Source organism: Drosophila arizonae, chromosome X (genome assembly GCF_054131065.1).
Source record: "Drosophila arizonae isolate 15081-1271.41 chromosome X, UAZ_ARI_1.0, whole genome shotgun sequence".
Classification (NCBI taxonomy): domain Eukaryota; kingdom Metazoa; phylum Arthropoda; class Insecta; order Diptera; family Drosophilidae; genus Drosophila; species Drosophila arizonae.
The window spans coordinates 7747014-8025631 of NC_142927.1; the positions used below are offsets into that span (position 1 = coordinate 7747014).

The 278618-nt window shown below is 40.4% G+C and overlaps 23 protein-coding genes, 2 long non-coding RNA genes and 1 pseudogene across 47 annotated transcripts; 15 read left to right on the plus strand and 11 right to left on the minus strand.

Moving 5' to 3' along the window:
* Positions 1–9476: 9476 nt before the first annotated feature.
* On the minus strand, positions 9477–16561 carry disco (disconnected). The gene is made up of 2 exons (XM_089473722.1): positions 15816–16561; positions 9477–11737 (listed from the first exon to the last, which is right to left on the minus strand). Exon 2 carries the CDS (start codon positions 11703–11705, stop codon positions 9840–9842), a length of 1866 nt encoding a protein of 621 aa, XP_089329848.1. The 5' UTR covers positions 11706–11737; positions 15816–16561; the 3' UTR covers positions 9477–9839.
* Positions 16562–32124: 15563 nt separating this feature from the next.
* On the minus strand, positions 32125–34137 carry LOC149267846 (uncharacterized). Its single transcript, XR_016271121.1, has 3 exons — positions 33455–34137; positions 32839–33368; positions 32125–32714 (listed from the first exon to the last, which is right to left on the minus strand). It is a non-coding gene; the product is annotated as an uncharacterized LOC149267846 (long non-coding RNA).
* Positions 34138–70414: 36277 nt separating this feature from the next.
* On the minus strand, positions 70415–72088 carry LOC108618081 (uncharacterized). Its single transcript, XM_018013988.2, has 2 exons — positions 71172–72088; positions 70415–71112 (listed from the first exon to the last, which is right to left on the minus strand). The coding sequence occupies exons 1-2, from the start codon at positions 71720–71722 to the stop codon at positions 70617–70619; spliced, it is 1047 nt and encodes a 348-aa protein (XP_017869477.1). The 5' UTR covers positions 71723–72088; the 3' UTR covers positions 70415–70616.
* Positions 72089–72776: 688 nt separating this feature from the next.
* kat80 (katanin p80) lies at positions 72777–81171 on the minus strand. Its single transcript, XM_018016290.2, has 10 exons — positions 80757–81171; positions 79395–79522; positions 79096–79313; positions 75051–75392; positions 74852–74987; positions 73845–74786; positions 73610–73779; positions 73455–73544; positions 73320–73394; positions 72777–73254 (listed from the first exon to the last, which is right to left on the minus strand). Exons 1-10 carry the CDS (start codon positions 80788–80790, stop codon positions 73020–73022), a joined length of 2370 nt encoding a protein of 789 aa, XP_017871779.1. The 5' UTR covers positions 80791–81171; the 3' UTR covers positions 72777–73019.
* Positions 75634–78422, plus strand: Mfe2 (peroxisomal Multifunctional enzyme type 2). Of its 2 annotated transcripts, XM_018016291.2 has the most exons (3): positions 75634–75808; positions 76256–77058; positions 77127–78422. In XM_018016291.2, the coding sequence occupies exons 2-3, from the start codon at positions 76353–76355 to the stop codon at positions 78209–78211; spliced, it is 1791 nt and encodes a 596-aa protein (XP_017871780.1). In that variant the 5' UTR covers positions 75634–75808; positions 76256–76352; the 3' UTR covers positions 78212–78422. The 2 variants fall into 2 exon arrangements, with proteins under 2 accessions (XP_017871780.1, XP_089331240.1); XM_089475114.1 differs by lacking the exon at positions 75634–75808 and having other exon boundaries at positions 76234–77058.
* Positions 81172–81280: 109 nt separating the features above from the next.
* Prosalpha4 (proteasome alpha4 subunit) lies at positions 81281–82394 on the plus strand. The gene is made up of 3 exons (XM_018016298.2): positions 81281–81526; positions 81592–81821; positions 81888–82394. Exons 1-3 carry the CDS (start codon positions 81425–81427, stop codon positions 82303–82305), a joined length of 750 nt encoding a protein of 249 aa, XP_017871787.1. The 5' UTR covers positions 81281–81424; the 3' UTR covers positions 82306–82394.
* Positions 82395–82937: 543 nt separating this feature from the next.
* eas (ethanolamine kinase 1) lies at positions 82938–90512 on the plus strand. 3 transcript variants are annotated; one of them, XM_089475115.1, is made up of 5 exons: positions 82938–83096; positions 84675–85092; positions 88786–89354; positions 89449–89898; positions 89966–90512. In XM_089475115.1, the coding sequence occupies exons 2-5, from the start codon at positions 84676–84678 to the stop codon at positions 90045–90047; spliced, it is 1518 nt and encodes a 505-aa protein (XP_089331241.1). In that variant the 5' UTR covers positions 82938–83096; position 84675; the 3' UTR covers positions 90048–90512. The 3 variants fall into 3 exon arrangements, with proteins under 3 accessions (XP_089331241.1, XP_017871782.1, XP_017871783.1); XM_018016293.2 differs by having other exon boundaries at positions 82944–83384; XM_018016294.2 differs by having other exon boundaries at positions 82945–83316.
* Positions 90513–91056: 544 nt separating this feature from the next.
* On the minus strand, positions 91057–93246 carry LOC108619619 (vesicle transport protein GOT1B). The gene is made up of 6 exons (XM_018016299.2): positions 93057–93246; positions 92868–92916; positions 92700–92791; positions 92446–92624; positions 92298–92379; positions 91057–91179 (listed from the first exon to the last, which is right to left on the minus strand). The coding sequence occupies exons 2-6, from the start codon at positions 92890–92892 to the stop codon at positions 91135–91137; spliced, it is 423 nt and encodes a 140-aa protein (XP_017871788.1). The 5' UTR covers positions 92893–92916; positions 93057–93246; the 3' UTR covers positions 91057–91134.
* On the plus strand, positions 91349–92050 carry UQCR-14 (Ubiquinol-cytochrome c reductase 14 kDa subunit). The gene is made up of 3 exons (XM_018016300.2): positions 91349–91509; positions 91633–91680; positions 91740–92050. Exons 1-3 carry the CDS (start codon positions 91470–91472, stop codon positions 91985–91987), a joined length of 336 nt encoding a protein of 111 aa, XP_017871789.1. The 5' UTR covers positions 91349–91469; the 3' UTR covers positions 91988–92050.
* Positions 93247–93358: 112 nt separating the features above from the next.
* caz (FUS RNA binding protein cabeza) lies at positions 93359–98892 on the plus strand. 2 transcript variants are annotated; one of them, XM_018016296.2, is made up of 7 exons: positions 93359–93536; positions 93602–93751; positions 93816–93909; positions 96434–96468; positions 97439–97593; positions 97658–98136; positions 98198–98892. In XM_018016296.2, exons 1-7 carry the CDS (start codon positions 93530–93532, stop codon positions 98505–98507), a joined length of 1230 nt encoding a protein of 409 aa, XP_017871785.1. In that variant the 5' UTR covers positions 93359–93529; the 3' UTR covers positions 98508–98892. The 2 variants fall into 2 exon arrangements, with proteins under 2 accessions (XP_017871785.1, XP_017871786.1); XM_018016297.2 differs by lacking the exon at positions 96434–96468.
* An 800-nt stretch (positions 98893–99692) lies between these two features.
* On the minus strand, positions 99693–105206 carry ERp44 (Endoplasmic reticulum protein 44). Its single transcript, XM_089475116.1, has 7 exons — positions 104985–105206; positions 104681–104762; positions 101405–101496; positions 100544–100937; positions 100215–100481; positions 99951–100149; positions 99693–99888 (listed from the first exon to the last, which is right to left on the minus strand). The coding sequence occupies exons 1-7, from the start codon at positions 105033–105035 to the stop codon at positions 99747–99749; spliced, it is 1227 nt and encodes a 408-aa protein (XP_089331242.1). The 5' UTR covers positions 105036–105206; the 3' UTR covers positions 99693–99746.
* Positions 105207–105565: 359 nt separating this feature from the next.
* Positions 105566–112199, plus strand: LOC108619865 (phosphatidylinositol-3,5-bisphosphate 3-phosphatase MTMR4). Of its 5 annotated transcripts, none has more exons than XM_089475111.1 (14): positions 105566–105809; positions 106661–106784; positions 106849–107750; positions 107883–108073; positions 108131–108326; positions 108384–108569; positions 108634–108798; positions 108857–109158; positions 109219–109541; positions 109610–110222; positions 110293–110449; positions 110528–110632; positions 110997–111199; positions 111780–112199. In XM_089475111.1, exons 1-14 carry the CDS (start codon positions 105804–105806, stop codon positions 112030–112032), a joined length of 3726 nt encoding a protein of 1241 aa, XP_089331237.1. In that variant the 5' UTR covers positions 105566–105803; the 3' UTR covers positions 112033–112199. The 5 variants fall into 5 exon arrangements, with proteins under 5 accessions (XP_089331237.1, XP_089331238.1, XP_089331236.1 ...); XM_089475112.1 differs by having other exon boundaries at positions 105566–105805; XM_089475110.1 differs by lacking the exon at positions 105566–105809 and having other exon boundaries at positions 108857–108989; positions 109053–109158.
* A 200-nt stretch (positions 112200–112399) lies between these two features.
* LOC108619869 (mitochondrial coenzyme A diphosphatase NUDT8) lies at positions 112400–113501 on the minus strand. Its single transcript, XM_018016668.2, has 2 exons — positions 113141–113501; positions 112400–113081 (listed from the first exon to the last, which is right to left on the minus strand). The coding sequence occupies exons 1-2, from the start codon at positions 113440–113442 to the stop codon at positions 112538–112540; spliced, it is 846 nt and encodes a 281-aa protein (XP_017872157.1). The 5' UTR covers positions 113443–113501; the 3' UTR covers positions 112400–112537.
* A 59-nt stretch (positions 113502–113560) lies between these two features.
* LOC108619871 (uncharacterized) lies at positions 113561–114130 on the plus strand. 3 transcript variants are annotated; one of them, XM_089475117.1, is made up of 3 exons: positions 113662–113679; positions 113732–113774; positions 113923–114130. In XM_089475117.1, exon 3 carries the CDS (start codon positions 113953–113955, stop codon positions 114115–114117), a length of 165 nt encoding a protein of 54 aa, XP_089331243.1. In that variant the 5' UTR covers positions 113662–113679; positions 113732–113774; positions 113923–113952; the 3' UTR covers positions 114118–114130. The 3 variants fall into 3 exon arrangements, with proteins under 3 accessions (XP_017872159.1, XP_089331243.1, XP_089331244.1); XM_018016670.2 differs by lacking the exon at positions 113732–113774 and having other exon boundaries at positions 113561–113679; XM_089475118.1 differs by lacking the exon at positions 113662–113679 and having other exon boundaries at positions 113705–113763.
* A 15-nt stretch (positions 114131–114145) lies between these two features.
* Positions 114146–114399, plus strand: ND-MNLL (NADH dehydrogenase (ubiquinone) MNLL subunit). Its single transcript, XM_018016669.2, has one exon. It carries the CDS (start codon positions 114146–114148, stop codon positions 114311–114313), a length of 168 nt encoding a protein of 55 aa, XP_017872158.1. The 3' UTR covers positions 114314–114399.
* Positions 114400–114540: 141 nt separating this feature from the next.
* Positions 114541–118528, plus strand: Nek2 (serine/threonine-protein kinase Nek2). Its single transcript, XM_018016664.2, has one exon. The coding sequence runs from the start codon at positions 116165–116167 to the stop codon at positions 118310–118312; it is 2148 nt and encodes a 715-aa protein (XP_017872153.1). The 5' UTR covers positions 114541–116164; the 3' UTR covers positions 118313–118528.
* Positions 118529–118671: 143 nt separating this feature from the next.
* LOC108619868 (uncharacterized) lies at positions 118672–121025 on the plus strand. Its single transcript, XM_018016667.2, has 2 exons — positions 118672–120411; positions 120482–121025. Exons 1-2 carry the CDS (start codon positions 118995–118997, stop codon positions 120934–120936), a joined length of 1872 nt encoding a protein of 623 aa, XP_017872156.1. The 5' UTR covers positions 118672–118994; the 3' UTR covers positions 120937–121025.
* On the minus strand, positions 121012–123994 carry dah (discontinuous actin hexagon). Its single transcript, XM_018016665.2, has 7 exons — positions 123600–123994; positions 123295–123526; positions 122337–123205; positions 122192–122267; positions 122017–122134; positions 121819–121951; positions 121012–121756 (listed from the first exon to the last, which is right to left on the minus strand). The coding sequence occupies exons 1-7, from the start codon at positions 123838–123840 to the stop codon at positions 121359–121361; spliced, it is 2067 nt and encodes a 688-aa protein (XP_017872154.1). The 5' UTR covers positions 123841–123994; the 3' UTR covers positions 121012–121358.
* A 13907-nt stretch (positions 123995–137901) lies between these two features.
* Positions 137902–181751, plus strand: Tbh (Tyramine beta hydroxylase). 9 transcript variants are annotated; one of them, XM_089473775.1, is made up of 8 exons: positions 137902–138276; positions 142298–142593; positions 174397–174755; positions 174826–174977; positions 175045–175436; positions 177302–177651; positions 177755–177942; positions 179443–181751. In XM_089473775.1, exons 2-8 carry the CDS (start codon positions 142356–142358, stop codon positions 179741–179743), a joined length of 1980 nt encoding a protein of 659 aa, XP_089329901.1. In that variant the 5' UTR covers positions 137902–138276; positions 142298–142355; the 3' UTR covers positions 179744–181751. The 9 variants fall into 9 exon arrangements, with proteins under 9 accessions (XP_089329901.1, XP_089329893.1, XP_089329896.1 ...); XM_089473767.1 differs by having other exon boundaries at positions 137903–138525; positions 142267–142593; XM_089473770.1 differs by having other exon boundaries at positions 137903–138327; positions 142267–142593.
* Positions 181752–185128: 3377 nt separating this feature from the next.
* Positions 185129–186901, minus strand: LOC108620196 (uncharacterized). The gene is made up of 2 exons (XM_018017096.2): positions 185787–186901; positions 185129–185688 (listed from the first exon to the last, which is right to left on the minus strand). Exons 1-2 carry the CDS (start codon positions 186864–186866, stop codon positions 185467–185469), a joined length of 1302 nt encoding a protein of 433 aa, XP_017872585.1. The 5' UTR covers positions 186867–186901; the 3' UTR covers positions 185129–185466.
* Positions 186902–193730: 6829 nt separating this feature from the next.
* Cyp318a1 (Cytochrome P450 318a1) lies at positions 193731–199262 on the plus strand. Its single transcript, XM_089474416.1, has 7 exons — positions 193731–194073; positions 194190–194381; positions 194466–194666; positions 196771–196840; positions 196946–197246; positions 198170–198674; positions 198778–199262. Exons 1-7 carry the CDS (start codon positions 193908–193910, stop codon positions 198948–198950), a joined length of 1608 nt encoding a protein of 535 aa, XP_089330542.1. The 5' UTR covers positions 193731–193907; the 3' UTR covers positions 198951–199262.
* A 2450-nt stretch (positions 199263–201712) lies between these two features.
* LOC108618501 (proteasome subunit beta type-5 pseudogene) lies at positions 201713–219673 on the minus strand (annotated as a pseudogene). Its single transcript, XR_016270909.1, has 2 exons — positions 219533–219673; positions 201713–202877 (listed from the first exon to the last, which is right to left on the minus strand). The product of XR_016270909.1 is annotated as a proteasome subunit beta type-5 pseudogene (transcript).
* LOC108620035 (uncharacterized) lies at positions 202884–225950 on the minus strand. Of its 3 annotated transcripts, XM_089473470.1 has the most exons (7): positions 225775–225950; positions 225435–225697; positions 225274–225377; positions 223962–224076; positions 208305–208585; positions 207889–208244; positions 202884–207323 (listed from the first exon to the last, which is right to left on the minus strand). In XM_089473470.1, the coding sequence occupies exons 2-4, from the start codon at positions 225670–225672 to the stop codon at positions 224071–224073; spliced, it is 348 nt and encodes a 115-aa protein (XP_089329596.1). In that variant the 5' UTR covers positions 225673–225697; positions 225775–225950; the 3' UTR covers positions 202884–207323; positions 207889–208244; positions 208305–208585; positions 223962–224070. The 3 variants fall into 3 exon arrangements, with proteins under 3 accessions (XP_089329596.1, XP_089329597.1, XP_089329595.1); XM_089473471.1 differs by lacking the exons at positions 202884–207323; positions 207889–208244; positions 208305–208585 and adding an exon at positions 223187–223901 and having other exon boundaries at positions 225775–225949; XM_089473469.1 differs by lacking the exons at positions 202884–207323; positions 207889–208244; positions 208305–208585 and adding an exon at positions 223187–223906 and having other exon boundaries at positions 225775–225949.
* A 5042-nt stretch (positions 225951–230992) lies between these two features.
* Muc11A (Mucin 11A) lies at positions 230993–238249 on the plus strand. Its single transcript, XM_089473304.1, has 2 exons — positions 230993–231143; positions 231588–238249. The coding sequence occupies exons 1-2, from the start codon at positions 231105–231107 to the stop codon at positions 237993–237995; spliced, it is 6447 nt and encodes a 2148-aa protein (XP_089329430.1). The 5' UTR covers positions 230993–231104; the 3' UTR covers positions 237996–238249.
* Positions 238250–242270: 4021 nt separating this feature from the next.
* Positions 242271–245241, plus strand: LOC108618087 (uncharacterized). Its single transcript, XM_089474222.1, has 2 exons — positions 242271–242507; positions 242583–245241. The coding sequence occupies exons 1-2, from the start codon at positions 242427–242429 to the stop codon at positions 245079–245081; spliced, it is 2580 nt and encodes an 859-aa protein (XP_089330348.1). The 5' UTR covers positions 242271–242426; the 3' UTR covers positions 245082–245241.
* Positions 245242–270223: 24982 nt separating this feature from the next.
* Positions 270224–272987, plus strand: LOC108618561 (uncharacterized). Of its 2 annotated transcripts, none has more exons than XR_016271117.1 (6): positions 270224–270495; positions 271629–271713; positions 271780–272209; positions 272254–272436; positions 272495–272774; positions 272864–272987. It is a non-coding gene; the product is annotated as an uncharacterized LOC108618561 (long non-coding RNA). The 2 variants fall into 2 exon arrangements; XR_016271116.1 differs by having other exon boundaries at positions 272276–272436.
* Positions 272988–278618: the final 5631 nt, after the last annotated feature.

Sequence of the window (278618 nt, forward strand, 5' to 3'; positions counted from 1 at the left end):
ACCGTGCCGACTACTGCACCGCGCGCTCAGCCACTGCGATAACGATATGGGCTATGGGATATCAGATTAAACAACATTGCCGACACGCACGACCTTGGCCAGATCCCAAAACGTAGAGTCTTCTGCAAACAAAAACCGTAAACGCTCAACTCTGAACAGAGAACATTTCGAATTTGTTGTTGTTGTTGTTGTTGTTGCTGTTGTTGGTGTCGCATGTTTGTTAACTGCAATTCGGTAGCATGTTTTCACAACATGTCGCCCAATTTACTCTTTCACGGTTATCCTTCTGCTGCTTCTACACTTCTATTTATCTATATCCCTATTTACTCTAACCCAACATCCCCTCGGCTCCCTCCCAGTCGCCGTGTGTGCGTGCCATATGAGAACTTCAGTTCTGTATCCAATTAGCATCGTTTGATGTCGTTTAACTTGAGCTAATAGAACGAGATGGCATCTTAAGACAATCCCTGCATACGATATCTACGTATTTGGGTGCATGTATTACCTGTTCTTCATGCATCGAATGGCTGTCTACATTTTGTCACACTTCAATCCTCGCATTTGATTGTTTACTTTGAGCTGCGTATGTTTTTTTTTTCTTCTTCTTCTTCTTCTTCCTAGGCTAGCCACTTATCTCCGGTAGCTACAATCGGGTCGGTCGAGATCAGAGCGCTACAGCTATATATATTTGGGCATTGTGTTTTTATGGTACTGCTAATTACGTAGGAGAGAAATAAGATTGAGCAACTGGTCGCCGTTCCTTGAACGGTTTCCGAGGAATAATCATGGGCATACAAAAACGGAGACAGCATTTACAATGCTTACAAGCTATACAAATCACTTTCAACTTAGACTGATGTCGGGGGCAAGAATCGATGGTACAATCTCGCCCTAAGAGACATTTCAATATGACAACTAAAGCCTGTGATTATTAGTTACCTCTAAAACTTTCGTATTACTAAGGTAAAGAATCGTGGGCCTAGATCTCTGCGAAATAAAAATTATTCTTGCCATTTATAGTTTATATATTTATTAATAATAATTTATAATAAAACTTTCGTCCTTAAACTTCTTTGTTTCGTCTGGTGTACCTCAGGGTAGCCATTTGGGCCCATTGCTCTTTTCCCTTTTTATAAACGACCTTCCTAGTTGTATCTCGTACTCCACTATATTTATGTATGCTGATGATGTAAAACTTTGCCTTCCATACTCCAGGGCAAATGGACATCTTCACCTTCAAGATGACCTAAATGCATTTCAACTTTGGTGTGTGGCAAACCAGCTTGACCTAAATTGCTCAAAGTGTATGACAATGACCTTCAGTCGTACCGTTCCTCTAATTGTTGATTATAAAATTAGCAATATTTCCTTACGACGCATCTTTACAGTCAAAGATCTTGGTGTGTTCTTTGACTGTAAACTTAACTTTAATCTTCATATTTCTACCATCATTAATGAAGCCAAAAGTGTGCTTGGCTTTATTAAACGTTGGTCTAAGGAATTTAAAGATCCTTTTATTACCAAGCGCTTATTTACTTCGCTTGTGCGTCCTATTCTAGAGTATTGCTCTGTCGTATGGTCTCCGCAACATAAACTGTATCAGGATCGTATCGAATCGGTCCAAAAACAGTTTCTTCTCTTTGCCTTAAGAGACCTTAGATGGGACAGTAATTTACGATTACCGTCTTATCATAGTAGGCTCCAGCTAATTGATCTTCCATCGCTAACCAATCGCAGAACAATTTTAGGAATTGTTTTTCTGCATAAATTGATTAGTGGTGATATTGATTCGTCCTCTTTGTTGGGTCGTCTAAATTTTTTGGTTCCGTCCCGAGCAACTAGACACTATCGTCCGCTTCATTTACCTGTGTGCACTAGGGATTATTCTTTGCACAGTGCGTTTCATGTTCTTTGTGTTAATTTTAATAAATATTATCACGTTTTTTCCTTAGAGCTCTCTCCTCCTAAAATAAAAAGTGTACTATCAGCTTATCTTAGGGAAATCAATCACAATGCCCAGGCATAAGCATTGGCATACGTTTTTGCTGCTAATGTTGTGTTAGTGATTTCTCAATTCTATTCTTATACTCTATTTTTGGCTCTTCCCTTTCTCTTTTCTTTTTATTATTTCTTATTCTTTTTATTAACTTTTCTTGCAACTTCTTTTATTACCGTCCTTTTTCTTTTTCTATTCTTTATCTCTTCTTATTTTCTTTTTTTTTTCTTATTTTTATTATTGTTTTTTTTTTTTTTTTAACTTTTATTTATTTATTTATTTTTTTTTTTTTTTTTTTTTATATTATTATTATTATTTTTTATTTTTATTATTATTTTAAGAATTATTTTAATTATGCTCATATTGTTAATAACCTACATTTTAATATTTTATTTTTTTAAGTTTCTTACTAACACTTTCTTTTCATAGCTTCAATAGTATCACTGACCATATTTGGCTGTGAGACGTGGGCATAGCCGGCCGGACTGGCAAATAAAATACCCCCATCGGGTTGGTGTTACTATTTGAAATTATATCGTGTACTTTGTATAGGCTTTTTTAAATTAAAATTGACTCTCGTTTTTGTCAATAGCTTTAAGAAATAAATAAATAAATAAATAAATAAATAAATAAATAAATTAAGGAATCTTGTTGCATTATGGAATCATGTTCTTGGCTTGATATCGGAAGGTAAGCATAGATGGTTCCATTTTACCCTAGGAACTATTTCAATATGACCATTAAAGTCATATTACTATTTGCCAAACTATTTCATAATGACAATTTATAATATAACTTTGAACCTTGATGCACTATGGAATCATGTTCATGCCTTGATATCGAGAGGTCAGATGGCTCCTTAACTGCTATCGAAAGACCTCTTTGACTATTCAAATAAAGTTCTGCTCTTACGGACATTAGTTGGCTATCAAAAATAGAGCTCTAGCACCACAGAGCCCATTGGGATAATTAATATTTGATATGCCTGGAGGCAGCTCGCTCGTCCTTAAAGCAGCTTTAATTGGAGTACATTTATGATTAAAATGCGTACGATAAAGTTATTATATTACGCCGCCCCACAAGCCAAATCGAACGCGGTCCATGCCGCATATACACTCTTTACCCCTTTGATATGGCTTGGCACACAAGTCAGCAGCAGGCAGGAAATCAGGAGGCAAGTGGCAGGAGGCAGGAGGCAGGTGGCAGGAGGTGCTATCAAAAGGCATTTTGAGTGATGCTGCTGTAACAGATCCAACAATAAGTAAGCCATGCGTGTGATAGCTGCTGCTGCTGTGCAGGCGCATGGAAATGGAGTATTGGAGTATTGGAGTATCGGTGTATTGGAGTATTGGAGTATCGGAATATCGCAGGATGAGGATCGTGTGTGGGTTTCGGTATTGGTTTGGTTTTGCTTTTCGTTTCGCTGCGAAGCAATCAGACAGTAACATTCTACCGTTATTGTTACCAAGTGCCCAACTGGTATGAGACTTGGTCCTTTGGTTGGGTAGGGGGCAGGGGGAGGGCGGAACTGCGGCATGTCGACCTCACTGCAATTTGCGCAATGTAATTTAATTAATGACAAAGAAAAAAACATATGTATGTGCATGTGTGCAAGTGTGTGTGTGTGTGTGTGTGCGTATGCAAATCGTATGTCGAACGGGATGATAGCTCAGACTGTTGGCCATGTCCAAGTGCCCAGTCCCGATTGGATACTGGTGGGGCGCCATTGGCTGCTGCCCGAGCTGACTCTGTGTGCGTGTGTGTGTGTGTGTGTGGCACAGTTGTTGTTGATTATGTTGTTGACAACAGGCGTTACGCATTTTACGTATATTACGTAAATATTTATATAATGCAGCAGGTAAATTTATGCTGCCCGCTTGCAGGTGTGCGTGTGCATGTGTGCATGTGTGTGTGTGTGCGATTACATATACACATTTATGCATATGCACACACGCCCACGGCCATTCGCAGCCACAGAGGCCGCTGACGTGCTGCCGCATGGAAGAACAACACCAGCAACAACAACAACAACAGCAACAACAGCAACAGCAACAACAGGAGCAGGATCTGAGAGAACGGGCGACGGCGTTGTTTAAATGGTTGTTCGCAAAATATTTATTTTGGCTGGCAAGCAAATAGCCATTTAAGTAATTACTGCACTTAATTTTTAATATTGATTTTGCAAATTTATTAAAACTTAATCAATTGTTTAATCACATAATGATTAAGCCCCACCTGCGTGCCGGACAACAGGTGTGAAAGGCAGGAGGCTACGTCAGCAGGCCCACGCCACCTGCAGCTAAATGCTTTATTAATCAATCCAACTTTCAGCCGAGTGCAGCAAATATTCTGCCCCAGCTGAGGCTTTCAATTAACTTTCTTAAAGCAGCGAAAGGCAATGAGTAGATCCAGATTTTGCGCTTCATTGGAAGGCAAATAAGTTAAAAAAATACGGTGTCCAAGTAGCAGCTACAGCTTGAAATAGATACGGTGTGAGCTACTGCATTGTTCATTCATGATTCCACCTTGAAGCGAGAATCATGCTATTATCTATTAAAGGGCGGCCCGGGGGCACTGCTGCTTAGCTTGGGCTCGCATGTTAACCTCGAGCTCTGCCAGAATGTTGAGCTAATGAATATTTGAACAGCATTATGTTATAGATATGTAGCTGCAACAGCTGCTGCTAAATATCTAACGGACATAGTTTCACTCTTACTTGGTCTCTATAAAAGTTAATATATACATATATGTAATTTAATAGAGTTTGTAAGCTGAAAAACTTAATTTCTTGTTTGGACACCTCACGTAATACTTATGTATATAGTTCTTTTTGGAGTTTGTAAGCCCAAAAGGCAACATTAAATGTTAATGTTAATGTTAATGTTATGTTAACGCTACAGTTTCTAGAATTGCAATGAAATTTCTTAATTGATTTTATAAAATATTTTAATAGAAATAAATATAAAGATAGGAAAAAAATATTAAGTATTTCAGTAATATCGATAACTTAATTATTATTAATAATTTAACTATTATTATATTATTAATAATTATTCAGATAATGTATTGAATCTGTGCCATTTAAATTTTGATATAATATCACTCCTGCTAAGTCATTCTACATGTCATATACAGTGGCTATGCTTTATAAAGAGAAAACCCCTTGAAAAGATTTCTTCTAAACCATTCTTGGTCCGACTCTCCCAACTAGTTTCACCTTTAGTTGCTCAGATCAATCAAGCTCAGAATCAGAATGCAATAAAAATCTATGAAACCTATGTAATTGAAGAGGCCATTAAATAACAAAGTTTTTTATATATTTATATACATATATTTCGATTTATATAGAGTAAACTACAGACAAAAGACAAAAGAAACCAATGCGAATACAATTCCGTCAGAATAATGCTTAATGCGTCATATTTAACCTTGATATTGACAGAAAGAGACAGCGAGAGGGAGAGATGGTGGTCGAGATGGTTATAGAGAGGGGTGGAGGGGGGGATGTGTGGTACAAAGAGATAGATCTTTGATTCGACTCTCGTAAACTTCAACAGAATTCCGAGTTCGCCTATTGCCCATGCAGATTGTGTCTGGCAGCTGGTAAATGAGCAACTGTCGATGTCTTTTTGCTGCTGCCACTTGTCCAAAAGTTGTTCGTTTACTTCGGGCTGCACACACACGCACACACACACACACACACCAACACACACATCAACACACACGCACGCACACAGAGTGTATTAGATACAGTCACCTGTGTCTGCTTCATGTTCCCATGAAATGTAAATTAAAATGTCGAATTAATTGCCCAAGTACTGAGAGCGAGCCGAGGCCGCTTCTTGGTATTCTCCCAGCCTCCGACACGAGCAACTAACGAGATTCAATCAGCGAGCACTTTACCAGCAATTTCTATGTCATTAAAATTAAGTATATTTATTTACTTGGAATCGAAGTTGTCTCTTCGTCGGCTAACCCGTCTGCTCTTGCCAGTTGCCAGTTGCCAGTTGTTGCCAGTTGCCAGTTGCCAGTTGTTGTTGTTGCTCCTCTTGGCTGCCTCTTGGCAACGACAATTACCCAAATTTGAATGCATTTTACGATAATTACATCTGCATCTCCCCTAAACAGAAGCTTATCAGTCGCGTCGGCCAACCGGTTGATCGAGTGACCCCAAAGCCAGGCATATGACAAACTAGATATCTATATATAGACAGATATATGTACGTATATATAGAGAGAGGCATCGGCCTGCCACAAACAAGTCTCGACTTGATTCAATTAGGCTAATCACAGTGAACTATCTGAGACGGTTGCACTAGGATTTGTGGCAAGAAATCGATTTCCCTCATCGACTCTTGAGCATCTATCGAACCATCTGGATAGAGGGGAAGAGTTCTTTCTCTTAGCTGAAATCTCTCTAGATTTATGCAAAATGTTGGCCTGGGAAATGACAAGCGTTGCGCTGGCCATTTGACAATGGTTTTCAAATTATCAATTGCCGCTTTGATCCCTTCGAAAATCGCCTCCCCCTGCAGCCCTTGCCCCTGCTCTAGCTTGAATAGCAAGTTTTTTGCCTTTATTTTTTGGCAGTGTCATTCGCCTGTCAAGTGCCGCACTTGATGTGGCATTGGGCAGTGTTGCGATGTATCTGCAAGCAGCATGCAAATGTATCTGCAGCTAACTGACTCACACACACACACACACACGAGCAGACGCACATGTGTGCGTGTATTTATATCTATGTTTTTTAGCTGTTGCCAAATGAATTCGCGCTGGCCAAAATTTCTAAGCAGTTGATCCTATTTCAAACGTCAAGTTAGCTCGACATTGCGAATCAGCTTTATCTCTCTCTCTCTCCCTGTCTTTCGCCCTGGCTCTGTCTCGCCCTAGCTGCTCCATCTTCGTCTATGTCTGTGTGCCCGCGTCTCCGACTACTTGACTGTCACATCTCAATAACCCTCGAGTGGTTTTCAATTGTCTCCAAAAATAAACGCATTTGCATCCCCCCAGCGACGAGAGGCAGACACACACACACACCAACACACACACACACATCCCAATCCCAATCGCAATCCCATTTGAAATGTTAATTTTTAACGCTTTGTAAATTTTTCTAATATTTCATAAAGGCCAAAAGAAAAGAGAGAAAGAAATAAAAAATATGAAAAAAAAAAATGCGAGGCACGAAGCGAAACCTTTTCCTTTGCTTCCGTCGCATTGCCAAACCACTTGAATACAAAAGTCACCCACTCGCACTCGCACTCGCACCACATCGCACCGCACCGCACCACCACCGCCCCCCGTTGATGGCTCCCGCCTCGTGACATCATCCAATTCAGAAAAACTTAAAAGTAAATAGATCCCCAGAGATGAGAGCAGCCATTTCACAGAGCCACGTTGTCGTTGTCATTGTGGTTGCCATGTGCATGTGTGTGCTGGTGTGTGTACGTGCATGTGTGTGCTGGTGTGTGCCTGTATTGGTGTCTCAAGTGACAACGCTGCCAAGGATCATCTCATAATGTGGCAAGCATTTAGCTGTCTGACTGACGCACACACACACTGACGGATTGCTCGACTCGCTGTGCCTAGCCCCCTCCATTCCTCCCTCTCTCTCTCTCACACTCTCAGCCAGTCATATATCCTTTTCGTTTTCTGCTTTTTTTTTTGTTGTCTTGCTCCCCCTCGCGCGACGCCACTTGACATTTTCTTCACAGTCCACACGCATTCATGTCAATTTTGCGGTTTCGGTTTCGGTTTCACGCAACTATGCTACAGCTACAGCTCCAGCTCCATCTCCAGCTTCAGTTGGGAATCTCAATCTGAAACTCCATTGAATTGTTTTTTATGTGCCGAATTTAGAATTCGGCATTTGGAGCCACGCAATGTTCTATTCATATGGCATTCGAGTGCCTGCTGCCTGCCTGCCTGCCGTCGTGTAATCTGTTCATAAGTGGCCTCTGCCTAGCGTATACAATAATGATTATGATTATGATAATGATGATGATGATGATGATGATGATGATGTGGTTGATAATGCGGTTGCCATCCGACCAGTCAGACAGACCCAAAAGTAGCCTGGATATGAATGTCACGCCTCCTCAAGAAATGCCACAAATCTGAATATGAGTACGCCCAGATGAGATAGATATACCATTGTATTAGGCAGAGAGGGGGCGAGGGAGAGTGCACTTAAGTGTTGATTTTACTCGAATTCCTGATTAAGTTAGTTATCCAAATTAGTTGCATTTTCTTTCTTATTGAGATCCACAATAAAAATCTTATTAATCTCTCTCTCTCTCTCTCTCTCTCTCTCTCTCTCTCTCTCTCTGTCTCTCTCTCTCTCTCTCTCCTATTCTCTCTCTACTTATCTCTCTGATTTCAATTATCTCTCTCATAATCTCTCTATCTCAAAGTGCTATAGCCAGCTTAGTTCTAATATAGTTCCAGTAGGGTTCATATAAAATTCCAACATATTTCCCTGATGCTTCAAACATATTCCCTATGCATTCAAGAGTTAGATTTAAGAACTCTTCGAAAAATATTTCATCAAACACATTTGAGAAAAATTCATCTATGCTAACAGTATATAAGATACTATTCATTTCTATTTGTATAATATATGTATGTATCTATCTATATGAAATTTCGAATTCCCAAAACCTCTTCAATAAATATCTAATATAATAGACTTTAGTTTACATTCAGTTTGGTTCAATCCCGCCCAAGTCGAAAGACATTTGTTTTTTTTTTTTCAATTTTTGTTTAATTTTGTTTGGTTTTTATTGTTCAAATGAAATATCATTATTAAATACACAATAAAACTCTTAAGGAGCAAATTTTCAATTTTTCAATACTTCAATATTTCCATATTTCGATTTTCGATAGAGCAATAACATTTCTACTAAACAGTCATGGATCTGATCTATTCGGGTAGATGCAAAGAGCAAATATCTTAGACTTAGCCATGTTCGTTGCGGGCTTTGTAGAATTCGTTTAGTAATCTATGAACTAAAACGGGGAGCATAAACACACGAGATATGTTTTTTTTTTTTTTTAAATTTTCTTTCTTTTTTTTAATAATAATATTTATGTATAGCGGTATATGCCTATATAAAGTTAGTTACAAATACAAATAGTTATTGGCTATGAAAAAAAATTGTTGCACTTAAAATTACATAATATATTATTTGCTTTTTAGTTAATATATATATGTATATGTATATGTATATGTGTGGATACATATAAATATGAATACTTCGTTGTACGCCGTACAGTGGATCGAAAGAGTTGCACACACACACGCACACGCACACATGCAATCACACACACACACACACACACACACAGACAAACTCTTTGGACCACACTGGGTGCACTTGCACTGAGGAACGGATTGAATACTATACACTTAGATGTCGCATTATCTTATAATATAAAAAAAAAAAAAAGGTTTATCTATATATATAGAGATAGCAATAGATTTGTTAAAAAAAAAAGAATAATAATAATAATAAATTTGTTTTTATATATAACACAAGTACGAGTAGAAAAGCTAAGTGCGGCACGGCACCAATATAATCATTTCATCAAGATCAAGATTCAGCTTCAATCAACTTCAATTTCATTTTCAATTTCATTTTCAATTTCAATTTCAATTTTTGGGATACACTAAAAACCATTTCATGGCTACACACAAAAAAAAATGGGAGGGAAGGGGATGGTGAGGGGGAGCGAGCAGCGCGCTGGGGGTTTGCTGCTTATCAATTGAGAACTGTTCCTATGTTCGGCTCTCCTCTAATTACTTGATCTCTCTGCGTCTCCGTCCATCCTCCGGCGTACTCGCTTACACGGAAATGGCGGCATTGGTGGGCGGCATGTCGCTGTATTGCGCCGACTGCGGCGTCGTTGGCGCCGCTTGGGGCGCCTTCAGGTTGCTGCCGGCGATGCCAGCGATGCCGGCGATGCTGGCGCTGCCGCCGCTGCTGCTGAGCAGCATCGAGCGATAGACCTCGGAGAGCAGATTCCAGGGCGCAGCGGCGGCGGCGCCGGGCGACTGGGCGACACTGTTGCTGGCGGCGGCTGCTGCGGCGGCCGCAAACATCTGCGTCTGCAGCAGCCGCAGATGATGCTGCTCCTCCAGGTCCATGCCGAAGAGCAGCGAGGGCGGCGACGGAGCCAGCGCATGACCCGAGACGGCGAGCGCATTGGGCTGGGGCTGGGGGCTCTGCGGTGTGGCTGGGGCTGGGGGCGCGTGGGCGGCATGGGCGGGATGGGGAGAGCCGCTGCCGCTGCCGCTGGCGCTGCCACTGGGCAGGTGTTTGCGTGCCAGAGGCGTGGACAGATCGTGGGCATGGTCGGTGGGTAGATGCACTGCATCGGCACTGTCGCTGTCCAGCTCCAGCTCCATCTTGATGGCCGTCGTCGTCGACTCCTGCGAGCTGGAGGCGCAGCTGTCGTGCCGGCGACGCTTGCCCAGCAGGCGCTCCATGGAGAAGCCGCTGCCGCCGCAGGGGCTGGGCGAACGTTTGATGCGACGCACATCGCACAGCTCCTGCTCTGGCTCGGCAGCAGCTGGCCGTGGCTGTGGCTGTGGCTGTTCCCGTTCCCTCTCCCTCTCCCTCTCACGTTCCGCTTCGGGCTCGCGTCGCTTGTGCAAGCTGAAGTCGAGCGGCTGCTCCGCGCGATCCTCCTCATCGAAGCTGGTGTGACTGTTGGTGTTGCTGGCCAGGCTCAGGCTGCAGTGCAGCTCTGTTTCGGCCTCCGCCTCGGTATCCGCATCCGCATCCGCATCAGCATCTGCATCGCTGTGACAATCCTGACTAGCTGGACTGGAGCTATTGGCATGCATGTCCACATACACATAGACGCCCTCATCCTCGGCATCCGCGTCCGCATCTGCATCGCCATCCACATCCGCGTCCGCATCCCCATCCGCATCGATGTCCGCCTCCGCAAAGAGCCGCTCGTGCTGCGTGCGGCCAGCGAGCAGGCCGAGACTATGCAGACCCGACTGTCCGCCGAACATGACGTGAGCCGCCGCAGCCGCCGGGCCGTAGCCCACGGCCGGATGATGGGGGTGGTGCGAGTGGTGCGGATGGTGCGGGTGATGTGGCGGCGGCGGCAGGAGGCCCGGAAATGCAGCGGCCGCGGCCGCAGCCGCCGGGAACACGGGAAACTGCTGGGCGGTGCGTCCATCGTGCGGCGAAATCTTGCGGCGAATATGCGGCGAATGCAGCTTCGGATTCGGATTGGCGCTGTGACGATTGCGCGAGCGCCGCGAGCTGAACACCATGTTGCAGCCGTCCACCGTGCACTTGTGCATCTCGCGCAGATGCACCGCCGAGAAGTGGATCTTGAGGGCGCCCTTGTCGCAGAAGGTCTTGTAGCAGATGGAGCACTGGACGCGCTTCTTGCCCGTCGCCGGATTGATGAACTGCCCGGCCAGGTTGATTGGCGGCGAGCCCCAGCGCTTCGGCTTTGAGCTGGCGTGTGAGCTGGATTTGCTGTTGTGGTGGCTGCTGTGGTTGTTGCTGCCGCTGCTGTTGCAGCCGGCGCTGCGGTCCGCGACGCCCGCTGTGCCCGGCGAGCTGGCTGGCGATTTGGCACCCATGTGCGAGTGCGCATGGGGATGGGGATGCGAGTGGGGATGGGCATGCGGGTGGCCCAGCAGATAAGCGGACGACATGAATGGATTCATAATGTGCTCCATTGTTCCTGGTTTGGTTTTGGACTTGGTTCGCGCTGCAAGCAGAAGAAGTTGAAGGGAAAAGTCGCGGATTAGATTGGATTGACATTTGTGTGTGTGTGTGTGTGTGTGTGTGTGTGTGTGTGTGTGTGTGTGTGTGTGCGTGTGTGTGGAAGAGATATAAATGTAGCTAAAAGTCACTTCAAGATAGATGAGAAACATCATTGTACACTAAATGTAGCTAACAAGGCCAAAAGTCTTTAAATCTATCATCATATCTAAATGGAACAAACTGTATCTGTCAGATACAAGTGCAGTTCGCATATAAAAGTATCTAAAGAATGCAAAAGTATCTTAAACGCGTCGCTTCATATGAAAGTCTATTTGAAATGCAAAATGCATCTGTAACTCAAACAAATCATCATGAAGATACAAAAGCTCATTGTACAAAAGAAGCTCAAGCCAAGATACAAAAGTATCTTTGACTAGGGAAAGATGTTTCTAGATACAAAATTATATTTGACTAAAGATGCGCCAGCAAATCACTTTAAGATACAAGGCATATCATAGTAGTTGAGATACAAAAGTATCTTTTGCTATTATTAAGCGATTCAACTCAAGATACAAAAGTATCTTTTGCTAAAGGATTTCAAACAAATCAGTTCAAGATGCAAAGTATCTTTTAAGCATAAAAGGATAACGGAACTTGAGTTGGAAGTTGATTTCAGATACAAAAGTATCTTTGACTAAGCAAATCACAAAAGTATCTTTAAGTCATATCTTAGTAGCTGAGATACAAAAGTATCTTTAAGGCATAACATAGTAGTTAAGATAAGCATATCTTAATAGTTGAGATGCAAATGTATCTTCAAGGCATATCTTAGTAGCCGAGATTAGTTTCCAAAATTCACTCGAGATACAAAAGTATCTTTTCAGGTTAAATAAGTATCTTTCACTAAGAAAATCAATGCAAGAAATGCAGCTGACTTTAAGTTGTAATTCAGTTAAGTTACAAAAGTATCTTTAGCTAAGCAAATCCCTGCAAGCAGTGTAAAAGTATCTGATACTAAGCAAAGACGCATTTTCGCCGTCGGATCTCGAGCTGATTTTGTCGTCAATCGCTAGGCAGAGAGAAGCTCCCGACTCGGCTCGACTCGAGTCGCCGCAGCTCCGTTGTCAACGGGCAACGGACAACGAGCGAGTCCAAAGTGTCGCGGATGTCAATCAAATGTGGCTGAAAGTCACTCGGTCAGCGCAGCAGGGGCAGCCCGAAGGGACGTGGACTGCAGGCGGAAGGAGAGGAGGGGGGGGGGGGGGGGGGGGCTGTTGGCGGGCGTAATTCAAGGCGATGGCAAAAACCTAATCAGAGACTAGTGCGAGAAATGGGCGTCGGTTGAGTGGGCAGCGCAGGGTGTCGCTGTTACAGCTGCAAAAATTGCGCAACTTTTTGCGACTTTTTGTGTTATCATCGTTGCACGTTTACTGCGCTGCCTGCCCCGCCCCCGGCCCCGGCCCCTCGAGATGACAGCCGCAGCAAGCCATGCCAATTACAGATTTGAAATTTGCTGCGCAATTAAATCGTGGAGACACTGCGACACACGCACAGTGGTGCGAATGGAGGCTGACCTGGGCAAATTTATATTGCAAATCGAATCGACATAAATACATATCCATATATCTCCAGCGTACATCGAATTGTATTTTATATGATAACTGTAAATCAGATTGGGACTAGCACTCGGCTGTTGGCTACTCGTCTTGCTGGCCGTGAATCACTGTGCTGCCCAGTCGCCGGAGATCTGTATTAAACGTCAGCGGGCGCTGGTCAGCGGCATTTGCTCATTTGCTTGGCCAAAATCTTTTACGGCCTTTTCGGCCGCTCGCCTCTTCGGGGGCCCCCATTAAAGCCGCAAAGACGACGACAACACGCGGCGATCGGCAGCTAGTCCAAGTGGCTTTTTTCTCAGTTTTCAGTTTTCTGTCTTTTTTTTTTTTTTTTTGGTTTTTATTGTTGCCGTGTTTCGCTGTAATTGTGACTGACGAGCGGCGCAGAATTGATGGCCAAAGTGTAGCGTGAGGAGTGGGGCGGGGCGGGGCGGGGCGGGGTGGCCTAGGCAGGCAGGCAGGCAGCGGACAACGATGGGGACAATTGTTAAAGCGACGATGGGGATCGCGGCCGCATGTCGAGCGATCAGCGCTGCTGTTAGCCGCCTTTGGGTGCCCCTCTATTGCGCTATCGCTCGGAATCAATCTCAAATGTTCAACAAACACATGCGCCAATGTCAGCCATATAAACATACATAAATGAATACACATCTCTCTCTGTGTGTGTGTGTGTGTGTGCCCAACATAGCCAACAGCCCAGTTGAGCGGCGATGTACTTGATGTGGCAATACTCTAATCCGGCCAACTTGGCAGGTGAACGGGCCTCGGCATGAGCAAGTGCATGAGGTCTGTATGAGAATGCAGTTGCTTGTGGCGTCTGATATGGTTTAAGGACTTGTACGATCTAATGCCATGCTGAAGATGCAAAAGTATCTGCGAGATACTAATCAGAGAGATTGTTATATACTAGAGCAAAGCTATGAGCCGTTTTTTTGCATGGAAAATGACACATTTTTAGCAGAAGATACAAAAGTATCTGTGAGATACAGCAGGAGCTGTCACTCTGCATCTCATGTGAGACATTTTCCTATCATAAAATACAATATTACTTATGAAGAATACAAAAGTTTTTTGTTCAACACAAAAGTATCTATGAACTTTTGAGATGCCAACGAGATACAAAAGTATCTTTAAAATAAATAACTAAAATTAAAATTAAATTAAATTAAAATATCTATCAATTAGGAAAACTAACAGCGCTGACAGAATATTCCACAGTAAAATTCAATATATTTAGCAAAAGATACAAAAGTATCTGTGAGATACAAAAACATATTAATTCATATTTACAGTAATGAAGCGTTAGCAAATATACGCCAAAGCAATTGCTCTAAAATCTCACCGAGATACATATAAATTCATAAGATACAAAAGTATCTTTTGATATGAAAAAGAATATTTTCAGATAGAAATGTATCTTTTGTGAGTCATTACTACATTTGTTATGCTTACAGTAAACTAAGATCAAATATTGGCTAAAATAGCTGCGAGACACAAAAGTATCTTCTAGATACAAGAGCATCATCAGTAAAATTGACTCGGCAGGATCAATTGCATCCACAACCAGCTGCACAGTGGGCCAAAAGGCATTCGAGCAATTGCCAAAGCCAATTTCCCCAATAATCTATTGAAACTTCTGCTGGGTGCTTGAAATTGGTTCAAAACTTCTCTCTTGTTTTTCACGATTTTATGGCTTCGAGTCATTAGAAACGTTGGTAACAAAACGAAATGTGTAATGGCAGTGGCCAGTGTCTGTCTGTGACTGTGTGTGTCTGTGTGTGTGTGGCTGTTCGTGTGGTAATTATTTTTGTCAAACGCTTTAAATGTCTTAAGAGACGAAAGCAACAGCAGCAGCAGCAACAACAACAACAGCAACAAAACCAATCACAAGTTTTGATGGCCAGCGTCGAATGTGTTTGTTGTTAGTTGTTTACTGTTGTTGTTGTATATTTTTTTATTATCGGCATGTTGAAAGTCACAAATTCCAAGAGCTGACGAGAGACGACAACAAACTCCTGTTTATCGTTGCTGTTGTTGTTGTTGTTGCTTGTTGGTTGCTGCTGTTAGTACACATTATAATAACAACAACAGCAACAACAATAAATTGGAGGAGCAATGAACGGCCAAGAGAGATAGAGAGAGAGAGATGATAATGATGATGATGATGCCAAAGCCGAGGCTGAGGCTCAAACGGAGGCTGGAGACTTGGTCTAGTGCTCAGCTCTGGGCGCTGCGCATTTGTATCTCAATTTGTATCTCAAGCAACATTTAAAAAGACAAAAATCTTAATTACAAATTTCGTATCTTTTCTTTTTCGGAATTATTTTCGCCCGAAATTTGTTCAACACTTTTTAATTTTTTTTTTTTTTTTTGCTTTGTTTTTATTTATTTTTTTTTTAGCCGACGGCAAAACACATAAAAAAAATCTGTTCAGCTAACCAAATAAATAATTTGTTTTCTTGTACTTACAATTTCGATTGTCCGTTAGAATTTTCACTAAATTTTGCGTTGTTTTTTGTTTTTATATTTCAATTTGTTTTTGATTTTGTTTTTGTCACCATAAAAAATTTCACATATTTTGCATATTTCATTTAGTTTTTTGTTTGTTTTTTCTTTTCTTTTTGTTTTTTAACTTGTATTGTTTTTAATTAAATTGTTTTAAAATTAATTTTTTTTATTATTATTATTATTATTTGTTGTCCGATCGCGACGGCGACGGCAACGGCGACGGTAGCTACTTGCAACGTTGTTGTCTCACGGGGCACACAAACAAAACACAGAGACGAAGAACGTAGTAGGCAACGAAACAGTTATTGTTGTGACTGTGACTGTGACGGTGACTGTGACTGCGACAGAAGCAGAAGCAGCGGCAGCAGAAGAGATCCACTCCTTCGAAAGTCGTGGGTGACACTGATTGTCGTGCCGCTGCGAGCAGAAAAAATGTAACGACGACGACGACGACGACAAATGCGACAGCGACAGCGACAACAGCAGAGACAGCGGCAGCACAGACACTCACACACACACGCTCATACACACACGAGCACGTACACAGAGAGACGAGAGAAACGCACGCATACGCAGCGTCAGCGGGGTGGGTGACACTTTGCTCTCGCAGCGACGAGCGACGGCAAAGAGCACAGCACAGCAGAGACGACAGCAGCAGCAACAGACACGCAGCAGCGGACAAGTTCAACGTAACTGCCCCACAAATGTCTACCTGAAACGCAGCACAGGCCCAGCCAGCCAACGAGCGAGTGAGCACTGTCCAAGTGTGTGTGTGTGTGCGGCGAAGAGAGCGAGAGTATGAGAGCAGCGACGTCGCCTGCGCTATTGGAATTGGCCTGCAGTTGTAGTTGTTATTGTAGGTGTATTCGTGCGGTCTTTGTGATGCCTTTTGCTGCCGCTGCTGTCGCTGCTGCCTCTGCTGCTCTTGCTGCTTGTTTAGGCTGTGTCACATTGTCGTCGTTGGGTCAGCACACACACTCGCAGCAACACTCAGCACACATTTATACATGCATGCACACACACATAGACGAATGCGACAGCGCTATTGGCAGTTGGCTCTCTCTCGGTCGCACCACTGACGCTGACGCGCAGCTGTCGGCTAAGCAGTGCAGACCGAAGAGAAAAACGGCTCTCTTTGGCTGGCTGCTTGGTTGCATTTTCAATAAGTTTCAAATATTCACCGGTGGAAAACTTAAAGGCAGTTTATGATGCCATCAAATTTAAAGTAATTCACAAGAACAGTTAGGCCGCCACTGGCAATGGCTTCTTCTGGGGGTGGCAAAAGGTAAAGCCAAAAGCGTAGGCGTAAGCGTAGGCGACTCTAATGTCCCACGCATACGCATGGTCAACGCTATATGTGTGTGTGCGTGTGTGAATAGGAAAAAAATAATTCGTGGGACATTCGACCACGACCACATTTAACTGTGTGTGTGTGTGGATATTTGTGCGAGCAGGCCACGAAGCATTTTGGGCTACTGCTGTCTCGCTTTCACACTGTCGTCTGAGTGGACGAGTGGTTGACATGCGACGTATTTGTGTTTGCTGACCGAGCGAGTGAGCGGCAACAGCAATAGCAGCAGCATACAATCACACACACAGGCACACGGACACACACACACCAGCACACCTGCCCGCTCACGCACCTTTGCTCACTCTCCCTTTGCTCTGCTGCTCTCCCGTAGCCGGCCACAGCGTCACACAGTGTCATTTGCTCGCCAACCAAAGAGCGCCAGTGCGCTCTCTCATGGGGCTTGGTGTGTGCGCTTGTGTGCATATATATATATATATACAGATCTGTGTTTCATGTATGTGTGTGTGTGTGTGTGAGTGTGTCGTCCCATTAGCCAGCCCGCGTGTGACAGAGCTAAAACGAGTTGGCCCCTTCATTTGTTCGAATGAAATGGCAATGGCCAGCCAATTCGTCGTTGTCGCTGCTTATTGTCGCTGTTGCCGTTGCCGCCGGCAGCGACGTCGGCCGCAGCAGCGCTGCTCGGTGTGCATGTGCCGTAGCTTACTTGAAATTGCCGTCGTTTTGTCTTCGTCTCATTATGGGCTATGGCAGTGTTGTTGCTGCTGTCGTTGCTGTTGCTGTTGATGCTGTTGTTGTTGTTGTTGTCGCCTTCGCCTGCCTTCGTAGACGTCACACGCTGCCGTTTCGTTCGGTCTTTTTTTTTTCGTTTTGCTTTTTCTCTTTTAGCTCGGATTTTTTTTTTAAATTTTTGTCATTTGATTTCTTGTCCACTGCGCTCCGGCGACGGGGCGGCGGCAGCGACCGAGAGCTGAGAGTGTGTGTCCGTCTCTTTTTAGTAAACACCAATGAATGCCCGTGCCCGTGCGACTGTGTGCGTCTCTATACGTGTGTGTGTGAGTTGTCTCTCCAAGTATTCGTGAGCACACCTCTCGCTTGCTGCAAACAGCGACGGCAGCGACGACTTTGCTTTACTGGCTATGCGATTGCGCCACAAATTTATATAGCTATATGCATATATCTGTATGTGTGTGTGCGTGTGTTTGTGTGTGCGTGTTTGTATATGTGCCATTGGTGTCACACGAAGCGACACTTTAGCATGGGGGCGATTTTTCCTGTCTCCTGCACCAATAGTAATCGAGCACCGCTCTGGTGACAACGGCACCCGACCCCGAACCCAGGCACGAACCGAGGCAGCTATTGCGCTGCTGCTGCTGCTGCTGCTGCTTCTTCTTCTTCTTTATCTTTTGATATGCTTTCATTTTGTTCATCGCATTTCTTTGCTGCCTATGTAAAGCGTAAACATAAGTACATATGTATGTATGTATGTATGTATATACGTAAATATGTATGTATTTTTGGTTGTATTTATGTATCTGCGCATCTTCAAGTGTTGAGATACTTTTTGCCAGGGATATATAAACATTATGCTCTCAACAACTATGTTTACGTATAAACTTATATACATATCTGTATATGTACATGCATATACACATACTTACATATACTTATGTATAGTTAACTGCTCTTAATTTAGTCAGCTTTAGCTTTAACCTTAAGCTCAAGTCTCGCGTAATACATGAAGTAAATGACTCTTTAAACTCTTGAATTTGACTTAAAGACTTTTGATAGCTGAATTGTGAAACAAAAATAGAAATTTAATATGATTTAAAAAACTCGTATATACCAAAATCATCTGGCTGCTTAGCTTTAAAAACTTAGCTCAAGTATCTTAATTATCCTAAGCTTCTTAAAGTGCTTAACAAATTCAAAATATATCAAATTTTCGTTCACAAATCTCAATAGAAGTACAAGGAAAGAAAATGAATCTCATTTACTTACATAAGGCTTAGTGTTATTAAGGGAATAATAGGCCAATAAATGGTATCTTACTTTGGAAAAAATATGTACCGAAATGATCTAGCATTAAATTCCCACACAACAGATATTTCTCCACGCACAGCATTTATATTTGTAATATTATTTATGAAATTAAATGTGTAAGTTCTTAAAAGGAAAACTAAAAACCTTTTTATTTATAAAAACGTTTATGCATTTTTAAGCAGCTTTACTTTTTCAGTGCCATGTGAACTCTATAAAATATATAATTGCAATGAAATAGCAAAGCTGATTAAATTCGCGGAAAAGTTCATGAAGGAGCTTTTCTGCGTTAAAAGCCATTTGAGAGTGCCAAAAAATTGTATTTGAATATAAAATATCAGAGTTTTTGCTGGAAAAGAAGGTACTTCTCAAAAGCTATACAGAAAACAGCGAATGTCTGGCATGAATCAATTCAATCATTAGAATATCTGTATAAAGTCTGTTCAGTAATCAAAAACGCATCGATAATAATCGATATAGTGTTTGTTTTCGATAAGTTCATATTCCCAATAATACAACTAGAGCAGGAGAAACGTTTTCATGCATCGTTCAATATCGAATCTGGAATCTAGTTCAATCTCGAATCATTAAGGACAATCGGAGCTCTGTAGCTTGAGATCCGATCACACTTGACTTTAATTATATTTCGATCAATTAACGATATTTCTATTAGAAATGCGCTTTGAACTCTGGGTGACCCAAGTGAGAATTCGTTTTGCTCTTGGCCGCTCAAGTGGAATCTGACTTGTTGGTGTGTTTGCACAATCAAAAGGTCGTCAGCGGCGGGTCCCAGAGGTGAGACGAATTGTGAAATGGAGTTGGCTATTAGGGGACAAATGGAAATATCTTCTATTGCCAGTCAACACTTTCGTTTCACTTCCTTTCACTTCATTTAGAAATACACGCGCTTGGATCTTTTATATTTTTGATTTTCTTGCTGCTTTCATTAATCAAAAATTGCCTTTATTCAGCTTGAGATAAATAATTGCTATCTTATTATGCCGATTGTCGTTGCTGTCGCCGCCATCGACCCTCGGCCCCGCTCACTCGCCTATAGCCTCTCGCCTCTCGCCTTTGGCCGCTGTCCAAGTTCTTTATAAACAGCACGGCGCCCTTTGTGAGTGCTGCACGAATCGAAATCGAAATCGAAATCGATCAATCATTTTTCACACTTGGCCCAGCATCCAGCGTCAAGTGAGAGAGGCCGCCGAGCCCTGTGGAGTGCACAGATACAGCAACAAACATGTGTCTGTATCTGTATACAGGTACATAGATACAATTACAGCTATACAGCTATACAGATACAGATACAGATACAGATACAGATACAGATACAGATACAGATACAGATACAGATACAGATACAGATACAGATACAGATACAGATACAGATACAGATACAGATACAGATACAGATACAGATACAGATACAGATACAGATACAGATACAGATACAGATACAGATACAGATACAGATACAGATACAGATACAGATACAGATACAGATACAGATACAGATACAGATACAGATACAGATACAGATACAGATACAGATACAGATACAGATACAGATACAGATACAGATACAGATACAGATACAGATACAGATACAGATACAGATACAGATACAGATACAGATACAGATACAGATACAGATACAGATACAGATACCTCTATCAGTCTGTCCGTTTTCGACTTCGATTTCGAATTCGAGCTCGAATTGTCGATTGTACTTGACTTCGTGTCAATAAATCGTTTCAGTTCTTTTTTTTAAAACACAATTTACGCCGACACAAATGATATTAAAAATCCATTAATAATCCACAGCGACGCATCGATTGCGTCTGATTCTTTATACCTATGTGTGTGTGTGTGTGTGTGTGTGTGCCTACTCGGCCCGGTAACCGCCCTCGCCCCGAGCTCTCGTCTAGCCGAAAGACCCAGCGACAAAGGCCATGGGAAACCTCAGCCACAGCCGCTGCCTCGATCTTCGCTCCAGAAAGCCGCCCAGACAAAGGCGTCACAAACATCTCACATTTAATTACATTTTCCGTACAGTCGCTGGCCGGCTCTGGCCAGCGCTGGCCACGCCCCCTTTTTGTAGCAGCGGACGCCAAGGAGCTGATATTTGTTTACTTATCGAATTTAATTATATCATAAAAATATTAATTTGTATAACAGTTAGCCCCAAGGCTAAACACACAAAACTTTTCCCTCAGCCCTAATCATGAGAAAATTCTTAAAGCTGCCTTCTTTCTTAAAGTTTAATTGGCATTGGATAATACAGTTTGGTGATGAAGAAACTTTTAACTAAATTCAAGTTAAGATAAAGCACAATTTTTCTTAAAGTCGAAGTTGGATGAAGGAGCCTGTGATAAGGCGACGCTTGACTGTGCTTAGCTAATGATATGCTGCGATAGCTGAACGATTTGATTGATAGAAGTCGATGCATGACGTTTTATATATATTTTGATTATATACAATATATTATATAGAATCTGCATTACATACATACATACATTACATCTCTATTGTAGATGTAAAGTTGCATGAGAAGCTCTGTCAAAGCAACAGGAGGGCAACACTGATAAGAGAGAAGTATGGAAAGACCATTCGTAAACGCAGGACTTATACGCTCGGGATTAACAGCCTTATTTGAAGCTGCCTAAAGTTGTTTAAGTTAGACTCAATCAATATATTCTCAATATATTCTTAATACACTCGAGTCTGGATAATTCGTACTAAATCGAGAATCGCCATAAATCGAAAAAGAATTCTCAATAATTCTCTATAATTTGAATTTCTGTGTAAATAAAAAAAAAAAAAAAAAGAAAAACTAATCCCCTTGACATTTCGAACTATAGGCATCATACTGTATGAATTTCATTAATACTTTGAAATTTGCATTAGTTGTTACCTATGTTAATATATTTTAATTGATTGAAAGTGAAAGGGGTATATTGGTTTGATACCCAAGTCGATATGTACTTGTGCGTCCTTCCGTCCGTCTGGCTAGAGAAGGTGCATCCAGGATACAACTTGTTTACTTTCTATAGTCAGGAGGAGCTCGTGCTTATGTGTGGGTATATATACCATATGTTTTTGTCATGTATGGTATACAAAAAATAAAAAATAAAAAATAAATAAAACAAACAAACAACAAAAACTCATATAAATATATCAAATACTACCTATTATTATCTATCTATATATCTATCTATTCCTCTGTCTATCTCTCTATCCCTCTATATAATTATTTATCTATTCATCTAGGTATCTATCCCTCTATATATATATATCTATTAATCTATAAATACCGCTATATTTCTATATATATAGCTATCTATCCCTCTATATATCTAGCTATCTTTCTCTCTATTAGATAAGCAGCTCACCCCAGTGGGCCAGGTTAAGTACACTCAACAAAAGCGCTCTGATTAATTTCGTCTTAAAAGTATTATTAATATATATTATTTAATTTATTGTAAAAGTAGTTTCATTTCGCTAGTTCCTCAATATTGCAACAACAAATAAATTCTCATTTGGCTTTAACTTAAATTTAGACTTAAAGACTTTAGGCTTTGGGCAAATGAAATTTTGTGAATGAATCAATTACAGTTGATTATCGCATCTAAAGTAATTGCAGAATACAATCCAATCTATTATATATTTGTAAACATATACTATTATATATATATTGGCTTGGGCAATATTGTTAATCAATTAGGATTGCACAGGCCGAGGCAAAATATTGATTCAGCAACTGGTTCTCGGTCCCGTTGAGGTGCGTTTTGGAAATTCGAAATTCTTGTTAGTGCCAAGAGGCTGTGCATCGTTGTCAATGGTGCCAGCCCGGTCTGCCCCAGCCTGGCCCTTGGCTCCGTCTCTGTCTCTGTCTCGGGGAATCCAAAATGGAAGAGATTTGTTTACACTTTGCCGTCTGCGCCTGGGCGGCTGGACGCCCGGGCTGCCAAATATGCGAAATAAGCAGGAGACGGGCGACTGAGTGACTGAGTGAGTGAGTGAGTGAGCCAGGCCCAGTTCAAAATGGAAACTCCGTCCTGCATTGGTCGCTGGGTCACGCACATGGCTATGAGCATTGGGTAATGGGTAATGGGTAGGCACACACACAGACACACACACATACACACATTGAACCGCTGCCTTTGGGTTTGGTGGTGCAATTATCGCTCAGCGCCCTTCAAATATTTTCTCAATGAATGCGTGAAATCTGCGCGAGTCTCTGCAATCTGAATCTGAGGCTGAGGTTGAGGCTGATGCTGATGCTGAGACGGGGCGGTCGGTTGGTAAGAGTTTTTGTTGTTGTTGTTGCTGTTGTTTTTTGGCTATTGCACAACATTCGCTCGCTGCCAGGTAGCTAGTTTCCATTGTTGCGTCGCGTTGCCATGAATATGTGGCACATAATGTGCCCAATAATTAAGTGAAAGGGTTACAATCGGGCTTCATGAGAACTTCGCCCGGCAACCGGGTGATAAAATGTTGCTCGAGAAAAAGGGTTTACGAACAAACATGTCGTCGAAAATTTCATAATGGCCGCGACCCATAAAAATTGCCAGCTTTGCGAATGGATGGATGGCTGGCTGGATGGCTGGATGGCTATACAGCTGAGTAATCAGGTAAGGACCACAGAACGGATGCAGCATGCACGATTCTCCGGGCTGGCTACACACACACACACATACACATATATATACATTTATTTGTAGGTAGTTCAATGACTATGCCGCGCGCACACGTCCATCAAGGAAGCTCAATAAAAGTAAGCACCCAAGGCAAACTAAGTACGAAATGCGAGCACAATAAAAACTATGCTGCAGCGCACGCTTCATACAAAGTACAAACAGGATCTCGATAATGCGCTGCATTGTACAGGTACTTAACAGTATAACATACACACATACACACACCTAGTCACACACATGTGTGTGTGTGTGTGTATGTATTTATTAATTTATGAGCCTATCATCAGCGGTATAAACTCAACAATGAACCTTTGCGCTTTGCGCTTTACTCCTGTGCCAGCTTTGCCTTGTTTTTTTTTTTTATATCTTTTTTAATTCACAAATCCAAGCTTGAATGTGAACTCTATATTAAATATGAATAGAATAAAATATATTCTGAGAGAAAAGAGAAACAGCATACTGCATACAGCATACAGCATACAGCATACAGCATACAGCATACAGCATACAGCATACAGCATACAGCATACACATACAGCATACAGCATACAGCATACAGCATACAGCATACAGCATACAGCATACAGCATACAGCATACAGCATACAGCATACAGCATACAGCATACAGCATACAGCATACAGCATACAGCATACAGCATACAGCATACAGCATACAGCATACAGCATACAGCATACAGCATACAGCATACAGCATACAGCATACAGCATACATACAGCATACAGCATACAGCATACAGCATACAGCATACAGCATACAGCATACAGCATACAGCATACAGCATACAGCATACAGCATACAGCATACAGCATACAGCATACAGCATACAGCATACAGCATACAGCATACAGCATACAGCATACAGCATACAGCATACAGCATACAGCATACAGCATACAGCATACAGCATACAGCATACAGCATACAGCATACAGCATACAGCATACAGCATACAGCACAGCATACAGCATACAGCATACAGCATACAGCATACAGCATACAGCATACAGCATACAGCATACAGCATACAGCATACAGCATACAGCATACAGCATACAGCATACAGCATACAGCATACAGCATATAGCATACAGCATACAGCATACAGCATAGCAGAGGTGGGGCATGATAACATTATACTTGATATTTGAGTAAGATCATATATGCGTTTATTTAAATATGATTTCATTTTCAAAATCATATTTAATTAATTTCCCATCAGATTTCAATTGAGTTTACAAACTCAAATCTAATATACAATATAATTTTCAATAATAATTAAATTAAGTTCAATTTGATATTCTTTTGTCATGTGGGTGGGCTAGATTAAAAAAAAAAAAAAAAAAAAAAAAAAAAATAGAAAAGAAAAGAAAATCTATTATCTATATCTTTTATCTAACTCTTGGTGCACTATCTGCGGGCATCTATTGTTGCTGTTGGGAGCGGAAATGCATGAAACATATTTTGCGCTCTTTCTTAATTTTAATCTGGATGAAAACATCTGCAGCAAATATGAAATCATATAATATTTGGCCAGATTGAACAACTGCAATAACAACAACAACAACAACAACAACTGAGAGATTTGATACCAATAGAGAGAGAGAAAGGCCCAGTTACAGATATCTAAACAAGCAGCAAAATGTTCCATTGTTACTGTTGTTGTTGTTGTTACCCATTGTTGTTGTTGTTGTTATTATTATTGCTGTTGTTGGCATTGTCTGGCTGTCAGTTGTAATTATGGCGTAATTGCGCATTGTTAGCAATGGATAATCCTTGAACAATATCGACTTTCGATCTCCATCTTGGGTTTCGCACAGCCATTGCCGCTATCTAAGCCAAAGGCTGCCAGCGACCACGCCCATTTTGAAGTCGCTTATAGTTTGCCACTTCTACTATCTGTTATTATTTTGTTATTTAAATATATATTTACCTAGCTTTGACTAGAACATTTGAGTTCATTCTATATACATATATATTTTTTCAGAATATCAGCGTATTACAAACTATCATAAACAAATTCAGTGTTATATTTCGAATGCATGCGCTCAGTCCAAATATCGCCATTGATTGCTACACTCTTTGAGCGGTCGGGCGTAACTGATTGCCTAATGCTCGCTCATTTTACATAACATTCTGTGTTTATACCAACTAAAAGTTGTTAAAATATATAATTTACTTAGTATGCCAACAGACTTTGTAAAGCCCATAGATTAAACGGGCAGAGAAATCATTAGATGTAAAATAGAATGGAATGAAATTTTTAATATAAATGTACAAAAAATATATAATGTACATATATGAAATATATATAATAAACATATATGAAATATGGCAGAAATATTTAATATATAGATGTCGTAGTTCGAGCTGATCCAGATGCATTCTGTGTCGATCCTTCAGGCTCTATTTGACTTTCACTAATTATCATGTCTTATCTCCATAATATAAGTCTTTTTAATGTACTTATAATAAGTCTACGATATGATTTATATATACAAATAAATACATACATACATTTACAAACAATTCTCATTCTATGAGACCTTGAAATGATCTAAAAAGGCTAAAGTAATTTCACTTTGCTGTGGACTCAAACTGAGCAATCTATAATCTATGCTTACATAACTGCATTATCGTAGCACTCTCTATATATACATATATACAGCTGCATCTGGCAACTAAATTAACAGTTTCTAGCGATCAGAATGGGCTGCAGCAGCTGCAAGTCGCTGCAAGTTGAGTGAAAGGCTTGTCGCTTAGATTGATGGAGAGTTCTGACAGGCAGTGTGCTTGAGTCGGCTGAATAAGCTGCGATACGGCTTAGGAATTACAAGCATGTATATAAATATATATTATACACATACATATGTATATATCTATATATGTATTTTGATGTGCTTTAAATATCCAGGCTGGCAGTCAAGAGCGAGCACAGAAATTTACAAAAATTTGTAGTGAGCAAAGCGTCCTTCATTTTGTAAGCATATAAATACATACATACATATAGTATATACATATATACGTGCATTTATATATGTCTCTGTGTGTGTGTGTGTACATTTACTATACTATGTTGAATGATGAATGCATTGCATTCCATGCCGCAATTCGCCCCGTTTGCATGTGTGTGTGTGTGTGTGTGTGTGCCACCACTTGAGTTCACCCCTAAAAATGTTTTTCATCTTCTGTGGCACTCATCTCTGCTCTGCATCCATGTCGCGGTGCATAATTAAAAACTGTAAACCACACAAATAATCCCTTGATAGTAGCATAGACAACAACTCCAACAACAACAACAGCAACAACAGCAACACGTTGTCCGCGAACAATGGGCTTGCATCTGGGGTTGTTCCATCATTATCAAATGTGAGCGTAGCTGAAAGCTGTGCGATCTGCCATTAGATGGTCTTGTGACTACATTTAATGTCAGCCTCACATCTATCAAGAAGACCAACACACACACACACACACACACGCACTCACATACAGATATAAGTAGAGCTCGAATGTGAGAGGGTGCAGCCTTCTAATGTTTTTTGATAGTTGTGCCGACCTATGGGCAATTATAATACGCCCCTGTCGAAAAACCTACCCCAAAGAATTCATAATTATTACTTGATGTGTGGGTTGCTCCTCAGCATTCAGCTTTGCATATATGTATGTGTGAGTGTGTGCGTGTGCGTGTGCGTGCGTGTGTCTGTGATTGTGCACGAGTACTGAGTAAATAAAATCAAGTCCACTTTAAGGGATTAAAATCTGTTGTCATTAGCGTTCAAATTGAATATATAAAATGGAGTTTTCGAATTGATTATCCCATAGCCAAAGTAAAACTCCATGAGTTTGAGAGAGAGAGAGGGAGAGAGAGAGAGAGAGAGACAGAGCGAGAGACAGAGCGAGAGAGAGAGCTATACATGCTAGGGTTCACTATTATAATATACACTAGACAGAATCATATCATATATCATCAGATAACAGCATACAGCATACAGCATACAGCATACAGCATACAGCATACAGCATACAGCATACAGCATACAGCATACAGCATACAGCATACAGCATACAGCATACAGCATACAGCATACAGCATACAGCATACAGCATACAGCATACAGCATACAGCATACAGCATACAGCATACAGCATACAGCATACAGCATACAGCATACAGCATACAGCATACAGCATACAGCATACAGCATACAGCATACAGCATACAGCATACAGCATACAGCATACAGCATACAGCATACAGCATACAGCATACAGCATACAGCATACAGCATACAGCATACAGCATACAGCATACAGCATACAGCATACAGCATACAGCATACAGCATACAGCATACAGCATACAGCATACAGCATACAGCATACAGCATACAGCATACAGCATACAGCATACAGCATACAGCATACAGCATACAGCATACAGCATACAGCATACAGCATACAGCATACAGCATACAGCATACAGCATACAGCATACAGCATACAGCATACAGCATACAGCATACAGCATACAGCATACAGTAGAACTCGACAGACAGACTCTATTTATTTCCTATTCTATTTGAAAGCTTTCACGAAAAACTATCCGAATATCGATATCTTCTAAAGTTGAATTCAGTAAAAATTTAATTTGGCTTAAAAATATTTTCAGAGTAAAACTAAAGGCTGCAATCTTAATTTAAAGTCTGTGAGCTGAACTATGTAGAGTTGAGTGAGGAAAAACAGTGCTTGACCAACGGGGAAAACTTTTGCAAGTTTTCCAATGCTGTGGATTTTGCAGTAGCAAAATTTTCGCCGAGGACATGGCCTAAGCCTATTTCGTTAGGGCAGGAGACGCGGCTAAGTGTATGGGCAAAAAAAAGCCGAGAGAGAGAGAGATAGAGAGACAATGAGAGTGGGTGAGGGTGAATGGGAGGGAGGTGGGGTGCAGCGACAAGAAAAAGTATTAAAATTTGTAAGCGAATTCATGAAAATTTCCTTCTGGGAATTCATTAGCGAATGGAAGGAGGCAACCGACAGCAGCAAGGACGCAAGGACACAATGCTGGGCAGGACAGGGCCGTGGAAAGGGGAAAGGGGGTCATGGAGTTGTCTTCTATTATGTTATTCTATGACCGTGCCGCCCGCTGTATCTAATTTGGCCATATTATGAATTTAACCCTTTCGTGTTTGCTGGATATTTAAACAACTGTTTGCACAAAAGTTTAGCCAGAAGGTCGGCCAAAATTGAAGCTGCTGCTGCTGCTGCTGATGCTGATGCTGCCACTGCTGCTCATAATTTCTCCACCTTCGAAATTGATTCCCCGTAATGCGTATACCCCGAAGCACTGCTCCTGCTCCTGCTCCTGCTCCAGCTGCTGCTGCTGCCCCAAAACAGGCCGCCTTAGACGCCTTGTCTACGTTGTCTGGCATAGTCTGGCGTTGTGTTTGTCTGCCTGAAAGTGAACTTTGCTCTGGGTTTCTCTCTCTCTCTCTCTCTCTCTCTCTCTCTCCTGCTCTCTCTCTCTCTTTTGCCGTCGTGGACCATTCGGTTGGCCTAGCCTTGGCGCTTGTTCCGTTTCATTAATGGGCGACCCATTACCGTGGGGTATTCCAGCGATGTTTTTCATTTACTTTGCCCTCGTAGTTTTCTTTGTTCTCCGACTGCTGCGGCAGCCAGTTGCGAGGACTGTGCCGATTCTTAAGGCTTTCAAGTGAACACTCCGCCAGGATTTGGCACTGCGACTTCTGCTTACGGCCTGCTAATGATGCCTTTTCCAGCAATTTAATTGTTAAACAATGAAAACGCTTTTGATTACAAGAAAAACAATCGTCGCACCGCAATTTTTGTTGTTGAAGGCGAACGAACTTCGCCTGCGACGCCAACTGAGCTTTGTTGGCGGAGAAGTTTCTTCTACTTCTACTTCATCGTCTTCTTCTTCTTCTTCTTCATGTTGTTGTTGTTTCGGTTTGGCTCTTCGTGGCCGCAGGGAACGGCAGGATGTTTATTAATTTTTACCTGAGGTTATCTATTTGTCGCGCTATGTTTTTATTCAGCCCTTTTTCTTGGTTGTTTTTTTTTTTTTTCTCTTGTTTTGGGGTTGAACCTGGTTCAGTTCGCTGCTTTTCCTCCTCTTTCACCTTCTTCCTCTCTAGCATCTTGCTTACGTTTCGCTGTTGTTTTTTTGGCTGCGCCGCAATTTTCATGCTCATTAAATAATTTCAGCGCATCAAAGTTTTTAGCTCCTTCCGCCGGAGCATCTGCCCGTAGCTGGAGCTGCGTCTTGGGCATAGGCTGGGACGTCGGAAAAGGCGGGCGTTAAAAAGTTTTTATTGAAAGTTGTAATTTAAATTTATTAGGTTTCACATTTTAATTAATGCGCACTTCTTACTTGCTCTCCCATTCTCTCTCTCTCTCGCTCCCCCTCGTTCTCTTCATTTAGCTGCTACCTTCAATTTGGGAGTTCCTGTTCCTGTTCCTCTTCCTATTCCTGCTCCCGCTCCCATTCCGCTTGCTGGTCATATGCCCCCTCCTAAATCAATTTCAAATTTAATTCCACTTCTTGTTGCTACGACAACGCAATTATCTCTGGACATTCACTCACAATTGAACTCGGAGAATCACATTTTCCCGTTTCCCTTGTCACATTTCAAGCATTGGCTAATTAAACGATTATATAGCATACAGCATACAGCATACAACATGCAGCATACAGCATACAGCATACAGCATACAGCATACAGCATACAGCATACAGCATACAGCATACAGCATACAGCATACAGCATACAGCATACAGCATACAGCATACAGCATAACAGCAATACAGCATACAGCATACAGCATACAGCATACAGCATACAGCATACAGCATACAGCATACAGCATACAGACATACAGCATACAGCATACAGCATACAGCATACAGCATACAGCATACCAGCCATACAGCATACAGCATACAGCATACAGCAGACAGCATACAGCATACAGCATACAGCATACAGCATACAGCATACAGCAAAGCATACAGCATACAGCATACAGCATACAGCATACAGCATACAGCATACAGCATACGCATACAGCATACAGCATACAGCATACAGCATACAGCATACAGCATACAGCATACGCATACAGCATACAGCATACAGCATACAGCATACAGCATACAGCATACAGCATACAGCATACAGCATACAGCATACAGCATACAGCATACAGCATACAGCATACAGCATACAGCATACAGCATACAGCATACAGCATACAGCATACAGCATACAGCATACAGCATACAGCATACAGCATACAGCATACAGCATACAGTATACAGCATCCAGCATACAGCATACAGCATACAGCATACAGCATACAGCATACAGCATACAGCATACAGCATACAGCATACAGCATACAGCATACAGCATACAGCATACAGCATACAGTATACAGCATACAGCATACAGCATACAGCATACAGCATACAGGATACAGCATACAGCATACAGCATACAGCATATTTTCCCACCTTAGAATTCTCATACAATTCAAAGGCACAAAGTGGACATTAAAAGCGCAAAAGCAGAGGGTGTGGCTCTAGTGGGCGTAACTCGGACAAGTGCTGTACGCAGCTGGAAAGAAATGTTATTCCAATTCCTATTCACGGCCAGTCACGATTATTTTTTAACAACCAAGAAACAAACCAATTTAGTATCGCTTACAATGGACGCTCTCGTGTCAAAAGCACATTTTTTCACTCTCTCTCTCTCTTTCTCCCTCTGTCTTCGCTGTTAACGGCACGCACCTTTACACGACACACGCACATACACCTAAGTGAACAGTATACATACATTTTATTTATATATATAAATATATAATATAAATGTTGCTGAGAATGCTGCTAAGTAAACCGTTATTGGCTCTATTTTTATCGTAAGCAAATTTTGTACTGCACTTAAAGATATTTCAAACAAGTAGCGTTGACTGCATAATACTCGTTTATGGAGGGGAAAACAGACTAAATCAGATTTTGACTGTAGAACAGACTCTATTCTCTTTTTCTTTTCTTTTCTTATAATTATAAGGAATTCATCCTGAAACAAAAAACTGTTATATTATATTAGAAAACTAGCAGGCCCGGCAAACGTTGCATTGCCCTCTATATTATTTCTAGGTAAAAAATTGTTGAAAGCTATGTTGTTCAGGCTGGGATACACTGATAAATTTATTAATCGGATTTTCATTCAAGCACCTTGTTGTAAACGACATTCTTCGTTTTTTGGTCGGGTGCAAGAACAAATAATGCGGATCGTTTGCCAACACGTGAGCATGCCACGTACAATTGACCATGAGAAAAACACGCATTTTCTAGATTGAGGCCACAAATAGTCAAAGATTGGCCCTGTGACTTGTTGATCGTCATGGCGAAGGCAAGACGAAGCGGGAATTGAATTCGTTTAAATTCAAAGGGCATATCTGTTGAGCTCATCGGAATCCTAGAAATAAGAACTTCCTCATCTTTAAATTTTCCTTTGAGTATCAACGCGTGAATCACATTGCTCATCAGTTTTCTTATCACCAAACGCGTTCCATTGCACAGTTTTGGTTGGTTTAAATTTCTAAGCATGCAAATCATGGAGAATTGCTCTTTTCATAGCTGTGTTCATTTCTTGACGCCGGTCAAGTTGTTCTTCCATATTGCCCATGAAGTATATTTGCAAGAATTTTTGCTGTGCATCTTCAATAGGTTGCAATGATCCAATGCGATGGCAAATCTGGCCTTGAATCTTTAAATTCAAAGCCATAGTTATAGTTATATTTACAAACACTATTTACAGAAATCTAACAAACTACATTATTCAAAATTTTTTTTTGGCAGTCATAGAAAATAAAATTTTTAACGTAAATTACCTTAAATATCCGTCTCCAATATTTTCCGCCCCAAGTTATGTCATTTGGAAACAGGCATTGTATTTTTGAGTGCTCGCTAGAAAATGTCGTGATTCTAGTGTTTCGCCATAAAGCAGGGAACGCAATGGCTATGGTGACCGCTAATGGCAATGTCACTTTACCACTAAGGCAGCACAAACCGGGCGTTTCACCAGCAAACTTCAATGCGCCACAATGCTAGCAAACAACGTCCATTGGACCAATGCAAACTAAACGATTCAAGCTGTAATCAATGGTGCAATCATATCGAAACGCTGCTCGATTCAAATCAATCCTTGAACCATTTCTTATTGCCATTTCACGGGCTGCCTCTCTTTGAGAAGCACGAATTAAGGCCCTTCTTCCCTGGGTACTAACGCGGAGCCTTTCTCGGGCGATTTCTCGCTCTTCGTCAGATAATTGACTCGCGCTATTCCGTTGCCTAATTGCATTATGGGTCCGCCGGGAAAGATTAGATCTTCTAGGACGCGGCATTTTTATTAATAGTAATACTGCCCTCGCACAAAACCATATAAAACAATCGAGAAATATAAATATAAATAATTTACTCAAATTTATGTTTGAGACAAACAAATACCTGAACTTTCGAGATATTTAGCTTTTGTAAAAGTCCAAAAATACAATTTTTAATAATTAACTTTTTTTTTTTAATTTCGAATTTTGAATTTTGAATTTTTTATTTATTTTTGATTGTTAGGTTTTAATCTTTTGATTTTTTTTTTAATTTTTGCAGATTTTTGATTTGAAATATTTATAAAGTTTAAAAGTCCGAAAATATAAAAAGCCAAAAATACACTTTTTAATAATTACCTTTTTTTTTTTTTAATTTCGAATTTTTAATTTTTTATTTATTTTTTGAACAGTCAGGTTTTAATCTTTTGATTTTTTGCAGATTTTTGATTTGAAATATTTTTCCTTTTGATTTGAAAAATTTTTTTTTTTTTTTTTTTTTTTTTTGAATAGTCAGGTCTGCTCGAGGTCAGGAGACCGTAGACTGACTGACTACATTTGTTTATTTACTTCTACACTATTGTCAAAACTGTCACTGTTACCAAGCCTACTGGGTATAAAAAAAATTTGAACATTTGGGGAAAAAACCGCGTTTTTCAAGTATTCGGCAAATTTTTTCAGTATTTTTAAGACCCTATACTAAACTCGTTGCGGAGACAAATCCAACAAATCAAAAACCATGAAAATTGGTTCAGCCCAAATCAAGTTATAAGCAGTCTTCACTTTTACACAACTTTCTTTTATATATATAGATGATAGGAAAATACTACACTGAATGTTGGAATCGGAGGCAGTCGACTGCTAAATATTTTAACGCTCGATTTCACCAGAAACTTTGTTAGTCACAATGAGTTTTCCTAAATTTGAATTCATTCATAATTTACAAAGTCGGTCCTAATGTAATGTGTGGAGTGGATCAGCAATGATTATATTAAAGATATGTTGAAATCGTTTTATTATTGCCTCTGATTGTTAAATTTCTGATGAATATATTATTTATGACATATGTATATGTATTACTCATATATGAGCATTACTCATATATAACATCGGTAGATCAATCATCTGAGTACGGTCTTCCAGCTAAAGCGACTACAATCTGAGTGAGGCTAACAAAATCTGAGCTAATATCATGCAAAAGTTATAGCTAATTCAATTCCGCATCGTTTCAAGAGAAGCAGGGCTATATTTATAGTATCCCAAAGATCCCAAGAAATATTCTATTGAGAGCTTATAAGGTGATTTGATAAGATATTATAATAGACAATAATTATATGATGACAATCAATATTCTTCCCAAAGGTTGTTGTCATATAATCTTATGTCAGACGAAGGGCAGAATGTTGTCGGTAATTTTTATCTTTTACGCCAATCCATCGCTAAAATATTCTCCCATTATTTGTTTGTGAACGAGCGTAAAAGAGCTTAGCTTAAATATGATTAATAATATTAATATTAATCATTAAGGCGAGCGCAGGATTTTTCGCTTAACATAATGCCGATCAGTTCATCATTTTTTCGTTGGGTTTTCCCTGAGGAAACCCGTTCGAGCCAGATGCAGTCGGGTGGGTAGTTCTCATTGGTTGCGAGGCGCAAAATATTATGCCTATATGCCAGTATTCCTATGTTACACACGCGCACATGCTTTGCATGTATTTGTGCTGTGATATGACATAATGGCATATGGGGTTAAATTACGTTTACAGCGCCGAGTGGTTGTTGTTGCCGCCCTTACCGCCATTGAAGGCAACCTCAAATCGCAATTGGAATTTCAATCAGTGTATGTGCCTGCCTCTCGCCCCATCCCTCTCCCTCTCCCACTCGGTGTAGCTCTGTCTCTCTCTCTCTCTCTGTCTCTACCTCTCTCTCTTTACTAATATCAGAATCATTTGACTAGCGACAATTGATGAATCGACAGAGACAATGCAGCTTTGTTGGCCCCCGTTGTGTGTTGTGTGTTGCAGGTGCGCAGCAGCAAACAATGTGATATGTGTGCATGTGTGTGTGTGTGTGTGTCCTTGTTGTTATCAAAAGCAGCCACAGCTGAAGCTCCCTTTAGCTGCCCTTTTGCCAACCCGCCCAGCTGCGAACCCACTCCAGCCCCTCCCCCCAGGCCTTTTTTTCGTGCCGCAGTCACTTAGTCAGTTAACTGTTTTGTGGTATTATAGCCGTTACATTTGTTGCTGTTGCTGTTGTTGTTGGCAGATTGCGTTGCGATTGTTTTTTTCAACAACAACAACAACAACAACACAGCAACAACAACAATGAAATAAAGATGGTGTCGACGATAGCCAGCGCCTGGTGACGGAAGTGACGCTGAGGCTGCCACCCGGCCTTGCCGGCCTCCAGCTTCGCTTCTACGCTTCTCCGCATCTCCGCCAACAAAAGCCGTAAAAATTGCGGATTACAATCGCGGATTTCCAGCGCACAATTGTTTATTATTGCTGCCTTCCTCCAGGACCCCCCTCCCCCCTCCACTCCCCCTCTCACGGCTCATTCACTGATTTGCTTCCTACTTTTTTTCTCGTTTTTATTTTTTATTATTTCTTCTGCCTTTTGGGGCACTTAGACCTGCCTGTTGTCGGTCATCAAGCGCGCCCCCAGTGACAGGCGGCAACGACGCCGACGACGACGACGACGACGACGGCGACGACGTTTCAATTCTTACTCCATTTTTTATTTATTTTCACGTAAAAGAAAAAAAAAAAAAAAACATTTGTGTTTGTGCGCGCCTTTTGCATGTCCTTATTATTGTGGCCCACTCCCGCTTCGTCTCCCACGGCTGCTCCCACTCTAAAGGCCACTTTACTCTCTCTCTCTCTCTCTCCCTCTCTCGCTCGCTCGCTTTCATTTTGTCTTATTTGTGTTTGTTTTCTTTTGTGTGCGTGTGTCTGCTGCTATTTTTTTTTCCTTCTCGTTGTAGCTTTTGATGCTCTTTCCTTTCAGTTTCTCAAATTTGCTAATTTGTGAACTTTTGTGTTCGCATTACAATTCGCTCTTCTGCCGCTCTGCTTCTTTCCAGTTCATTTCGGCTCTCCAGAGTTTAGTTCAGTTCAGTTCAGCTCGTTCCGTTCTGCTTTGGTTCGCATTTTTGGTGTTTAGCATTGGGAATTCGAGCATTCGCGTCCTTTGCGTGAATCCTTGTGTTTTTTTTATATTTGTTTTGTTTTGTTTTTTGTTTTTTTTTCGTTCTTTTTGCTGCGTGGCGTCCCTTGACTACATTAAGCTGCTCAATTTTGTTGTAGCTCTGGGCGAAAGGGGGGGCGGCGCTCGGCTCAATTCAATTTAAGACGATAACATCTTAATTTGTATTAATAAATACTTGGGCCGTCGCTTTCGCAGCTACCTTGTCAGCATAATTTCGTTAATCATTGACATGCCAGCCCTAAGCACTTGGCGGTTGTCGCCCCATCAAGCAATTACTCAAAATGGCGCTCTCTTCTAGCCAAAGTCACTCCAATCAGACACATACATAGCTCTAATATCTAATCGTTATTTATATTATTATAATCGCATATCACAATGTTGATCTACGGAAGAAAGTGGGCTCGTTTTATGATCGCGAAAATCGCATAGAAGCGCGATTTATCTTAACGAGACAAGAATGAGCTAACAATGGCTCAGAAATGCTGTTTATATCGGTGTTAAGTATATCACACGTATTATTCGCTTTTGTACACGAATGGAAGTATTTGTTCACGAGAGTATTAGATTTTCCCTAATGACAAGGCCAAGTTGATTGGCCTGCGAAAGGCAGGCAATAAAAGCGAAATAGCTGTAAATACGACTGTATGCTGTATGCTGTATGCTGTATGCTGTATGCTGTATGCTGAATGCTGTATGCTGTATGCTGTATGCTGTATGCTGTATGCTGTATGCTGTATGCTGTATGCTGTATGCTGTATGCTGTATGCTGTATGCTGTATGCTGTATGCTGTATGCTGTATGCTGTATGCTGTATGCTGTATGCTGTATGCTGTATGCTGTATGCTGTATGCTGTATGCTGTATGCTGTATGCTGTATGCTGTATGCTGTATGCTGTATGCTGTATGCTGTATGCTGTATGCTGTATGCTGTATGCTGTATGCTGTATGCTGTATGCTGTATGCTGTATGCTGTATGCTGTATGCTGTATGCTGTATGCTGTATGCTGTATGCTGTATGCTGTATGCTGTATGCTGTATGCTGTATGCTGTATGCTGTATGCTGTATGCTGTATGCTGTATGCTGTATGCTGTATGCTGTATGCTGTATGCTGTATGCTGTATGCTGTATGCTGTATGCTGTATGCTGTATGCTGTATGCTGTATGCTGTATGCTGTATGCTGTATGCTTGTATGCTGTATGCTGTATGCTGTATGCTGTATGCTGTATGCTGTATGCTGTATGCTGTATGCTGTATGCTGTATGCTGTATGCTGTATGCTGTATGCTGTATGCTGTATGCTGTATGCTGTATGCTGTATGCTGTATGCTGTATGCTGTATGCTGTATGCTGTATGCTGTATGCTGTATGCTGTATAAATAGATAGTTATACTTAGAATACGGACTGATGAACGGACGGACGACTCGTCAACCTGATCAATATACTGTGCCCAGTACTTATGAAACCCTTGGATAGATTCTGGGAGAGTGGGAATTGCTTAAGTCGAATGTGTAGTGCTCGCTCTGCACATGCCAGACTCATTTGCATTCACATGCGGAATCGCACTCGCACTTGAACCAATTCAAATTGCGCAATGATGGAACATCCTGCTCAATCTGAAAGGACCTGGAACTGGAACTGGACTTGGGCTCGCCCTCGGGCTGGGGCATGGGTGTTAAGGGGGTGCAGGCACCCCTAGCGCGCTCATTGGTGAGTCAACTGCGGATTAATTAAATACTCATATACAAAATGTTTGGTCGTGTGGCATAAAAGGACGAACGACGAACGACGAAGGCCGCCAGTCAGCTCTCCATGAATAAAAGAAAAGTGTGTGGGCCCGTTGAGCAGGACGTGGCCAATGCCATTGTTTTTTTTTTCTCTCTCTCTCTCTCTCACTCTCCGGTTTTTTTAACTCAATGCACAGCAGTCGGTCAGCACAATGGCCAGGCAGCAGCAATACATTCATACATACATACATACATACATATGTAAATCCCACATAGAGAGACTCCACAATATAGTAGCTCCCGTCTATACATACACACAGATATATATGTACACACATATATACACATGAATTCCAATTATGTGTATGATTTGCAGAGTTGGCAAATATTTGCATGCTTTTACCTTTCAGATGCAATTTTGTCGGCTTCTTTCATATGGACATTTGCAGCGAACGCCGTGGAGTGGGTGCCATGAATGCGAGCACCCACACTTGAGACACAGAACACACATACAAATATGTGGATGCATACTTAGTAACTGCATCGACTTGAGTCTTGCCAAATTTAATTATCTTACTCGAGCTCCTCGCTCAGTCTATGCGAATTCGTTAGCTTTAACTCGTTTGCTGTTTGCTTGGCTTTATTTGCATTGACAGTAGCGGCTGTTGGTGTCATTAGTAAATCAATTTTCAGCTACTCGTTTGTCCTGACTCGTTTGCTTTAAGTGAAGTTCTGTGTAGTTGCACTAGATGTCATACGGAATAGGCTAAAGCTCACTCTCTCGATTTTATTCGCTAGTTTCCAATAAGATGTTCAGTAGTTGTAGTTCTAGCAAGGTGTTGTATAGAAAAGCACTAATTTTGCTGGAGCATTTACTCACAGGAATTCACTCGCTCGTTCTTACTCGTTCATCTCAAAGCACGAGCTGCAGTAGCACTTCTAGACTTCAGACACAAATGCTCTACTTAATGAACTCTCTCGAACTTACTCGCTGGAGTTTACTCTCACTCGTTTGCCTTAGCTAGTTTATTCTAATAACAATTCTCAATAGTTAGTTAGTTAATAGAAATACAAGTTCCATTGGTTAGATTAGATATCATGCCACTATTGTTTACCTAGTAAGCTCGATCGAACATATACCCTATAATATACTCTCTCCTCATTACTTGTGTAAGTCTAGTCTTCTTGCAACTTTCATTATGCCTAATCCGAAGTGTCCTTTACGAAGTTCCCAAATGCATGTATTATCTTATCAAGTAGCTCAAGTTCACTATAAAACATTTATAAACACACTTAAATAATACAAAATAAATCCTATGCATAGTTTTCTTTCTTCAATATCAAATCCAACTAACTATTTGATTTGTCTAAACTTTAAGCCTTGACAGTCTCCAGTTAAACTTCACACAGAGCCGCATGATTGTCGTCACGCTTTAATTAGTATGAGAGATAGAGGAAGTCCATTGTCTAGCAGAACGCTGATGAACTTTCTTAGCCACAAAGTCAAATCAGTCAAACAAATGACAAAAACTAAGAAAATAATATCAAATGAAAACCCAAGACGAAGCTGCTCGTATTGCAATTGCTCAGGCGACGTTTCGAAAAGGTCTCAAACGTAATGACATTCCGTGTCGGCGTGGTAAAAATCTTTTATAGCGACCGCTCTGATTCGGACCAAACCTGCAATTAGCGGTCTTCCGATGACACACAGACAGACCTATATATGTCTGCATGTATGTGTATGTATGTGTGTGTATATGTATTTGGGTACGTGCTCTAAACCAATTACGGCAAAAGACTGACACGAGTTCCAAAGACCCATATGAGAGACTTGTGGGCTTTTATTGTCCACATTAGTTACCCCAAGCAGATCGTGCGCTTGACTCCATGCTCCATGATGATCGCACTGATAATGACAGCTTCAGAGCTACACACGAACTGAATTAACTATAAGACAGTTAAATACTCTGCCTCAGTCAAAGAGTTCTACGGAGATCTTCGTCTATATAAATAAACTCAAAATATGAACTGGGTTTCTTATAATAATTTATATCTATATATAATAATCTCTCTCCCTCACTATCTCTCTGTCTCTCTCTCTCTCTGTCTCTCTCTCTCTCTCTCTCTCTCTCTCTCTCTCTCTCTCTCTCTCTCTCTCTGTCTCTCCCTATCTCTTCCCCAATTTTAGTTAGTGTATTTGCTTAGATGCCATTCTTTTTATAGCACTTCTTTATAGCGCCTACTGGACCTTTGCTGATGATCATGATCAACTCTTTCTCTATGAGTTTTCATCTCTTTTGTCGCTGGTTTTGTCGTTGGTTTTTCGACTTGATTAATTGGAGAATGCTGGCTCAGCTGGCTCTGCTTTGTGTTTTTAGTCTTTGCCCTGTTTACCTAATGCCTGCCAGGTGGCACTCATCGTCATCTTCGGTTTACCGCTTCCCTTCAGCCTCCAGCCTTCGGTCTCAGCTGAGCACTTCTCATTGATGTGTACCTTAATTATAACGCCATCGAGTTGCGTCATCATTTACAAGCGCCGCCACAAATCTGACCAAGCACATTAAACACAGTACATACCTAGATATATTTGGTATTATATATATTAGTATATATAGGGCATGTGCATTAGGGTCTGCATAGACCTTCATATGTGTATACGTATGTAGGAAAGACTAGAATATGGTATGGCGGGTAGATAGCTCGAGAGCTCATTCTGCGTATCCTGCTTCCTTCTACCCTGGACCCATTGACCCAATTCAGGGTATATAAGTTTTGCAACGGACATATGGAGACCTGGTAGAGTCCATAAACTATATATTCTTCGTTCCTAAATCCATTCGCCTATCCGAGTGTCTATCTCCGTCATCATCTCATTTCATTTCTTTAATATCAATAGATAGACTTCGATTCTTAAGCATCTATCTTCAAGACAGGCGCTCCCGGCCAGAGTAGTCAATTTAGATTTCGTTATCTTATTATTTATCTTGGATTACATTAGTATTTTAGTCAATAAAATTATTTCTCCCATATCACATAGATTTTCCCAATGATTCAAAGTCCATATGGATAGTTAGTTTTGTTTTCGCATCTTAAGGGAATGTTCTGGACAGCGTAAGCCTAAGACAATTATAATTTTTGTAAAAGCAAAGTAGCATAAATAAAGCGCCGGGCGGACAATAAAACAAAACGAGAATCCACAATGCAAATCCCATCAAAATGGCAAAAAGAAACGCCGGGATTAGCCAAAGCTGAAATCAAGACGCAAAAGCAGGGCGCAAAGCAAACCCGAGCTGAGCTGAGAATTGGGAATTGAGGAATTGAGAAATGAGAAAGGCTAACGCCGGATTTTGGATACGGCTGCTTAACAGCAAGGTAAACACAACAGCCGAACACAATGTGGCCAACAATGGCACAGTGTTGCGAATGAATAATTAAAATAATAGGTTAAGGCAGGTTGAACAAAGGCGCGCACAATGGCTCAGGATCTGCATTGATCCTCGCCTGGCTGCGATGCCCGCTGCCCGTCGCCCGTCGCCCGCTGCCCGCTGCCTGAGCCTAGCGCCATGCGCTTCGCCTTAGCGCACACAACAAAGCAACTCTCTGTGTGTACATGTGTGTGTGTGTGTGAAGAAGGGCAAGAGCGCAGCAGGCAAAAACAATGCAGCAAAGCGTTAAATACTCTGAAAAGCGAAATGGCAAATGGCAAGCGCAAAAGAGCATTCGCCGGGCCCCTTTTCTCAGTTGTTGGCCGGGCCAAGTCGATCCGTATCCGTGCCGAGCCGCGCTGAGCCGGGCCGGGCAACGCGAACGGGACTACGGACTACGGTAGCAGGCGGCAACAAAAGGCACAAAGGGCAAACACACAACTAATTATCCTATTCACATCAAGTGTGTGTAATTACTCTCGCTCTCGCTCTCACTCGCTCTCTCTCACACACACTCTCTGCTTTCTCTCTCTCTAGCTGTGTTTGCTTTGTCGGTGATATATGCGTGATCCTGACATGTCCTGCCAAGTGGCCAGTCTATCCCTTTGCCTGCTGTTTTAATTTGCCGCTGCTGCTGCTGCTGCTGCTGCTGCTGCTGCTGCTGCTGCTGCTGTTGGTACCGAAAGCCAATTACCGATTATATCTGCTGGCAACTGTAAACGCCGTCTCATCATTTTTGCAGTTGGCAGTTGTCAGTTGTCAGTTGTTAACTGTTCGCTGTTAGCTGCTAGTGACACACACACACGCACGCACACGCACACACACGCACACACAGACAGACAACGGACTGGCATCATCAAGCAACTGTCGCTGACCAGTCCGTCAGTTAGTCAGCCGAAATGGCCATCGGAACATAAGGTAATCATCAATCAAAATCATAGCAGCACCTCTACCTGTCCAAATTCAAAATCCCATCCCAATGCCAATATCGAAGACATCGGCCCACTTGTAAGCGCACTTTGACATGGTCCATGGGGCACATTGGGTGATCTGGCATGATTTTGGACTCAAGATGAATCGGCCGGTTTGTTCGCACCCCGTCGATAAGCAGTTAATTATATTTATTCTCATCCTGTTTCTGTTTCTGTTTCTGTTTTCTTCTCTCTTACCTTTGGGCGTTTCTGTTCGGGCGGCTTCGCTTTGTGCCGCATTATTTCCAAGTACGCGTGTCTAGTTGCACTTTCCAGCTAGAGCGATATACATATATATATATATTGTATATACACAACTTTTGTTCACCCGATGCTGCGGCGCCAGCAATGATTAATCAATGGCAGTCAATATCCACTACACACACACACACACACATGCGCATACATACGCAACTCATTGCAACCGTTATTGTCTCTCGACATACACGGAATAGGTGTACGCGCTGTACTTTAAGGAAAACCGTATAAATCATAATTTCATTTCTAAATTGTAAATCGTCAATCAACATAATGAAATACATTTCGTGCCCTCAAAACTATTCAAGTCATCTACTGAAAATGAGCCAGCATTTTTGTTCGATCAAAGCCCAAAGACCATAGCCTCACACACACACACTCGCTCTCTCTCTCTCTCTCTCTCTCTCTCTCTCTCTATGTCTTGCTGTTTCTTTCTTTCTTTCTCTCCCTTTCTCCCTTTATCTGTCTTGGCCTTAAATAAGTTTGTTTATCTTTAGCAGATCAGCAAAGCTAACGAAAGCTTTTGTCTATAAAATGAGATCATATGAAGTATATACACAATGTATGTATAATAGATACATCTATGTATATCCTTATACATATATGTAATAAATATTTCTATGTACTTAAAACAAATAAATTTAATATTTCTTCTATTACATTTTTAAGTCAGGAGAAACCAGCCTTGTAGTACTAAAAGATACTATACTAGAATGGGGCTAAAATTTATATAAAGTCGATAGTCTTCAATCTCTCTCAACTTAAAGCTAAACAATTTTTGTCTAAAGTGGTCCTTTACTATTACTAATATATTTTATATATTTTTATATAAAAATATATATGAATTATTTTTATATAAGATGAACTTAACATCTATGTATGTACATAAATCTTATAGATTCTCAAACCAGACTACGTCTGAGTTTCATGTTGAGCTGTTTGGTGTAAAAAATTGAGCTTTATGCATTGATATCCCTCTGAATAGACTGTCAACGGTCAGTTACGAAAGAACATATATATGTACATAAAAGTACATATATGTATATCTATGTAAAGCTGCATTTAATTATGTACGTATATATCATACACAAAACTTATGCCCATCTGGATTATGCGCACATTATGTTTAAAGAAAATACAAAAAAAAAAAAAACAAAACAAAAAAAAACCCTAATGAGCCAGAGCCTGTAACCCCTTAGTCGAATTCAGCTCTCTCTCTCTAAATGGGTTACACAAGGCTATCAACCCAGCAATTTTGATGGTTTTATTAATAAATATTTTTCATTCGTAAGCGAAAAGGGGTGGACAGAGCCACACCCCTTTTGCAAATGAGCCTCACTCGCATTGAAATCAGTCAGCGTTTCAATGCAAAAAGGGTTCAGTTTCATAACGGGAGCAGCACAAATCCTTGCTCGAATCACATCAATTGTTAACAAAACATGAATCTAGGTTAGATGTACAAATCAAAGCATCAATAGAAGATTTTTCTATTTAAAATATTTTTTGATATTTTTTATTTTTATTTGCATTTTTATTTATTTTATTTTTTTTTTTTAATTGTGTGTCTCTTCTGAAATATAGGTCAGCTCGGTGAATCCCTCTGACTGCTCAAATTATGAAAATGCCTGTTGACAAAATATGTCAATAGATGGCGCTCTCGGGCTGATCATCGGGTTCGTGCCATTGATAATGCGAGAAAAACAGTGTGACCAAATCAGATAATTTACGTGTATATCCTAGACAAGGATTTTCTGGGCAAGTGTTGCAGAATTTTATAGTCATACTTAATAAAATATTTTTAAAAAATTTTTAAAATTATAAACATTGGTTGGTCAGTTTTTAAAGCGTACTTTCATTACTGAACAGACCTCAAGATTTTAGATCGAATAATAATATATAAATTAACAAGTAGGTATTTAAAGATGGCAGTATGAAGATATTACGTGTTAAAGTATGTTAAGTATTTAAAGTCTTAAAAATATATTAAATTGTAATGCATGTCAAGTATGTAAAGAGTTTAAACTATATATTTAATATATAGGAAAATAATAAGACTCTTAGTCTATCTAAAAAACTAGCTTTATATCTGATATTAAATTATTCATATATCTAGAAATTATTTCTGAATGAAAACTGAGTAAATTTCAATAAAAATGATTTTTAAATTCTTGTGAAGCAAATATGCAGCAATAACAATCTTAAACCGCCTTTGATAAGCTGCATTCCGATAGTCAAAGCTAACTTTTGTAGTCTAATCCAATATTGATTAAAGGCAAATCCGAAATCCTTCGGCTCGCTTTTGGCGTTAATTTTGCATGTCCTTGACAGGATTTGGCTTTCACTGCCTGAACAGGTCTGACCTTTCCGCCGGGATAGTGACCAGAGTGCAGACCATTGTGAAATAACAATATTATGATGGCATACAATGTCCACATGAACAACATCAAAGCCACGACTGATGCTGATGCTGATGTTGATGTTGTTTATCTAAGGATAATGGATAATGTGTTTGCGTCTCTGGAATGTCAAAATAAAAAGTGTTTCAAACGCAATCAATTGAAATTAATTTGCATAAAGGAATGTCCGCATAGGCAAGCAACAATTTGCGACTCTTTCCGCAGCTGGTGGCTCAGTGGTGCCGTGGGTGGTGGGGGCTTCTGGGTTGGGTGGCTCACTGGTTGTGTGCGTTGTGTGCCCTGCCCTGGCCTGGGGTTAACTTTGCTCTTTGTTTGCTTGATTTGTGGCTGCCTCTTTACAATTAGATTTTAATTTGTGCATAATGAGAGGCGGAGTGGGCGTACGCAAACAGTGAAACAGACTCCAAAAAACTGGCTACCAATACTCGCCTCCATTTCCAGCCAGGCCCAACAGTGACAAACCCATTTTTCCTACACATGTTCTCTGGGTGTAATGGGTATAAATGATTCTTTTATACTGGCCGTAGATGACGGTGCTGTACCTATGGAGTACTCATGCATATACATATATCCTTGAGTAGGTTGATGAAAGTGTTTGAAACGTTTTTTATCATTTATTTCATATCCTCAATATAATAATCATTGGTTTTTACTTGGTTTCTCGGAAATCGGCCAAAGAATCATTTTTCAATAACTCATTTGAACTTTATCGATAATAATCGACATTTTGACTTAGTGTTTCAGGAATTATTTGAGGAACATGTATTCTATTCTATTAATATCACATCACATTTCCCAATTATCGATAATAATCTACGTTTTACTTATTCTCGGAACTAATTATAGAAAATCCTAGCTAGAGACTCTTAAAGTCCGCATACCTTTAAGTCGTATACTCCCGATTGGGGCACTTTCACTTGTTGTTTATTCCTCTTCTTTTTTCTGTGTTGCATAAACAACATATTCATTGAGCTGAAGTTCAACGTTCGGTCTCCGGCTTCAGCTACGGTTACGGCTTCTGCCACGGCTGCTGCACACATCCTCGGATGGCCCAGGGGCATTTTCGGCTCGCAGCGTAAGCGTCTGTTGGCACAGCTGAATTTAGGGTTTAAAATTAATTAAGCGGAAGTAAGCAAGTACGTTTGATTGTTTTAGACAGTTCCTGATTTTTATAAAATTCATTCCCATTTAATTTAATATCCGGCATTTAAGGAGCGGCATCTGACTCTCTCCCAGCAAATAATCTTCATAAGCATTAAAGCTCATATTTGATGTATAATTAAAGGACAATTTGTACTTGGAATTTTAGTGTGCTCTGAATAGAAATAGGCTCTACTGGTAAGTCGGAGCTTAGAAGAATATATCATACTCCATTATTTATTTGATAAGAATATATATATCTATATATATTTGATATCTGTATGGAACATTTTCAGAAAAAGATTTCTTTTGGCTAGACATTTCGATTAGCAACGTCTGTCGATGAGTTGACAAAATCGTGCGCAAATTTAAATCAGGTTTAATTAATGAGAGTGACTTGTGCTATGACGCTGCCATATTGTATAATGCTCCCGTTTTCAGCGAATCATCCTGCTCTGTGCAGTTAACACCTTTATACATACATATATACACATATACATATACATATAGATTTAGGTCTTTCCGGGTGTGCTGTGCCGTGTTTACTGTCACTTAGGGATTGGGATTTCTGTGCTTATATTATGCGCAAATGACAGACTGTCCCCGTGCAAACACATGGATGAAACAAAGCAAATCACGCAACCTATTGCGATATGGCATGTTGAACCAATAATTGAAAAGTACAAGCAAACAGCACACACACACACACACACACACACACACACACACACACACATGGTATGGAATCACCCCTGGGCCAACGCCTATGACAATCATCAATCATTTAGGTGTTCCTCCGGCTCCTGCTGCTGTTGCGTGTTGTTTTCGCTGTCATATCGAACCGCTGAGCCACTCGCAAGGCCGTAGCTCCACACCCCACATTTAGCATCGGAAGAAGCGCTAATTTGTTATGCTCTATGTGTGAGTGCGAAATCATAACAATATTGTCATTAATTTTGATTGTAGAAATGATTAAGTAAGATGTAAAAAGAGAGAAAAGGGGAGAAAGAGAAAGACAAATATATATATATATATAGAGAGAGAGAGAAAGAGCGGACCGTCGACTAGGAGAAAGTTCATGACTGAGCAATATATGCTTTATGTCAGCCGTCGCTAACTTGTCTCCAATTATCGCCTCTCTATGTAATTCTCATTCAGTCTTCTTCGTATTGAGGATGACTACAATCCACTGAAGCATCACCTTATATACTCAAAGGGCAGGGATAGTCTCCGTCGAATATGGAAGAGGAAAAAGGAGAATGAGAATGAGAGAGAGTGAGAGATAGAGGAAGAGACAACTGCAACTCATCTACATATAGCCAGCTGCATAAGCAATTCTCACTTTAATCCTTGATGTGAACTGTCGTCAACTTCCACTATCACCTTTCCATGCGATTCTCATTTTGTCCTCATTCACTTTCCCAGCCCAGAATTTTATTGTAAACCTCTTAGAACGCCTGCAATCGCATTTTAAGTAACTTTGCCGCTCCACTTTAATAATCATGAACATTAGCTAATGCTCAGCTCGGAGTTCTTAGAGTTTCGGTTTTGTTTTATGGGGCTCTCGACTTTTGGCCTTCTAATTGGAAAGAGGTTGAACAAATAAACACAAATCGTAATAAAAGTTTATATGCAATAAATATTTTTTCGGCTACAGTCGAGCGGAGTTGCTTTTGAATTTTTTATTCGCACAAAAATAAAAAATATTTATATACATATATAAAAAGAAAAAACACAAAATAAAATTGAAAATTCAATTTCGCAATCATTTTGGCACCCCAGACACCGACACCAGCTACTATATACCAGCTGCCCTCACAGCCCCACCCCCGCCAGCTGTGCTACCCTTGCTGGAGATTAAAAACGACAAACTCCGAGCGCGACGACAGGACGAGCCTGTAACCAGGACCAAACCAGACCAAGCCAGGCCAAGCCAGGCCAGGGCATACCATGCCAAGGACATTCGGAGTCACGTGATGACGGGATGAATATTGTTGCTGTTGGGTGGTTGCGGATCCGGATCCGGTACCGGCTCTGGCCTCGGAGCGGGCGGCTTCATTAAGAGCAGCCAGCGCTCGGGAAGGCAGATAGTAATTGCCAGGACTTGAAAGTTTACCCGGCTAGATTTGGATACAGCATGGAGCGCTGCATGACAATCCGGAGCCTTCTCGTAATAATAATTAAAATATGAAAAAAAAAAGTTTGCCAGCCTCGAGAAAAAAATATGTATACATACATACATATTTAAGATGGGGGGTAAAGGGTGTCAACGCTGGGAGTTGAAGACAAACCCTTTTAAAGAGTTGCCATTTGCCGAATGGATTCCCAAATAAGTACAGGTTAGACTTTCGGGCCGGAGCATTATTAATTAACCCGTTGTTAGCCCATAGCGGGCTCATTTGTTCTAGCTTTTTTTAAATTATGCACCTATTAATGTTTAAAATGCACAGGGCCCAGAGAGCTGCGTTGAGCTCGAATAGCCGTCCATAAACTTTTATGGGAGCACAAACCGTTGTCAAGGAATTATGGCCACTTCGTAAATATGCAGCCAAAGGGTCACGCCCATGTACCTATATACCTAAATACATAAATATTTGCATAATTATGTTGTCATAAAAACAGGACTTGTTCCTCAACCGAGTAAAAACAATCAGCGACCTAGAAAATGTTGCCTGAAAGAAATCTAAGCTTGATGCAAGCAAGTGAGAAACAGAAGGAAATAAGGAAGTAAAGCTTAAACTATTCGGAATATCTCTATATTATATTCTAGAGACTCTCAGCTGTTAATCAAAGCGGAAGAAAAGTTGTGTTAATTCCTGTTTGGGTCTTACTGCTTCCTTTCTAGATCTATGTCCATTGATTTGAGATAATTTCTGTTTGGGTTCTGCTGTCTAGGATTCTGCTCTTCTAGATCTATGTCCATTTGCTACTAAGTAATTTTTTTGTTAACATATGTCTTATCTAAGTCAGTTAGTCTAATCTCCGTAATCAACAAGCTTTAAGATTAAAGTCAACTTTAAATGACTTGTCCTTGAGTTCATAAATCCATATTGCTGCTACAGTTCCTGTTTCTGTTCCTGTTTTGTGGTACATAAACGCCCACGCATCAAGTTTATTTGTAGTACAAATGTTCTATAGAGTTAATCACAATGAATACTAAAATGCCGAAATGCTGGAGCTAAGTTTTGGAGCATTCAACCACAAAGACAACCACCTCAGCAGGCATTTAAGGAAACGTTTTCAATTAAGGCCAAATACCTTAAGGTAATGTTGAAATCACTTAAAGAAAATGATAATCACTTTGTACACACACAGACACACACAGACACACACACACGTACACCCACACAGGCGGGCAGACACACACGTTTAAGTCCTCGGGGCTGCTTGCTCACTTGCTTAGCTCGCTTAGCTGGCTGCTCTAACAGAATGTGAGTAAAGTTCGGGTCCTTGAGCTCCCCGTCCAACTTGGCGGCAGTTCAGTTCACTTGTTTTTGTAGTGGATTAACCCGAGCAAAAGAAATAAATTCACCTGCAGATGCTGCTGACGAGTACCTTAGCGACTGGATAGCGCTAAGCCCCTTCCCACACACTTACACACTTACACACCCACTCACCCGCACACACACACACACACACACACACACACATACACACTAGAACGCATATGGAGGCAATGGGCTCGGAAATGGCAATACCATTGTGCTTTATCAGGGTTAATGGTGGGGCGGGGATGGCGGGTGTTGGCAGGGTCTGATGTTTGCTCGAGCCGGCGGGTAGGGGTAGCTCTTGCCAAAAGGAAAAGGTAATTTAGTAAATAATAGGGTCAAAGACAAATATTGTTGTGGGTTCGCCCAATGAGCAACGCTTTCGGCGTGTTTTGTGCGTGAAAAGCGTGTATAAGTTACTTTGAAGCAATTGAGTCCGATTAACTGGCAGCAGGCAGCGGGGGGAGCGGGCATCAGACGGCGGGAAGCAAGTATGTAGCTACTGGCTGTTGGCTAGAATATTGACCATCGCCTCCCCTTCAAGAATTGCACACATCCCACGCATCCCACGCATTCCACACGCCCAGCACCCCAATGAAGTCCCTAACATATGTGTGGGCAAATTTTCAGTAACAGTAACTCGAAAATTGGGTCTGCTTCAATTTATTTCAGTTATTTGTAAATCGTTTATCTTAATGCAATAGGCTAATGTTTATTGTGTCCGATATCATTATATTCTATTATCATTATGACTATTATTATGATTATTGTCTTTCTAGTTACATATCAACATCATCATTATTAGCAGTATTATTTGTCATTAATTTTAATTTTAATTGTCATTGTCATTGTCATTGTCATTGTCATTGTCATTGTCATTGTCATTGTCATTGTCATTGTCATTGTCATTGTCATTGTCATTGTCATTGTCATTGTCATTGTCATTGTCATTGTCATTGTCATTGTCATTGTCGTTGTTATAAGTCTCTCATGAATCCAAAATGTATTTATATTTATATGTATGTACATTGTATATCTTTTCATTGCTCATTCGCTCAAAATCTTTGAAAAATAGTAAGAATTTTCAGAAGCTGCCCCACGTCTATTTCGCCAGAAGCCAAGTGATTTAAGATGTTCCACCAAATATGCGTAATTTGGATGTATGTACATCCAAGTGAATCACAGTATTTTCTAATCAAAGCAAGTCAAAAGTAGGTAAATGGAAATGCGTATTTTAAAAGTAATATTTTGTTCCTCACTTATTTTCTCTCTTATACTTTGTTAATGTAAGATTTTGTGGCTTTTAGACAGGTCGCAGTGCCGGGCTGGGCGGAAGGTATGGACAAAACTTGTTCTTTGATGCAATATTTTTGTTTTTTTTTTTCCATTCTATTACATTTTTTTTCTTTTGGTCGCAAGCTATGGTGTGGGCGGGGGCGTGGCGTAACTGCCAACGGGAATGGTGCGACGGACATTAAGTAGTAGAATGTTGTCTTTATAACACTGTGAACACAAACAAAGGAAAGGTCACAACATGCCTACAGCATAACAACAACAACAACAACATCAACATCAGCTACAACAACAACGACAACAGCAATAAGGACAACAAGTCAAGAAGACTCACCCCGAGCAACAATTTTTCAATAAATTAGGTTTCTTTACAGATTCCGGCGTCGACGTCGACGTCGTCTCCGGATCCATTTAAGTCGCCGCGACGGCATGCGGCAAAGCAATTCACCCCATATTTGTTTTGGCTTTTGTGTACGCAAACGAGGGCGAAACTTTTAGCGGACCACCCCCCTCCCCCACGCAGTCGACTCGAGGTCCAGAAGCCTGGAAGCTGGTCGCGAGGGCCGCGAGCCAAATATGCTTTCGGCTGCAGTAGTCGCTGATTTATGTTCTTTTTAATGTGGCCAAAGTAAATGTCATTTAATTACACCCGATTTAATGGAATTTTACGCATTATCGGGAGGTTTTTTTTTTTAAGCGAAGAAGCAGAAGAGAATAACTTGCTCCTTGCCCACTTTGGCTAGCCCCTGGCCCTTTTTCACAACTCAACTGCGGTCTGCACTCACTTCAAAGAAATGCCCAGCATTTTTTCTCAAAAGCAAATATTTGTTAACTTTTTAGTTTACAGATTTCATTATGCATTAAGCAAACGAAACTTTAGATCATCATGGCAATTTATCTTTATGTGATAAATGTGAGCCGAGCTTATAAATAATATATTTAATTACACATATTATTCTCAAATCTGATTAAATTATTATTTAATTATTATTGATTTTAGCTATGACGAATCTTGAGCTTAAAATGAAAGAAGAAAGAAAATAGGATTGGGGGTCTACGAAATTTAGATCTTAAAATATGTATACCATATACTATAGGATGAGCAAACTAGAGCGATAAAACTTGAACTATGATTGAGTTAGTTTGCAGTTTCTGGAAGAAATCGTAGGATGTCAAGTCGTACTGAACGCTTATGGTGCCAAATTTTCCATATGTAGGACATGATTAAAGTTAAATGAAAACCATATTAGATATTATATTGAAATTATATCAGTTTTGCTGAGTCAGTCTATATAGCTCGGATCTGCTTGACCATACCGTAACTGTAGTTATAAGCCATTACAATTAAACTTGGCTTTATTTCATTATTATCAATAACAATCATTCTCGACTTTCTAATCAACTTAATTCAACTATTGTCTAACTAATGAGAACTATAAACATTTTTCAGACTAGATTCTTAGATCCTGAGATTAGATGTATGGGCAATCTTATTCATTAAATGACGTCTATATCAACTTCAAAAATTTTCCCAAAATTAACTTGAAAAGAAAGGAAATTTCAGGACCCAACACTCAATCTCAATTTGAAAAAAGAAAAGAAATCTGCCATTTGTCTTGTCCTCTTATCTAAAGTGACCTTCAACGCTTAAGGACGCCAATCTCCCACGATAAGCAAACACGAAATGAAGGAGAAGCAGTAAAAGATGCAAGAAGGGAAAAACGTTTTACCAAGGGCTAATTATAGCTGACAGTAGGTGACTAATCTGTAATATTACGAAAATCGGTGTAAAAGCATAGAGAAGGAAGTAAATGGCTGAAACGCAAATATTTCACAGCACATGGCATGGTCACATCTGTCCCAGAGCCAAGCCAAAATTACTTTCGACTCGACTGTGAGAAGGGGGGAGTTCTGGAGGCGGGGAGGCGGGGGCTGAGTTGCATATTTCAACGAGCTCCAGTTTCGTTGATTGGACATCGAAGAGGCGGGCAGGGCTGGGGGTGGCCCGTGTCGGTTGAGTAGGGGATTTTGGGTGTGGTTTGCCCTAAACAGCATTAAAAAGCCCTGTCCCAAGCTGTTAGAAGAAGGTAATTGCTATAAAATTGCTTTGTAATTGCTTACTAGAAACAAATAGCCGTCACATTAATAAAAACACAACACCGAGAACACAAAAAAAAAAATCCGAAAAAGAAAATACAACGATACAGAGTAAAAATGCGGTCTTTTAAAGTAAAGCAACGACCAGCAACCGCCCTAGCCCTAGCCACTCGAGGTGGTGACGCTGATGTGGGTCTAACACGTCGACCCCTCGGCTAGCGGGCGTGCCAATTCACCACCCACTCGCTGCCCGCTCTGAGAGAGCCGAGCAGCGAACCGCTTTATTTAATTAGACGCTCACAAACCAATTAATCAATTTTTGGGGTTCCAACACCGCCTCACTCCCATTACACATGCCTCTCTCTGCCCAGTGACTCTGTTCCCGTTACTCGATCAACCCTGCACCCCTGTCCGCTATCTGTTATCCGCTATCTGTTGTCCGTTGTCTTTCTCTATTGTCAATGTCAAATTATGTACACTTTTATGCTAAAATTAAGTAAGGCCGCGGTGCATCGCCTTTTGGGGCTCCCCTGAACAATTCTAATGGAGAGTATCTACTCGTACAATGTAAATGACTGTGAAGGAGATGGAGGAGGGGAGCAGGGGAGCAAAGGAACAACAACAACAACAAATACGTCGAAATAAAATCCCGTTTAAGACCATTTATCACCCGACAATTTGTGTGTTGGGCCCAATTTTGTTTTGTTGTTGACGTGATATTATTTACAGAGGACTGATTTCACCCTCTTGGATTGTTAACCGCATTTACGTAAAGTTCAACTAAGTGTTAGACGGCCTAAAATATTTACAGAGGCGCAGGTCAACAGCCAAATCACTTGCAGACAGCTTCGCAATTTCAATTTTCAGTCGAAAAGCCAATTAATTTCCAGACAAATGTCTGCAATTGAATAGCAACAGGTACAGGTAATCAATATCCCAATAAACACACACACACACACACACACACACATCTATGTATATGTACATGTGAAAATTATTTTACAAACTAAAGAAAATTGCTAAGAAATCAAATGAATCTTGATATTTATTTGCATATTTCGGAATGCTGGGGAAAGCTTTAGCTTTTTCCGAGTTTCTTCAGTTCTCCCTCAGCTTCTTTATTTCAATTATTATTTCAGGCAAATTAGCTGTATTGTAAATATTTGTAAGTCTACTCTGAAGCGTACTGATTCTTATTCGGAATATCAATTAGCACAAATCAAAACATAAATACAAATTAATTCATCGTTGAAATGTGATTCAATAGAAGCATAGCTCATTAACCTAACTGATATCTGAAGTTCCAAATCGAAACCAAACGTGTTAATCCAAATTATTATTATTATATCTCACAAGTATCTCATAAGTTAAGCCTTAGTTCAAGCTTGATTCAGTGTAGTATAGCGACTAAGCTAACCAGATTGAACTAGTTCAAATCGATTGGTTATCTAAAACACAATCCAAACCTACAACTTCAAATGAATCCTAAACGTAAAACCAAGAACTAGTTCAAATCCAAGTCTGCCCTGTACCGGGCTATTTGTTATAGAAATTCTAAATCAATCTTGATTGTGGATTTAGGGTTAAGCATAGCTCATTCAACTGGTTCAATTCTCTTCAAATCAAAGTTTGCCCTGAATTGAACCAATTGGCATTTAGAATACGAATTCATTCCAAAGTTCATTGAACTAGTTTCAACCAGAAATATTAAATATACACTATAATATATAGCATATTTTTTCCGCTGAGAGCAAGAAAGAGAGAGAGGGAGAGAGAGAGTAAGGAAGCCATAGTAAGATCAAATCGCTATTGCAAATCACTGAAATAAGTGAAAACCATAGGAACCATATGGGAATCTTTCGCCCCCCCATCCCCATGTCGTGCATTACGAATGCGAAAGCAAAAATTGTGCCGAAAATTAAATCTTATTGTTTATTAAAGTGCCAAGCGAAATGTCCTCAAGGAGGAGTCGCAACGAGCGCGCCAGCCAAATGGCAAATGGGGGGTGGTCGGGGGCCCCAAGTGTTATATTCAAACTTAATATGTAACTGGCCATTTGTGCAGAGACAACAGGCAATAAAATATGCAGCACAAGTGTAAATGAAATGGCAAAGGTGAGCAGGAGGCAAACAGCGAAATTTGCATATTAAAAATTTAGCACATGCACTTGAGAGCTGGATGGCATGGAGGGTGCCATCTAATGGCCGTAAACGCGTGTAGTCAATGCTAATGTGGCCATTACCATCGTGTGAAATTCATGATCTCATGCAAATCCACACAATCCACATGCCGCGCGCACATCCGGCCGATAAAATTTGCAACTTTTTGGTGACAAGCGATGGGCGCACAGCAATCAAAATGTGGATGGCAATGGGGCAGGCAACTGGAGCCATCTGATGGCAAGTGTAGGGGTCGGGGGACGGTGACGGTGACGGTGCCGGTGTCGGTGGTAGCGCCGTTGGCGTTGCCAGCCGCAGTGAAGGTGTCATAAAAATCCTATTATGCACATTACAATATCAAAAGAACATCGCAATGGATGCCACGGAATCCCAGGAGGAAATGCGTAACATGCGAAATGCGACGACGACGACGACGACGACCACACAAAGGGGCGCACACAGTTCGCTCAGCACCGCAAGCAGGAAGGCAACTGGCAATCGAAAAACCGGAACGGGAATATCAATTTCTGGAGTGGGCTTCAAAGCGGGAACAGCAACCAGGCAACCAGAAAGGTGGCTGTGGCCCAGCAGCCAGTGGGTTGTCTCTAACGATTGAAGAAATTTCGACAGCATCAACCTATACCTATTGGGAGGAAGAAATTTGTATTTTAAAATAAAAATCTTTATAATAAAGAATCGATTCTGATTAGAATAAGCGAAGATATATGTATGGAAAATATAGAAGAAATGGATAGCTTAGTTGCATATACTAGATAAGTAGATGGAGAAGTTAGTATATACAGGTAGATATAATATGTTGTATAGGATGGGACAAATATATAAAATATATACATATATGGAATAGATGTATAGAAGAGACAAAAAGAATAACAGATACTATAGATGGATAGATGAATATGTGGATGGTATAAAAGACAAGAGGGAAGGATATATGGAACTGATAGGTAGCATAGATAGTGGAGATATAATAGTTGACATAAGTTATTAGTTTAGATTAGTATAGAACAGTATAGATCAGTTAAATGTATTGATGAGATAGATACGTAAGCTAGACAGAGGGGATAGATGCATAGATAGGATAGTTGGATAGGTAAGTTTTATAAATAGTATAGTGGATAGATAGAGTAAACGCTATAGTTTCATCTAGCTATCTTTCCATCTATATCTGTTAGTTATAATTTCTACTTAAGTTACCTTACCAGATGGATAAAATGTCAGATAAAATTCAATATTCAAATATAAAATAAAAACTCCGGGCGATTTCCAGCAGACTCTTCACGTTCGCACCCTCTTGCTGTACTGCTGTGACAGCCCTCGGATGAGCTGAAAATCGCGTTCACAGTGTCTTCTGACGGATATGCCCTAATAAAATGAAGCAACCAGAAGATTTTTAATAAATTTGCGAGCAAATCAACCACTGCTGAAAAAAAATAAATAAAAGGTGTCCTGGCTGCGGCTGCGGTGCCTGCGCCGGTAGTGCCAATGCCGCAGAAACCGAGACTGGGGCGGAGGCTGGAGCTGGGGCTGGGGCTGTGGCCCGATGGCAAAGTTAAGGCCGAGGCATCAGCAACAACACCCAAAGCGACATAAATTATGACAAAATATGAACCATTGACGACGCTACCGGGCAAGGGGCCAAGGATCAGGGGGTCCTGGCTGCCGCGACTGCTTCCGTATGGCTGGAACGACGGAAGGACACGACAGGATGGGCGGATGGGCGGACGGGCGGATGGGTCGTCAACGTGGACGCAAAGGAGGAGAATGGGAACGCGTACGCGTACGCTTATGCGTATGCAGAGGGTGCGTATTTTATGCTCTGGGTGCCGAGAAAAAGTGGCAAAACATAAAAGCGAGCAGCATGAAGCGCATAATAAGCAAATTATAGAACGTTTAGAAAGGACAAACCCACCTAGGCCTAGGCCTATGCCGCGACCCCAGAGTTCAAGGCAAACATCGTAGTCGCTCCGTCATTATGGCCAGAAGGAAAACTGCTTCTGTTTCTGAATCGAGCAAATTTACATTTATTTAAGCAGCAGCAACAGCAACAGCAACAGCAGCAACAGCAGCAGCCGGATGGCCATCATGGAATGGCCGGGGAGAGCTGGCGCCGGAGTGGGAGTTGGCGTACAATAAATTGTTTCTATTACTTATATATAAATGGCAATGAAGCGGTAAACACACAAATTTTATAACCCAACGCAATTTTCAAATTACTGCCTGGCTGGTCCACCTAGCCATATAATTCCCGAATTTAAGTATTTTTGGGTAGATGCCGAGCAGCAGCTGTCAAACCACATCTGAATTGCTAACTAAGTGGGCTTGATGGTATATTTGATATAGTTACAATATTTGGAGTGTAGGACTGGAATTAGTAATGGAAGCTTGGCAATGTATTGAGTATAGTCGATATATTTGATACACTTGTAGGAAGACTAGGTTTACTATGCAAACTACGAGATATACTAAGTATACTAGCTACCGTAGCAGACTCATAACTATAAATATAGCTTAAGATGAAAGTAGTATCAAATCCTTGTTTAAGATATATAAATATATATAACTTTTAGGGAAGTTTTCATTTACACAGTATTCTAAAACTCAAAGATGAAGAAGAGTCATCACATTCTAAAACTAGCTCATACTAATCTTTAATTTATTCAATTATTTTATTTCTCTTTTCTTCCTCTTCTTTCATAACATAATGCTATCTAACAGTTTTTCTAACTAATTTAATGCCAAAAATTGAATGTGAATCAATAAAATCTCTAACAAATAAATATGTATATGCTATACATTTAAATGCATATAAATGCTAGAGTTTTAAGCTTCAACAGTTTCCATGTAATACTCATAAAATGTAACAAAATGCATATTTATATTATATGCCCTATATAGCACAATAAAAATACCCAATGTCTGTATGTAACTGGTGCATTGAACAATGGAACATAATACAAATGCTGCCAGCAGCATTCACAGCTCGGAATAAAAGCAAACCATAAACCATGAACTAGAATAAATTCATATGCACCAATGCGAGATATTTGTAAATGAAATGTGTGTTTGCGAAAGGGTAACAACAGACCAGAGCCAACCAACCACCCAACACAGTTGAGGCCAACATCATTCGCACCAAAATTCCTGCTATTGTCTAGATGTGAAAAATCTCCAAAAATTCTGTTGAAACGAGCAGAGAAATTATTTCCAATTTGGATTTGCTAATTTCGTATTTTATCATTACGAAATTTTGCATAATAGACGAGAGAATCTCGTAATTAAACAGACATAAGTCGAATCTAACTTGATTCCCCTTCAAATTACATCCCATTCTATGCATAACCCGAAAAAGTATGCTAAACACAAATGAATACGAAATGAAAAGCTGAATTAGCAACATATTTACAAAAGTAGAAAGTAAAAGAGTAGTAATAGTAGTTGCGGAATAGTAGTAGCTGTATAGTTTTAGTACTAGTGTAGTACAATAATAATAAATACAATAAGGAATACTAGTAGTAATAGTATAGTAGTAGAATAGTTGTATAGAAGTATAGTAGTATAACAGTAGTATAGTAGCAGTCGTGGTAGAATAGTATTTGTAGTATAGTAGTATAACAGTAGTAGGGTTATAGTATTATACCAGTAATTGATTAGTAGTAGTATAGTAATACAATAATGGTAGTAGTAGAAGAATATTAGTACAGTAGATGTAGTATACAGTAGTATAATATAGTAAAATAGTAGTAGTAGTAGTAGGAAAAAAGGGGTACAATAGTAATAGTATACAGTAGTATAATATAGTAAAATAGTAGTAGTAGTAGTAGCAGTGTAGTAGAATGATTGTAGTAGTAACAGTATAGTAGTAGCAGTAGTATAGTAGTATAATGGTAATAGTAGTAGTAGTGGTAGCAGTAGTATAATACTATAATGGTAGTAGTAGTAGTATAGTACCATAAAAGTAGTAGTAATAATATAATAATATAATAGGAGTAGTAGTAGTAGCATACTATGTAGGTAAATGGTAATAGTAGTAGTATAGTACCATTAAAGTAGTTGTAATAATATAGTAATATAATAGGAGTAGTAGTAGTAGCAGTGTAGTAGAATGATAGTAGTAGTAACAGTATAGTAGTAGTAGTAGTATAGTAGTATAATGGTAATAGTAGCAGTAGTATAATACTATATTGGTAGTAGTAGTAGTATAGTACCATAAAAGTAGTAGTAATAATATAGTAATATAATAGGAGTAGTAGTAGTAGCATACTATGTAGTTAAATGGTAATAGTAGTAGTAATACACTAGTAAAATGGTAAAAGTAGTAGTATAGTAGTATATTAGTAATAGGAGAATGATATAAATATAATAGTATAACAGTAGTACAGTAGTACAATAGTATAGAGTAACCACAGAGTATTTAAAGAGAGATACATACTATGTGGAACATCTACATGCTACATATAGGATGCTACATCTATAGAGTATCTACCTATATGCTATAGTCCAGCATTTTTTGAATCGCATTTTATTTATTTAAACTTTTGTTATCGTGCTTGCATATAAATTCATAAAGCCGACTTGATTGGGCCACAACTATGTATAATAAATTGAAAAGAATCCCTTAAAAATCGAATACAATTTTTATTTTTTTACGAGCTTACATATGCGTGTTTGTGTGTGTGTGTGTGTGTGTGTGTGTATGGGCATGGGTGTGGGTGTGTGTGGGTGTGAGAGCTAACCACATCAGGCGCTCAAGTGTCGTAGCTCTTACCTAGGCATCATTGGCATCGGCCACACTTACCAATATCCCATCGATGCGGCATGTGATGCGCATACTAAACATTTCGGTTTTGGCCGGTTTGATTCGGATTCTGGCCAAGATTTATACTTAACGGCAAACTGGCATTTCAAAGACCCCAAAAAAAAGAAGGACCGCATGAAACGGAATGGGTACGGGTGCAAAGTACGGGTCGTACGGCTGTCCAAGTGACCAACACCCGCTTCCCCAGGGTGTCGTAATTTCCGAGATATGAATGTAAAACAATTTTTGCGCTACGCATACTGTCGAATGTGCGTTACTTTTTAATTTGTTGCTCTCTCGATATTTGGCGCAGAGAAATCGATATCCATAAGTGTATCCACGTACAGTGGGTATGTATATGGGAATAGATATATTTCCAATACACACCCACGCACACCCAGACACTCGCATGATGTATGCTAATGTTTGTGCAGTGCAACAAATTGTTTCTCTATCGCTGGCATGAATCAAATGAAAAAACAATTACAAAAAATGAACGAAAAAAAACTGGAAGGGAAATGGGAGGGCAGGCAGAGCGCCCTGTTGGCATTCCACAAGAACAAGTCACGTGACCCAAAAATCACAATAAATCCGTTAAAACTCCATGAAAATACTTTACCTAAATTTCAATAAGCAACATGCGAATGAGTCGCAAGCCAAACGACCCCACTTACCCAGCCATTTGTTTCGCCTTTCCTCCAACGGAGACGAAGGAGACGAAGGAGACGAGGCTGGCGGAAGGCAGAAGGCGGCTCGGCGCCTGGGCTGGCACATTATTAACTTGTCATACAAAGATAAAAATTTATCAGCGTAGATGCGTGTGCCGCGTTACTTCACAGCACGAGATCAACATCAACGTCGACAACATTCCAGCCAACCAACCCACGTTCAAACCCACACCCAAACCCAAACTCAAACACAGCCCAGGCCCAACCCGCAGCGAAGCCCAAGCAAAAACCATCCCAGTTGCCGTCGCGTCCTTTCGCGACGCAACGGTCGAGCCGGTGAAAATATGAAAAATTACTATAAAACGTTTTGTGGCATTTTAATGTCCACAAAATACGCTTTGCGCTTCGTTATGAAAAATTCAAAAGAAAATAAAAACAAACAACAACAAAATGAGACGGACACAGCCCAAACAGCGCTAAAACGAGTGGAAAATATATTGTTCTAAGGCATTAACTAGCTTCACTTCTTCTTAGATTTGTAAAATGATAACAGATGACATTTATAAGCAGGAAATCCGGAGATCCTGAAAAATAAATATTTGTTTATATAATTTGATGGATGCAAACTAGGGCAGCAAAGGTCGTAATATATTAGTTAGATAACCAGAAAAAAGACCAGAGCTTTTATTGTGGTATACATACATCGTCTCTCTATAAGAGAGAGAGAGGACGTGCTCAACAAGAAATGAAAAAAAAAACTTAAATAGAATATAAATGATCTATTATTGGTTTAACGTATTATTAGATAAATAGCTTAATATTTATAAGACGATCTCATTGAATATTTTGTCATGTTATCGATAACTTCAACAGCTACTCAAGTGTAGCTACCGGATACAATCTCAAGAACTATTCTTCCTTCCTTAATGCTTTCCAAGCATGGGAGTAGAACCTCAATATCTAGAGTCTCGAGCTATAGAAATAGTCTATATGTACTCTACTAGATCTTATTACTGTATAAAGGCATAGATATCCATATAGATATTCGCAGATATACTATATAAAAAAAATTATTGAACTTTCTTCGGACATTTTCCCAATCACTATCGATAGTCATAGAGTTCGATAAGAGAATTAGATAAATAAATAAGAATTCATAAGTCGATAATCACTGAATTTTCGTTACATATTATCGATAACAACATATACACAAGTAAAGCTATCGAATGCCTTTACGGATAAGATCTCAAGAACTGATTTTCTCTTCCACAGAAGGGAGTAGAACCTCAACAGCTAGAGCCTCAAGTTATAAAGGTATAGATATTTATATATATATAATTTTTCCAATCTTTATCAATGGTTATAGAATTCGATCAGAGAATTACCATGCACATCTCTAGCTTAGCCTCAAACACCATTATTTGTATATCATACACAGGTTTATGAGCTATAAAAACCGTTATAAATCACGTCTGTTTTCATTGCATTGCTCAAGCATAGATAATTAACCGTTGTCCTTTCATTGGCCTGTTGACTCGTTTTGCATCGCAATTAACCGGACTGCCCATATGTTGTACTTAGCTGCCGCTGAAGTGGCCTAAAAAGATGGACCAAAGCGCCTTTTGGCGTCTGGCTCATTGGTATGGATGGCAGCATGGCGCTCTGGCTTCTCGGGTCTGGAAATCAGGCATTATTCATTAGCCGCTGCCATTCAATGGAAGCTCAATAGTTTTCTCGCCCGGAGTTCATTTAAAGAGCTGAGCGCTTGCTACATTTTGATTGAATCCTTGGCTGGGCTGCTTGGTTAATTGAGAGCCACAGATAAAACTGTGGGAAAACTAATTTCACGGGCGGGGCGTGTGGGCGTGTTGGGCGTGCTGGGCGTTGGCGTTGGCTTGAGTGAGTGGCACACAAACGGCTGTTAAAAGTTGGACATGGGCTTGGGCCTGTGCCAGCTGATAAGCATTTCATGTCACATCCTTAAGAGCCTCACAGGAGGACGACACATACATCAGAGTTCACATGCAGTCCCCCTTCAACTGCTGCTCCTGCTGCTGCTCCTGCCCGTGCTCCTGCTCCTGCTCCTGCCTCTGTCATCGTTACTGTCACCGTCAGCCAGCGCTTAAGATTGCTTTCAACGTCCTTAATTGCTTTTTTTTGTGCTCTGCCTTGCGTGTGTGTGCGTGAGTGTGTGAGTGTATTGCCATTCTTTTGATGTGCCTGTGTGTGTTGCGGGGGGCTCGGCGCTAGTCAAGCTTTTGTCATGGGACGTGAACGTGAACATGGACATACGAATTGTAGGTTGCGACTGCTGACTCTTTGGACGTGCTGATGCTCGCCTGTGCGTCGTCCTTGTTTTCGCAGGAAGCGTTATTTCAATTTCCGCCTTTCCGCTTTTCCTTTTGCTTTCCTTTCCTTTTGCGCCAAACAGCCAGACACGCCATTATTGTTTGACGTGTCAGTGTTAATGAGTCATTGTCCATTAAGTTTGCTCATTTCAAACGGGCAATTAAATTCGACTTTATTGCACTTCAACAATATCGAAACGAACGAACGGACGACCGAACCAACTTCGACACACAGATGGACACCAAAGCCGACATTGAGACCGCATCGAATCTGAGCAGCACATGATAGAGCAACACACACACGCACACACATACCTAAATATCCCAAACTCGAATCGAGGAGGCGTAGAAGGCGACTCTTAACTAAGTAGAGCAATAAATCAGCATCTATGTACAACTAAATTATAGAGCTTCACCTAGCTAGCGATTCCTATGTACATCAATGAAATGCACAAAGTTTCAAATTAATTTAAAAATAAAAAATATATATATATTTAAAAAAATAAAATTAAAAAAATATAAACAGGAATCGGCAAAAAAAATAAAAATAAATAATAAAAATAATAATAATAATAATAATAATAATAATAATAATAATAATAATAATAATAATAATAATAATAATAATAATAATAATAATAATAATAATTATAATAATAATAGTGAATAACAAGTTTGACAAATAATTTGGTAATCTTTTCTTATTAAACTCATTGAATTTGGGAGTTTGTGATTTCGTGGAATGGATAGGAATGGTTAGATATAGAAGTGGTGTATATATTTAGGAATATTATGACGAGCCGGGTCCATCTAGCCATGTGCAACCATCTATCCGTTCATCCGTTCATCCGTCCGTAAATCAATCCGTCTATCTTGTTGTGCATCCCTCCATTCCTTTGTCTCTCCGTTCATGCTTATGTCATCCGTCTATTCATTAGGCTGTCCATCTATCTGTCCGCCTGATCGTCTGTATCAATTCATCCCATTTCCCAATTATCGATAAAAATCGATTCATGTGTTAGGTACAAATCATAGTAACTAGCTCAAGTAGAATGATTTCCCAATTTCAATGGGTTCCGGGTATAAAAATCGCTCTTACACAATTTGAGTATTTTAAACTCATTCAACTTAATTTAACTAAATATTACGAATATAAGATGTGAGATAAATTAATTCAAAATTCATTTTGCCGAGCAGCAAAACCAAAGATCAAATTAAGAGCCGTAGTTCAATGATAACAAATCTAAGTAAAACTTTCAGATCCCCAAGGAAAGGCAATGTCACATGTCAGACAATCTGATACATATAACATATATATATATATATATAAATTTTATATATATATTGTATATATGTATGTGTGTGAGTGGATGTCTCCGTTGCCATAAATCAGCTGCAGCGGGCAGCAAAATATGAAACATGGCAGCATAAATAATTAACAAACTTGGCTCAAATGATAAATTTTTTCGCAAACAAAGACGAAAGAGATAAGTTCGTTTAATATTTATGACAAAAGAGCAGAGCAGAGCAGAGCACATACGCCACTGGCCGACTTCATCAGCCTACATCATGTACCAGATATATATATATATGTATATATGTGTATATATATTCGGAATGCCCTTGGCACTTGACACCAGTGTGCTGGACCGGAGAGGAGTTTGACTTGTAGTGCTCTAATCAGAGCCAGAGGGGTGTTTGCTCAGCTCGGCTCGTTTGGCCTATTGTCAGTGATTTACGAGCGCCCCAATCATACGGGACAACAGTGGGACAACATCGTAGCCAAACACTCACACTCACACACTCACACACACACACACGCACACACTCCACATTGTATCATAATTCGTCATTGCATATGATTTTATTTCGGCGTTATTTATTTGAATTATTTATTTATCCTATTATACGCACTGGGGCCCCGTCTTACTGGCCTCTGCCTCTGCCTCTGTCCCTGCCTCGCCCTTGCCCTTTCATATCTTTTGACAATAATACAACTAGCCAAGCACTGCCCATCCATATGCATAATATGTTTGTCCATATGTCCATTTGCGTGTATTCCACATCCCGCATGCCACGTTTCACGTCCCCACAAGCCAGGCTATATGGCCAGCGCCAATCAATAATGTGTGCTGTATCAAGATTTATAGGTTTTGCATTTGCTAGCACACATACACACACACACACACGTGGACACACCCACACTCATTCGCATGCCACACCCCCTTGGCTATGCGCACGCAAACTAAGGCTGACCAAGAGGGTAATTGACACGTGTTCTTCTTATCAAACTCTCATATTACTTAACAACACTGGTTTGCAGTGCTCTTTAAGGGTTACCATGATTCAAAAGTCAGCGAAATTGCAACTTGAAGCTTAAATATATAATTTAGCTAAAAGCCTTCAATGTGAACAATAATGAATATATATTGTACAATAATATGCTATTATTCTAAGAATATTTTGCTTTTATAGTTAGATTTTATTACGCAAAAGTTGAGTTGTATTTTACAATAACATTAATAATAATAATATACAATACAATATACAAACGATATTAAGAATTGTTGATTATTATTTTAATATTTTATTTGTATTCCTTTAATCTATTTAAATTGGGAATTTTTATGGTTTTGTTCAAAGTGTGACAAATCTCATAAAATTTATAAATTCCTGATCGATCTAGCCTTGTACTTGCCTATCTGTTTTGTGAACAAAATACTGCTACAGATGAACATGAATGTCTTTTTTCCTTTTTACCAATAAAAAAAAATCCTAGACAAGCCAAAACATGTCCAAGTTAAACAATTGTCAAAAAAAAAAACAAATAAATAAATAAATAAATAAATAAAAAAAAAAAAAACTTAAAGCTCATTATGGGCATATGGAGAAACCTAATGTCACGATTAAGTTAAAAATGTATTACAGCATATTCACGTAAATTCCCTGTAGGCAATACTTTTTGAACAGACCTCGTAGAAAAAAGATCAACTTTTTATGAATAAAAACATTTATCTACGGGAAAAAAAAGAAAAACATTAACATTTTGCATTCACTAATTACTTGCAGCATATAGCTTATAGCTTAAGGCATCTACATATATGCATATTTATATAAGTATGTGCATCCGTATGTGTGCGTGTGGCTGTGTGTGTGAGCAAACTGTTTGCATCGCACAAATAAATTTGCGGTGATTTGTAGAGTTGCGTTGGCCAAAGCGCATTAAGCTGGCTGCAACCCACATAAATACAACTCAACAGCATTTAACTACTCAGCGATTACACACACACGCAAACACACACACACACACATACATACATAGGTATATAAACATCAACGCAAATACTTCATGTGCGCAAACAAAGGACATCTTTGTATATGTATCTGTGTGTCTGTGTTTGTGCCTAATGTATGTCCCCACCGAAATGCGCCCAAAGATACAGGTAAGCACTTCACTAGAGATGAGAGCGTGACACGATAAGGGGGGAAAAACATTGCATACTTAACAGATGAAAGCCATTGACGACTGAATCGAATTGCTGTAAAATGTAAATTGTTTTTGGATTTTTGATGCCAAGTGTTGCGTGTGTTCTAGAAATAAAATTATAGAAAATAATTATTATTTTTATTAATATATAAAGCTATACAATAAAATAATTTACAACAGCTATAAATATAAAAAAAAGAATTATATTTAAAAAAATAAAATAAAATAATAATAATTATAATTATAAAAATAATAAAAATAATAATAAAATATATATGTCTTTGTATATTTATAATAAAAATGATAGTATTTTTTAATATTTTTGCATTCATATCTATAAAAAAAAAAATTAATAAATAATTTTTTTTTTACCGATTAAAAAAATGTATACCCAACATGATTATATATTAAAAGATTTCTGTTTCATATTTAAAAATGTATAGGAAATAAAATTAAAAATATTTGTTTGAAATATTTTTTTTAAATAGTTTGTTTTTAACTAGCTTAAAATTAACTTTATTAACTTAACTTATATATGTAGTTCCACAAAATGTGTGCTTGTAAAAAAAACCAAATACATCAGATATTTGAAACAATCTGTAATTGTGCTACGCCCATCTCTAGTCTCAACTGAAGCTACTAAACGGAGCGGGCGAACCCATAAAAAAAACGAACTTCATTTATTCGCAAAGAAATAAATCTTTTAATGCACATCGGAGAGTCGTTATTCGGGCATTGTTTTCTCATTTGCCACAACACCTACACACACGCACACACACAATCATATACATATGTCGTGCGGCGCGGCCATCGAATGGACACTTTTGTCCCGTGCTGCCTCACTGAGCAAATGAACCTTGAATGGTTCCATGTATTTCAATGATTCTAATTATGGCGACGCCCCGCCCCGCACCGCCCACCGCCCACCGCCCATTACCCCACTACCCCATTGTCCCACGCCCTGTTGCTGGAGCACAAAACTTTCTTAAGTATCGCGTGCATCATTGTTATTGTTTTTGTCCTTGGACGAGCAGACCAAATTGCTTTGTTGTATGCCTCGCCATCCAGTGCCATGTCCTACCTATACACACACACACTCACACACACATCAACATAGATATACATGTGCAACTGTTTCAGTGCGTGGGCGGTACGCTCATTAGGTTTCCTGTGCCGCCATCGCTTCGCTGCGGCTCGGTTATGGCCCATGCAAAATGTCCCACAAGGGGCAGCCAGTTGTCGCGTTTCTCCTGTTCCAACTTGATGTTATGTGTTTATGTGTCCATTTCTCTGCGAGTGTGCGTGTATGTGGGTGTGTGTGCGTGTGTGTGACCTGCGAAAATGTCTGTGTCAAGTTGTGAGTAATAATGCGGAAATGCCAAAGAATAGAACAACCAAAATAAGCTCGTAAATAGCCAAGCAAGATGGAGATGATTTCATGCTAGCCGAATACAAGATACTCTAAGAATTCAATCAACAAATTATATATGTATATCAAATAAAGATGTGACGAATTAGTAAAATGTAAAAATGTTAAAATTATAATAATATAATAATAAAATAAATATAATAAATATTTTTAAAAAATTCTTTCTGGCTTTATACTTAATTTCATTCAACAAAAGCTTTAAAAATAACCGAATCATTTGTATATATATATACATAAATAACTCAATCAGATGTATGTATATATATATATACATAAAATACACTATAGCATGAGCTTTTTGAAAAGCTCCACTGAAATTTAGCAAAAAGTTTTAACATGAACTTTAATCTGAGCCTTACAATGAAATGCAAATGTATCAAAAAATTTCTCTAAGAACTACGCAATAAACTATACAAGGACAACATTAAAATAAACTTTACAAGGAACTTTAACATAAACTTTACCAAAAGCCTTTTGATTCAAATTTACCAAAGAACTTTACCATAAACTTAAATACTAGCCTTTTACAAAGAACTTTACCATGAACTTCAATTTTAACTTCTCTTTAAAGTCTATTGCTTATATAACATGAACTTGAGCTTGAGCATGCCTGCTACAATGAGCTTTATTAACTGATATTTTTTTTTTTTGCAATTTTTATTAGTATGCCAGACTCTATAGTGCCCCGAATTCATAAAGGACACATAGTATTCCATAATACTTCATGGTGTTTTTGCCAGCTGGCACGTAATACAGCATATTTACCAGCTGACATGTGTCGCAAAGTGGATGACATATGCGATTAGATCGCTTAATTCGCAGCTGACAAATGTGGCGGGAATGAAAGGCACATTAATTAGCTGTACGTGTCCATGCATTACAGAAGCATTTGTTGTCCTCTTTGTGGCCATTGTTGTTGTTGTTGTTGTTGGTGTTTATGCTGCGGGTTTGTCAAGCCGAACCAAATGACTAAAAGCTGTGACCCAAGCGCGACGAGGCGAACGCTCTCTGATGCCTCTCAGATGGATGTGTCCATGGACCACGTACATAAGCACATAATTACGAATCTTTCTTGTTCTCTTCATTTATTTTATTTCGTTTGTTTTTGTTTTTTTTTTTTCCTTTGTGTTTTCTGTTTTGGTAGCGGGAAAGTTAAATTGCAGAAATCGCAAACTTTACTATCTGCAAGCAGAAAAATAATGGAATTGTGTAATTAACGAGACTCCAGGGTAAAGACTTGATGAAATGCCTTTGCCAAGAGTTATGCTCGTTGGCCAACTTGGGCCATTCTCTCTGTGTGTGCGTGTGTGTGTATGTGTTCAGAAATTGTCGCCATTCAATCTTTAGCTTAACTTTAACCGAAATGCCAAACAGAATTTGCAACGGGAGAAGGAGCAGCAAAAGAGAGAGAGTGAGAGAGAGAGAGAGAGAGAGAGAGGAAAAGGAAGAGGAAAGAGCATACAGCATACAGCATACAGCATACAGCATACAGCATACAGCATACAGCATACAGCATACAGCATACAGCATACAGCATACAGCATACAGCATACAGCATACAGCATACAGCATACAGCATACAGCATACAGCATACAGCATACAGCATACAGCATACAGCATACAGCATACAGCATACAGCATACAGCATACAGCATACAGCATACAGCATACAGCATACAGCATACAGCATACAGCATACAGCATACAGCATACAGCATACAGCATACAGCATACAGCATACAGCATACAGCATACAGCATACAGCATACAGCATACAGCATACAGCATACAGCATACAGCATACAGCATACAGCATACAGCATACAGCATACAGCATACAGCATACAGCATACAGCATACAGCATACAGCATACAGCATACAGCATACAGCATACAGCATACAGCATACAGCATACAGCATACAGCATACAGCATACAGCATACAGCATACAGCATACAGCATACAGCAAGCATACAGCATACAGCATACAGCATACAGCATACAGCATGCAGCATACAGCATACTGCAAAAATATTTATATATGAATATTTTTATATAAATATATTTTTGATTTATTTTTCTGATAATGCAAGTGCTACCGTATAAAAAAAAAATATTTATTAAAAAAAAAACTATTATAATTTAGGTTAAAATTTGTCTTAAGAACTAAACTTTAATCTCTGCCAAAAAAAAAAAAAAATGCATAGATATTAAAAAAATCATGATAAATTGAAGTACAATTAAATAAAGTATAGAAAATTCTAAAATAGAAAAAAAAAAATATTTAGAGTAGTTTAGAGGTATCTCTAAGCAAAAAGAATGCCTTGAACAATATTCGTGGGAAAGAGCATAAGCTAGTTAGAAGATTTGCTTATAGTTGGTCGAATTGTCGCTTCGTTGCAGCGTCTTCAATTTCTTCTTGTTGGGCTTAAAGGCCGCGGGCTGTGCGACGAGCGCTGCGGCTGCGGCGGTGGCTGCATTGCGATCCTTACGGGTGACGGGCATGTCGTACGGCGTACGCACGATTTCCGGCAGATGGGCATAGTAGACGACTCGCTCGTTGCGGTTGCGGGGCGACGACAGCTGCTGCGGCAGCTTGGGCGAGACATATTTATTGCTGTAGGAGTCGAGCACGGGCATGGCCATAGCCATGGGGTCATCGATATAGCCACGCCGCGACTTGATGTAGTCTGTCGGCGGTGGGGTGTCCAGATGGCGATCGGGATACATGAGATAGGGTTCCGGATATTGGGGCACTCGTGGACTGTAGCTATCGTAGGGATCGAAGCGCTGCCGATGCACGTACATGTCCTCATAGTACGGCGGATAGGCGCGATGGTACTGCTCATCAAATCTGGAGGGGTCGGGAGAGTGCCAAATTAAGGAAATGCCTTAGGGCCCACCTGTACTCACCTGTCGTAGCGTCTGATGTACGGGTCGTACGACCTAGACGGATACATGGCAATCGATTTGCCCGTATACTGTCCATACCAGGGCAATGGATTGGCCATCCTCTCGTCCTCGGGCTTCCGTACGTAACCCAAGCTCTGGTCTCGCCCAGGTGTGCGTATCGCTGCAGCGCCACTCAGATCATTCTCGCCTGGCACAGTGTCCATTGTGCGCCGACCCGTTGTATAGTAATCGTAGTCCGCATACCTGGCCGAGGATTTGCCAGCCACTCTCAGCTGTTTGCCCGTTGCTCCATGCTCCACAGACTCAGCTGCCTCCACGTCCAAAATGCTGTCCGGACTCTCAAGCTCAGCATTCCGATTGCTATGCTCGTAGCCAGGCTCCGCACTCACGGCTAGCATCTGCAGTGAGCACAATATGAACAGACCTTTCAGCTCCATCTCGATGCGATGCCAACTGCAGCTGCCAGTTGGCCAAAATAGACTGATGCCAAGCTGCGGCCCCTGGCCAAATAGACGAAGCCACGCAAATGGCCAACAATAATCCGGCGACATGGTAAGTTAAACTTCAATAGGCAATTGTATTATTTGATTTGGCTCGTTCGTTTTTTTGGTTCTATGGTCAGTCTATTGAGTCAGTCAGTCCATGAAGCGCAAGAGTGCACAATTCAAGTCAAGCAGCAAACTACCCACTCGAATACCCACTAAAAAAGAGCAAACTATGCGCTGAGAGAGTTAGCGCCTGCTAGTGCTGGAAATATCAGGGCGAAATTGTTAGAAAAATATTTGCAATACAAACGACTCGGACCCCCTGAATAATACTGAATAATACAGTTATGCTTATGTGAAAAGCGGCTTCACATAGAAGCTACAGCTACAGGAGCTCAAAATTGTAGTACTTCACCAGGAACTCAGTCTTGAATCTACTGCCATACGTAACTCTAAAGCTAAGACGTATAGACGCCCCCATGGACGGACTATATAATCCAGCCAGACAGAAGCTCTCCATTGATTCTACTGCGAAACTGTAACTAGACCATCTGAACTCCAAAGTCTAGCAATACGCAATTTTTCTTCCGATGTACCAAGCAAAGGAGAGACTATATATATGAATCCATTATGGGTCAATATTGGATATTACATCCATTTACAAAAGCTTTTAAAGTGGTTAAAGCGGTATACGTTTGCTATGACCTGATTCTATTTTATTTATATATCCAGACATCAAACATCGAACCATTAACCTTAACTCAAATTATTTACAGAGTAACTCAAATCAATACGCTCATTGAAGTAGCGATGCTCCACCTATATTTGATGTCACTTTGTATATATCTAACACACATACACACTCACACGCACACGCCCATCAACACAGCATAAAACTGCATTCTCTTTGAAGTTCAGAACAATAGCAGCTCGAACTTGTCCAAGCTACGCTCCGTTGGCTGCGACAAAATGCATTTTGTGATTTGCATTTGAAAACAATGAGAGTGAGAGAGAGAGAGAGAGAGAGAGAGAGAGGGAACAGGCAAGGGCTCGAACTAACGGCATTTCTAAGTGATTAACAATATGGTCAGGGCTTTTAAGCTCAGCAATTCAACAAGAATTCAATTAATTGTGATTTTAATTATTATGAAATTTGTAATACAAATATATATTTCATAAAATTTCATAAATTTAAATTATCAAGTCTTAAATTTAAAAATGATATAAATTAGTTTTGAATAACAAATTAATATATGTATATATATATATATAGTATGTATGTAAATCATTTGTAATGCTGGACAATTGTTTTGCTTTTTAATATTTTTTTTTTTTTTTTAGGGAACTAGGTTTTTTTTGCTTGTTAAAAAACAATCATGTTTTGTAACTGTGACAGCGTTGACCCAAAATGTATCGATTCCGGCAGATTTTTGATTTGCAACAGCCATCTTTGGCATTCTAGACACTTTCGCTGGCGATCCTCGCGTGTCACATCGACGCCCAGCCCATTGGCAGCCCAAGAGTCCAGATTTTCTTGGATCATTGGCAAGAAGTTTGATAATATGATGCGCAGCGTATCGCAGGCTCTTGTGAAATGACTGCAAATGATGAAATGAAGAATCAAAATATATATGATTATTATGTATATATGCAGTTTACTTACAATTTGTGTTGACTTTGCAACAGTTCATACAGTTCTGGTAATACAAATGTACAAAAATCCAAATTCAATGAAGACCTAAATGAAATGAAATTTAGAAAATATAGAGAACAAAGCGAACATCAATATAGGACTTACGGCTTCTCCAGTATTGCACCTAAAAGATCTATAAAAATGGAGCGTCCAGCTGACTTGGCCAACCTAAGTGCACTTAGAACATCATTAACACTAAACAAGTGGTAAATAAATCTATAAGTATCTCTGTTAAATATGGTAAATCTGATAATGCTCACCGTGTCGAATTGCGTAGCAAATCGAGACTAGCTTGGCGATTGCTCAATTCCTGGAGCACAGCTTCGTGTGATCTCGAGAGCATATCAAAATCGTATTGCTCATCAATGAAATTACGATTCATATTCTTGCCCGAGGTTGGTATCAAATCCGGACGGTAATTCATTGGCGGCTATAATTCAAGATTTATCTTAGAGTAACTGAAATTTGTATGCTGTTCAATTCCATAATACATACATGAGTAGGCTTCTCCTGGACCTTTGCCTGATGTGCTGGGGTACGCATATCGAGGGTCGTACGGGATCTTATTGGTGGCTTCGTAATAATCTCCACACTTATATTCTTCTGCTGAGCATTCTCTTTGTAGAACTGACTCTGCGAACCCATCATCGTTCGCTTGTTCTTGTTGACAACAGTTGTGGACGTTGACTTCTTGAGTACCATATTATCGTCGAGCTTGTGCAGCTCCATTGAACTAACTGAAGACGTCTGGCTCAGCTTGTTGTTGCCAAATATTGACGTCGAAGTCTGTTTGGTATTGCCCATCGCAGTGCTCCGTTTGTGCAATGTTGTCGTTGTCTTTTTAATTGATTTCGATGAGGCGTTTATTGTTGATGCAGGTACTGTCTTGTAGTTGCTGGCTGTGTAGTTCTGGTTGACTGGAAAGTCTTCGGCCATCTCACAGTTATCATAGTTATTGAGTATTGGCGGATTGCTGTCGTTAGGACTATACTCGACGTCATTTGCAATTGCAGCCTTATCCAATGGGTAGAGGTTGTAATCGTCTGGCACGTGCAATGAGCTCGGCTGGTACACGTTCAGTACACGGCTGGAGCCCATATCTATGCCATAGTTATAAGGCAGATTGTGTAATGATGACATTGACGATGATTCGATATGTTCCAGTGCAGCCTCATTGACAACCTCCAGACTCAAATTTGGTGACGATTGCTCATCGTAAGTTTGACTTTTATTGTCCTCCTGCTCCTCCTCCACTTTGGCCGGCTTGGCTCCTCCCATCGATATTCTAAATTTTTGGGTACCGCGTGAGAAGCTCTTGCGATTGGTTGAGTTATGCTTGAAATTGGGCTCAGCATTTGCCGGCTGATAGAACGGTATCACACAATCAAGGCTAACTGTATTAATTGACACGGTATCAATTTCATGGCAGCCACAGATCTGTAAGGCAATCAAATACGAATTAATGATGCTATAATTAATTAATAACGTTGTAGATAGCTTACAATCTTATTTTTGATCACTTTCATGTCATCCAATGAGACCCAGTTACCTTTGATGTGATCTAATTCACGGTCTGGTTCCCATCCAATCACAGTTATTCCGGCAGCGCTGCCCACAAACAGACACTCGCCATTCTCGCTAATGGGAGAATTGTTGTTATTAAATATTATAGTAGATAGATGATTGCCCCCAATGGCTTACCTAAATGTAATGCATCTGATAGCCTGACCATAGAAATGAGTTGTTTGGGAGACAAGCAGTTGATGTTCCAAATCATAGATAGACACAGTGCCATCCACTCGGCCCGCTGCAAGCAGAAACTCAAATGGATGGAATTGTATGCAAGTGATAGCCGTAACGGGTGGCTCTGCTATAAACTCCATTATCTGTTTGCTCTTGCGTATATCCCATATTAATATTGATCCTTCCAGGCCAGCGGAAGCGATCCAAAGTCCATCAGGTGAAAATTTCACTGAATTCACATGTGATATGTGTCCTTTGCAAACTTTAATGCATTTATTTTCGTTTTGAACATCCCATAGTCTAAAAATGTAACAAAATAAACACAAAAGTTAATTAAAATATTAAAATAGGAAATTAAAATTAAAATAGGAAAACCCGTTTAAACATAGCTCCTAACAATTGAGTCGACTAATGTAATTCGCAGAACAAAAAATGCAGTTCAAAGTCGGCGCCTTATTGATATCGATATACTCGCTGCAGCCCTGTATAGCTCCGTGCGATACTATCGACTAAGCAAATAACCAACAGAGTGGACGGCAATCGGCTAACATTCCACCACTTTCAACTGTCTGGCAATATAAAAATTGCTATGAACCTCTGTTCATAATCCAGTTTTTGTTTTCATTTTGCAATAGGCTTATCGATAATTAAAGTGCCCTTTGTACCGGCGATACAAAGATAATTCCTAACTTAAACAGCCAATATATGAGATAAAGGTAAAATATTCTTGCATTTGACATTATTAATATATGTTTTGTGGGTGAGTGTGTGTTTGCCGTACACCTATGTATATATATATGTACATATGTATATATAAATAAAAACTAAACAAAGACGTATGTTGAATTTATTTGGAATATACGAGATTGTTAACTTGTATGCGATCACATCGAGCCATAGGACTTCGATCAAACATTAATCAATTTGAATTCAGACACGTAATCAACCTATTCTCAATGGAAAGTAATACTAAGCTTTAACTGCATCAACTAACACACACACGCACACACATACATATATACAAACAAGTCAGTGTTTTCTTAATGTATGGAATCTAATCTAACGCTGATATCCTATCAGTAAATATATTCATATGTGTATCTGTGACTGAGGTTGAAAGTTCATCGACCACTGAGAGCTAAGCTAAAATTTTTCATTTATAGACGTCTCACAGCCGAATTGACAGTTGATTGCTTCGGTATCCGAATTGCAGAGAACAAGTTTATACCACAGACAAGTCTCTAACCATATACACAGAAAATGCCTTCAGCTGCGAAACTGCGATTTGATGGCCGTGTGGCGATTGTTACCGGCGCCGGAGCTGGCCTTGGCCGGGAGTATGCATTGCTGCTGGCATCGCGCGGCGCCAAGGTGGTGGTCAACGATCTGGGCGGCAGCCATGTGGGCGAGGGCGCCTCTCAGCGGGCAGCCGATGTGGTGGTCGAGGAGATTCGCAAGAACGGCGGCGAAGCTGTCGCCGATTACAATTCAGTTATTGATGGTGCAAAGGTCGTTGATACGGCCATCAAGGCATTCGGACGTGTTGACATTTTGATTAACAATGCGGGCATATTACGTGATCGCAGCATTATTAAGACGACGGATCAAGATTGGAACCTGGTGCTCGATGTGCATCTCAAGGGCAGCTTCAAATGCACACAGGCCGCCTTTCCGCACATGAAGGCCCAGAACTATGGACGCATCATCATGACGGCGTCCAACTCGGGCATTTACGGAAACTTTGGCCAGGCCAACTACTCGGCGGCCAAGATGGGTCTGGTTGGCCTGGCCAACACGGTGGCCATTGAGGGCCAGAAGAACAACATTCATTGCAACGTTATCATTCCAACAGCAGCCAGTCGCATGACTGAAGGCATCTTGCCCGACATACTCTTCCAGGAGCTGAAGCCCAGCCTAATTGCGCCCGTCGTTGTCTATCTGTGCCACGAGTCCTGCGAGGATAATGGTGCGTATAACGTAATGCTCATCATATAAATATTCCCCTAATCTGATTGTCTATATCTTCTTTAACAGGCAGTTACATTGAAAGCGCTGCCGGCTGGGCGACCAAGGTGCATACGGTGCGCGGCAAGGGAGCTGTGGTGCGACCATCAATAGATGAACCCTCAACGCTTGAGTACGTGCAGAGTGCATGGAACAAGGTGACAGACATGTCGCAAGCGACACACATCAATTCCATTTCCGAAGCCTCGGGATCCCTGCTGCAGGTGCTGGAGAATCTGAAGGCCGGCGATAAGGATGCCATCGAGGATAGCTTTTCATTCGGCAACAAGGAGCTGATCCTTTACGCCCTGGGTATTGGCGCTTCAACCAAAAATCCCAACGACATTCGCTTCTTGTATGAGAACGATGGTGACTTTTCTCCGATCCCATCATTCTTTGTGCTGCCTGGCTTGCTGCTGACCATGAGCAGTCCCCTGGTGTCCACGGCGCTGCCCAATAGCAACGCCGATCTGACCAACATTCTGCACGGTGAGCAGTATTTGGAAATTGTTGACGACTTGCCCACCAGTGGCACATTGGTCACCAAGGGCAAGGTGTTCGATGTCATGGACAAGGGCTCCGGCGCCGTGGTCGTAACCAGCTGTGAGTCGTTCGATGACAACGGTCGCCTTCTGGTGAAGAATCAAAGCGCCATCTTTGTGGTTGGCGCCGGCAAGTTTGGCGGCAAAAAGGATCCCATTGCCGGTGTTGTGCCCCTGGCGGCTGCTCCCAAACGGGCACCCGACGCCTCCGTAGAATACAAGACCAGCGAGGATCAAGCTGCCCTGTATCGACTCTCCGGTGATCTGAATCCATTGCACATCGATTCGAACTTTGCACGCCTATCCGGCTTCAAGACACCCATTCTACATGGACTTTGCTCTCTGGGCTACTCGGTTCGTGCGGTGCTCAGCAAATACGCCAATAACAACAGTGAGCTCTTCAAGGCGGTGAAAGTGCGCTTCTCGGGCCCCGTGCTGCCGGGACAAACCCTAAGGATCGAGATGTGGAAGGAGAGGGCACGCATCCACCTGCGCACTTTAGTCGTAGAGACGGGCAAGGAGGTTATCTCGGGCGCCTATGTCGACCTGAAGGAGTCTACGGCCAAGTTGTAAATTCAAATTCAAGGCTGGCTGAAGCGAGGCAATCATCACTTATACATACATAGTATGTATTACATACAAATATGTATATATAAATATACACATATATAATATTACAACATAACCAGGCGGTGGTATAAAAATATTGCAATCAACACACTTACAACTCTGCTAAATGTAATTGTTCTCTTGTCTAATTTTAATAAACAACAAATATCGACGACTTTGGACTACTTTACATAATACTCTGGAAGAAAGACTGCAAATCATGATCCCAGTTCCGTAATTTCTACGGCGGAGTTAAATTAATAGGCAATTGATATTGGCGAGGCATGCATTCAATTTACTTTAACTAGAAATAGGCTAAACTAGATAGAGCTAGCGTATACCACAACAGATAACAAATGATTAAGAACCGGATGGAAGCTAAAAATTACGAAGCGGGGAAAAATAAAATGACTGAGGGATATACTATATGATATCATATCATATTATGATATATACATACATATATATTTAGACTTTTCGGGTTAAAATGTGCAGTCTAACCCTAGAGGCCTATTCAAATTTGTCTTTAGTACAAACTCTATAAAGCAATCGAAAGCAAATGGAATTGCATGACGCATATACATATATTAATATATACACCTATACATATGCACATACATATATAATATATACATGGCATAATGATGTACAATCTACGATATCAGTTCAACCATATAAAACAGATGTTGCTACACAATTACATGAATGACAGTGAGACGGAAGATGTTGTTGTCGCACTTCAAACTAAATCGCGACTCATATAACAATTAGAGAATCGAAATGATATTATTGTAGAATAAACCAGATGTAAAACGATCTGTGTTAAAATAAGAGCTACGTGTACTTACCTAACCGTTGTATCATTACTGCCCGATACTACGTACTCCCCGGATGGATTGAAGTCCAAGGTTCGCACACTCTTCATGTGCCCATTCAATGTTGAATAGATTTTCTGGGCATTCAAGTCCCAGCGCCGTATGATGCCAATATCATCGGCTGAATATACAAAATTATCCTTATATGCAAAGCGAACGCATTCAATCGAACGATTGTGGCCAGTCAGAGACTATATAGGGAGGTAAAGTGATATGGTTGTGAATGATATATGTATATATTTGATATTCACTATAGATCTTCATATACAAACCATAAAGCATTCATCTTGGCCAATCGCCCATAGATTGACATTCCGATCTTCGCCTCCAGTGACCAGCACTCGACCCGTTTCACCCAAATCGAGGCTTGTGACTCTGCCATCGTGTGCCTTAATGTCATCTGTATATCAATAAATAAGTAAATATACATACATATATATTGATTACAAGAAATGTTTGGATTAAAGTCAAATGCGAGTTAAATGTTTGCTTATAGCTTGTTGTTCATTTTACGTCTACGAACAGCATTCGATTTCCTTACTCAGAAAACATATGTATGTATGCACCGAATCGAGGCTAGGCTAACTTAATGGGAAATTGAAAGATATATTGTTTATTTCTTAGGCGGAAACTGACTGACGATCGTATTACTCTTCTAGTGATTTATTGATGATTCAGTGGAAACTAGAATCAAAATTACATTTATTTCAATTTATGAAGTGAAATTTAAAACACATCAACATATAATAAATTATAGATTTACAATAGATCCATCAGCATGTATTTTAAGATCAGTTCAAAATAAATTCAAATAAAGGGTGACGAAAGCAGTTACAGATTTATATGAGAAGAAATATTAATACTTTAAGATCCGTTCTATCTATTAATAAAATAATTTAAGTAAAATGAATTATAGACTTATATGACGTCGATTAGTGGAAATATATAGACATATATTCTAAAATCTATTCCATCAATTAAAAAATCCATTCAATACATTTAATAAAACTGCTTAAATGCATTTTAAATAGTTAGAATTTATCATTCTATATTTATATAAAATCAATCAACGAAAATATATAGATTTTAAAACTAAAGTGATTTAAATATATTTCATAGATATTCTAGATTCATGATACATGAGATCCATTTCTGAATATAAACAAATGTTCCATATATGCACATACACACACATACATACATGTGGATCACTGTATTATATGCAACAGATACGGCATGCTGTAATGTTTTGCCGATATTTAGGAAGTTGTTTATGTTAATCTATACAATAGTGGAATGTTTATTTTAGCTTTTTATGGTTATTTGATGTCGTGACCTCATCTTAACCTAACTCCAATACTTTTACATATATTAACGCACGCACATTACACACGCACGCACGCACACACACATGCAGCGGCACACATGTGTAACTGCACAGCTCCTTACAAGGGCTGCATCCCACATGCAATTATTTGCATGTTATTGGCCAAAACCGTCTGACACCAAAACACAAACACACACACATGCTCGCACACATGTACGCACTCACAGATAAACCGCTCGGTGTGCATGTGTGTCGGCCAATAAGTATCAGAACTACTTTCATAGAGTTGAAATTCTATTTTACTTACATATCTTTGCCACAAGATTTCTCGGCAGCGCCATTTCCAAGAAAATTACCGTTACAGGTGTAAGTTTAGGTTGAGCCCAATATTATATGTTTAGAGCGGCAATATTATCAATATTTTATTTTATTTTGTCGCAGGTGTGATAATTTTTAGTGGGTTTGAGTTAAGTCGGATCAGCTGTCCGCTATCTCTTTTATTAGCCTTACAGACAACTTTATTAAAAAACACAAGAAATCATAAACGCATATGAACAGACGTAACTAAACCGTTTTACATGATTAATACCGTATTAATATTATACAACCGTCACATCAAATAACGATAAACTTTACAAAATTCGTAGACTAAACAAATGCACATCATATATGTATGTAAATACACACATATATATATATACAAGACTACCAGGGCTGGATAGCAATATTTTACTCATATGCTGTTGCCACCTCGTTTTTGCTATGATTATTGAAGGCAATTTTTTCCCAAATGTGGCCAGTCATTGTCAACAGTGCCAAAATGTTATCGATACCTTGGTGAGCATAACAACTCTGTGGCTCTGTCAGGCTTTCCTCAAAAAAGCATCATCATTGCGCTGTCGAAAATTTGCCGACTGCATTTAAAAGTTGTATTAAGTTAATTTACGCTGCGTGTTTAAAGGGAATTAATTAAAGATGTCTTCACGTTACGATCGTGCTGTTACTATTTTCTCTCCCGATGGTCATTTACTTCAGGTCGAATATGCTCAAGAAGCGGTTCGCAAAGGTTCCACAGCGGTATGTTAACGACTTGTTATTTTTATTGAGAGTGCTCAAATTTATTCATTAAATTTCTGCAAAAGGTTGGCGTGCGTGGTGCCAACTGCGTCGTCCTGGGCGTTGAGAAAAAGTCGGTCGGCAAACTGCAGGAAGATCGCACAGTGCGCAAAATTTGCGTTCTCGACCATCACGTACTAATGGCATTTGCTGGCCTCACTGCCGATGCACGCATCCTTATAAATCGTGCCCAAGTAGAATGTCAGAGCCATCGTCTCAATGTTGAGGATCCCGTTACACTTGAATATATAACCAGGTACAACAAACACGATGCTCAAACATTTGGGATTCAATACTGAAATTGTTTTGTTTTGCTTTGCAGATACATCGCACAACTGAAACAGAAGTACACCCAAAGTAATGGACGACGTCCATTTGGTATATCATGTCTAATTGGAGGCTTTGATGCTGATGGATCGGCACACTTGTTTCAAACTGAACCATCGGGCATATTCTATGAGTACAAAGCCAATGCCACCGGACGTTCGGCAAAAACGGTGCGTGAGTTTTTCGAGAAAAACTATCGTGAGGAGGATGTCAGCACTGAGCATGGCACTGTGAAGCTGGCCATTCGCGCTTTACTCGAAGTTGCTCAATCTGGTCAAAATAATTTGGAGGTGGCCATCATGGAGAATGGGAAACCGCTTAAAATGCTGGATCGCGAAGTCATATTAGAATATGTGGCAATCATTGAAAAGGAGAAGGAAGAGGAGCTGGAAAAGAAGAAACAGAAAAAGTAATACCAATTCCAATTTCATGTTAAGTCATTGGTATTGGTATTATCCTGTGTTATTCTTTAACTACAATAAAAACGAAAAAATCTTTTTAATTTCATATTTTTATAAAATTAAAAAAGGTGTACAATGGAACACGAATATTTAAAAGATATGTATCAAATACATGGTCTTCAAAACAAAAACGCAGCTTTATATACTTAATGAGCAGGCAGGCATGCTTCGAAAGATTCTACCGGCTGTGAATAATAAATTTAAAAAAAGAAAAAATATAACTATACTTGGGGCCACACGCGATACATGCTATTAAAAAATTTTAAAGGTTTCCAGCTGCAATTCACGTTGACGGACTCTTCATAAAATATATGCTACAAAACAAAATTGTACATAAAAATATTTTTTTTATTTATTTATTTTTTTGTTTTTTTTTACATTCTTCTCTTTATCTTAAATTAAATCAAAAATACCTCGGAGGCATTTAATTTAGGCTCGAAAGAATTTAAAAGGCAAAGTCGATTTAGTGTTGACAGTGACGATATTTGGAGAACGGCAGGCAACGATAATTGGAGCTTTGCACAAAGTTCATATTGAACGATATTATTGTAACCCATCCCTAAGGCAAGCAAGTGCTTTAGAACACTGGCAGCAACAGTGCTGCAGATTGCACGCCTAAATTCATATGAGAATTTCGCTTAGTTTACTACTACCACTGTCCGGAGTCGAAAGTTGCGCCGAAGAAAAACCGAAGCAATAATACAAAAAATACAACAGAAAAAAAGAAACTATTGAATTGAATTGTATAAAGCGAATATCGAGAACAAGAATATTAAACGCTTCTGCTGCTATACGACAACATAAAAAGAACAAAAATTAACAAAACGCCAGCACTGTTTCGCTTTTCATTCCCTTTGCCTGTCATTCCAAACCAAGCAACACCATCAGACTAAAATCAATAATTTAGTTGTGTGGTTTTCGCGGCTTTTTGTGTTTTCTTTAAAAAACAATCAATACCCGAAGGTAACGTGTGTAGTAAAATAACAATTCACCTCAGTGTGCGTTTGCATTCGTTGACGCTTGACATATTGGTACACAATTTATTTATTTATTTAGTTTTTCTATAAATGATTTTTGTTCTCTTTTTTTTATTGTTTGTTTTATAAATCATACGAATAACATGAGCATTATGAACAAGATAATTTTTGGCATCCTTCAAATTTCGAAGCACTTAGCACCATGTTAAAAGGCTGCCAACCCTTCCTCCCCCTCCACACACACACACACACACTCTCACACACACACACTACACACGCATTAAGTATAAGAAAAACCACGTACTATTTATGAAATGTATATAAATACTTATGTATGTACATGCCTCTATGTACGTACATACATGCATACATGCAGCATACATATATATGCATGCACACACACACAGACACATACGCATTAACTTAAAGTTTTTATTTGCGCTTCCGCATATATTGGTAGAATGCGTTAAGCAGAAACAAGTACAAAAACAGAACTCAAATCGAAACGAATCGAATCCAATATATTGCTGCATATAAATGATTTGCATATATTAAATATACACATACATGTACATATATAATGTAAATGTGTAGAGATAATATACTTACATACATACATATATATACTTTTCACTTCGAATTTAATTTGTTTATACGCTCGTTACATACATATGTACATATATGACTTTTATAATGCACCTAATTATGTATATGTATATGTATTTGTGTGTATACACATGTATCGGTATCCCTATGAACACACACTGACGCTCCAATCTTATCTTTGGCATAAGTGGTCCGCGACGGTTGGAAAAGGCCTGTCCTCTTATCTCTGTTCAGTTCAGACTGTCACAATCATCCAATACACCGTATTACGAACAGAGTCATATACAAACATACATACACACACACACGCACACACACATACTTATAGATACTTTGGTTGAATTCCATTAGGATTTACACTTGTTAATCGAAACTCTGACTCAGTATAACTCTGTCTAACTCTCCTCCCCTTAGGTATCAAGATCTCAAGATTTCAAGCAAGCGCATCAAAATATATCAAATCCATAATGAAATTAATCAAATATTCTGTAAATATTTAAATATGTATTGTAAATAAGACAAAATTAAAAACTGTATATAGAACTTTATAATGTATTATATGTACTTTTGATCTGTAGATTTTCTCATTTCGTTTCTCATACCATGAACTATATTCGGTTCGCCGAATAGCAAAAAATTTCCCGATTTTCTGCTCTTTCCTTTTACTTTACTGTCTGTGTATGTGTGCGTGTGTTGACCCGACCTGACACTCTCCGTATTTCACATATAATACAATAGAATGGGCACAGAAACGAAGAGCAACAGTTACACAGGACAGATTTCAACAAGTGGCGGCAACCCTAAAGTGATGAAAGATTCTTTATCTTTAGTTCGTCAAGCGGTCAAACAGCAGCAATCGAATCAAATCAATTTGAATTCAAATTCGAACACCAATCCGAATCCGAACTCCAACTCCAACACCAACACCAACTCCAATTCGATAACATATTCAAGCGAACAACAACAACAGAACAACACGGGTGATATTGATATACGACCAGCCAAGCAGGAGGATAATAACACACGAAGCATAGCGAAAGATACGGTTGTGCCATTCGTGCCGATATTTGTGGAAGAAGCCGATGTTATACAAGGTGCTAAGGATATACTGAAAGTAATACGACCTAATTGGGACCTCAATCACGTTGACTTTAAGGTAATTTAAACACATACATATGTAAATATATATGTATATATATATATATATATTTTAGGGGTATTTTAAGAGTAAGATAAGAACCAGCTAAGATAATATTCTTCAGCAAGATATACTTCGTGTACCATTGAGATAATCCATTGTTGTATTTAGTTTATCATCTTTAATATGTATGTGTGTATCATTTCTGTTTTTTTTTTTTTTTTTTTTTTTTTTTTTTTTTAACTAATTTTAAATAGAAAGAAGGTTCCTTTAATATGTATATAAAGTCCTTCATAAATTCAGAAATTATCTAACAGGCAGATGGAGGTGTGGCATAAAGTATATTTGTTGTAGATCAAAGAGGCGAGCTGAATTTGCTTAGTCCTTTGTCAGTTCCTCGAAGGGTTGAGGGGATCTTGTACTAGAGTAGTTTCGACTAGAGCCTTCTTAATTATTTTATTCTACTTATTTCTTGTATATAGAAAAAAAAGGTAAACGAAAAAAAAACACTCCATATAGTATTATATAGATCTTTAAAACATCTCTATGTACATATATATGTATACATATACGTACATATCTGTATGTATGTATCCAATTAGATCTGCGCCTATTGGTAAATACTACATTTGACATTCACGAACTATTTGCGACTTATTCTAAACTATTGAAAAATATAGCAGGCTATTTATGTATATATCCTTAATTATAGATCTATGAACAGTTATGGTCATGGAAATAATAGTAAATAGAATTAGTGTTAAATACAAAAACACATATTAAAGTGAAGAGGTTTCTCTTTTAATCTTTCTTTCTTAATCATCCTAAAATAAAACAAAACAAAACCCGAATTTCCCATTTTCAATGGGTTTAGGGTATAAAAAACGAATATATATTGTCAACGAAAAAACCGTTAATTTTTATAATTCTTCTAGATTGCTTTCTACACTAATCAGAAAGTGGTGATTTTATAATTTTCCTATTTGTTGTGTAGTGCAGCACTGTTATTTTTATGACGACAACTGTTCAGTTAATATATGTATATTTCTATATAATATATATGCACACAGCTGTAATTTGTAAAGTGTTTTTTTGTGTGCAAAACGCGTTGAATGATTACAATGCATAGCACGAGGTTTCAATAACTCATTAGTTAGTTATTATTTGCTCGATAAATCGCGACTCAATAACAACTTCCCACACGTATTTTTTGTATGAATATAGCACACAGATGTCAATATATATGTGTTTTACATAATATATATAAAGGTACATATATATGTATATACATATATATAAACCTTTGTTTATAATCATTTTAAAATGCGTGACGGCTTGGCTGTTGTTTGACAGAATTGCCTGAAACGTTGAACTATTATTTGTACATAAATATAAATATAAATATAAATTAGTTTCAAGCCTCGCACTTCGTGCTTAATGGTTTTCTACGGAATATATGTATGTATGTGTATGGGTGTGCATATATGTTTATTCAGTAATTGAAGGAAACCAGTTTAACTATTACTATTCGCTATTCTTTTTTTTTTTTTTTTTTTTTTTTTTGTTATTATTGCTAATTGCGTTACTGTAAATTAGATTTAATTTAATGCGAAACTCAAAATGCGTATACGTCTGCGTATACGCAATATATATAAGGCTTAGCCTGGCTATATAGCATATCATTTTATGAATTTATTGATGTTGATAATACACTATATGATGATAGCACAAACACTCATACACACAGACACACACACACAAACGCACAGCTGGCACTTAAATCACAAGAATTTCATTAAAAATTGTTCGCTTTTGACTGAAGGCTTATCAAAACGATTACGTCTGGACCCCCATAAGCACATGGCTTTATTTATGTGCTTGTGTGTGTATGTGTGTATATAATATAGTTTTAATGAGCAACTGCAGAAGTATTTGTGTGAGTGCGCGCGCTTCATTATTTCAAAAGTCACAAAGTTTATCAAGTTTGATTACTAATACAGAAACACACACGCATGTGTGTGTGTGTGTGTGTGTGTGTGTGTGAGTGTCTTAAAATCCGTTTTAAGCATTTAAAAACATGGCTGATGCTTAGCTAGATTAACTGCACATATAATACAAATTAAATTCAGACTTTGAGCATCAAATACTGGACGACCTATAAAATAAAATACCCCATGCACATACACACACACGCAAATACATACATACACAGCTATCGGAACTTGCTATATATGATTTTAGCTTAGGAATTTTTTAATCTATTTGTAAATCAATTAACAACTTTGTTCGTTAGCAAGTTCATATTACTTTTCTTTAGGGTTAAATGTAAAAATTACAGCGCACAGTTTGAGACCATGTTAAAATATATATATATATATATATGTGATGTATATATATGTACATATGTATATATGTATATAGTTCACTGCTGTTCACAGAAGTAAAGCTTTCTCTGTCGGGCATAACCAACTGTCTAACACTCAGTCATGTGGCTAAATTTGGATTCGCCACGCCCATGAAGGGGGCGTTTTATACAATTTGAAAGCAGGTCAGACTTGGCATTCGTAGCACTGAAGCTGTGGGACATATGCCCAAGACGCAAAGCTATATATACTAATTATTTTTAGCTAAAATAGGTGTACCAGAGTGCATAAATAAATACATATATCTAAACTCTATTATTTAAGGTGCTATACAGTTGGTATATGAATTATATAATACATGATTTTAGTTGAAATAAATATAAATGTATAACACGTTATATACTATATAGATAGTATATAACGTGTTATACATTTATATTTATTTCAACTAAAATCATGTATTATATATATAGTATAGCTGTCTAGATTCAATAACAGTTTAGATAATAGAGTTTTACTTAGGTACATCAATTTATAGTAATAGGTAATTTATGAGGTCGTCACGCGTGAGACTCCAGCTGTCTAACTCGATCGGTCTAGTTTCAATAGGATTTTCCCTACCTAAGAGATAAGCTATATATAAGCTATATGAATTTGAAGTACAAAATGCTTGAAATGCTTTCACAGTCATAAAGACATATAGACGTAGACACATGGCACAAAACAAATATAACGAGAATGACTATTCTTATATATAATGAAAGTTGAAGTGGAATTAGTAAAGCTTTGCCATAATAACTTTCTATGTAGCAAATGTGCACTACATTATACCACAATAAACATGACCGTTAGCCGAGGGATAGCCCTCTGTTAGGAGGCGTATATAGCCAAAAATGTTAACTGAACTCCTCATCAATCAAGCTTTTTCCCAACCTAGCAATTCGTATTGCTTTTGATGCCATATTTGCAGAGATTGTAACTTAAAGGACCAACATTACATCTACCATATCAGCGAATATGCTCGCTATAAACAGTAATCATAACTGCTTTTCATTGAAAGCCCAAATCGTATATTATATATAGAGTATTGATATTATACTTAAGGCTCTTCAGCTCAGTTTAGAACTACTTCCCTCTCAACATGCACTTCGCACAATTATAATATACCCATTAATCCTCGACTGCAGTGTACGAGCTACGCCCCAAAAAGTTAGATCAATATTCTTGCAATTACACTGTAATCTTTAGTATCTTTAGTATACAAATATACAAATATAGAGAATAAACACTCTTTTAGATTATCTCTTGTTATTTACTCATTGTATGGCTTTCCATTTGGTATTTCCAGAAATTTACAGATGGCATAACAAATAAGCTAGTCGGCTGTTTTCACAATTGCTCCAAATTGGGCAACGACAATGACGAATCCTATTTATCAATCAATAATGCGACGAGAATTTTGCCAGTCCAATCGGAGGATCCGGTTATCCTATCCGATGAATTTACGACAATTGATGGCGAGACAACGGAGCAACAAAATGATCTACAATTACCTATACAATACTCCGATAACGTAGTGCTTGTCCGAGTTTATGGTAATAAAACGGACCTACTGATCGATCGGAAAGCTGAAACGCAAAATTTTCAATTACTGCACACGTACGGCTTGGCGCCATCCCTCTATGCGACATTCAAAAATGGGCTCGTCTACGAATATGTACCTGGCATTACCTTAAATACAGAAAGTGTGCTATGCCCAGATATTTGGCCACTGGTCGCTCGCCGCATGGCCGAGATGCATCGTGTGGTTAGGAAGACGAATGTGGATGGCAAACCGACGCCAATGATATGGAAGAAGACGCAAAGCTTTCTGGACTTAGTACCTGAACGATTTAGTGATGCTGAAAAACACAAAAGGTACGAATCAAATGCGATACGATACGATACGATAATATATGATCTCAATATTTCTATCTATCTAAATCTCTTTTTACTATCTTTGCCTTGCCAGAGTGAAAGGAACATTTTTACCTATCGGACGACTGCGTGAGGAGTTCAATAACTTGTACAAATACTTGGAGGCACTAGAGAGTCCAATTGTTTTCTCACACAACGACCTGTTATTGGGCAATGTCGTCTATACGAAATCAAAGAATGCTGTTAACTTTATCGACTACGAGTACGCCGATTACAATTTCCAGGCCTTCGATATTGGCAATCATTTTGCGGAAATGTGCGGCGTCGATGAGGTCGACTATACGCGTTATCCGAAACGCGAGTTTCAGCTCGAATGGCTGCGCGTCTATCTCGAGTGCTATCTGCAGCGGAATAATATCCAAAATGAAGAGGTCGAACGGCTCTATGTCCAAGTGAATCAATTCGCCTTGGCTGCCCACATTTTCTGGACAGTTTGGTCTCTACTACAAGCTGAGCATTCCACAATTGACTTTGATTATGTTGGGTAAGACAAATGATGCATCTATATATTTACATGCATATTATAATCATTTTCTTTATCCTTTATACAGCTATGCATTTCTTCGTTACAATGAATATTTGGCTCGCAAGGATGAGTTCTTATCGTTGACTGCATCAAAGAACAATAAATGATTTTTTCCCAGCAATATGCAAATAATAATATTGAAACGAAATACACACAATTTTGTGTCCAACCCCAGTGATGTACTTATATATGTATTGTATATGTATATGTATATGTATATGTATATGTGTATATATAAATGTGTGTGTGTGTATACATATATATACATGTATCTATTCTATTGTATAAACTATGGCTAGCATTGATATACTATATATGTACAATTATACATAGTATATACATACATACATATATGCATGCGTATTTGATGTATACAGATGTATATAGAGAAAATGATGTGTTCACAAAACTTCATTAATTAGTGCCGTGGCCATACCAGCCGTAGTCTATGCATATATACACACATATATGTATACATATATAAATATATATAATGAATTTGTATATGTTCTTTAATTTGTATATTAATATTTTGTAGTGATAAATAAATAAACATAAATATTTAGTTTTCATATTGATGCATCTATACCCTATAAGTTCTTTCACTCTCTAGCTATATAATACAATGTATATATATATACATATACATATATGTACAGCTATATGTATTTCAAATCAAAAATCGCCTGTACATAAATGTATCGTTGCAGTGGGAAAATGTACAAGGTGTAAATCACAAGGTACATTCTAGTCGAATCCCATTTGTCAATTAGCGAATATCCCTCATTCAAAATTTCACTATATATAGGCGCGTTCAGTGTGGAGCACATGATGCAGAAAGGGACAGAAGATAATATTGCCTATCTGCTCACTCCGCTGGCAACAAGTGCGCCTTAATATTAAAGCCTTTAAATAAGAATGATGGCAACGTTATATAAACTTTTTAAACTAGCCCAATTATGGCTATCTTTTTCGGTTTATTATTCTTAATGATTGTGAATGTTAAGCAAAAAAAAAAAATGTTTATATATGTATATATATAATATATATGCATACCATAATAAATACTTAGGAATATATATGTATTTACATATATTTTGGGCGTTTAACAAAAGGTTTTACACAACAACGAATTTATTTAATTTATACAACATTATTGTATAATTTCAAATACTTCCTAAATAAGGTTTAATTTTATACAGTTGTCCGATTCCCATCGCCACCAAGTTTTTGAACAATCTGAAATATAAATATAAAAAAATACAAGAATCAGGTGTTTTTCATGATTTGAAATAATTATTGAATCTAACGATATTTTTCATTTGAATTGCTGTTGGCCGCAATTCGATTCTGACAATTTAGTTGGCTGTACAGCACTGACACTTGAGTGTTTCGATTGTCAAGCAAAGCATATCGATATATTTTTTTTTAGGTGATTGCCATCACCAGTTTGTCAGCTGTCATACCTAAAATAAAGGGAAACTAGAGTCAAGCGAACGACTTCCTAAAATTACGATTTTTTATTAATCATGAGCAACTATATTGCTAGGAAGGGACCTTTGGTTTTCTGTAAGTATACCCTCATTCTACTAACCAATATATTGCGAAATCATAAAAGGCGCAACCTTAACCGCTGCGCATTTGGCTGATTACGTAAATTTGTAACACAAACTTTGCAATTCTACATTCCAGCTAACTTGGGAAAATGGGCCTACAATCTGTCTGGATTCAACCAATACGGTAAGCGCTAATTGGACCGCACAACTTATTTGAATGTTTAATGAATAATGCCATTTAAGGTCTGCACCGTGATGATTGTCTCTATGAGAACGAAGATGTTGCGGAAGCAATCCGCCGCCTTCCACGCAAACTGTACGATGAGCGCAACTATCGCATAATTCGTGCTTTGCACTTGTCCATGACCAAGACCGTTTTGCCTAAGGAGCAGTGGACAAAGTACGAGGAAGATGTCAAGTACTTGGAGCCCTATCTGAAGGAAGTGCAAAAGGAACGCGAGGAACGTGAGGATTGGAACAAGAATCACTAAAATTCTTCTCATTGTGCGGATTTGTAAATGTTGGAAAATACATAGATTAGATTCAAATTAAAACTATTCTGAGAAGAAATCATTAATTCATTGATAGCTATGGGCAAATTCGATGACATACATATATGTAGCTACAATTTATTTATAGGTATTAATTAAGTAAACTGTAATTTGGATGCAGGAGTGGGGCGAAAGAGAGATTCTATTGCTAACGCTTATAACGAATTTTGTGTCCTATGTAATACTGGCGAGTTCCTTCAGGCCGCACTTGGAATGTTAACTTATGTGTCGTTAGTCCGGTTTATCTTACCTTTTGCATAAACGGAAGATTGAATAATGATCCTAATATGGGCACACGGCCGAGGAAATTGATGGCTACAGGGAAGAAGCCACTGAAAAAGGGAAACATGAATTAGCACGTGCTCCGGCAGGGTTCATTTAGGTGTTTGTGTACGAACCTGAATAGTGCGAAAAATCCATAGGATTCAATGATCATGCCAATGATGGGGAATCCAAGCAACACAATAACAATTCCACCAAAAAAAGCTGTTGTCCCTTTGACTTTGTGGCGCTGAAAGAAAAAGCGAAGAGTTCGCTCAACGCCAATGACGCAGCCAAGGCCAGATATGAAGAGAATCTGTAATAGAAATGCAATTGCTATAATATCCATGCCATAGATTTCTTATATATGCAATATAGCCATCTCACGCACATTGCCAATGGCAAGCAAGCCTTTGTCAAATAAAAGCAACATGCCAAGAAATAAAAACGATATGCCGAAGCCAGCCAAGCCGATTCCAATTTCTGCAAATAGTGTGCAATAATTAATATGAGCTGTGTTAATATGCCAATAACGAATATAACTTATTGTCTAACATACTTTGGAGATCTGTTATTTCAATCATTCTGCTTTAGTTGGGATATTTATGCTTAAAAGGATAAAAAAGTGCATTGGGTGTATTCCACGTAAACACCAAATGTTTCATTATTATGAATATAAACAATCATCGCAGGGTTGCATTATCAAAATCAGTGTTGAGAAACACGCAAAAAAGAATGTCATACATACCTCGATTCCAATATTTAGACAATATTTATATCAATATTTTCAGTAAAAAACTATTTACAAACAAAATTATGCAATTGAAAGAGCTTGATCAAAAGATATTTGAAAATCCAGTTAACTGAGAAAGTCGATTTAATTTTAAGGTTCTTTCTTTTTGTTCAATAATCGTCCTAGGCATACAGCAAAATAAATGTTTAATGTGATCTAAAATTTGTTTCAACGCCAAAGAAATCGGCGCTATCTTGCCTCCGGCTAATCGACTAGGTATTTAATTCGTTTTCGATTGTTTGACAGATGGGCGATAAATAAATTTCTTACATCCCTAGATTCACACGCCATTTTTACAATAAAAAGTCAAGTCGAATTTTCGACTGACGCTGGTGTTGGGAAAGAGAAACGCAAGAAGTGAAAGAAGTTTGAGAAAAGTTAAATATTTTTCCCACAAAAAAAGCAATAAACTTATTCGTGTTTGAGTAATGGATCGTAAGTGGACAATAGCAAAATACGCTGTTAAAGTTGAAGAAAAATATTGAATGTGCAATTTTCAGGTGGCGGTTATGGTGGTGGTGGTGGCGGCGGCGGCGGCAGCGCCGGGCAGTATAATAACTTTGCTGTTCCTCCGCCAAATTACCAGCAAATGCCAAATAAAACTGGTAACTATAACGAGCCCCCTCCAAACTATAACAAGCCAGGTGGAGGTAAGTACTATTCAGAAGTTCAATCCAAATAGCTTCCAGCAAAACAACAATATTTTTCTTTAAGGTTATGATTCAGGCCATCGTGGTGGCGGTGGCAGCAGCGGCGGCGGCGGCGGTGGTGGCGGTGGATCATGGAATGATAGAGGCAATTCTTATGGGTATGTTATTATTATTATGATTCTACTAAAATACAATGGGGATAGTGTACAATGTGGCTACGAGTATTACAAATTCAGAGTGTGTTGCCAAATAAGAATTCCATTAGAACAAAAAAAAAAAAACAAACAAAAAAAAAAAAAAAAAAAAAAAAAAAAAAAAAACGAGCATACATACGAATACGTAAATACGAATACGTAAATATCGTAAGAGAAAAGAAAAGAAAAACGAACAAAATTTTGCAAATAATATACAATTTTTTTCTCAAATTGGACTCTGAATGAATTCGCCAAGAAGAAGCACAAAGAGAAAATATCCTTGTGAGTTTATCGTAATAAAGTAGAGCCAATTTTATTATTTATATATATATTATAAAGTCCATGTCGCATACAAATATGAAAAACTCGTATTATCGTGGTAAACAAGATAATGCAAAGACAATTAGATTCAAGCTGGTATTTCAGATGTAAAAATGATTATTTATTTTGTTCGAGCGCACATTGAACTATAATGATGTACATTTGGTCCTCACTAATGAAATGAATTATGTGTCCAAATTAAAACTAAAAGTACTAAGTACAAATATAATGACAACGAATCAAGGTGGTTTAACATATATATAGATCTCTAATTATTGTATGGTTGTATATCCAAGATATTCGAAAGCATAATATGCTGTCATCTACATAGTGTACAGATCGTTAATTGATAATTACAGAGTGATGAGGAGAGTAATTTACAATTCTGAATTGATCTGCGAAAGGTCTATCTGAATGTATACGTACTACTGATATCGACTAACATTTAATGAACTCTCATTTGTATGAAATGCTTTGATTTTAAGCTAAATTAAATGGTGAACGAAAACGATGATTTGCTCGATGCGACTTATAACAATATGATTTACAAATATAGCTCTCTCTCCCTCTCTCCCGAATTGTTGAGACGGACGCCCTCCAGCATTGAAAGGGATCGATTTTACTCGCTCTCTCATACGTTCTGAAATTGTCTCTCCCTCGCTCTCACTTTCTGAATCCAGCAAATAATTCATTATTTGAGCACACATTCTGCATATTTCGTATAGATCATCCATATAAAACTGCGTTATACTTTAAGCTTTTTAACAGATATTTAAGGAATTAATCATTGGCATTTGTAGTAGTTGAAGCCGTTTAAACCGCAACTGTTATACACAAAGGTGTTTGTATAACACTTGGGATGTTAAGTACTCTTTTAAACTTAGTCGTAGTCGCAGCAATCAATTGTCGATTTATCGATTGTCACATTCAAATTAGAACGTAACTGGAAAGTTGTTGTGTTTGCGCGCTTTTTGGATTATACAAAATAAAAAATATAAAGTAGTTTATATCGAATTCGTACATGTTTTATGTTAAAAATATAATGTGAAAAAATATATATATTTAGTATTTGAATATTACAATTTGTGTGTAATCAATGCCTAATCACAATCACAATAAATATAGTTATAATAAATGTATGTACATGTTACTAATAGTATGTTAAACTTTAATAATATTAACGATAAGTAGCAAAAAATAATTATTGAAAATGTATGTGCTTTTCTATTACTATGCAATTCCTATAAAAAAGAAAGCAAAAGTCGAGCAAAATGTTGTGTACGTCCAATATATTTAAGCTGTTTTAGTGAATTTGAATGATATTATATATAAAAATAGGGGTTATGTGTGTATATATAACATTGAAGAAATCAATTTCGTATTTTGGTTATTATAAAATGAAAACAAATGTAGTTTGGTTCGAAATATGTTTCATATATGTATGTTCATCATAATTTGGAATGTTTAAAAATGAATGCAAAATGTATCCATGCAGAGCCAAGAATAGATTAACGACGACTTACATCTGAACAAAGAAACAACAAATCATAACCAAAAATATAAACTTTTATACTTTTACAAATTATAATCATGTTATCTATAAGGACTATGTAATTTATAAGACATATTTGATGCGCGAAGGAAGCGTTAACTGTCTGCATGGTTACAGTGAAGCCTCGGTGCACCGATAAAGCTATATGCCTTAAATACGTTTTCTCTGACAAAATCCAGGCAAACGTCGCACATTATAATTGTAATATGTAAATTTGAGGGTGGCACAGATGTATTCAGCATTTGAGTAAAACTAATTACGTAGCTTTTAAAAGTTGTAAACATTTCTGTTCCAATGGATGATTATTTACCAGATCACTTCGAATGTCGCTGGATTATCGAATGCGCATCAAAGTGAGCTGGTAAAGATCATGAGACGCTTTTTTTGTATGTTTAAATAATTGATTTAGTTAACAGTACACACATACATATTTGCATGTATGTGTGTGTATATGTACGTATGTATGTATATAGTCACATGTTGTTGTACGATGATACTAGCGGAGACGTTCGTGGGCGTTAACTTCCATCATAATGCATTACAATCCAAAAACAAAACAAAAACAACCATCAAAATCCAAAAACATTAAATAAGTTATTCAATATCCTCTTTTAGAAATGGAGGCGCCAGCAAGGACAACTACAACAAAGGTAAAATAATGCAAAACAATTTGCAACCATATCGAGTAATGTATAACATTAATTTACTACAAATCAAACAACAAATTAATAATAACTATGCAAAAAAAAAAAAAAAAAAATCTAGAGAGAAGATGAGTAAAGATATTTCACTCGAAATTTCTGGTACTTAAGTCTAAAAAAAACGCGAAAGAAACGAAATAACAGGATAATACGAAAACAAAAATAACAAAAGTAAAATGAGTTCAAAGCTTCGTCATTTCGAGTTGTTTAGCTTCTATGCCAAACTGAGTGTTTAAGTGTGTATATTCGAACGTTAAACAATTAAGTTCAATATGTGGCCCGGGGTCATTGGGTCAAGGTTTACGTTTATCTTGGTTCTGGTCACTGATCACTGGTTTATCCTGCTTGCGAAATACATAGGGCTATTGGTATAATGTGTGTGTGTATGAGCATGCGTGTATGTGTGTGTGTGTGTGCGAGTGAGTGTACCTACGGTTGTGTGTTGCATCAATATATATATTTATATAATATTCCCAGCGACTTATCACATCTGTCTGAGACAGCAGCTCAACCTTAAATAATATCTATAGGTAATACGAGTAAACGTGAAGGTATACAACCTGAAATCGGTACTTATATATATATTTACAGTTCTAGAGGTGTTTCTGTTGAAATTCTGGTTTCAAATACAAAGTAATACCTTATAAGATTATCTATCTATCATCTAGATGAAGAGCAAGAGTTATCCTCCATATATTTATATATATATATATACTCTTAACTAGATATATATATAGAGTTTAAGCGAGTGTATGCACAGCGCTGTTGCTGCCCTAAAATTGATATGATGCGTGTAATGTTGTTACGAGTGTCCAGCAGTTCCACACTTCTATCGATCTAAGGGTTTTTCATCCGTTTCTGAACTTCTAAACTTGTCTATCGTTCGGCGGCCTTTCTAATGCGATTTTTCGTTTTGTAGGAGGATATGGTGGTAACAATAGCAGCGGAGGCGGCGGTGGTGGTGGAGGCAACGATATGATCACACAGGAGGATACCATCTTTGTATCGGGCATGGATCCATCCACCACTGAGCAGGACATTGAAACCCATTTCGGAGCCATTGGCATCATAAAGGCAAGTGAAGACAGCATATGCTTAGCATTGTAAATAACTAATCATTGTTGGTTACCGCTTGCAGAAGGATAAGCGCACCATGAAGCCAAAGATTTGGCTGTACAAGAACAAGGAGACGGGCACCTCGAAGGGCGAGGCCACTGTCACATATGATGATGTGAATGCGGCTCAGTCGGCCATTCAGTGGTTCGATGGCAACGATTTCAATGGTGCCCAAATCAAAGTCTCGCTGGCCCAGCGTCAGAACAACTGGAACAAAGGCGGCGGCGGCGGCGGTGGTCGCGGCGGTTTCGGTGGACGCAATCGCGGTGGCGGTGGCGGCGGCGGCGGCGGTGGTGGTGGTCGTTTCGATCGCGGCGGAGGCGGCGGTGGCGGTGACTTCGATCGTGGCGGCGGCGGCGGTGGCCGTGGTGGCGGTCGTTTCGGTGGCGGCGGCGGCGGTGGTGGCGGCGGTGCCGGTGGTAATGTCCAGCCTCGTGACGGAGATTGGAAATGCAGCAGCTGCAACAACACAAACTTTGCTTGGCGCAACGAGTGCAATCGGTAAGCCGGCGCAAATCGTGACGCATTGCATCATGGACTCAATGAAACTCTTTTATTTTAGCTGCAAAACACCAAAGGGCGATGATGACGGCAACTCTGGTGGCAATAGTGGTTATGGAGGAGGCGGCGGCGGCGGTGGTGGTGGCAGCTATGGCAATATGAATGATCGTGGCAATGATCGCGGTTCCGGCGGTGGCTACCAAAACAGAGACAGAGGCAGTGGTGGGGGCGGCGGTGGCGGTGGATACTCACGCTACGGCAATGACAATGGTGGCGGCGGTGGTCGTGGTCGCGGAGGTGGCGGCGGCGGTGGCCGTCGTGATGGTGGCGCCATGCGTAACGACGGTGGCATGCGCTCTAGACCATATTAAGGATGCTGCATGCCATGCAAAACTATTTTTTCTAACTTACGTATTAATTATACTACATAGCAAGTACTCAATTTTAAATGTACTTTTATATTACGCTCCACTCTCTTTTCCCTGACCACCACCACCCACCCCCCCTTCCCTCACAACCTCACCAGTCAAAACAACAACTGCAACAACAAACAAACAAAACAACCAAAATGCAGATCGTGCATTCAAGTCATTTATCCATTGATTTCCGATTTCAGAACTTGTTACAAACTGTAGCATTTTATCACTCGTTTTGACTCTAGCATATTATAATATGTATATGTAATCTAATTTTACAAACAAAAAACAAAAACATAATTGTAATAGATACATACAAATAAAAATTAATGAAAACAAATTATATGTATATGATTTACAATATGGGCTCAGTGTTTCGGTTTCTGAAAATAAGTTTAAAGAGAGCCAAGTGGATTTTAAAGCAATCCGCTCAAAATATCTCGCACGTACTAGAGAGAGACGGATATACTGAGGATGGATATGCTTAGAGAGAGAGAGAAATAGAAGGATGAATATACTTAAAGAGATGCATATACTAGAGAGAGCGAGAGGTAGGTATATTCTAAGAGAGAGTAAGCGAGAGAGAGGGGCATACTTATAGAGACAGAAAGAGAGCGAGAGGGAGGAATATACTTGAGAGAGTGAGATGGAGGAAAATGCGTACAAATCAGAGCGAGAGGTAGGCATATACTTATAGAGAGAGCAAGAGCAAGCAATATGCTTCGAGAGTGAGAGGGAAGCAATAACAAAATAGAGCGGGACGAAGGTATTGCACCTAAGTTGCTAGGTCTAAGTCAACATGAGCTTCCTGTTGCAATATTAGACGCTCCTGCACATATTTGATCAAACTCAGCAAATTATACATACATATGCTCAATGTCAACTCCGTATATATACTTACATATGCATGAACTGAGTTCCACATAAAAATAAAAACAATACCAAATAAAATGTGTGTAAATTTATCATTTCAAAGTTCAGTTTTAATGGGACATTAATAAACTATTATTCCTGATGAGCTGGCTCTCGATTAATATGTATTTATTTATAGTTAAACGGTGCCACTAACTGGCACGCACACTGAGAGAAATTTGATTTGGAGTGTTAGCAGCGTCATAAAACAGACGATTAACATTTGACTTGAATTTTATAAAATTTTAATAATTATATTTAAATGAATATACATTTGTAATATTACAGTTCATCTTTTTCCAGCAAGGTATAACGGTGTTTCGATGGACCCAGTTCCTTAAATTTAGACTCGGGCGGCGATGTACCCTTACCATTGTCCGACTGGATTTCATTACTTGTGGGATCCGGCCCATAATGAAACTCTCTGCAATTAAAAAGTTATTAGATATTTCTAAAGGCTTATAAAGCTCATCAATTATTGCATACCTGTGCAGTTTCCCACTGTAAAGATCCTGCAAGAATTGCTTTAGCTTGCCGGGCGTATACATATCATTGAAGTGGGGGAAGAGGTACATGTGCTTGAACGAGTCGATGGCTATGACCGGTAGATCATCTTCGGATTTGCCCAAGTGGTGTAGCGGATGCGCAAACCGTTTGCCGTCCGCGGTTAGGAAATTGACATTCTCTGCATGGAAGAAACACAGATGGTAATTGATATAGGAGATCAAATTAAATGTCAAGCAAACGTACGCTTCTCATCCATCAACTGTTGCTCGATGATTGCTTTGTAATCTTTAATGGAATTCAGGTCATCGGGCTTATAGAACAGAATAAGGAACGGCAGCCCTTCCTCCGTTAGCTCCTCAGCGGTCTCGAATGTGATCTCCCTGACGAGCGGCACACATTTCTCCTGTATCCACACCTTCAGCTCATCGAAATTGGACAGGCTGCCCGTATAGGTTTCATCATTTTCGTGCGACAAGGCCACATCTGGTCTGAAGACGATAATGGGTGTGCCTAAAAGAGTTAAATTGCATTAGTTAATTGTGTGAATACAACCCAGTACTTCCGACACTTACCAGGTGGATGCATTGCCTGCGATGCTTCACCGAATCCAACATGAAATTGGCAATCCTCCTTGAGGTTGGTGGCCACCTTGCGGAATATATTATATTCGGCTTGATCGCGCCTATCGAAATAGCCTATAATACTACGCTTCTTGGAGTCCAGATTCTCCAGATCCTTCAGCGATTTGAACTCCTTGATGGGGTCCTCCAGCTGTTTCTTGACAAACTCCAAGAACGCCTCGGCCGACCGCTGGCCCCGATACTCCCGCTTGCTCAGCTGTCCATTGCGCACAATCTTCAGTGTGGGATATTTGCTAATGTGGAAACGGGAGGCAATGGCCGTCTCTCGATCACAATCCACTTTGCCTAGCACCACCTTCCCAGCTTCCGGGAATTCCGCTTTAATCTGTAATTTATTTGATTGCACATAAATGAAATATTCAACAACAACAGCAACAACAACAAGAATTCTACATTTTTCGTTAGTTTATACAGCTTGAATTGAGATAACATGCGCCTAATTTAAACAACAGACGAAATTCCCCAGAAAAGACTAAAATGTTTTGTGCTCCACATATTTTTGTTAAAATTCTTCTTCTGTTTTTTCCTCCAGCTGTTTCATTGTTTATGCCCAAACAGCTGCAAGCCAGTCAGGCAGGTAGCATATATACTTCAATTCACTGTATATATTCCGAGCTATTGACGAACTTTTTGAGCAGACCTCGCGTGCATAAACAACTATTACTATCAAATTATCAAATTTAGCTTCCCGTATAGTTATATGACGTTTTCTAAGGCTTTATATTCGCTTATATTTATATTTATATTTATGTTTATAAAATATAAATTATATATAATTTGACTATCGCTTACCTTATCCGCCGCTTCATTGAAAATTGGCGCTAAAATATTACTAAACCGACACCATTCCGCATAAAAATTAAGGAAAACCAATTCGTTAGACGCTGCAAAAAAAAAAAAAAAATAAAAATAAAAAAAAATAAATAAAAAAATAAAAAAACAATTAATTATTATTAAATATATTAAATAAATTATTTACATATTTATAGTACATATAATGTATATACACTTCGCGTCATCAGGTTAGCGCCCCCCTTACACTCATTTTCTTTTACGTTTTTCTCTTTGCCTATTGCACGCAACTTCTTAATTTTTTTTGTATTTCATTATCATCATATGAGATGTCTCTCATACCAAAAAAAAGCGCGAGTAAAAACCCGTTATGTTTTATTTTCTATTCTTCTCTATTTTCGCAAAAAATGTGTGCACTTATTTTGCGTCATCAGATTAGCGCCCCCAAATGCAATTGTAATTATCTTGCTTATTTTGGCAATTACACTCACCAAATTTTTTGTGAAGCTCAAAGCATTCAATATATTTATAGTATGGGTAAAGAAACAGTTTTATCTTTGGTTGAAAATCAAAGATTGAGGCATACTTCGAATCTAGACTATGCAACCATAAAATTGCTGAAAAAACAGGAAAAAACAGAAAACTAAGTGGCAATTTTCTTACAAATAGGGAAAACTATGGAAAAAACTATATAAGCGGCAATAATCAAGCGATTTCAGAAGGAAATAGAAGAGCATTAGTTCGGGAAGCTTCGAATTTCCATGAATCGACCACCAAGATTAGGGATAAAATCGGTGTTAAGACGAGCTTATCAACGGTCCAAAGAGCAATAAGGAAAGTTAATTACCTAAAGAAATAGAATGTAAAAAAAAAGACACCAGTCGATATGCTGAGAAAAGAAATACGCATTAATTTTGGCCGGGCGAACATGACGTGGTCTATCCAATGGCAGCATGTTGGCTTTTCTGATGAGAAAAATTGAATTTGGAAATAACTGATGGCTAAATTTATTATATCCATACCCTACGCATAGAAGAACATTATTTGGAACGGTTTCCAAGCCGTTGCGGCGGGGGGGTGGTGTGGCATTGATGTAGGGTGCAATATCTTACTACAGCGCTTGTAAGCTTCAATTTTTGACATCGCGCATGAACGCATAGGACTACAACACCGTGTTTAAAATTGCGGCTCCGCATATCTATAACCTGTCTGAAAACCGGCTTTAGATTTCCCAGCATGATAATGCTCCAAATCCAAATCCAAATCCCTGAAGTCCTGGATTCAGGGCCAAAAAATTGATCTCATGGAGTGGCCACCATACTCACTCGACCTTAATATCATTGGAAACGTCTGGGGATGGTTGGTCAGGAAAGTATATGAGTCCGGAAAGCATTATAGTTCAAAGACAGAGTTAATCGAAGGTACTGAACACGCTTGGCCAACCATATCCTTGAATAATATTGAACAACTTTATAATTCCACTCCTAATCGAATTTTTGAAGTAATTTCAAACAAAAAACGGCACTACGCACTACTAATATTACTTAAAAATAATAATAGCTTAAAATACGGTGTTATTTTTGGTCATTAACTTAAATAAATTGAATTTAGCGCAGGGGGCGCTAATCTGATGACCAAATTTTTGTTACATGTTTTTTGTACATTTTACAAAAAAAAATTATTTAAAAATAATCCTTATTGTTACAGTAGCCATTCTTTTTGTATTTTAAAGATAAATAAATGGAGTATAATGTAAAAAAATTTCAAAGATGGAGCTCTGATAGTTTAGATTTTATTTAGCTTTGAGGTTGAGTGTAAAGGGGGGCGCTAACCTGATGACGCGCAGTGTATGTATATATTTTCACAATCTCGTGACTACAAAATCATATTGAGTCAGAAATTGTTTAATTTTCTTTAAACTAATTTTTTTTTTTTTTTTCTTAAAAGTTATTAGATGCCAGCGTTATCTTTATCTATATATTGGTCCCGAAACAGTTCCACTAGACTGTTACTCTGATCTTCGTTTACCGTGCTCCCACAGCAGCATTCTTTTTATAGATCTTCCATCATCAATCAATTGTAAAACAATCCTGGGATTATTTTGTTACATTATTTGATTAATGATGATAGAAATCCTGTTTTAGTTTTTCCGATCGTATTAGATCGTTTGTTGTATTTTTAATTATTCTCTTTATCATGCATTCTATTTTTCCTTTCTCTCCTTTTTCTACTTTCTTTTAGTCTTCACTTTTATACTTTCTCCATTTTTTAATAATCATACTTCAGATTTTTTAATAAGTACTTTTTGAATTTCCTTTAACACTCTAAAACTTATCAGATGATAGCTTTATCAATAACGTTTCTAACTGTTAAGACAACAATATAAAATTGCCAAAGAAAATATAAACATTTATGTATTTTTAACAATTTTTGACTACATAAGAAGGAAGTCAAGAATTGTAGAATCTTTGACAAGTTGCTTCCCTTAAAGAATTGGAAAGCCAGTAGGTGACAACTTTATCTAAAAGATAATAGGAATGAGAGTATATACAGATATACATAGATACATACATATGTACACAATATTCTGTCTGTATTGTAACACATTAAGAGAGTAGCAGCCTGTCTGGACCAACAGCAATTAATCTTATCAAGCCGTGGAAGAGCGTGTAATTGTGCCTATCAGAGTTTTCTATGCTTATTAACTGATAAGAATTACTATTAGCAATATTGGTAACAAATGGGAAATGTTAGTTGGTTAGGCCTTTCCCTATTCGGCGCAAAATATTGGCAAAAACACACATTAAAGGACACCGCATTGCAGCTGATCATGCAGCAAAGTTAAATTAAAGCTCTAGCTATATATTTACATATAGCTCGTATGCTGTTTACCTGTGCTCACTCGAATGTCAAATTGACTATGACTAATTACAGTTTATTGAGTTTTGTGAGCGTAACGACTATATTTCTGGAGCAGCATACCACCACGCTGGCAAATTCTGTGAAATTTATCGAGCTTCAGATTTTCAATTTGTGACACGTCAAGCGACACTCACACACGCACGCGCCGAAGCTCGCGCGTGTGTGTGAGTGCGTGTGCGTGAGCCTGTTTGTATGTATGCATGCGTATTGGTGCACCAGCTGAGTTATTAAGTAAATATGCTTGGATGCGAATATGTGTGTATGTATGTAGGTATATATGTAGTCCATGCGGCTTTTAATGCACTTGCTCTAGCTATGTTTATGTTGCAGCAGGTGCTATCATTATCGGCTTACCTAATGTCATATCAATATTTTCACTGGTCAGGGGCAACGCACCACCAGTCGCATCTGTTGGCTGGTAAAGGACATGTAGAACCTGAAATTAGCATAAGGCAGAAAACAATAACCACTCATTCATTAGTTGATCATATTCCAGTGAGCTCGAATGTGTATTGATTCACAGGTCATTTGTCACATGTAGCTTTGGTCATTGGCCACTGATCATTGACCAAACAAGCTTGGGACATTTCCACGTCTTAGCCGGCCGACTCACCGTCGCTCTGATTCGAGCGGGTGCGGGTAGAACACGTCGACTTACCGCAACAATGGCTAAGCAGGAGACCAGCAATGGCTTTATGGATTCGGTCATGTTGGTGCTGTGGGCGGCAGGCTGGGCCAATATTTATAAACTACTGAAAACTAATTTATTTAATTTTAATTCACTTTTACATTAGGTGGAATGAAAACGCAGTCACGACGTATATATATAATAATTATAACAACTTCGTTGATTATCGTATAGTGTTGGTTAATGCCTGAAAATAGAAGTACCCATGCAGAAAAGTATTCGTTTCGTGTAACGATTATTTCCCAGTCGTGACTACACAGGCTGATTGATTATTTATGTTTATTCCAATCAAAAAATACAAGTTATGGTTAATAAAAGGTCGTCATTACATTTTAAGCTTAATAAAAATAAATAACAGGCTTAAATAAGTGCCTACTTGTAAAATTAAATTTAAAAATAAAATAAGATTATTAAAATTATTAATATAAAATTAATTGATAATTTTAATAATCTTATTGACATAGAAAACCCAATTGGGAGACAAATTTAGAGTTGGGGCAGCCAATTCAAACTGTCAAAGTCAGTTCGATAACGATTAAAAAGTATTCGATTTTTGTAAGTGACAGAAGTAGTCGGTTTGTTAACGAATACCTATTTATATGTATGTGAATTATTGTACATCGACATATGTATAAGCAACAATATCTGCGAATCTTTGTTTATAATAGCTGACGTTTATGGAGTTTATGGTGCTAAATAAAGAGGAAAACCGCAATACGGGTCATTTGATTTTAGTGCAAATATCAGGAAACTAACCACAATTGTTATCTGAAGGTGTTCATCGCAGCAATGTATGTATGTTTGTATGTTTGTTTTGGTGTTTTTGTTTTATAAATATTGTGGAATCGCATACATATATGTATGTATACTCAAGCGCAGGTTTAAGTGTTTGTGTGCTGGTGCCTAATTACTTTGTTTATAAAACATATTTATTTATTTTTTTTCCTTTTTTTTTTTTTTTTTTTTGCTTGGCATATGTGCAACGGCAAGGACTCAGCGAAAATCCAAATAATATTGTTAAAATAAAGTTCACCAATATGCAATGCACATATACATACATATATATGCATGTATGTGCATAATAGAACGCTGCGTATTATACGCAATTGTATTAAAATGTATGTGTGCATTTGTACAAAAGTACATATGTATGTATGTATATATGCGTACCTACATATATACTTATTATCTACACTGGCAACCACCACACACAAAAAATTGTATTTGTTCATATCTAGTATAACTGCTAATAAGGTGTTTGGATGTTTGAAACATTTTGCATTTAATTGCTTTGCCTTGAGTTCTCGTTTCGAGATATATATATATGTATGTATGTCCATACGTATGTATGTACAATTGTGTGTGCGTGTGTATATATATAGATGCATGTTTATATGTATGCTACGTCCTGTTTAACTGGTGTCATAAACGCATAAACAATTTATGTACGAAATTTTTCCATTGTTGCGCTACAACAATTAATTTAAATAGTAACCCTGAGAGGATCTCAGGTGTTCGAACTCGCGCTCTATATGTATATTCATATGTCTTATGAGTCTTAAACACATACATATGCATGCTTGTGACTGTTTGCATTTGTGTGGGGCGTGATTGTGTTTGTGCACTAATTGAATCTTTTATTGCAGTCGCAACACATGATGTCAGATGGATCGCCGCCCCCATCGATTTGTTTCATTCGAGCCGCGGAATCATATCCAAAATCACAAATGGAGAAGGAAGACTCGCAGCTGTCGGTTCCCTTTCAAGAGCGTAAGTTGATTAAATATATATTATTGATACATGAATAAATAATATTGAATTTCCGATACAATAGTTTCCGGCGAGTCAACCAAATACCTGGGCCGCACCGACGATGGTGTCCTAGCTTTGTCCAATTACCGCATATGCCTCTCAAAGAAATCAACGAATGAAACTTATGTGCCGCTCGGATTGATTGAGTCGGTGCAGGTGCGTGATCCCTTCCAGTTGATTGTCAATTGCAAAGATGCCAGCACCGTCCGCTGTTCGTTTCCCACGGCGGAGCAGTGCCTGGAGTGGCAGCGCCGCATTCAGCTGCTAATTGGTGTGCCCGAAACGCTTGAGACAATGTTCGCATTTCCATTTTACTCCTGGACATGCGACATTATTGGGAACAAGGAGCGTGCCGCTCTAACCAACGGTAACAGCAACGGCAACGGCAACTTCAGCTTCAACAAATCAACACCAGCGCCTGATAGTTCAAGTCTGCAGATGGCAAGCGAACATTTACATCGCTTACAGCGGGAAATCCGGTATGAGAGCGACTTCAAGAATGAGGTTGCACGGCTGGGATTCGATTTGAAGGGATCGTGGCGCATCTCGACGGCGAATGCTGACTTCAAGCTCTGTCCATCGTATCCGCAAAAGCTACTTGTTCCGTGTTGCATTACCGACGAAATGCTCCACAATGTTGCCAATTTTCGGGGATCGCGACGATTGCCGGCCGTCGTCTGGCGCCATCAGAAATCTGGCGCAATTCTGGCCCGATGCAGTCAGCCGGAGGTCGGCTGGCTGGGCTGGCGAAACTACAAGGATGAGCAGCTGCTGAAAGCGCTTGCTGATGCCTGTGCCTTCGATCGAGGTGAGCATGCGCGACGACAGGCCAAGGATGCCAATGGAGAGGCTGGATCCTCGGGCAAGAGCTCTCCCTCACTGGAGGATTCCTCACACGAGGAGCTTGCCTTAGATGAAATCAGGGTAAGCTTAAGTTGAATTTCACCATCGTGTCATCCCAAGTGAAGAACAAGAAATACATATGTATATATATATATATATATTGTTAATGCCACATAATCAACCATTAATCAGCACTTTCAATTATATTTTTAGAAAATTCTTATCGTCGATGCACGCAGCTATACGTCGGCGGTCACAAATCGGGCACGCGGCGGCGGCTGCGAATGTATTGAATACTATCCATGCGCCGAAATCGAATTCATGAATCTGGGCAACATACATGCCATACGAAAGAGTTTTCATGCCGTTCGCCAGCTATGTGCATCTTCACCCGACGATCCTAAGTAATTATCTATACATAGATTATAGCAATGTGTACTTAATAAACTTCTACTTGACAGTTGGTTTGGGCAATTGGAGAAAACGATGTGGATGCAACATCTGTCGGGTCTGTTGGGCGCCACAATGACTGTCGTGCATACGATTGAGAAGAATGGTCGTCCAGTTCTGGTGCACTGCTCCGATGGCTGGGATCGCACGCCCCAAATTGTGGCAACGGCCCAACTTTGCCTGGATCCATTTTATAGAACAGTTGAAGTAGGTTGAAACATTAATAGATCCCCCAATGGTTACATTAAATGTCTATAATTCTAGGGTTTCCGTGTTCTGGTGGAGCGTGAATGGCTAAATTTCGGGCACAAGTTTGCGGATCGATCCGGTAATGGTCCCAATTCGGATGAGGTGAATGAACGTTGTCCAGTGTTTCTGCAGTGGCTCGACCTGGTGCACCAAATACACAAGCAATATCCGTGCAGCTTTGAGTTCAGCACGGGTTATTTGGTAAGCAGATTGGATTTGCTATGAACGAGCCATTGACTAATTGAGCTATAATTCATATTTTCAGATAAAACTCGCCCAGCACTCACTGTCATGTCTGTTTGGCACGTTCCTATGCAACTCACTGAAAGAACGAATTGAGAATTCGGTATTCGACCGAACATTCTCTGTCTGGCCATTCTTAGCCGAAACGATGTATAGAAATCCGCTCTATAAACACGAGACTGAAAAGGTGAATTCAACTGCAATTAATTATCGAATCGCTTGAGTTTCCAATTCGTTCATTTCAGGTACTTTGGCCGGCGCACAATGTGCGCTATTTGCACTTCTGGTCCGATGTATATCTTGGCAATTTGGGCAATAAAAACGGCACCGATCTTCCCTTACAAAGCAATGAACGGCAAAGTGTTCACAGCGTGAATGGTATATGGAGACAATGTCTGAATATTATTATGCTTAAAGTTGATATATATTTGTTTATTTTAGGAGCGACAGTGAAAACTCGTTCGACAGAAAACATCGCAACAAATGAGCTGTCACAGAGTACGATATCGAGAAGATCAAGTGATCCCAATCTGACCGTGGATCCAATGTACATATATATCCGATATAATATTGCTGAGCAATCATTAATCAAGTTCAATATTTGCAGTGTAACGGAGGGAATCAATTTGAGTGCGAGCAGCAATTCCATGTTTGACATTCGGCTGGAGCCAAAGGAATGCATAATCGATGCGAAATCAGATGTCAAATTGGACAGCGATTCAGTTGATAGTCCAAAGCTGGCGGAGCATGCACAAAACGGTTCCGCCAAATTGTTAACTGAATTCAAAAACAATGACCAAAGCACTACAGCAGTTCAACGTGATAGATTGAGCGAGGGTTCTGCATCCATAAATGGCAAGATCACCATTCAGCGCATGGACTCCAAGCCCATTGACTTAGCAATACATACCCCTTGTGATTCCCCAAACGGTTTGTTAATTAGCTAAAAGTCAGTTGCCTTATCTATTAATGATTAATTGAAATTTTCGAATATTTAGACTATGCTCCCTCCATCTGTGAAAGCTTTAGTGATAAGAGCCAGACTCTGTGTCAGAGTGGTGGCCAAATCGATACTAGTACGGATACCTTAATTCCTATAGAAGCGACACAGCAAGAGACGCTTGTGGTGTCGCAAGATCCAATTAAAGACAGCGACGTGCCTTCAGAACAAGATGCCGATGTCATACCTCATGAAAAAAAGACCGAAGCAACGACCGTTGCGCATACCAATAAAATTAGTCAAAGCTATAGCAATTTGCCTCGAGTTCACATCAAGCCCAACAATCTGAGATACTTTCAACAGAACGCCAGCGCAGCAGCTTTGGAGAGAAGCAATGCATTCGAGCAGCCGTTGGAAGGCCACAAGACAGCGAACGGGGAGAGCAGCAAGGAGACGAATGCAACAAAAGATATTTTAAATGGAACAGTTACCTTAAACAATGGCAGCAACACCAGCGAATCCCTGCCGCTATCGCCTGAGCATCACCGATGCAATTCTCAAACGCATAATATGTTTGCGCCCTTTGATGAGTCGGCGGCAAGTAGAAGAAACACGCTCTGGTCGAATCTCAATCGGGAGCATACGCATTCGAAATATGCAGAAAACGTTAGGTAAATATCGGAAATGAAAACTCATTAAATAAAGACAATTAATGCATTTCTATATATATATATATTGCAGTGCACTTAACTTCCCGGCGTCTGGACTTATATCATTGCCTCCGACCCCGCAAGGCTCGCAAGAGCGAACACAGTTTACAATATCCTGCCCAGATGGCCTGTCCCATGGCTTAAGTGAACAGAACATACGCCTACATCAGATCGTTCAAGAGCACAAGGTTCTCATATATATATATTTCTATGGCACTTGAATGTAATGCAAATCGCTAATCTAAATATTATTTCTATTGCTCCAGCTACGCGAGGAAGTCCTTTTGCGCGAAATTCACGGAATGCGATTGGCGCTGCTGCAAAAAGGTTGTCCGAGCTGCAACAGCGTCGTATCGACAAATGTGGAGCATGTAATTATGTCATTAAATGTTATATAAATTCCATATGAATTACGCACAACAAATTTGCAAACATAAAGAAAAACAATATTATGGATTGCCAAATGTTTGTAAATTTGTTCATATGTTTATCCTAAACTGAACACAAAATGAGATGAATATATCCAGCCATATCTGCACACTTACCACATGTCATGTCATCAGTTCAACTCTGGCTGGATAGTTTCGAGACATACTATACTATATATAATATAGAATTGCATAAATCTAGGCTAAACCCTTTAGATTTAAATGTTGAATTCGGGGCAACGAAATTGTCATGTGAATGGTTTGTGTTGTTTTTCGTTGTTTGGTCTAATTATTTACATTTCTTTAGGAAAACGGATCGGATATTGTTGAAAATGCATCAACATGTTCATGGGAAGCCGTAGAAGAGCGTAGTGGTCCATCATCGTATGCCACATCCACGATACAAGAGAAAAAGGCTTCCAGTGTCCTCTGGGTGCCCGATCATGCCGTTTCGCGTTGCTCGAATTGTCAAATTGAGTTCTGGCTTGGACGAAGAAAACATCATTGTCGGTGCGCATTTCAACATATTCTTTTTAATTTGTCCTGTACCTGTATCTGTATTGTGTTCATAACATCTCTTAGTTACCTTAGCCACACACACACACACACTTACTCTTACTGTATGGGCCAACAGCCATTTCTAAGCAATCAATCTGGCAGCAGTTCGTAACTAATATCTTATCTTATCTATGTACTATATTATTATTCTATTTTTACCATACTTTACTTTCATCATCAGCAAAGCTTTTCGCTCAATCATTAGTTTGCTATCATAAGGTCCTTTATTTGTTGCTGCTTTATTCTTTCTAGCATTGGTTCGCAACGAGACGACGATGTCAGATTTGAAGATAGTGAAAGTAAATTGCAAATAAATACGGAACTAATGTCAGATTGGCTGTGATAAATATTTGCTCATTTTGTAACAAACTCAGATTAACATATCGTATTCAAAGCTAAATATGGTTGTGTTCAATTTGCGATTGTTTTTCGATTAAGCAACAGAATTAACACGTCTATTTCAACTAGTATATTAACAATTTCGATCCCGATCAATATCAAATGAAAAATTCTCCATTATCTCTCGTTTCAGATCATGTGGCGAAATTTTCTGTGCTGACTGCTCTGAATTCTGGGCGCCTTTACCATACGAAAAGCTTTTTAATCCAGTAAGACTTTGCGGCTCCTGTTATACGACCGTTACGGCACAAGTGCACGATTGTAGCGTTCCTTCCACGACAAATTCAAATGCAAGTTCAAATTTAAATACAAATTCGATGGCAATTGCAATTGCAATTGCGAGCGATGGGGCTACGCTGAAGCCGGCTGCAAGCTCTCAAGAGTAGTTTTCCACTAGCTTTAGGACTCTGACGTTGAAACAATATGTAAATATAATATACTCACATATTTATTGCATATATATAAATGTTAACACTATTATAGCAGAAAGAATTATATAAAATAAACAAATTGTGCGCTCTTGTAGAAGAAACACACATGAAATTATACAAAACACATTTTGTTAGACATCTATGTGGATATATATATATATATATATTATATATGTTATATGGACACAATTGTAAATTCAAATACCAAACTAAAACAATTATAATAATAATAATAACAAAAACAATGTTTTTGACTTGTGGTTGAGAATTGCATAAAAGAGAGAGCTTTATGCAAGGAGCGATCAAGAGAGAGAGAGACATGTTTATCATTTAACAGGTTATCAATTTTTTTTTATGTACATCAATTATATTACATATAAACACAATCAACAACAAAAACATATTAGACGAGCTTTCCGTTTTGAGTATTTTCGAGTATTCCCGCTCGTAGGCTACTCGCTCACTCTCTAGCTTCTACGTGATGATGAGGTAGTTTTGGCGGCAATTTATAGGGTCGTATATATTTGATATTCGTTTTGAGCGTTTGAGGCATTGCATTGGATAGCAGGCAGCGCAGAAAGAAATATGTCAAGTAGCCCGTGACTCCCCAGATGCGTAGCTCATCCACCACAAAGACGGGATTACTGTAGCCGCTACGAAATTGCGTGTGTCGTGCGACTGCTGGAGAGATTAGCGTGTTGATCGGTATGCTGAAGGCCTCCTCCACTTCGTCCAGGTTGAGTTTCAGCTCGGACACATGAAAATCGGGCACCACGCCCACAACTGGTACGATGGCGGCGGTGCGTGGTAATATTATGGGACTGGCTTCTCCCCAAATTTGGATGCGTTCTCGTGGCAGACCAATCTCTTCCTCTGTTTCGCGCAGTGCACAATCAACATAGCTCTCGTCAGTCTCATCCCTTTTGCCTCCCGGAAATGATATCTGCAGACTGTGGCTACGCAAGTGACGTGAGCGGCGGGTATACAACAGTGAAATTTCATTCCTATGTGATTTGAGTTTTATTAAATGCCTGATGAACCAATCGTAAATATATTTACTTACGTGTCACGCTCCTGGCATAAAGCTATTAGTACCGAGGCTGAGCTTTTCTCATTCCTGTTGTGCAGCAACATTTTAGGACGAGAAAAAGGCGGCAACTTGCGTAGCAAATCCAAACAGCGTTGTCGCTGCTCATCGCCCAGAAGTACCGAAAAATCGTCCGCTGTTAAAACTTTTACGTTGGCAGCTGTTGCATTTCTACTCTTGTTTCTCGTTTGAGTACATATTAGTTGCTGCAGCCGACGACTCCTTGTCAGAGAGCCCATGACGTGAGCTTTGGCCAGGCATATTTCCGCAAGAATCATGAACTAATAGGTGAATAGGGGAGAGTGATGTAAACAAAACCGAAACGGATTTGAACTTTGTATTTCCATCTGCACGGTCAGCTGTTTTTGGTTCAATCTGTGATGGGCGCAATGCAAAATTCTATCGCATAAAACACCTATCGATATTCGTTTGCTTAATAGGTGAATATTTGTTGTGTACTCTATCGATATGTCGTCGAGGCTTACATCTCTAATCGGCAAGGCTTTTGCATAAGCGTAAGTTAATAACAACATAGAATTCGGCAATTTTTTAACAAAGCTCATTAAGGCCGTTAGGAAACTAATACGCACTTGACGCGCGTGCGTACAGAGTAAGCCATTGTCTTCATCGTACACAGCTAAATAAATTTGGCAGTGGTGTTTCATGCATTTTCATTACGTAACCCAAGAAAACAAATAATAAAATCGCAGACTTTTAACACGTTCTTGTTGTTGCACTCATTACTTGTCTGTTTACAGTTTCATTCGCATTGACCAAGACACATACATATGGGCAGTAGCATCATCTCGCATCTGGCGCGAAAGTACGGTGCAGTGATATTCTTTCCAACTGTTACAGTCGGCTCCATTTACGCTGATTGGTCCCATACACGCGAGTGGAAGCGCCAACAAAATTTAGCAGCACAAAGCGCGGCGCTGAAGAGTCAAAGCTAAGGGCATAAACAAATCATCAACATTAAGGATGGTTCTCGGTCTGGACAAACGTGCCTTGTGGGCAGCACTGCCTCTGCTTGGATTTGCGATCGGCCACTTCTTGGACAAGAAGGAAACGGAACGCATGACCATGTTCCGGGATAAGAGTGCCCTCTATGGCCGCCCTGGCAGCGAGGACAGGCCACCGTCTTGGTGATTAGGCATTAGAATCACAACTAATTTTTTTTTCTTCTCACTGTCGTTAAAATAAACTGTAATATGGCTATGTGAAATGTTCGAAAATGTGATCTATGGCTTATTAAGTGGAATTTTTTTTGTTACGTGTGTGTGTGTACCTGCACCTCTGGCAGTGTATGTCCAGAAACCCAGAAATCATTACAAACCAATCTGGCTGACCTAACATCTTGCGGTGGCTTCTACCAGTGCTGACAACTTTTTAGCTGTAGCGGGATAGCAATAGCAGCTATTCTAAACTTGTCTAGAATTGTGGAAAATCATGCTAGATTTTGTATAATGAGTTATTAAACTTCAGTATTTAGTTCAGCGTCAGTTTCTTACTTTCTAACGTTAAGAATTAAAAACCGCTAAAAGTGATTCAAACTACCGCAGTTTGGCTTTTTTTTTCAAATACGCCACTTCTACTGCTAGCCAGATTGGACAGCAAGCTAAAGGATTTAGCAACACTGGTTTGTGCACAAACAATGGTAAGCAATAAACACAAACCGCGGACCGTGGGCCAGTCGTAGCGAGATTTGTTTGTTAAGGATTACGTCGCTGCCTGTTTCTTTTGGCCATTGTTTGTTTTAGACATGAAAAACCATAAAACCATCAACACACGGGCCAACGATAAGCCCACAGATAACTCGTTTACTTAGTCTTCTACCTGGTACTGACACGCACACACGAATGGGAACGAAAATCGCAGCTAGCATAAATATTGCAACGTACGCAAGCGAGATAGCACGAGCATGGTGTTTTTATGCGCAAAATCCGTTAGGATTTAAAGCGGCTCGAGTTTTGCTGAATGAAAAATATCATATTAAAATTCATAATAACTAAGCTCACAAATAGAAATTTTCCAATGTATGTGTGTGTGTGGCTATGTAACATAATCCGCTTGAGCGGCGCAAACGCAGACACCGAGCGAAACAACAGACGCACAAATTGAAATACCAATGTAACAAAACTAATTTATTTTTATGGTCACCAAGCATAGACAATTGTTAAAATTGCGGGCGTGCTGAGCCAAAGGACCTATGTCCTTAGACATAGCCATCAATGCACATCCAACGGTTTTTATTTTGTACACAGGCTCAAGGCAACAGAGCGACGGCGCAGCGTGCAAGATTTGCAAAGTGTGTACTATTGTCGCAGTCGTGCCCTTCTCTCTCTCTTTTTCTCTTCGTGTGTGTGTATGCTTGAGTGCGACAGCGATAGCAGCAACCTTCTAGGAACGTAACAAGATATGCAACTAGTGATGAGCAGCGCTGTGATTTTTGAAGGCTCACCACGATACGCGACTATTGCTGTGACTATTGTTTATGTACGTGTGTGAGTGATTTTTAATGATTTGCTGAATAAAGTTTAACTCCGATAGAGCTAGATACTATATTTACTTGCATTATTATTATTGTTTGTTGCTATTTAATACTATACTTATAACATATTTATTAATGCATATTCTTAGCCGTGATTTTTCGGTGTGTGTCTGCGCTTCCTTCGGTCACAGTAACACGTCCACGCCTGCCGCTCATCTCTAATGTGTAGGCAGTATGCAACACTTGTTTGGTATACGTGCTGTTGTTGTTTTTCGCAGGTAAAATTGTGTGTGTGGGTGCGCATGCGATGTGTGTCAGTATGTGTGTGTGTGTGCGTGCGTGATTTTGCCGAAAAACTTGTTTGCAGGAGCAAAGCCATGAAATCAGTTAGTTTTCGGTATTCAAAGCAAACAGAACGGGAGCACGGAGCAGTAGAAATTGAAAAGTGGAAAGAGTTTTTGAAATAAACAAATAGCAACAGCTCCTCTACTGGAAATCACAGCCCCAAGATGAGCAAAGAGCAGCAGGTCGAAGGTGGCGACTCGGCAATGAAATCCACCTCAGAGTTTGCAAACAAGACGCTGCAGGATTACGAGGTGCTGGCCGTGATGGGCAACGGAGCCTTCGGCACCTGCTACAAGGTGAAGGATAAGACCACTGGCGTGCTCTACGCCTGGAAGGGCATGAACTACGATGAGCTGGACGACGAGAAATGTGAATCTCTTATATCCGAGATAACTGTGCTTCGACAGCTGCAGCATCCCAATATTGTGCAGTACTATCATCACCTGGTCAATCGCGAGGCCAAGTCCATTTATATTGTGATGGAGTGCTGCGACGGCGGTGATCTCGCCCAGCTCATACAGCGTGCCCGCTCACAGCGGAAGCGTTTCGAGGAGCCGTACATCTGGCGCGTGCTCTTCCAGCTGTGCCGTGCACTGCAGGTGTGCCACAACAAGATACCCAGTGGAACGATTCTGCATCGGGACATCAAGCCGGCGAACATCTTCTTGGATGCCTGTGGGAATGTGAAGCTCGGGGATTTTGGCTTGGCGCGTGTCCTACGGCGCGATCAGAGCTTTGCGGCCAGCTTTGTGGGCACGCCGCACTACATGAGCCCGGAGCTGGTCAAGGGCCGGCAATACGACCGCAAGAGTGACGTCTGGGCTGTGGGCTGTTTGATTTACGAGCTGTGCGCATTGCGTCCGCCGTTCCGTGGACGCGCCTTTGAGCAGCTCTCGGAGAATATCGCCCATGGCCAGTTCAGCTGCATTCCGCCGGTCTACAGCGCCGATCTGCAGTCGATAATTGGCTTTATGCTGGCCGTGGATCATGAGCAGCGTCCAGGCATTGAGGTAATCACACGACATCCACTGCTGGTGCGGAACATCAACCAATTGCCAGCTGAGTTTCCGCGCCTCGTGGATGCTGGCGAGGATTTCCAGTTGCCCGGTGCGGGCAAGCTGTTTCCCGACTCGCCCGAGCTGTCCAGCACGCTCTTCACGGAGCAGTATAGCTTCAATGAGGGCTACGGCCAGCGGCGTCTGAGCGTCACGGGCGTCTTTACGCCCGATCTGCGCAACGAGCTTTTCTACTCGGCTAAGCGTCGCATCTTTGGCAGCAGGCAGCTGCTCAAGTCGGATCCATCGCTCTACGAGAGCATCAAGCGTGAGCATAGTCCGCAACGCATCACCCAGAACATATTCGATGAGGCGCTGCAGAAGCGTATGCATGCCATACGGGCTCAGGAGTCGCTACTGGAGCAGCGCGCGAATGAGCTGGCGGCGGCCGAGCAGCGCGTGAAGGCAATGGAACGCGAGCTGCGGCTTAAGTTGGAGCAGGTGGAGCAGCAGGCGCAGGCGCAGGTGCAGGCACAGGCACAGTCACAGAAACTGTGCACTTGCCAGATGGTGCCGCCCGTGCCGCCACGCAAGCCGCTGGCCAAGCACCACGATGACACCTATTGCAGCATTGAGCTGAATGAGACGTCGCCAACGGTGGCCAAAATGAATCTGGCCCTGATGACGGCGCCCAAACAGCTGCAGCTGCAGAGCCAGAGCAGCACGTTGCGCAAGGTCACGTTTCAATCACCGCCCAAGTGCAGCAAGTTTGGGCCGGAGCAGTCAGCTGGTGCTGCCCCTGCTCCCCCTGTGCTGCCCATGCAGACGAGTGTCTCCAGCAATGAGTCTGCCCAGAGTGAGGCCTCTAGCACGCGTCGCAAGTCCATTTTGTCTCTGTTCGGGCTGAGTCGAGTGAGCAAGGCGCCGGCCAAATCTACAGCAGCAGCTGCAGCTCCAACTCCAGCTGCAACCACGCAGCAGCAGCGACGCCCGCCCTTGGCTGTTAAGCTGCCAGCTACGCAGCAACTGCCGTCCCAACAGCAGCAACAGCAACAACAACAACAGCAGCAGTTCAACAACATGTGGACCAAGGAGCAAAAGCGCGCAGCCTTCGATCTGCTGGCGGCCATGAATGCTGCGGAGAAGGATTCAGCCAGCGTGGTGGCCGCGCGTCGTCAGCAGCTGCGGCAATCGGTGCGCGAGCGCAACAGCAGCATGCAGCGCAATCGTGCAATGCGACGTTCCCTCGTTCTGACAGCTGGCGGAGCACAGCCGAAACCATTAATGCTTGGCTCGCGTGAACAAATGTTGATTTAAGTTGCAATCGAGGAATCCGTTTCGAGTGACTGAAGGGGGCACTCAAAGTGGCCCGCCTTGTGATGTGGACTAAGTACCAATTTTTTTGTCAATCTTTTTTTTTTTTTTTTAACTACAATCTTGTTCCTACTTTATGTTTAATTCGTGTATTTTATAGTTGTAAGCAAATACATACATATATGCAATTTACAATATAATAAAAAAATTAATTAGCCGTTAGAATTGAATTGCTTGTGCAGGTCAGATCGATATATATCGGAAGTAGGCGCAGCAAATATCTGTTGCGATTTAGTAAACGTGCGTATAAAGGATTAGAAAGAAACTTGATTTGGTAAAATTATTAAAATAGCAATTGAGTAACTGAATAAATTGTGGGAATTGTGCAGTAGCTATAATTGAATAATTGCATTCACAGTGCAGGCCAATGACTGACCAGCGTTTGATAGGTAAATATCGTAGTGAATATCAGTTGCACTGCTCATCTCTAGCACACGATATTTAGCGGGTTTTTGTTATTGTTTTCTACTTGTTTGTTTACATTTAAAATTGATAGTAGTGCTAGTTAATGATTGACCAGCGATTAATCGATATTAGCTGCAGTGAATATCAGTTGCACTGCACATCTCTAGAGCACCACATTTAGCGGGTTTTTGTTTTTGTTTTCTTTTTGTTTACATTTAACATGTTTCCGCTTGTCGAGGAGGATGTGCCCGAATTTCTCTTACAACGTGATACAGTCGCTTACTGCAGTCAGCTGCATGTCCAGAAATCCAAATCTAGCCTTGTGCTGGGACGCAATCTTAAGTTCTATGAATTCCGTAAAAAGGAGTTGTTGCACTACATCGATCTCAAAGAATCGAGTCTCCAGCAGCTGGCGACAGAACTTAGATCGTACAATGGACCGCTCAGTAGATTTCTCATACGCGATGATGTGGCCGATATCAGCGGCGATGCAACCAGTTACAACATGCTGCATGCCCCCGAGGATCTGCCCCTGAGCATAGGCAAATACGTTTGGCTGGGCGAGCACATATACGTGCTGCTCCAGTGCTGGAAGAAGTTGCTGGTGCTACAGCGACCGGCCGAGCAAGGCGCCAGTTTTAAGCTAATAGCGCAGCATGATAATCTGCAGGAGTACCGGCTGGTCAGGGGCCCTATCAAGTATCAGGCCTATGTGGAGCTGGAGTTCACCAATGGAAAGCGATTGCGCACAAATTTTCAAGGTAGTGAGGCGCCAGAGAGTCCTTCAACTAGTAGTGGCAGCACTACTGTTGTTGGCTTCAAGCGGTTGATGCAGCGCGTCCACTGCGCACGCGCCGAGCTGCATTCGCAACGCACCCAAACTCAGCTGGACTTTATGCAATCACGCGAGCAGCAGGCCTTCGGCTTGCCGGGCCAGCGTTCGTTGCTGCTGGAGGAGAAGCAGCTGCTGCGACGCTGCGGCGACATATGGACACGCATCTGCGGCGACTCTCTGGTGCTGGGCATCCTCCTGACCAATGCGGCGGGCAGCAATTGCAACAGCACACTGCATGCTCTGCGCCCGCTGCTGCGCCTGCCTCAGGGTCCTGGCCTAAACTACGCGTATCGACTGTACGAGCTGCCGTTGCAGGCTGATGGCCAGCCGCCGGAGGATTACGATCAGCTGGCCCAGTTCTGGGCCCTGCAGGAGCAACAGTCGAGCAACTCGGGCTTAAGCTGGCAGCCCGCCTCCCGTATTGACCAGTTGCCACCTGAGCGCAGCGTCGTGCTGCTGGTGCGCCTGCAGCTGGAGGATTTGCTAACGCTGGACAGCATACAACTGCTTGCCCTGTACGAGCTGCAGGACGAATGCCGGCGGCAGCTGCAGCTGCATTTAGCCAGCATCAATGTGGCCGCCTTGCTGCAGCAGCAGGAGCTGCATGTGCCCAGCTTTTCGCCGCGGACGTTGCATCAGGACTTTCTCGCCGTGATCATGACACAAGCCGCGCACTGCGCTTTGCGACTGGTGTTCCAGGACGTCGACCAGCAAGCCCAATTCGAGCAGCTGCTGCTGACCAAACTCAACTTTGTGACCACTGCTGTGCCGCAGGAGAAGCAGCAAGGTCAGCGGAGAGATTGTGAGTAGCTCAGCTCCTTTATATAAGTGAATCTCTAAAGAATCTCACTCTCTATCTCTCTCTTCTACAGCTGTACAACTGCTGGATGACTCTGGTGCGGAGCAGGAGTTTGCCTTTGGCCATAGCAATATGAATAGCAACAGCAGCTGCACTGCATCTACCCAGCGCATCTTCTATAATGGCCCAAAGCAGCTGCTTCTGCTGCGCAACGATCCTGGCCAGCATTGGCAGTTCTATGCCAGCACAGAGACGCAGCTCTGCCTCTTGCTGCGCCGCCTGCTACGGGATCTCTTGCAGCTGCACTGCAATCTCTCGCTGCTCGACCTGCAGGCGGAGGCGTGCAGTGCGCCCCCAAATGCATCGCTACTCCTGGAATCCGCGCTGCGCGACGAGCTGCAAGCCCGAGCCGATCTGCTGCAGCTGCAGCCGAAGCGAGCGCAGCTTCAGCGCCTCCATCAACTGGAAATGGCCAGCGATTCGCTGATTACTGTGATAAAGACCCAAATGCAGTTAGATACTAGCTAGCTGCTGCTTGGGACAACATTTAATACTCGGTGTTCATTAGAAAATATTTTTGTTTTACCTTTTATTAAAACATCATTTTGTATACAATATATGCGGGCATTTATTATTTATTACACAGTAGAGAAATGTTTCGTGCTTAAATATATATCAAAAATAAAACTTTTAGTTTGGACGGACAGTTTTATACATGAATAGCTATCCTGAATAGGAATATATATGTAGGTCATATATGATTTATAGGATTACACTTGCATTACACTTGCCTCTTATGCAATTTGCAGGATTGCACAAATTGTTAAGAAACATTTACAATGTTATATACAACACAACTTAAAACTAATTTAAAGCACTTCAAATGAATTTTGTTATGGAAAACTTCGAGTATATAAAAATATATGTATATAGATGTAGTTATCGAGCGCTTAGAGTTTTTCCGAAAAGTTTCGTGAGCTTCGAGCACTGCAACTGCTGCGCCTCTGTTGCTCCTCGCCTTTGATGATATTGTCAAGGACATTCTCCAGATTTTGTGTAGCCGCCGAGAGCTCGGCATTGTCGCTGTACGAGTCCTCGACAATCTCTTTGACCTTGTTCAGCAGCAGCTTAAAGTTAACCATTTCCGTATCACGCATATCCACATTGACCGACTGCTCCAGCAATGCGCCCAGTGGCAGCTGCTGTTGCTGTTGCTGCTGCTGCATGTTGCTGGCAGCCGAGTGCAACAAGCTGGAGCGTCGCTGATCGAACCACAAACTAATGTCGCTCAGTGAGTAATCCGATTTGTTCGCTTCCAAGTAGCTGCGGTTCAACTCGGCGCCATTGACTAAGGGGGGAGTAGTTTTCAGTTATAATTTGTAGAATATTATAAGATATTACAATTGTTACTTGAATGTGTTAAATTGGCGCCCACAGGTGCGTACATATCGTATGCAGCTTTTGCAGCTGGCGGCGAGGAACGTTGCGGCGTGCTGGCGTTGAGGAACGTGGAGCTGATCAGCGGTGCAGCAGACGAAGCGCGCTGCATAAGCATAAGGAAATCATTAGTTATATATGATCAGACTTGTATATATATATATAGCTCACCGATAATTGTCGCATGTCCTCAATTATTTGCAGCAAGAAACTTTGATGGGCGCTCAGAAAATCACATATTTGAGCGCTCGATGTGCTCGGCAGCTGTTTCAGTTGCATCTCCAGTTTGCTGCAAGAAATGAGTGTGACAAGCTATTGCAAAGGTAATACGCGTTCTATTACTCACACATTCTGCAGTAAAACACGATCGATAATGGATTGTAAGCGCTCCGAGGCGCTGCTCGCCAGCCCAGTTAGGGAGCCTGCAATGTGTAAAGGGTATGGGATGAGTTATCGAAAAAATTGGTTCATATATTTTTCCAAGGACGTACAGAGTTCCTGTTGTGGTTGCTGCTGCAGTTGCGGCTGAGGCTGCGGTTGCGGTTGCGCCTGAGGCTGGGGCTGTGGCTTCTCGTTTGGCGACGCTTTGAGACGCAACGTTGAGTTGCTGCGAATGCTGCGCGTTTCGGCCGGGATGGGCGCCAATTCGGTTGCATTGCTGGGCTGGCCGATGCCAGCGCCGCTTTCCTGTGCATTGCAGAAGCCGCGTCGCTCCTCCTCCTCGGCATCGGCGCGCTGGTCTTTCTGTGCATAGGGAAACCAGCTGCAGAGGCGTGCCAGATGTTGGGTCCAGCGCTTCGGCTGCGGCTGATCCTCGACAAAGACTTCGCACATGCGATGCGACGGCTCGTGCTTGCCGCTCACATGCACGGCCGAGGCGAAGCAGGGGAGGCACAGCGACAGATCACGACACACTTGGCACTTGAAGCGTATGCCAATGATGTGCTCCATGCGACAGCCGGCGCACTGATTGCTGTGTATCAAGTGCTCCGTGTCCTCGATGCGCTTGATCAGAGCCAACAGATTGCCATAGATTAGAAAGCGTGTCTGGGTGTGCGTCCACAAATTGTGAAACTGCTGCTCGCCAAGGCCGGCGAGGCCGTGCGGACAGCGGGCAAAGGACTGCTCCAACATCGGCTGCAAATTGTGGGGTCCATAGGCTTTCGACTCGCCCAGATAGCTAAACAGCTTGCTCAGCGTAAGCAGAAGCTGCTCAAATGCATAGCGCGAAACACACTGAAATTTGGCATCGGCCAGCATGCTATAGAAGTCGCTAACCATGTGCTCGCTGCTGTACAGCTTGCAGAGCAGCAAAAATGTCACCTTGATCTCCAGCAGCGAAATGGAGTGACGTCGTTGCCTGCAAAGCAATAAGGGAAAGAGGGAGAGACAGAGAGAGAGATATGGATAAATACGTCTATCCATAGCACAGGCAAAGGCAACTCTTACGGATCGTAGATATTCCAAAAGAAGTTGGCCAACAGTGCAGTGGCCGTGTCGAGTTGATAGTTTTGCGTTTTGGTAAAATGTCCCAGTTTCTCGCAGGCGAAATAAATGTCGTGCAGCAGCGAGGTTAGCTGAAACGGCGGCACCATCAAATTCAAATTACAATTGCTGCTGCTCACGGGCATGCCATGGCGTTGCAATATGGCCATCACAAGTTTGTAGGGTATTTTACTAGCTGCAAATGCCAGAGAATTGCGAAATCAAAAAGAAGTCAAATGCGATGCGAATATAATAAAACTTTAGCTTACTGTGAAATATCTTTTGCAGGGCGACAAATTTGCTAGCACATCTATAGACGGTATATTTGTAATTGCCATAGTCCAATTGCAGTTTGCTTATAATCTCTGTCAGGTTCGAGGCAACTTGTTGCGGCACCTGTTGCTGCTTTTTGCTTTCGAGTTGTTGTCCTTTGTTGTTCGCCAAGGACGCGACGGCGGCGGCGCCTGTGCGCAGCGTTGTCAATGGTGGGTTCACTGCAGTACTCAGCATATTGCACAGTTATTCTATTATTTCTGGTGTGATTTTGTATTGGTACTTTATTTATATATTATCTACTATAGTTTTCAGCGTCGTTTTCTCTTGATTCTGGCGTTCTCCACGACGTTCGTTAGCGCAAAAGTCAAATTTGAAATGAATGTGTGGCAACGCTGTTGCGCATGCGCTTAACAACACTGCAGTGCTGCCAGCTGATGCAACATCCGGCCGTTGCGCTTTGAAATGCATTTTAATCGAGTTGGCGTGTTCCATCTAATTGTCTTGAAAAACAAATGGTTTTTGTGATTTATATAATCATCTAAATATTATTCTGCTATTTCTTAAAGCAGCATAAATGATAATGAGCCATATAATAATTTGATTGACCGCCTTTAGCTGAGTATGCAGATCATAAATCACTTGCAGGCAGCGTCATCGATATTTTTATCGATTATTTTAAATTGAGTCAATGGGCAATGGTAATTTATTTAAGTAACTGAAACGGGCCTAAGGAACGAATGCATGTAAATCATTTTATAAATATATGAAAAAGTACTTGAAACATATATATACGTTATACAACTGCTTATAATGTGCAGCCTACCGAACAGCAGCAGTGCAGTCACTACATGACATTCTAAACACTATCTTTTATCATCACACCTTCCCTACTCAACTATTCTCACATAATATTAACCGTTTCTTCTTGAAATACATGCGCTCGTATGAACATACATACATATGTATATACATTTGTATATGGTTCAGTGCCTGTACGATAATCTAAACTAAGTATGTGACGCCCACTCTCAAGTCGCTGATTGACTAGCTGACAAATTGTTGCAGTCATATCGTTTCCCCACCCATTTCCCACCTGTGCAAAATGGTTCAAATGTCATAAGAAGATGGAGCACACATGTCATGCCAACACAGAGCTCATACATGCATACATACGTGCATACATACATACATACATACATGCATACAAACATGCATACATACATTATATACATACAGACACAGCCATAGACACTTGGACAAGCACACCTACATACATATACAATTGCAATTGCATTTGCATGCACAACGTACAATGGCGGACAGAGAAATGGGTCTGGGAACAATGAGAAGCATGTTGGGCATCGTTGGCGTCCAACTGCCTGCACCAGGCAATAATAATTCGCCAGTGCCAGGCCATTGACAATGTCGGTGCCATAATGGCTCTCCACTGACTGACTGACTGACTGCTGCAGAATTTCTTATACCCTGTGCCGATAGTTGTGTCAAGGGATATACACATATATGTACATACACATATACATATGTATATAAAATAAGAAGCTGTTGCTTATGTTGTCGATGTCTTCAAGGCTTAATCATAAAGCTAAAGGATTGAGAGAGAGCATTAATTGATTCAATTTTGTGTTACTTTTTATTTTATTTTGTTTAATTTTTTTTTTGATATTATAATTTACTTTTGTTTTATTTTCACTTACAATTTTACGTAGATTATGTTTTTTTTTATTTTATTCTAAATTGACTTACATATCTCTTAGATCATTTCACTTTAGACAACTCTAATTACAGGGTATTGTAAAATGACATATGCCAATTGTCACATTTGCTCCTTTTGTTGTCAATGCTGACGACAGAGGGCGCTACACCTACAATTGTGAGAGTCGTCTAAATGAATGAATTAAGTCAGCCATGTGACATAACTGGAATGACCGCCCAGCTGCTGCTGCTGCTGCTGCTGCTGCTGCTGCTGCTGCTGCGGATGCCCAAAGTCCCAGTCTCAGTCGCTGGCTTACGTTAAGTCCCTTAGTCCCCTGGCTAGAGTCGCAGCCGAGGCAACTGCTGCCAACGCCTCACGTTGAACATTTGCCACATTGTTTTGTTGCTGTCATTTCTGACGCCTTCTCTGTTGCTGCCGTTGCCGTTGCCGTTGCCGCTGCGGCTGCTACTACTGTTGCTGCTGCCGTTGTTGTTGTTCTTGTTGTTGTTGTGATTACGTATTTGTTGGCCGTTGCCAAAGTTATATGGCGCACACGTACAACAGCAGCTCCCGCTGCAGGACAAAGGCAAATGCCAGAATGCAAATGGCGTGTGGACGTGAACGAATCGCGCACACGGCGCAAAATGTTGTTGGCCTGCCCTCTTCAATTACATATGCAGGCCGTGGGAGGCTGAACTCATCACATTGCACTTAGCGATGAGCGTGACACGTGACACGTGACACGAACAGAAATTAAAATGTGCTATGCAGTTTCAAGTGCACGTGTATGCAGATATACGGAGATGGTATGAAAGAAAATACTAATATGAAAAAATTGGCTATAAATGTAATTAAATTAATTAATTTATTATTTATTCAATAATAATTTGCATAATGGATTTCAATAATTATATGCATATTGTATCGATAGTCGTTTGCTTTGAGCCAGATGCACCCGAGGCTCATCTCTAAATCGAATAACCAGTTACTCTGGCCTAGTGTTACGGGTCTGCCGTCCAGCGCGCCAATTAAGCAACAAAAGGCTGGCCGCTTTGGGGTGGGGCTGCGCCTCCGCCATTACCGTTACCGTTACTGTTGGCATCGTCGGCACGGCGATGTTGACGACTTGGCCGCCATTAAAACGAAGCGACGTTGTGAAATGTTTTGATGAAGCCAATGCCCTGCCCACTCGCCCCCAAAAACGAGCTGTCTCTGCGCAACTTTTAAAGCGATTGTTTTTTTTTTTCTTTTTTTCTTTTCTGCTCCTGTTTGTTGCACATTTTGCAACAAAGTTTCCTCTGAGATGCCGTTGCTCTGGCGCACCGGCCAATACGTTTGCCAAATGGCTGCAGCGCCCAGCGTCCGACTCCTATGGCCTAGGGCATTCAATTTCTCTTAACATTTTCTAGTTGTTGTTTTCCGTTTATTCTTTCTTTCTTTCTTCTTTTTTTTTATTATTGTTTAAAGAGGGAAGCAGGAAACAACAACACGAATGGGGAAGTGGGGAAGCAGAACTTGAAGTCTGTGCGCACAACAAGTGGACATAGAGTAGGAGCCAAGATGGCCGCCTGCCTGCATCCTTAGCTGCCTTTGCTTGGTAGGCTGCTTGGCTGCTTGGCTGCTAGTTCGTATGTTGCTCGTTAACGGTAATGGGAGCAAAGGCTGGTCTATTACGGGTCACGTGGATGGTTTAATTATGACTTTCAGTGCTTGCACTATTATCACATAATAAAAAATGCATTTGCTGCTAATGATGTGAATTTCATGATATGTGCAGTATTTCATTTTATTAGACGCATTGAAAATAAAATACAAACTTTAGGACAATTCTAACTTTAATTTAACCTCAAATTGACATTGAAGCTGATTGCCAAAAAATGCTCAACATGCTGTGAGTCAAGCACGTCAACTAAGCACATTGTGATCACGTACATAATTACTAGATTAAAATCGTTTGTCATTTTAATCGAAAGCGTCTGATGGAAATGATTGCATATGTATGTATGTGTTTCTTTTTTTTTTGTCATTGAAATGTTTGCTGCTCTTTGCACTGCCAGCGCGTGACATCGACTACACACACACATCGACTATTTATTTACCCACGAAATGCACACCTCAGCAATATGGCCGCCATTTATTTATTTATGTGACAATAAAGCACACAATGTTCGCGCCGTTATGTCACTTCCATTTATTGGGACTGAAAATGAAATGGAATGTAAAAATAAAACAAACAAAAAAAATCATTGCGCTGTCCATTGTAAATATCGTTCGTGCACGAATAATATCGATAGGCGATCTCCTGACACGCGCCCATCTCTGCAGCTGATCGGCTCCCATTCGGAAACAAAATGGCTGCTGCTGCTCATTTCAAATCGAACAAATTTTAATGGCTACTTTTGGCATGTGCGGGAGGAAAAAATGAGAGAGAGAGAGAGAGAGAGAAGAAGAAGAGCGAGCGAGGAAGAGAGTAAATATTAAAACGTCTGATGACTGGCGCTCGTTGCTGAATGGCCGACGTCAATCCAATTAGTTGCGGACAGTGCAAACACGCAGCGTCCGGCATCGTCTACTCAGTTTCACTTCGAATGTGGCTGCCGGGCAATAAAAATGAAAACAGCAACAAACAACAATATCAGCAGTAGCTAGAACAGCAACAACAGTAGTAGCCAGCAACAGCAGCAGCAGCTGCAACAATAACAACAGTTGCCCAAGTGGTATGGAGCAGCAAGCGAATGGACATGGAGCCATGCCGAACGGGGACACATTCACACGCATTGGCACGTGGACAGCCAACGTGTGTGTGTGTTGTTGTTGCTATTGTTGCTGTTGCCATTGTTGCTGTGCATTGGTAAGTTGATGCGGGTGATGGACGCGCACGAAGAGAAGCTCTTAAATACCGCGCATTGTTGCAGAGGCTGTGGGGTATGCTAAGCATTTTATCTTTGTGTATGTGCTACTCTCTCAAAGAAGAAAACCTAAAATTACTATAGTTGGTGTAAAAATATATATATTTGTTCCATAAATCTGCAAAGCTCTTGATATCAAATATTTATCGATATAATGTTGAAATTGAATTTTTTAAAATTATAGTTACCTTGGAATTTAAATATATATTTATATAAAATGATACATAAGACTTATAAAGACTTGTAAAATTTTGATAAAAATCGATACTTATCGATTAACACATATTTATATTTCCTATTACATATTTCATTTGATATTCACCAATTTTTAGTCAGAAAAGAGCAAAATACTTTTCTTTTACAGCTAATTACAGGGTATTGCGTCGTCCACTTCTAAGAATCACTTCACTCACACATCCATTTTTTCCTTGGGCTTTCAACTATTTATGAGGTTGAGCTGTTTGCTTAGTTTTTATTATATTGCAAAAGGACTTCTGACTTGTGACTTGTGTCATAATTTAATTTTGTCCGAGGGCTTTCACTGAAATCATTGTGGAAATTTAATAGTCGTTTAATTTTAATTGGATTTCAAATCGAAATGAGAAAATATTTGGAGACTTTTATTTCACTAGATGTAAAGTATAAATAGCTTGTAAACTTGAGATATAAATTTTTTGTTAATGGTTATATATAGCATTATTTCATCTTTAGCTTAAAGTCAGCTGAAGCTCTCTTTTTCTCGTCTCTTGACGATTCTGTTGGTATTCCACTTTAAATTCCATGTCCATTGTAATAATTAGAAACTAATGTGTTATAGCTTATGTTATTTTGTTAAATTGAAATACAATAGAAATTCCGTTTGCGTAAAACATTTTCAATGAATTTATTTCAAATTGAGATGCGAATGTTTGGTGATTGGGCTTTACGCATTTTAAGCCAACTAGTTAATCAATTGTATGCCAAACAAATGTGTTGACGTATGGGTGATGGAGTCAAAGATACCCTGTAGAATTTTGCACTCTACGATAACTTGCAGTAAGGGCAACTTTTTATTATTATATTATATTATATTAAAGAGATTATAGTCAATGAGAATGTAGAATTTGAGACGTATTTTCTGTTATCGATTTCAGCAATCGATAGCTCAAAACAGATATTTAGGTAAATATCGATGCTGAATATATGAACATGAGATGAGATTATGTGATTACAAAGATAAAATGCCCTTCACTAGAGCATTTTTGAATGGATACATACAATAAATGTATATAGTTACATATATAGTTATATAGTTACATATATATATATATTTGAATATACATTTGTATATAGAATTTCAATAAACTAATCAAATATGTGAGAATGCATGGAAATGCAGGAATGCAATTTAACAAACGAAGCATTTTGGCTAAACCGCACTCTCGAGTCCTGCAACGCTCAAATGGCCAACAACAGACGTCTGACTGACTGCTGTTGAAGATTGGGGGAGTCGATGGGCGTGGGCGCGCGCGTGGGCATGGACTGGCAAAAGGTGTCTTCATTGGCAGCAGCTTTAATTAAAAAGTTACCTGCAAAAATGTATAGCTATTTTTGCCCGCCAGTCATTGCAAATGTTTGCCCGACCAGAGGGAGGGGGAAGGATGAACCGAGAGGCCAACCCCAAGCAAAGCAACCCAAGCAAACCGACCCATCGAAGTTGCCAGTCAATGGAATTTTGCAGGTTTTGCGGTGCTCTAGCTAAACTTTCAATTAGATTGTGCCAACACTCGATGGCCTTGCACCCGCTGCTCAGAGCCAAGAGCCAAGCTCGAGCCCAAAACACGTTTTCATTCCCAATTGCAGTTGCACTTGCTGGCCCCCTCGCCCTCGCCCTCGCCCTCGCCCTCGCCCTCCCTCTGCCTCTATCTCTGCCCCTCTCTCTCTCGCTCCCTCTTTACCTTTGTCTTTCGTTTTTAGTTGTATCCGTGTCCATATTCCGTTCAACTAGGTTAGCATAGCCAGGAGGCATTTCAGGCCAACTCTTGGCCCCCCGCTGCCTGCTGCCTGCTGCCCACTGCTGGCTGGGCACTTCCTCCTGGTTAGCCATTTGCCACATATTTCTTTATCAATTTGCGTTTACATATTGCATTTTAATGAATTTTCTGGTGCCATTTAAAATTGCTTTAAGCCTTTCCGCTTCCAATTCGAATCCATTCAAAGTGTGCCCATTGCCACTCCCCGCTCTCCTCTGCAACATCATCGCTTAAATGCAATGCAAAGGCTCTTCGATTTGCAATTTTCCCAGAATTTCATCAAATTTTCAACTTTTGCATTTTGATAGTCAAAGTCTTGGTCTAAATGGAATTCGTATTGGCTTAAATCGAGCTCGATTTCAATTCGTATATTAGCAAACGCAAGAGTCCTTTTCAATTTCATAGTTGATCTTTCCATCGAAATAAAAACTCAATTACCGACTGCTTAAATATTTTATCTAGAGCCCATGGAAATTTGCTTCACATAAATTAACTTGCATTTGAAAGTATTGCCCAATAGGACGCAATACATTTTACCTGTCATATGCTCAAGTGTATGTGGTAGGGTATGCTTGGCGAACAAAATACCCCGTCAGTTTTAACTAATGAATTTATTTACAGTTTATATCATATTATATTATATCATATTATATTATCATACAAAAATATATAAAATGTGGAAATATAACACATGTTATATATACATCGTGTATATCCATTTCCAAAAACAACCTTAGGGTATACAATCAAGTAGAGTATCTTTCAATGCATCGTTTCTGCTGTGTCATTTCGCATAACGGAAATACTTAATCTCAAGCAAGAGGATAACTCTTTCAAACTCTCGCCACCTTATCTCTCACTGAGTGTCTCTATCCATCTCTGTCGCTTGCTCTGCCCTTAGCTCTTTACGTTTTCTCAGAAAGACATTCACTTAAAACATATTGCACTTTTATTTAGAGCGAATTCAATGGCAGTGAACATAATTTGAATACAAATCGTTGCATATTTGTTTTGATGGTCATTGCACACTTTTTTTTGTTTGTGTGTGGGGAAGGAGAGGAAGCAGAGGAGTGGACAGCAAACTGCTTGGCAAGTGGCGTCATCCCTATCTGCGTCAGAGTCAGCGTCAGCGTCAGCTTCAGGAATCCTTTTCGTTGTGGTTGCGGTTATCATGCATACCCTGTGTACCTAGATTTTGCTTTTACGGGTAGATAGTTATTCGAAATAAAAATAATACAAAATACAGACATCGATAAGTATCGATAAATTATATCGAATGTAACAGATTGAGGCATTTGTGTAGGCGTAAGAGCTGAAAACGTTTGATTTGGATTTTGTGCACTTTCATTATAGATTAGTTTATGCATTTCAGCAAAATCGATAAATATCGATTGACAGAAATACTCAGATTCTAATAACTATGGAAGCCATATAGTGCTGTATATTTGTTAGACTATGTGCGCCTTTTTAATATGATTCATATTCGACAACAAGGTATCTGCTAGTCGTATACGCCTGTTTTAAGTATTATTCTCTATTGATTTTCAGACTAATTTTGGTAGCTCGCAGCTAGTTCAAAATATACAGGGTATCTGCCAGTCGTATGCTTATGTGTGTTGAGCTCACTTGTTCTATTAGTTGCCTCAAGGCTTTTATCTGTTTGTGACATTTCAAAGGTATCTCAGCACTGCTAAGGAAAATTGTTAGCTCCAGACTGGGTATCTCAAGCTCGAGCAGGCAAGCGAAGAGCAGACTAAAGTCTTAACTGAGCTTTGCCAGAGGGCTTTCTGCTTGAAAAGTGTCTTGTAAGGTATGCTCCAGTCGGGCATGCTCAGCTAGCTGCTATTGTTGTTGTTGTTGTTGTTGTTGGTGTTACTGGTGCTTGATGTATTTCATGAATTCTTTATCTAGTTGGTTGCCAGTTGCCATTTGGCAAGTTGCGAAAGTGAAATGCGAGTCGCACCGCACGACAGGATGCAGAGCCACGCCCCGCACCGTCCGCCCGTCCCCTGGCATCTGCAATTGTGCAACATTATGACGGCTCGAACTTGGTTTATGGCTTGAGTGAAATGAGCAGCAACAGGAGCAGGAGCAAGAGTAGCAGGAGTAGCAGGAGCAGCAGGAGTAGCAGGAACAGCAGGAGTAGCAGGAGTACCAGGAGCAGCAGGAGCAGCAGGAGTAGCAGGAGCAGCAGGAGCAGCAGGAGTAGCAGGAACAGCAGGAGTAGCAGGAGCAGCAGGAGCAGCAGGAGTAGCAGGAGCAGCCGCATTGGTAGCATTCATCAGCTGTGGGCGGTCGATGCAATTGTCAAGTGCTGCAAATGCTGCAAGTGCGGCATGCGGCATGCGGCATGTGGCATGTGGCATGCGGCAAATGTAGTCAACGGGTATTTGTGGCAACAGTGAAACCTGTGTCATGCACAACATGCGCAAATATTTAACGCAGCTGCGTGTTGCATGTCGCATGTTGCATGCTGCATGTGGGCCATGTTGCGTGTCGCTAATGCGGCGTCAAAACGTTTGGCAAGTGTCGCCGCGTTGCGGCTTAACATAAACATTGATCAATCTCAAGCACGCTCATGGGAGTGCACACCCCTCCCCCCTCCCCTCTCACTACCTCTCTCTCTCTCTGCACACACATTTGGCTACAATGATGATTGAGCAGCTGACAAATACCGTTATACGCGCAATTCATGCATAATTTAAACTAATGCTCCATTCGAAGTACAGTTATGCACGTTTGCATATCGTTTATCGTTATCGATTAATTACAAAATGTAGTTTCATTGGCTTGTTAATGTGTGCGCATCATTTGCATAGATGTATTTACATATACCTAATACCATATATCATCATAGCATTTATCACGGTTCCCGTGAATGCGCCCATTTCCATTTCCATTTCAATTTCCATTTCCATTTCAATTTTAATTTCAATTCACTTGACCGCAATACTTGCCGTAAAACCAGCAGCCGGCAGTAATAATGCCATGGATTATGTTGACATATGCCGAATGTGGGGCAAATGGGCTTTGCAGCAGCATATTTTATATTTACCTTACATTCATACCTACATACATATACATATAAATATATGGCTGCCCTGTGTGAGGTGCAATAGAAATGCATAGAAATATTTATTTATTATAAAGCTTTAAATGTCAAAAGCAGTTCAAGTTTCTGGAGTGCGAACGCTCGTTTAAGTTTTGGGGTAGCATTGCCATGTACCTCTAACAACTTAAATGTGCTCTTGAAATGTTAGGTTAAATTGAATAAATATTCGAGTTAATTGGATCGTAGTACATATGATATATGATAATGATATATCGATGAACGGCTTTCAATGGATAAGTCACTATATATAAATATCATACATAATTGATCGATAACTAGTTGCAGCAAACAAATAAGAGTTATCGATTACAGGTCTCGGTCAATTTTTAACTGACAACGCATTATCGTTTATCGATTGTTTACAAGAACAAGTTAAATTCATATCGATAAAAAGAAAGAAACTGTCGTAAAGTACTCAGAGATAAGCCCCAATATATCGTTTAGCGGGATTAGTTATCGACTAATTCCTGTTAGCTTAAAATAAATATCCTATTCGCATTTATCGTAATTTGTTATCGACTAGTTCCAGTTAGTTTACCATACATATCGCATTAGCGGTTATCGGTTGATGCGCTTATGATTGATAGCACACGTATATTAATCGCTTATCGATTGTGATTTATAATGCCTATCGATAGTTTATAGTAACTTTATCAATTGCGTTTCTCTCTTCTATTTTAGCTGCCTTTCAGGCAATACCTTCGTTAGCTAATTTGTCAAGGAGAGAGCACTCACCTGGTTCGGAAGGACAAAGGTGTTGCAGCTGTTAATTCTCCATTCTAATTATACCCTGAACCCATTGAAAATGGGAAATCAGGGTATAATGGTTTTGTTGAAATGTATGTAACAGGCAGAAGGAGGCGTGGCAGACCCCACAAAGTATATATATTCTTGATCAGGGCGACGAGCTGAGTCGATTTAGCCCTGTCCGTCTGTCTGTCTGTCCGTCTGTCCGTCTGTCCGTCTGTCCGTATGTTTGAACGCGTCGATTTCCGAAGATATAAGAGCTAGAGACTTGAATTTTTTTTTAAAATGACCGTATATATAGCGCGGACGTCGAGTTTGCTTTTAAAATTCGATAAATCATCCCGTTATGTTTTTATCGAGTAAAAACATTCAAGTTCAAATCAGGTGCCTCTATAGCTAATTGTGAATGATTTTTCTTTTTTCAAATTTCTCAAATATTCAATATAATATGTAGATCATATGCTGAAAGTTTCATTAAATTCCGTTCAGTCAAAAATTAATAAAAAATAATCAAATATTTGGCCAATTAACAAACGCACGTGCAGCAGCTACAACAAATACATCACATCAGCTGTTAGTTTCGTTTAGTTTTGGTAGATGGCGCTGCAGCAGTGAATCTATTTGAGTTTTGCCAGCGCCACCAGCAGGAGTGGGGTGGCCTAGTGTGTTAGGTGCATGACGCTCGATCAAGAAGTCGCGGTTCGAATCCCGATCGGTGCAACACTGATGTTTTTTTTTTTTTAATTGTTTCAAAATATTTTTATATTTTCATAAATACGTTTTCTATTTAATTTATATTTTTAAATACACCGAAATTGAAATTTTAACTATACTTTATGTGCGTTTTTAATAGTTTGGTTATTCTAGCAGATTCTTAGAATCACATCAGCAGTTAGTTTCATTTAGTTTTGGTAGATGGCGCTGCAGCAGTGAATCTATTTGAGTTTTGCCAGCGCCACTAGCAGGAGTGAGGTGGCCTAGTGTGTTAGCAGCATGACGCTCGACCGAGGAGTCGCGGTTCGAATCCCGGTCGATGCAACTGATGTTAATTTTTTTTTAATTATTTCAAAATATTTTTATATTTTATTAAATGAGTTTGGTATTTTATTTATATTTTTAAATACATCGAAATTGAAATTTCAGCCATACTAAATGAGCATTTTTATTTGTTGGGTTCAGGGTAGTATCTAGTCGAGCACTCGCGACTAGAGTTTTCTTACTTGTTTTAAATTATGCAATGCCGAAATTTTTTGCTGTTCCAATTCGTTTGACTGCAATTTGCCTTGAAAATCATTTATTAAAATCCATTTGCATCTCGAAAAGAGAAGGGCGAACTGGACAGGAAAAGGACAGCCGGAAAATTAAGTGTGGAAACTCTATTATCGTATGCATTAGCGAAATATATGCATTCAGAATTGTTAAATGCTGAAAATACTCAAGGAATCTACAGTAGAATTCCGATAATTCGAAATGGCACAGAAATTCAAATTAACGAGAATTATTGAGAACAAATTTCTTTCAAGGGGATAGAATTTTTTTTTTTCGATTTATCGCGATTTTCGGCTTAGCGAGGTACGACTTATCGAGACTCGACTGTAGTTTGATTTTTCTAAAATCTTCAACTTAAAATATGGAATTTTTTAAGGCAACTTAACGAGGTTTTATTTTTATTTATTTATTTTTTTTTAATTATTTATTTATTTTTTTATTTTATTTAAACAGGCTTTTTACTACCTAATTGGCAGCTTAACAAGTTTATTTTATTTTTTTTTTTATTTTTTTTTTATTTTATTATTTAAACAGGCTTTCTACTACCTAATTGGCAGCTTAACAAGTTGACGAGATTTTAGGTAAATGAAAAATAATATAGCATACTTTTATGGGCTTGAGAAAGATAATATTATTAGGGCCCGACACTATCTTCAGCCACACCAATTAGAGCTGAAACTTCCCGGGGCACTGCTCTTGAGCCAACACTGTACAATGTATCCACGGTCGGTATGTCAATACCTCGGTTCGATGGGGGAACTGCGACCTGTGAGTGGAATGCCCGAAGCTGAACCTACGCGGCTGACATCGACATGCTCCGCATGACTGCAGACATACCTGCATTGCTTCGGGTGTTGGCTCAAAATGCAGGTGCATCCACCGTTAATGCATACACGACTCGGCGCGCATGGGTCACTTGGAGCCCGAATTCCGAATGCCACTAGAATCGCTCCCAACAGAAGGCTGACTTTTGAAACACGCACATACCCATAGCCCGGCGAGCAGAACATGCCCAACATAATTAAAAATCTGTATTGCTTGCCGAGAGCATGTTTAAACAGCAGACGCATCATCCACATGGCTATGGTTGTTCCAACCAATATCTCATTGGGGTTCGCACATCGATCAAATTTGAGCTAAACTAATGAAAGCGCTACATGGATCAACGGGAGTTGTTTAGTTTGTGAGGAACTCACTGCTGTATCTGAGTTAAGCGATTCATTTTGTGCCACGCCTACTTCTGCCTGTTACATACATCTTAAGGAAACCATCTGATATCCGATTATCGATCCGTTCAGGGTATTAAAGCTGGTTGTCCATCTTATAATTCTCTCAAATTATTTTGATCAATAAAAAACAAAAAATATTTCTTTTACTTACATTAGTAGCTAATCTAAGCCTAATATGTCAAAAAGAAGAAAATAAAATAAATAAAAAAAAAAAAAGGTTTTAGAGGAAATTAGGTAGTAAAAAAGCCTGTTTAAATAATATAATATAATAATAAAAAAAAAAAAAATAAAAAAAATAAATAAATAAAAATAAAAATAAAAAAAAATAATAAAAAAAATAATGTAGCATACTTTTGTGGGCTTTATATGTACTACATACATATACATATTATTTATCCAATTATGTCAACTATTTTATAATTTAAGCATGAATTTAATTGTATAAAAACCAGTTTAAAGTGAACGGAAAAAGTCAGATTTTATCTCTGATTATTATAGTTATTAGGGTATTTGCCATGTGGTTAATCATGCGCTTAACGCTACATAATTAATTGCTGCATTGATGGTTTTTTATTCTTTTTGTTTGTTTTTTTTTTTTTTTTTGTAAATAAATTATTTCATTTAGCTGACACACACACAAGCACATACACATACATATGTACAGGTGTTACGCACAATTGACATTGGTTAAATAATATTCAACATATGCAATTGCAATTGCATTTTCCGTAATTACCAGAATAATCGTAATTACGCGTATAAAAGACAGCTACGCACACACACACACACACGGGCACACACACACACACACACACACGCGCGCACGCACACACGTACAAACACACGTGCACATGCAGACAGAGTTCGGCCGGACAGATAGTTAATTGAGCTGTTGCAGGCTTACAATTGTTCTTGTTGCCGTTATTTGTAATTGCTGTTGTCTTCTCCTCTTCTTCCTTTGCCTTTTTCTTATTGTTGCTGCTGTTGTTGTAGTTGTTGCTTTTGTTGTTATTAATGCGAGTGTTGGCACTTTCGCACGCAGCAAGCAGCTTTTTGTCACCCCACCCTCTACTCACCTCTCACCTCTCCTCACCTCTTCCGCAACGGCAACGGCATCGCATCACAAAATTCACCCCACTCCAGGCGCCGTCCGGCGCCCATTTGCTCGCTTACACCCCAGCAGCCAGCATTGTGCGGAAAAGTTTGCTGGTAAACACATTCATAAAGCAAATATGCAGGCCACCAACCAAGCAGGCAGCCAGCGAGCCAGCCAGCCCCAGCCAGGCAACCAGTCAGTGCTGCCAGAGCATCGCTGCCGGCGTCGCTGCCAATACGAACATATGCTAAACGCTCAGCAGAACAACAGACAAGTGTCGGGCAGCCGTCAGCTAAAGCGAGCCGAGTCGAAACGATTTGTTGCGTAGCAGCCGAAGCCAAGCCGACATAGTCGACGGCGTCTTGGTATAAAAGCCGCTGGCAGCAACAATCTCGTTCAGCATTCTACGTGCGGCAGGCGTAGAGCGCACAACATACACTGAGCTTTCGAGCGGCAGAGCGGAGCTGAGCTGAGCTAAGCAAAGCAGCGCTAAGCGGAGCAAAGCACTTTCAAAAGACACAGGCGCGTTATTCTCAAAAGCGCGCGCAAAAGCATTTGCTTGAACGGTAAATGTGAAAAAAAGTAAAAAGTAAAAAAAAAAAATATATATATATATATATATGTATAAAAACGGTAAAAACGAGAGGCACAAGAGTCGCGCGCGAATTGAGCGCTGTTTACTTTGCCATTATAAATCCGGCGAACGCTTTGTTTGTGTTTGTGTTGATGTTGGCTAAACAAAAAAACAAGCAAAAAAAAAAAAAAAACAAAAAAAAAAGAAATCACAAAAAAAAAAAAGAACACACTATTTCCTTATCTTCCTTGCACTCTGTATGTCTGCGTGTTGTTGTTGTTGCTGCTTTTTTTTTTTTGGTATTTTTGTTGTGGTTGTTGTTCGTGTGCAAAGTGCATAGCTGAAAGAAATAACGGGCCAAAAATTGCAAACGGAAAAGGAAAACGGAAAGTGTTGCATTTCCGTGTCGCCTGCAGTTCGCTGCTGCTGTTGCTGTTGTTGTTGTTGCAGTCATTGTTGTTGCCATTCATGTTTACCGTTACCTTCGGCAATCTCTTTTGGCGCCGCATAAAATGGCCGCAGGTGCTGCCGACAAGTCGCATTGGCCATAAACAAATTCTCGCCAATATCCGTTGACCTTTTTCAAAATGGTCCGAGACCGAAAAGGAAAACAAATTGCAAATTGCATCGTAAAATCATTTAATTCATGATTTACAGCCAATTCGTGATATCAATACAAGTTATATATGTATATGTATACATTTATCTTTTGCATAAAATCAAGACCATATTGTGTTTCATACACTGTGCAAAATTTGTGAACTTGATTCAATTGCTGCAAACAATTTAAAATATTTGAAATATTTAAACCAAATCTATTAAGTGGAATATAACTGAATTTTTAAATAATAATTATTGTTTTTCTTTTACATATGGATTTCCTTTAAATTTCTTTTTTAAATATACTACAGTAGAGACTGGTTATAGCGATGCTCAAGTGACCGTCGGTATAGCCGTACCGACGGACCAGAATTTTTGTCGCAATAACCGTACGGGCGCTATAACTGGAGTCGTTATAGCCGGATTCTATTGCATTTCTAAATTTCGATTATGTAGAAATAGTTTTCAATTATTTTCCAAAAATTTCTTTTTGATGAATTCATAAATATAAAATTCTTTAGAGCTTCAAATTGTTTTTATTGCTATTAATATTATTATTTTTATTATAATTATTATTATTATTATTGTTATTATTATTATTGTTATCATTATTATTATTATCATTATTATCCTTATTAGTATTATTATTATTATCGTTATTATTCTTATTAGTATTATTTTTATTATTGTTATTTTTTTATTTCAAAATTTTTTTTTTTAAATCAATACATCAACATATATCATATAATAGAAAATTTCTGTATCAGTATCAGTATCAGTATTATATTTGTATATAGTTTTTCTTGCGGCATATTTTGAATGCACAATTCGCCTAGGTAAATCAACGTGCGTATACGTAATATTTAAAAATTCCAACTTTTTATGGGGTAAAAACTTTTCATACGTAAATGGTTATATTCATTAAACACATGCTTTTTTTCAAAACTTCATAATCCATAAGTTGGGTAGAGATTTGTGAAGGTAATACGTAAGCTTTTGAATATATGAAGAACTTAATATAAGTAATACCTAAAGTTTATATATGTAGTAAGAGAGGGTATGGAGACTTGGTATTACGACATGCTATTGCTCATAGTTAGCTTCAAACTTAAATTCACTTAAGTTATTTGAATATTCAAATCTGTGGAAAGAGAGAGAGAGCGAGCGAGAAAAAACAGAGAGAGAGTGTAAGAAGCTGAGGATAATCTAAATTTTTGGCACTGGGTTCCTTAAGCAGATTTGGCTCTTAATTTATATGGCTGCTGCTGCGGTAGCTTAATTACATGAAGAACGTATATACTTTCCAAAGAATTTCCACTTTTGCGGCTGCAAAAAAAATATAAACAAGCAGAAGAAGAGAAGAGAAATGAACGAAGATATATATGTCTATATATAAAGCACCGACCACAGAGCAGAAGAGCAATTGAATTGAAGTCCCTTTTAAGCCGGGCCAGCAGCAGACGGCGTTGGCAAGGTTGAGCCACATTACTGCACAATGTCTGAATCTGTCACATTCGCTGGCAAATCTTCCTGTTTCAAAATGGAAATTGCATTCTCAGCAGCACGCACAGAAAGTTGCCAAGTTTTGCCTCAAATTTAAGCACTTTCGAAAGTATTTCGTTTCGGCCCTCGCCACTCCGGCCAAAACAAAAGTTGGCCCAAGTAGCGGGTGAAAAAAATGCTAAGAGAGAGGGAGAGAGAGAGAGAGAGAGAGAGAGAGAGAGAAAAAATTAAATGCGTTAGAAATTGCATTTTAATATGCTTTCAATTTCGTTCACTGTATACCAACCTAAAAGTAACGGAAAAGCAGGCGAAGAAGAAGCAGCAGCAAAAATAACTTTGTTACATTAAGCCATAAATGGCCTATATCGAATTGAGCAGGTGGGCATTTAGACCAAACTAATTGAGTGGCCGGAATAGCAAAACTTGTTCAAGTGTTACTAAATGTGAAGCTTCACAGCAAATTTGCCATAAAAAGTTAAACTTTGAAAAAGAAAAACCGCATTTATCCACGTACACTTGCAATTTTTCAGCGATTTGACTGTGCTTTGATGATTCCAAATTTAAATAGTGTCGAAAACCGTTTGACTACAACTTGTGCTATGAATCGGTCTTCAATCAATCCATTAATCAGGGATAGTGATTACAGATTAGTCATTTATTCAGTTATTCACGCAGCTTATATTCCTATAAATATATATCAAGTTTTGTATATAACTTAAAAAACGTTTTTCAATTATATTCCATATTCTAACGGGTGAAAGTCTAGAAATATATACATGCATATACTATATGAAAATATATATACATATGCTTACATAATTAATTGATCAGTCAGTCAGTCAGCCAATCAACCAACTAATTGATTGACTTAGTGATTCGTCGGTCAATCAATCATTAAGTCAATCAATCAGTTAGTTAGTCACTCAGTAAGTCAATCATTCAGTCACTCACTAACTCAGTCTATGAGTCAGTCAGTCAATCAATTAGTAAAACACTTAGTCAGACAGTCAGTCAGTAAATCCGTCAGCCAATCATTCAATCAGTCATTCGTTCTACCAGTCAATCACATATTCAATCAGTTACTCAGTCAGTCATTGCATATCTTAGGTATATCTTAGTATATAGTATTCATAAATCATAGTCTAACTTTTACTAATTAGTTTATTTCTTGCAATTGTATAGCTATAGCTTGTAGTCTATACAAGTCTTCAACCAATCAATCAGTGAGTCCTAACGCATTTAATCCCATTGATTGATTACGTTTCAGTCTCGCATGCAAAATGCGCAGTTCAAATGCGAAGCGATAAATTGAAAGTCATTTCAATCAAGCTCATATTCTATTGCCATGGCAATAACAGATAAATGTAAACACACACCATTGTATATATATGTGTGTGTGTGTGTGTGAGTGTATTTGTGTGGCTGCACTTGATTAGCAAAATTTAGTCATGATAAATGTATCGCTACACTCGACATGGCCATTCAGTTGAAACTTTTGGGTCCATCATACGCCCAAATGCACCTACCAAAAAAAAAAAAGAGACAGCGAGAGAGAGAGAGATAGAGAGGAAGAGAGTTGGTGATTGAGCGAGATAGTGAAATAGAGAGGCTGCTGTCCGTGGTTATTTTGGTCATAAAATGAGTTTCACGTAGCTCTGGCACGTTGAAAACTTTTTAAATAAGTTCAAGTTAAAGTTCGAACGAGAGTTCAAATTCAGGCTCGTAAAGTTGCGGGCGCTGGAAAGTGTGCTGCACAAATTGTGCTTGCAATGTTGCCAATTGCTGAGCTATAAAAAGTGTGTCGCAACAACAATCAAACAAACAACAGCAACAGCGTCAGCGACAACAACTTCGTATAATGTTAAATTTGATTGCAACTATTTGAGTGCTTACAGAGGGAATAACAACAACAATAACAACTTCCAGAGCCAGTCAACGATAACGGAACGATAAACGATTAACGATCCACGCAACAGTGAGAATAATGTCGCTGCAGCCAAGCGTTCAGTCGGCCAAATGCCCAATGGATGTCGGCGCGGGACAGCAGCACAAAGAGAAGCAGCAACAGTCGCAGTCGCAGCCGCAGTCGCTGCCGCCGCAGCCGCAGTCGCCACAGCAAAAGCCAGCGCAACGACAACGTCGCTCAATGCAACTGCTGCCGGTCATGTTGATGTTGCTGCTGCTGACGCTGCTCACGCGGCCGCTGAGCGTTCACTCAAATCGTAAGTACAACAAAAGCATAGAGTTGAGGGGAGGGAGAGAGAGTGTGTGACAGCGAGGGCATGTGAAGAGAGTGCACTAGTTGATCGACTGACAGTGACATGAGTGAAACCACCAAAGTTTTCTTTGCCTGTGCAGCTGATTGTTGCGCTCTCTTTTCCGCCTTCATTAAATTAAGCCAAGCTTATTTACCTTTGCGTTCTGTTTGCTATTTGCTCTTAAATTGCAAAGGATACACAATTATGATTAAATTCTTAATTTGAATTTTGTGCATTGTCTGCACAAATTTTTGAAAGCACAATGTACACAATTTGTCTTAAATATAATGTAAATTTAAATAACGGTAACAGTGCAAATACATTGTGTGCTGTGCAGTCAACAATTCCTTTTTCAATTAGCATCTCGTAAATTTCATTAGCTTCAAACAAACTCACCATCAGCTTAGCGTCGAGAGACAAAGAGAGTGAGAGATAGAGAGACGCTAACATGCATATATACATATATACATATGCATATATACATATGTACATACATATGTACACGCATACGTGCATACGTATATGTATGTATATGTACACTCTCCTTAATTGCGAGCAGAGCTTCGCACTGTGTGACTTCGTAGTGCTGCTATTTTCAACTCAAGATTTACAGCTAGAATTAACTAACTGTTTTAATTTCGCGTGCACCATGACATAAGCAAAGCGAACGAGGGAGGGTGAGCGTGAGATTGAGTGGCAGAACTGCTAAATAAGTGAGCGCCAGACAATCTCACTAATTCACCATACGAGCGAGCTGGGATCTCATTTAGCACTTACTCAACAAATATAAATAAGAGCGCAGCTCATGTGCGGCCACAGAGCACAGCTGACAGTCCAAATTGAGAATTACCGTTACTATAAATTAGCTCTTAAATATTAACAGCATAGTGGCATATGCAAAACCAAATAATGTGTGCAAGAGCATTAAAAGGGAGGCTGACTAAGAGAGAGAGAGGGAGAGAGCGAGAGAGAGCTTAGCTGCGTAATAAGTGAGCTCTAGACAAATTCACCATTCTAAAGAGTGGGTTCGAGTGGGATCGTCTTAGCAGTCACTCAACAAACACATACATATAAGAGCGCAGCTCATGTGCACCCACAGCTTAGTTGCGAGCAGCGCCGACCCGAGTGCTGTTTGGCTTACTTTCAATTCTGTTGCGTTTCTTTAGCTTGTTGTTCCGTGTTTATGGCGGCTGCCACTTTACGATAGCTGCAAAGAAGGAAGTAACGCATACGCCGCATTCATATGCAAAAGCATGCGTTTGGCATTAAGTTATCACAGGGCAATGCCAATGCTGAAAAGGACCAGCCCGACTGCTTGTGTCTTCCGTGTGAAAGAGTGTGTGTGTGTGTGTGAGTATGTTTGTGACACGTTTGTTTGTTTGTTTGTACATTACTTTTTTACAAGCACTAAAAGATACACTCCCACACACACACACACATGCATACACCCACACACACATACGCGCGCAAGCAGTGCTACTGAAGGAGCTGCATGACAGCTTCCACAGCAGGCGAAGTTCAAAGTAGTTGGCTCCGGTTTGCCCAACGGCCCAATGTCGACGCGATGGCTTGCTTGCCAGCAAGACGCGTATTAAAAATCAATAGAACCTACAAATGTATCCTTTCTTCGGCTGTAAAGGACAACATGACTACAACAACAACAACAACAACAACAACAGCAACAATAGACAGTTACATGGCGCCGTCTTTGGCTCGCTGCACAGCAAGCAAATGTAATGAAGCTGTGCAGGTGCGGCTGTATACATATACACATGTATTTCCATATACGTGTGTGTGTGCCCTTTGACATTGATCGATAACGATTATAGGGCGATGCAGTTGCATTGCTGCCGGTAAAGTCCTCTTCAAGTGTTGTGTAATGGAAATTGCATTCGGTAAGGTTTGTAGAGCTGTAAATACTGGTAGACCTTTAGCAAACACCTGCGCTATCGATAACGGTACTGATACTGTTATTATGAATTATTGATAAACACATTCTGACGTAGATTAATAGCTGTTATCTATAGATGCTAAGCTATATAATCATATTTGTCTAGTTGATTGCAGCAATTACTTAATGAGTAGGAGGATATAAGTGTTATGTAAGGAATGTATGTTATCGATAACTTAAGGCTGCATACGATTAACAGGAAGAGAGATCTAATTTCGATATTAAGATGTGTTAGATAACACACATTTGATGTTGACTGTCATAACAAATACTTAACTGTATAAAATATATACCTAAAATATATGTTTTATCGATAACTTAAGACTGCATAGGATTAGGATTAGTATATTGTATTAAGAGAGTTGAACTAAAGTGATTTATTAGCGATAAACATGCACGTATTTGAGGCAATTACTTTTAGGGTCGCTTACCTTTGAGATAAATTTATTGAAAACTATTCAGCATTTTTATTTTATTTTTTATAATCCTTTGAAGGATTATAAATGCAACAAGTTTTTATTTGCGCTCTCAATAAGCCATTAATCTAAAATGCTGAGCATATGTGTGATTGGCTGATTGACATATTGAAATAGAGCCATCTCTATATAATAATATATGTATATTTTTATATACATATACCACATATGCTTCGCAGCTTTATGCATCGATTTATGAGCACATCAATTTAATGTTTAAATGTAAATCGAATGGATGTGTATGGATATATATTTATATATATATACATGCTCAATATCGTTCTCTATCTCTGCCTGTCTCTGGCCCAGTGTGTGTGGTTGGCCTCATAACAAACATTTTTATAGGTTCGCAAGCTGAATGGGACATCACTAATGCCCACTAGTTGAGAGCGAGGGACTGATTAGTGTCGAGCAACGGTCGTGCGGAGTGTTTGTCAAGCCAGCAAAGTGCTTCATAAACACAATAACATGGTCCTTCAGCTAAAACAAAATCACAGACTCTTCGTCATGTGGCTTTGGCTTTGGCTTTGGCTTGCTGTCCCGCTGTCCTGCTGCCTTCTCGTCCTTCGCCAGTTGTCCTTCCCGCTCCATTCTCCTTTGCCATTTTATTTGCCTGTTTTCGTTACGTTTCGTTCTTTTTTCTTTCGGTTTTATATACCCTATAAATACGCATACATCAAATGGGCGGTGTGGGTATCATAAAGATTCGCTAATGTCTTAGCATTCCAGTCTATAAACTACAAGGACTTTAGTTCTTGGCTAGCATTATCAAACGACTCTGCGTAGCCAAAAAATATAGGAATCTATTTTAAAATTGAAATGAAATTGATTTCAGAACGCCTTTATGGGTATTACTCGTAGCTTTTTGTAGTTTCATCAACTTGATTTCTTAAAGATCTCACCTTATCTATAAGACCAAATATGTTTAAGTGTCATCACAAATACTGAGAGCAATCCATATTGTATGGAATGTTTGGAATGTAATAGGAAATGGCTTGCTTCAATTGTTTAATTAAGATCTATAAATTTTCGATTGGGTTTTAATGTATTTCGATTCAAATATTTCGATATATACAAATGTAATCGATATATATACATATATTAATCGATAACACTTTACTAAAATCGTGAAACAATTATAAACGAAAGGGATAACAAATTATCAAATTTACACTTAAGTATTATATTATTATATTATTATATTATTTTACAGCACTACAGAGACAAAGAATTATCTTTTTTTTTTTTTTTTTTTGGTAAAAGATTTCATCTCCATGCTATAGGGTATTCTATAGCCGCACATCTTATTTTCAATCAATCTTGGCTATAATTCGATGTAATTCTAAGAAGTCTTCTAGGTTTGTTACTTAATGTGTAACGCATTGAGGCGTGTGTCTGAAAGATTTAGACATCCTTATAGTGTATATAAGGATATACAAATATTTGTATATCTATATACAGTCGAGTCTCGATAACTCGAGCCCCCTTGAATGAAATTCGTTTTTCAATAATTCTCGATAATTTGAATTTCTGTGTAAATCGAAAAACTTGCCATTTCGAATTATCGGGCTTCTACTGTAAATCTAGCATGAATTCAAATCAAGCTCTCTGCTGTCGCTAGGGTATTTAGAGTTCGGCTTGTCGTTGCTAATCCAGTTTACTTGTTGGCTTTATTTTATTTTCTTTAGGTTTTCTTTGTTTTATTGACTTGTTTGCCAGCTTCGCTTTGGCTGCTTCTTGTTCCCAGCGAATTTTTGCTTCTCTTGGTTTCTGTTTTTGTTGTTGTTGTGTTTTTTTTTGCTTTGTTTTTTTTTTTTTTTTTTTCTATGTGCATCGTCGATTGCCCTGGCTTAACTTGGCTTTGTTTTTCTTGCTGCCAAAGCCAAGGACCCACAGCCAACAGTGATGGGTGTGTGTGTGCTGGTGTGTGTAGGTGTGTGTTGGTGTGCGTGTGTAGCTGTTTAATGGCTGGGCCCACTTTGTCCCAAACAATTCAATTTATTTAAGCCTGTCGCTGTTCATGTTAATATGCTCAGCCGAGCTATGTAAATAGCTACAAATATATATATATATATATATATATATATATATATATATATGTATATATAGAAATAAATATATATATATATACATTTAAGTCAGTCGAATTGTGCGCTTCAAGCGGCCACGCCCACCTGCCCTGTGTTTATTTAATTCGCGTAAATTTTTATTAATTTTAATTGAAAGCTTTACGAGCGCCGCGCCGTGCTGCGCCTTTGTTTATGCTTTAGTTGTGGCTTTAGCTTTTTGTTGATGTTGTTGCTATTGTTGTTGTTGTTGTTGTTGCTTTTGTTGTGTTTGTTCGCTTAGAGCGGCGCCCAGCTGCAGTATGTGCATGGCTACTACAATTATAGCCAAGTCAGAGCAACTGCCAACCCAGTCCCAGCTGGGCACTTGTTGTTGTTGCTGTTGTTGTTGTTGTTGCTATTGTTGTTTGCAAAGTGTTTTTGTTTGGACTGACGCTAAGCTGGCTGGGCGCAAATCCCCGTTAAAGTTCGTTGCTACCCAACTTTGGGCCAAACAGCACTGAAAGCTTACTCTGAATATGCCCCACCCCCCCCGACCCTCTGCTATTACACTCCTACTGCTCGTCAGCTGCCCCTAGTCGCCCCTGCCGCCCCTGCCGCCACATGGGGTAGCCGTGACAGCTGAGGCTGCTCAACTGGCTGCCAAGATTTACGACTGATTGAACTGTGTGCTCTATGCATGTACTTGCTTTTAGTTTACTGCTGTTTTCCCTTTGTTGTCGTTGTTGTTTTTTGCTCCTTCTGATAGACAACTAGTGTAATAAAAAGCACATTTCAATTGTGTTTCAGTTTTGGTTTTAGTTTAGATTCAAGTTCATAAAAATAAAGTAGCTAAATGGATTTCCCGCTAGGCGAATTGAAGCAATGAAAATAATTTATTTTATATAAATATATATTGTGTATTTATTTAACAGGATATTTCATTTGCCTGATATGATGATATCATAAAAGACTTAAAACTCAAATACATCATCAAGAGCACTCTAAGTACTCATCCCATTCCAATCTGCTCGCACCTTTGGTAGTCCTCAAGCTTAGCAGATTTTGCTTCCAGCACGAGCTTTAATTTCTATAATTCTGGGCTCATTTGTGCTTTGTTATTGCCGCACTGGCGTCGCGAGTCTTGGCCAAAATGCTCTGCTTGTTAGCGCTGTCCATGGACTACTAGACCATGATAAACGAGGCTCGTCCTGGGCTGGCTGAGTCATCAAATGGCTCCCACGCAGATTGCAGCAGTGCATCGCTCGTTTGCCATTTAGGAGTTGAGCAAAAATTATTATTTTCATTTATTTATTTATTTATAGCAGTACCTATAATATAAATTAAAAAACTATCATTACTTGCGAACACTTGATGACGTCAATAATATTAATGTTATCGAAAGCCCAAACGGCTGCTGGCATACAGTTATCGCTCTTGTCTGGTCAGTTAGCATGGTAGAAATCTGATGTGGTATCAAAACAAAAGTTGTTTCATTACCATTTCATCGATATTTCGTGTAACTGTTTCAATTCCACTGTTTCAATGAGCGTAAGCTGATCTGCTAATATCTCTTCTACTTATATTACTGTTTTGACGTCTTTTATAACAAATTTTACATTAACGGTACTTTACTTCAGCTGTTTCATTTCCAGTGTTTCTCAAATTCGTTGCAATTCCACTGTTGCAGCATTCTCTTAGCTTGCTTTCAATTATTAGGTTCATCAAACAAAAGCTGTTCCATTACCATTAGATTACTATATTGATTTGTTATGTTTCAATTCCACTGTTTCTGTGAGCGAACACTCAACCCCTTATATCAATTCCACTTATTTTACATATTGGCTCTTTTTGTGACAGCTTTTATATAAACTGTACCTTACACCAGATGTTTCATTTCCATCGTTTCTCAAATTTGCTGCAGCTCCAATGTTGCAGCATTTCTTAGCTTGCTTTTAATTATTAGTTTCATCAAACAAAAGCTGTTCCATTGCCATTCGATTTCTATATTAAATTTTTCTGTTTCAATTCCACTGTTTCAATGAGCGAATGTTGAATATCTGTTATATATACATTATCACATTTTCGTTCACCTCTTACTTTTGCATTAACTCGGCTTTAATTTAGTTGTTTCATTTCCATTGTTTCAATGCTAAGCTTTTCATTATTTCACCATCAAATCTATTTGCTGCTTTCATTCGACCTACTCCTGAGCCATTTCGATTGCTCAAAACTTTCTAGTTTCATTTTCATTGTTTTTCTAAAGTTGATAAATTTGTTGCTGCCATTCGATTTGTCTCAGTTTCTTCGCCTTGAGTTTGATCAACTCGGTGGCTGGGAAGTATTTATGGGACAAGACTTATCACGCCGTGACCTTTTCCTTCTATTTATCTGCTGTAAATAAAGGTTTTGGGCCAGTGACGAGTATGGCACGAGCATTATGTCAAATGATTTTCACAAAATATACGCAAACACTGGGACACCGAGACACCTAAAACTTGCGCCCATTTGCTCGGGCGAGCGGGTCCGCAAGGGGGACTGGGACGGCAGCCCGCAGCGACTTTTAAAGTTATTGCCGTTCTTATCGTTCGCATCGGCTGTGTTTGCCTGTCAAAGCCAAATCCCCTGACAGTCGACCAAATAAAATGAAAGTATTTTTTGCTTGCTCATAACAAGTTTTGGAAAGAGCTTCACCATGCTGAGCAAAACAGCGAAAGAGATAGAGAACGGGAGAGATAGATAGATAGATAGAGAGAGAGAGGGAGAGAGAGAGAGAGGGACGTTCCCAACTTCACGTGACATCGGTAAATACTGTCTAATAATCATGTCCCATAATCTTTGGGGACTCCCACAGTCCGCTGTCCGCTGTCCACAGTCCGTGGCCCATGGCCCATGGCCCAAAAGTATGCAAAAGTATTTGCTCTGCGCCTGCAATCAGCCGACAATCAAGCGAATTACACGCAAAATGAGCCGCCGCATTTTGGCTAATGAGCCGACCGGGCCGAACCCTGCCGAGCCAAACCCAAAAGATGCCGACAATCAATGGGGCCCGGCCAAATAGACCAAAGAGTCCACACACTTAGCTAATACATACAAATCTATTTGGATATGTGAGAATGTGAATTCAAAAGACTGTGTGGGCGAGCATGTGGGAGAGAGAGAGATAGGGACATAGACCGACAGCCCCTTACATGCGGCACAGATAGTGGGAGAGAATGATGTAGAGACCGAGATTTTCAGGATTTTGGTTTTGGATAGACTTTTCGACTTTTCTTTCGTCTTAGAGAATTTTACATATTGATTCATTCAGTTCTAGAGTTATTATTCTGCTTTTGCTCTTCTCTCCGGTATTCCCTTCCATAAATGGATTTTTCCTGCATCAATAACTCGTTCTTCTACAGACTATCTTTTTAAAGAATAAATAGAAAATATAGTAGAAAATGGATTCTTCCTTTCTATCATCCTCATCTTTGCCTAAACCCTCCTCCTATCCTATCCTAACCTATAAACTTTTCCCTCTATAGACTTTTGCGACTACCTGGATATCTTTCCTTTGATAGGCTCTCCCATCTACAGGCTCTTTAATACTATGCTTTTCCAACTACAACCTCATTTTTCTCAAGGCCCTTCACATCAAGATCTTCTAAAGCTTCTTCCATCTCTACACTTCTCTCCATGCAGACTTCTCTATCTCTATCACACTCATTTTAAATACAGTTTTTTGCTCTCTTCTTCATTGACTCTTCCGACTTTTGTACGCCCTTCTGTAAGCCCTTCACTATGCACACTCAATTTATTAGCAGGCAAGCTTCATTTCGCTCCACTGTACCAAGTGAAAAGTTGACTAAATAAATAATATACTTAAACATGTGTCCGCGTTGCTTGACAACATTTCGGTTATTTTGTTGTTGTGTTCCATTTTTCGTGGCTGCTCGCTAGGATAAGTAGTATTTGGGTTAAAGTCTTGTGGATCTCGTGTCGACAGAGCCATTTTGATTTAGTAGAACGTGTTCGGTAGCATTTCGTGCTCCAGATTCCGAGTGTTGAACGTGTCAGTTGCCCTGATGATGTGCATGTGGAACGTGGTGCTCCAACAGAGGCCAATAATGTCCATTTTGCGACGTTTGCCAATTTCGAGTCGATTTATTTAGTGGAAACCAATAAATAACCAATGATGCACGGGTACGACGAGTTCATGTGTGTGTGTGCGTGTATGAGTGTGTGTATTCGCAGCTCGTTCAGCACCTTGTACCATATCTCTTAATATATGTGTATATGTATATATGTATATATATGTATATCCATATGAGTTTATATCGCATCTAGCGTCGTTCATCCCACTCGCACGCTTTTAGCATTGGCATTCACGTCCGTCGGGGGATTCCCCAGAGTGCATCGCTGACTGCTGCAACCAGCCCATGCCCATTTCTCGATTTTCATTCGATTTGATTCCATTCCATTCCATTTCCATGTTTTTTTTTCGCCCCCCGCCCCCCTTTTCTTCTTATCTTATTTTACACGTTTTGTGCTTTGTACTCTAGCAACTCGAGCAGTGGCAAATTGTCAGCGTTTGTGTTTCATGAACTTGCATCACATATTTCTTAATAAATTTCCATATTTATAGATATACCTTATACATATATTGAGTTCACTTGAAATTTCTAGAAATTCAAATTGACATTACTGTTTATCACTTTTCATAGAGAACGCTCTGCTTTGGCTGAAAATATATATAAAATGTTAGAAAATACCAGGCCTTCACATCTAATGAGTGGCATAAAATCAAAGCTACCTCTATCATATATATTCTCTATATAATATGGCTTAAGTTGTTTATGTCGGGTATTTTGTAGTCGTGCAACCGCAACAACATAAATTCCACTTATTTTGTTGACGTTTTTCGATACACAAAAAACCATTAAAAATGTTTTCTAAGGGGTATTCTTGTTTTAAGTGCATACAAACATAAAGACAACTTCTGTGGCATTTCTGATGGTGCTGTGTGCATAGATATATGTATATATTTTGGAATATTTTTACCTTCGGCTTTCAGTATATTCCTCTTTGAATTTATTTATTATTTTTTTCAAATGTTGATTGCATATATTATTATTATTTTTTTTTCTACTATTCTTTAATATTTGCTTTTTTGAGCTTAGCCGGAAGACTAGTAGAGCTGGAAGCTATAAATTTAAGGTGCAAGCTCTTGTATTGAATTAATAATTTTTTGGTTAGCTGTTAAGCTGAATACAAATAAATATTGGAAGAGAATGAAGGAGAAAGAGAGAGAGGGAGAATGAGAGAGGGAGAGGGAGAGCGAGAGAGAGAGAGGGGGGAGAGGGAAAGAAAGGGATAGACGTAGAGATAGAGAGAGTGAGAGTGAGAGAGACAGAGATAGAGAGAGATAGAGCAGAGCACAAGGAAAGAGAGAACGAGAAAAAGATAGCTAAAGGGAGAAGTAAAGAATGACAAAGAGAGACTGAATCAGGGACAGTCAGAGAGAGAGAGAGAGAGAGCGTCAGAGTGAAAGAGAGAGACCCATAGAGCGAGAGACACAAAGAGAGAACGACACAGAGACAGAAAGACAACGTCTGTTCTCACAAATAAATCTAAAACTTTTAAAGCCAACTCGTTGCAGGGTAGCTCTTAGTCAGTCACATTCTCACCAACCGCGCTATGAGCCATTTATTTTTTTAGCTGTATTTTCATTTAGCGCCAGAGACAAGCGCGTTCGTTCGCTACACAATTTAACACTTTGCTCTTGCTCTGGGGTATTTTAGAATAAGCCAAGCCAATTTCAATTTCAGCTGGCAGCAGCAATACCTAGCCCAAGCCACCCCAACGTGTGGCGTATATATAACACTCACATATATATATATATATATATATATATATATATATATATATATATATGTTTGTATGTATCTATATAGATATATATTTGTGTGCGTGTGTGTAGAGATTGCATGTTGCATGTTGGACGCTGTTAGCTAGCTGCATGCTGCATTGCGTTGTCTGTGCCGTGCTGTTCGTGCAACGGATTCTCGTTTCGGCAAGATGGCGTCGTTGAACGCATTTCCGTTAACATTACATGCTCATTTCCGCTTCGTGTGGCTTTATTAAGCGCCAGTCACTTTTTCCCAGGCCAACCAAACACGCACGCACACACACACAAAGTTATACACCCCATCTATGTTTGTGTGTGTGTGTGTGTGCCAACATGTGCCGTGTCTGTCACTTAAAGTGCGCTGAAGCAAATGCTGTCCAAAAAGATTTCCCTCTTTGAATTTTGCCTTTGCTTTTGGCAATCGATGCGCAGTTGGGCAGGTGGGGAGGCAGCTAGGTAGGGGGGGGGGGGGGGAACCACTTAGCTGGCAGAGCCAGGTGACATGTTACATATGTATCTAATGCTCACCTTCATGGCATTATCCTGCTTATTTGATGTTTCCTTTTCGCCCGACAGGCAGCGCCGCAAAGGGCGCGGAGGGTCAGCTGCAAAGTGAGATTTGTTTAATGTGGCGCAAGACTTTTCATCGGACTGGTCACACTGGCGAGTTATGTCAGCTTTACGCTGCCCGTATGAATGGGAGCTTTGTATGGGCATTACGTGCGCTTTACGCAGCAGCTCATCTAACTGTCAAATCGAATCAGTTGGCACAGGTGGCAGCACTCCTTGTCGCTGGCGTTGCCACACGATTCAAAGTTTTATTAATCATTATTTTACGGCTCATTAATGAGGCCCCAACAGCTGCGCCAACTGGCTGTCCAAAATATGAACTGTGTTTAAAGCCTAATTTCTTGATTTAGCCAGATGTGCCACAAATATAGCCAAGTGGTAATGCTTGAAGGACATTCGCTGAGAAGGGGTTAATTGTGAACTTTTCAACTAAGTGATATGAAATAAGTAAAAGACTAGGAATGTGCCTTCAATCATGTCTTCAATGTATTTTTACTGATTTGTAATACAAATGGGAATAGTCTAATGAAGATGCAGTCTCTTTAATCATAGCTTCAATCATGTCTTACTTGACTCATTGCCTTCACATCAAGATATTATTGGTATGATATTTAAGCACATTGTCAATCATGCTTGAATTTAGTGTGTGTTATTGTATTTTATGTTAACAGTGCTATTTTTAATCAGCCTTCAATCATACGCATTACATCATGTGTTCAATCATAGTTTCAATCATACCTTGTGCATCCATCATAGTTGCAATTTCAATCATGCTTTAGGCAATGATTTCAATCATTATGATTGAATCATGCCCTCATTTATGCTTTCAATCATGTTTTCAACCATGTTTTCAAATAACATTTGCTTAGTTACGTTAGGTCCAACATTTTTCACAATTTCATCATTGAATGCATCCATACATTTATATAATTACTCAATCAATCCATTAATCAATCGAGTGTAAGACATAAAGTTAAATCATAATAAGACAGAGAGAGAGAGAGAGGGTACATTTCGATATCCTCAAGTGACTTCTATTCGAATTTCAAATGATGTTAGATATTTGATACATCCAAATTTGCCAGGTTTGGTTAGCATGGACTGTCCGATGTCCTCGAATTCTTAACGTATGCTTAGCTCCAGTCCAGAAAGTCGAGTCGAGTGTATTTGTTATCTTTAATTATAACTATTTATCTTACATTATGCTCGACGGCGTGCGGCAGTGTTGTAATTAACTAGTTGTTGTTGTTGTTGCTGCTGCTGTTGCTATCGTTGTTGTTGCTGTGTGCTGGTGTTACGTTTAAAGGACCATCAAAGGATCCAAGGAGAGCCGCTGGGCAAAGTGTCAAAACGTTGTTGCCACGCAATTTGCTTATGCTCGACAAAATGTCTTAACGAAAACATTTAAAGCCCTTCGCGAATGAGCCGAAAAGTGTTTAATTAGCTGCTCTTTCTGCTTCTGTTGGCTGTTAGCTGTTGGCTGTTGGCAAATATTTGTTAATTAGCCGGCGGCACATCAATTAGCGGCCAAAATGAATCTATTTTAAATTGATTTTGGCTTGATTAAATTTGCCACACCAACAACAGCTCATTAAATGCCCTGCCAGGCGCATTCATAATTCCATAAGTTGCGGCCATGCACGACTTGAGAAGTAGTGAATGGCATAAGGTCAATGAACTCGGCGATTATTTTAGCTGGAATTCTGTCACTGGGTATGCGGCTTCTCGAAGTATGTATTTGAAAATTAGCTCTACCTATCATGGTTATTCACTTATTGCAAATTCTAATCATCATATTATATAAATTTAACTCTTTGCAGGGTATATTCTAGTCCACTCATTCGATCATCTATTTATCAATGCTTCAGCAAATTTTTAGACAATGTCTATATACATTATACATATACTCGCTCTGACTACGAACTTCTTAATATTCAAGCACTTATTTTACAGGGTATTTTCAAGTCCATCAATCTTTATCAAAATGATATTTATTGCGGTTTAAATACCTTTTCTTGGCATGTACATATCAGTATTCAAGCTAACATTTTACAGGGTATGTCAAAGTCTACTATTTTGAGTACTTAGGTTAAAGTGAGAAACATATAAAAAATATATGCACATTTACCAAAATTATATGTTCATATATTTTTTTATGTGTTTCTCACTTTAACATCTAATCTATATCTAGATATGATATCAACTTACTAGCATAAACTTTACAGGGTATACATATAAATTTTCATAAATTTATAAATTTTCATACAAATTCTCAATGCTCATTCTATATGTGTATTATATGTATATATGGTTATCTTAGAAATAATCTTTTGAACTAAAAATACACAAATTTACAGGGTATATTCTAGGCTATTTATATTTAAGTAACTTTTAAATTACTCTCTCTTTGCATCATTACTATTTCATACATCCACAAAAAGTATTTACTCTTTCGCGCTTTCAACAGGGTATTTGCAAGTCTACACATTGCCTGAAATATTAAAGCTGAACTTTGGATTCCACTTTAATATTCTATTTCTGTTTAAATACTCTTAGCTTTTACACCAATCTCGACAGTTTCATGCCTTGCTACAGGGCATCTGTCAGTCTATAAAAAACATATATATATATATATGTATGTTATGTTATATACATGTCTATATATATTTCATCTGACCACATTGTGGCATAATTTAATTTGATTTTCACTTTCATTTTCGTTTTCATTCTTGATTCTCATTTCATTCTTGCCTGCCGGCCAATTATGAAAGGCGCTGTGGGGCTTTTCTATTCAATTCTCATAAAAATGACATTCACACAAAAATAGCTAGGGAGAAGAGAGAGAGAGTGAGAGTGAGCGAGTGAGATAAAGTGCGAAGCACTGAAATGTGCACAACTCATTAGCTGCGGCTTACCACAGTTGTTAGGCTTTAGGACACTCCTTTGTTCTGCGTAGGTGCTTAGCTTCTCCGGCCGTCGTGGCCATCAAGAGCATGAATAATGGTTCAGTGTGAATGCCAAAAAAAGAAAAACCGAATAATCTACTCTCTTGCTGTCCCTCTCTTACTGCCCGGCTCATAATTTTTCATTTAAATTTTGGATGATTGCTAAAAAAGTTTTGAGCATTTCAAATTTGTCTATTCAAGATTGGGCAAGAGATAAAAGAGCTTAGATTGAGCTGTGTTTCAGTTGAGTGGGCAGAGGTGAGTTTGGCCTTGAGGTGTGGTGAGTTGAGGGTAGCTAAAGTTTAGGTGTGTTGGGTTTTATGGTGGCTTAGGTGAGTTATTCGAGCTGTAATTGAAAGAGTGAGATTTGGACTAAGTGAGGGCTGAGCGTGGTGAGTTTTAGGCTTGCCGAGGTGACTTTGCTCAAAAGCTTAAGTTACACATGCATAGGGATTATCAGGAATTAGGATTATCAGGAGTGAATTTAAGTTAAGTCCAAGCTTAGTTGGTAAACTCAGTTTGGGTCAAGTTGAATCAGCTTTACTTCTTAATCTGAATATCTATTCTAAAGTGTTTGGATTAGCATAGTTCGTCTTGTTTAATTCATTGAGTTCTAGTCAATTTTAGGACACATATCCCACTTCTGCCCACTTCGTATATATCAAAAAGGGATTTGCTAAATCGAAGCACTTCGATTGTGAGCTGCTTTCATTCGGGACTTGCTCTCGACATATTTAAATGTGGATTTATCGCTTGGCGTCTGTTGCCGTTTGATATTAACCAAAAAATATCGACGAATTGGGTCAACGAGCCGCTGCATTAGAAGTGAAAAAGCGATAAAAAAAATTAAAATATAATAAAAAAAAAGTGCTAGAAATGGAAAGCTCTTCAGATTCAGCGCTGAAGTGCAATGCATCAAGTGCCAAGTGGGGAAGAGCCTCAAGTGTGGCGAGAGCGTCAAGTCCTTTTTACATTTGAAACTCATTAGTGAGAACTCAGTTAGTGTGTGTGTGTGGGTGTGTCTGCTATCATCTTAGGCTTGACTGTCGTGTGGGTGATAAAAACTTGAGCCAAATTGAATCAAAGTGCGGCATAGACGATTTGTATTTACATATAGAATATTTACACATTGCGTATGTGCCAGTCTGAGTGTGGGTGTTGTATATATGTATGTACATAAGCTATGCTAATGTTAAACCATTATTAAGGCACTAACGCGCACTTGGAGCACAGCAAAACGCAGACCACAATGAGAGAACAATGCCGTCCACGTCTATTGCACAATGTGAGAAATGATGCTGAAGATAGTAGAAGAAATAGAAGATAGAAGTGAAAAGAAAAAGAAGCTAAAAGTAAAACATAGGGTATAGAAGATAGACGATGAGGGATAGAAGATAGAAGCCAAGGGATAGAGGATAGTGGCTACAGGATAGAGAATAGAGGATGGAGGATAAGGGATAGAGGATAGAAGAAGAAGGATAGAGGATAGAAGATGACGGATAGAGGATAAAAGATAAAGGATTAAAGATATAGGATAGAGGAATAGAAGATAGAGTATAGAGGATAAAGGATAAAAGTTATAGAATAGGTAGAAGATAGAGAATAAAAGATAATGGAATAGAGGACAGAGGATAGCGGATAGAGGAATAGAGGATAGAGGATAGCGCATTGGGGAAAAAGGATAAGGATCGAGGATAAAAGATGAAGAATAGAGGGTAGAGGATAGAAAGGATAGAATGGAGGATAGCGTATTGAGGATAGAAGATAGACAATATAGAGCCAGATGATGGAATATGGTATATAGAACATTAAAAATAGAATATAAATGACAGAGGTTACAGGATGAGGGGTAAATGAGAGATGATAGATAGTAGACCATAGATAAGAGATGATATTGACATTGATGATATTAGATAAATTATAGTTGAAACGCTGAAATGGAACACTCACAAAACGCTCAATTTGCTTTTTCAGCGAAACATGGCAATTGAAGCGGCAAAAATTTGCGATGCAAATGCGGCGGGTGGGACGATTATTTTGACAGCGAGTGTATGCAAATGTGTAAAAGCAAGCTGTCAGATGCTAAATACACACATACACACATTGAAGGAGAGTGATACACACATACACACGTATACCCAGCGACAGACACACATGTAGCACACACCGCAGCCGCCAGTTGTGGCAATAGCAACATTTCATTTCATTTCATTTCATTTAGTTACATTTCCACAATTTAATTTGTGTGTTTTTTTTTCATTTTTAATTTAAAAAAATTTATATTTCATTTATATTTGTATTTTTTCGTTGTGCGGCTGCTGCTCCAAGTGCTTGCAGGCACATGTGGCTGACGGGTTGGTGGGCAGGCGAGGGGGCGTGTTGGCCGCGCCACATGCGGCATTAGCACAAAAGCTGGCTGGCGCTCAGTCTGCGGCTAAAATAATTCAAGCAAAACGCGCAAACGGCCAGCTGCAAGCGCAATGCACAAAACAACAGTTAGCCAGCGAGGTGTGTGTCTGTGTGTGTGTGTGTTGAGTGGGCATGGCCAGGGGTTGACTGTGCCCACTTGACAGCCCGTGCAGCAGAAAAAAACAAGTAAGAAAGCTCTAGTCGAGACTGCTCGACTAGGAGATACCCTGAACCCTCTAATCTGATACTCTAATCATTCTGCACTTCTTTTATGCACACATACATACAGACGCATCCACACGCACGCATAAGCATGCGCTCTGCTAACTGCGCAGTAAGCAGCGACTGCGCTTGGGCTGCGCTGCAGTGTGGGCAATATTATGAGAATTTATTTGTCGAATAATTTCTTTTGTAAACATATGATCTTAATGAAACTTTCAGAGTGTAATCATATGGTAAATATGTGTGTACATTCCAAAGCACAAGTCTCTAGTACTTGAAATGCGTTTTTTACAAATTGGGGAAGAAGGGGGCGTGGTATCCAAAATCTGTAAATTACAAAATCTTTGTATCGATTAACTTTATATACAACACAAATTTGAAGACTCCAGGTCTAAAAATGTTCAAGTTAGGCTAAAAAAACAAAATCAATTTTTCGATTATTCTCGATAAAAAAGTTATCGGACGATTTATCGAAAAAATAAAGCAAACTCGTACTGCGTATGGTACACACGAGTATGCATGCCAAATTTCAGCTCTCTAGCTCTTATAACTTCTGAGATCGACGCACTCATACGGACGGACGGACGGACGGACGGACGGACGGACGGACGGACGGACGGACGGACGGACGGACGGACGGACGGACGGACAGACGGACAGGGCTATATCGACTCAGCTCGTCACGCTGATCAAGAATATATATACTTTGTGGGGTCTGCCACGCCTCCTTCTGCCCGTTACATACTTTTTCACAAAACCATTATACCCTGATTTCCCATTTTCAATGGGTTCAGGGTATAAAAAAAATATAAATAAATAGAAGGCAAACTAAAGTTTATGGGCGAGGTATGCAAAAGTATCTTACAGATACTTGCCGCGTCTAGCTACTGTAACTGTGTGTTTTTGTGTGTGTGTGTGTGTGTGTGTATGTGTGTAACTTTTGCCGCAGCGGCCACCACACAATGTCATTAACCAAATGAATGGCTGACGCTGCAGATTTGGTTGAGTCAAAGGGCAGCGGGAAGAGGGTGGGGAAAGGGGTTACGTGGAGAAGGGGGGGGGGGGGGGGGGGGGGTGGCAGAGATGTCGTTTACTTGTGATTAAGTCGGTTGCCCGCAAAAGCTAAGCGCCCGGCTCAGCCCACTCTAACTAGGCCTAGATTACCTAGCTTGGCTTGTGGCCCAACAAATTTCGACAGCTAAACCAGAGCGAGAGAGTGCGAGAGTGAGTGAGAGGGAGATGTAGCGAGCGAGTGGTAGATGAGACTCAAAGGAATGCCAGAGTGATGACAACAACTTAATGGAAATAACTGCACATTTATAAGTGACAACTTTGTTGTTGCCAGCTCTATCTCCATCTCCGTTGCTGTCACGTGTTCTCGCTCGCACTCACGGTGTGCGCGGGCGTGTGTGTGCGTATCTTTGGGCATCTTGCCGTGTTTTCATTGCCTGGGCCAAGAGCGTATAATTTATGGCCAAGGCGTGGCAGACAAATGGCCGGCATATGCAGGAGTTGCCTTTTGGGTTTGGGATCCGACCAGATAGATATATAAATATATATACATATATATGAGTGTGTATGTGTGTGTGGGGGTGTGAGTGTGTGTGTGTGTGTGTGTGTGCACGCACACAATCGCAATAACTAACGGTAAATTAGTTTGCAAACAGAGTGAAAAAGGCAACTGGCAGATGAAACCTAATTTGGACCCGGCACACCATAAGCACGCGCACACACACAGAGTATGAGAGGGAGACACACTCACACACACACACTGACCCACACTCACGCACACATGCTGCGTTGGCCACAAGCGAAACTGATTGAGGGGCAGCTAAACTGGCAACAGCCTGCAACAATGGCAAACCAAACCAAATCAAACCAAACCAAACCAAACCCAAGCTGAACCAAAAACCAAGCTCAACTGAGCGTCGAACCGCATCAGTTCACAACTGCAGCTGGTCACAGTGCACAGCGCACCGCATACAGCTCATAGGCGGCCAAAGTGTTGCCAAACTAATGCAATTTAAATATTTATCGATATGTGTATTTAGAGTCAAAAATCGATCAAAATGCTGATATGAAATGTTTCGGCATAATGGTAAAAGCATGCCACTAAGCCAGCAAGGCATACATAGGTATAAAACTAGAAGCCTTTGGTCCCCATGAAGGTTATCGATAGTGCGGCTTATGGCTTGAGATCTTTGTATCTATGGATTGGACTCTTATATCTCTTATTTTTGCCATTAATGATAGCAGCTTTCATTCCTAGTTTTTCTTATATTAGTAATCGATTTTGAACAATTATCGATATGTATTTATGTAATATTTATTTATGTTAAATCGATCAATTAATTTGAGCAGAAATTTTGAACTACATATTGAGCTAATTAGACTTTATGCTTAAGGAACAGCCTAACTTTACTGATCTTTAATTAAAAAACTATTGATAATATCTTAGTGAAGAGAATGGCGTACCTCAGTCAATAGAGTCGAGTTCTGAGAGTTCGAAATGGCAAGTATTTTTATACCCTGAACCCATTGAAAATGGGAAATCAGGGTATAATGGTTTTGTGAAAAAGTATGTAACGGGCAGAAGGAGGCGTGGCAGACCCCACAAAGTATATATATTCTTGATCAGCGTGACGAGCTGAGTCGATATAGCCCTGTCCGTCTGTCCGTCCGTCCGTCCGTCCGTCCGTCCGTCCGTCCGTCCGTATGAGTGCGTCGATCTCAGAAGTTATTAGAGCTAGAGAGCTGAAATTTGGCATGCATACTCCTGTGTACCATACGCAGTACGAGTTTGCTTTATTTTTTCGATAAATCGTCCGATAACTTTTTTATCGAGAATAATCGAAAAATTGATTTTGTTTTTTTAGCCTAATTTGAACATTTTTAGACCTGGAGTCTTCAAATTTGTGTGGTATATAAAGTTAATCGATACAAAGATTTTGTAATTTACAGATTTTGGATACCACGCCCCATTCGCCCCCAATTTGTAAAAAACGCATTTCAAATACTAGAGACTTGTGCTTTGGAATGTACACACATATTCATCATATGATTACACTCTGAAAGTTTCATGAAGATCGTATGTCTACAAAAGAAATTATTCGACAAATAAATTCTCATAATATTGCCCACACAGCAGCGCAGCCCAAGCGCAGTCGCTGCTTACTGCGCAGTTAGCAGAGCGCAGGCTTATGCGTGCATGTGGATGCATGTGTATGTATGTGTGCATAAAAGAAGTGCAGAATGATTAGAATATCAGCTTGGAGGGTTCAGGGTATCTCCTAGTCGAGCAGTCTCGACTGGAGCCTTCTTACTTGTTTTTTTTTGTTTTGCACAGAAGCTTTCAATTAGCCAGGTCGATTTTTTTCAAGGGGATAGAATTTATTTTATTTATCGCGATTTTCAATTTAACGAGGTACAAATTATCGAAACTCGACTGTACATTAAGTTCAACTGGAGTTCTTCTATTAAGCTTTACCACTGTGGTTAGTGGCTTTACATAGTCTTAACGTCTTAGCTTTTGATTTTTGGAATAAATGTCGATGGCTATCGATAGCTATGACTATTAACTAATCTTCTTTTCAACATATTTAAGAGTATCGCGAAAATATTTATAGCTATCGGTAATATTTTAGAGTTGCGCTCTAATTTTCATATCTCAAAATTCTGGATAAATTCGCGCTCTATGCTGATGGACAACATTTTGTGCATTTAAAATCGATAACTATCGATCATATCTCCGAGCTGGGCTTTACTTCTGTTTTGTTACGTCCTTTTTATTTCATTTCGTGCTCTCAGCTGATTATGCTTAATATTATGGATTATAGTTAATGCATTCCAAATCGATAATTATCGATAAATATCATACGGCTCATTGTATTACCTAGGCAAAAGTATTCCTTCTAGCTTTGACCGTGATTTAAAAGCAAATTAAATTTCATTGAAAATCTACAAACGTGGCTTGACAGGGATAGTATAGCATATCGATATTTGTTGGTATTGAAGCCAGGCTCAACTTGAATTGGGTAATTTCTCATTTTGCTCCCGCTTGTTACACACAAATGAAATCCCAGCGCACATGCCGTCGACTTCTCATCGAACAACCAACATTCCGTAGCCCTATCCCTATAGTGTTTCACCTCTAAACTGAACCAGCCCGTCGCACCTCCTACAGCTACGGCTACAGCTACGGCTCTGTGAAGTTGAGTTCTTCATCTATTTTTTTTTTATCAATTTGGTTTCGGGCTATGTGGCTTGCCAGCTCACATTGCGCTGGCTCGTTTCCACAGTTTTGGGCCGGAGCGTGGCCACAAAAACCGCTGGATTTCATTTTTATACTCATTAGCAAAATGCGAAACGGGTATATATGGTGGTTGCTCCTGGCCAATGGGCAGTCTCCAGAGTGTAGCGCCTAGATTAATGGGAGCATGTTGAGCCATGAATTACTCAAGATGCTCTCTCAAATTACCTACCTTCGAGTCGTAATGAGTCATGTGCATTGGGCAGTCGGTGAGGCTCGACTGGGTTGTTTTGCTGTTTCTTTTTATACCCTGGGTTCAGGGAAATGAAAATGGGAAATCAGGGTATAATGGTTTTGTGAAAAAGTATGTAACGGGCAGAAGGAGGCGTGGCAGACCCCACAAAGTATATATATTCTTGATCAGCGTGACGAGCTGAGTCGATATAGCTCTGTCCGTCTGTCCGTCCGTATGAGTGCGTCGATCTCAGAAGTTATAAACGCTAGAGAGCTGAAATTTGGCATGCATACTCTTGAGCACCATACGCAATACGAGTTTGCTTTATTTTTTTTTCGATAAATCGTCCGATAACTTTTTTATCGAAAATAATCGAAAAATTGATTTTGTTTGTTTAGCCTAATTTGAACATTTTTAGACCTAGAGTCTTCAAATTTTCGTTGTATATATGGTTAATCGATACAAAGATTCTGTTGTTTATAGATTTTGGATACCACGCCCCCTTCTCCCCCAATTTGTAAAAAACGCAAGTACTAGAGACTTGTGCTTTGGAATGTACACACATATTCATCATATGATTACACTCTGAAAGTTTCATGAAGATCGTATGTCTACAAAAGAAATTATTTAACAAATAAATTCTTATAATATTGCCCAAACAGCAGCGCAGCCCAAGCGCAGTCGCTGCTAACTGCGCAGTTAGCAGAGCGCAGGCTTATGCGTGCGTGTGGATGCATGTGTATGTATGTGTGCATAAAAGAGGTGCAGAATAATTAGAATATCAGCTTAGAGGGTTCAGGGTATCTCCTAGTCGAGCAGTCTCGACTGGAGCCTTCTTGTTTCATTTTGTTTTCGGTACGCATTCGCACACGTGTGCTGGACGGGGGACGGTCGACGGCCCAGCTGCCGTCACATGGCGTGCTGTGCTGCTGCTGCGTGGTCAGAGAATGGTCAGGACATGGTCAGGGCATGGTCAGAGTCTGGTCAGGCCCTAGCCAGTCTTTATTAGGCTGCGTTTTCAGTTTCGTTTTTTTTTTTTATTTTTATTTTTGGGCTTCCTGCTGTTTCGCGTGCGCCTTTTAATTTATTTATCACTGGAGCCGAAGCTGGAGCGGCATAGCCGTAGCCACAGCCGGCGCACCGCAACTGGCGAATATTTGTATTTTTTTGGTATTTTTGGCCAGGGTCAGGGATTGCAATTGGAGTCGGGGCTGCCAATTTTCGTTGGTTTCCTTTTGTCTTGTTTGGCTGTTGTTTATGCAGCCGAGTGATGTTAATGGCGGCTCGCATGGCTTGCAAATGACCATACGCACAACCTACACGCACACACGCACCCACACACACACAGAGACAGCTTCGAGCAGATTAATGTGTGTGCATGTCCACTGCACGTTGCACGGCCCTTGGCACGGATCACAGCTGTCCAAAATGTGAGCAATTTAACTTGATTTATATGCGAGCATACGCTAATGTGTTACTCATGTCCTCCACATGGTAGATACATGTGCAATAATCAATTAAAATTTGACCATGCTGTAATAGGTTTTTCATGTTTGCTTAACGCTTATTGAATAATTGAAGAGAGACGCGCTCGCTGTTCGATTTTAGATGATGACATGGGCAGCCATAGATGACATAACACACAGAGAGAATTGTTAGTTTTTATAATTTATGAATGCTTCTCTCTTTCACTTTAATTGTAGAGTATTTTATCAAAGCAGTTTTTTGCTTCTCTTTTGCGCTAGTCTCCAATTAGGCACTTTTAATTGTGACTTTCTCTATTTCTCTTAGCTTGTTACTTCATTGTTATGTGCTCCTTCTCGATTCATTTTTCTTGCTTTACTTATCATGTGCTCGCCCTTTTCATTAAAGAATTTTAGCTTTTTTCTGCTCTTCTGGCTACCATTCTTCTTTCTGGCTTTATTCCTCTAATCAAACACATCGGATATGTGACTTTCATTCAGGTTTTGCTGCTCTCATTTCTTTTTTTTTTTTACTTATTGAGCTTCATCAGCTCTCACTTTTTGCTTGGCTTCTTTTTTGCTGGACTTCTTGGATCACTTATTCGCTTGACTGCTTGATAAAGCTGTTTTTCGTCTATTATTCAGAATTTAACTTTATCTCTTGCCTTGCATCTCAATTTGAGTTAGTCAACTTAGTTTTTACTCAAGTGCAAAGCAAAGCTTCTCGCCTTAGTTTTTACTCTGCTTTTTATTAAAAATTCTAACATTCAACTTTTCGTAATATTTAACTTGTAGGAACTTTTTGCTTGGCGCAGCTAATTGCTTCTCTCTGCTGACTTTACTTTTCTGCTCTCTTAGATATACATAGATGTAATAGTGCTTACCCGTTTCCTGTTAGCTTCTTCCAGCCGAATTTTGCTTTCACAATCTCTTTCATTTGATTGACATAGAAGTAACAATGATTATCTCAGAACTTATCACAGCGCTTCTCGCTTCTCTCGCGCCCTGCTTTGTCTTTGTCTCAGTGTAGTCTTTGCTTTCCTCTTCGCTTCTTCCTGCTGAGTTTTCCCTTTCCGATTCCTCTTTATTATTTGATTGCTTATCTCATAACTTATCAAAGCTCTTTTCGCTTCTCTCGCCCCCTCCTTGCATTGTCTTTGCCTTTGTGTAGGCATTGCAAGCTGCATCGACTGACAATCTCGAGAGCTTCAATATATTTTCCTGAGCTCTTCAACTAAGACCTGTCGACTTGAGGGCCCATTACTCAAAAATGTCAAAGCCAAGTGGAAAGTGTCAGGGGAAACGGCGAAGCACTTGGCGCAGCAATTATATTAACCTGCCCATGAAACGTGAGCTCGTTTAAGGCAGTCCATCAAAGGGACCAACGGCTTCAATGCCAATGTATGAAGATCTGTATAGATATATATGTATGTATATATGTATATATACAGCTGATTTATGTAACCATCGGCCACAATAAATCCTCAATAATTTATAGAGTTGGGCGACCGCAACATTGACCCGAACGAAAGCAAAATTTTGTACAAATATTTGTCTCAATCAAGCGGAAAACCCATGCCAAAAGTGTGGGAACAATTTACGCCAAGCCACGCCCCCTCACCGTGTCTTTTCGTAGCACAATGTGACAAGAACCGGACAACAGGGCAGTCAATTTATATTAAGAGACTTTCTGCGTAGCCCTCGCCAGCAGCAGTCGGTGGGCAAGGCAATCGGAATGGAGCAAAGCGCTAAAAAGGGAATTCAATAAAACATTCAGCGAATGGACGGAGTGGAGAGTGGGTGAGAGAGAGAGAGAGAGAGGGGGGGGGGGGGGTGAGGATGTGCGGGCACGTTAAGGGCAGCTCAGTGCCGAACTGATGTTGTTCCCCAGATGCCAGCACTTGAGCAGAAAGCAAAGGGGGGAGAGAGAGCGAGAGAGAGGGAGGGAAAGAGCGAAAGCGACAGCTGAAGGCATCGAGAGCGATAGGGTTTAAGCAATTGAAGATTTGTGCAGCTTAGTTAGAGTAATTCCGTTCAACTGGTTGGGATTATGCACGGCGTTTATACAAATACTCCAAATATTTTCTAAAGCATGTCGGCCCACTTCCGAGGCCGAGAAAGAGGTAAAGAATGAGACAGCGAGAGAGCGAGAGAGAGTAAAAAATATTTGTACTCGCATGCAGCGCATAATAAGAAAATTCCTATACGGCTTGGCATGCCAAATGCTCATCATCCAGCCAAGCTGTAGTTCGTGAGTCGGCTGTCTCTTTCTTCCAGTCTGCCGTTCTCTGTCTGGCACACTCATTCACTTTCTCAAAATGGCAAAAACGCTCAACTATGCAGCCAACAACTCTGCATCGCATTCACGTACTACATTGAGGCTAACCGCCAACACTACAAACAACGCGGAATGTCATAAACTCATGCTCTTATAGCCAGCAGGACACACATCCACACACTTGGACATATACATGCTTACACACACACACACACACACCTGAAAGCCAAGCGTCAAAAGCTGACTTTCAAGTTCAACGTAAAAAAAAAAAAAAAAAAAAAACAGAAAGTTTTTCATGTTTTCAAATAGGCATCATAGGCTATATTGACTAAAGGGTGTTTTTGTTAGCTAACTAGTATAGGGTGTACTTGAGATACTCTAGAGCTATGTTGACTGAATATTGATAAGCTAACGGAACATAGCTTTCAGATTAGTCGCAAACAAAATGAATGAAATAAAAGATTTTTGAGCTGACTTTGAATATTGTACATATACATATATCAATTATTTATAATATTGTATACTATTTATAGTATCTGAAATTAAAGAGAAAATTTTGTATAGAAATTTATGGATATATAATACCTTTGATTAACATCATTATAGTACATTTAAGAGATATATACATATATATTACATATATTGTATGTACACTCAGAGTATATCTTATATATATGACATGGGCATATAGACATAATACATACTTATATTATAGCTTAGAGCTTATCTCCATTCATATTTTATTCAATTGAATTTTTCTCTTTTCGAGTCATTTTATTGTAGTGCTCATCCATATATTTTTCTTCCAGCCAACAGTTCAAGTTACAACACATTTTGTAGCTAACCTCGATTAATAATAAACTTTTTCAATTAAAGCAAATTTATTTCACACATTTACAGCGCGTTTGGCAAGGTAACTGAAATTCGATGCCACAAAGTGCAAAAACTATTTTCACTTTGTTTTGATGCTCTGCTAGCATTGAAAGGACGATGGAGTGTATTTGCTTAGGTCAAGGCGGAGAGGGAGAGAGACTGAGAAAGAGAGAGAGAGAGAGAGAGAGAGAGAGAGGGCGATTTAGTAGATCAGTACACATAGGTGTGCTTTATACTAAATGATATAGGATGTATGATGTATGATGTGTGCATGATGCATATATGACGTATGATGTATGTATGTTTTCATCTATTCTTAGAATCATAGATGTATATACATCGTCTATATAGACGAAATGCCCGTCACATCTTGCCGGGTATTCATAAGTTGGGTATACTCCACTAAAAAAAAAATATATATATATATACAATATATTCTTTTTCCTTTTGTTTATTGGTATTTTGAGCTGAGGGCCAAGGAGCAGTCAAGCAAATGCAATAAACTCGGAACAAGTTTATTAAATTTACAGTTATGTGTGCAATGTATTGCTGCTGTTGTTGTTGCTGCTGTTGTAGCTTAAATTGCCGACGGGATAAAAGCTGTTAAGTGTGAATGAAAATGCAATTGAAAAGTTAAGACAAAGCAATCGAGAATAAAGCAATTGAAAAGTGAGTCAGAAAAAGGTAGGGGAAAAAGAGAAAAGAAGTAGGAAAATCCAGTCGCTGTCTGCGCAAACGTTTTTCCCGATAGTTTTTCTCAATTTTCGTACCTGGTTTTATTTTAGTTTTCTTTGGGACGTCAGCTGAAAAGTAGGCAACACACAAATCGAATTTCCAGAAAATTAAAACTTTTTGCGCTGCGTCTTCAATGTGGGGAATGTCAGCTAAATGTGTGTGTGTGTGTGTATATATATGTGTATGTGTGTGTGCATTCCCTCTCTCTGTGTTGAGATTAAACATCTGAATTGCTTAGATTCCATTCAAAAGATACTCACTTGCGCTTATTGGACTGTCACACAGCAGCTCAGCTCAAAAGTAGGCTGCAAAGAGAGCCGACTCACTTAATAATGAATGAATACAAATGTTGAAGCGTATATGAATGCACATGAATATATACATATATGTATGTATATATGGCCCATATATATTTGGCCTAGATTTTGATCTAGATCTACACATTAAGCAAATTGAACAATTCAAATATGCAAAAGCTGAGAGAGCATTTAATTTCATTATTAAAAGCTATTTTCCTTTTTTTTTTCTTGTTACTTTTAAAATGGGAAGACATACATACATATATGACTTATATGGAAATATACGTAATGAATTATAATTAAATGTCTGTGTTCTTAATAAAAAAATTTATACAAAATAAAGCAAGTAAGAAAGTAGCAGACGAGTGCTACTCACTGCAGAATACTCATTCAAAATCTGAAAATATTGCAGGAAAAATATTTGATTATTATAATTATTATTATTATTATTTTTTGCGATTTTAAAGAAGACAACTGTAATTAAACTGGGCGTGAAAATATAACTGTTGGTCCTTCACTTTAAAAAACGTTTTAAGTTACAGGATATTTTTCGATTCGACGCGCTTCGCAAGATAAGTTAAGATAAATCGTCGGTGATAAATTGGAGAACAATAACTCAATTGTTTAATTTGTAGGATTCTAGTGTCGCTTGTTACTCCTTAAAATGGGCGTATATCATCCGTCAAATCTTTTCAGTCTTGAATTATCAGCGTGAGTACTCCAAATCTCAACTGGTTTCTGATATACTGGAAGGGACTGAATGCACCCATTGGGTGTAGAGAAGGTTTACCATGTACATATATTCTAAATTTCCGGTCTGGCGAAGACAGCACAAAACCAATATGCTCATATCATTGACGTGAATGAGCATAGCTTGAATGATATACAAAATGTTCAACATTAATGGAGGACGATGAGGGGCACACTATTCTGATGAAGCGCAATACCCAAGAGCTCAGCTCAACTATAAATTTCTGCATATTATGCATATTAAGCTTCCTCTCTCACTCTTTCTCTCTCTCTCTCTCTTTCCTTCCCCTCTAAAATTGATACATTATCCAGCTACTGATTGGAATTGTTATGCATAGCAAAATCCGAGAATATTCCAGTTGAGCTATCTTCAATAATTATGTAGATTCAGTTAATATGCTCGGCATTTGCATAATACAAACTCAACTCGGAATGTATTATATCGGGAGCCAGTGCAATCATATGTGATAACAAATTGTGAATATTTTTCAGTTATTCGAAAGTTAAGCGAATAATAAATTGAACAGATAAAGAGGAGAGCCGAGATGCAGATAGAGATGGAGATGGAGATGGGAGTGGACGCAGAGGAAGCTGAACAATGAGCGCAATTTGTTGTCTATAAGCGTTGTTATTTCCACTCGAGTGAGACGACAATGCCACTGAGTGGAAGAAAAAGTAGAAGAAGAAGCAGCATTTGCCAAATGGAAATTCAGTGTGAGAACACGTTTCATTCTGCTCACATTTTCCCTCTACTTTTTGCTACTATTTTCCACTTTTTCCACATTTTTTTTGCGGTTGTAAAACAAACAGAAACGAGTTGGCGCGGACACCGTTTGGCAAATGATATATGTGAGTGCCTCTACCAATGCTCCTGGTTCTTGTGCGTGTGTGTGTGTGTGTGTGTGAGACATATGTAGGATAACAAATCAATTTTAGTGCCAGACAGTGCAGAGCAAAGGCAAAAAACTCACTGGAACTACACCTCAGCGCTGGACTTCAGCTCTTTTGGGCGCACAAATTACTTCCGCTGTGCCGGACTATAGAGATGGCACTTGAATTGATTCTTTGAATTGACAGCTTAGAAAATTGTTTCAGATATTGTAATTTATATATCATAGATAGCTGATGCTGTCAGAGCTGGATTTGCAAATTATTTTGTAAACCATGAAATTGGCCAGCCAGAGGCAAACAGGAAGAGAGAGAAAAATCTTTAAAGTGACTCCTTCGAGAACCTCTCCCTAAAGACTCTAGAGAGTCCAGACTCTTTATATGAATGTGGTGAGCTCTTGGGTAGACTTAATTTGGTTTCCTAGACTTGAAGCAGACTTGGCCCTTGGACTGAGAAACTATGAACTAATGCCCAGTTTTCAAGTCTCAATGTGCCTAAACTGATTCTCAGTCTTCAAACCTAAAGAGCTTTTAGCTGATTATCAGTCTCTTCTACATGGACCTTCAGGCGTATTTTATCATCTACAAATCTTTCTTTTTCGATCTATTCTATATAGTCTATTTAGTCTTTTTAGTCTTTCTGGTCTTATATACTCAACCCAGACTATCTAGTCCATCCAGTCGATCTAGCCTATCTAATTTATTTAGTCTATCTGGCCTATCTAGTCTATTTAGTCGAATCTACTCTTTGTAGTCTATTTAGTCTATCTATCCTATCTAGTATAATCTACCCTATCAAGTTTTATCTATTCCATCTAGGCTATCTAGTCTATCTACCCTATCTAGGCTATCTAGTCTATCTAGTCTACGTAGTTTATCTAGTCTATCTAGTCCATCTAGTTTATCTATATTTATCTAGTCTATCTAGCTTAACTAGTCTATCGAGCCGATAAGGTTCATATAATGTATCTAGTCTATCTAGTTTATCTATTCCGATCTAGTCTATTTTAGTCCATCTATTCTATCTAGTCTACCTAGTCTATCTAGTCCATCTAGTCTATCTAGTCTATCTATTCTATCTAGTCTATCTAGTCTATCTAGTCTATCTACTCAATCTAGTTTATCTATATTTAGTTAATTAGTTAGTCTATCTAGCTTAACTAGTCTATCTAGCCGATAAGGTTCATCTAATGTATCTAGTCTATCTAGTCTATCTAGTTTATCTATTCCGATCTAGTCTATTTTAGTCTATCTAGTCTACCTAGTCGATCTAGTTCATCTATATTTATCTAGTCTAATCTACTCTATGTAGCTAGATAAACTAGTCTATCTAGTCTAATCTACTCCATCAAGTCTGACTATTTTATATAGTCAAACTAAATTCACTTCGCTATCAATTTGGACCAATTCATACCTGGTCATAATCAACATAGTTGCCTAACAGCTCTTGGCGCACACTTCAGTCCACCAAAAAAGCAGATGAAGAGGAAGCAGTTGGGGAGGAAACGAGATTCGTCATTGTAAAAAAGGCAATGGACAGCGGTAGCTGCAGCAACAGCTCCATTCATAGCTCCAGTTCCATGGAGAGGTCCGCCTTCGATGCTCAGCTCTTGGCTGTGTGCTCTGGGCACTCGGTTCTTCGTTTATCTCAATAAATTCAGTGGCGAAACGCAGCGAATCGCTGTCACTTTTGATTGTAATCGAGTGTTTGCAGCGTCGCTTTTTGCACTCCATGTGGCTGGCAGCGGCACCCGTCGGCGGCTCCATGCCACACAGCACTGTCCATGCTCGCTGTCAAACAGTTTGATATACTTTGCAAACTACGTTTATACGATATCCATGCTGTGTCTGTCTGCGCGTGTGTGTGTGAGTGTGAGTACGTGTGTGTGTGTGTGTGTGCTTGCCAATTGGATTTGACATTTTATTGGGTTTTCTTTCTCGTTACTGCCGCTCCACTGAGTCGCAGCTCCCTCTGGCCGCCTCCGACCCGGGTCCGGCCCGGTTGAGATGCTGTTGTCGTTGTAATTGATGTTCGGTTGCCTGGCCGGGAGTCCTTTGGTAACATAAATCTAATGACCTGAGCTACGCATACAGCTGCACCGGACTCGACTGCGGTTCGAAGTCGAGAAGATAACATTCAGCCTGAAAGATTGAATTCCTTTGCCGTTCGTCCTTGCCAGGCCATGGCTTGGCTTACGTTTATTTTTTTCCTTTTTATATATTTTATTTTTTTTTATTCTGTTTTTTTTTTTTTTTTTTTTTTTTTGGGTAATTAGTGCTGAGGCAACTTGATTATCTTGGCTTGTACTACAAATTCGCCCCACACCGACCCACTTCAGGATAGGGCCAGCGCACGTAATTGTGCTCGTATTGCAATCATTCATTTTGAGCTTGTTATAAAATAGCAAAAAAGCAAAAGGCCATAGTCAAATAACAGACAACTGGGCGGACAGTGGGCGAAGCAAGCCTTAAGAATGTTTTTTTTTTTTTTTTTTTTTTGCTAACTGAGGAACTAAATAAACAGAGGCTGGTGCTCAGCAGATGTAGCTGAGACCATCATTAGCTATTTATGTGAAGTAATTTGGGGCTCTATACGAATCGAGGAGAATGTTGAACTAGCAACTTAACTATTGCTAGTGTTCAAATAACTTAATAGATATATCAAGCACTACCTGAAAAGGTTCTTTAAAAACTCTTTCTTAAGTACAAATATAGTAACTTTATATCTAAGGGTCTTAAGACCTTGGATTCTGAGGATACCCAGATTAGGAAGTGGTTAAAAGTGTGGCGATCTGGTACCACGCTTATTCTTAATCGATACTATCGATAATAAACAATCATTCAATTTACCATCATTAGTTAATAAGAATTGTGATCTTACTCTTTAAGCTTTAGCGCGTCACATTACACGTATGTATATCGTAACATGATTGATATCCTACGAGCTTAATCAAAATAACAAATATTGGAGATAATTATAATTGTGTTATAATTTAATAAACATCATCATCAATTAGTTTTTTTTTTTTTATTTTTTATTTATTTATTTTTTTTTTTTTATATATATTTATTAAGTGCAGAACCGGTACATCAAAAATAGAACCATAACAACACAGCGAAGGTAAATTAATAATAGAGCCGAACCCCATATCATCAATTAGTGACCACCAAAACATCTCCATAAAAGCTTTCTACCCCGAAATATTTCTGTATCCTCAAATTATACAGGCTCTATATGATACAGTCATAAAGCCTATGTTCTAGATGTTACCTTGAAGAGATCAACTGTAAGCCATTAAATGATACTCCTATGCAGGCTTTAGATCTTAAGGTCTTACAGGCTTGTGTCTTGAGTATACTAAGGTTATCTTGTCTTTCTCAATATATGCAGGCCTTAAGTCGTTGGGTCTTCGAGTCTATGGTACTCGGGTTACCTAGTTTCATAGAAGACTTTCGGCCTACTCAATGTTGCTTCTTTTCTGCACTTTGCAGGTCTCTCGGACACAAAGCTACATGAGATCTTTCTGGATGACAAGGAAATCAAGCTGAGCTGGATGGTTGACTGGTATAAGCAGGAGGTGCTTTTCCATTTGCAGAATGCGTTCAATGAGCAGCATCGTTGGTTCTATTTGGGCTTTTCGAAACGTGGCGGCTTGGCCGATGCAGATATTTGTTTCTTTGAGAATCAGAATGGCTTCTTCAATGTGGTCACCGACACCTACACCAGCCCCGATGGTCATTGGGTGCGTAAGGACTATCAGCAGGACTGCGAGGTCTTCAAAATGGACGAATTCACGCTGGCCTTCAAGCGCAAGTTCGATACCTGCGACCCGCTCGATCTGCGATTGCATGTAGGTGAAACAATATACTTCCAATTTGGAAAACTCTCTGCTATATGGGCTGTCCTGCTTTGCTTTGCAGGAGGGCACCATGTACGTGGTATGGGCACGCGGCGAATCGGAGCTCGCTCTGGAGGATCATCAGTTCGCGTTGCCCAATGTGACGGCTCCACACGAGGCGGGTCTGAAGATGTTGCAGCTACTGCGCGCCGACAAGATCCTCATTCCCGAAACGTAAGTATGGCGAGGCTTCCCTTTAGCCTTGAGGGGGATGGGTCTTACGCTCTTGGCTATTCCTCAGCGACTTGGCGCAAATCGAAATCACGCTGGAGCAAGCGCCGGTGCCCAGTCAAGAGACCACTTACTGGTGCCATGTGCAGCGTTTGGACGACTTTGTCAAGAATCGCATGCATATCGTGCAGTTCGAGCCAATCATCAAGTCGCCCGGCATTGTGCATCACATGGAGATCTTCCACTGCGAAACGGACGAGCACGCTGAGATTCCACTCTACAACGGCGACTGCGAACAGCTGCCCCCGGCAGCCAAGGTCTGCTCCAAGGTAATGGCACTGTGGGCCATGGGCGCCAGCACCTTTACGTATCCACCAGAGGCCGGCCTGCCAATCGGTGGCTCCGGCTTCAATCCCTACGTGCGGCTCGAGGTGCACTTCAATAATCCAGAGCTACTGGAGGGTGAGTAAAGAGAGAAAACTAAAGAGTTCGTGCAAAGATCAGAGGAAAATAATGGAGTAGAAGGAAAATTGGGCTTGAGATTGGAATGAAATGAAAAAGTTATTGCAAAAATCAGAAGAATTATTTTGCTGAGCTGATAAAGAAGAAAATCCTCAAGATTTTCATCTGTACTAAAGTATTAAGAACTATAACGGAAAAGTTAAATATTTAGTGTTCAATAAAAGATTTTAGAAAACTCGATTAAGATCAAGAAAATCCTTTATGTGTCGATAGTGATATGTAGGTGCCTAGAGTCTAGGTGTGAGATCAAAGACTTTAGGCTTTATTTATAATTATATAAAGTTTATATATTTAAAAAAAAAAAAAAAAAAACAGTTTAAAAAATATACAAAATTTATAAAGTTGGAATAAAGCTAGGAAGTTGAATTAATATGCAGAAATAAAAAAAAAAAAAAAAAATCAAGAAATATATTAATTTTCCGTGCATTGAGGAATTATTCAATCAGCAAATCAGAGCTATCAGCAGGTGAGGGTATATTCTAGTCATGCATAGTCCAATGGATATCTTTGTTTATTTACCCACAAAGTTTCGTTGTTTTTCTTAAATAGAGAAGAGGAAGCTCAAAGGGGCAAGAATGTGTTCACACTGACAATGGCAATTTACCAGGGGTAATTCGATTTAGATGATTGTTGAGCTGCTGCTTTTGTGCGGAGCGTTCCTCACCTGTACTTCTTTTTCACTTTTTTGATAGGAGTATACAAGAACAGAGATGTATGTATGTATGCTATATACATTTGGGTGTATGTATGGGGTTGATTTCATTAAAACTTTTGTATAAATAACAACAGGAGGGAGTGACTGTGACTGTGACTGTGACTGAGTCGGTGCCTGCGACTGCGACTGCGACTGCGACTGCTACAAGCCGCTGAGCTGAAGCAAAATGTCATTATTGCTGCTTGAAGTGTCCTTGTGTCCCCTTATATCCTTACACATCCTTGTCGATGGCCTCATCTAGCGCAATGCATGGCCACACAACATACTCACTGAACCACTCAGCCCAATGTCTTACTCACGGTGTGTGGCTCTGAGCGTGTGTGTGTGTGTGTGTGTCAGCTAGAGATGAGTCGAATTTCAAATAACACGAGCAATAATAATTATTTTTTCTCTTATTTCTGAATTTTTCGTTTGGTTATTTTTATTTATTTATTTGAAAAATGGAATAAATTTAATTTTCAAATTCTGCTTATACAGTTTTCGATTTTTGTTCTTAATTATTAGATTTTATTCTTAAATTAAAGCAAATTAAAATTTATTAGTGTCAGTCTTGCTGTCTGCCCGTCTGTCAAGCCATTTTTATGGTATTGTTATAGAAGTTTGAGATTTGAAATCTAGAATATATACTCAAGGAAACCTCATCTGATAAAGTGCTATAATTTTACCGATGTGCTTATGGGGGCGTGGCAGATCGGAAAAATGATCCGGTAGCGTTTGAGTATTCTGTAGTCTGTAACTCCCGTTATCAAAATTTTTTTTAAATATTAATTATAATTATTATTTTTGTATATTAAAAGCTTTTCTCTTGTATATATAATTTTTTTTTAAATTATTTTTTGTGTATTTTTATTTATATATAAAATAAGCTATACTATTTACTATATTTCAATAATTATGTAATAAGCCACGACGACGACTCACGCACAATCACGAGCTGTTATGGTTCTTAAATCGCGTGAGCACGAGCTGCTGAGTTGTGCCTGTCTCTAGGGATTGGGGGCGTTACGACGTGTGTGCATCTTCAAGGCAGCTGCTGCTGTCCGTCGTAATTTCTGTGCGCCTGCATTAATGTTAATCATACGCCCTGCAGGTCTGATGGACAACTCTGGATTTCGCATTAAATTATCGAAGACGCTGCGGCAATACGATGCTGGCGTCATGGAATTGGGTCTCGAGTATACGGACAAAATGGCGATACCGCCTGGCCAGACGGCCTTCCCACTGAGTGGCTACTGTGTGGCGGACTGTACACGGGCCGCATTGCCAAAGACGGGCATCATTATATTTGGATCGCAGCTGCATACGCATTTGCGCGGCGTTCGCATCCTGACCAGACACTTCCGGGGCGAACAGGAGCTGCGGGAGATAAATCGCGATGATTACTATTCGCATCACTTCCAGGAGATGCGCACGCTGCACTACAAGCCCCGCGTCCTGCCGGTAAGCATTAAATTCATGCTTTCACTCTATATGCAGAGGGTAATCTGCTCTGCATCTTTCTCGCCCTCTCTCTCTCTCTCTCTTTCTCTCTGTTGCTCTGCAGGGCGATGCATTGGTCACCACCTGCTATTATAATACGCTTGGCACTGCGAATGTCACTCTTGGCGGCTTCTCCATTAGCGATGAGATGTGCGTCAACTATATACACTACTATCCGGCCACCAAGCTGGAGGTGTGCAAGAGCTCTGTTTCGGAGGAGACACTCGAGGATTATTTTATCTATATGAAGCGGTAAGCGGATGAAATGCGGGCGTGCTTAATGTTTCAATTAAGACGGAGAGGGGGTAAAGCAATGGAGTTAACAGCAGCAGGTGGAGGGAGGTGGTGGGAGGAGACGGAGGTAGAGGTGGGGTCGCAGACTTCCCCTTTAGCAGAAACTGAGCGAGTTGAGAGACCAGCGGCAACGCAACCTAATGGCACTTTCTCATCTATCTGTCCCTCTCTCTCTCTCACTCTTTCTCTCTCTGTCTGTTCGTTCTTCCATCAAAGGCAAAAGTTTGGCATTCCGGCATTTGTTGCGGCTCCGGTTTGCGGCTGCCGCGCTTTAAGCGTATTCATAACGGAAATGTCTTCAGCTTCCTGTTCATCCGTCCGTCCGCCCGTCCGCCCGTCCGCCCATCCGCCCTTCCGCTCGTCTGTCCGTCCCGTTCGCGCTTTCCAAGGTGCACGCTAATTGCCAGCGTTAATGGGCCCAGGCCTAAACTGGCAAAGTCCTTGAAGGCGCGTCGCATTGTTAGTTGGCTGTTTGTGAAGCCAGCGTCAAAAGAAAAGTAAAAACTCATCTTCGCTTTATTTTTGAACATTAGATTAGAGACTTGCGAGACTTGTGCAACTTGCGAGACTTTTTCGGCAGCCCGAAAATTGGGTTCAAGCCTCGTGCCGGCACACAAAGGCCGCCTGATTGAATGAGAGAATGAGAGAACTTATGAAAATTTACGTAGCACAAAAAGGTAAAATCCGTAGGTGTCTGCCAGCTGTGACGGGCCTAAAAAAAGCTTAGCCAAAATAGGCTGCCCGTATAGCAGGCAAACAAAGAGATAGCTTGATATATATGTATATGTATATGTATATGTATATGTATAGAGCACCTTTAAGTCGCCGACAATCGCTTGTCGACTTCCCATAAAGAGGGCCTGAGCAATGCATTTCCCAAATTTATGACACCCAAAATAAGGCGGTAAAGTTTAGAGTAAGTTGAAATTGGAAAGTATTTAAAAGTGTTTCATTCCCATTCCATTCCTTTGAAAAAAAGAATTAGCTTGAAAAGCGGACAAAGTTTAAAGTGAATTGGAAAATATATAGCAAAGAGTGTTTCATTTCCATTTCATTCCGGCTTGTTTTATTTTTTTTTAAATAGTAGATTTTAGTTCCATCATATCATCTGATCATTAATTGAGTTTACTTCACTGAAGGTTTCTTGTGTTAGTCTTTGTTTCATTCCACTGTTCCAGGTTATGTTTTGGCTGTATGTATTTATGCCTTGATTAGCCTTTTTCTATTGCTACACTTTCGGCATTCTCCTTTGAGTTTGTTTCATTCCATCGTTCCACTCCATATCCTTACTAACTATTCGGAGTACCAAACTGTCATTGGCGACAGAATGAGGTGCAAAGGAAAATTTCTCATTGAAATCGCGCCCAGACGAGGCGGAGATATTTCGCTTAGCCCTGAAAATTAAAATTCCATTCTCTCTCTTTCTCTCTACCTCTCACCCTCTCTGCCTCTATCTAGCAAGGAGCATCAGCATGGCATACACTTGAACGGAGCACGTTCGGCGAATTATCGGACTATCGAATGGACCCAGCCGCATGTGGACCAATTATATACGATGTACATTCAGGAGCCGCTCAGCATGCAGTGCAACCGATCCGATGGCCAGCGCTTTGAGGGGCGCAATTGGGAGGGCGTGCCACCGACGCCAGTCCAAATCAAAATACCCATTCATCGCAAGCTCTGCCCCAACTACAACCCGCTCTGGCTGAAGCCCCTGGAGAAGGGCGACTGCGATTTGCTAGGCGAGTGCATCTACTAGGCAATGAGCAGTGAGCACGGCGGACGGATACGGAATTCCAATTACGTATTTCGGCGATGGGGGCGGGGCATGCACATGGCACGCACACACACACACACACACACACACTCGCACGCACACACACACTCAACACATACACATGCGATTACAAATGGCATGCTTTTGGCAGCGGGTTTGTAAGGTTCTCTCTAAATGTTTTCATTTGTTTTCTTGTTGTTCTTTTTTTACATTTTTGTTCAGGTTTATATAGTAGTATATGATGATTGTCATCAAGAACATCAATATCAACGCTTATTGTCAATTGAAATGGCAAAGACAAAAGGCTGGCGGGTGGACTTTGGCAGGGGGCAGGGGCAGAGGCAGAGGGCAAGGGGGCGGTGCGGGTACGTCGTCGGGTGTTTGGCAACAAAAAACTTTCTTTAAATAACTAATGAATTGTTGGCCTTTGAAATTTGCCGACCGAGCTGCTGGCCCCGGCTTGAACCGGCAAACGACACAAAGGGAAAATGTTAAAGAAATGTGGCAAAAAGAAAAGAAACGAGAAGAGAAGAAATGAAACAAAACAAAATGCACGAAATGCCGTAAGGAAAATAAATGGAGAAGCTGTCGCAGTCGCAGTCGACGTCGCCGTCGTCGTCGTCGTCGCTGTCGTCGTCGCTGCTGCTACAAAAGCAAGCGGCAGCTCGCTCGGGGCCACGGACTGAAACAGTTTTCAATGCAAGCTGACGGCCCTGTTTATACAATATAAATGAGTCAAGTTTTGAGCCTGTCGAAACGCGTGTAAGATAAAAAGGCTGCCCAGTCCACCTGAAGCCGTCTGTCCACCTAGCCAGACCCACCCCTCGCAGCAGCTATCAAACAGCTCTAATTGCCCGACATCAAGTCAAGTGTTCGGCACTTGCAGCCGCACTCTTTGCCATTTCGATTTCGATTTTTTGTTTGGATAGCCAACAGCCAGGCATGTGTCCAAATCAATTGTCGCCGATTATCGATAGCAAGCGTTTATCGATCTTCGATTTAGGTATATCAAAGTTTATTTCGAGTTGCAGCTGAAGAAGAGAGGAATGTGAATGAAATAGATGAAATGAGTATATGTTCAGTATAGAACGAGCACAGTTGAGCATATTTAGAAAGGAGTATAAGTATTAGTAGAAGTGGGTATAAGATCTGCTGCGTACGAGTCGAAATGAGTCTAAGAACAGATGAAAGTATATAGAAAGGAGTTTAAGAACAGTTGAGTATGCGTAGATGTGAGAATAAAATCAGTGAGTCGGCATGAGTAGAAGATCAGCCGAGTATAAGTAGAAAGACGTGGAAGATTTGTTGAGTATGGGTCGAAGTGAGTTTAAGATCAGTTGAGTAAAAGTAGAACGAAGTAGAAGACCAGCTGAGTATGAATAAAAGTGTGTATAAGATCACCTCAGCAACAAATGAGTATAAGATCAGCTAGGTATGAATCAAAGTAAGTCTACGATCAACTGAGTATGATTAGAAGTGATTTAGGAGAGGCCAGTATAAGATCATCTTAGTAGGAGTAAATCTCAATATGCCATCATTGTAGTCTATAGGAATGGATCTAAGATGATTAGTAGGAAAATGTGTAAGAGTATGACTATGAATACGGCTAAGTATGAGCAGGAATTGAAATAGACTCAATTGAATTCATATAGAAATGAATACGTACGAGTATAAGTACTATTGAAAACGTGTAAACTTTGAGTGCGAATGAATATACAACAATGAGAATTTCGACAACTTTTGAGTACTTTTGACTCTCGTTGACAACTTTCGAGTACTTCAAAGCGGTTGTTGTTGATGTGCTTGATGATCAACAATTTTTTTTTTTTTTTTTTTTTTTGCATAAAACGAAAATAACCAAAGATGATAAATATTTGATGTACACAAAATACATATGCAGAAAACATTGAATGGATATGTTTAAGTGGAGCTACATACATATATATTTAAGATGTGATAATTGTTCTACAGCTAAAAAAAAAAATGAAAACCTATATATGTACTAGATGGAAATTTATATATAAAAAAAGTGGAAACAAAGAAAACTAACTAAAAAAAAAACCCTAAAAAAATTATATATATATATACATATATATTATATATGAAATGAAATGTATACAAAAAGTAACTAATAATAAAAAATGACCACCATACCAGAAGAAAATGTTCTTTTTATTTGATGGCTAATTGTGAGTGAGTATTCTGCAGATTTTATTTTTATACCCTGAACCCATTGAAAATGGGAAATCAGGGTATAATGGTTTTGTTGAAATGTATGTAACAGGCAGAAGGAGGCGTGGCAGACCCCACAAAGTATATATATTCTTGATCAGGGCGACGAGCTGAGTCGATTTAGCCCTGTCCGTCTGTCTGTCTGTCCGTCTGTCCGTCTGTCCGTCTGTCCGTCTGTCCGTCTGTCCGTCTGTCCGTATGTTTGAACGCGTCGATTTCCGAAGATATAAGAGCTAGAGACTTGAATTTTTTTTTAAAATGACCGTATATACAGCGCGGACGTCGAGTTTGCTTTTAAAATTCGATAAATCATCCCGTTATGTTTTTATCGAGTAAAAACATTCAAGTTCAAATCAGGTGCCTCTATAGCTAATTGTGAATGATTTTTCTTTTTTCAAATTTCTCAAATATTCAATATAATATGTAGATCATATGCTGAAAGTTTCATTAAATTCCGTTCAGTCAAAAATTAATAAAAATAATCAAATATTTGGCCAATTAACAAACGCACGTGCAGCAGCTACAACAAATACATCACATCAGCTGTTAGTTTCGTTTAGTTTTTTAGTAGATGGCGCTGCAGCAGTGAATCTATTTGAGTTTTGCCAGCGCCACCAGCAGGAGTGGGGTGGCCTAGTGTGTTAGGTGCATGACGCTCGATCAAGAAGTCGCGGTTCGAATCCCGATCGGTGCAACACTGATGTTTTTTTTTTTTAATTGTTTCAAAATATTTTTATATTTTCATAAATACGTTTTCTATTTAATTTATATTTTTAAATACACCGAAATTGAAATTTTAACTATACTTTATGTGCGTTTTTAATAGTTTGGTTATTCTAGCAGATTCTTAGAATCACATCAGCAGTTAGTTTCATTTAGTTTTGGTAGATGGCGCTGCAGCAGTGAATCTATTTGAGTTTTGCCAGCGCCACTAGCAGGAGTGAGGTGGCCTAGTGTGTTAGCAGCATGACGCTCGACCGAGGAGTCGCGGTTCGAATCCCGGTCGATGCAACTGATGTTAATTTTTTTTTAATTATTTCAAAATATTTTTATATTTTATTAAATGAGTTTGGTATTTTATTTATATTTTTAAATACATCGAAATTGAAATTTCAGCCATACTAAATGAGCATTTTTATTTGTTGGGTTCAGGGTAGTATCTAGTCGAGCACTCTCGACTAGAGTTTTCTTACTTGTTTTTTTTTGTTATTTTTTATTTTCAAAAATCTTTATCTGTTTAGTCCGGAGTTATTTTTGCGCAAGAGAATATACTGAACTATCTAGTGAGCCTGTAAGACTTTAGCTGGCTTTTATTTATATAGGTTCCCCCATACATACATACTACTCATTGAAGGACTGTAATGAAACAGGACACACCTTTTCCACCTGATCAAATTTCAATGAACTGAAATTAATGTTGAAAACTTTGATTCGTTTGCTAAAACTTTTCATTGGTTGAAACATTGTTGCTGGCCGTGTTTTGGTTTGGTCTGCTTTGTTCCATTCCACTTCGTTCCATGCCATGCTGCATCTGCATATTTGAGCCGTCGATGCAACATTTTAATTGATTTTCAGTTTTGTGCGTCGAAAAGGAGCGCCGTTTGCCGTTATGAAAGTATTAAAACGGTTGCAATCCAATTAAAAGTTTTTTTTTTTAACGGAGTCAAACAAAAAGTAAAAAAAACATCACACACACACACACACACAATCACACACACACACACGCATAGTGAAATATTTTAATATTCATTGCCATACACAAAGCTGCAAAAAGCGTTGCAAAATATGAAAGGACTTTTTTAAAAGCGAAATAATTTCATCATTAGCATTGCTATGACTTTATAGGGTATACATATAAATATTAATATGTCATATACGAACTCAACGATATTATGATATTGGAATGTCCACCCATACCAAATGAATCATATACCTTTAGGATAAGGCTTAACAGATTTTTTTCGGTCAGAATTCTTCCCTGCTTATCAATCATATTTATAAGACTATTTGTAACTAGTACCAATATATTCAAATCCATATATATTTAAGTATATCTCCCATCTATTCATCAATCAAATATTCTATCAATCCGTCAATTTATGTATCTACTAATCGATAGTTCACTTATCTAATCAGTTTACTATTTATTTATATATCGTAACTCTCAATTAATGTATCGTTTATAAATATACAGTTATACAGTTATATTCACTTATAGCTGAGACAATCAATCAATCTATCTACTATACTACTACTATATTTATCTACAATTCAATTCACCTGCCTGTCTTTGAGTTCTCTCTCTCTCTCTCTCTCTATGTTAGGGTATTCCGGAATCGACATCTCTTTCAAGTTGAATTTATTCTTGTTGTTTTACAACCCTCGAACTAAATTGGAATCAGTGCACAGCTATTACGAGCCCCAGATACGTATTTTATATGCACATTTAATCATTTCACTCGCATTTTAAGTGGCCCTGGTAGTCCAGTTAAAAGCGAACAGGGTTAAGTCGCTTTAACGTTATTTTATGACAGATTTTAAGTGGCAATTGCCTCGTAATGCCCCAACTCCCAAACTATTTAAATTTTAAGTTGTTTTTGGGGCTCAAGGATGTTTATCGTAAAGTGGCCGGGCGTCAAGTTAACAAGTCCTATAAATGGATTAACAACATAAAAGGCACTAAATCGGTTATTAAGCTGTAAGCTGTGAGTGTTTCTGACTATCAGATTCCTTGTTGGACTAACTAAAGGTGGGAAAACTCATCGACTATTAATATTTTTCTATAGACTCAGATTAACTAAAACCAATTCTTGGAAACTTGAGCTCTGGGCTGGTTTATAGATGTATAGAGGGTAATATATATACATATATACATATATATATGTATGTATGTTATGCAAGGCCTTGCCCAACTAGTGCACAGCCTGATTATAATAGGTATGTACAGCCTAGTCTCGATAATTCGAAATCGCGATAACGCGAAAAATTCTAATCCCCTTGAAAGAAATTCGTTCTCAATAATTTTCGATAATTTAAATAACTGTGTAAGTCGAAAAAAAAAAAAACTGATCTGCTTGCCATTTCGAATTACCGGTACTCTACTGTACATATTTACTAATACATATATCAAAGATATAGAATTTCTGCAAGTTTTATTTATCAAAAACATTAATTTACAAATTATTATATTATATGCATAAGAACTTCATTTTGTTTCAGTGCACTCAAAGTCGTTTCGTTTCAGCGTAAATATAAAAAGTAGTTTTTGCTACTTATGCAAATCGCTTAAAAGCTCTATTAGAATTAGCATTTTAGCAGCTAAGAAGCTTTCAAATGCGTAAATGTAAGATAAGCAAAGCTTTGGGAAGCTATTTTTAAACACAGCAGAAAGCACGAAGTATGGATCGAGCGTGGCATTGGTGAGCTGTGCGCTTTAATTTCGATTAACGGTTTCGATGCTGTGCTGTTTATATTCAAGGGCTCGACTGCGGTATCGGCGGCGTCGCTGCAGTCGGCGTCGCTGCCGCTGCCGTTGGAAACGCAAAGTCAACTAGCTTATGCAGCTGATCCATGCGGCAGCAATTGACGACGCCGTACTGAGGCACCAAATGCAGCTGCCCAAAGAGGCTCTCCCGCAGCCAGGGTATCTCAGCACAAATGTCCGCACAGAACGAGCCGAGCTCCGCTACAGTGTACTGCAAGCAAGAGAGAACAGTTAGAGAGAGAGAGATAGATAGAGAGTGAGAGAGTGAGTGAGTTAAGAGAGTGAGAGCGGGTGCGAGAGCTTGCTTACGTATGGCGAATTGTGTGCGACAACAACAAACTCATCGGCTATAGTTCCCGTTGGCTGCAGCGCTCGAACATGTGCCCAGATGTGGGCCGGCACAGGCATGCCATTGCCTGCGCTGTCCAGCAGCAGCAGCGACCGACTGGCATTGCAGCTTTCGGCAATGGGCAGCGTTGCCACGCCCGAAACGCCCAGGCGCACATCAAACTGTCCTCTGCAGGAGGCAACGACACCAGGAGCAGCAGCAGCGCCCTCAGTGTAGCCATTGGCGGTGCGTAAAGCGTCCAGCCAGTGCTGCCAGTTGCCCGTGCGCAGCGCACGCAGCCAGACAATGCTGAGCATATCGGCGTAGTTGCTCAGCTCCTTGCTCAGCTGTGGCTCCTGCAGCAGGCTGCCGTACTCGAACAGTTTGCCATCGTAGAATTGGCCCAGCTGCTTCTGATTGCTGACCAACTGCTGGAACTCCGAGTTGGTGGGGAACCGAAAATATTTGCTCAAGCTGCCCAGATAGGTGTCCAGCTTGAGTCGGTCCAGCTCCTGGCCCGTCTGTCGCTCGAGCAGCAGATTGCGCGGCGCATACGCCAGGTAGCTGAGGAAGCGCGGCCGTGTGGTGCCCAGATCATAGCAGATGCCCAACTGCTTCACGTCCGGCAGTCCGTTCAGCTTGTAGCCGATGATCAGCGTCATTGCGTCGGCGGCCGGGCAGCCGCGCAGCCGCCGATTGCTTTCGTATAGGGTCTGGGTGAAGCCGCCGCTGCAGTAGACTGAGGCGCTGCTGCGATGCTGTATGATCTGATGATCGTCCAAATAGATTCCATCATTCATGCACAACAGCTCCGCCGTCTCCGCATTTATCTTGACCGGCTGCCCGCTGCTCTGCGACACGCTGATACCAGTGGGACAATGGAAGGTGATTGACTCGTTCGGCGACAGCTGGATGTCAGTCAATGAGCGCTTCACCACTGCCGTCTTGCTGCCGAACTTTTTCACCACGATCGGCTTCGGCTCCCCAATACGCAAGTCGCAGACCGCCGCAGCGCCTGTCGCGCACAACAGTAACAGCCAAACCGAACACGTCCGCCGCATCTCAGCTCACAATTGGCACTGATCTCGCTACACGCGCTCGCTTTCAGCAGAGGAGCATGAGAAACCCGACTCGTGATACGTGACTCACACTCTTAATACAATCAATTTTGTTTTTGTTTTTGTTTGTCTTTTGTTTTGAAGAATAAGAATCAAAAATGAAATTTGATATGCTACCGACTGCATAATACTCGTTGAGTATTTGCATAAGTCTCGAGTGATTGAGTCAGCCGTAAGTCTACACCATTAGCCACGCCCCCAAGGGGATGTAGATAAATGTATTTACCAATTATTATATGCTTTTCATTTATAATATAGAATCACATAGACAGCTCGTATATCATTTAGAGAGCATGTCTGTACCACATTAAAGAGTAATGTTTCTGTATTAACAGTTATAGTAAATACCCAGGTCTGAGTACCAACAACATGCGGACAGACAGACGAATGGAAATGCAAAAGGTTCGATGAAAGAAAAGAACGACGGATAGACGGACGGACAGATGGACGGGCGGACGAACGGATTGACAGATGAATTTACAGATCGGCGATAGATGGACGAACGAACGGATGATCAGATTGGTGGACAAGAAAGACGGACAGCCGTAAGCATAGACGTAGAGACAGATCGGTGAAGAGACGAACGCATAAACGGATGAACGGGCGAAGGGATAGACGACGGGGATAGACGAATGGACAGACGGACAGGCACGCGAACGAACGGATGAACTAACCAACGGTTAGCAACGGATTAACAGACCTTACTCAGAACTAATATACTCTTCTGTATACCGCTAAACGAGTATAGAAAACAGATGTTAAATTGCCGTAAACAAAGAGTGGAATAAAGAAATGAATAAATATAGGAATTAATTGTTGTCATAATAATAGGGGGAATCCCACCTTGATTGATTGGCTGGGGAATGCTTTTTGCTATCGATGATGAGTTCTTAAAATAGCATTTATATACATACATATGTATGTGCATATTCATATACATATGTATAAGCATACATATGACATATTTATTTAACTTAACTTGTAGTTAACATCTAAGATTCCAATAAGAATGTTTGCTCTAATGAAACATATATGAAGAGATGGCTGCCTCATCGTCATATAATGCATAATTTTACTCATATATACAACCATAAATAATAACTTTCTTAATTGAGAGGATGTCCGAAATGAACTCCCAAAGGACACACGCAAAGACATGTCGGCTACGTTGTCTTCACGCTCAAGAGCTTTGCCGCTCTGTTGCTGGCATTCAATGGAATTTCTTTCTTTCGTTGCTTTTATTTATTTATTTATATTTTTATTTTAACAATAATAAAAGTTTTGGCATATAGTCGGCTTATAGTAAGGCGATTTTCCATTCGATTGGCCGACGGACCGCTGAATATTCGACTCTGTGCGCAATGCGAGAGATTCCATTAGCGTTATTTGATTAACCACATGATGGAAGGAAGGAAGCTCAGAGCACGCTGGATGCCAAGGCAGACAGCAGTCAACCAGAGCGTGACCAGGACAAAGATGCGATGCGTGTGTGTGAGTGTGAGAGTGTGCGAGTGTGTGAGTGAATCAAAATTTGTGGTGTGGCAAAAAGTCAAGTGGCAACACGCGTAACGCAGCGAAACGTTCAAATGAATACGTGAGAAGGCGTTGCAAGGCAGCCAGTCACATACGCACACATACGCACACATACATACACATACGTGTGTGTGTGTGTATGTGTGTGTGCATGTAATCGCCTTTTTGACTGCCTGCCATTGCATTTGCGCACACGCATGCAAAGCACATTTAATCAAGCGACTCGTGGCGCCCTCTACGTTGAATTTGCCCCTTCTGCTACAGCCACGCCTCCGCCTTTTTGACTGCCGTATTCAGGATTTGAGTGCGCGTGGAAGCGTGGAACGTGGAACTATGCGATGCGTGAGAAACGTGTGGGCACTGTGTGTGTGTGGGTGTGTGTGTGTGTGTGTGTGGGTGTGTGGGTGTGTGGGTGTGTGGGTGTTAGGGGCTCGCAGGTTCAAGGCTGAAGGTTAGGGGGTGTCATCATTACAAGTCTGCCATCATCTTCATTTTCATCAGCATTTGGCTAAAACATTTATCTGCACACCAATCATACACACACACACACACACACATCCTGCATAATAACAGCTTTTAATGTCACAAACTTTTTGATGTGCTCTAATTTATATACAAAAACCAAGCCAAACCAAACCAAACCAGACAGGCAGCGAGCCAACGAGTTGAGACGGTGCGTCCGTATGACAATGTGGCAGCACGGCAAGGCTGATGCGCTCATCTGTCTGGCAACACTGTCAGCTCATACATACATATGTATGTACATGTGCGTCTGTTGACGCGTTGTTGGCTCGTTAAAGAAAATTTGCTTTCACGCTTGATGGCAAATTGGGCGCGATCCACGCCCATTTACTACCACATGCCCCTACAGCTCGGCACCCCCGCTCAACCCTCAACCCTAGCCGCCTCCTGCGACACGCGCCCTGCACTTGACTTTGGTATGCTGTGCATTGGACCCGTTAATACATATTTCATATGTCAACGCAAGCAACAAACCCTCTCACCCCCTCTACCCCAGCCCCATGCTCAGCCCCAACTTCAGTCCATTCCTCACCCCATCTCTGGCTCTTGACATCCCCTTGCTGGGTTTTTAATGTGGGGCAGCCCACGATTTTATATACTTATATATATTCTCTTTCGTCTTGTTTTTTTTTTTTTTTTTTTTTTTTTTTTTTTTTTTTTTCTTAAGCGTGGTCTTAAATCGCTCGCGTTTAAAAAATTTGATTATGTGAAATTCTCATGCGGGGAAATTAAATTTATACACAGATTCACAATTTTTGGTGCCTGATTGCTGTTGTTGTTGCTGTTGTTGCTGCTGCTGTTGCCACTGTTGCTCTTGTTGTTGCTGCTGTGTTCTCGCATTTTCATTTTTTATGACGGCTTTTCCGCATTTTCAAGTATCAAGCAGAAAAGCGGCGGGAAAAAAAAACGAACAAAAAATAAAAAAAATCAGCTTATGTCTTAAATAGGAACCAACTGCCAGATACCCCTTAGTCTGGCTATGCTTTTTTACTTTTTCGCGCCAAAATACGTGTTTTAATTTTTATTTAATTTTAATTCAGAAATTTTGATTCATGTATACTCTAAAAAACTTTGTGTGGTCTATTTTTTTTTTAATTAATTTTTTATTTTATTTATTTATTTATTCATTATTACAATTTTTAATTTGTTATTTTTTTTTTTCAGTTTTTATCATTAAATCATTTCTATTTTTGATCGTTAGTATTTATTTTTTTTTTGTATTTTTAAATAATATATATATTTTTTTTTATCAATTTTTTATTTTCTCAAATGTACTTTACTTATCTATAATTTATATTTTATATCATTTTTCATCATTCTGAGTTTACATAGCCTGAAGGATAGCCGTTCTGTTTTACATACTCAGCTATAAAGAATAGATACTTATGCAATATTTCCAACTAGTGGGCATACTTTTTAGCGTGCATATCAAGTTTCCAGGGTATTTGATAAAGAAAACATGCAAGAAATCAAGAACATGCGACTGACACATTCAGTCAGCCAATAAAATTAAGCTACAGCAGCTTCAGTTTCAACACAACCGTTACGGCTCTTATATACCCAATAAGAATGTTAATAGAGCTATCAAAATACAACGTGAAAATACAGAAGCAAATGTTTAGTGTAGATGTGTCAACGGGAGCCCGAGCCCGAGGTAAGTTCTAGAAAGACAATATTAAAGAACGAGAAATGAATACAATTATTATTCTTAAATATGTATATGCTACGTACATATGTGCTCATAAGACAAGTTTTGAACATCTTTTCTCATTTTCCTTTTAATATTTAAACAGCTTTAAGGTACAAGTTCATTGCTGGCAAAAATAATAGTGAACCGTTTATTTAATCGGGGAACTTCTAACATTTGTTATAGCACATTTATTATATATTTTTTACATTTATTAATTAATTTTTATTTATCAATAATTACTTGTTTTTTTTTTTTTTTTTTTTTTTTTTTTTTTTTTTTTAAATTTATTTGATAAACATACTTAAATCAACACAAAAAAAAAACATAATAAAATATAATATTATCAAAAACAAATTTCATAATTTTTTTTTTTATTTTACAGGGTATTTGTGAGCCGATGCGCGGCTCGCAATTGATTTCTTTATTTGCAGTGTGTGTTAAGCGACTTAAAACAGCTTAAATGCTGTTGCTGGTGCCATCAACTGAGATGGAGGCGGTGACTGAACCGGAACTGGGCCTGGGCCTGGATTGGGGCTTGGGTTTGGGTTTGGGTTTGGGGTCGGGCTACCCGAAGATGAAGACGAAGGGGAAGTGGAAGTGGAAGCGGAAGCGGAAGCGGAAGACAGGGGGCAGGGGATACGGTACATACACGATGGTATATACACAAGGACATAACATCGTCGCCGTCATTGTCATTGCCATTGTCATTGGCATTGGCATTTGTGCTCTAAAGGACAACGGCTGGCGAATGTTGGCGATTTATGCATAATTTATGCAAAAAGAGACACAACAACAATTTGACATTAATCAGTATGCTTTATTGACTTGACCCACGCCCACACACGCACACACACACACACACACACGCACACAGCCACGCAATAAAGGCGCGAAAGAGAGATAGATCAACGCCATACGACACACATACATAGAGTGAGCGTGGTTGAGAGTGAGAGGGCGAGTGAGTGAGGCTGAGGCAGCTGAAGAGAGGCGCGAGCGTCATTCATGACGTCTGTATAGCCATCGTGCTTGACATTCCCCATAACTTAATCAAGAAATTCTTTATGCATCCAGCTCCCCATATATTTTTTTTTGTCTCCATACCCTCGAAAAAAGAAATGCGTTAAGCTGTATTAGTTTTCGTTTAGGTGCGGGCTTGTCAAGCATCATCGACTTGCTTAGCTCATATATCACCACAAGAGAAGACTTACAGCTAAGAAAGGCCAATTGCTACAGCCATGCTAAGAGATGCCCATTAAAATACCCATAATATCGATAAATATCGATGATGGAGACTACGAGTTTTTTCTTGATAGATTTTGATGCTCATACTATATCTACGCAACAGAAAATAAATATCAACAGCCAAAGCAAAACTTGGCTTATGTTATTACAAGGTATTTGGCAGTCGGTCAATTGGCCAATCGACGCCGCCTTTCGCTATGTGCGGTCTCTCGTCATCTCATCAATGGCGTTAATGTTCCTCGTTTCTATTGTGGCTTCGTGCCTTTTGTTTTCGTCAATGAATGCGACTTTGACATTCCGTTGCCTCTTTGCGGTCCATAATTTTTTCCTGTTTCCTTTTGTCGCAGGAATTTTAATAAAATTCTCGAGAGCAGAAAAAATCGCTCGACAGCTATTTCTTTATTAATGCTATAATGAATACCTGCAGCTATTTCTATCGCCATTTGAGCTTCACCTTGCAGTTGACATTGACTTTGACACGCTGTTTTATCAAGCTGTTGAACTTCTCTATGGATGGGTGGAGCTCCAGTAAAGAGTTGCACGAAAGGGATAAATGGGAAGAGGAAGAGAATTGAGTGTGCCTGAAATTCTGTTGGTGTTGGATGAAGGTTAATAGAGCAAAGGTTAGGCTAAAGCATTGAAAGGTCCTGCTGATTGTTAAATTCTACAAATAGATTAAATCTCATTGACTTACCTCTAACTGTAATGGAATATGATCTCATATGGCACACACTTCCTATTTACAGTAATCCCTAGCTTCCAAAAGCTCTTAAGAATCTGTTAATATTCGGCTAAATGACTGGGAACAGCTACGTCACGTTACGTGCCTAACAAATGCGAGAGACAAACTCAAATTATTTACAGGTCGATCTGGAATGTAATGTATATGTATGTAAATTGATGTACCTCTATACATATATATGTGACGTCTCTGTCAACTGTTGGCATTGTTGCCAAGCTATTTCGCTGTCTGCGTGCACACATCCATCTATATCCATTGGCAACTCTGGCTAACGAACCGAACCAATTACAGCTGAAAATATGTATTTACTACGCCTCAAGTCGACAACACAAAGTCCACGTAGCGTTGCCCAAATAATATCGATATTTACGTGTATATGGATAAAAATATGGGCGAAATTTAATGAAAACAAATCGTAGGGGATAGGTGAACATGGAGATACCCTGTAGCTGGATTGGATGAAGACTAAGAAAAGTATTATTTCGTTATCGTTAAAAATATTTTTGAGTATAATTTTTTTCTGTAACTTTTGTCTGCCTTTTGCAATTGCTATGCAACTTTTAGAATCTAGAGATTTGTCATAGATAAGCTTATATACCAAAGTTTATTCCTATATATTAAAGGGCTACCGGGTTCCTTGGGGTATCTGCTGCTGATGATGATGAACATTGGGAAAATTGGGACCGGAGAACAGATAGATTCAGCATTCGCAATAAATAGACTTTATAAGCATTTTGTGTTTAAATATGCTTGAAATATTTCCGCCTCGTTCAATATTGATATTAATTCTCAATTTAATATTTTTGGCTTTACAAAGATCCACTTACCCAGGCTATCATATAATCCTAATTGACATAGTTTTAATAATGTCTACAAGTCCAACATGTCCGCTAGTCGAGCATACCCGCCTCTTATAGCCGGAGTGGGAGTGCGCAAGCTAAGCGGTAGCCAAATGTGCATTGAAAGGTAATTAAAAAAAAAAAAATTAATAATAAGCTAGAAAAACAAAATTGAATTTCTTTATTGTCTATTGGGCCATGCTCGATCAAGCGAATTTTTGTTTAGTTGCGTTTGCGCTGGCCAAGCGAACGGATCGAACAAGAAAACAAAATATCAAAACAATCAAAAATCAAATATTAAAACCGGAATCGGAGTCGGGAGTTGGGTTCCGAACCAAAGTGAAACGCTGTGCGCTGCCTATAAAGCACCGCATTAGAGAACAGCAACAACAGCAACTACAACAACAACAACAATGCATTTACATGTCGCTCTATGGGTCTGTGGCACGCTTCTGGCGCTGCTTTTGGGCTGGCAGCAACGCAAATGCTGGCGCCTCATTTGGCAGCTGAACGGCTGGCGGGGCGTGGCACAGCAGCCGGTGCTCTGGTTTCTGATCTGCATCAATTTGCATCCAAACAGTTGAGTAGCTTGACCACAGATCCAAAGCGGACTGATAGACCCAACTGTCTCTCCCTCTCTTTCTCTCTCTCCCTCTCTCCCTCTCTCCCTCTCTCTCTCTCTCTCTCTCTTTCAGGCATTCTGGACAAGGTGACGCGTCTGCGTGTGCTCTTCCAGCGACCGCTGGCCATCCTGATTGGCACACGCGCGCTGCTCTACATTGACGATCCGGCGGGCATGGAGTGCGTCTTGAATGCGCCCGAGTGTCTGGACAAGACCTTCATGCAGGAGGGTTTCTTTGCGCGACGTGGCCTGCTGCATGCGCGAGGTAAGCAACAGGAGGAACTCCTCCTCCTCCTCCCCCTCCTCCTCCGCCATTTGCCATTTTCATGTGGTTTCCCTTTGGCTGCAGGTCAGAAGTGGAAGCTGCGCCGCAAGCAGCTGAATCCCGCCTTCAATCATAATATTGTCATCAGCTTCTTCGATGTGTTCAACTCGGTGGGCAATCAGCTGTTGGAACAGTTTGCCACACAGCCGCATCTGCACGGCTCGGCGGTGCGGTTCAAGGATGCCGAGGATATGCTCAGTCGCGCCGTTTTGGAGGTATCCTGCCGTGAGTAGCACACGCACACGCACACGCACGCACATGCATGAACACGAATCGCTTAGCCCAATCCCCAGCGCAGTTAGTAAAAGTAAAAACATTCCGAGTGTTGATGGCGACAACAACGACGACGGCGACGGCGACTGCGACACGTTTGTCCAGTTTCCATGCAACGCACGTACGCGGAACCCATTGAGACAGAGCCACATAGACTCGAGGGTCAGCAGCGAGTCTTAGCTGCAAGCAAGAAGCGCTGCGGGGGCGTGCCGGGGCATCGATATGCCGATAAATTATGATTAGCCTTATGCAGAAACCAGTCGATTGGCCGTTGAATGCGTCTGCATTAGCACGAAAATCTGCTATGATTCGGTATGCATTCGGCATAAGAGATTTCCAAATGCTCACTTCGATGGGGTGTTTGGATGTATACCCTATCAGTGGGGAGGTCTTTTGTGGGGAGATATCTGATGATTGGTTAAGGTGTTGCAGTTTGTCAAGAGATACCCTATAGAGGAACCAGCTACCTTGCTCGATTATAGCTAACATCCTTATAAATATATAATTATAAAATATAGATAGTTTATCTTACTGATACCCTATATGTGAGGTCTAACTACTGGGGGCGCTAATTAACGATACACTTCAGTGAGGCAAAGCATTCTACCCTATGCAAAGTGAAAGTAATCTAGTCTGCTTTGGAGATACCCTATACGAATCTAAATTACTCTAGTCGGTTGTAGACGTCGCCACGATTTGTCAGTTTATTCTATTTGGTCTATAAGACGTCGCATATAAGAGTACTGTAGCTTGACTACGAAACACCCTATAAAAAGCAAGAAAGCTTAAACATATTATATTAAAAGAGTGCGAGTACAGAGAAAGAAAGAAAGACTATACTGAAATATTTTATAGTAAGTGTAACTAGTCTATGAAATAGCCTTAGTTATACTGTGAGCTATCCTACAACAAGTAGGTGAGAAGTAGAAGTGGCATATATCTATACTCTATAATAAACAACAGATTCGAGTGAATATTTATATTGCGTTGAGCTGGGATATCCTATAATAAGAAACAGACTTCTAGATCGACTGGAAGATATCCTGTAGAGTGTTTTTAGCTCGAATATGAGATGCCAAGAATGTAGTCCAGAGCGATTGGAAGATATCGTATAATAATATAAATGTTTTAGCTCGAAAATGAGATAGTCTATAATAACAAACTTTACTATAGAATAACTAGAAAATACTCTGTATATCACATAAGGGTGAGTAGAACGACGATATCCTATAAATAGTTAGAGTGTCATAGAAGGATTTAGGCATACCCTATAAAAAGTAAAAGTAGCTAGGCCCATTTCAAAGACACCCTGTAATGTAGGTAAGAGTACACTAGTCAGGCTCCAAAATTCCTCAGTATCTCTAAGAGTTATCTGGGTAGCCTGGAAGTTACTTGGTGTTGGTTTTTGTCATCTCTCTAGATCTCTGAGAAGACATAGACCTAGCCTATTGTAACTCAATTTGTAGTCAACTAACTGTCAACTAAGCCCAGTAAATTCACATTTCATAAGTTTAAGTCTGAACAGCTTTGATAGATTATTCATTTAGCTCAGTTTTTTTTTTTCGCAATTATGAGCAGAAATTCAGTGAGCAAATGTAAAATTGTTGTGGCTTGGCAACGGCTTGGCGCCACAATAATTCGCTTTGATCCTTTGCCAGCTATTTGAAGTGACATATTCCATTAGCAAATACCGTTAGCTGGGACACCTCTAGCCGCGAGGCTTTGGCGCCTCGGCAGCAATTTGAAGGCCAAATGCAATTACATGAGAATTGAGAATTTGCTGGGCTAAAACAGTTAGCGCTGCCCATTAGCAGCTGGCTAGGGAGGGGGGAGGGCAAACAGGCAGCCAGATTGGCAGCTGAGCTGAGCAAAAGGAGCTCAAAGGCTGAGCACGAATTATGGCTTATGCCTTGGCTGCTGTCACCTGGAAATATTTGAATGTCACACATGCTGTCGCCGCCTCCCTCTCACTCACTCACTCACTCACTCTCTCTCTCCGTCTCCTGCTATCGCTGTCTCTGTCTGTGGCTTAACACCTCGTTAACTTTTATTGCAGTCACCATTATGGGAACGCCGACGAATTTCACGCAGGCGGATGATGCACACATCGCCACCACCTACAAAAGGTGAGCGAGGCCGCCAGTGCCAGCAGCTCAATCAGCTCACACTAATTTCTCTCTCTCTCTCTCTGTCTCTCTTTCTCACTCTCCCTGCGGCCCTCCTTTTAATAGGCTACTTGAAATCTCGGCTATTAAAATTGTCAAGCCCTGGCTGCAAATCGATTTACTGCATCGGCTTTTGGAGCCGCAGCTGTACGCGGAGGCCGCGGCATGCAACCAGCTGCTCGTCGACTTTGTGGCAGAAATCGTGCAGCGCAAGCATCGCAATTGGCAGCTACGCAACGCCCTCGACAACGGGGAGGATGCGCCCTGGCAGCGTCGCATCTTCATCGAGCAAATGTTTCAGCTGGCCGCCAACGGTGAGCTCACCCTGCAGGACATCGAGGATGAGGCCCAGTCCATGGTCCTGGTGGTAAGTGGCCGGCGTTAACGAGTCCCATTAAGGTTTTCGCTTATGAATTGATGGACCCGAAACCCAAAGCCCGAATACCGTAACCCCGCCCCAATTCCTGCTCTGCTAACGAAGAATTATGAATGGCGATTTCAGCGAACTGCAGCTTATCTATTCAGTTGCTATGCGATCATGTTTGCCTACCACTAATTACCACTAATTGGCAATTCCAAAATCTAGTTTTCAATTTAAAACAAATTGCATGCCCAAACACGCATAGATCCAATCTGAGCTGAGCTCGAGTTGGACCATCTTCTAATACTATCTGTATTTTCGACCTCACAAAGTATAAATATTCTTGTTTTATATTAATTTATTTCATATTTTGCATGTAGTGTAGAATAGAATATACCCTGTATAGAACAAATTGGGTATCTCAGCTTATGGCTCAAATTTTCATTCTCATGCTGATCCATCACCAATATCTATTTATATTTCTGTCTGTTTTTCACTCTTTTACTATAATAATTTTTTCGTATTTATAAAACCTTCTTCTCTCTCTCTCTCTGTCTCTCTCTCTCTCTCTCTTTCTCTTCATCTAAATGTTCATGTATGCACATATAACTCCCTTTCTCTCTTTCAGTTGCACCTTCTTTCTCTCTCTCTCCCTTTTTGGTGTATCTGTCTCTCACCTTCTCTATATATGTTTCTCTCCATCTTTATCCGACTCTCTATCGTTCCCCTCCTTCTCCATCTCCTTCTTATCTGTGTACTATTTCGTCTTCTATACATACTTTAATATTATATATCAATATAGGGTATACGAAATCGAAAGCTTTAAATTTATAAAGTTGTATCTTAAATCTCTTTCATTATTTAGATCTTTATCTCTTTCTCTCTCTCTCTTTCTTATGCTCGCTCTGCTCTCTTTCTTCTCCTTGCAGTCCTTTGAGACCGTCTCCAATAGCATTATGATCGCGCTGCTCTGCCTGGCCACGCACAAGGGCGACTGCCAGCAGCGCCTGCGTGCGGAGATCGAGAGCGTGATGCCGCATGGCAACGACGTCAGCTACGTGAGCGTGGAGCACCTGCAGCAGCTGCGCTACCTGGATGCATTTGTGAACGAGGCGCTGCGTCTGCTGGCGACGGTGCCGATGAATCTGCGGCACGTGAGTCGTGACTTTCAGCTGGCGGGCCGCGATGCCATCGTGCCGCAGAACACGATCATTGTGCTGGACACGTTCAGCATGCAGCGTGACACCGCCTGGTGGGGCGAGAGGGCGACCCAGTTCGAGCCACAGCGCTTTCTGCAACAGCAGCAGGAGCTGCTGCAGAAGGAGGAGGAACTGGAGCAGGAGCAAGTGCTGCACGGCCAGTCCAAGTACACCCCGACACGCCGGCATTCCTATAGCTTTCTGCCCTTCTCCAAGGGTCTGCGCACCTGCATAGGTAAAGAGATCTTATCAGATCTGATTGCAATGAGATATTCCTAAATTATATTTATTTATTATTATTATCATTACTATTATTAATGTTTTTATATATTCGCCAGGTCGTCGCTATAGCTTCTTCATCATGAAGGTCTTCCTGGTCAAGCTGATAGCCAACTTCGATTTCAGCAGCGATCAGCAACTGGAGGAGCTGCAGTTCGTCGAGGGCATTTCGCTGAAGTTCCGCAACGCCGACCAGATACTCTTCCAAATACAGCCACGAAAGAGTTCATAGTTCATAGTTCAATAAGCTAATACTCCATATTCCAGCGCATATCAATTGTGGGGCAGCAAGCGGGAAGCCAACTCCATTTGCTTTATTTTTTACCATTATATATGTTTCTTATATATATTTTTTTTTTATATTTTAAATATTTCTTATATAAGCTTAGATGTAGTTACTTAACAATCAAATATTGCATGGCGACAATTGTTAAGAAAACCATTTTCTATTTGCTTTTATATTATTTTATTTTATTTTTTTTTTTAAAGAAAATATAAGAAGATATTGAACTATTTTTAATATGTAACAACAATTTTGTTTTCTATGAATTTATAATCTATTTAATTTTTTTTACAATATTCGGCTCTTAAATAATTTCAATTATTTTCAACTGAACAACTTTAATTAATGCAGAAACTTTTGGAATACTTCAAAGTATTTAAAGAATTTCAGTTTTAATTTAAGCAGCTTCGATTTGCTTCAACTTCGCAAATAGTAAGTGAGATGAGCTCTCAAAAAGTCCTATAGATAGCAGATAATTCTTAAATAACTCTTTCAACACGGAGCTTTTTAACGAAGCTGAAATCTAAAGTAAATTTTGAATATGATTGATCGATAAATTGATAATATCGATTGTTCGATTTGGCTTATTAGCTTAGCGAAAGTAGTTGATGTCTGAGCTTAAGATTATCTAGAGTATGGAAAAAAGTCTCTTTGGCGTACTTTTTGAATTTTTTATATATTCTTTTTTTTTTTCGTTTTCTTTTTTTTTTTTTGTTGAAATGTTTGATTGTTGTAAAACCTAAAATATATCGTAAAACATATTATCGAAGCGATAGTCGAGTGCTAAACTAAACTTGTAGAATTTGGGGACGAGACGTGCGTGTGAATGTGTGTGTGTGTGTGTGTGTGCGTTGGGGAGCTCGAATTTAAGCATGTTCTTTGGCAACGAGCTGCAGGTCCAGATTGTTTAGCTTCTGGCGCAAGCGATGATCGAAGCGCTCCTCGAGACGCCGCTCCAGCTTGACGGAGGTGAGCTGCAGCTGCTCGGCATTCAGCTCGGCCAGCTCAGCGCGCCGTTCGCTCTCCTGAAGCTGCTGCTTCAGCTTGGCCACCTGGCGATCGTAGTTCTGCATCTGCTGGGACGAGTGCTCGAATGCCCGCTCCACGCAGTGCAAGTTCTGGGCGGCCGCGTCCAGCTCGGACTGCAGCAGCGCCTGGCTGGCCCGGCTCGCCTCCAGCTGCTGTTCGCTGCGCGTCAGACGGCGGCTGAGCTGCTCGGCACGCTGGCCGTTTTGCTGGGCCGTGCGGTCGGCCTCCTTCGCCTGGCGCTCCATCTTGGACAGCTCCCAGACGAGCAGCTCGATCTTCTCCGACTGCAGCTGGTCGCGCTGCTCCAGCGCCTTGCGCAGCCGATCGCTCTCGTTGAGGGCGTCGCGCGCCTCCTGCACCATCAGCTGATGGCTGGCGGCATGATTCAGGGCCAGCTTCAGCTCATCCTCCAGCTGCACGTTGCGGTGCTGCAGCTCCATGAAGCTCTCCTCCAATTGGCTGCGACGATTTACCTCGCGCTGCAGCATCGCCTGGCAGCGGCTGTAGTCCTCCTTATAGCGGTCCAGATCATTCTTGGCCAACTGGATCTTGTGCTTGAGCGTATCCAATATGAGGCCCTGTCGGCTCGGTATCGACATCTTTCTCACGATATGTGTTCAATGTGTATGCTTGTATGATTCGTGCAGGTATGTTCGATGTTTGCTGCTGCCTCCAAATTGCTGCTTCTTCCTGCTGTTGGTTTGATCGATCCCGCTTGTTATATATTTTTAAATATATATTTTTTTTATATAAATATATAACTTTTTGTATATTTGTTGTAAATGACTCGTCAAGTGTCAACTGTCTGGGTTGCTAGTGTAAACAGCTCGACTTGACAGCACAAGGGCACTTTGACGAGAAAATCCCTTGCGTAAATTTCCCTGCTATTTGAATTTGTGTGCTTTGCGTTCGAGTTTAGCGCAGACTTCAACCATACCCACGCTTGCCGCCAGATGGCGCACAAGCGCAACTTTTGGTTCTGCTAGCTGCTGCTGAGCTTTGTCTAAGCCAAGCAAGCGCCAAAATAGGAATGGAAAAGCTTTGCTCGGAAGCTTTGAATACGTGTGGGTTTTAGAAGCTTGCAGAAATCTAGTTATTGCTATACTCATATTTATTATTTATTATATCATATATTAAAAATATATATAAAATATGGGAACATTATATTCTTAAGTTTAGAAAAATATCGGAGGGAAAATCATTTAGAAGTTATATATATTAAATTCTATAAATTATATAAATTTTATACACCTTGCCCATTGACTGTATAATTCGTTTAATGTATTAAAACCAGGGGCCGCAAATAAGAGTTACGCATTTAAAAAAATTGAGGGTAAAAGAACTCTCAAGAAGAGAGAGGAAAACACACATAAGGATTTCTTTCATGGCGAATTCAAAAAAAGGATGAATTTCTATTCGTAATTTTGTATTAAAATTTATATTTAATTATTAAAATTGATTTTTATGATAAAAATAAAAAATAATAATAATAATTTTTAAAATTTTTTTTAATAAGAATAATTTTTTGTTTTTATCATAATAGTTTAAAATTGACTTTTATGATAATTAATAAAATTTTTTTTTAATTGATCAAAAAATAATAATTAAAAAAAAATTGTTTTGCTATAAAAATGATAATCGTTACGGTCCCTGATTAAAACATTAAAAAGTCGCAAACCTAATAGGTGTATGCCTATGCCTATGACATCTTTATTGCACTAATTTGATTGTTTTTCGCACAGCTTTATCTATTTAACAATTTTGATCATCTAATACAAAAATACGAAACTGTAAATCTATTCTTTTTTCTTGGGTGTCGGTTTCGGTGGCACTATCGGTGGCGGTGGGGGAGGATTTCGTACAGCGGGGTCTTCGTCGGGGTCCGGCACGAATCCCTCCTTGATGAACTTCGAAAACTCCTCCAGTGATTCATTCTGGTTGACTGGCCTGAAAATCTCCCTCAAGTCGGTGCAGTCCTTGACGGTGACGGTCTCCCAGTCGTTTTCCCTCATGTGATAGAGACGCACAAGTCCGCCCGTATACGAATCCAGATACGTGGCATGATAGATGCTGCGCATTGCCAGACAGTAGGCCTCAACATCCTCCATATCATACTTGTAGTACGAGTCCAGGATGCCCAAGGCAAAGCAGCAGCCGCTGCCAACCGAGAAGAGATGGCCCTCGACGCAGGTTCCATCCCCGTCCACGTAGACGAGTCGCGGGCCATCGAAATCGTAGCCGGCCAGCATCATGCCCATGCTCAGGCCCAGCCCCCTCAGCCTGTAGGCAATGTTCGACAGGATGCGCGCCACTGACTTAACAGACAGCGGACGGTGGTAGGTCAGCTCGTGAAGGCGACACTCCATCGTGAGCACGCGATCCCAGTAGACGCAGTCGGCGGCGCCGCCCGCAATCGTGCCCAGGATCTTTTTGTGCACCTGCACCACTTTGCGCATGCTCTGCGAGGCGATGAAGTTGCCATTGGCGGCGCGCGAGTCGGCGGCCAGAATAATGCCGCCCTTGTACTTAAAGCCCAGCGTGGTAGTGCCATGCGTTAGCTCCACCTTCGCGTCGTCCTTATCTTCCTTATCCAGCTTGGCCAGTCGCTTCTTCGGATTGTCAAAGGGCGGTACGGGCAGCGAGTAGGGATTGTCGAACATGGTTAACACGCGAGTGGACTCCAAGTTGGTATACTCCAGGTTGGGATCCACAAGGGGCTTCATAAACATCATTTTATTTAAACCGCAAATCTGTTCGAGCGCCATCTTGCGGTCAATTTGCGCTCTCCCTCTCACGATAATAAATATTTCTTTTCACAAAATGTGATTTTTGTTGTTGCCTTGAGCTCTGTAAGATATGAAATGAATTATATTTTGTTTACATATATGAAACTTGTGATTCAGTTCGATTCCAAGCCTACTACATATAATATTTGGAACGCTGAAATCGAATAGACTTTTTGCCTTGGGGCGACTTTTTCGCTTAGTCTAATGCCTTTCATTTCTAATTATATATCCTAAATAGACGCTCTTCTATTTAATATTTTGAATATACCTGGGTAAAAGTACTTTCGTTTCACCTATGTATGTGGCTTTACCTACCAAAATTATTTTCTTAGTTTTTGTCAATTCTGTAAAGTAAAATAAATACAAAAGATAATAATAATACCGTCGAGTCTCGATAATTCGTACCCCGCTAAATTGAAAATCGCGATAAATCGAAAAAAAACTTTTAGCCCCTTGAATGAAATTCGTTCTCAATAATTATCGATAGTTTGAATTTGATCCCTTTGTCATTTTAATTATCGGGATTCTACTGTAAATTTGTATCAATAAATTTAAGAGCAATATGTATTAAAATAAAATTCGATAAGCAAAATATCGAAAACTATTTAAAACAAGAAAACTTTACCTACAACATATTGCTCTGGGAATATTTAAAGTATTTAAGCAACCAAACTGAATTTCTTTTGATGATTTTTTATGTCGACTGTGGAACTTGGGAGCCCGGGCCTCTGTGACTTGAGCCCTTTTAAATAAATACCAGACTCACGCTCAGCCATTGAGATTTTGCTAACAATAATTGGCAAAATGAGTGGAGCATTCCTAACGACGTGGAAGTACGCTCCACTTTCTTCTCGAGTTGCTTTCGCCTGCCTGTGCGAGAGAGAGAGACAGAGAGAGTGTGTGTGTGAGGGGTGCATGTGTGTGCGTGGCGGCTGCAAATGTTGAGCAATTACGTGACGCGTGCCTGGGACACCGCCGTATGATAATATGCCACAACTGTCAACAATATTTCCGGTGCAAAGTGTCTCCAATGTGATCATCCTACCCAGCATATTTCTCTCTCCCTCTCTTTCGCCCGCACACACTTTGCTCTCTGCTCACTCCGTCTCTCTTCAGCGACGTCTGTTGCTGTTTGCATGCAACCTGTATGCATGTTAGTGAGTGTGTGTGTGTGTGTGTGTGTGTGTGTGGCCTTGACAGCAATTGTTTATATGTGTGTGTGTGTGGGTAGGTATGTGTTTAGTACTCTCAGCTCGGGCACATATCATTGTCAGTGCAGGGCCGTGACTCAACTTCAGTTCGCTTGAGTTGTCTAAAGACTTGGGTCCAACTGTCGGCATCGTCTTAGCAACTAAACGACAGTTACAGCAGCAACAGCACCAGCAGCAGCAGCAGCATCATTATAACCTAAGCATGCACTGAGCGAAATTTGCGTGTCATATGCTCAACTATAGATTGTAGAGTTCTTAAACATTATGGGTAAAGCACCGAAGTATCTTGAGCCAGATGTTTGAGCACAAAATATCTATAACTACTAATTTCTTACAGTGCATGTTATGGCTTTATAGATATACTATATGTATATAAAAAGCTATAATAGATAAATACATATGTATCAAATGAAGTCTGGTTTTGTTATGCAACCTCAAAGAAGCTTTTAAGAAACTAAGCTCTAACCAAACTAAGCAGTTGAGCTTCTATATATTATATATCGCTAATCGTTGGCTCAATAGGTTGTGGTACAGTCAAAATAGATCATCATAGATACTGAGTGATATATGATTTTTTAACAAGAATTCAGACATGAAGTTCTTCTCTGCTAGCTCAAATTCGATTGAATAGATCTTTGTATAGTTCTTGATTGAGTTTTGGCATTGCAAGTCTATGAATACCAAGGCAAGTCCTCGCAGTATACATATACTATACAGTTGCTATTTAATCTATGGATCCTTAATATTTCTCTCATTTTTGTCAACTAGTGTAGCTACCAAATCTTTAACAGCTCTTCAGCCAAGCCTATTTGCCGAGTTCTAGCCAAAACTTTAGCAAAGCGCAAAAAAGTTCTAACTGTATCTATGCAAGTGACTAACTGTTCTCTGGCTAACCCCCGCTCTCTCCCTCTCTGTCTCTCTCTCTCTCTCTCTCTCTCTCTGTCTCTCTCTGTCTACCTATTTCACTGTGTGTTGTGTTTTTTGCGAAGCAAATGCGACGTCAACGCAGTCATTAGATGGTTGGGTAGCTGCTCTTCACTGCCACGCCCCCACTGGCAGGCATAGGCGGCGTGTCTGCCATGGTGTTGCCTTTGCTATTGCTGTTGCTGTTGCTGCTGCTTCTGTTGCTGCTGCTGTTGTTGTTGGCATTAACTTGACACTTTCCCCATTGCCGTGTGGCATGCCTGGAGTCGCATGCACACACAAACACACACACACACACACACACATACGCATACAGCGAGTGAGCGACACAGGCTGCGTGCCTTCGTGTGCGTGTGTGTGCGGGAAAATGTATAACTGTAAAAGGCACTTGAAGCACATTCGCCTGGAAATTTGCCTGCATTTTGTGCTTTTATTAATGCGACGGGCGAAGAATCGCAACGCGATAAAATATTGTGACGCCTCCTGTCGGCCCCAGCTTGAAAGGACGCGAAAGGACTCGCCGTTAAGGTGCCCACTTAATTATTTATCCATGAACAAAAAAGTGCGAGACAAAAGAAAACAATTGCAATTCTTGGATTTTCCTAGAAGCTGAAAAGTGGAAAGCAAAAATCGGAAAGTATCGAAAATGAGAAGTACTTGAAACTGAAGTTTGGGAAGTCGAAACTGCAATCACTGGGAATTAAAAACTGGCAGGCAGATATTAGAAATTACATCTAAATTCTAAAGACTGGCAAATAGATGCTCAAGTCTAGATGCATAAAACTAGAGATTGGAAACTATTGCTGGATGCTGGAAACTACAAATTTGAAACTATTAACTGGAAACTAAAATATGTAAACTTTGCAGAAACACATAAGCAAAGAGAGAGAGAGAGAGATAGAGAGAGAGAGAGAGAAAGAGAGAGGACACTCGGAATTTAGGAATAGAAACTATAATCGAGAGGCAAGAAGAAGGAGAAGCAAGTTATTTAAGATTCTGAATAAAAATCTGAGATCAAGAATCCTACAAGCCAACCAATTTCAAACTGTAGTTTTTTGATAAAGTCCGATCATCTTTTGACTTGAAAGTTGATGTTAATGCCATTGCCAGCTTAACATGCATGTTAAAGGGGCACATCAAAAACCCTAGAGCTTCAGCCGGGGAATAAAAGCGCAAAATGAACTAATTGCTCGCTTCAATCTGCATTAATAGTCGACTTAATGAACAATTTTTCGTTATTGTTTTGTTTTTTTTTTTTTTTTGTGTCCCGTTGATGCACATTGATCGTTGTTAGAGGACAATGTTAGTTGGGAGCGCCGCTCTCCACTCGGCACGCGCCATTCAGTTGTTGCTGAAGTGCGGTCCAAGTAGCGGCAGCGGTTCATGGCCAACAGCATTGTAGTGCAGCACCGACCCCTGCGCCCTGCGGCCTGTGCCCTTCGTCCGGAAAATGCAAATCGTGCTGAATTGCATTTTTCGCAGCAGCAGCAGCAGCAGCAGAAGCAAACAGCGAGCAAAATTCAAACTGCACATTTTTATAGGCAGGCTGCTTGAATAGCTGCACTGGCGCCAGTCGCTGCGGCTGCCCGGCTAACCCCGGCTCCAACTACAGCTGCTGCTGCTGCTGCTGCTGCTGAACGAGGCGTTGATAAATGTGGCAGACGCCAACGCCAGTTGCAGCCAGGACTAGACCAGTGTCATTTCTGCTGCTGCTACTCCTGCTACTCCTGCTGCTGCTGCTGTTAAGTGTTGCAAATCCACTGAGCGGCATAAAATGTTGCGTCATCCGGCGTGCAAATGCTGGTTGGAGCTGCAGCTAATAGAGGACGACCTCTGGTGAATGACCATTTTTGGTCGTAGCACCCTCCGCTCGGTACCCTACTCTACCCCCTGCTCCTTTGCCCGAAACTGAATTTTCTGCCACTATTTTTTTTCCACGAGTTTTCTTTCATTTTCATTTTGTTGCTGCCGTTGTTGTTGCTTTTTTCTGCTTTGGTTTTCTTTCATGGGGTAAACGCTGCGGCAGCCTTGTTGACAATTTGTCGACGTGTCAGAAGAGTCAACGTGAATGTGACAAGTGACGGCGACGGACACGGCGACGGAGACGGAGACGGAGACGTCGACGTCGAGCGCGGATGCTGACGAGACAGGCGAACTGGGCTGAGTTGTTGGTTTCGTGGTCCATTGGACAGTTGGACATGGCGGCGGCTGGTTTTCGTCTCGCCTTTGTTGTTGTTGTTGTTGTTGCTGTTGTTGTTGTTGTTGTTGTAACTGTCATCATTTTCGCTTAAATATTGATATGCGCTACGCCACAGTGCGGTTGCAGCTCTTTGGCCATAAGCCTTGGCATTACGGCCATTCGTACATTCCATCTAAAAGAGAGAGAGAATAAGAAAGACAGAGAGAGAGAGAGACAAAATATTCCATAACATTCAAGTATACCGCAAAATATGAGATGAAAGATGATTGATGAAAAAAATATCTTGATATCTGACCAAAAATTGATCTTGAGCTGTGCGGAAATGGGACACATATATATACATGGAATGCTGGAATGGAACAGCATATTAAGTCATGAATTTCTTTATTGCTAAATAATATAAAAAAAACAATGCAAATAGTAGAGTATTATAGAAATGGAACACAAAAATGGAACGCTGAAATGAAACAATTAATGAATATCACATGAACGGATATCACATGATATCAAATGATCTGAATTGATGCGTGATTAAATGCATTCAATATGAGCCATTTAGTACTTTGGAATGCTGGAATGAAACAGTTTCATTTCGATTGTAGGTGCTTGTGAGTTCGTTATAGATTTCAGATTGCATAGCCGAAAATTAATTTTTACCCAAACGAAAAGTCAGAGTTGGCTGTTAGCGAGGACGTAAACGGCATAATTGATATACGTATGCATGCATGTATGTATACCTATGTGTGTGTGTGTGTGTGTGGAGGTCATCAGGCAAACAGCAGTCGTTGACATATAGCGATCCAGATGCAGATGCAGATGTCCTTATGTCACTAATTACATGCATGTCAATTTTTCGCTCATCATTGCGCCCGGCGGTGGCGATGCCGTTCCGATTCCATTCCATTCCATTCCAATCCGTTTCGTTTCGTTTCGATGCGGACAATTCACTTGGCACTGTGCGAACGGCAACAAAACCAACACATATTTGGACAGTTTGTGGACAGGCCGGATGGTTTCACTGTGGTCATCAGCATCGGACTGATGTCCTGCGTCCAGCGCTCGTCCTTGCGCTCGTGCATTCATGTGTGCGTATCTTTTTATTAAATTTTTCATTATTTGCTGACAGCTGTCGGTAAATGGAATTGTTTATTACCTGAACCCGCACCAGATGAAGTTCGCTATGCCGTTATCCCGTTGGTCCTTCGGCCGATGCTGACGCCGCATCGTTGTCGGTGATTATCATAACGTTTGCACTGGACAGCCAGGCCTGCCTGGGCTACCAGGGCTGCCAGCCTGACCGGCTGCAAATGTTGACAGTTTTGGGCAGCACAACAAAACACAATTGCGGGTTAGCAGCTGCAGCTCCAAAGGGGGACGCCGAGGCTACCGGGGGCCTCTTTAGTCAGGAATACATTGAGCGAATCGAGAGCTGAGCTTGAATTTGAAAATCGAAATGCATTTTAGAAATGCATTCTAACCCACAAAACCACAAAACAGAATGAGTAACAGATGTTCTCTCACTATTTCTATATCTGCCTCTCTCTCTCTCCATCTCTCTTTACCATTCCTTGCGTATGTGTGTCCTATAAAACTATGATTATATTTGTATTGAAAATTTCAATTGAAAATCAAGATTATCTGTTTAGTTAAGAGAATCTCATCTAGCTTCAATTTTCTATCTCTTATATCTTGTATCTTGTATCTTGTACCTTGTATCTTGTATCTTGTATCTTGTATCTTGTGTCTTGTATCTTGTATCTTGTATCTTGTATCTTGTATCTTGTATCTTGTATCTTGTATCTTGTATCTTGTATCTTGTATCTTGTATCTTGTATCTTGTATCTTGTATCTTGTATCTTGTATCTTGTATCTTGTATCTTGTATCTTGTATCTTGTATCTTGTACCTTGTATCGTCTGTTCTGTTTCATCTTCCATCTTCTATCTCTAATCCATCTATCTTCGCTATTCTTTATTTGTCTTCTTCATTATCTTCTCGGAGCAGGTCTCCACGAGTTTCTTATAATGCTCAACTGGTTGAAGTGCAGGTCTTACCGCTGTCAAGCTACTTAAAGTTTATAGTTGGCTGTCCGACCTTATGGCTCACACACAATTTGCATTAGGTTGGCGGAAACAGCTGCAACACTTTTTCGGGCGGCTCGCTAGCCCGTGGCGCGGGGTGTGGGAGGGGGCAGCCGGTCTCAAATTGCGGCTGCTTTGCTAACAATGGCAAATCAAATAAGTTGCATGCAGTTTGCACTTAATTGCCAGTGCCAAAGTGGCAAGAGAAAAAAAGAGGCAGCAGCGGCGTCGGCGTCGGCGTCGGCGTAGGCGTCGGCATCGGCGACTGCAGTTGCAAGTGCCAAGTGGCATGTGGCAGCTGCAGCACAGAGTCGAAAGATGCTAGCTGCTAGATGCCAGAGAGTTTGGGGTTGGCCAGCAGGAGGTGGGCGGTTGCGGAGGGTGCTCTAGTGGAGCCTGGGCGATGGGCAACATGAGAACCAATTAAAGACATCGTTGGCAGCGGCGCTGTCGTCCGGCGTTGTTGGCAAACGTCAACGTCGAAAACTAATTAGCATAACAAGCAACAAAGCGTACCGAATGCTGGGCAAAGGGGTTGCTTGTAATAGTGAGGGGTATATGTATGTGTGTGTGTGAGTGTGAATTGGTGTGTGGAACGAAGCCAAGTGGTGCTGGCAACCTAGTTATTTGCTGCATGTGTGTGTCTGTGCGTCTGTGTGACTATTTGAGGCTTCCGGAGTCTGGGCACAGCAACAGCTTCCAGCTTGGCTTGTGGGCGCAAATCAAAAGTTGCGCCATTAAAATGAGCAGCACAACTAGTGTGTGAGAGAGAGAGAGAGAGAGGGAGAGATAGACACACACATGCACGCACACCCACATAACCATAAACAAATACAATTACAAGTCAAGCAAAGCTTTACAGTTTGCAACTGGAGACTGAGGCTGGTCGTCCTTGCAGCGTTAATAAACTGTCGGCATAAATAAAATGTAAGAAGCAGCAGCCGCAGCAGCAGGACACTGGCTTTCGAAGCCAAGCAAAATAAAAATAGAAGGCGCGTTATGATTTATGCGCCGCTGCAGCCAAAGCTAAAGGACTCTCTTCAGCAGCCAGGCGGCAGGCAGCAGGCGGCAGGATGTGACTGTGACTATGTGGGTGGCTGGCCGCTTGACTGGCTGGCTGGCTGGCACTGGCTGCTCCACATCGACGCCGTCTTCCGGCGTGCAAATAAAATTTCGGGCATTGGCGGTCGGCGCATGTTTCTGATGGCGACGAGACAGCAGCGAGACAAGCTCAAAGGGATTAAATTAAAATGTCCTTTGAGTTGTGTTTTAATTACTTCCTTTCTCGCTCTCGCTCTCTCTCTCTCTCTCTCTCACTCTCTCCCTCTTGCTCGCTCGCTCTCAGTCTGTGGCAATGAAAACGTTGTCTGTGCCAAACTCCTCAAGTCACAGCCGGCACGCCCACAGCTCGCCCACACAGCTGCCGTCACAGCCGGAGACAGCATCGCATCGCATCGCTGCGAAAACTTAAGACAGTTCCACAATTTCTGGCCACAAGCCCAAAAGTTGCCAAAGTTTTTAACCTCAACAACGAATCAAATTGTCGAACAGACCAACGAGAAACCACGGAAATCTCTTTCAAGTGTTCACGGAGAACTATATATATATAGATATAGATATATATACATATACATATATATAACTATGTATACATTTGACAATCTTGTACAACTCTAAGTAGTATACTCTGGACCAATTACAAATTGATTGAAGAGGGTACATTGGCATTGTGCAAGTGTGTGCTACCTGATTGAAGAAGGCATAAGAACTTAGTTAGGATCAATGGAATGATATATGTATATATACATAGTCTATGTATTCATGTTTATCGAAACCCCCTTTATTGTAGTAGTATACGATGTATTTATTTCTATCCGCCTATGCTCCTCAGTCCGTACGTTCATTCATCCATCTATCCGTCCACCTGCAGGTATTTATTATAAAACTTTATTTCTCGCCTGGTGAACGCCTCTATCCTTTTCCAATGATATGTTGATTTAGTTCTCGAAGCCTATCTGGATAGCTAGTGAAGGTTCGTACCTCCGCTAAATAGATATGAGTGCTTTCATTAATATTGCTATCCCCATTATTATCATCATTGCTCTTATAAAGCTAACCTAGAATTACATGGCTCTCCAGTCTCAATAACTGAATTACTTTAAGTAAACTCCATCTATCAATGATTTCGAATCGCTTGAAATGTTATTCAAGTAAATCGCTCAAATATCTCCCCAGAGCTGACGTCACAAATAGTTGCACAATTACAATTACAGGTAAAACATTGCTGAGCAAACCGACTCAACACAACGCACACACACACATAAGTGTTTGAGCTCACCAATACACAGACACGGAGAGCGTCTAAGTCAATGGCTACAGCCAGCTGGCTGCAGTGGACAGGTTGGCTGGCTTTAAAGTTGGTCAATGCTTGGGGCCAACAAATGGCAACAGTCAGAGCCAGATAGATATGCGGCGATAGTACATATGTAACTGCAGAGGGCTGGTTAGGAGGGGGCAGCAGGGGGAGGGAGAGAGAGAGCTCATTCATTCTCATCAGCGTATTGGGGATTTGGCGCCTTTGTAGCGCCTGTCAAGTGTCGCGTGCGTGAACCGAGCGACGTGCGTGACTGCAGCAGAGCGAGAGAGAAAGAGAGAGAGAGGGAGAGAGAGAGATGGAGTGAGGGAGGGAGCGGGAGAACGAGTGTGAGAATGAGCATGGGAATGAGACTGAGACGGAGAGTGTGAGAGGGCGCGCCGCAGGAGCCGAACCTGAAGCTGGGCTGCGAATATCGACGCCCCAAACAAATGGCCAATTAATTGCCAGAGCCAGCAGCAAACAGTGCTAGACAGGCCCCGGAATGCCACTCGCTGCCACTGGCTGCTCTGCCTGCTGCTGTCTGTGCTCGGCTCTCTGCTGACTGCCACTGCAATCGATTATTTATTTATTTATGCCACGCTGTGCCGCCTTCAATTGGCTACAATTGGCGCTTATCTCTGACGGGCTTAGTGGGCGTTGCGCCTGGACCGAGCCTTACAAATGTTTTGCATATCACCGACACGAAAGCCGGGGCCAGAGCACGGCGAGCAGCGGCTGCCGGCTGGCGACAGTGCAGACAGTGCCTTAGAAAAATCGTTGGACGTTGGGCTCTGTGTGCTGTAGCCAGCCCCATTGGGGACTTTGCATACATTTTGCCCACTGGCCTCGGCTCGGCAGTGGCTTGGCCAAATATTTTAGGCCCTCGCACTTGGGCGCTCTGCATGGGAATTTATTTGAGCAAATTTGCAAATTATTGCGTTTCGTGCCGAGTGCGAGAGTCCTTTCGTGGACATCTATTACGCTAGCCCATTTACATTTGACAATTGCCTTGTTGGCATCTTTTTAATGGGCCGCCTCTACCGCACCGCCCCGCTTCCGCAGCAAACTCCTTCGCCTTCGCGTTCGCCTTCTCCTTCTCCAGCGCCTGACGCCCCTATTTCCATCTCTGGCCGACGTCAAAGCTCGTCGAGCTCAACACGAATTTGGCACGCTGGTTTTTTATGGCCTTTGAGTGGATTTCGCAACGACAGCGCACAAATTGGCGACATGCATTAGAACAATGGCCAGAGAGTGGAAGGTTTTCGCTTTTGCTGCTCTCCCCAACATTTCAACAGATTTTCATGGACATTAAAAGCGCAAGTGAAAGTATTTTTAATGTTTTTTAAAAGCTGCCAGAGCTTCACAGTTCTTCACAGTTTACAGTTATCTACAGCGAAAGAGGCCCAAATTGCAATTCGAATTAAAGCTTCGCAAAGCTTTTGCAGAAGCTAATTAATTTAGCTTTAATCTTTAAATATGTTTTCCCTTTTGACTTGGATTGCAGCATAGGGAGTAAAATTTAAATAATAATAAAAAATAATAAATAAAAGTATAAAAAAGCTTTAGATAATCCTGCTTTTATTTGTAATATATATTATTAAAACAATTATGAAATGGCTCCAGTTTATTTGTTTGCCTAGAGCTTTCCATAAGCTTTAAATCATGCTCCCACAGTTTTAGCTTTTCTCAACAATTCTCAAACAAAGCCAAAATTCCGAGCTCATTTCGAGCCTAACTTGGTGAATTCTTGCACTCATTTACTGTTAGATATTTTGTGTAGAGCAAAAGATGCAATCAAAGTCGGAAAAGTAAATGCGACTAGGCGTAAATATGCCAACAGTGATATCAGCCCGATCTGTTAGACAGATATTTTGGAGAGCTTTGGCTCATTTGTTGGACAATTAAAATGTAGTTAGAGCCAAGAGCTGGGCATTGGCTTCAATTTTTATGCAAGCATTTTGGAAATTCCCATGCCAACTTGGCCAACGGCCGGCTCTGCCATAAAACCATCGACGTTAGCCAGCCAGCATATGCACTGAATTGATTAGAGTTGTCTAAGCTTGGCTGCAGCCTCAGCCTGGTCGAGCCCTCTGGCCCACAGCTCTCGCACAGCTCAGTGGCATTTGTTCAACATCAACGCACCCGTTCTGGCTGGTCTCGGAAGATTGGGCCGATGCTTCGAGTGGGCGCATCAAATGAAACTAGAAATCGAACAACAGAACCAAACGCTGTGCGTCAGCCAGAACAATTCAATTGGCCGAGTGCTACATACGCACCTGCAGTTGCCAATTGAGGGACCTCTCGCTCGCCCTCTGTCTATCCTTCTCTCTCTTTCTCTCGCTCTCTTTATCACACTCCCTCTCACAGGGGCTCAACCTCTGCTAGAGAAATTCACATACGACACGTCAAGCAGTCGTGGCTGTCCAATCATCCAGCGCCAGCCAACAGATGACACTGCATCATGACGCACTGGACCAGGCGACAACAACAACAACAACAACAACAACAACAATCGAACAACAAAAACTGCCAATTAAGTGAAAAAAGCCGCTGCGATGGCTACGCTAACCGAGGCATTAGAAGTGCCCAGACCCATCGAACAGCGACGTAGAAAAACAGAAAATAGAATAAAAGGGGGAGAAAATGGTATCGCAAGCATAGAAAAAAAATGAAGAAAACTTGATGTACTAAGGCTTACTTACAAATACCCTGTAGAACGATACAAAAACCTAACTTGAGCTTGAAATTTAGAGAATGAAATTTATAGAAAAACTAAAGCTCAGCTATTTGTTTCAGATTTCAGTTTCTATTATATATGATTTATAGGATTATTGGATATCGATATATAGTATATACAATATTACTCAAAGTATTTAGCATAGCGCTCTTTAAGGGCTGAGCCTTCATAGGAAACTGAAAAGTTAGGATTGCTCCACAGACCTTCTCCAAGTTAACTATTATCAACGATGTTTAATAGCATACACACACAAATACATTTATTTTATATATGTATATGTATTTTAGGGGTCTTTCAGTTTTTCTAGGGTATCTGTAAAGGAAAAAACTAATGTAAACTTTAGCAGCGCTGCGTCGACGGAATCAATTAAAAATTCTATGATTTTACACTTGATTGCCTGCGTTTTAGATCGCCAAGGTAACGTCTACGACAATGATTGCGATGCCAGCGCTGGGGATTTGCAGCTGGTAGTTTTCTCCATCTGTGCGCTCGCCTTCCCTTCCCCTCACTGGTCGGTGTGCTCAGTTAAGCATTTAAAAGCGGCTCAACTTCAGTTGAAAACATGACAAAACAAGCGCATCATATGCAGAAGCATGAGCCCAGCGCCAGTGAGCCAGATGCGAGACATGTCAAAGAATCATTCAGTTACCAATTAGCTATTGAGCCGCCTTGAAAGCAATCTCAGCCAGAGCCGAGAAGAGCCCTATCGTTCGCATTAGCATAGAGCTCAATGCCTGCATAACATGCTGCCACGCCTTGCGTTGCCCTGCACTCGGCTGCACGTTCATACATACATACATCCTCGCATTGCTGCAGAGGGCTGTTCAAGCTGATTTCAAGTAGCTGTAGTAGAATGTGTATTAATTATCACTTGATTAACTGCAAATTTAAGCCTATTAGTTGTCATTTCTGTTCCACTTGTTACCCAAAGCGCAGCGAAAGGTCGTGCATGACTAATGAAAGATCCTTATGTCTGTGCCTGATTGGCAAGCCACTTGCCTAGGCCATGGAGTCAAGTGGCAAGCGGTTCGGAGTGGAGTGTTTACCTTCTACTGAGGCGCCATCTATGGGGCTCGATTTATTTTGAAATAATTTCGAAATATGTTAGACATTTGCTGCATTTTTTTTCCCCTCCCTATATCTTATTCCTGTTTCTATATTTCTTTCTGTTTATCTCTTTTCTATCTCTCTCTTTGCCTTTAATTCGGGATCTCAACATTCTTTCTCTCTCTATCATAATTCTCCTTCTCTCTCTCTCTCTCTCTCTCTCTCTCTCAATCTATCTCTTTCACAGCTTTCGCTCTTTTAGTCTATCTCTCTGTTTCTATTGCGCCTATTTACCTCTCTCCACACTTCATTATCTCTCTCTATGGCTTTCTTTCCATATCGCTGTCTCCATCTCTCTCTCTGTCTCTCCCACTCCCGCCCTCACTCTCCCAATCGCTCAGTTCCTCTTTACCTCTCTTCACGCAATTGATTGATTAGTCCGTCGCGTTGACTTATTAATCATAATCTGATTTTAGCCAACATTGCTGAAAGGCAAGTACAGTTGTGTGCGCCTATCCATAGCTGTAAGCTTAATCAGCACTCGGATACAAGTGTTTCTTTATATACATATATGTATGTATATATACAAAAGTATCGGATCAAAGGCATTATGGGCTTTAAACTGTTTGCTGACTCTTACTGCGCATTGTTCATCTAGCCGACGGCTGTGTCTCATTCGCTTTAATCCCAATAAATGTGTCCGACAATGTGTTAATTATATGCCCCATGACAAAGTGGGTAGCCAAGTGGCGTAATGCACTGCATAACGTGGATAGTTAGGGAGAAGTGATGTACATACAGTTACATTTTTATATACACATCAATAGTTTAAAAGTTAAAGCTGTGTGTGTATTAAATTAGCTTTTGATTATGCATTTTTAGATGTGAATTAAACTCAGACTTAAAAAAAAATAGAAATATAATTACTTTAAGGTTATACCATATTTTTAGGAATTTACATATGTATTACTTTATATTCCCAGCTTTTAAAGTTAGTATATATCAAGAAAAATGGGAACCAAAACTCTTAGGCGTTAATCAAAAATAATTTAAGTTTAGACATTAAGCTTAATTCACAGAACATTAAATTGAGGTTAGAGCGTATTTCGAGATTGAGGTTAGATTTGAGTTAAGGTTAAAGTGTAAACCGAGAAATTGCGATATAATTATGCTTGATAATACCTTGGGATTTGCATAGTTTAGCTGAAAATGAGGCTAGAGCTAAAAAGCGCATAATTCTGCATTTGTTTACTAATTCTAGTTGTTTTTTTTTTTTAATCTTAGATTTTAAGCTGTAATTAAACAAAGCAAAAACTATATGACACATGTGTATGTGTGCGTGTGTATGTGTGTGTGTGTGTGTGTGTGTGTGCGTTTCTATAATTCCCCAAAGAATTTAACACATTCTAGTACAAATTAAATATTTAATGTAACAACAAATTGATATTTGAATTATTAAAATGGAAAATAATGCGCCGTCATGTACAGCCAAGTGACGTGATGTGTATGTGGGTGTGTATGTGCGTGTGCGTGTGCGTGTGTGAAATTTAACAAACACATTTGCGTCTGGCTGTCGGCTGACATTTTTGTTTATTTGTGTGGCGGAAATATCAGCGACAAAGCTACCAAAATATTGAAAACAAATAAAATTAAATTTGCATAAATACATGAATGCTTTTTATGTGTACGACTCTCTCTCTCTCTCTCTCTCTCTCTCTCTCTCTGCGTGTGTGTGTGTGCTTTGCGTGTTTTTAATCCCTAAAGCACTGCATTCAAATAGCAACAAAAAAGGCAACAACAATGCACAGCTGCAACAAATTAACAACATGAATGCCGCCAAGCTGCAAAAAGCCAAAAACATGCAAATTGTTTAAGCACACATACTAACACATTCGCACACACACACCACACACACACAGAGATACCTGTGCCCAAGCCTAATACATATATATATGTATATATGCATATACATCTGCCAATGTGTTGGCAGTCTGAAGTCCTGGTCATGTCAGGAGATTAAACACAAATCTTTGGATACATTATGTCGGTTAGTGACTCTGGAAATTGTGAAAAACTGAAACATTTTTTTTTATTTATTTTTTTTTTTTATATTTTTGACAGATTATGACCGGTGAGCTGACCGCAACAGATCGGATTATGCATATATATATCTATCTATCTATTCGTCAAAGCGCGTCAAAAGAAAATATATGAAAATGGTTGATTTTGGGCTCAATAGCATTTGAAATTCAAAATAGAGCAAGTCTGATGAATCCTTAACAACTAAAGAAAGAGATAGAAAGATAGATAGTAAGAGAGAGAGAATTAGGTAGTAAAAGAAAGAGAAAGAGATACATGTATACAGAAAGAAATAGAGAGAGAGAAGAAAGACGGAGCGAGGGAAAACGAGAGAGAGAAAGACAGAAGCATAAAATTGAGAAATAAACATAGACCGAGGGACATAAGAATGGAAAAAGCGGATGAAGAGTATTATGGTTATTATGACGGTATTAAGACGGTACACTGGTATCGATAGACAGTCCGAAGTTATCGATAATGTGAAAATAGTTTAAATATAGCAAAGTTGGAGAATGAAAAATGAGATGCTAAGCTGTAATTAAATATATTTTATAATTTCTCTTAAAAAAAAAGAGAAATGAGAATGAGAAATGAGAATGAGAAATCTGTAGTCAATTTAGATCTCGACTTTCTGAATACATATGGACATAAAAATGAATATATGTTTACATATATAAATATATATTATGTATACGATAACTAAATTCGAAGTAAGTTTAGGGGAAGGATATTACCGAGATAGATTCTTGGACATTATAAAAATGCTGTTAAAATTATTGATAAGAAAAAAAAAAATAAAATAAAAATAAAAAAAAATAGATAAAAATAAAAAAATAAATAAAGCAATATTTATATGATTCTGTTGGCGCATAATAATTTAAAGTGAATATTAACTTTAAATATACGTTTAGATTGGATACATATACATTGATTAAATAGCATCAAAGGGGATATTCACAATATATTCCATGTAGAATATAGAATAATTAGATAACGATTTAAAAATGTACACAGTGATTGGCTGCTAAATATTTTGCTTGCAGCATGGAACGGGTGGATGTGGCTTTGTCGTAAACCGCTTCATCCTTTATGCAGAACCCATATTAAATGTTGAAATAATGATGTTGATCTATTCGCATTCGTCAGTTTGTTCGAGTTGCTCTGTGTGTGCTTTTGGCAGATGCATTGGTTACAATTAAAATGTATCCAGGCGGCAATCAGTGCCTGGATGGAAGAATGGAGGAATGTGGGTGGATGATGGTGGTGGGGGAAGCGAGGAGAGAGGGAAAAATCCTCAGACAGTGTGCATCAATTGCAGATGGATTGGATTGGCTTTGGTGTACCGGGCATTAATTTAGTTGAAATAATTTATTAAATTATATAAATGCAAACAAATCAATGGAAATGAACATGAATAAATAAATCAATTTTAGAATATGTTGTGCGACCAACAACAACAACAACAGTAATGACAATAACAACACTTTTACAACAATGGCAGAAGAGAAACAAATTCAAATATGCAAAACATTTTCATATTTCGCAAGCAAACAATTCCTGTGTAAATAGAAAGTTTTTGGCCATATATTGGATTTGCGGTATTTGATAGTTTATCAGTTATAAATTACCTATGTACATTCCAACAAACTTACCTAAAATAACAATGAGACATACATACATATGTATGTATATACAAATGTGTATGTATGTATGTATATGCTCAACTGTGATTAATAGGCAAACTGACAGTAGCTGCAACAATTGTATGTTGTAATTAAATATTAGTTGCCGAAAAATTACACTTCAAATAGCTACAGATAAATATAAACGTATGGAGATATATACACATACATATGTATGTATGTAAGTATTTATCAAAGCAAAGAAATTGCAGCAGAAAGACGAGAAAGTGAATTTCAAATATTTTTGTTCATTTGAGCTGCGTTCATTATTACTAAACTGTTGTGCAACCGTTTCTCCAATCAAAGCAATCGAGATCAAGCCAAACACAATGCAAATTGTAATTTGAGTGATTTATAGTTATAGTTATACTCACACCAATATACATACATAAATACATACATTTTTAATTTCATTTTCTTTTGACACAAAGCAAGTATGTACATAAATACATACATATGTACATATAAAGCTAAGAAGTTAATTTTGTGTGCACGCAACAGTTCGCAGCAGATTGACGTGCGTTAGCATGAGAAACTCAACGAAATATGCCGATTAGGCCACATCTAATTCGAATATGCATAAATTGTATTTATTCTCCTGCAGCAATTTTGCAGCGTAAACAATGCAGAAGAAGAATTCACAATGAACGAAATTGGCGACGCTCACACAGAAGACCAGAAGAAGACTTGAAGAACCAGTGAACTAGTGATTGGCGCTCAGTGTGCAGTAAGTTTGTTCATTGGAGCTGCGTTCAGTGGGCGGGAGCTGTTCCGCAACAGTGGCTTAAACGAATTAATTGAAATGAAGCCGAAATGTAATTGAAATGTAAATTTGGCTCAATTGTCTGTTTTCTTATGCTTTTTATTTGTCTCTTGTAGTATTTCCATTAAGGTTAAATCACTAGAAGTACGTCTGTCTGGCAGCAGTCACCTGGAGCTATACGTTTTGCAGCAATAATAACAAAGCAATCGGAAGCATCGGAAATCAACAGCAAACAAAAGCCAAACACCGAGCAAAAGCAAAAGCAAAACCATCGCAACGCAACGCAATAGCCGCTTCGCTGCATTCATCTACATCTTTATTCCATAGACCTCCTCCTCTCGCCCGCCGTGCGCCGTCACCCGCCCACCTACCACCGTTTGTTCTGTCTACCGTTTGCCTCCCACCCAGCTCCGCCCCCCCAGGCCCAGCTCAACCATATTGCAATCTCCTGGCAGCGTCCGCCTGTTGCTGACAGTTTTCTTTTCTTTGCTTTTTGGTTTATATTTCTTTTTTTTCTTTCTCGTTTTTGGATTCTTTGGTCGCGTGCACGCGCGAAAATTAGGAAAATATTGTTTTGCCTCTGCCTCAGTCCGTTCGTCTCTCTACCTCTCTCTCTCCCTCCCTCATACCATCGCATAGTTTGCTGCGCGCATTGATATTTATTTATTTTTGTTGTTGTTGCGCTTCAGAATAAGCGGATTTCAATTTCAATGTTGAATCAAAGTGAAGCCGTTAGGCGTTATTCAGTGTACGGTACATAAAACCACTGCGAAATGCCAGCAATTGTGTATTTTTGTGGGCTGTTAGTTATTTTTGGAAATGTAACGATCAATTGCACGCGTATCGATATGCATATCGAGCACTTGGTGCTGAAACATATCGATTGGTATTGCCATAGTTAAGAATGAACGCAATGCCAATTGGCAATTTATGAACGCTTCGTTAGGAGCCCACAAGAAAAGCATTTTAGGCCCTTTTCTACTTTAAATGGCAAATCGTATTGAACATTTCAACAACTGCGTATCATCTATAGCTTATCTAGTTGTTGAAATGTAGTGTTATAAAAATTGTATAAGGAATATGCAATCTATCAGCGAAAATATGTATGTACATATATACAGATACATAGCTAACTAAAAGTATACATATTTACTGACAATTAGCTCTAAAAAACCCGCGGATACTTGAAATATTCAACAGACAACCAACCAAATTATACTCCTTCAGGCCGACACGAACAAAAGGTCGAACATCCATTTAGTGGTGCACATACAAGTTTTATACGTAGACATACACACACACACCACCCCACAAATATACATACATGTGAACATACATACAAATACATGTATCTTTACTACCCACTCAAAAGCTCAATTCTGTGTACTTCCCCCATTTGGAACTGGGCTCTGTTCATTTTTTATGTATTATGTTTTATTTGTATTTTGTTTTGGTAGTTTTTTTGTTATTTATTTATTTATTTATATTTTTTTTGCTGCAAGTCGTTGTTGTTGTTGCTTTAAATCCATTAGGATATGACAACCCCTGCTTAAATTCAATTAAATTGTTTTCTCTTTGGGTTTACATTTCTTGGTAACTTTATAATTGTTTCATGTGTTTAAGCCACCAACTAGAAGTAACGTATACGACATTGCCTCGAGTGTGGAAGGCCGTGAATCATTCGAAACGGGCTGCGGGCCGAGGGAAAAGGACAGAACGAATCCGCCAAGGCGCAAAGCTAAAAACCAAGCAGCATAAGAAATAACTGGCCAAGAAAAATACAAAACCCCAAACCATGCCAAAACACAACTGAATGAATGCCGCAGAAAATGATAGAGAGAGAAGGAAAGCACAAGCAACCAAGCAAGCAGAACCGGAGTTTTTAGTAGCCTCGAGAGATTCTTTTTCCATTTGCCTCGCCAGAACATCTCCCGCCCCCTGCCAACTTCAAGCCCCGCCCCAACTCCTGCTGCTCTGGCCACCTTCCTCAAAAGGGCGCTTGGCATTCGTTTGCCATTGTTGTTGTTATTGTTGTTTTGTAAAACAATCAACAAAATAAAAAGTGAAATAAATAATAAAAAGGCGAAACGACATCAGCCAAAAATACTTTAAAAAAAGAAGAAAATATTGTAAAAAAAAGTGATGCCAGTCAGTTACAAGAATGGAAACAAAATCACGGTTGAAATTTGAATGCGCTGCAATTTAAAGTAACGGCTATATCGATAGCGATACTATATCTGTATCTACTTAGATATATTTTCTATATCGTGTATCATCCTATTTATATATCCTATATGCCATATTCTAATCCTATATCCTATATCATATATACTATATCGCATTTCCTATATAATATATTCTATATCCTATATTCTTGTCCTTTACCTTTTCCCTCCTATCCTCTAATCTGTATCCTCTACACGCTGACATCTATCGTCTATCATATCCCATGTCCTATATCCTATATCATATATACTATATGGTATTTCCTATACCATATATCCTATTTTCTATATCCTATATCCGATATCCTATATCCTTGTCCTTTACCTTTTATCTCCTATCCTCTAATCTGTATCCCCTACAATCTGACATCTATCGCCTATCATATCCCATATCCTATATCCTATATCATATATACTATATAGTATTTCCTATATCATCTATCCTATATCCTATATTCTATATCCTATATCCTAGTCCTTTACCTTTTGTCTGCTATCCTCTAACCTGTATCCCCTACAATCTGACATCTATCGCCTATCATATCTTTTCAATTCTCTTTACCTTATCTTATATCTCTATATCATATATCAGCTATTGCCAACGTACAAATCGATTCGTTAGAGCCGCTTTGTAGTGTATTCGGCTGACATTTGAAGACAGTTGTAGACCCCCATGTTGAAGGCCGTGGTACTCTCTGCATAAACCCAATATAGACGAATCTTTCCATTGCCACTCACTCAACACTCCGCGACATATGTATCTCCTGTCACTCATGTGTGTGCTGGGGATGTGTGTTGGGTGTGGGTATGTGTGCGGGGTGTGGAGGGTGCGTGGGTGCTGTGGTGCTGGATTGCGGGGGTATAGGCTGCTTCAGCGGCCGACGCCCTTTACACGGCGCTATCTTTGCACCAGCCCCAGCTGCAGCAATTCGTATTTTATACCATTTCATCTTTATCATCAGATTGTTTTGCTTTGTTTTCCCGCTACCATTCGTTGTTGTTGCGCGTCCTTTGGCCAACGGTTGCCACGCCTACCGCAGGCCTCCACTTTTTAGATCACGAAATCACGGCACAGCTCGCACAGCAGCCCCACGCTCAGCAGGGGCCGGCAGACCTCAGTCAACAGGCATGCAGGAGCAGCAGGTAAATCTCAGCCAAGTGGGTGGGCGGTTGAGTTGGGGGATCGGGGTTGGGGTTAGCGCAGGTGGGTAACATTTTTACATGTGGTGACTGTGACGTCGACATCAGCCGGCGGCTGACGGACCAGAAAATAAGCATTCACCTTCTCGCCGTTGATGTTTTTGGCGTGCGGTAAATGGCGGGGCTGACATTGTGGGCGGTGGCTGGGTGGATAGCCGGGCTCACTGTATGTGCGCGACCGTATATATATGTATGTGTGTGTGTAGTATACTTTTGGTTACTTGAGTGGCGGCAGCGGCAAATGTTACAAATATTTGAAATATTTAAAATAGCACGCACACATATGCAAACAGAGATGCACACACAAACATACACACACACACAGTGTCACATTCCGCGGGCTTGTGTGTGTAGTGTGCCATGCGGGTGGACCTAAAAGTTTCTCACCGAGACCTTTTTGCATTATTAATGGCAAATTTCAATTAGCCTTTTGCAGTAAACGCAACAGACCAAGAATTCAAATTACAATGCGAGGGTCGAGCGAGAAGTTGCGGCAGCGTCTGCTGGCTAATTGTGGGGTAAATTCAGGCAAAACCAAGCTGGTATGGGTGAGTGCTGAGGGCGGTCACTGAGTCGGCCTGCTGGACTTGATTGGATTGAATAATAAAGTGAATGTGGAGGAGTAATTGAAATGAACTTACTGTGGAGCCGCATGAAGAGGTGAGATGCGTAACAGATACCTTGATATGTTTGTGAAAGCAACAGAGATCTAACAGACCAAACATTACGAAGGAAATTTGTAAAGTTCCATTAGATCTAAAATAAAGAGTAAATTGAATATTATTTAATTCGTTTATATATTCTAAATATGTTGTGGGATTGTTGTCAACATTTGTACCCGCTACATTATTGTCAACTTTCTGGATATAATACAAATTGTTTGAATTTAAAATAAATCATATACAATATATGTAAATATATTGTAAAAAATTATTATACTTTATAAATTATATATAATTTTTTTTTTTATAATTTATAATTTAATGATATTTATAATTTAAGCTCGGCATTTTGAACAGTTTGATCTACCCTCGGGCAAAGGCAATTTTGTGTATGTTTCGCTTTGCACACAAGTCAAAAGCTGAAAGTCAATTCCAGCCCCCAGTTTCAGCCTCTGCACCTGTGGACATATTTTAAAGCTCACTTGACTGCATATGCGTGTGTGTATGTGTGTGTGTGTGTGTGTGCGATAGTGTGGGAGAGTGTGTGTGCGGCAGTCTACCAGCAGGGCTGGCCGACCATGCCCCTCTGGTCGCGAGTTTCGGGAGCACTTGAAGGCGCAGCAGAATTTTTGCATGCCATGTATAATAATGTATGCCTGGATAGCCGGCCCTGTGTATCTGTGTGCATGTGCATGTGTGTGTGCTAAAGGTAAGCACTTCCGTTTCCGCTTTCATGATGTTCAACACACGCATGCACACACAGTCACAGTCACAGACACAGACTCAGCACACACACACACACGAACACAGCTCTGGCCTTTAGCCAGCAAAAGGTATACAAAATAAAAAGCAGAATCTGAAATCATCAGCAAAAGTTTCGCCGAGTTGACTTTGCATTTATGTTATGGCCAGCAGGCCACGCCCACTCACACTCAAAACGCCCCTGCCGCGCACACAAATCTAAATTATTTAAAGATAATTTGACTGGGCGACCGTTTGTAGTTGTCGTTTTGTTATTGTTGCTCGTATTTACATAAATGAAACGTCAAAACAAAATGCAAACTAACAAAATGCACAAAAAGAAAAGTTCGCAAGAGACTGAGCGAGAGAGAGAGGAGAGCGAATGAGTCAGAGGGGATGAGCGGGAGAGGAAGAGAAATATGCTTTGCTTGTTTGCGGTTACAATGTGCCTGTCTGTATGCCTGTGTGTGTGTGTGTGTGTCTGTGTGTGTGTATGTGATTCTTTCCCTTTATTTAATTCGACTGATCCAATCCTTTGTTAGTGCCTTACCCAGCGACTGGCGACATCTTCTTCTTCTTCTGCTGCTGCTGCCGCTGCTGCCGCTGCTTTGCCTTGTTCATCGTCGTCGTCGACGTCGTCGTCGGCTGCGGCTCCTGCGGCAAATTAAAATTAGTTGTTTACTTTGTGCAACATAAACAAATAAGGACTACCATGATGATGATGATGACGATGATGATGATGACGATGTTGATGATGATGACGACAAGGCGAACGAGCTACCAAAGTCCGGCTGTAGCTCAAGTTGGGAACTGCAGCCGTTGCTGCAGTATCTATTGAAGCATTATACTGAAAATTCGTTTTTGGTTGCTCGAATGCAAATTGAATTGAGTGAGACACTTGGCTGGCGGGCAGGCCAAGGCCAATGCACCCACTGCAAATGAATGGCATTTCCACATTTTCACACACTCGAAATCTAAGTAGAAAGTAATGAAAATAAATGTTAGCAAATTACTAAGCTTTAGTTGACTAACGCGAACTGGTCACACTGACAACGGTAAGCAAAGTACGCTGTTACTGGCGATCGCTGAAGTGCGCCAAAATTAAATATTATTTTGGCTTAGTTAGATCTCTGTTATTTGTATAAGTTTTCTTTCTTATTATTATTATTATTATTATTATTATTTTTTTTACAGGTATTTCAGTGTTTTCTTTTCTGGTAATTTTGTTATTTTTGCTTAGCAGGCGTTTAATATATTGGCACGAAACGCCACCTAGCGCCTGTAGTAGTTAACATTGAACATTGAAGTGGCTGCAGTCTAATAATGAGACTCTCATTTTACTCTTTGTGTTCGACACACACAAACACTCATGCACATGTACATACATACATGTGTACATACACACATACATGTGTACACACATACATATGTATATCTTAAACCGCTCTAGCTGAGCATTTAAAAAAATAAATGCCTGTAAATTTGTATTTATTGGGATATTATTAAAAGTGAGTGTTACGCCTCATACAATCTATGGAGTCCACGTCGTAGCCTCCCGTTCCCGCTCCTCCCACCACCCAATTTACGCTAATTCCAAATGTACGCATTACCAATTCCACTTGGCTTGACTAATGAGCCTTCTACTGCACACACTTGACCAACTTTTTGGGCACACCCCAATATACATAGTACATTTAAGCGTGTGCATGTGTGTGCGTGTGTGTGTTTGTATGTAAAATGGCGCCACAGCGTCATGGGATTAACTGGCGCTGGCTGCTTGAGGGATAATAAGTGCATTGGAGCATCAAATCAATAAAACGCTCACATTGCACATGGTGGACAACGCACACATACACACACACACACACACACACAGACGCATACACATGCTTGATGTGCGGGTAGATGGGCTGGGGCTTGGGTTGGTTGGCTGGTCACAAGAATTCGCTGCATCAGTGGCTGCAATTGCGAAACATTGTTAATTTATGCAAATTTAGCCACCGCCGCCCGCTTTGTGCAACGCCAATGAGGCACGAGCGCTGCACTGGTAGCCGCAGCAGCCGCCGCAGCCGCGGCCGCAACGCCAACAACATTAACGCGCTGCAGCATCAGCGACAGAGCCACCGACACGACTTGCATAATTTGGAGCCCAAATAGTGGGTGTGGCATGAGGAGGGCGCAAGGGGGGGGGGGGGTGGGGGAATTGCCATTTTGCTAGGCAACGCGCCTTTGCCTCAATTGCAAGCAACTGCATGTGTATGTGTGTGTGTATGTCTGTGTGTGTGTGTGTGTGTGTGCCAGTGTGCTGGTTACATTTTTGTCGACACTGGGGACACTGACAGATCCGGCTGCCAGAGGCTCAACTGGGTGCGCAACGAATTAGCACGTCGACTGTTTGCCTGATTGCCAGTCAAAATGAGGCCGTTAGCTGAGCGCCGGGCGCGACCAGAAATGCGTAGAGCTGCGCCAAAAAAGGCTCCACGGCATATACAAGAAGAAGGAGAAGAAGAAGAGGTAGAAGAAAGAGCAGCAGCAGAGCAGGAGCACTGGCCATGCATACAGGTGAAAGGCCTTGATATTCACAACAGGTAGACAAACAAATGGACATTCGAGTAATTTCTCAATGGTGCAACTTGATTGGGAATTGGAAAAGACTGGGGCAAGTCTCGATACTAAAGATATATGCCCGTTTAATGCAGATTAAAGATATCCCTTAGGGATATAGGAAGAAGAGTAAAACAATTGTTAAAAGACTGAGATAAGATTAGATATAATAGAGATGCTTGGTTTTGAGTGGAGTCAGGAAAGATCAGAATCCGAAAAGGTTAGTAAATTGCTTTCTCTTACTCTAGATATAGTCAGGCAGAGTCCTCTTTATGTTGGTAAGATGTGGTTCATTATTGTCTGGAAAGCGTTAAATTTCTATTTCTCAATGTTTGAAATCAGGAAAACATAATCTTAACGTTATAGCCTTAAAGCAACGATAATATAATGCACTAAGATCAATAGGTTCCATTTAAAAACAGTTCTTTGGAGTTTTGTCGATTTCGATTTAGGCTGGGAACAGTTTAAGCAAGTGAGAATCATGTGCTGACTGAGAGCAACAATGCAGAAGTCCGTTTTCACTTCTAGTTCAGCCAATCGAAAGACTCCCTTATACTAAGTAACTAATCCCAATTAAAGCCTTCCGTGTTGCACTTGCCTGCAATAGAAAACTCTCTATGATAATCTTTATTTATGTGCGATAAAAATACAATTTTACATAGCTTTTCCGAATTCTTTTCAGCTTGGCTCCGATTCTCCTTCAATGGCTTGCATTCTTCAATAAAAATAATGAAATGCACAATATGAGTCTCATTTGTGCATAATGTTGCACCAGCGACTTCTGTGGCACCCACAGTCGGGCAGGCAGCCGATAAGCCAGCAAATTGACGCCAATTATAAAATATATGTATCGGTTAATGTATGTGCATATCGTCTGTATTTGTGTGTGTGTGTGTGTGTGTGTGTGTGTGCAGCATGCAGCATACGCATATTCGCCATATGATAATACAAATATATGGCTAACTGTATTTATTGTATTGTCTAGACATGAAAAACCGCAGTGCCTGCATTGCATTTGCGTTTTTATTTTATGGCTTAACCGCATTAAATGAAGCAACTCGCAAAAAAGAAAGGACAAATGCAATGCAGGTAGCAGTGATACACACTCCAGATACCCTATAAATATTTATCTGATTTGATTGATTCCTTAGTTTGTTGTGTTAGCTTCTTTAGGCTACAAGGAGTTTGACTGAAAGTGGCCAGTGTAGCTTATACCCTGGAATTACAGTAAAATATACATGGTGGTTGAACAAATTCATACCCTGTAATTGACTTCAGATCAGATATGATTATATTTAGATACAAATCATTGCTGTCGGCTTAATGGGCGTATATTTTATTCTTATTCAGAGTGTGATTTACTTTACAGCGTATACCCTGGAATTGCTTTCAACAGTAAATATGCACAAAATTTACAATTTTGAGATCTTACAATATCAAGAGAGACCAGAGCTTTCGATAATTATCGCTAGCGGATTCGTGAATTGCCGTGTATCGAATTTATCATTTATCAATCAAACTTTGTGCCCTATCTATAGAGCGGAACGAACATGCCTGGCTGCATCTCGCTCGCCTGCATCATGACCACGTTCAACTTCCTTTAATGGATATTGGACATTAAAAAAGACGTTTAATTTAACAATTTGATGGCATTGCCAGCTTCAAAGGGCATACACAATGTGAAACATGGCAAAGCGCCTACGAAATTGCTGTTCAATTTTTGTTTGATGTAAGCGAGCAACCGACCCCAGCTCTGTCCGCCCACCCGCCTATCCGCCTGCCCACAGACCCATTGGCCATTTGTGTTGTCGGGTGTCGCTGGATTTTGGGAATTGCCAGATGTTAAGCTTATGCATACAATTAGTTCAGTCAATTGTTCAGGTGCAGAGGTCTTCGGACCTTTGCCCATAAATAATGCCTAATGCCACGCTGCAATTGTGTGTTATACAACTCAAACGACAGCCGGGGGAGGGGGATGTGGCTACCACGCCCACCGCTCGTGGATTTCAAAATATATGCATATACATATGTGGATTTTAGCTAACTGACTGATTTATCTTGACGGATCGTGTAGCTGTGCGATAAGCATTACGGGGACAGCCAGCGCATGTGTAATCTTGCTCTTATCACACTCGAATTCATGATCATGATCATTGCTGATCTGGCGGATTCCAGCTGCTCTTCCGCTTCACCCCCTTGATATACACAGCATTCGGCTTTATCGTGAAGCTTGCAAAAACATACGCAACAGATACAAAAAAAAAACAAAAAGAGAAAACGAAATCTCCCGAAGCCAAGCACCTTTGCTTGCGTCATTACCTGGGGCTTTGCAGACCCGCTGACAAACAGTAGCTTGCATAGATATACAATCAGCATCGGTACTTGCCAGATAAGCCAATTGGGCTTAGTCATGATCTATGCAGGAATCCACTTTGAACCATATTTCCGGCCTGTCAAGTCTCGTACTAGCTGAAAACAAATGCTCATTATGAATACACTTCTATGGGGTATTTCAATGATAGCATTTAAGTTGCTACAACTACGACTAAATCTAATTGATTTTCAAATAAACTGGATTTGAATTGATATAGCTAAGCAAAAAATATGATTTGCGTTCATTCCCCTAATAACTTACTACAGGGTAATTCACATTCAATGCGCCCCATTATTATTGTCTTTCCTGTTTGTTATTTGTCTTCAAATTTCTCTTTTTGGGCAAATAGCGCAAATTTGTCAAGAGGAAATGCGCAGCCTTGTTTAGTTTATGTTTATCAAAGAAAAAAAAAAAAATTCCAAAAAAAGACACAAATTAAAGCTTTAGACTTGGATTACGGACGGCCGTTAAGCAAATGTGTGAAATATCATCATTGGCTTAACTTAATGACCATCGGAAGCTCCAGCACAGATAGTAGCGTTTGTTAAACGTTTATTATTTTATTATTATTATTTGCACGAGCTGTGATTCATGGATTTGACCAACTTACCCAGAATTCGGCATTTGAATCTAGAGCATAGCTATTATTTTAATTACTCGGAAATTCTTGTCTACAACAAACTACCAAGGTCTACTTCACAGCCAATTAAACTAAGCCGGGGGGAGTAGGTTTATGGCTACTTGTATTACTATTACCTTGTGGTTTGTTTGCTGTTGGTAATCTCTGTAAACATTTGCTTAACTTTTTGGTTTAACTAAATTCCAAAATGTAGTTTATCTACAGCTATTGATAGACAAACTTGGCATAGATGCATATTGAGTTAACAGTGGCTAGCGAGAATTACTAAGTTTGGTCTTATCATTTAATAGCTTTCCGTAGTTTGAAATTATTATTATTATTATTATTTGTTTTTAAATCTTTTTTAATCTTATTGTTTAACAAAAATTTCACATTTTATTCCATTACGTCAACGAGGCGGAAAAAATAATAAATAAATAAATTACAAATTTAAAATTTCTGTTAGAAAAAAAAAAATAAATAAAATAAAAATAAAAAACAAATAAATAGCAAGTTTTGTTGAAAGCAGAATATGTAGCTCACAGCCGCAAACAGCTTTAGGCCGCTTCAGATTTTAGCTGCAATATCATAAATTGGTCGCAAACTTATCTGGGACAAACAAAGATAATCATTGGCTATTTACATAGCGTCAGGCAGATTCGCTAGAGATAAGTGCAGATGACATTAGTTGTTTATTTTCGTTTCGAATAAAAGCGACTTGCTGGCCCATGCCGTGAATAGTAACGATTTTTAATTCGAACCAAATACATAACGCACCTCGACGATGACGAACAAAACATTCAAGATTTTGATGTTATTTGTGGTAATTGTTGCATAGATTGTACTAACGCGCCACCCGAAAACCCAAAACCCGATATTCCCGTTCCCCACATCGTCACATGCCAGAACCTCAAATCAAAATTTGAAAATAATGAAATATTTTTTGTTTCTGTTACTGATGAGTTGTATTTTATTAACCATTTTGTGTGGCAACTTTACGGGCTTTTGGATACGCGTGACTAAAACCAAACAAACTAACAAAAGCTGCCGGGATTCTTGCTACTTTGGATATCGTTTATAGCACTCGGCGGCGACTCGAAAGTATCCTATGCAAGTGAAACTAAACCAGTGTAATTTGTTACGGTCCCGGGATTCCGACTTGTAACAAACAGTGCACCAGTGCGACCGATCGCCCAGACATACTAAACTCTTTATTTTCTTTCTTTTTTTTTTCTTTTTTTTTCCTTATTACCCTTATTTCCAACAGTTAGCCGCACTGTTCGATGGCCAGCATCAGGCCGTACAGACCAGTGCGCAGATCATTAGCATCAATTGCGGCGGACAACCAGCCATCTGCGTTGGACCGGCATCCTATCAGCTCTGTGAAAGGAATGTGGCAACTGGCAGTGTCCTACAGTGTCCACTCAGTACGCGCTGCATCAATGAAGGCGTGGAAATTTGTGTACCCGTTAAAGTGGATCCCAAAGCGCCCTCTGCTGCGGTTGCCAAGATGACAACAGTCACCGATCATCCGATTACCGGAGGCAGAGCATCAGCGGCTATCATAGAGTCCACGACTAGCTCTGGAGGCATTGTGGTTGCCAATAGCACTGAAGGCCTAGTGATTCTCACTACAACTGCGGCTTCACCCCAAACGACTACTCAGCTGCCCATTGAGACAACATCGGCTTTAATTGAGACGACAAATGCACCGGAGGAGACAACTACTAGTGAGCCTTTGCTAACAACTGCTCAGCCAATTGTTGAAACAACGCTTGCACAGGGAGAGACCGAAACAACTGTTTCTAATATACCAGTGGAAACTACAATTTTATCTTCCGAGCCCAGTACAACAGTAGATCCAAATATCCCAAATGCTCCAACTAAGCCAACTCTCCCGGAGATAACGACATTACCTCCAGTAAACCCAAGTGAGCCAGAGGTAACCACAATATCACCGGTTGACCCTAATGCACCCTTGGACCCAAATGCACCTGTTGTACCAAATACAACTGAAAGCACTGAGGGCACAACTCTTCTGCCCATTCGTCCAACAGCAGATCCCAATGCACCAGTCGACCCGAACGCACCAGTTAGCCCAGAAGCCACCACCATATCTCCGACGGACCCAAACGCACCAGTTGACCCTAATTCACCAATAGACCCTAATGCTCCTGTGGACCCCAATGCACCCGTTGATCCAAATTCGCCAGTAGATCCGATTGAGCCAGTTGATCCGAATGCACCAGTCGACCCTAATGCCCCAGTAGACCCAGAAGCTACTACAATATCTCCAGTTGACCCCAATGCTCCAGTTGACCCCAACGCACCCGTTGATCCGAATGCACCAGTTGAGCCCAACCCCCCAGTGGATCCCAGCGGACCAGTAGATCCAAATGCGCCAATTGATCCGAATGCACCAGTCGACCCTAATGCCCCAGTAGACCCAGAAGCTACTACATTATCTCCAGTGGACCCCAATACTCCAGTCGATCCGAATGCACCAGTGGATCCGAATGCTCCAGTTGACCCTAATGCACCAGTTGATCCCAATGCTCCAGTTGACCCCAACGCACCCGTTGATCCGAATGCACCAGTTGATCCGAATGCACCAGTTGATCCCAATGCACCAGTAGATCCAAATGCGCCAGTTGATCCGAATGCACCGGTCGACCCTAATGCCCCAGTGGACCCAGAAGCTACTACATTATCTCCAGTGGACCCCAATGCTCCAGTCGACCCTAACGCACCAGTTGATCCCAATGCACCAGTGGATCCCAACGCTCCTGTGGACCCGAATGTACCAGTGGATCCCAATGCTCCAGTTGACCCTAATGCACCAGTTGATCCCAATGCTCCAGTTGACCCCAACGCACCCGTTGATCCGAATACACCAGTTGATCCGAATGCACCCGTTGATCCAAATTCACCAGTAGATCCGATTGAGCCAGTTGATCCGAATGCACCGGTCGACCCTAATGCCCCAGTGGACCCAGAAGCTACTACATTATCTCCAGTTGACCCCAATGCTCCAGTCGACCCTAACGCACCAGTTGATCCCAATGCACCAGTGGATCCCAACGCTCCTGTGGACCCGAATGCACCAGTGGATCCCAATGCTCCAGTTGACCCTAATGCACCAGTTGATCCCAATGCTCCCGTTGACCCCAACGCACCCGTTGATCCGAATGCACCAGTTGATCCCAACGCTCCAGTAGATCCCAATGCACCAGTGGACCCTAACGCGCCAGTTGATCCCAACGCTCCAGTAGATCCCAATGCACCAGTGGACCCTAACGCGCCAGTTGATCCAAACTCCCCTGTGGATCCCAATGCCCCTGTGGATCCTATTGCACCAGTCGACCCCAATGCACCAGTTGATCCCAACTCACCAGTGGATCCAAATGCGCCAGTTGATCCGAATGCACCAGTAGACCCTAACGCACCAGTGGATCCCAATGCACCAGTGGACCCTAACGCGCCAGTTGACCCAAACGCCCCGGTGGATCCCAATGCCCCTGTGGATCCTATTGCACCAGTCGACCCCAATGCGCCAGTTGATCCGAGTGCCCCAGTCGACCCTAATGAACCAGTAGGCCCAGAAGCTACTACCATATCTCCAGTCGACCCTAACGCACCAGTTGACCCCAATGCACCAGTGGACCCTAACGCACCAGTGGACCCCATTGCTCCAGTGGACCCCAATGCACCAGTGGACCCCAACGTGCCTGTGGATCCTAATGCACCAGTTGATCCCAATGCCCCATTGGACCCTAACGCGCCAGTTGATCCAAACGCCCCTGTGGATCCCAACGCCCCTGTGGATCCCAACGCCCCGGTCGATCCGAATGCACCAGTTGATCCCAATGCACCAGTGGATCCCAATGCACCAGTTGATCCCAATGCACCAGTGGATCCCAATGCACCAGTTGATCCCAATGCACCAGTGGATCCCAATGCTCCAGTTGACCCTAATGCCCCAGTTGATCCCAATGCACCAGTGGACCCCAATGCGCCTGTGGATCCTAATGCACCAGTTGATCCCAATGCTCCAGTTGACCCAAATGCACCAGTTGATCCCAATGCACCAGTCGATCCGAATGCACCAGTTGATCCCAATGCTCCAGTTGACCCAAATGCACCAGTTGATCCCAACGCACCAGTAGATCCCAATCCCCCGGTCGATCCGAATGCGCCAGTTGATCCCAACGCTCCAGTAGATCCAAACGCCCCTGTGGATCCCAACGCCCCTGTGGATCCCAATGCACCAGTCGATCCGAATGCACCAGTTGATCCCAATGCTCCAGTTGACCCTAATGCACCAGTTGATCCCAACGCTCCAGTTGACCCCAATGCACCAGTGGACCCCAATGCGCCTGTGGATCCTAATGCACCAGTTGATCCCAATGCACCAGTGGACCCTAACGCGCCAGTTGATCCAAACGCCCCTGTGGATCCCAATGCACCAATAGATCCCAATGGCCCGGTCGATCCGATTGCACCAGTTGATCCCATTGCACCAGTGGACCCCAACGCGCCTGTGGATCCTAATGCACCAGTTGATCCCAATGCACCAGTGGACCCTAACGCGCCAGTTGATCCAAACGCCCCTGTGGATCCCAATGTACCAGTTGATCCCAACGCTCCAGTAGATCCCAATGGCCCGGTCGATCCTAGTGCACCAGTTGATCCCAATGCACCAGTGGAACCTAACGCGCCAGTTGATCCCAACGCTCCAGTAGATCCAAACGCCCCTGTGGATCCCAATGCACCAGTTGATCCCAATGCACCAGTGGACCCTAACGCGCCGGTTGATCCCAACGCTCCAGTAGATCCGAATGCCCCGGTCGATCCGAATGCACCAGTTGATCCCAATGCCCCGGTCGATCCGAATGCACCTGTTGATCCCAACGCTCCAGTAGAACCCAATGCACCAGTTGAACCTAATGCACCAGTTGATCCCAATGCTCCGGTCGATCCGAATGCACCAGTTGATCCCAATGCACCAGTTGATCCCAATGCACCAGTGGACCCTAACGCGCCAGTTGATCCAAACGCTCCAGTAGATCCAAACGCCCCTGTGGATCCCAATGCACCAGTCGATCCGAATGCACCAGTTGATCCCAATGTACCAGTTAATCCCAACGCTCCAGTAGATCCCAGTGCCCCGGTCGATCCGAATGCACCAGTGGATCCCAATGCTCCAGTTGACCCTAATGCACCAGTTGATCCCAATTCACCAGTGGACCCTAACACGCCAGTTGATCCCAGCGCTCCAGTAGATCCAAACGCCCCTGTGGATCCCAATGCACCAGTTGATCCCAATGCACCAGTGGACCCTAACGCGCCGGTTGATCCCAACGCTCCAGTAGATCCGAATGCCCCGGTCGATCCGAATGCACCAGTTGATCCCAATGCCCCGGTGGACCCGAATGCACCAATTGACCCTAATGCACCAGTGGATCCCAATGCTCCAGTTGACCCTAATGCACCAGTTGATCCCAATGCCCCGGTCGATCCGAATGCACCTGTTGATCCCAACGCTCCAGTAGAACCCAACGCACCAGTTGATCCCAACGCTCCAGTAGATCCCAATGCCCCGGTCGATCCAAATGCACCAGTTGATCCCAATGCACCAGTGGATCCCAATGCTCCAGTTGACCCTAATGCCCCAGTTGATCCCAATGCACCAGTGGACCCTAACGCGCCAGTTGATCCCAACGCTCCAGTAGATCCAAACGCCCCTGTGGATCCCAATGCCCCGGTCGATCCGAATGCACCAGTTGATCCCAATGCACCAGTGGATCCCAATGCACCAGTTGATCCCAATGCACCAGTTGATCCCAATGCACCAGTGGATCCCAATGCTCCAGTTGACCCTAATGCACCAGTTGACCCCAATGCACCAGTGGACCCTAACGCGCCAGTTGATCCCAACGCTCCAGTAGATCCAAGCGCCCCTGTGGATCCCAATGCACCTGTTGATCCCAATGCGCCAGTGGATCCCAATGCTCCAGTTGACCCTAATGCACCAGTTGATCCCAATGCACCAGTGGATCCCAATGCTCCAGTTGATCCCAACGCTCCAGTAGATCCGAATGCACCAGTGGATCCCAATGCTCCAGTTGACCCTAATGCCCCAGTTGATCCCAATGCACCAGTGGACCCTAACGCTCCAGTTGATCCCAACGCTCCAGTAGATCCGAATGCCCCGGTCGATCCGAATGCACCAGTTGATCCCAATGCCCCGGTGGACCCGAGTGCACCAATTGACCCTAATGCACCAGTGGATCCCAATGCTCCAGTTGACCCTAATGCTCCAGTTGACCCTAATGCACCAGTTGATCCCAATGCACCAGTGGACCCTAACGCTCCAGTAGATCCAAACGCCCCTGTGGATCCCAACGCACCTGTAGATCCCAACGTGCCTGTGGATCCTAACGCACCAGTTGATCCGAATGCACCAGTTGATCCCAATGCTCCGGTCAATCCAAATGCACCAGTTGATCCCAACGCACCAGTAGATCCCAACGCGCCTGTGGATCCTAACGCACCAGTTGATCCGAATGCACCAGTAGACCCTAATGCACCAGTTGACCCTAACTCCCCAGTGAATCCCAACAGTCCTGTTGATCCTAACTCCCCAGTTAATCCCAATTCTCCCACTTATCCTTCCGTACCATCTGTCCCTTCAGTTCCTGTGTATCCAGGTAGACCTGGTTCATGGCCAGGCTCATGGCCTGGATCATGGCCAAATCCATGGCGCCCGAATCATCCCATCCGTCCCATTCATCCACGTCCACCTATTCGACCCGTTCCGCAACATCCATTCTGGCCACAGAGACCATCGCAACCGGGCAACAGCAATGGCAGTAACAATGGAAATACCCCCTCTGGAAATCCATTCTGGCCTAATTGGCTTGATTGGGTCAATGGTTGGCGTCCAACTAAGAAGCCTACAACAGCTCCCACAGTGGCACCAACATCAGCGCCGACAGAAAATTCCAAAAAGCCGGAGACAAATGAATCAGTAGAGCAACCGTCTGATGGACCAGTCTCCAATGAAAATGCTTCGGTTGAAGAGAGCAACAAGAATCCCAAGGATAAAAAGAAGCCAAAGTCAGAAAAGGACCAGTCCAAAGAGCAGGACAAGAAGAAGTCGGACTCCAATGAAAACAGTTCTGATGAGAAGAAAAAAGAAAAGGAAAATAAGCGGAAAGAAGAAAAGGAAGATAAGAAGAAGGAAAACAACAAGTCAAAAGACTCAAATGAGGAAAATGACAGCGATAAGAAACAATCTAGCAGCTCATCTGAGGATAAGAATGACAAGAAAGATAAGAAAAAACCAAAGGATTCCAAAGAAGATAAAGAGGAGAAAGAAGAGAAAGACAGCGAACAGAAGAAGTCCAACGAAGATGAGGACAACGACGATCTGAACTCCAAAGAGAAAAGGGAATTTGTAAAGAAAGTCATAAAAAAGCTAAGAAACGAAGACGAATGCGATGAAGACGATGCCTATCCAGATGTGCGCGACTGCCGTAAATATTACCGTTGCGAAATCAAGAAGTCCGGCAAACATCGATTCGTCCATCTGCGCTGCGACAACAAGGAACGTTTCGACTACCGCCTTCTCAAGTGCGTCTCCAAGAACGATGCGGTCTGCCTGCACAAGTAGGGGGCCCAGTTGGAGCAGCCGCTGCGAAACGAAGTGAATGGAAACTGAAACAAAGACAGAAACGAAAACTGTAACATTCCAAATATATAATCTCACAATAAATTCAATGATATTAGCAACGATATATATACACGCAACATATATGTACTTACTAGATACTTTTTTTTTTTATTTATTGTAAAAACTAGTTTTCCAAATAAAATATAACTTATATATGCATTAATTAAAATAAAGTCCGGTGTTACAATGAGAAAGGTCGTTTATCAAATGTCCTTATGTATCTGTTAGATGGATGTCCGATTCGACGCCTAACCTAATCATAAAACAATGAAGTATTTAACTACAATAATATGTAAGGATCACTGGATTATATTTATTTCTGGAAAAATATTTATGACCGCATTTCAGTCAGCCAACTTTAATACAGAGAGAGTTATCGTGTATAGGGAGTAATGTAAATGCAATGCACTTAAATTGATTAGCAAGTAACATGAGCTTAGCCTGGCACATGCGATTGCTGTCACGCTTTTCTTCCGACAACAATTTGTATCTCTTTGCATCTCTGCTTTCATTCGAGCTGGTCCCAGCTGCAATCATTAAATTCCAATCTCTCTAATTAGCCATGCCATAAAAAAGAAGTTTCCGATAAGTTAATGAGTAGCGAAACATTCGCTCAAGTTTTAGTTTTAGCTTCTTTTTTTTATTTTTATTTTTTTGTTGCAGCTTTTTGTGCTCGAACATCTTTAAAGCGTTTCACTTACACTTGCAAAGTTTTTCCTATGTAAATATTTAGTGTAGCATAGAAATTTGAAGTGAAACGTAAACACAAGCAGAGAGCGTTAAGGGAAAGTGCATTGGATGACAGCGCAACGGCAACGGCAACGGCAATGGCAAAGGCAACGGCACAGACTTGCCTGCAGGACATGTAGTCAACAGGGGTAGGTGGGCTGGCTGTGCTGTTAGGTGGGCGTTGGGAGTGTCACCGAAGCAGAGCAATACACTTAAGTTGATTCGCTGTCATCCATTGCAGCTCATTTATCATTAGATGAAGTCATACACACACACACACACACACAGACACACACAGAGATAGGGAAAGGACAAGAGGGACAGAGTAGAAGTATGCTAGAAGAGTGTAAGAAGAGGGTGCTAGGTGCAGACTTCTGAACCAGGACCAGCACCAGCACCAGGAACAGCACCAGAACCAGGACCCAGGCCCAGACCCAGCCCAGACAGGGAGCAGGCTCGGCGACAGTTTCAACGTTGCCTAAGTAGTGTTCGCTGAGACGCGGGCGTGGCTTTGGGCGAGTCAAGAGTAAGCATAACACTTTGCAGCGACAATGCTGCTGCTGCTGCTATCCAGGGGACTCGGGCCCCGACCCAGAGCCCATCAAGTCACGGATCTCGGCATGACCAGGAGGCAGACTAGAATGTGATGCCAGCCAGCCAGCCAGCCAGCCAGCTCCACGACGAAGTAATTCAATTTTTATCGTGGGTAATTTTGTAACGAGAAACGAAAGAAGCGAACGGCAAATGGCGTTGACCAGGAACCAAAGCGGCGGCTCTCGGGGCTGGTGGAAGTAGTCGTAGTAGTAGTGGTAGTAGTTGCTATAAGTGCTATATAAAACAAGTAGAGCTTTAAGTCAGGCATTGTAATTGTGGGCGTGCCACGCACACACACACACACACACACACAGTATGCTAGCATACGTTGAAAATTCAATTTGCCTGATGACTTGCTGTGGTTTAAATGCCGCCCCGCAAAAAGGGCGACAGCGCACATTAAACTGTGGCCAATGGTTAAAGGCGATACAAAACGCATGTGGCATGTGGCACTATGTGCCATGGGATAAAGCATCGCATATCCAGAGCCACAATAGCTGCCCCATGTCCATATTATATACTTATGCAAACGATAAAAGAAAAAAAAAAATTAAAACTCGAACGAAGGCAAAAAAGAGAAAAAAAATTTTATATATAAAAAATAAACCGTAAACTTTGTTAACTTCATTTGGCAACCAGCAGCAGTGGGTGGTGCGCTGGGCGGTGCGCTGCTCGCTGCTCCCCGCTTGCCGCTCACTGCTCCTACACAAGGCTGATGCGCTGATCCAGGACATAGCTCTATGTGCGAGCCACTCGTTGTTGTCCCTACTTGGAGCTGGTCGTTGATTGGATTTCAGGCGCTTGAAAAATCAATTTTTATTTAATTAATGTGCCTCGTTGCATGGCACACACACCCACACACACACACACGCACACGCACACACGCATATAGAGCGAAAGAACTATATATTCTGCTGAAAAATATTCCGGGCTTTTATACCATATAACCATATACATATAGATATTTCTATATTGTGAACGTGAGCTGAGGATGTTGTAAACAATTTGCTTGGCCTGCAATTAGTTTCCATTGTGGCGTCTGGTTCTATGCAGAAAGGCTTTCAGTTAACGTTAACAATTTGATTTTAGGGCTCTAGGCTCTACGCTCTGGCTGACTATGAGGGCTCATGTAATCCAGCAGACTCCGGCCACTTATCCAAGCCAAACTTTGAAGTTGGAAATGTCCATTTAGCTGTAGGAGATGATGTAGATATAGATATAGTTATAAGATGTCAAACTTACTTCAAAAATGTTTCGAAATATATATAGTTATAAAGGTAGATTTATAGATGTTCCTGCCGGATATTAAACTGAAATCAAAAAACGTTTTAGAGATCAGGCAACAATATGCGCTTAAAGCATCTGGCTAAACGAATAGCCAGTCTCGAATGGAAGAGGCCAAAGCAGCGGCTGCGGTTGCCTCTAAAGCGGAGTTAAAGGGTAGGCGACCCGCTGGTTTACTCATGCAAATCTCGACATCAATCAGTCGACGTGGATGCCTTCAAATGGTATTATTATTTCTCCGTTGTTGTTGTTGTTGTTGTTGCTGGCACTTGCAGTGCACACAATGACGCCGCAGGGAGTTGCCGCAGTTGAGGGCGCAGCAGGGGCGTGGCGGACGACACCTGCAAAGACCGCAGCAGGAGGAACAAATCTTGTACTTGTACATTTAATATTCACATTTCAATTGTTTTTTGTTTCTGTATTTTTTATTTTGTTTGGCTCTACTCAGTCAGGCCAGGCCAATTCAGTTCGAAGTCCCGCCCCATCTGCAGATCTCGCCTTGTATCCCATTTGCTTGCCTCAGTCTCCGCCTCCTGCTGCTGCTGCCCCTTTTGGCATGTTTGCTTTGACTTTTGAGCTCTCGTTTTGGCAATGGATTTTTTTTTTTTTTTTTTTTTTTTTTTTTTTTTGTTAGTTGCTGTTGGCGCCTCACTCGCCTTTTAGTTTTGTGTTATTAAAAATGGAATATATTCTCGCGCGAATACGCAATGGAATATTAATAGAAATAACTTGAACTTGTATGCAAATAAATGGAAAGTATTCATACATTATAGAGGGACATGCGAAGCCGAAAAAAGTCAAACACAAAATACAAGTGGACTATTTAATATAGGTTCCTTATATAATTCTCATAAATATTAAGGAAAAATAATAAGAATTATAAGTAGACACGACTCTTTATTATGCAATGAAGTAATGAACTGATTTGCCGACTTAAAACGAAAGGAAATCTGTTAGAAGTGCCAATGAAACACAGACTGCTTGCTGCAGTAGAGGATACTGGCACTAGGACTAAGCCCTGAACAGCACGGCTTGAAAGTTGGAGTTCTAAGAAATCCATGAATGGCAAACAAATGGCTCTGTGAGAGACGCTGAGGCCCAGAAGCGGCTTAAATAGATAATGAATTAATGAAGTAATGAGAAAATAATGAAAAATCCAATCCAAATCCAAAATTCACCATAGCAAAATTTATAAAGAATATTTATAAAATTTTTAATGACAATTTCCAAGTATATATTAAGTTTTCATACTCATTTACGAGTGAAATTTGTATATTGCTTTATCAATTCTGAGTTAAAATAAAATGCCTAATTAGACCGCAGAGATATACAAAATAAGCTATATAAAATATTCTCAATCAGAATTAGTTAAATATGTATCTATATATATGTAGCTAATATAGAGAACAACAAATATGCTGCAAGGCTCTGTGTGGTCTGATTGGCATTTTCTCTATTAACTCATTTCAAGCACCAGCAAAATCCCAAAGTAATACCGTCAAAGCTAACGCATATGCTGAATATTTCTATTCGACTGTGGATACCCTGGCTTAGAGTTGTGTAAGGCACTCAAGTTGTCAGAGCAAATCGAATAATAGTCCATCACATATTCATTGACTTTAGTCGATATACAACTGTCGTTTGTTAACACTATTCGTAGTGAGATGTCATTTGCCATTTGGGACATTATGTGATTTGTGCTGCTCGTAAAATTACTAAAACGAAAAAAATTGAGAAAAAAAAATTTTTTTTTTTTAAATAAAAATGTCTTGGGATAGTTTGCCCTTCTTTAATGAGGAGCGAATCGATGAGTTGGAAAATCAGTTTATAATACGCTTTCCAGAGGTAAGTATTAAATATAATTAGAATTACTGTCAACAGTTTTGTGCATTATGCTGCATCTTCTATATCTGAATTCAGGTGCAGGCGAACGTTGTGCAAGATGCCATAGATGCGGGTAATACCAATGAGGTATTATCCATTCATATGTATAATGATATGCGAAACGCTGAGGTTTGGGTGAACTCAAATCAGTTGTACGCCAAGCTGGTTGATTTGCCCAACCTAGTGGAGAGCTATAAGACAACCGACAATGTCAATTTATATAAAACGGCTGATATCTGTCAACTGCTTGTTTGCTCTGAAGACCGACCAAGAGATTGGGAGAAGAATTTACCAAAATATGACGATGACGAGCAACTAAATGCATTTGACAATGAGCTAGGAATGAATGCAGATGATTTCGACCTAAACTTTTTGTATCAATTTCCATTTGGTTGTTGGGATAATGCGGATTTTGAGTTAGGGCCAGATGAGGAAAATATAGGTCTCAAGATATACAGTTCAGATACTGGAAAACATGGCAAGCAAAACCAAAAACAAACAGATAATTTAGTACCTAAGAAGCGCGGGAGACCCCGCAAAAATGCTGCGACTGAAATGCAGATGCCGGGATTACAGCAGGAGGCGGGTGGAGAACAGATGCCGATCGTAATGCCGACTCCGGCTCCGACTCCGATCGTAATGCAGAATGAAAATGTACCTAAGAAGCGCGGTAGACCCCGCAAAAATGCTGCGACTGAAATGCAGATGCCGGGATTACAGCAGGAGGCGGTTGGAGAACAGATGCCGATTGTAATGCCGACTCCGGCTGGAGTGCAGAATGCAAACGTACCTAAGAAGCGTGGAAGACCCCGCAAAAATGCTACGACTGAAATGCAGATGCCGGGATTACAGCAGGAGGCGGGCGGAGAGCAGATGCCGATTGTAATGCCGACTCCGGCTGGAGTGCAGAATGCAAACGTACCTAAGAAGCGCGGTAGACCCCGCAAAAATGCTACGACTGAAATGCAGATGCCGGGATTACAGCAGGAGGCGGGCGGAGAGCAGATGCCGATCGTAATGCCGACTCCGACTGGAGTGCAGAATGAAAACGTACCTAAGAAGCGCGGTAGACCCCGCAAAAATGCTACGACTGAAATGCAGATGCCAGGATTACAGCAGGAGGCGGGCGGACAGCAGATGCCGACCGTAATGCCGACTCCGGTTGGAATGCAGACTGAAAACGTACCCAAGAAGCGCGGGAGACCGCGCAAGATTCCGGTTGAAATGCAGACGCAGGGTATCACTTGCTTTTTTCCTCTCGGAAGGAAGAATGTGCTCGGAATGCAGCCGCCGATGGGAATGCAGAGTCCGGGCACTCAGCAAACGCCGCTCGAAATGCCGACTCCTGTTGGAATTCAGCCGCCGGCTGACGAGTCGCCGAGCATCAGCCGCTTTTTCCCTCTCGGAAGGAAGGCGCTCGGAAAGCAGTCACCGATCGGAAATCAGTCCCCGATCGGAAAGCAGTCCCCAATCGGAAAGCAGTCCCCGGTTACACAGCAGATGCCGGGCACTCAGCAAAAGCCGCTCAAAATGCCGACTCCTGTTGGAAGTAAGCCGCCGGCTGATGAGCCGCCGAGTATCAGTCGCTTTTTTCCTCTCGGAAAGAACACACTCGGAATACCGACACCGGCTATGAATCAGGAGCCAATGGCGCGTGGAATGCAGACACCGATCGGAATGCAGATGCCGGCTTCACCACAGTCATCGGACGAAGAGAAAACATCGAATAAGAAACAGAAGATTGATAAAAAAGGTAAGGAGCCGAAGTCGGGGGAAAACCAGAAGCCCGATAAGAAGAACAAGTCTGAGAATCAACAGAAATCGTCGGGAAAAGAGCAGCAGTCGGGTGGAAACCAACAGCCGGGTAAGGAGCAAAAGGCGGATAAAAAGGACAAGTCCGATGCCGATAAAAAGATGCCGACTCCGATTGGAATGCAGACGCCAGTCAATATGCCACCGCGTAGCGGAATGAATGCTCCGTTCGATATGTCGACGCCGATCGGAATGTGGGCACCGAACCAAATGTTTACTCCGGACGATATGTTTAATCTGAACGAAATGATGCCGCCGGGCGAAATGTGGAATCCGGACGATATGTGGTCGCCTGTTGGAATGCAAACTCCGTTTGATCTGATGGCCCCACTTGGATGGTGGTCGCCACACGGTTTGGAGACGTCGACTGAAGCAGGCAGCTTTGGACCTAGCTTTTTTGGAGAAAGACCAAAGTCACCAGAAGAAGAGAATACTGATGAAATTGTGAAAGTGGATGATAAATACCTGTGGCCCCATGGCCTCTGTCCACCCTTTCGTCATGTGCGCAGGCGTCGCATAAGGAACGCTATGAGATCTAAGACAGTTGATCCACCAGAGCCAGAATTGGTGCGCGAGCTCAAAGCCCTTTTGCGCATGGATAACGAAGCAGTGCGTGTGGAATTCGAGGTGCTTACTGAAGACACAACTATGCCAGATTTGCCAGAGCTGAATCTATCCGATACCTCAACCAGCAACTCCGATTCAGAAGAATCAGGGAAGTAAATCAAATAATTAATAGTCTCGATACAAAAAAAAAAAAAAAAAAAATAATAATAATAATAATAATTTCAAATGAATATGTAATCCCTTGTGATTGAAATGAATATGTACTCTCATCGGCTATATCGATAGCAAGCAATTAAAATAAAATTCACGATACTTACATCTGAGCGTTGAGCTCAAGTTGAAGTGAGAGTGGCTCAAATAGAAGATTGCATGGCGTTTTAATGTTTCTTTTTTGAGTGATTTATATATGTAGTATTAAAAGTAGTTGACCAATATTAGTTTTATCACATAAATAATTGCGAATAACTAATAACTGTCGGTAACATTGATATTGAGGCAGATCGATATATATTGGTCTTTAGCAATTGTTGATAAAACTACCGAAACCAGTAGAAGAGAGAAAAATGCGCATGTGGCTAGATAAGGCGAGATGGAATGATCACAGCCATGCATAAGTTAAATGAATAGCTTTGCTTCAGTACTGCAGCAAAGAAATATTCTTATCGATACTACAATACATTAATCGATAGTATTGCAGCCAACGGAACAACTAAATTGCACACCTATCGAAAGCGTTTGAATACTGGAGCCAAATTGAACCAGAATGTTATCAGTGTTCGATAACACAAAAGCTGTCGATTTCAGCAATGCGAAAATAAGTGCACCTGCAACTGAAATTAAGCAACGCAAGCAAAGGGAGACGTTTACGTAAGGAAAGCAAATTCCTTAATAAAATTTATCGTGGCATGAAAAGTTTCGGCTGAGTACATCAGCAATGCGAATCACTGCATATTAATGGGTGTCGAACGGGTCAACACGCAACACCACACACACACACACACACACGCACTTACATATACATATGACAGGAGGCTGCCATGCGTGGAGGCGACTGTTTTCTCAGCGTGAACGTGCCAAAGAAAATAGCCTCAACAGCAGCAAAAGCAGGCGCACAGGCATAATAAATCACAGTGAGGAGTGAGAGAGGAGGAGGGGCGGCCAGCAGGGATGTCGGCAGAAAGTTGACCCAGTAAGTGAACCCGATAAGATGATGGGACGCAGCACGGTCAAATGTTCGCCTCAAGTCAAGCCGAATTGTTCACTGCGTAGTTTTCCACAGACAGAGAGAGAGAGTGAGTGAGAGAGAGAGAGGGAGAGAGAGGGAAATAGGGCAGTGAGTGTGGGCAAGTGCACCTTGAGCACGGTAATTGCTTTGGACGGCCGCTGAAAGCCCAAACAAATTATAAACGACGACAGGGCGACAGAGCAGCCAGGCAAAGGCCCAGCTCAAAGGCTTACAAAAAAAGAAAGACGATGAAGCAGAAGAAGGAGTACAAGAATAACTGTGTGTGTGTGTGTGTGTGTATGAAAGAGGTGAAAAGTTGTTGGGCCGTGCTTTGGCCCACTTCAACTGGCTCATTACCCCAACCAAAGGCTGTCTTATCTGTTCGGTGTTGATCCATCAACGGGATTGCTGCTGCTGCTGCTGCTGCTGTTGCTGCCACCTCTAACTGGCAACTGGCAACTGGCAACTGGCGTCTGGGGCAGGGAAACATTTTCTGATTGCGTGTGCATTTTTAATGTCGCCTGGCCTTTTGGCCTTTTCAGAGGCAATGTGTACGCACTTCATTCATCAATGCGACTGCCGCGACTCCCAAAACGCCAAGACAAATGATGATGCCTGCCAAAGCAGCAGCCAGGTAGACTACACCCACGCGTTCTCTCTCTCTCTATCTCTCTCGCGCATTCTCTCTCTCTCTGTCTCTTGCAAAAGTCCTGCTCGCTGGCAAGCGCTACATTACTTTGATTTTTATAAATTTTATATGGCACACGCCTTTCCTTGACTCCGCCCGGCAAACCCTTGACGGGAGCTACAGTCGCTCCATCCGCTCCACTCGGGGGCGTCGGCGTTCACTAATGAAATATGAATAATTAATATTGTGTGCTTCTTTTTGTTTCACTTCATTTGGGAGTTCATTATTTTCGGTGCTGCTGCCCAGCTGGAATTTCATCTTCTAACTCGATTGTTGTCTGCCAGAGGGGGCGACAGAGCGAGAGGGCGTGCGAGAGACGCACCTAAAGTGGCATATTAATAAGTTAGCAAGCTCACTTAACTGCTATATTTACATTTCAAAATATGTATATTGCCCGCCCCGGGGCGGCTATCGATAACTGCGCAGCAATCGCAGTGAATGACAATCGAATTGGCTTTTAATATTCCAATGTTGCTTTGAGCACATTCACAAATTAGCATAGCAATCGCTATGACAGCTAGCAGGAGTTGTTTACCTATAAAGGTGATTTCTTCGCTGACTATCAGATTCATCGATATCAGGCAGAAATGTGTCCCTATAAATATACGAGTTTTGGGGTTTAATTAGTAAGTCCTTTTAATATTGACTTTCATATATTTAAAATGATATATACAGTTGAATTTTTACAGCTTGAGCGTGGTTCTAACCGGATTCTACTGAGCTTACGCTCCCTACTGAATAAAGACAGCTGAAAAGTGAAACTGAATACATGCAGGAAATGGCGGACAGACGTTATTATAACTCTATTGTATCCCCATACCTGGGAGAGAACTTTGTAAATTGCTTTTGCATTCCAGCAAAGTTTCACATATATAAATTCAAGTTAAGATAAGAGGCAACCCTTTGACTCGGAGTGTTTAGTTCAAGTGAGACGCCAGAAGAATGCAGCACTGAGACAGCCAAGAGTCAAAGTCAGCAGCGGAATTCCGTATCGCTGTTATCCCTCACGCCTCCGACTAAGCTTCCATGGCTTTACTTACTGTAGCTCTACTCTAAATATTTCATTTGATAGATTTGATTTACATAGAGAACTAGAATTACTGTTTAATGACAAGTTCTGCCAAGCCATAAGCTCATGATTCCAATAATTATGAAGCCATCATAATACACACCGAAGACCCCTCAGCAGCTGGAGGAATTCACCTGAACGTTAACAACTAAGTCGTACATAGATACATATATAGATACAGTTACTGTGCAAAAATGTTGGCTTTAAATTGCTTTGAAAATAATTGATGGGGAATGTGTTTGATATTGCTGCAGCAGCAATTAAGGCTGCATATCTGAAGCTAAAGCCAAGGGATAAAAACAATGGGCAAATCAAAGCAGAAGCTGCCTCTGCTGCAAGCTCACATGTGCCGAATGCAAATTCCAAAGAGATGGAGAAAGAGAGAGAGAGAGAGAGAGAGAGCGAGAGAGAGAGAGAGTGAGAGGGGGCGTGTGTTTAGGGCGTTAATTTGCTAGCCGATAAGATGCAGTGCAGCAGCAAATGAGCAATAAGAAATGTGAAACGAAAGCCACAAGAAATGCATGTGTGTGTATGTGTGTGTATGTCTCTGTGTGTGTGTGTGTGTGTTTATGGAAAAGTCTAGTCCTTGCAACTGTTAGCTGCAGGTTTTTGCCAAGCCAACTCTAATGCCTCGTTATTTGTGTCGCACAATTTAGCAAGTAATTATGCACAGGGCATAAAAACTCCCACAAACACACAAACACACACATACACATTCATATACATTTATATATATATAAATAGATATGTATATATTTGTGTAGCTGCTGTCTTCTTATACAATTTGAATTACAAAACCCAGCTAGAAAATCTGAATCGTGGACATCAACACTCGGCAGGCAACCCGGGCAGGCAGCAGCCTGTCTGTGCGTGAGCGTGGCAAATGCATTTTGCTCTTTGAATTTTAATTGCGCTGACCCCAGCCTCGTGCTCAGCACTTGACAGCCTTAAATCCCCATTGCTCTGCCAGTTTCTTCTCAGCTGCTATACTTTTTTTCTCTCTCTTTTTTTTTTTTTTTCTCTCTTGCTAAACAACAAAATTATTGCGATAGCAGCAGCAACACCTAAGGCTGCCAGCCCCAGTCCAGGCCCGGGACAAGGGTTGCGGTCGCCCTACTCACTCAGCCTCGAACGCTTTTAGTGTCGGCCACATCGACTAATTTCTCACTTTTGTCACTTGGGCGCAACTGGATTTACCCTTTTCAAGGACATTTTGTATTCAAATAATGTTTGACGTTTTTTGCGTCCTTTCGAATCAGCAGCTACGTGCTGGACCACACTTTATATACATATACATATATACTTATATATATCTTATATATGTGTGTGTGAAATTGTTTGGCATTTGGCACTCGCACGTAATTAACTGTTAATTTAGGCTACCGCAGCGCGCATTTTACTTTCCACTTGGGGCAATTTGATAGAACGATTCCAGATAAAAATATCTGAAACTGAAATGGCTTTTAATAACAGCGAAAAATGAGCTTTACTCTAAGTCGAAATTCCGACAGAACAGAGGAAAGTAGTTGTAGATTTAATCTTATCTTATGCATAGCTCTTTTTTTCGAAAGTTTGTCAGACCTGGACAAAGAATATGGAAATAATATATATTGAAAACTTATCCACTAATCCAAAACATAATCGTGAAATATTTACTCAATTAGGCAATTACTAATTGCAAGTATAGGTGACAATATCGATAGTTACATGGATATGGATATGGAGTATATAAAGTATATATAAAGTCTGCCAGAATAACTCTGTCAAGTCAAGTATTTCTAATATATTAAAAGAAAAAAAAAAAAAAAAAATTGAAATTTTTAATTTTCAACTAAACATATTCAGATATTAATTCATATTCACTCATATATCAAAAGCTTAAATTTCAAATTCTTTAAGATTTTATTTTAATTTATTTATTGATTTCTTTTTTTTTTTTTTTTTTTTTTTTTTTTTTTTTTTTTTTTTTTGTGTCCTTAAAATATATCAGAAGTGGAGTGAAGGAACTTAAGCTTAATAGAGCCCATTTGTAAAAGATATTGTAACTAATTATTCATAAATAGGTACTATTGATAATGGTAATGACAAATGCTTATAATGCATAAGATTTTATGGAGATTGGCTGAGCTGCTAAATATATTTCACACCACATAGAAGGATCTGAGGCGGCAGGAGTCGCACAATTAAGTGATACTCCTGTCTGTGTTACGCAGTTTAAGCATGACAAAAACTCATTTCATATATCATACAGGAATCAAAATCCTTTCATTTAAATTTAATTGAAAAGGCTCTCGCTATTCGACTGAGCTGAGGACAGAAGTGGAGGTCAAATAATAGTTAGGCTGTAAGGATTGATTGGCTTGCATATTTTTATATATTTGGACACGAAGCGATTGCTATATTTGGCCATTTTCTGAGACTGCTGTCTGTGTGGCTGCTGGGCGAGGGGAGCTGAGAGCTGTGGGAGGGGGGCGAGCTTTAACATCCCCTTGGATGACACTAAATTATTTGACCCAGCCGAGGCAACCGCAAGCAAAGGTATGGCAACCGTAAACTTTGCAGCTAATTATAAATGAAATCGGATATCAAAGACGACTGAAACACGCCTTTGTACAGCGCGCGCACACACACACACAGAGAGAGAGAGAGAGAGAGAGAGAGAGAGAGAGAGAGAGAGAGAGAGAGAGATATGTAGGAGGGGAAGAAAGATAATGACAATTCATTTGAAGCCACGGGCGAAACTGAATTCCTGGCTGGAAGCAAAGTGAGCGACGCTGCGGCTCTAAGCAAACAGACAAACAATGGACGACGCTTGTTGTCCTGCCCAGCAGAGAGCAGGTTGTGTGAATGGGGGCGGCTGGCTGGTGGCTGGTGGCTGCTGGCTGTGGGCGTGGCTGTGCGCGGCGAATGCGAATGCTAAGCACAAGAACAAAGTGGAAAATTCATAAAATGTCATTGTCGCTTTATTAAAACGCGCCAAAACGCAGGACACACACACACACACATACATGACTAATAGGTGTTCATGTGTGTGTGTGGGTGGGTGTTCTTGTGTTGTCTGCCTTTCGCCATCGACAGCTGTTGGCGTCATTTACAAAAGCTTTTTGGCCGTTTTATGGGATTTTGCAACAGTTTCATTTTCATTTTGGCCCTGCCTTGCGCGCGTGTGTGTGTGTGTGTGTGTGTGAGTGTGTGAGACAGACACGGTGGCACGGGTGGCTGCATAATGCCGCCATTAGAAGTTGGAAGTTGGAAGCCGTCGTGGAAGCACTTGCTAACGCCAAAAGATGATGAGCAGCAGCATATGCCATATACATACATATATACAAATATACATATATACATGCATGTGCATGTACATGTGTGTGTGTGTGTCATGTTGCGACTACGATAATAGCTTCCACGTTTGTTGATTCTCGCTCTCGCTGTCTATGTCTGCGCTCCATCGTGCCCATCAGCAGCATCATCATCATTATCATTATCATCATCATCGACATCGTCATCAGCAATCTGTAGGTCCACAATCCAGCCCACCCCCCCTCACTACGTCCCATCCATGTCGAACGTTTTACTTCAGCTCGTCAGCGTCATATTTGAACTTTTAATATTGACGCCATTTAACACGTTCTGTTTGAAATTTTATAAATGACTCTGTCTGTCGTTTCTCTCACTGTATATCTTTTCGTGTGTGTGTGTGTGTGTGTGTCTCCACTGAAACCCATTCGCTGTTGGCATCCACGTTGATTTCGTGGCTGGCGCATTGCGTTGAACTACTGAATAATTGAATGCATTATGAATGCATTCCAAATCACATTACTTACTCAGGAGGTTCCTGGAACTAATTCAACTACACTATATGAACTGGTTCAATGGTGACTCGTACTTCTAAATTGAAATATTACTTAGGCTAATATATGCTTTTGTTTGATCTAAGCTTGACTGGCATCATGAATTTTTGTGAAGTGGTTCGAATTGTTGTAAATGGAACTTAATTGATTATTTTTCAACCTGAACTAGCTCAGCATTGGTTAAAGTCGTTGTGCATCCAGTTTGTATGATTATTTTTAACTGTGAACTAGTTCATAAGTGACTCAAATTGTGGTAAATAGAGCCATTACGACTTATTTAGCTCATGAACTGGTTCCAAATTGACCTCAAAGTGGTTCAGGGGGCCCGATCAAGAACCAATTAGTATATAGTAAACATTCCAAGTGCACTCACACCATTTTAACTGTACTTTGCAGCTACATTTTCGCCACTGCGCTGATTCGATATGAAGTTTGCATTGAAGCCAATTTTAAAGCGAGTCATATTTTTCATCTTTCAGCTCAATAGACGATATGCATGGTCTCGTTAGGCAGCAGCTCGATTGAATTGCGGCAAATTCACAATGTAATCCTGCCTATGGCAATTGATTGTCATAAGACGCTTGTGGCTTTTGCTGTGGATTGTTTGTGAATTAGTTGGAGATCGAATCACTTAGAGGGCGCACAGTTCAATCACAGGCCAAATCGAGGAGCGATGATGCGCTATCGAATGTCACAGTGTCTCGCTGTGTGTGTGAGTGTGTGAGTGCCATATAAATCGATATGAGTGTCTGTTGCACACACTCGTCTATCACATGCACACACACACACACACACACACACACATGCATATATATATAGTTTATATATGGCTGCACAGACAGGCGCCACGGCAACAATGTTCGATCATTACACAGCAGACGTTGCATGTCTCGCCGATTTGGGGGCAAGCGGATGTAGAAGTTTCTCTATGCGTGTCTGTGTAGGTGTGTGTGTGTGTGGGGAGAGCCTGTGCCGAAGGACCAAACAGGCAGCGCGTCATCTTGTCAAATATTTCGCGCTAAATTAACACGACAGCGCGCCCAAATGGAGTAAGAAGATGTCAGCCAGGCAGACACTCCATGGCAGCCAACCAGGCAGTCAGCTCTGTGCCTCAAAGGAGCGAAAAAAGTCAAGTGCTGCACACACATAACTCAAACAGCGACACGTATGTGTGTGTGTGTGTGTGAGTGTAAGTGCATAATTTGTTGGCTTTGTGCTGGGCCGTGCCGGCTGGCATAGAGCTTCAGTAGCAACAGACAGACATTGCAACAGCTGCCGTTGCTGCCGGAGCAAAAGTTAAGCCCCAATAGAGAAAGAAAGAAAAAAGAGACAGAGAGAGTGGGCGACAAAGTGGGCAACATGGCATATTATTAAAAATGATAGCAGCAATTTAGGCGCTGGCGTAATTAAAATTAGCCAATGTAATGATGCGTCATCAGCGCTATCAACAGCAGAATATAGAGAAGGGAAGAGAGAGCGATAGCGAGAGATAGAGAGAGGAGAGATAGAGATAGAGAGAGGAGAGATAGAGAGTAAAAATGATACAGAATTTGAAAGAGGAAGAATGAGAGAAGGAAAGTAAAAAACAGAACGAGAAAGAGCGAGCGCGAGTGAGAGACATAGATAGAGAGGGAGAGACTATGCAAAAGAAGAGAAAGGTAAAGGATAGACATAGAATTCGGGATAAAAATGGAGGAAGAAGGTAAGCGAAAAAACAGGCAGGAGAGGTGAAACAGAGAGAGGTAAGAAATAGGAGACGATAGGAGAGGAGAGAATAACAAGGATGAGGAAAAAGAAGAACAAAAAGCTGAAGGTAGAGATAGAAGATTGAAGAGAAAAGAGGAGACAGATTGGCAAGTGAAAAATAACAGAAGAAAAGAGACAGAGACAAAGAGAGAGAGAGAGAGAGAGAGAGAGAGAGAGAGGAAGAGGGAGAAAATGAAAGTGAACAAGAAAAAGTAAAAGAAAGGACAGAGAATGAATGAAGAGAGACGAAGAAAAAATGAAAAAGATGAGGACAGGCGAAATAAAGAGAAAAAGGTCGAAAAGAATTTGGATAGAAGAAGAAGAATGAAAGAGAAAAGAAAAATAAGCAAAGAAAAAAACAGAGAGTCCAATTGAGAGAGGGAAGAGTCGGGAGGAATTAGTAGGGAAGCGAGTTCAAATAAGATAGAGAAAGTGAAAGAGAGACGATGGAAAATTAGAGCACTTTCTCGGCTACTCTTTCATAATTTGATAACGAGAAAGTGAAAGGAATTGTCAAAGCACTTCTCAAGTGCAGAGAATCGAATTGGATTGCCTCAATTTGGGAAATAGCATTATGACGTCATTATTGCGACGCATATGGCGCAAATGATTAAAGTCATCAAACTCGAGCTCGAACTCAAATTCGGGGCGAGTCAAGGCGAGTCGAGGCGAGGCGAATCGAGAGCTGGATGCTGAATGGCAAAGGCTGAGGCAGCGGCAAAGCCAAATGCGCATTAAAAGCCAATAACAACAGCCGTGATGAGCAAGAAAATTAATTTACAAACATTTGATGGGTTTATTGGCAAACACACACACACACACACACACGCACACACATGCATAGCACATGGCTGCAAATGTTTGCCCAATAAATGAAAATCGCTAAAAATGCCACAGAATTAGGGGGCGGTGCCAGGGGTCAGGGCGGGCGCGCGAAGGGTGTCAAATGCAACACACTTATTAATTAAGAGCAGCGCGCCCGAATTTCAATAGCATTTTATGCCAGACCACAAAGCACATATATAAGTGTGTGTGTGTGTGTGTATATATATGTATATATGTATATATCCATTAAGCGCATGAAATCCTTGAAAACCCAAACAGGCAAAACGTTTCGCTTAGGCTTGTTAAGCCCAACCAAGTCGCTGGCTCATCAAACTTCGCTTCACTCTCCCTCCCTCTCTCTCTCTCTCTCCCCCACTCCCCCTTTCTCGCACTCTCTCTCTGTGCCTGTGCACATGTGTCTGATTACTTAAGCCTGTTGCCGTTTTATATGTGCCCAAAAACTATTAAAACAACTTGAAAGTTGGCATTATTTCGCTCTTCTACTTAATTATAATTCATAGTATTAAAACGCAAATGCGTAAATCTCTTGAGCCTTTTAGCTGCGCTTTGCTTCGCTCTAGCCGGGGCCTTTCATATGGCCACGCCCACTTTGATACTTACATACATACATATATGTATGTATATATTGAATGCTCATCAAATTTGGAATTGAGTCAAATTTAAGTACATAGTTAACCATTAAAATACTCACACTGGGCGCATAATAAATTTACCATGAGGTCTTTATCCGTTGCAAAATAATAAATTCGCCATGGACTCTCTATGTGGGCGTAGGCAAATTTATGGCACTCACATTAAAGCTAATGAATATGAATACATAAATATCATAATTAAATGAAATGAAACTTCGCTCTGCAATCAATAAAACAAAGTGCTAAACTTGCAAGCTGGCTGCAAACTACATTGCAAAGCTAAAGAGCCTGACTCCTGCAATTAGAATAAAGCATTTCACAAATTTCAGCTTCCATGTGAGCCATAAAGTGCTCCCAATATGGCAGGCATTTGCTGTGGTCTCTGCTGACTGTCAGCCACACCTGCCTGATCATAACTTTGATTTTATTGGATACCTCATGGCGAATACTCAACTAGAGTATGTGGAACGAAACTGATGGCTGGCGTTGGGAGTGGGGCAATTGTGAGAGACTCAACATAACTGAAGCTATTTATGAAGTAGGCCTGCCTGAGATGTGAATAGGTCTTATGGTCGTATAACTTTTGAGAATAACTACGAAGAGTGAATAACTAAAAGAGAAATTTGTTTGATTTCTACTCTAATTTTTTCATCATTTCATTTCTCTTTAACTTTCGTCTTTCATCTTTTTATACCCTGAACCCATTTTCAATGGGAAATCAGTCAATCAGTCAGACTCAGAAATGAGTCAGTCAGTCAGCAGAGCGCGTGCTTATAAGTGCATGTGTATGCATAAAAGAAGTCCAGAATGATTAGAATATTAGCTTGGAGGGTTCAGGGTATCTCCTAGTCGAGCAGTCTCGACTGGAGCCTTCTTACTTGTTTTTTATTCATTGTTGTACTATACTATATATACTTCTATTATGTATCTTACACATTTTTTCAATTTTCTGTTGTTCATGCTTTCATACCGATTCATCTCCTTTTCTAACCCTTATTTGAATTCGCCTTTTCTCCATATTATTTAAGTCCACTTTTGGATTTCTTTATCTTTTATTTTCCATCCTCCATTTCTTCATTTTCTCTTTTACATTGTTTTATAATATATTTACATCCATCTCTTCTTCTCGGCTAGGTTCTAATAATTACCAAATTCAGTTTAGTCTTGCATCGAATTCCAAAGCTTTTAGCGTTTTTATTACTAATCCTCACATGGAAACCCTAGAGCTGAACTATTAAATTATTTTTCCAGTATTTACTTTCAGTATTCTGCAACAGTTGAATGGTACTTAGCCCAGCTCAGTTTTATGAACAGGAAAACAACAATTATTCCATTGAATTCCAACCAGCAATTGAAGAATAAAACCTGCTCTCTTGACCTATGCGATGCATAAACATGACTCTATCTACCCGTCTCACTCTTACCCACTCTCGCCCTCTCTCTCTCTCTCTCTCTCTGTCTCATTCTCTTTCATATATATGGTACTATTTATAGATGTTTGAATGATTTATTTAACTGACTTATGGACGTCGTAAGCACTAAAACAACAACTAATACAACAAATAAATTTGCAACAGCTGCATTTGATAATGCATATAAACCATAGACATGTGCATATACACATACATATATACACCCTATATATACAGAGAGAGAGAGAGACAGATAGACCTCTGCAATAAAAAGCTGCCTTTTATGGCACACACACACTTACCCATACCGTTGGCCTGATGTGCGGCTAGTTACCCTAGCGTCGCACACCCACATACAGCTAATAGTTGTCTGATCCTTTGGCCGCTCCTCCTGCCAGTGGGTCCGTCGGTCTGTTTCCTTCCTGCTGTGGCCGTTCAATTAAATTTACTCAATGCATGCGGGTCGATTGGATGACTGAACGTTGTTCTGCTTTAGTTTTTTTCTTTTGCAATGCAACGGGTATATTGGTGAACTGATGACTTGACTGAATGGAAAGAGAAGAATTTTATAGGTGTGTATAATAAATAATATTCTCAAATCAATTGAAGTGAGCTTTAGCTGAAAAAATTACTATTTCTCTTCAGTATAAGGTATTGCGCCGTCGATTATACCCCATATATTTAATATATTTCCTACTATATAAATTACCCATCTGGGTCAGTCCCATTAAGCGAAGCCCTCTGCTATAACTATAGATTATTTTAGTATGGGGTATTGCGTAGTCGTGTATACCCTCTATACATAGCTCTTGTACTGGAGTTCGAGTTAGTAGTTTGAATTTCTATCACTTCATATTTCTTTCACAATACTTTTCTATAAACAGAAAGAGATAGCGTTAGAGCGAAAGAGAGAGAGAGAGAGAGAGAGTGAGAGAGACAGAGTGTGGGAGAGAGAAGGGTTGCAAGCTCCATTCACGCAGCTCAATTAATTTATTTGTTTGCCAAGTGCCCGGAGTTATTATTGTATTTCAGGCGCACAATTTAAATCATAAAAACCCCTGACAGAGCACACACACACGCACACATACAGACATAGCCACTCGCACACACATACACATACACACACACACACACACACACATACACTCCCACTCGCACTTGCAGTCATATCGTACATTATATGGCCTATTAATTACCAAATACCGTTAAGCCCATGGCCCGGCTAACAAGTCGCCCGCCGAGCTGCTGGCACAATGTTGTTTTCAAATTGCATTTGCACTTGTTTTTATGAGGCCGAAGCCAAAGCCAAAGCCAAAGCCAAAGCCAAAACCAAAGCCAAACGCCGTAACCGTAGCCGTAGCCAGGCCGGGCCCATTGCCACGGCCGGGGCAATAGCCAATGCAGCTGTCGGTCTGCATAGTTAGTCCATGGGCAGACCTCGACCCCGACCCAGTGCCAAAACCATATCGAGTCCAGCTACGTACGGGCGCTGCTGCCAGTCCCGGGGCTGGTCTGATTGGCTGTTGTGTCTGGCGCATTTCACATGATAAATGATGCAGCAGACTAAACGCTAAAAGGGGGAGCCGAGCAGGGCCGGGGGATGGGCACTCTGTGGGCAGAGGGCGAGCGAAAAATCTGCACTCGGCACGGGCTCGGCTGCATCGCAAAACTTGGGGCTACAATCCAAAGCCTAATATGCCTAGGCCAAGGCGTCACAGAAAACAAACAAATTGAAGAATTGCTACAGCATCCATAAATAAGCAGTGTGAACAAAGCAAACGAGATGCTAAGATGCAGCCCAGATGAGGACGGCGAGTGTGAGAGCGCAACGAATATATGTATATGAATAACGTACGAATAAGATGAATGTAAAAGATATAAGAGCTGAGATTATGCGTTTTGCATGAGCAAAAGTTGAGCTAGATTGAAGAAAGAAACAGAAGAAGTATGAGAAGCAAGCAAGAGAAGGATTAAACTAAATAGTATTACTTATTATAAGGAGTAGGACGATAGAGGAGATTTTAAATAATGTTATTTAGATGAAAGAAGCTGAAGAAATATAAATGGATGGTGAAGGATAAAGAGCGATAAAGGTTATAGGATTATATATCAATTATAGTATGAAAATAATTATTTAAGAGATGTATAATAGAATAGGATAAGAGAGAAACAGCAGAAATAAGAGAAGGAGAAAGCTGAAAGAATTTTATAAGATAGGATTCCATTATGAAAAGAATAGAGCATTCAAAATAATAATAAATCATAAGTGGTTGAAAATATTGAGGAGATTAATGAGTTCTTACGGATTAGAAAAGTGCGAATATTTTCATATAATTATATATATAAATATAAATGTATAAATATTTAAAAATATCAGTTAAGTATCCATAAGAAAAAGTGTTAGAGGAGGTGGATAAAGTTTTAAGGACTACAAACCGTACTAATATAATATAGATATCTATAGAACAGGAGCAGAGGTATAGAAAGTAGAGCAAAGCATTAGAATATTACACATATGGATACACTTAAATGATAAGTTTGTGTCTGCAAGAAGCAAGCAGCAGAAGATTGTGATGAGGATGCATACGGGATGACAAGGATGACAATGATAGTATTCATTCAACATATGATTCAATTACAAAACAATTCAATTAGAGTCAACCTGACCCTTATAGATATGCAGGTCAGAGCAAGATGTGGACATGGAGAGCAAGGAAATACTATATATGCTACACATAGCACATAGCAAGCAACAGGCGAGGCGGAGGCGAAGGCGAACCACACAGGGCTAAGGCGTATTTGATTTGTCAAATAAAGTGACCATGGAGCATAATAGCATAAGAGACGGTGCTTGTTAGAGCTACAAATTTAGCCTAAGTGAAATGCTGCTTACACACACACACACACACAGACCAAAAGAGAGAGACATGTGTGTGTGTGTGTGCTGAACAATAGATAACTGGGCCAGTGAACAGGTCCTGGGGTCATTTTGTAAGGACGTGCGTCACGCTCACTTCCTGCGCCGAAAAGCCTAAAAATAGCTACAAAATTATGAAGTGAACGATGCATGTAACAAAAGCCAGCACCCACTTCACCAACGACAACAACAACAACAACAACAGCAGCAACAGCAAAAAAAGTGAAAAGACGTATATGTATATGTACATATACATACATGTTATATGCATATATCTATAGATATTTATATATATATATATATTGAATCGCATATTGTTATCGACATTCGGCCATACGAAATCGGATATGTGCACACACATACGCAAATTCCTATACACACACACATACACAGACACATGGTTGTATGCATGCAAAATGTATAATTAACCAAACACGCACACACTGAAAGGATATGTGCAGAATGTTACGGCCGTTTACACAGCCAGCCGCTCGGCACTGCGGCCACTCTCCGTCCGTATACCCTGTATACGGCAGCAGCACTGCAATCGGGGTATACTCAGCCGGGCAAGATGCTTGAGTCAAAGTGTCAGCTACATGAAAATATCTATCGTTAGTTCTTGAAATTTACTTATATGTAACACAGTGGTCTCTCGATATATGAAATTCTAATTGGATTTTCCAAGTATGCAATTAAAAGTTTCAGATTAGATTAAGATATATGTATGTATAATCTAATCTGGTATGGAATATGGAATATGCAACATATAATATGGAAAAATTGTATGTGGATTATAAAAGATAGAGTATGAGATATACAATTTGGAATATATATTATTAAAAATCGAATATGGAGCATGGAACTTGGAATATGTCAATTGAAATATGAAATGTGCAATATTTAATATTTATATTTAATATGCGATATGCCAGATACTATATATGTGAAATGTGGAATCTGCGACATATGGCATATAGAATATATGTATCTGAAATATGCAGCAGACTACAAATGGAAATCAATCATATTAGGTAAATATGGGAATGAAACTGTGTCAGATGCTAGGCTATATGCCGGCACTGTGGACTGAGACTGGCAGTATCCTGTGAGGATATGCAACACTGCGATGCCAATGCTGCAGAGCCTGGCAACAATGAAACGAAAAATGTTGCTCTTTTTTTTCTTTTTTTTTTTTTTGTTCTTTGTCCTGCTGCCACATTGGACGATTGCTGCGGTTGCGGGTGCCGGAGCGTAGGGGTGCAAAGGGCAAGGGGCCACGCAGAGGGTGCAAAGGAGCAGCAGCAGCAGCAGCAGCAGGAGCAGGAGCAGGGACCTGGGCAGGGGCATCCGGGTGCAAGGGTGCAAGGGTGCGATGTTTTGTCAGTGAATGCTGCACGCTGCTCGGGATGGTGTGGTCAACTGTGGACTGGACACCGTTCACTTGCTCTCTGCCTGTGTGTGACTGTGTGTGTGTGTGTGTGTGTGTGTGCAAAAATATGGAAACATTTGGCACTAATTGCATGTGCTCAGCAGCAACAAGAGCAGCAGCAACAGCAGCAGCAGCCACGTTCACGTCGTCATCCACATCGTTGGCCGTGGTGGTGGTGCCTCGTTGTCGTCGTTGTCGTTCTGGACAACAGCAGAAGAGCGACAGTTATGACAGCACAGCCGCAGCACCGCACAAAGCACAAAAGAAATTGCGCAAAAATCGTTGTAACAAAAGAAGAGTGCACACATACGCACACACACACACACATACGCACACACACACACACACACATACGCACACACTCACGCAGGCACAGTGGGTGCGTTGTTAAAAGGGACATTTGCAGGACATCATAAACGTTTGCAGGCCAGGCCGAGAGTCTAGCAAAAACAAAAAAACAAAAATACAAAAAAATACAAAAAAACACACACATACACTCACACACGATGACGAAAATACATGGAACAAGGCAGTCGCTGCTCGTGCAAAACTTCAAAAGTCAGCCAAAGGACAATGTGGAGCGCCGTGGCAGCGGAAGGCGACGAAGTAGCAATCCTGTTGCTCCTGTTGCTGCTGCTGCTGCTGCGGCTGCTGCTGCTGCTCTTTTCTAATAGTTGTTACACACACGCATAAGGGCAACACACACACACACACATAAAACGACACCGAGCTTAACAACAACAACAAGGTCTACAACAAGGACATCGACGCCAATGACAATACAAAAGGAAACCCGCGACATATGTACGATGACTGCGGCATGGGCTTATTACGTTTTTCAATAAAAGCCATCCACACACCCACACCCACACCCACACGCACACATATACGCATACGCACCCTCATACGTATATATTATCACACACACACAGACACACACACACACACTCGCTCCCAGGCATTTGCCACGTTTATGAAATTTGCTGCGCAAAATGTTGGCCAGTTGGTTAAATTGTCCTCTGGAGCAGCCACAGCAAAATGGGCAACCACCCCGCCTCCTCCTACTCCTCCTTCAGCTGCGTCGGCTGCGAGCTCCCTTAGCTAATTAGTTATGCAGTCAATCTATAGATATTTCATATATTACAATAACAAGTGCTCATAATTATAAGTGAATTGTACTTTTTGTCTACTGCTCTATCTCTCTTTCTCTCTCTCTCTCTCTCTCACACTCTCTCACTCCCTAGCTCTCTGAATTATTCCCAAAGCACTGCAAATGTTTTGAATAATTCGATTTACGCGTCTAACCAAAGCCAAGTCCACAGCTGTCACTTGTTGTAGCTCGAAAACTATCAGAGCCAGAGACACTAATTTTGGTATAGGGGTAGTCGAAACGTATAGAAAACCTTAGCATATTTCACTTTTTGAATAACTAATCGAAATGTCGAGATGATGATGTCTTTCAATTGGAATATATAGTTCAATCTCGAGTGCTATATGGGGTAGAGTTATGAAAACTGGAATAGAGATTAACTTAATATATAGAAATCCATTGAATATATTACTTTTTAGCTAGCTAATAGAGTTGTCGAGATATCGGAGCTTGGATGCAGATGCCTTCTGGAGGTTCAGCATACGCAGTACAGCCAAGTTCGGGACAAACTTCGACTAGTTTATCTTTATCTATGTATTACGCTTATGCTTCTTCTTTGATACCTATAACTAATAAAAGTTCTCTTAGGTTTTTCAGTGTCCTAATGACTTCTGCTCGGTTTTCATGTGACGTCAGTTGCCAGCAGATCGTTTCATTTCACACTCGACTTGTTTTCTGGGGGCGTGGCTAAGTGCGCCGCCGTTACGCCCATACACAGCGATGGAGCCAGGCTCTGGCTCTACTCTGGCTATCGGGCAGGTGGTTTGGCCCATCTTGTGGCATTGCAGCCAAATGGCAGCCATTTGCGTTGCCTCGCCTGTAAGTTGTTGCACGCTGCACGTTGCACGTTGCACGTTGCGAGTTGCGAGTTGCAAGTTGTGCAGTGCGTTAAATTTGAGTAGCTGACAACTTGCCGAGTATCTGGCTAATTGGTTTCGTGCTATATGAAACGTGTTAGATGAGTAGGCCAGCACTCACTCTCTCTCTCTCTCTCTCTCTCTCTCTCTTTCTCACTCTCTTTTTCACTATCTGTGTCTATACATTTCGTTCTCTATCTCACTCTATTCTTCTGCTATTATATGTCCTAGTCAGTATCATTAGTATTACCATTATTTAAATTCTTAATGGTATATTCATTCATTATAAATATTATAATATTATTTTCCTTTTAATCAAATTCATTGTCATTCTTATAATAATAATTATTATCATTAATTTTATATATATATATTAATAAAATATGCAGAGTTTACTTACATTTGCTAACGATTATTCCAATAAAAAGAACAAAATTATAGTCACTGAGAATACTATCCTCATTAAGATTAAACATCCAGGATAAATTTCAAAGGATTCACTAGCTGAGCTCTGTTAGACAAAAGACAACTCTATCATAAGTCAATCTATGTATAATAGTACGACTATATACAAGTGATGTACATGCAATGATACATATATTTATATAACTGCCTGTATAGAGCCGTAACATCTATCATTTGGTGTTACAAGTTGAGTGCGCATTTTGTTCGAACCTTTTGCAGGGGGCATTGAAAAAAAAAAGATGTTGGCGAAAATTTATTGAAGAGCAAACTCATTTGACTATAACTTATGATTGGATTATCGGTTTAGTATGGCATTTGACAGCAGGCAGCAGTGCTGCGAGAGTGTGCATGTGTGTGTGTGTGTGTGAGGGTGTGTGTGTGTGTGATAAGACATATGTCTATGCGCCTATATGCAGGCTATGCAGTCAGAGCTGTGTCTGCGTGGAAGTCATAAATGCGTCGCAGACAAGCGGAAAGACACAGCCAAAGATGCTGGCTGCCAGACAGACAGACAGCCAGACAGACTCTGGCAGACAGCCGGCCAGACAGGCAGCTGGCTGTGCTTTTCTCATCTTCTGTTATAATATATATATATATATATATATATTTTTTTTTTTTTTTGGCTTTGAATCTGAGCTCGAGCTTGGGCTTTGGCTAAGGCTTGGGCTTATGCTACTGCCTTTTTGGTCGCTTCATTTGGCTGGCGGCATGCAACAGCGGCAGCAGCAGCAGCAGCAGCCTTCGCATGTGTGTGTGTGTGTTAGCCTGTTAGGGTCTGTTTTATTGCGCCATAAACACGCACTTAAGCACACATAGATACACATATCTACATACATATAAGCACTGTACCCCATTCCCCCACTCCACACACACACCCCCTTCGCCTTGTCTGCCTCTTGCAACAAACAGCCCCAAGCTCAAGCCACTAGCCCCCTACCCGAGCCCTGCCCCTAGCCCTGGCTACATTTACCGCTCGCTTTTGGCGTAACTTTGTGCAGCCTTTAGGAATGTGTAACAGAGCGTAAAATTTTGATTTTTCCACCCACCCACACACACACACACACACACCCACACACATACACAGAGATAGAAAGGAGCGCGCGTTGCGAATAAAAATCATATCTTGCATACAATTAGCTTTAATATTTTAGCACTTTTCTTAATGTACATCAATAACGAACCGGATAAGGAGACAGCCGGCAAAAGAGAAAGAGGAAGATGGAAAAGATAGAATATGAGAGGGAGAGAAAGTGTGTGAGAGGCGTGGCGCATGCAAATAAATGATTTATAAATCAAATTTGTTAGCAAAAACCAAATGTGAGAAGTTTTTTATTATTTCTGTAGTTGTTAGCTTTGTTCTTGTAGTTGTTGTAGTCCTGCACATTCTTTACAATTATTGAGCCTAATAAATCTTCCATGAATACCCCGAACAATCAAGGGAGTGGCGTGCCATCAAAACGGTCCAAGACTTTCCCTTCATATGCAAACACAAACAGATTTTCCGTTATGCAATTTTAAAGCAACAAAATTCTATAGAAATAAACAGAGTTGAAAAAAAAAATAGTTTATTAAAAAATGCAAGAAATTCGGGAAAGTTATTTTTGTGAAAATCATATCTAGAGAAAATAAACCAAATCAAAAAGATGTATAAAAATTATAAAAAATATATCTATAAATATATTTTAAATAAGATCTATTGGAGAAAAATATATATAAATTAAAAAAAAGTATAAAACAAAAATTTAAAAAAATAAAATAAATCTTAAACAAAATATTTTTATAAAATAATATTTTGAAATAATAGAATAATAAGTAAAATATTTTCTATGTAGTCTAGCAGGCCTACTAATTAATAATCTTCTTGAATGTTGCGTCTTTGCTTAATTAATTTATTTTATCGCAACTGTACATATTGTCACTCCTCCAATAAGTGGTTAGGACAATGAGTTTGGCAGCCCAAATATATTGGGAAGCTTTAACAAATTCAATGGCTATTTATCTCTTACATACTAACAGAACTGTAATGAAGATTTGAGTTAATATTAATTAAGCAACTACCTGCGATCCATAGATATTTCAATTGTGCTCATATAATAATGAATGTCTCATAGAATTCTAAGCTCAAGGGCTTGTGGCATGTGATAGCAGGCGAGCAGGCAAAATCCCAGCGTAAACTAATTAAGTCAACATTCGAAGCAGTCGATGGCTATTGAATTTCCTAATGGAACCAGACCAGGTGGTCTCTTGAGCATGCCTCCCATACATATTATAAAGGTAGATTGCCTTGTATTCAACAAGTTTTGAATGCACTTCAAATGAATTGCAATGCGTATGATAGAGGCTTACAATGAGGCTTACAGCCAGCTTGTAAATTGTCAATGCTCGTACGTTGCCTGTGTTAATCGATTTATAACATTTTCATTCGTGTCGCAATCAAAACTCGCCGCATTTCTTTACTTGATGGGACGGCTGAATGCCACGGTGTGGCGTGTGCCGCGCACTCTCAAAAAACGTTGGAGGCAGGTGCCTGTTAGCTGGTATAACAGTTATGTAATAGTTCGTTAACAGCGCGGTCTGTTAACTGCTAACAGTAGTCGCGAGAGCCGCAGCAGAAAGAGAGCGCCACACGCTCTTTGTACTCATCATATGGATGTATAACAGTTTGACGATTGCTATAAAATGTGCCGTTTGCATCTGGTTACAAGTTGATTTCTGATTTTTCAGTAGCTCTGCCTCTTACTTGCCACCCCCGAGTTGACCAACCCTTATGGACAGTGTATATGCACGCATAGCTGCCCACTTAGCCAGGACACACACCATGCGTATAAGAGGCTGCAACTCTCTTCGCCATCAATCACTTAATTTTGGCATTTCATTAGCTTCATCTGCCTGTGGCGTTAACAGGAATTTCCGTAACATTCCACTTAACAGCGCCGCGCTCTTTGACTCTTTCACATCTGTGATTCGCTCTTTGAGGTTGACGTCGGCGCAGTGCTTAACAGCAGCGCGGCTGGTAGGGTGTTTTATAGCAGCTCATAGAACAGTTATAAGAGCTTCTACAGCAAGTCTGTTAATTCGCAAACAAAGATCCAAAACTGTACGACCATATTCTGTCTAGATCCACAAAGCTGTTGATAAAGCGGCATTAGATAAGGATACAGATTAAACTAGATGGGGATGCCTAGGCGTTAAGTTGTTAAGCTCTGGCTAAATAAAAGATAAGATAAGATAATACTGTCTGAAGAGACAAGTTTTATTTATTAATAGTTAGCTAGAAACTCTGGGAACATGATGAAAACGATTAATAAAGTCTAAGTGGGATTGTGTGGAGACTTATTAAATTCCCTTAATTTTAGTGGAAAAATATACCATATAATATATACCGATACTATATAACTTTTATCTTCAATTAAAATATTAAATAAAATACAAATTTTTATTAAAGTAAAAATATTTTTTTATTTTATTTTTTTTTTTTTTAATAAGAAAGAGTAAGATTAAAATAACATTTTTTTATTATTATTATTTTTTTTAATAATGTGAAAGTAAAATGTAAAAAATTATTTAAAAAAAAAAACAACTATTTTTTCCCTAATAAAATAAAATTAAAAATTACGTTTGTCTCTATTTATAAATAACATAGCATAGCACATAATAAAAATACGTGTTTTAGCTAATAAAATAGTTAATTTAAACAAAAATATTATAATATTAAAATAAAAAACATTATAATACTAAAATAGTTAAAAATAAATGAATAAAATAAATGAAAAATATTAAAATTATATACATTTATTTTTTTGTATAAATAAAAACATATTTAAAATAAAATGTATTAAAAATAAAATATTATTTTTTTTAACAAATGTTTTTTTTTTATTTAATGGACATTCAATTGTTAAACTCCCTTCATGAAACTTATAGAGCAGATAAGTTAAATCGTAAAAATTGCCATGTATCAAGCCACACGGATCTATGTAAGAAATTATACATTTCTCAAGGCGATATCTTTTCAATGGCAAGCGAAAGGCAACGCCATTTGTCCCAGAGATCGCCACTGGAGCACACAGCCTGACGAGCTATGAGCAAAGCTCGTCGAATCCATCCAATTGTTTGAATATAATTGCAATTGCTGCTACTACGTCTGCCAGCTGTCAATACGTAAGCACGGAGGCTGCCTATCTGGGAGGGGCTTTGTCTTAGGCTCTGGCTGGACATTGGCATTGGATGCATCATGAACGCTGCCGCTTGACAAGTTTGGGCGCCTCTAATTTGTATTCGCAATGTGGCTTAAAATGAAATTATCGACCACAGACCACGGATTGCAGACGTGGATTCAATTACCAAATACACTCTGAAATAGTAATAGTAGCCCGTCCAGTGGTGCGCTGGCTGGAGCCACCCATTGCAGCCGTTGCACCCATTGCGCAAATTGGCGGTGTGAAGGAATCGCCAAGTGTGTGTGTGTGTGTGTGTGTGTTATCTATGCGCTAAGTTATGCAACAAATACATATGCATAAATTGCTGTTTCCATTTACATAAAGACAGTTCTCCAGCTGCATGTGTGTGTGCGTGTGTGTGTGTATACAATATGAGATTTGCTTTTGAAATGAACATCATTATCGAGATACTCAAGCACACACACACGCACACATACACGCACAGGCACACACTCAAAGGCGAGCTCTGATGTTGGTTAATTAACCAATCCTACATATTCACACATCCTACATATTCACTCACATACCTGTGTGCTTCCCTCGCTTTGTCTCGTAACATAATTGGCCTGTATACAATTGTAATTATAAACCACTAATAAGATTCGAACACGTAACGATTTTCAAACTGCCATCAAATGGGTGCTCCCCATTGCCCGGTGCTCTGCCGCATGCCCATTTCGTTTCGTCACATCAACAAGTTAATTTTGCATATTGTGGGCGTGTGGGGCGTGGCCCCACAGGAGTTCAGCCCGAGCGGGGGGAGGGGAGGAGCGTGTTTGTTGGCGCTACGTGCATTTTAATGCGATTAAAGTGGCGAAGAGCCACAGATTGGTCGCGCACCGGGTCAAAGTTCATTTCATAATTACAAACAAAACAGCAAAGTGTGTTCAATTGCAGCTGCCACAGAAGCTGTTGCACGACCAGGCCGAAGGAAACGAAGCGGGATGGGGCATGCGGCGGGCTCAAAAGTCAATGTGTGCTAGAACCGTTAACCCAGCCAATTGCTCCTTTGTCGGCTTGTCTATTAATTAGTTAAGTACGCTATATTAGTGTGTTTTTTGAATCAATAAGCTTCAGCACTACGAACGGATTCGCTTTGTAAGGCCAATGGTCAAAGAGAATGAGCCAATGAAGTATTCGGAAGGGTAGGGGTGGGCCATCGAGTTGTAAAACGTAATTGCAGAAATAAATTTTAATTTTGATTACTAGTGAAAGGCCTACTAATGTAAAAGCCTATATAACTTCAAACAGGCATAATACTTAAATTATTATTATTTGCTCCATATTTACATACAAATATATTTCTACATCCATGGACATATACATAAAAATGATACATGAACAGATGAGAATCGAATAGTAAGGCAATCAAATTAGTCCATGATTATATTCTGCTTATCTGCTTATACATTCAATATACTTATACCTATACACATTTCTATAAACATAACTATAAGTGCTCTATCACTGATGAGAATCGCATAGTAAGGCATTAGAATTACTAATCATTTATTTCGTCTCTCACCTCCCACATAATCGTCGAGCAACAACAACACTTGAGAGCAAAAGATAACTAAATATAGTTTAGCTAATGTTCCATAAACATATTTGTAGGAACTGCTCAACTCTTGTTGCCATCGTTTATTGCTTTAACTTGTTTCAGTTTTTGGCCTGGTTTTTCTTTTGGCAACAATTTTTGTTAATCTTTTGCGCAGCCCGGAGAGAAAGCTACTTCGAGTTACGCGTGCCCCGAGGACTGCGCTGCGCGACGCAACGAAAATGAAAATGGAAATTGACAACTGGACGGACAAGAGCAAAAAAAAAAAAAAAAAAAAACAAGTAACAGATATAGAATAAGAGTGAGAGAGACAGAGAACGAGAGAGCGACAGCAAACGCATTCATATGTGAAATGGAAAAAATTATAATCCAAATAAGAGAATGCAAACGGAACGACAGGCGAACAGCACAGCGGATGCTCGCGGCAGGGGGATGTGCGCGGCAGGGGTGGCGGCTAAGAAGAATCGATGACGGATATCTGTTGATAGCCAAGTCGTCGAAGCTGCCCGCCCTTGCAGCGCAGTAGCTGAAGTCAGAGCCAGAGCCAGAGCCAGAGATTGGGCTGGTCTGGTCTTGGCTGGCCTCGGACCTTTGGCTACTTCTGTAACCAATTTTTGAAAATTTCTTAAAATTCAATAAATATTTATGAGTTGATAATGCCAAAGTGAGCAGCTACACACGCATGCACACACACACACACACACACACACACACACACACACACACACACACACACACACACACACACACTCATACACATACGCACACACATAGCTCGCACGCTTGCTTGGTTGCATTAAATAGATTACGTATACGAGCTGTGGTCCCTGCCTTGATGGAGCTGGCTGGTGGCGGCTAAGACCAAATGCAAACATGTTTGCCTTGGCAACAGTTGGGTTTCTCTCTCTTGCTCTCTCTCTCTCTCTTTCCCTCTCTCCGTGCGTCTCAAGTAATGCGCATAATTTAAATATATTTATTATACTTCTCGTTAATCAGCAGAAGGACAAATAAACAGCTCAACGCCGGATTTTCAGTCGAGACTTTAGTCAAATTTGGTGCCCAATCGAGTTGGCTGTGCCCAAGCTCAGATTATTTCACTGATCCAAGTAGCCTTTTTCTCAGTTTCCAGTCGACACTTTAGTCAAATTTTTCACCCATCCAAGTTGGCTGTGCCCATGCTCAAATTTTGTTGTTGATCCAAGTAGGCTTTTGTCGAGCTCCGAGCTAAGGACCTAGACGAGCTCACACAATATCGTCAGTCAGTATTCACAGCTCAACTGGAGCGGGTCAAAACTGCCTAAAATTCTAAATTTTTTTTGTGTAAATCGAATTTTAGAAATGTTTTATTTTTCGGTCCATTTTTTTCTCAATTTTTTTTTATCACTTTTGGCAAGGTGAAGTAAAATGTAAATTCAGTTTGGTCAAAATGCTTCGCCGAACGGTTGGCAAAAATTACAAAATTTGTGTTCATAATTTCCATTTATATTGATTATATTGTACACATACAAGTAAGTATATATATTACACATAAATGTGTGTACATTTATTTTAGATATGTTTTTTTTTTTTTTTTTTTTTTACATTTATATACGAATTATTATTTTTTTTTTCTTTCTTTTTGGTTGAATTTTTTATTATATTTTACATATGTGCGAGTTTTTTTTTACTGAAACTTTAAACACATATATATTTTTTGTTTTCTGTTTTTTTACATAATTTTTTTTTATATATATAAATTATTATTATTATTATTATTATTTTTTTTTTTGATTTTTTGATTACATATGTTTTACACATATGCGATTTTTTTTTACAGATACGCTAAACATCAATAATTTTTTTTTTTTTAATTTATTTTAGATCCATAACATCATGGTTTTTTTTTTGTTTTTTTTTTGTTTTTTTTTTGTTTTTTGTTTTTTACGTTTATTTTAGATATATCTGTTTTTTTTTTTTTTTTTTTTGCATTTATATATATACATATTTGATTTTTTTTTTGCTTATATATCCCTGAAAATGGGTACTTGATCAAGGCAACGAGCTGAGTCGATTTAGTCCTGTCCGTCTGTCCGTCCGTCTGTCTGTCCGTCTGTCCATCCGTCTTTCCGTGTGTTCGTATGTTTAGACGCGTCGATCTCAGAAGATATAAAAGCTAGAGACTTGAAATTTTTTCCAGGTCCACGCGCATATCGAGCTTTGCTTCAAAAATCGATAACTTTCCCCGTTATTTTGTTATCGATTTAAAACATTATCGAAACAAAATCGAAAAATAAATAAAAAAATAATGTAATAATATGAATATATATAATATATCTTCTACATCTTTAAGGCTAGAGTCGTCAAATTTTAAATGTAGATTTATATGCACATTATAGAATTTCGATTATTTGTCAAAATTCACCCTCCACCACATATTTGTAAAGGGCGTATTTCAAATACTAGAGACTTGTGCTTGAACACATACACACACTTTAATGTTATGATCACGATCTACAAGTTTCACGAAGAAAGTCATCCACAAGAAAAGTTATTAAGCAATTAAGTTCCCATAGTAAGCCACCACTGCAGACAATATGTCATGTTATGCAGTCTCGACTAAAGCTTTCTTACTTGTTTCAATTTAAATTGTATTTTTGTGTAGATCCTGCGGTCAACTTATATATTGTACATATATCCAATTGCATCTCCAGAATGAAGAACCGGCTTTCAAGGTCAATTTTACGAAGGTACGATACGTAGTTTGAACTCTTGGAATTAAATTTGACTAATTCAGATTTCGATTTTCGATGTAGATACGAACCAAAACAACACCCATCATTCAATGATGCATAGCAATGTAAAATGACCTTCCAAGTGTGGGGCGAGCGCTTTCTCTCTGGCGTATCTGGCGGATGTTAGCGCAAACTATGAACATAAACGCAACGGAATAAAACAAACACCACTGCAACAAGAATTCAAAATACATATACAATTTAATATATACATATAGTAATATATATATTTGTAAATATATATATTCATACACATTTACATTGACATGAACAAAGATAGTTATAGTTACCTGCACTCCATATATCTGTATGTACATCCGAACATATATGCATATATATATATGTATACAAATATGCTTCGAGTCTCATCCATCATCATATCATGATATAAGAACGCGTTTGCCACTCCATATAGATTGCACATACATAAAAAAAAAATAATAATAATAATGTAAGTATTTCTAAAAGATCCGATAAATTATTCCTAATCTATAGATTCTAATATGCATTCTTCTAGCAACAAGCAACAGCTACTGTGCGTGGTATGCAGGTTTCTTTAATCGCTTGAATATCAAACGCAAACGATGTAAAAATAGGTGTCAAACTTTGAGGCATACCTACTCAATATCTAGTCTTTAATTATATTTTGATTGGCTCTCAAATTTTCATCTTCAAATCGTAAGTATACCATAGATGTATATATTATACAAATATATCTAAATGTCTCGGTGTGAAGTTACTACGCAGGACGGTACCGCGCTATGAGCAGAGCGCTGCAGCTAGCGTCGTAAGCGAAAAATTGTCAAGTAAGGAATTTCAATGAGATCCAATCAATACACAAGAGCGCACAACAACCGATTCTTAGTTATAGTAACTAATACAAGGATAAGAAACGACAAATTAGGAAAATACATGTATATGAAACTATCAAAGTTTCGTTAGCCGGTCCAAAAGTCAAACTATAATCAAGATTCAACTTCTCAAATAAAAAAACGTAAATTCGAGTTGGTTTTCAGGTGCGAAACAAATAATTATTTTTATCTCAAGACTCTTTACGCCTTCTCTTTTTGTTATATTATATTAAACGAAGTTCTTTCTTTTACAGGACGGTACCACGCCCCTTTACTTGATGCCGGGGACGTGTGCTCGCGTCCAATTTTAATGGAGTAACTGTTATAAAAAAATAAAATGTTTCAAATAAATCACTTCGATTTTTTGAACACCAAAAATTGTATTTGTTTTTAAATTTATACGGCAATCGTTCAGAAAATATTCCTTTTAGCTATTCCAATGGACTGTGGACTGTGGACTATGGTCTATGCTCTATAGTCTGTGGACTGAGCTATGGACTGTGGACTATGGAGTGTGGACTGTGGACTGTGGACTATGGACTGTGGACTGTGGACTATGGATTGTGGACTATGGATTGTGGAATATGGACTGTGGACTATGGACTGTGGACTGTGGACTGTGGACTATGAACTATGGACTGTGGACTATGCATTGTGGACTATGGACTGTGGACTGTGGACTGTGGACTGTGGACTATGGACTATGGATTGTGGACTGTGGACTATGGACTATGGGCTATGGACTGTGGGCTATGGACTGTAAACTGTGGACTGTGGGCTATGGACTATGGATTGTGGACTGTGGACTATGGACTATGGACTATGGATTGTGGACTGTGGACTGTTCACTAAAAGATTGACGAAACACACATACAAACATAGTTGACCATCTCAGGTGACGTCATCTAATGTGAATGTCCTCGGGTCCATTATAACAGGGCCTGATCGTGTGTGTGTGAGTGCGTGTATCATTCATCCAACAGGCGCGATTCAATATGCTTGAGGAACGCATTCAAAGTAATCCAAAGTAGATCACGCATTTACACGCATTCATCTGCATATTAGTTAGTCGGAGTGAGCCGCCTTCCGCTTTCAACATCAGGCGAGGGCTGCGACATTTTCGAGAGCTGGCTGACAGCTGGCTTATTGTTTATTTGCTAAAAGCTCTTATGCATTGCCATCATAGTTCAGTTGCGTCTGCCCGAAGAGCGCTGCGCCAACTGCGACCAGGCAATGAATATATGTATATCCATTTCTCGCCCGCTTCCTCTTATTTTTTCCCCGTATCTGGCTTACTGCTGACTTCTCCGTTGGCCCCTTTTTCCTTTTTTGTTTTTTGGTGTCGTGGAAAAGAAATTCATCAAACGAATTATTAGAAAAGTTTTCTAGTTGGCACCGTTATTGCTGGCAGACGCCTTTTCAAACTATGGTTAAGATGGGGGCGGGGCTGGAGCGGGGTGTGTCGGGTGGCAGATAGATAGGAGTTTCAGTGGTGGGTGGGCGCTCGGTCGGTGCTGGTGGGGGTCTATTACAACCCCCATACCTCAATCGGTATCTTGGTGTAGCCAGCGAAGCCGCCAATAATGTTGAGCACGTCGAACGCGACGAAACAGATGAACAAACTTTAACAAACAACAAACAAACGAACAAACAAATAAACAGGCTGGCAGGCTAGCTAGCTGGCTCACTGGTTGGTTGTCTGGATGGCTGGCTGGCTGGCTGGTTGGCTGGCTGGCAGGGATGCCAACTTATTTATTTATAAAAACGAACGACGAACGCAGGCAGCGTAATGAAATTCTGTGCATATTCTGACGTACGCACACATACACACACATACTTTGCTTTTTGTGCATAACTGTAAGTTCATTTTGTGCGATTGTCTTGCTTGTATCTGTATCTATGCATCCGTGTATCTATGGCCTGTAGATGTATGTATCTGCTGCTGAATAGTTCGTCCTAACAAGTGTGTGTGTGTGTGTGTGTGTGTGAGAGAGAGACAGAGGAAGCAGAAGAAAAAAAGCAGCTAAAGCGTGCGGCGTCGCGTACGTGATGTTCATATTTTCATAGATTCAATAATTTATAAATTTTATGCTCACATACACACACACACACACACACAGGCACACACGCAGCTATCTCTGTGTGATCTCTGCGCTGATTTGGCAACACTAGAGAGCTTCTGCCCTGCCTTTCTCTCTCTCTTTCTCTCCCTCTCGCTCTTTATGTTTCGATTTCTCTCTGTTTGTGTTGATGTTATTGCCCTGTCGACAACTTTTATTGAGATTCCTTGGAGCACCTAAGCGCAAGTTTGTCTGGTTAACTGACAGCCAGCGAAGCCGGCCATCAACAAATTGAGCAAATCTTGTGCCTCGCATTCATTTGAATTTATAATAAATAAAGCGTCGGCTTAAGACTTGAGAAAATGAAGAGAAAGCTCAACTATGCCAAACTATAGCAAGTAAAAGCGTTGCCATCGAACAAGAGCTGTAATTTATAATATATATGTCAGATCCATATACATATATGTCATAGCAATAGCCTGCTTCATCGATATTAATATCCGTGTTAAAAACAGAGAAATAGAGACAGTTGATAAACTGAGTCCTCATCTAAGCTGACTTCTTAAAGCAAATATTACTTCCACCGTATACACTTAAAGAAAAAAGGAAAGTGATTAGCTAGTTACTAGACGTTGCAGTATTTGCTGAAAAAAAAACCTTAGCTTGAACAGTCAACTCGTTTTCTCTTTTGTTTCGAGTGCTCAGAATTCATTAGAATTCTTTTCTTAAGAATACACTTGAAAAAAAAAAAAAATGCCAATATTCAGAAAAAGAACACAAGAAAATATTGCTAGCTAAGTTTATAAATTATACTTGATTAAAAAAATAAAATAAAAAATATTTTTACTTTAAGACTTTTTTTTTGATGATTGTGTTCGATTTGGGCATAGGCTAAAAGTAAACTATGCAACAACAATTTATGTGAGTGCATGCAGTCATCTTTGTATGTGAGTGTGTGTGAGTGTGTGTAACAATTGGAAGAAGCAGCAGCATGTTAAAATAAAATACAACACGCAGCAAACGAGTCGCCGACGTCGACACTTTCTGTTTTTTAACTCAATTTTCAATAAAAACAGTGAACAAAACTTTTTTCTCTATCGCTCCCGCTTTCCCTCTCCCTTTCTCTCTCTCTCTCTCTCTCTCTCTCTCTTGTTCTCTCTCTGTGTGTTGTTAACTTAATTTCGCTTGGCGCTGCTCGCAGCTCGATGCTAAAAGCATTTCATTGTTGTCCAACTCGTTGCTTCTTCTTGTTGCTGTTGCTGTTGTTGTTGTTGTTGGTGTTGCAAGTGTGTGGGCGTGGCACCCAAAAACCGAGCAACGGCATTTTACACGCACTGAAAGATTTCACTTACAGCTTGCAAATGGGACGCTGGGCGGACAGACGGACAGCTGGGCGGCAGAGCTGTTTGTTGGGGGCGTGGCTAAAAGTCTACAAAATGCAGTTAGTGTCAAAATGTGAGCTAGCAGCGGCAGCAGCAGCAGACAGCAAAACAGCAGACAGAACACATCAGATAATAGAGACAATACACTCACACACACACCCGCACATACACATACACACGCACAGCGTACTACAACTGCTGTTGCATGTCCAAGTCGAACGGCACCAACTTACAAATTTGCCAAAAGCCAAGGAACCGCACCGAGCCAAATGCATGAAAACTGAGCCAAACTTGAACCACGCCGATCAACTGCATCGAGCAAAGCCAGAGAGTCAACATATGGAAGCGACTCATTCGAGAGTTTGGGCCATGCTGTGAATGATGGCTTATTTCTCATTTATTTCTTGTTTAATATTGTTTTTGTAATTATAAATGTATTTCTTAAATCAGGATGAAAAACTGCTTTTAACTTTTAGTCACCTTCAACAGGTTCTGGGCGCCATTTATACCCTGAACCCATTGAAAATGGGAAATCAGGGTATAATGGTTTTGTGAAAAAGTATGTAACGGGCGTGGCAGACCCCACAAATTGTATATATTCTTGACCAGCGCGACGAGCTGAGTCGATATAGCCCTGTCCGTCTGTCCGTCCGTCCGTCCGTCCGTCCGTATGAGTGCGTGGATCTCAGAAGTTATAAGAGCTAGAGAGCTGAAATTTGGCATGCATACTCGTGTGTACCATACGCAGTACGAGTTTGCTTTATTTTCGATAAATCATCCGATAACTTTTTTATCGAGAATAATCGAAAAATTGATTTTTTTAAGCCTAATTTGAACACTTTTAGACCTGGAGTCTTCAAATTTGCGTTGTATATAAAGTTAATCGATACAAAGATTTTGTAATTTACAGATTTTGGATACCACGCCCCCTTCGCCCCCAATTTGTAAATACTAAAGACTTGTGCTTTGGAATGTACACACATATTCACACATCATATACCCTATGATTACACTCTGAAAGTTTCATTAAGATCGTTTGTCTACAAACGAAATTATTCAACAAATAAATTCTCATAATATTGCCCACACTGCAGCGCAGCCCAAGCGCAGTCGCTGCTTACTGCGCAGTTTCCAGTCTCGACTGGAGCCTTCTTACTTGTTCTTAATCCACTGATACTCATAACGACCCTGCTACATTGACCCAAATGGCTGTCTTTCTCAGTCTGTCTCTCCTTTCTTTCCCTCTCTCTCCCTCTCTATCTCTTTCTCTCTCTCTCTATCTCTTTCTCTCACTCTGCCTCTCTTTCTCTCACACACACTCTCTCTCTCTCTCTCTCTCTCACTCATTCCCACTCGCTCTCTCACTTCCATATGCACCTCAGTCGCTCGGTCAATTAGAAAAGAATCATTTGATTCCTGTATTTAATTGTTCCCTAACTCTGTATTAATTTCAAATTTCCACATGGATTTGTTTAAGCTAAAGCTGAAAAGTGTGCTGCGTTGTGCTCTGAAGTGCGCTGTTTGGCTCTGTAGTCGTTGCTGGCGGACAATTTGGCGCCATCTAGCGACGGCATGTGGCATAAACCAATCAGTTTTTCCTGGAAAGCTGCTTTCAGCTGCACAGCGCTCTGCGATAGCAAATATTTGTACTTATTTGTGAATCATATCGAATAACATGGATGGGACATCATTCATGTGGCCGACACGCACACACACACACACACACGCACACACAGACATACACGCAGAGCCAATGCAATTATTATTGTTGTCATTTTTAGTCACTAATCACTCTCGAATAACGGGCCGACGCCGCCGGCAGCGCCATAATAAAAATAATGATGTGACATAAAAAAAAGTGAAGAAGAAGAAGAAGAAGAAGCCAATGTGTGTGTTTGAGTGTATATATTTGTTGTCATAAATCTTTCATTGATTGCAAACGAAGACATCGAAGACAACATTGACAACGACCAAAGATGAGCCGCCAATGCAGCAGTGGCTGAAGCAAAAGGCTTCGGTTCCGTGGCTTTGAGGGGGGGTGGGCTGAGGCTGCTTAGTGGGCGGGGCGAGGCAGGTCCACAAGGTGGTTGCCAGCGCTGTGGTGGCTTTGCAAGCCGATATGCCAAAACAGAGTCTCCGCATGAAGCGGCATGACTGAAATAGATATAAGCAAATGTATCAGCGGTTGTCGCCAAGGCAGCAAGACGCGACTCCATTGCTCATGCCCTCACTCCCATCGGGTATACTTGCTAGCAGAGAGGGCTTGTCATCTCGAGTTCATCCTTGTGATCCACATGTTGTTAAAATTACATCTGCTCAGTTGTTATTAAAGAGACGTACTTAGTCAAGATGAATTACAGAACGTAAATTCTATATATTTATAAACTTAGCGAATGCAAGTGCCTTGAGTTATTCAAATGATTCAATGGGCTGAAAGCATATTTCAGTTGATTAACCAAATGCCTACTAAATTTCATTCAACTGATTCATTTATGAGTCATCTAAACCTTTTACATATGATTTATCGAAATGATTCATATATGATTCATCGAAATGATTCACAAATG

Excerpts from the sequence above, each read along its gene's own strand:
- Cyp318a1 (XM_089474416.1), top strand. The coding sequence starts at position 193,908 with ATGCATTTACATGTCGCTCTATGGGTCTGTGGCACGCTTCTGGCGCTG. Across the intron at positions 194,074-194,189 it reads CATCAATTTGCATCCAAACA|GCATTCTGGACAAGGTGACG; the intron begins GTTGAGTAGCTT and ends TCTCTCTTTCAG. Across the intron at positions 194,382-194,465 it reads TGGCCTGCTGCATGCGCGAG|GTCAGAAGTGGAAGCTGCGC; the intron begins GTAAGCAACAGG and ends CTTTGGCTGCAG.
- ERp44 (XM_089475116.1), bottom strand. The coding sequence starts at position 105,035 with ATGACCGAATCCATAAAGCCATTGCTGGTCTCCTGCTTAGCCATTGTT. Across the intron at positions 104,763-104,984 it reads CCTGCTTAGCCATTGTTGCG|GTTCTACATGTCCTTTACCA; the intron begins GTAAGTCGACGT and ends TGCTAATTTCAG. Across the intron at positions 100,938-101,404 it reads TCAATGAAGCGGCGGATAAG|ATTAAAGCGGAATTCCCGGA; the intron begins GTAAGCGATAGT and ends AATAAATTACAG.
- LOC108619868 (XM_018016667.2), top strand. The coding sequence starts at position 118,995 with ATGTTTCCGCTTGTCGAGGAGGATGTGCCCGAATTTCTCTTACAACGT. Across the intron at positions 120,412-120,481 it reads GCAAGGTCAGCGGAGAGATT|CTGTACAACTGCTGGATGAC; the intron begins GTGAGTAGCTCA and ends TCTCTTCTACAG.
- LOC108618081 (XM_018013988.2), bottom strand. The coding sequence starts at position 71,722 with ATGTCGCCGGATTATTGTTGGCCATTTGCGTGGCTTCGTCTATTTGGC. Across the intron at positions 71,113-71,171 it reads TACATCAGACGCTACGACAG|ATTTGATGAGCAGTACCATC; the intron begins GTGAGTACAGGT and ends CGACCCCTCCAG.
- Nek2 (XM_018016664.2), top strand. The coding sequence starts at position 116,165 with ATGAGCAAAGAGCAGCAGGTCGAAGGTGGCGACTCGGCAATGAAATCC.
- caz (XM_018016296.2), top strand. Across the intron at positions 96,469-97,438 it reads CAAGGACAACTACAACAAAG|GAGGATATGGTGGTAACAAT; the intron begins GTAAAATAATGC and ends TTCGTTTTGTAG. Across the intron at positions 98,137-98,197 it reads TGGCGCAACGAGTGCAATCG|CTGCAAAACACCAAAGGGCG; the intron begins GTAAGCCGGCGC and ends CTTTTATTTTAG.
- Prosalpha4 (XM_018016298.2), top strand. The coding sequence starts at position 81,425 with ATGTCTTCACGTTACGATCGTGCTGTTACTATTTTCTCTCCCGATGGT. Across the intron at positions 81,527-81,591 it reads TTCGCAAAGGTTCCACAGCG|GTTGGCGTGCGTGGTGCCAA; the intron begins GTATGTTAACGA and ends TTTCTGCAAAAG. Across the intron at positions 81,822-81,887 it reads ACACTTGAATATATAACCAG|ATACATCGCACAACTGAAAC; the intron begins GTACAACAAACA and ends TTTGCTTTGCAG.
- Muc11A (XM_089473304.1), top strand. The coding sequence starts at position 231,105 with ATGACGAACAAAACATTCAAGATTTTGATGTTATTTGTG. Across the intron at positions 231,144-231,587 it reads AGATTTTGATGTTATTTGTG|TTAGCCGCACTGTTCGATGG; the intron begins GTAATTGTTGCA and ends TATTTCCAACAG.
- LOC108618087 (XM_089474222.1), top strand. The coding sequence starts at position 242,427 with ATGTCTTGGGATAGTTTGCCCTTCTTTAATGAGGAGCGAATCGATGAG. Across the intron at positions 242,508-242,582 it reads TTATAATACGCTTTCCAGAG|GTGCAGGCGAACGTTGTGCA; the intron begins GTAAGTATTAAA and ends ATCTGAATTCAG.
- ND-MNLL (XM_018016669.2), top strand. The coding sequence starts at position 114,146 with ATGGTTCTCGGTCTGGACAAACGTGCCTTGTGGGCAGCACTGCCTCTG.
- eas (XM_089475115.1), top strand. The coding sequence starts at position 84,676 with ATGGGCACAGAAACGAAGAGCAACAGTTACACAGGACAGATTTCAACA. Across the intron at positions 85,093-88,785 it reads TCAATCACGTTGACTTTAAG|AAATTTACAGATGGCATAAC; the intron begins GTAATTTAAACA and ends TGGTATTTCCAG. Across the intron at positions 89,899-89,965 it reads ATTGACTTTGATTATGTTGG|CTATGCATTTCTTCGTTACA; the intron begins GTAAGACAAATG and ends TCCTTTATACAG.
- LOC108619869 (XM_018016668.2), bottom strand. The coding sequence starts at position 113,442 with ATGATTCTTGCGGAAATATGCCTGGCCAAAGCTCACGTCATGGGCTCT. Across the intron at positions 113,082-113,140 it reads TTATGCCAGGAGCGTGACAC|GAATGAAATTTCACTGTTGT; the intron begins GTAAGTAAATAT and ends CAAATCACATAG.
- kat80 (XM_018016290.2), bottom strand. The coding sequence starts at position 80,790 with ATGGCGCTGCCGAGAAATCTTGTGGCAAAGATAT. Across the intron at positions 75,393-79,095 it reads AGTAATGATACAACGGTTAG|ACTATGGGATGTTCAAAACG; the intron begins GTAAGTACACGT and ends TTACATTTTTAG. Across the intron at positions 74,787-74,851 it reads AAGTGATCAAAAATAAGATT|ATCTGTGGCTGCCATGAAAT; the intron begins GTAAGCTATCTA and ends ATTGCCTTACAG.
- dah (XM_018016665.2), bottom strand. The coding sequence starts at position 123,840 with ATGCTGAGTACTGCAGTGAACCCACCATTGACAACGCTGCGCACAGGC. Across the intron at positions 123,527-123,599 it reads CCTGCAAAAGATATTTCACA|CTAGTAAAATACCCTACAAA; the intron begins GTAAGCTAAAGT and ends TGGCATTTGCAG. Across the intron at positions 122,268-122,336 it reads GCAACCACAACAGGAACTCT|GCTCCCTAACTGGGCTGGCG; the intron begins GTACGTCCTTGG and ends TACACATTGCAG.
- UQCR-14 (XM_018016300.2), top strand. The coding sequence starts at position 91,470 with ATGAGCAACTATATTGCTAGGAAGGGACCTTTGGTTTTCT. Across the intron at positions 91,510-91,632 it reads GAAGGGACCTTTGGTTTTCT|CTAACTTGGGAAAATGGGCC; the intron begins GTAAGTATACCC and ends TCTACATTCCAG. Across the intron at positions 91,681-91,739 it reads GTCTGGATTCAACCAATACG|GTCTGCACCGTGATGATTGT; the intron begins GTAAGCGCTAAT and ends ATGCCATTTAAG.
- LOC108619865 (XM_089475111.1), top strand. Across the intron at positions 106,785-106,848 it reads GTCGGTTCCCTTTCAAGAGC|TTTCCGGCGAGTCAACCAAA; the intron begins GTAAGTTGATTA and ends CCGATACAATAG. Across the intron at positions 110,450-110,527 it reads AGATCGTTCAAGAGCACAAG|CTACGCGAGGAAGTCCTTTT; the intron begins GTTCTCATATAT and ends CTATTGCTCCAG.
- Mfe2 (XM_018016291.2), top strand. The coding sequence starts at position 76,353 with ATGCCTTCAGCTGCGAAACTGCGATTTGATGGCCGTGTGGCGATTGTT. Across the intron at positions 77,059-77,126 it reads CGAGTCCTGCGAGGATAATG|GCAGTTACATTGAAAGCGCT; the intron begins GTGCGTATAACG and ends CTTCTTTAACAG.
- LOC108620196 (XM_018017096.2), bottom strand. The coding sequence starts at position 186,866 with ATGCGGCGGACGTGTTCGGTTTGGCTGTTACTGTTGTGCGCGACAGGC. Across the intron at positions 185,689-185,786 it reads TCGCACACAATTCGCCATAC|TACACTGTAGCGGAGCTCGG; the intron begins GTAAGCAAGCTC and ends TCTTGCTTGCAG.
- LOC108620035 (XM_089473470.1), bottom strand. The coding sequence starts at position 225,672 with ATGCCATTCATTTGCAGTGGGTGCATTGGCCTTGGCCTGCCCGCCAGC. Across the intron at positions 225,378-225,434 it reads TCGTCATCATCATCATCATG|GAGCCGCAGCCGACGACGAC; the intron begins GTAGTCCTTATT and ends AATTTGCCGCAG.
- Tbh (XM_089473775.1), top strand. The coding sequence starts at position 142,356 with ATGTCGCTGCAGCCAAGCGTTCAGTCGGCCAAATGCCCAATGGATGTC. Across the intron at positions 174,756-174,825 it reads CGCTCGATCTGCGATTGCAT|GAGGGCACCATGTACGTGGT; the intron begins GTAGGTGAAACA and ends TTTGCTTTGCAG. Across the intron at positions 174,978-175,044 it reads AAGATCCTCATTCCCGAAAC|CGACTTGGCGCAAATCGAAA; the intron begins GTAAGTATGGCG and ends GCTATTCCTCAG.
- LOC108619871 (XM_018016670.2), top strand. The coding sequence starts at position 113,953 with ATGGGCAGTAGCATCATCTCGCATCTGGCGCGAAAGTACGGTGCAGTG.
- LOC108619619 (XM_018016299.2), bottom strand. The coding sequence starts at position 92,892 with ATGATTGAAATAACAGATCTCCAAA. Across the intron at positions 92,625-92,699 it reads GCTTGCTTGCCATTGGCAAT|ATTCTCTTCATATCTGGCCT; the intron begins GTGCGTGAGATG and ends TTTCTATTACAG. Across the intron at positions 92,380-92,445 it reads GGATTTTTCGCACTATTCAG|TGGCTTCTTCCCTGTAGCCA; the intron begins GTTCGTACACAA and ends TCCCTTTTTCAG.
- disco (XM_089473722.1), bottom strand. The coding sequence starts at position 11,705 with ATGGAGCACATTATGAATCCATTCATGTCGTCCGCTTATCTGCTGGGC.